Source organism: Schistosoma haematobium, chromosome 4 (genome assembly GCF_000699445.3).
Source record: "Schistosoma haematobium chromosome 4, whole genome shotgun sequence".
Classification (NCBI taxonomy): Eukaryota; Metazoa; Platyhelminthes; class Trematoda; order Strigeidida; family Schistosomatidae; genus Schistosoma; species Schistosoma haematobium.
In genome coordinates, this window is record NC_067199.1 from 4274390 (window position 1) to 4505568 (window position 231179).

Genomic DNA, 231179 nt, shown 5'->3' on the forward strand with positions numbered 1-231179 from the left:
TAAGTATTGAGGAATAGATTTCTTTTTATTAAAAGATTATTGTATCATTTGTATACTGTGACACAAAAAGTTACTACAAGATTGTCATTGATTTTTTACTGTTAGTCATGTCTGACATTTTTAATCATTTTCAATGAACAGTCTCTACAAATCTATGTAAGGAAGTTATGATGAATCGTCAGATACTAATCAAACACAATAAACCTTCATTCCGAGGCATCTTTCTACTAGGTCCATTTTGAATGCTACTGTAATGGAGCCGTGAGCACGATACCGTGTGTAAAGTTGATCAGGTTAATAAAATCAATTTTTCACGATGATGACACTTATGAAGTTACCATTTTTTGTAAATGCCCTAACAGATCAGATACAGATGCAAAGAGAGGACTGGCAAAGCAGGGGCTACATTCATACAATTGAAGAACATATGGAACTCAAAACAACTTTCAACCAATATCAAAGTGAAAATCTTCAATACGAACGCCAAGGCAGTTTTACTGTGCGGAGCTGAAACTTAGAGATCTAATACAACCACCATCAAAAAGGTACAAGTATTTATAAATAGTTGTCTACTCAAGATAATCAACATCCACTGGCCGGATACCATCAGCAATAGCCTTCTCTGGGAGAGAACAAACCAGGTTCCAGCTGATGAGGAAATCAGGAAAAGACAATGGAAATGGATGGGACATACATTACGCAAATCACTAAAGTGCATCACGAGACAAGCCCTAACTTGGAATCGTGAAGGGAAGCGGAAGAGAGGGAGGCTAAACAACACATTACGTCGGGAAATAGATGCCTATATGAGAAGGATGAATTACAACTGTGAAAAACTGGAAAGGATTTCCCAGGACACGATTGGATGGTGAGTGCTGGTGGACGTTCTATGCTCCTCGACCAGGAGTAACAGGCGTAAGTAAGTAACTGAACAAATTGTTTCAAACGTTATCACTGCTAACTAACACGATAATGTTATAATATGTTGGATAACAATGATTAAAATCATGGAAGCCAAAAATCTCTAGCTCACTTAAACCATATATCACAGACGATAAAGATCATATTAATGTAATGTATAAGTTCTAAAGACACGAAAATAATAAACTAGTCAACGTAATTCTTGAGTCAATGATCATAACGAAGTAGATCAGGTAACTGCATATATAGATAAAAAGTACAAATTGATAGTAAGAAAACCTATGTAATATTAGTGTTATGTTATAATCAATAGTTTCACATAGGAAATAGGTCAAACTTGGAATAAATTTTATTGATGATTTAGTATTAACCATATAAATATACCAGCGTAATAAAAACAACCTTTTTTCTTATCAGAATGGGTTTTGTGGAGATTTTTAGGAACTTCACTTGTTGAAATCATGAGTCAATTGAAGCTAGAATACCTTGGAAAACCTGGAAGCACTGGAAGGCCGTTTCGTCCTAGTATGGGACTCCTCAGCCGTGAGCATCCACGAACCCAGGACCTATCAGGCGCTTAAACAACTAGACCATTGAGCCGGCATCCAACGGTGTTAGTGTCTAACTCCATCCAATCCACGAAATTGCACCACCGTACACCATTGTCATCAGTGAGTTGATATCTCACAACAGACCTGGTTGAACTCCACTGGTAACGACTTCTCACTAGAACTCCAGGAGTATCTCCTGAAGTCAGTCACTAGTGAGCAGGTGATTATTATTATTATTATTACTATTATTATTATTATTATTATTATTATTATTATTATTATTATTATTATTATTATTATTATTATTATTATTATCAGAATGGGTTTTGTGGAGATTTTTAGAAATTTCACTTGTTGAATATTTTTTTCGTTAATATATGTGTTGTTCCTACATTGAATTATGGAACATAATAGAAAACTGTGTTTTGACAGTTAACCTATTGAAATCTTTTAATTAGATATTTATATTCTGGATTGCTAGTAAGGTGCAGTGACCAATGGAGTTCAAATGGATCTGTTGTCAGATAGTAACTTATTGATGACAATGGTGGATGTGTTGCTCAATTTCGTGGATTAGTTGAAGTTAGACATTAACATTGTTTGATGACGGCCGGCTCAGTGGTCTAGTGATTAAGCGTTCGCTTGCAAGACTGATGGGTCCTGCGTTAAAATCCCGCGAGGCGGAGTCGTAGATGCGCACTGTTGAGAAGTCCCACAATAGGACGAAACGGCCGTCCAGTGCTTCTAGGTTTTCCATGGTAGTCTAGTTTCAATTCACTCATGATCTCAACTATTGATATTCTCATTCTGTTAACCATAATAAACAAGACTACTTTAAAGAGGAAAAAAGACTATTTTATGTCCCGACGAGAATAATGAATGGTAACTTTTGGAATCCGTTTATGGACTAATACTATACGTATATTTTTATCGTATAATTATTAAGTTACTAAACTATTCATTTTCGTGTCGCTCTTATTATGAGTTTTATTTTGACCTATGAACTGTTATTATACGATTGATCATTCTTGAGTTATGCCAAGTCTATCAATTACTATCTCCCACATTGACAGCCACTTTTGGTTAAATCTTATACAAATGTTGTTTCCTATTTTATGGTACGATATAGTCTGTTAGGTTGGTACATAAGCCCAGTGTGTTTGAAATAAATAATTCATATTGAAGAGGCTGAGATTGATGTTCTGAATTCGAACAGGCAAGGCTAAGTAGAAAGTAGAACCGATAAAAAGATTGTAGACTGCTTGTACGGGTTTTATGCGTCATTGGTCCAGTCAATAAATCATTGTACTCTGGCGGTATCATTACGTTATAGAATAACAAGGTACACAGATCACAAGTTATAACAGACTATTCAATATTCATATTAAAAAAATCACTATGCTAAATTTTAATATTAAATTATCCATTACCCAATATTCTATGAAAGATCATCATCATATGACATACCTGTAAAGTTATGACATACAATTAAGTAGTGATACTTAGTGAAATGAGTCATAAAAAGTTTATAGGGTTAGTCAGTGAATCAATCAGTCAATCAATCAATTAATGAGTCATTTTAATAAGTTACTAATATATTTTATTTGATCGATTCGCTTATATCCATGTGGGGCAACAACAACCCTTTAATTTCAGGTATCATTGTTGAAATCATAATTGGTATAGTAATAAAACAACTTAATTTATGGGATAATAGAAACTTGGAGAACTACTATAACCATCATTAAAACAATACAATTATTTATAAATAGCTGTCTACGCAAGATAATCAACATCCATTGGCCGGATACTATCAGCAACAGCCAACTGTGGGAGAGAAAAAACCAAATTCCAGTTGAAGAAGAAATTAGGAAAAGATGTTTGAAAGTGGATAGGACATACACTACGAAAACCACCAAACTGCACCATGAGGCAAGCGCTAACTTGGAATGCTGAAGGGAAATGGAGAAGAGAAAGGCCAAAGTACACACTGCATCGGTAATTAGAAGAGGTGAAAAGGATGGATAACTGGAAAGAGCTGGAAAGGATTGCTTGGGACAGGGTTGAATGGAGAGTGCTGGTGGTCGGCCTATGCTCCTCCACGAGGAGAAACAAGCGTAAGTAAATAAGAATAATATCATAGTATGATATTTAACTGAAAAAGTTATAGGAACAATGTAAAGGAGGTGATGGAATAATTGTTTCATCATACTTTGTAAATCTTTATGATTTTAATGAAAAACAAAATACTGTTACGGTAAATAAATCTCCCAAATCAATAGCTTTGTAAGTCTTTAACATTTGATGTTGACTACATCAGTTTTAATGAACTCATCTAGCTGAAGGTGCTCGATCATGCATCCGTATCAAATCACGAGTAGGTACGCTGTGCTCAACTTCTTCTACATGTGCTAGCCAGTTTAGATCAGTCACTTCTTGATATATTGATAACTTATCAAATATATCTTTGAATCTCCTCGCTTATGAGTTTTCATTTCACTGGGTAGGCACGATTCAATTATAAAAGGTGTTACTGGTTAAAGTGTTGTCCAACTACAAATACTTGTGGCATCTTCAATAAATAAGTGGTAATTCTCATCTTTTTTTTATTAAATAAGGGAAAAGTGATTACTAGATGATTCTTGAATTTTTAATAATTTATTATCTTAATTGTATGGTTTATATTGAGACTAAAATGAATCATAGCAGCCCACTATACAGCGAACTGTCATATGGAACTTTTACAAACTAAACTGAAAGTAGTGTTACTATAGCTATTCGTGAATTAAGCTAATATTTAGATCCACTTGGTATTATTTGTTTGTATCTTCCCATTGTTGTTAAGAGGTGTAATTGATCAGTCTCTTGTAAGCATATGTGCATTGCCTTAATTCACAAGCATTATAAAGAAAAGATGGATAGTTGTTAGCAGTGGAATGCAGTTTGAAGCGCATTTTGTTCTATCTATGACTTGACAGTTGGATGTATCACTCAGGACTCAGTAGCTAAGCGGCTAAAGTGATGAGGTTTGAGATGAACGGTATAGGGTTCGAGTTTCAGAGTGAACATCATTTCTGAGATGCAGGCAAATCCAGCTGAGGAGTCCCAAATAGGGCGAAACGCGCGTCCAGGATTCCATTGCTAGCCACAATCCATCTTTGCTTATAAGTTAATATTTGTTTACTAGTCAGATAAGAATTACGTATCATTGGTAATAATGCTCCGTATATACAGTACTGTCGAATTAGTATATTTACGATATTGTATCTCACTTGGAATCTTCAAGGCCAAAGGAGGAGAGGAAGACCAAAGAACACATTACACCGAAAAATGGAGACAGACATGAAAATAATGAACAATAATTGGATAGAACTAGGAAGGAATGCTCAGGACAGAGTGAGTTGGAGAATGCTGGTCGACAACCTATGCTCCATTGGGAGCAACAGGTGTAAGTAAAATAAATAAATAGGTAATCTACAGATCATTACGTGAAATAATAATGTTTGACTTACTCTTGACTGGAGTTTTAACTGGAAGTTAATGAATATGGATACTAGTCAACTCGTATATATTTATACATATATCCTCTTTCTGAAAATTTATAATGCTTATGAATATGTGGATTAGTTTTATGAGTTAGTATTGACATATATTACTAAAAAGGTTGATCAGTAAACAGGGGATTAAAAACTAAGGAAATATGAACCTGATTCTAAGAAGATTAGAGTTTCCTTTACCTACTTTTTTGAATATTTACTATTTTGTGGTGGAGGATAATGAAAATACTCATGTATAAGGTCTATTTGTTCTATTTATTGGATTCTTAGTGTTTGAACTAAATGATAGGCTTTAGTAGATTATTAGACGGACTGAAGAGTATTCACTAAGGAGTATAATCGTCTGGCGAACGACTGAAAATATAGGGCTTCAAATAACTGTTTTGGGCTGATTCAGGACTTCTCACTAGTACTCATTCATGAATTCATGCAGGATTAAACCTATGAGTAAGCATTTGGGTGTTCTTATCAAGAACTATATATACCAAACTCGATCATATGTGTTATTTGGAATGATAACTTCAGAGGAGTTTCAAACTAGTTCGAAGTACTTGTTTGAATCCTTTTGTTTCCGATAATTTTGATGAAAACTAGTTTCATATTTTCCTAAATTAGATATGTATTGAAGGTTTATTTGACATAGTGTATATGGCTATTGTTTAGAACAAACATACATAGATTTATGATTGAGCACTCTGGAATTAACAAACGAACACAATATGCAGAAACTTCTAGTTACGGCATTCGTAACTCTTTTTCATTAATGAAACAACCGCATTATAAATCTTCTCTTTATATTAATTATTTTATCAGTAAATTTCCCAGATTCTAGAATAATTTATCACAATCCATCTGTGAGATAAAATCACTCCCATCTTTTGTTCACTTCATCGATGCCTACTGCTTCTCTGAAAATGCATTAAATGTTCTCACACCAGTAAGTGTATCTTATTCCACAAGTAAGATTACAGGAACTTCATATGTTTAATCGTTTTTATTACTGAATAAACTAAGCAAATATCCCTACCTTCTGTTATTTTACACTTACACTGTTTTGGGCAACCTTAATTAATTTGAATAATATCTAACACGAGCAGTATATCATAAAATGGCCTGACACATCTATTATGGTAGACCCGGTTAACCTATCTTAGTAATTATTGACTTTTTCATTCCGTGCTCTTTGTTTCTGTTATATTTCCTCTAGTTGTAAAACGTTATAACTAATTCGTTATGGCACAGGAAATGACCTCAAATGCATAGTTCATACATCGATAGGATGTCCACTTAAGAGGAATTAAAAACTATCGGCTGATGCTTTTCATTGCTGTAGTATGTGTAGAAAATGTAGTATCTAAACCAGAACACTTAAAACAATCTAATAGCACATATCTGTCCCCTCCATTTAATATTACCATCTATATTAGGCTGGTCATGCCTGTAAACTATCATGAATACTGAAATTATTATTTCCAGAATATATTATTATTATTGTCATATTCTATATTATTTTCATGATCATAAAACGAAATAGATGTTTTATTGTTAACAGTAGGAAATACATCTCTTTGTATTAACACTATAGATTATGTCATATTTGGTGCATAATTGAATGGTGGTAAACAAACACAGTATTACTATAAAAGTTATGTTTCTAAGTATTAGATGGATTTTAGATTAAGAAAATATTGTAATTTCAAGGTAAAAGCTTCTAATATCATTTTTAGGTTTCATTTCCGGAAAAATTCGTTTTAACTTTCGAATTTCAAATCACTACACCGGAACAAAAGTTGTCGACAAATCAGGAAACCATCTAAATTAAACAATCATGGAAAACCTGCAAGCACTGGATGACCGTTCTGTCCTAGTAAAGGACTCCTCAACAGTACGCATCTACGACCCCACAACCAGGAATCAAACCTGGGGCCATTGGCCTCCACAACTCTATACTGAAAATTATCATGTGCTCACTAGTGGCTAGATAAGAGAGGGATATTTCAGCGTTTTAGTGAGAAGCCGTGATCAGTGGAGTTCAACTGTTTCAGGTGTGAGGAGGATATCCACCGATGGTAAAACAAGATGATCGCGTAATATCGTGGATTGGTAGTCAAACTTGTACACCATCTTATGTCAGCTCAGTGGCCTAGAGGTTATGCATCTACTTGCGAGGCCAAGGGTTCATGGTTCGACCTCCAGTTGTAGGGTCATGGATATGCAATGACGAGTCCCATGCTAGTACGGAACGATCGTTCAGTGCTTCCAGGTTTTCAATGATTACCTAACTTTGGTTGGTTCATGATTTTTGTAAGACTCATTAATCTCCACAATTCTAGGCTAACATAATATTAATTGGGAATATTAATACTTTTTGGATTTTGATATTAATTAGTGTAAAAAATAAACTGAAAGAGAACTATTACTCTCCCAATTATCACATTATTTTGCAGATAAACTTATAAACAATAGTAACGAATAGGAGTAGCTCTGAGAATGAATACTTTCTTTATGCTGGGTCTCAATAGTATTACGTCACAAGTAAATGTATTTACAGGTTATTGTTATTATTATAGTCGATAATAAGTCCTGGAGATTACTAATATTTAGAATTATGAGTTTAGAAAGCGCACACAGTCATAGGAGCGTAACACATATTCTTCGTTCAAAATGTATTGTCTCGATGTGAATAAGTATCTTCATCTAACATTTAAGTAGAAATCGGTGGTCAAGGATGTATTTATTGCATTTACGTTCTCACTAGCCAAAACACCCCTGGAAGTCTTCAGAAGTCATGTTTTCTTAGCTCCCATGTCGTTTCACGTCTTATCATCTTCGTATCATCTGTCACCCTTGTATGTCTACTATATATTTCATGAACAAAAGGAAATCACAGGAGGCCATGTCTAGTTAATAAAGAGGGTGGTCAGCAGCAAGACTATAATTTATGGATGAATCAATCCGATTTAAAAACATGGCTGCTGGACTTTTGCGTGAAATAGAATTTCGACATTATGACTGATGCTAGTTCGCAATAAAACTCTTAATCTAATTCTTAACCCCAAACTCCCAACTTTTGCCCATAATCTTAATTTCTCACATTGATTCATAACCGTTTTTCAACCCTGGTAGCTGGCTGTTTTCCAAGGCCACTTTAGTATCACTCAAAGTGTATTCATAAATTCTAGTCGCACCGGAAGATCAATGCACACTATTTTAGACTTATGGAGTTTGGTAGCTCGGTTAGTATGGTAAATATTCATTTACTGCAAAATAATTGACAGTTGTTTACAGGATCAACTGTAAAAGAAACCTTCATATTGTTTTATTTGTCAACGTGTTAGAATACTACACTTAGTTAAAACCTTTTTACTATCACTTGTGTAAAATATCGTACTTCTAATCTCTCATACTTACTTGTCCCCATATTTCCCACTTGCTTTGAAAATTAAAGAAGCGATTGCAAACTTACTTAACTAAAACCATCGTTATATGAATTCACCTTCCTATTGGACAATTTTCGTTCCACTTTAATTTTGATTGGATTTTATAGGGAGTTTTATAGAATATTAGTCTAGATAGACTCCATCTAAAGATACGAATTAAACTACTATTCTGTTGAATGCAATTTCTAGCACAAGGGCAGATTTGTGCTGATGATGGTTTAGTCTAGGCAGCCGTAGGGAATTTAAAAGGTGAGATTTTGATTGGATCAATATGGCAGCTTCTGCTTCGTATAAAAGCTAGACACATCTACACTACTATGCCGTCAATGAATCCTAACGTGAATCTACCATAGATCTCAAATACATTCTAACCTATGATTGATTCTCATCGCGATTTTTTTATCCAACCGTTGTCAAGTTCTCATAATGATTTTTTTACTGAACAGATTTATTACACCCCTCTGTTCAGTTATGCTGAACCCTGATTGGTCAATTAATTACTGGCCTACACCAGTTAAGCTTCTGCAAACAGAATCCAGGTAACGGCATTTGACAGCTTGGACACGTGGATTATGTCTCTTAGGACTAATGATATCGAGATCGTCCAAACAAATGGTAGGTCGTCACTGTCATCGTGGTTATAATATATGATTCCAGGTTTTTCCATACCTTATGTTGACTGTTTTCAGTATTTTGTTGGCCATTGGAATTTAAAAACTGAGGCCTATAGGGAAGTTACACTATGGCATATGATGTGGTTGTTTGCTATCGGCTAGCGGCAGTGTCTAGGATGTACATTTATCCTTGCAACTTACTGACTTGTCTGGATCTTAAAAAGCATAAGTGTTCCTACTGTACCTCGAACCCATCATTATGATCCCAATATCAGATCGTTTGATAATCTGGTTGGTCAATTTAATACAGAACAATTGAAGCTTCAATAAAATTAGTAAAAGGAGGGATATGACTACTTTTCGTGATCCAAGCTTTCTTAGTTGTTACTACTGTCCTCAAACTTTTATCGTTGGTCTGTAATGTTGAACAGATGAGTTTCTCTTGTGATCCTAATACAGAACGGTTGGCTGTGACTAATCTATTCATGAGATTTAGGCGAAATGTGTTTGATTAGTTTTATTTAAACAACCCCTAGATAGGTGGTTAGAAAGGAATACTACAGGAGTAGCTATACGACACAGTAAGTCGATATAATCGCAGAATACAACTGGTCATTCATAACTTTTGTAATTTGTAACATTTAATTACACCAAAGTCAAGCGGATTGTTTATAGGATTCTATTATTTTCGACAGTTTCTAGTAACTGAGACGGTTATTCTAGGTGATCTTAATTCTGAACGGAATGTGAACCAGGGTCAAGGGCTAAGTTTCATTTATTTTATGATTACCGAATATTTATCTGACAGCACTGTTGTCTTTTAAACACTTCCCATTTTAGGTCTCGTTGTAAAGTCATTTTGGGTATCATAAGTTTTCTGTTGACGACGAACATAGATTTCGTTATTATGCACATACTTTAGAACGGTAAACCTAGCATGTTAGATTAATGTACCAACTTTGTTTGTCAGTTGCTTTGAAAATTTCAATTTGTTTTCATGTAGTGTTTGTGCAACCAAGTTTATACCTTTTGTCCGATGACTGTGGTATAGTGTTGTTAATTTTACTCAGTAGCTACTTTTCGATATAATGTTCTGATGTGCAGTGTGATTTCTAGCCCTTAATCGAATCGGTTGTTTCTATCACTTCAATTAAGGAATATGGTTGCTCATCGAATAATATAGCTTCCAAACACTGGGCTTAGTTTGGTAAGTACATAATTTACCTTCATTTCTCAGTTGGAATTATGTTTGTATGGTAGTTTCTTAGTAATCTTATTAAGCTTACTTTTTTCCTTACCACGTAACGAATGTCTTTGAGAAGTGGTGTCGATTTTACCTAGCTGTTGTATCTTGCGATTGCATTCGAAATATATGCCAAGTATAACTAAGAAAGCGGTCTGCAAACTGCCAAATGAATAGCTTCTGAAGCTTATTTCCTAGTTTTCTGTCATTTTTATTCTCTTTGGTTGTTGGATTCATTGGTTTCTGGAGAAACCCTCATAATAATTATGGATTAAGTATTTATGCAATGATTGGAAGGTTCTGTATCTATTTAGTCCGCAGACACTGATAGTAGTAAGTTACACACCACATGAATACACCATATTGGCTTGTCACTTTTGAAGTCATAGCATTGACTTCATCATTGGAGTCAGAAAAAACAAATAAAGCGGTGTTTTGAAACCGGCCCTCAACGTACTTCGTCACTTGGTACTGAGGTTTATTTAGAATCTCAGTCACACAGTCACATGGGGGTGGGTAAACATGACATTATTACCACTTCAGTAATCAGCCATTGTGATTACCAACAGATAGAAAATAATCGAAATCTTAAATATAAATTTTTGTAAGACCGTCCAAATACTAACAAACATCCGTTCAAATGATTAAGAACGAATTAATTCTTGGATATGAAGTTATATTTGGAAACATTTCAGGAGTTGGGAATAAAAGTAGTTCCAATCTTGTGTTTGGGACCGTAGTTCGAAGTTTCAGAAAACAGTGGAAATTACCACACATGATCATTAACAAAACAATTCTGAAGTGAATATATGTCCAGTAAACAAAAATCCATTTTTTTCATAGAGAGAATGTGAGTCATTTAATGTGAATATGGTGTGTATATCATTGCTATTAAGATTTCAGTGGACATGTTAAATCTTTAGGAATAACTAGAGTCGCGTTAGTAACCCGTTACATGATAAAACCAAAAGTAGATATAACTACGACTGTCAAAGTATGCGTAGAAACGATGATACATGATGGCCCATTTAAGAAGTGGGTATAAATGAGAATAAAAAAACAAATCACTAAAAGTGCATCGCAACTGACGTCTATGCTACTGGATGTACAATGTAGGTCCAAGAATTGTAGACCATGTTTTGGTAATTAATTAACGTTACAATGTAGTCAAACAGACTACATTCTGTGTGTTCTGTTTGTAGTGCCGGTACATATAAGGGCTTGACTACATGGTATTATTCCAAACTCTAGACTTTTTGATTTTACACCTCTGTTGTCTTTCATGATCTTTTTACAAAGGAAGATAATTATTTACCATAAGTGTGTATAAATACGACCAAATTTGACTTAACACGTATTTTGTCCCAGCCATAAAATTGTTGACCTCGTTTATCGGGTTTCTAGCAACTGTCAGTATTAAATAAGGATGCGTCGACTAGTAATCTAAGCATTTCCTTGAGCCATTACAATCTCCAGGAGTTTGTCGACTCTATGTATGATTTCTTGTATACACTTAAGGTCCAGTTTCTTGGGAACTTAATCGACGTCTTACAGAATGTTCACAATAACCTTTTTTATATTTTGAAGGAAGACTCTTTTGAAGTAATGTGTCGAAAGTTGACGAGGAACTTTTGAACTGAAATAAAATTTTCTTTTAGACGAAGTCATTTACTTTTAATTGATGCTCGTTTTATAGTAATTGTAACTGATCTCAGCTTATACACCATGAGACGTGATAGTTTCCTTTGCAGTTTTATATTTCACAGTTAAACGAGTAAATACTCGAGAGTCTAAATCAACAACGGAGATTTGTACAAGGTTCTGTGCCACCTTGGGTTGAATGACTCATTTTTCTTTTCAATTGTTTATTCCATATTGAGCAAATTTTATCTTACCGGTTAAATACCTGGTTTTATGTATGCAGTTTTACAATCTTGATATAATTATTACATAGGATTTGGTGTTCTTAGTAACTCAGGCATCCTGTAATATAGCACTATCTCTTCCTGGTTCACTAGGTGGTGGTTACATATCAAATATACTACGTGTAATATAATTTGTAAATATATACAAGCTTTTTCCTACTCTCCGGATATACTGTAAATACATTCAAATGTTCTTGAGTAATTTAGAAACTAGAATTTGACATATTGTAATTTTAGTAATTGCATTCATGAGTCGATCTTAGGTTAGACCACTATTGAAAACCTGAGAGCACTGGATGGCCGTCCCGTCCTCACAAATGCGCATCCATAATCCCTCACGAGGCGCTCAAACCCGAGACCTTTAGTCTCATGCACAATCGCTTAACCTCCAGACTATTGAACTGGCATCCAACGATATTAATGTCTAACTTCAATCAATCCATGATCTTTTCTAACCCTTCATTCATTGTCTGATATTGATAACTGTCTCCACTCGACACGGATTGGACTCGACTGATTACGGCTTTTCACTAGAACTCCAAGTAATCCATCTTAATGCTAGTCATCAGTAAGCACATGATTTTGGATTTGTGAAGATTATAGTAATTTCACAGGTTTTCACTTGCGATCTAAATTAGATTGACTCATGAATTCATTTATTAAAATTACTACAATCTTCCACAAATTCCCATTCTTGATATATTTAATTTATTAATTCACTGTAAACACGTTCAATCAAAACATGATTCCACATCTCATCAAGTTATTTAGTAGTTGCACTTAGAAATAAAAGAACATGTACATTAATAAATATATTACAATTCATCTATATTTTGGTGGAGTTTTGTTCTCTGAGCTGGATGATTTAGTCGTGGAGCTGTCATCGTTCTATTGAAGGACATCATCAGCACAAACTTCAGATAGAAGTGAAGTGTTCGAATTTCTCCATATGTTTTTCACAGCTTGTTCTGTGCAAACCATCCAGCTCAGAGAACAAAACTCCATCAAAATCATCCACCTGAGCTACAAATCTCCACCATCTGAAAATTCACCTATATTTCTTATTTATTTTTCTTTTTAGCTAGAGATCTAATTAGTGATGGTCATACTACTAATAATAATAGTAATGGTAGTAGAAGACAAACAGAACAGTATTTATATTATATTCGATGTATGATTGGATGGAGAAATATGTGAGTGGCAGTAGTAGTATTAGTAGTAATTAACTCGTTATCTTGTTTTTATTACTTTGAAAGTACACTCATTTACATCAATGTTATTGATATCATTTTTAAAAATAGTAAGTGAAATCTATTTATCATGTCATATCATATTGTGACATACCTTCTTTGTATGTTTTCATTTGTATTCATTATATTGTTGCTTAGTTGTTTACAGTCAAGAATAATGTAGTTAGTTGTGAACGAACCACTTTTTCAGTATTATATTAAGGTATGATATACATTTTGATGTTTTGTATTGTGAATGTTTACAAAGATAACAACAATAAATTCTTTGTACACTGATGTTTAATCTTGATAAGTGCAGTATATATGCATATTTTATATAAGAAGTACATTAATGGTCTAATGTTAGCAAAAACAATGCACTGCAACTGTATTTAGTGGTTTGTCACTTGGAATGAAATACCTCTTAATCAATTTCATGTATTTGTTAAAGTTTCAAACTAAGTCTAATTTAGTAATTTCATTCAATCAGTTGTAATCTATAATCTGTTGGCAATAGAGTTGTTGCTTTCTTGATTTTGTTCTTATATTCTTATATACAAACCGATCAGTTCAATTAACTGAAGAGAGTTGATTTAGCTAGGAAGTTTACCTTAGTGATTGAGTAAGCGTTTACTACTCACTGTTGAGTCAGTAGTACAATTCTGAAGTTTGATCTGAATTTATTAGGCATGTGAGCCAAAATGTAAAAATTCTGTTATGAAGTAACTTCACTTCTTTTTACAGACCTATGTTTTTCAAATGGATATAGCAACTATCCTACAACCAATTTCGATCATAGTTAATTTTCATTAATCCCTTTTATTAACTTACTTAACAGACAGTATTAATAGAGCAGTAACAATTCGTCTATTTCTTTGCACTACTACGATCTCGAGATCACATGACAGACTCTAGCTAAGATGTTGATTGCTTAAACATCACTCGATGATTCTTTCTCTTCCTTATGTATGTATGTACTCAAATCCTATTATTAGATTTTGTTTTGCCTTACTGTGCCCTTATGCGATTTGAGTATAAGTTTGCCTCTGTATTTGCTCGCACACATATATCCGCCTCCCTACTTCAAATTCGCTTGATGTGATTGTAGTTTTGTGATCTTCGCTATCCGCTAATAAACTGTAGTTGCCGCTCCTCATTGCAATTTGATTTCAAACACTTTTGAGATTTATATTACAATGGTTACAAGGATGATAGATTAGAGAAGCAAAGCCAGTACATGTAGATTGAATGAAGGATTGTTCTTAAAGTAGGTTTGCATAGTTTTCTCAGTTCTGTTCAAAAAAAGTTTAAATTATAGTTTGCATACTTTACAAATTGATTGCCTTGTGAATGAAGGCCAACATAAAATGTTATCTATTTTAATTCTGTAACGGTTTTAATGAGTTTTAACTTGATGTAAAATTTGAGTCATCAATATCAAAAATGTAGTGAACTCAGTAATGCAATTTGAGTCGAATGACGAGAATGATTTATTCAGGCTGGAAAACCTTTGATAATCAAGATTCACTGCGTAGCTGATTCGTCCTAATTTCCGAATGCCTTATCAATATACACTTAACAATCAACATAAAAACATCTTTTTACCCTTGGGATACGATTGAGCTGTCGGATTGGAATACAATAATTGCTGTTACTCTAGTCTTTCATTGGTGTGTAGAAGAACTCGATCCTTACACAATTTAATTAAGTAGTTTCTATTTGACATCCAGCTTGTTTGGCTTTACAGGTTATGAATTTTTAATAAGATTTCAAGATATATATATATATCTTGAAATCTTATTAAAAATTCGAACAATTTATGATCTCAGTGTGGATAAATAGGGTGATATTCAGTAAGTGACTAGTTCCAAAAGTTTCTGTTAGCAGATGTGTGCAGACGTTATTCACGGATTGATTCAAGTTAGCCATTAAGAAATAGGGAAAGTTGGAAAAATGTCATCCTAGTACCTTTAGTCTTGGATTCAAACACCGGGGGTAACATCAATTTTAATCTTTAGGCCACCCAAACAACTCAGTGTCAGAATCTTTATATCACAGTGGCTGATCCCAATTTGAATTCTACCGAATAAAAGAAATTCCATACTTATTATACTCGTTATGAGGCTTAAAAGTCCTGATTTTGATCCTTGGGGGAACTGTCGGTTTACACTGCTACATTATCTCATATTTAAGCAAAGCATCTTAGGAACTATTCTTTTTAGATTATTGGAGAGTAATGTTAGCAAATATAGTCTTTTCATAACGGTCTTAATCAGTTCTAAAATATATTCGACAATTTACAAAATGACGATTACCTTTCTTTTTAGCATTTATACATGTTTAACATCAAATCAAACATTGGATGAAAGTCATTTACTAGATTTAGCAAAATTTCTACAAAATATGGCTATTTCTACTCAAAGATTATTAGAAGCAAATGTAGACTTGTGTGTATTTTGTCGTAACAACAATGAACCTAAAGAGATGTATACTAGTCATAAAGTGAGTGAAATTATTATTTTCAAGAGTTTCGTTTTTCATTTTGATTACAGAAATAGAACTAGTTACTTTACAAAAAAATACCCAGTTTATTGGTTCTATATTGATTTATCGCTTGAACTATTTCTTTTCTAAAGTAGTCTAAATATTCTGTGTGATATGAAACCTCACCATATATATCGCCTAATCTGTACAGCGTAGATAAATTTGTGTAAATCAAGTTACAGTTAACTATATCTGGGAGCTTCTCAATTATGAAATGTATCTTGATGACAGTGGCTGGTTGTATCTGTGTATAATACGTGGGTGTTAAGAGGTGGGTAATTAGTTATGCATGGTTCATCAATGAGTGACTTTTTCGATAACTGTATAACCTAGATATATGAATTAAACAATCATGCCAAACGTTTGAATGAATAATGGTGATAATAGTAGTAATAGTCATTGAAACAGTCAGCCGTAATTGATTTGAATATGTCTAGTTATTTTTAATGAATGATTGATTAAAAGTTTGTTGAAAAACTACTAGCTAATTAACAGAGATAGAGGTAAATTAATCGATGGTAGCTCAACTAATACTTGAAATGATCGAGCTAATTTTCAAAAGTTTCTTCTATAGTCCAGATGAAGTGGTTTTCTACTTGGCTACAAATCGTTACGACCAGGATTAAATTATAGAATTAATTTCAAGACACCTTAGTAATCGTGGTTGAAGTGTTCCATTAGAGTGAGGCTTAACTCTTCATTGCCGTTGCTTGTTGTAGTAAAACAGATAAACGTGAGATGATATGTGATGAAGATCTGTAGTAGTTCGCTTCTGAATATCATCACTCATGGATCAACTAAGAACAGGATCAGTTCTTATTCTTGCACATCTAACTGTTATTAGATACTAAACAGATGAAAATTAACTTTTATAGATACCTACTAAGTTCCTTCCAACTCGTCTACGTTTTAATTATTTTGCCTCTTACATATAGCTGGACCCGTAGGGATTTTAAGTAAATCTAATACTATACGTCCAAAAGTAAAACTGCACGATGTAAAATTTCTAAGTGAATGATAAGTCTCGCTAATTGAACGTTGTATTCGGTTCTTAAGCTATTCTCGTAACCCCCAAGCTAGAGCTACACAGCGACCCGAACACGAGAGAAAAGGGGCAAAGTATACGATAGGTACTTTACTCCAAACATTCGTTTTAATACAGAAAATATAGGGTTTTTATAATATTTTACATGTCCTTGGGTTTCCCGAAAATTCTGGAATGCTACCAAACATAGTAGCGTTATAGTAATCACCCAACCAGAAACTCATGTGACTTCACTTCCTTGATGTTTCTGTCCAGACTTCTAATGAACGCTGATTGGCTAAAATGCCTCTTAGTGTTTCCTAATCCTTTCTCATCATTTGCGAGAAGCTTTCTGGATCACCCCAACAGTGAGAGCCTTAGGATAATGCAAAATAGTGGTTAGAGGACCTGAGCATTCCACCATTCATTACTCAATATAACTTACATAACTCGTAGCCTTATATCGTCAACTCCCCATTTCTACTGGTTTTCTCTTGTGATTTGTGACAAGTTAAATGATATGTTTTTTTGTGCAATGTGTAAACTCGGGTGAAATTGGAAAGAAGCTCTAGACTTAAGTTTTTTAATGTCATTACTCATCAGCGAGCTGTGCATCTGAAGTCTTAAGTTGATTAGCGCTGCATAACTGGGTCCTAAGTCGCGTCATCATTCAGTGTTATAATCAGGAGTGTCACACAGGTCAGAACGCAACTTAAATTCACTTTTACCTGATGAGTGAATTGAAAGACTTAAAACCAAACAGTCCACCTACAGTATCAAATAACATAGACTGATGAATAATGTTACAACACGATCAATACAATTTGATCACCATAAAGAATTAGGCAAACATGCTAGTGTCTACCAATATAGAGTGATTTATTAGTGCTCTAACAATTTTATACTAGAAAAACCAAAACTAGTATTTTTATTCGATGATTTTTAACACGAATCTTGTCGATACTGTTTAGTTTGGGTAAGAGAAGTTAATCAGAAAGCTGGCAAATATATAATCTGTTAGATAAATACTCTAATTGAAATCATGAAAAAAACTTCACAAACTTCAGAGTATATCAATCTTGACGTCTTTTTGTAATGGTCACCATTTATGACAATATAAATGTACTATTTCCATTTTCGTGGTTCAATACAGAAGTTGGATTCATTCAACTTCTTTGTTTCGCACCTTATCGTCTTTACATCTTTCCAATGTTACCCCCCCCCTCCATATTCGCATTTTGAATTGCGAGAATCATAGGAAATTGGGGAAAATTAAGTTTAGTGAGTAGTTGATAGGCTGATTTATAACGGATCATAATCTCAGATAAAATCAGTGCTAAATGTGCGGGGTTATTGTCATGAGGCAAAAGTCATACACCAGCATCATATAAATCTTAGAATAGTTTGAATAGAAACTGACCAACAAGGTTAAATAGAATCAGGGTTATCAGCGTTTAAATATAATTGAACAATTAATTATCAGTTTTTAAGTAAAACTTTGATAATTTCAAATAGATTGAGCAGTGGATGGTTTGTAGTGATAAAACAATTTATTTGTAATATCACAATAAATAGGAAGTCTGACTTCTGATGTTTTATGAGTAAGTGTAAATCATATATCAACACAATAGGTGATTAAAACCTTTGGTATTCGCAGTAGTGTAGTGAACGGGAACACAAGTGGAGACAATCGGATGTATTTGAATACGAAATTACAGAATATCTGAGGACCATTCAGTAAATATTTTATTTGCAAAATGTCAATCAGTTGTCTCATACATTATTACTCCTTTATTTCCACACCAATCATTCTCTATTCTTATTCTCTTCGATCTTCGTAACCTTCTACCTCCAGGCATTTCACTTTTGATTGATAATACATACTACTTATATCTGTCGACATCAGTAGCACACCACAGTACTAGTATTACTTCCTTTAATCGAGTGTTTGTTGGAAAGATCATATACTTTATTTCTTGTTGTTGTTTTCAATCTCGTGACGTACCAAATCAAAAATGCAATTTTGTTATTCTAGTAAATACAAGATATATAAATGTATAAGTACACGGACGCTTTGTTCCCATCTATAATCCAGGTTAAAGATCGTTTTGGTCGAGTAACTTGTCCAATTCTACGTAAATTTACTTGTCCATTATGCGGTGCTACTAAAGATCGTGCTCATACAATAAGATATTGTCCGAGATTATTATTAACATATAATAATCGAAATGGTAACAGTAGTGGTGGACCAACTTGTCCTATGATTGAAGCTGGTTTGTTGGAACCGATACAGTTCTCTACATCGAATTCAATTTAAGAATGAAATCTACTTGATAATAAAAGGACAATTCAAATGAAATATTTTCCAACCGATTTATGATGATATTTATGATGATATATTGACTATTATTATTGTTATTATTATTATCACCATAAATCAATGCTAATAAATTATTCCATGATCAGTTTATAATGGGAAAAGGTTCTCTTTCTGCTTAGTCAGTATGATTCTCTGTGAGTCAGAGTCTAATGGTTTATTTCTACCTTTTAAAAGAAGAACGTATATCTAGTAAGTTTTAACATCCAAGTTAAATGCAACCTCCTTGGATTACCTTAAGTTATTAAGGTTCAAGGTTTTGTGTAAATTTACCAGATCACTATCATAAGGTAAAAGTATTTTATTCAATGTTTTAGTGCTGATGATTTGTAGAATATTTGATTGGTTCTAGTTTATTGGTTTACATAAACGACCCACAAACCAACAGTGTTGTAAACACACCATGATGTGAAGACACACATTATTCTTACTCGGAGGTCGTAATGCAGTCAATAATGAAGTTGGATGAACTGGTTTATTGCACAACTCTTTGATTTCCTGAGGAATTAATGGATGTTTTCACTTAACATAAATATAACTTCCTACATGAACCTGTTCCAACCTGATACCAGTCCCGGAGTATTTACAAAATGCTGTATGCAGGAAGCAACTGCTGTCTATTTTGAACTCGATTTCACCGTTCTGAAGCATTCTCATACAATTCATTTTGTGTATCAAAAGGAAATCGAATGTATCACGTTACATGAATGTTTGTCGCTTCACACAAACTAGCGAAACCAATTATGTGTATGGTGGGGTTCTTGCCTTTAACTGCTCATCGGCGAATTTACGCTTTATGTCTTGCGATAAGTATTTTCTTCGCAATTTCTGAAAACCACGTACACGCTTGCAATGTGATTCCTTGAACTTATATTCACTTTATTGTGTATTATCCAGGCATATTGCTTATGACCTAGATCAGTCGTTCACAACGTAAAGCCTGGTACGTATGTGCATCGGTTAAATTCGCCGTACTCATTGAATACACCGAGGTGAAATTCTCGGGCTAAATCCCAGAGTAGTATAGGTAGTAACAGTATCAGTGGTAATACAAAATGTTAGGCATCAGAAATATGATTCGCTAGGAGAATATATATTAGTGAAAGAAAAACAAAATCTATAAGGAATTAAGAATCTCGGAGTTTGGGGAAAGACAATGTGGAAACATCCGCTCCGTTGCAAACGATTTTGAGCCGTGTCACTGGAATTCTAACAATTTGGTTACGATAATCACTCCAACACTAACCAGCTGCTCTTCACCTATCGACATGGCTCAATTCAATTGTCAGTAAATTTATGGACTTGATGCCATGTTTGGGTTTGGCCTCCTCTAGCTTCTTACAGCCTACTTCTACACCAGGAAACATTCCCCGTCGAGGTAGGTGGTGGTTTAACATACGTAACACATGTCCCAATCACCTCAGTTGATGACTTACTACCTCATCAATCGATTTCCCATCTTACCTAATACCCTACTCCCAGCCCAGACGTTTTATGCTCCGTGGTGACGAAATACAAGCAATGCTTCAAATATATCTATGATCGCATACCAGTAGCCTACTGATATTCTCTACTCTTGATGGCTGTTTTACATTCATAAAGTAGGGCGGAGCGAACTGCTACGCAATCAACTTGTCCTTTGGTTAGAAGACGGGTATCTCGCCTACACCAAAAGTGACTGAAGTTAAGCAAAAGTCAGTCGAGCCTTTAAGATGTGTACCGATGTTTCGTCTGACATCAGGACTCATGAGACTCCCAAGATAAGTGGAGCGGTTGGTACACACAACTACTTCGGCAGATGACCTAATCTGAGACTTTTCTTACTCCAGATACCAAATTTAGAACCTTGAAGTCCATGTCTTTAGTTGTCTAAATATATCTTCCACCCAACTGTAGGAATTTCGCAGTGTTCGTGATACTGGTTATACATTCTTGTGTGTACGACTAACACAATTCATTGTCTTTATGTTCTTATCAGTTTCATTTCTTGATTAAGAACCTATACTTGTTGCCGCTGAACACTATCTACTTCCTAACCTTCAATAAAGATCTTACACATTTGTTTGCTTGTGTTAGATTCTTCAGTTTACAAGCGAAAAAAAACGATTATAATATATTACAATATAAATGTTAGGAGGTAAATTAATCATCTGGATCTGTACCCTCGGTATGTTATCGTTGATTTAAAAATAGTCGTTTATAAGTGTCACGAAGATATCATCATTACTTGTTGTTCAGAATCCGTTTGGCGACTCCAAAATAATACTATCATAGGTCTCTTGGGGCTTTTTACTTACCGCTACTTATCCAATATAAAAAGCACAGTCCAGACAGCTAAGACATGAAGTTTTTATTTATCTTGAAAATAAAATGTAGTATGCGTAATGCGGTAAGGGAAACGATTGGATTCATCAGGCAAACATACCTGCCTTTAAGGCAGCATGTGGAGTTGGTGGTAAGTAACGCAACCACAATTGCGTGACAGCCATTCCTACCTATCGTGGACTAAACCAAGCAATATTGGCCGGGACACATGTTTCTTTAGGTCCTAACATGTCAGGTGAAGGACGGTAAGATTTAAAGTAGTAAGTTAAGGTTCGAAGGCGAAGTTGTACTGCCGACTGTGTAAGATGAAAGCTCCATGACTAAATCATCCAGCTCAGAGAACAAGACTCCAAAATTATCCACCTCAGCTACAAATCTTCACCATCTCAAAATCATGAGCGTAAGGAGTTTTTCCCTCAGACAACCAGCATAGCAGCGATGCTGCCTTACAATGGAATGAATGGGTTAGGAAAGGTGGACTCTAGAAATGTGACACCTCACCTTACCCTATGGACTTCCGCTTGGTGGTAAGGAAAACTGAAGTGGGGAGGTAACATTAATGAATCCTCATTAAAAGGCCGGGTGCTTAGTCCTCGTCTGATCGTTCTGAATCTTGCTCTGACCTCCCTCAACTTAATTCATTTATTCAAGCTATATCGTTTGTATGTAGAAAAGTAATACTGTGGAGCTGCCAAATCTTAAGTTGAACAAGGTTTGAGCTTGTGACTTATTGAGAAGCTGAGCATCGGACCGAAAAATGTGGCTCAGGGTTACGTTTTGTTATATGAAGCAATTTCTCGTAATATTATATCCTTACTCGGTCTAATACGATGTATTTGGATGGACGATCCTAGAATGATTTGTTCATTCACCATATTGACACCTAATGCTTTCAATAAGACAGAAGTATATTTCCTAAGTAATGCTTATTGATCACTGTAATTTCACGCGTAGCCATTCCCTTCACACAACCTAAGTCAGAGACTGTCTTCCTAATTACTGATTATGACAATTAAGTTTATTTTTCATTACAACCAACATTAGGTACTTTAGAAACTTCAAACAAACAGACAGAACATACTTGACTAATTTAATTTTATAAAAACACGGGAAACATTTGTATCATTATGAGGTATTAACATACGAAATTTTTATGCATGTCAAACATGTGTATAAGGAAAAAGACTACCGGATAACTCGTAATCTTTAGTTTGGAAACGATTACACATGAAAGGGACAGGAAAAATGGGTAACACAAAATGGTGATGACTGTACAGCGATAAAGCTAATGGCAAATTAATCGATTATTTACGAGTATCTCCCAGTAATCAATGGTAGCAATTATAGTGGATTTACTGGTGGTCGTGGTCAAATCTTTATGAATAAAGGAATATAAACGTGAGATGAATGCATGACATGATTGACGTTTTTTTCATGAAACCATTCAGTAACATGTAATCAAGATACATTCGCAAAGTGATTAACAACAAGAAATGAATGGATGGGATGAGAGAAATAATTACAAAAACAGTGGAGTGAAAAAGAGTGCTTTATAGTGATTACGATTATTAACAAGTTCTATAGACATATACAGAGAATGTTTATGTACTAAATAGACAAATGTATGTAGTCCCCTCTGAAATAATAAAGCGTGAAATTAATAGTAGTTCTGAAGAACAATAAAATCTGCACAAAGAAGTTTAAGGATCGTTTGAGAGATTCAACAAGATCAGAATAATATCATAAGGTGTACATTAGTAGTTATGTTTATAAATAAACACAATATTTAACAATAGCTGCATATACACTCCAATAATAGAGGAATGAATAAAGCATGGGAAAATTACAAAATGTAAGAAATTAGAGGGAAAAGAGAATTTATTCGGAGTGACTGAATACATGAGAGATAAAAAGTGGTATACAATGATCTTGTTGACAACAATAATTTTAAAAACACGTTTGGCTGCCTTTATTACAATTAGATTAATCTTTATTAAGGAAATTTCTGATATAATTGTCAACTTCTTCACCGTCGCTCAGTGGTTCAGTAAAGCTCTACAATAGAAACAAAAATCGTATATATGTGAGATTGGATATAAACGGCATCAGTTCAGAAATGTTTTGTCAGGAATATATCATGGTAAACTAGTTTTAAAATCACCATTGCTTAGCGACCTGTTAAGTAACAAATCGGGACACCAGGTTTTAAGTAAAATACTATGGTATTAAGTATCAGGATCAAGACTGTCGCTGCCTGCAGTATTAGATGATCGTGGCAAAAACGTTGGAGTTGGGAACGTGGTTCTTGAATGAACCTGAATATTATAAGTTTGGTCATGGATTCATGATCTAGTACCACAACAGGAAGAAGCAAATAACCAAAGCTTTCTGGTTTTCACCATTATCCAGACCATTTTATTTATTTATTTGAATAAATAAATACTGGTACGAAGGGGCATCAGTCAGTCAGTTAGTAACAACGTAGAACTTCGTACGTAAGTACATCAGTTCGAGTTGCCACACCACATTAGCACAGAGATGCAGTGGTCGATTCGAATCCCGTAGTGGTAGAGAGCATAAGCAGTAATCAGGAAAATTAGTGTTTGGAGATGTTATTTAAAGGGTATAATACAGTGAAATAAATTTGGAAAGAGAAAAAAAGAGACAAGGAGGAATAAGATCAAAATTTGGGAGAACACAGAGAGTGGATGCACCTGCGCCATTGCAAACAATTTTGAGCCATGTCATTCAGGGTCTCTAACCATCGGTTGCTATCATCTCGCGGTTCCCAACCAGGTAGTCTACACCTAGCAACATGGCTCAGTCCACTTGTCAGTGACTTCATGGACTTGTGCCATGTTTTGGTCTGGCCGCACCTAGCTTTCTTCCAACCTACTCCTATACCACTGAACATCGCACGTCGAGGCAGTCGGTCGTTGGGCATACGTAACACGTGTCCCAGCCATCTCACCTGATAAAGTTTCACTACTTCATCAATTGATTTGCCAACCTTACCTAGTACCCGTTTCCTAACAACTGCGTTACTTACTCGATAGTCCCAGGATATACAAGCAATGTTTCGAAGACGCCTATGATCAAATACTAGTAACCTACGAATATCTTCTACTCTTACCAGCCACGTTTCACTGCCATAAAGTAGGACGGAGCGAACTGCTGCACAGTAAACACGTCCTTTGGTTGATAGACGGATATCTCGCCTACGCCATAAATGACGCAAGTTGGTAAAAGCTAGTCGAGCCTTCTGTATCCGTGCTGAGATTTCGTCACACACTAGACCACAAGGGCTGATGAGACTTCCAAGATAAGTGGAGCGATCGACACGCTCAATTACGTCACTCCTTATCATTAGATCGGGTGTCAATGCAAGCCAATCCTGAAGCAACATTTTGCATTTCTAGGGGGAGAATCGCATCCCGAACATGTTTGCATTGTTGCTTAGAGTGGTCAGAAGACTCTGCATTTTGTCAGCGTCTTCACCAAATAAAACTGTCATCAGCATATTCTAAGTCAACAAGTGAACCTCCCGGTAGAAGTTCAACCCCTGGAAATTTAGATGAGGAAAGTGTTATCTCTAAAAGTACGTCGACGACAAAGTTGAACAAGAATGGAGAGAGTGGACAGCCCTGACGAACACCACTTGAGGCAATCAATTCTGATGACAGTTCGCCATAAGCTCTCACACTACCAGTTGTGTTCGAGTAGAGAGCCTTTACAAGGTTAATGTACTTCTTTGGTACTCCTTTCAGTGACAAACACTGCTATAGAACCTTACGATCGACAGAGTCGAATGTTGCTTTAAGGTCGAGAAATACTACCATTGTGGGGCGTCTGAATGTGTGTCTGTGTTCTAGAACCTGACGTAGTGTGAATATCTGATCTATACAACTACGTCCAGGTCGAAAACCAGCCTGATTCTCTCTAGTCTGTTCTTCACGAGCTTTGGTTAGGCGTCGAAGTATTATGGAAGCTAATATTTTAGACACTATATTAGTCAAACTGATTCCTCTGTGATTGTCACAAGAGGACTTTTGTCCTTTCTTATAGACTGGCACAATCAGTGATTGAGACCAGTTCCCAAATTCTACCAAAGACCTCGGTTAATCTCGCTGCCTATAATGAACCAGCATCCTTAAAAATCTCAGGAGTAAACTTGTCAGGGCCTGCTGCTCTCCCTCACTCCAGATTTGCGATAGCCTTTTCAACTTCATAAAGAGTCGGAGGACCTAAATTAACTTGCCATTCAGGTTGACTGGAGATCGTGGGAAACCGAAGTGTGGCTGAAGGCCAGTTGAACTGATCCCTAAAGTGTTCTGTCCATCGATCCAATCTCCTGGATTGAGAATGAATATGTCCATCTTTCTCTGAGATTGTTTCACTAACAGTCGGTTTCCTAATACCGGTTTCCTTAACAAGTCTGAACAATTGTCTGCTATTACCTATTGCCGCTGCCTTTTCCATCTCTCTTGCTTTCGCTACCCACCACTGTTCACGATCATTGCGTAGACTTCTTGTCAGCTTGCGCTTAAGCTGACTCCGCTCCTCATTATGTTCAGAGCCAGGTGGAATGAGTTTCCGAGCATCTATCAGTGCGATAGATGCTGCTGAGATTCAGTGTTGCTCCCTAACCTTACGGGTTGCCGTACTAGCATATATCACTGCTGTTTCCACAGCTTTTCGGATATCATTCCATGCTGCCTCGGGGTGGGCATCACATACACGGCTGCCTAACTGTTTTCCTAGTTGCTTCTGAAATATACTCTTAGCTTGACTATCATTAAGTAGGGCCCTAAGAGGTTTACTTGCAGCGTCTTTCCTACGTCCAGTAAGACGCAGACAGATACGCACTCGTACTAGAGCATGATCTGAATCTAGGCATGTGCTCCAGGATGAGCGACAGTCTTCTATCGAGCCCCTCCATCAGTGGCTGATAGCGATGTGATCTATTTGGGTCCAACGTTGGGACGAATTAGGGGTCTCCATGTTAAAAGATGTTTTTCCTTATGCTTAAAGTTAGTATTTGCAAGGAACAGGCGGTTATCTGAGCATAGCTGCAACAGACGGTCGCCATTATCTGTTCTTTGAGCCACGATGCTATAAAGATCCACCCAGGCGTCTTTCCCTATCGCTTAGTTTACCTACTTGAGCATTAAAGTCACCGGCCATTATTACTACATCCGAGCGCCTAGCTTTTCGGAGGTCGGAGAGGTTTCTGTAAAACTCATCTTTTACATCATCTGCGCTGCAGTCAGTGGGAGAATAGGCAGATACGATGAAGAGGCAACGACGAGTGTCCCTATCTTTTCGGATCCTTACTGTTCCGTTCAGTCGGACAGCGCACAAACGACTGTCTATTGGGATCCACTCTAAGAGAGCTAGTTCTGCCCTAGGACTCAATGCTATACCTACGCCGACGACGCCATGGGAAGCAGAATCAGGGCTTCCAGATACACGAAGTGTGAATCGAGTCGGTTCTTTATTTTGGCATGGTGAGGTCAAGTGAATGACACTACTTGGATCCTGTATGCGCGTTTCGGAAACGCAGCACACATCGATGGCGCGGAATTCTAAAGTCTTAGCTAAGGAAGCCTGCTGTCCTATTTGGCACAGTGTTTGGACGTTAAAAGCATCTACGTGTAGTTTAGAGTGTGGTTTCAGGAGACCAGGAATAACGTTCCGCGTACTCTAATCGTTTGCCCTAGCGGTGCGAGGTGATAAAGAGACGTGAGGAGGGTTAGTCATGGAGATAAGAGAGGTATTAGGCGGTGTAGGAAGGATTTGAATGTGACCAACTTGGTCTCGTGTGCTGTTACGGGTATGAGGGCTGGTGTCACTTCCCGGCTGCCTACACCGTGGAAGGGTATTTCTTGAGGAACCTGAAAAGGAAATTGGATTAGTGTTTGTCTTAAAGACCTGGGAGCGTGACCGCAGAGCCCAGGGGACAACTGCTTGAGGCCGGTCGCGCACGGCCTTTTTGTGGAAGGTTTTTGACGTGTTAGCTCCGTTCTTCAAAGGGCCTTACCGCCGGAGACGGAAATCCGTGAGGTAAGATGAGGTGTGACATTTTTAGGGTCGACCTTTTCCAACCCCACCCCTCCTTGTGGGAAGGCAGCATCGCTGCAGATGCTGGTTGTCTGAGGGAAACACCTTACTGCTGTCACACCTCTGTACAGTCAGCAGTACGACTTCGCCCTCAGGCCTTGAGTTGCTGCCTTTAGTCTTACCGTTCTCCAATCGACCTGCCTGGCATGGTAGAACCTACAGGAACATATGTTCCAGCCCATATAGCTCGATTGGGTCATCACGATAGGCAAGCCCGACCACCGCGTCAAGGTAGCAGCTTCGGTCGGGTAAAGGGGCATACATATGCGCCACACAATAACAATGATAATAAAATAATAATAATGGGAGAAGCAGTTCAGTTAGCAAAGGTACAATCAGAAAGAATTCTTCCAGTTAAAGAAGTTACATCCACTTTTTATGAAAGTAAAATAAAGTAAAGACAGGATCGTCACTGGCTTCTATTCTGAGTCATATCTAATAACGTCTCGGGCCACTGTATTGCACCATTTCTAGGAGCCGACCAGGGAGTCGTGAAAGATCAACATAAGCCAGTCCTGTACAACTGATATACCACGACACAATGTCATACACTGACCACCTCCGCTTTTTCCAAACAGTTCCAGCGTCGGTGAATAATGCACGACATGCAATTGTCTGGGACGACATTCCTAGAACATGTCCAAGCCACCGAAGTTGATGTTTCAAGATAGTGACACAAATTGAATTATCGTCGCTGTGCCCGAACGCACAATGCTAAACCTCTGCATTACTAACATGGTGTTGCCACTGGATGTCAGCAATACTTCGGAGACAACGACGATCAAACAGAGAGTCGTCAAACATCTCCAACTCGGAGAGGCCAGGCTTAACAAGCATAGAGTGAAACTGCTCTCACCGAAGCGTTATAGATTCGACCCCTCACAGCCAGAATAAATCACACAGGCGCCAAAGATGGCCCAGATTGACACTAAACCGCTCTGACTTTCACCATAAGCGAATCGATCTGATCTCTCACGCCACCACCGGCATTTGTGCAGCTACCTAGATACACGAACTTCTCCTGTCCAACGAGTCGAAGGAAGCTCTGATGTCAAGATACACTACGATCGTGATAAGTATGGACGTGTTCTAACATTTGGCGGAGGGTGAAGGTATATTCAATACGTCCTCGACTAGAAAGAAAACCAGCCTGCTCCTCACAGCGAGTTAATCCTTCTCAAGTTTTGAACAACGTGTGAAGCATGACGGAAGCCAATAGTTTGGACGCAATCGGAAGTAGACTTATCCCTCGACAGTTGTTACAGGAACGACGTGAACCCTTTCTAAAGATAGGGACGATTATTAACTCATTTCACGATGTTGGAACACTCTAACTGCCAAACCTTTGTAAACCACTCAGTCAGTTCCTTAACCAGAAAGTTACCACAATCTTTAAAAAGAGCCGGAGGAAAGTCATCTGGGCCCGGTGATTTGTGGCGTTTCAAGAGTTGGAGTTCCTTGCGGACTTCCGCCTAATTTGATGGATCAGTATTCGTCAGATGCCATGAAAAGCAGCAGAGCCTAATCGATTTTGCCGAGGCAGCAGACTAGTTGAACTGCCCCTCGCCTAGAACGTCGATAAATGTTAATGATTGGCGTCCCGTCATCCTCACAGATTGTTTCGCTCACACCAGACTTCTTGCTGCCAGTGGCTCGGATGAGTCGAACGTTTTCGGTAGTTACCAGATGCAGCTGCTGCTTCCAGCTCATTAGCACGCTCCGACCGCCAGGTTTCTCTGTCCTTACCCAAGCTTTGCTCAACTTCATTACATAACAGCCTTCGTTTGAGGTCAAACTCACGGTCACCCGGAGTAGACCGACGGGCTTCAATGAGTTGTAAGGAGCCTGAAGAAACCCAGTGCTTATAAGCGGGACGTTTCGCGAACCCACAAGTGACCTTACTCGCCATTTTGATGGCGTCATGAAGTTGCAACCAATACTCATCTACACTTTTCGGTGGGATGGTAGCTAGCCTAGAAGCTAGCTCGGTTCGATACTTAGTTACAACCGTCTTGCTGACATCAATCCTTTGGTGGCGGTCACTTCTTTGGCCATTGATAAGTAAGGTAAGATTGGCACAGACCAGAGCATGATCAGAGTCCAGATGGGTACTCCAAAAGGAGCGGCAGTCTTTTACACAACCACGCCAGTGGTAGCTGATCGCGATGTGATCAATCTGAGTCCAGGCTTGGGATGCAGAGGGAGGACGCCAGGTGGCACATCGACGATGACTGTGTCGAAAGTTAATGCTAGTCAGAAACAGGTTGTGGTCTGTACACAGTTGCAGTAGACGGTCCCCGTTATCTGACCTGCGACCAACAAGTCCCCATCGGCCACCTAAACGACTCTCTTCTGTGTCTAGACGCCCGACCTGAGCATTCGAGTCTCTGGCTAGTACTACAATATCTGTCGAATGCACTTTCTGTAGAGGAACTGTTAGCTGGTGGTTAAACTCATCCTTGATCGCATTCGGGCTGCAATCTGTCGGAACATAGGCAATGACGAAAAGATATCGTTCCTTATCCCGATTTTTTCTTAATTTGTTGGAACTTTCTAATCTAACAGCACATAACCGACTGTTAATGGGGATGCAATGGATTAGTCCTGCATCAGTTCTAACGCTTAGTGCGACACCGACGCCTGCAAAACCGGACGAAAATGCCATGGGGTTCCCAGATTAACGCACGTAAAACAAGCTTTTCGAAGTGACAGATGGAGATCGAATTTGTAGTACTTCACTAGAGTCTTGAATACGGGTCTCAGATAGACAACAGACGTCGATATTAAGATTTTCTAAAGACAAAACCAACCCTATCTGTTGTCCGATCTGCATTAGTGTGCGAACGTTGAAGGAAGCCATTTTGAATGGTATACGCGGTTTCAAATAAGACTGTTTCAGTGTTCGTGATCAGTGGTAACATCCAACTTTCGACTCGAGATCGTTTAGATAGAACAGGGTTTCCACCATAGGTGAGCTGCTGCATAAGTTCAAAAATAAGAATGCACAAAGTGGGAATAAAAGAGAGTAGATAAGTGACGTAGTATAAAAAAAATAAAAGTTATCAAATGGATAGTTGTCTGAATTTTATTTGGAGTAAGAACAGTATTTCCAGCAATTATTGTCATTTCATTTTATTTGTGTGTGGGCTGTGATACTGCCAGGGTGCCCAGATCGAAGCAGGCGGTTTTCTTAGGGGAACACATCCGGAACCTTTGACCTAAAAGTCTAATCCACAAGGCAGTGGAACAACGTTAGGAGATGCAGTCCCATGGTAGCCGGTGACCAACAATAGTTTCATATGCCATTTGTTCCCTGAGGATCCTGGAGTTCCTTCGTACTAATGGTTTGGAATCAGGGTTTTCCAACTCCCCTAGGTGGACCCTCCGTGTCCACTGACTAAGGTCAGTCTATGATAAATAAAACTACATAAAGTTACTGAACCGACTGTAAGATTGAACTGGAGCACAACGGTGAGCAACTTTTTACTTTATCCTAACAAACGCTTGACCCCGTTCAGCCCATGGGAAAACAGCAAATATGAATAATTTATAATGCCAAGACTAATATTCAAATTTTAATAGCAGAGTTACGATGAAAATGTAGGATTCAAGATCACAGCTTGGATAAGGGCTTAGGCTTTTTGAGTTATGAATATGAATTAGAGTTTAAAGTCTACGGTTTTGGATTGAGATATTTTTATAGCTACCCGGTCTTAAGCTCGGGTAAAGGAGGAGGGTTGAACATGGGGTCAGAAACCCCATCCCACAGTGGCGTAGGTGTATATACACTCTCTGTCTTCCCTTAAATTATGAGATTAAAGTCGCTTCATATATTTCTTTCTACAAACTAATTCTTTCTTTCTGTACTATATCCTTATACATAATCTTTCTTTTATATATTACCACTACTGAATTAATTACTTCTATGAATCCGGTGTTCATCTTGCTGTGCTAATGAGGTATGGTAAGTTGGACAGATGCATATATTTGTCTGGTCCTACGTTGTAGCTGACTGACTGGAAACCCAATCCCGCAAAAAGATCTTATTAAAAACTCCATACGACACAATGAAGAACCAAGAATAAAGGAACTCCTGAATAAACCAGCTCCGCTGAACCAGCTGGACATCGAAGCAGCACCTACAAACCTCCCTATAGATATCACTCCACCAACCAAGGATGAATAGCAACTGAAAAGAACTGGAAATGATTGCCCAGGACAAGCTTGGATGGAGAGTGCTGGTGGCCGGCCTATGCTCTTCCACGAGAGGTAACAGGCGTAAGTTAACTTATGGTGAAAAGTACAATTTGGGCTGAAAATAGTACCAATTAAAAATTAGAATTCATAAAATAATTTTTTTTGCACAGAGTAAAACTGCATGTAATGAACATATTGTGGCTATTTGTTTTCATCTTTAAAAAGAGTATTAATTACTGAGATTATAAGCACTAGCCCGTTATTTTGCGATAACATTATTCAATTAATTAAAGCTTACAGGATCATATTTTTTCAATAGTTCACAAACGTTGAATCGTAACTCAGTTAATCGATCAGAGCATATTTTGGTTTCTTGTTGGAAAGTGGCCAAGAGCTGTATAGAGGAAATAAGATTTTCGATGGTATATAATTTGAGTTAGAAATCATAAAAGGAAAAGACTAATCTACTCACTTTGTCCGGTAAAAAAGCAAACTGTGATGAAAAAATCTTTGTACGGGATATGCCAATTTTATAACTTATTTGTGGCTATTCATTTATCTTAGTTCAATTTCTGCTATTCGAAATATACCTCGAAGTATTTATAAAGAGTCAGGTTCTGAATTCGGCTGGTCATTTCATATCTAGTCAGACAAGTGTATACAGATGATGTTTCCAAATTCAGTTCAGGAGTAACTATTCTGTTGGTCAATTGGGGATGGGAGAGCATAAGATAGCACACAAATGCAATGCTTTTTTCCATCGATAGCGAAATATCATTTTTGGATGGTATATTATCCCTCTTTTATTGGAGGATTCATTCGCTGGAGAAAAGCTATTTTTCCAGTGAGTTATTTTATTAAATCGTCCTCAACACTTGGCACATTTCGTAAATTTCATCCGAAAGCAAATGTAATTCAATTTGTATATTTGATAAACACAAAATATTTTGTAGATTTTTTCAGACAAATATGTCATAATAAAAGGGGAGTAGTACCTGATATAAGTGGGCCATATATTAGTTGACATAAAACTCGAATTCTCGGTTAAATTTAACTCGCATCTCATCATGATCACTTCCGTTTCCAAACAAAATCGGAGCAGTAGAAACAAAGCAAATAACTGACTAGTCATTGGGTAAGTTTCAAAATATATCTCATCAGTCTTGAGAGGTTCAGAAACGCCGGGAAACGTTTTATCTAATAAGTGTTGAATAGAAGCTTCGCGGAAACATCTAGGAAATGAAGAATTACGTCACGGTTCTGACTGGTTATTGACCTACACTGCTACTATATTTAACATGTTCACGGAAATTTCTAGAAGCCCAAAGTTGTACGTAACTTTGTAAATACACTGGGTTTTTTTTCTGTACATGACCTAACCTTTAAATAAAGCTTTTACTCGCAATCCGAGTCATCTCTTGATTGTTCCAGTTGACATGTGGAAGTAGTGGGGGTTATAGGAACCGGCTAGGAAGACAGTTTAAGCGTATCGCTAGCAGACACTTATTACCAAAGTTCACAAAAACTCGAGCTTTTAGAAAAGGTGGGAAATTATCTTAAAGTTTGGTAACGCAAATGGTTTAACCGAAACTGTATAGCCTAATAAAAGAAGAATGATACTTACAGATCGGAGACCTTGTTCATAGCGATCGAAGAAGTCTTCTAAAGGAAAACTAGCAAGATCAGAATCTGTAAGGGTATGAATTTGATCTTTTTCCATTGGCCATTCAGGGGGTAGGAAATACCGTAGACAAACCCTACATGGTAGGAAAAATAGAATATATGTGCCATACAATTACATTTATACCAGATTTCGAAAATAATATTAAGGCCAAATTATATGGAGTGACATTATGAAAGATATCTTTACATGCAGCAAGTTCGATGTGTGGAAACTGAAACACCATGTCACGTCATATCAAAGCTGAATAAGTATGCAGAAAATCTTACATTCAGTGTGAGATACCAGTATTTTTGTATAGATTTGTAGATGATCAGATAAGTAATTACACCTCTAAAGCTGTAATCGTAAATTTACTGTGAAATTTTAAGTAGAAGTAAACTATAATGACAAACTAATAAGATTTGGGGTGGTGTTCAGAGTTTTGCACGGAATTATATGTGCCGTGGTGGGTGGCCTAAACATTCCACCATTGGAACGCGTCACCAATGATTATAATAGGGAGGAAAACACCATAAACTATTGACAAACCAGTCGACAAGAAATGGTGCTCATAAAATCTGAAGAAACACAAGAAAAAGTCCTATTCTGTTACAACATATATGGGTGGGGTTTTGTTTTCCAACAAATCGAGGTTACACCTGAAACAGTTGATGTTCTTGTTTATGATCTGGTCCCATGAATTCAACTAAAAACTCCAAGGGCTTGAGCAAACGTGTCGAAATTTAGCGCCATGCAATGGTGCAATTATTGTAAGTCTGTCCTGAGATCCTGATATGTTCACCGTTAACATTAGATATTGGTAAGATTGTTGAGGTGAAACTGCCATCGGGAACGAGAAGTATAACAGGAAAGTCAGTTGGGTAGCCACTCTGTTCCTCTGTCTGTAGTAGATTTTCGGGACAGTCCCTTTAGAAAGCGGGATTCTGGATATGTTTAAAATCAACAAGCGAAAATATTAATTCCTATCGTAAGAAATTGTTCCACTGGGAACTACTATACATTCAGATAGTTCTAAGGATACAAACACAGATTTGTCATAGATAAGCTATATTTTATGAATCCTACATACAATTAACATAGAAGCTATAAGGAGCTGCTTAAATAACTATTTAGGGTCATATTCTAGCTCAAGAGGAAACTTTTCCTCCAGTCATATGAATGAGTTACTTTAGCGAACATATCTCAATTTTTTTATCTACTGATCTAATTTTCAACATGGAAAAGTTCATTAATCATATCAAAACTGTTTCGCCATTGTAACTTTAATACTTGCTTTCTTATTTTAAATCGTTTTATAACTAAACATTGTTTTATGATTTGCTGAAAGGAGTCGTTCAACTTAATCTACATAGTTTACTTTTGGTAACTTGAATTGAAAATATTTTACGAGAAGTGTAAAATGTCACTTCAACAGAAATGCTTACTTGAATTTCTCCTGAATCTTCTTATTAATTGCAGTATTCTACAGAAAATATGTACATAAACAAATGAGTCAAAAATTATGACTGAATTATGTAAAATGATAGAAACGTTAAATACTATATCTCTTCATATGAGTGTTTTATGAACTAGAAACACATAAACCGATAAATATTTTAACGTACAGTAAAACAGTAACAGATGTGAAAACTTAAACTGAGGACAATACTTATTAAGTATTTTCGCTTATTTCATTTAGCAGTTCAATCGTTTTATATAGCGCATCTAAGGGTACAACAACATTATTAGTGGAAAACAGAATATCGATGGCTAGGGAGGATAAGTGATTTCAAGACATAAGCATTGCTGGCTTAAGAAATTTAGTGGGTATTTACAATGATTATTGTTGATAATATTTTAAAAAACATACGACTTAGCAGTTCGAAATTAGAATTAAAACCAATGGTATATTGATTTGTCTGATGGTTTAAGTGGATAACTTAGCAAACAATTCTTGAAAACATCTTATGCAACAACTTTTCCTATCGTAGTTATTATGCTACCATTTCTCTATCGATTCTGATCGTTAATTCCAATTTTACTATGATATTTTGTGTAGTCCATCTTCTAGTTGATTTTTCGTAACATGTTTAATAGGATAATATTCTGAGTTATGATTTGATGAATAATGCAAAGATTGAGGACTATTAAAATAACTGAATGGAACACCGATCGATAAATAAACAGAATGTAGCGGTTACAAAACTGTATCACTGACGCACGTCTCTGAATGAACCGATATCAACGAAAATACCATTATTTAGGGAATGGGATTTCAACGAAAGAACATCCCGATTCTCAGTACAAAAATAAACATGATCTAGTGAGTCGTAAGTAACTGGAAGATACAAATCTTGTAAATTAATCAAATGTCAATGAAGCTAAGACCTGAATATGAAGATTGATTGCTATTTGAAGTTTCAGACAAATATACAAAACCAGATGCTACTGAGTTCCATGAATGATTTTGTATGAGATTGATTATTAGCAACAACTACAATTTCCACAAATCCCTTATGCCAATACCAATCATATGCTCACTGGTGACTAGCTCCAAGATGTAACTCCTGGAGTTCTGGTGAGAAGCCATAGACAGTGGAGTACAGTCCCGGTTGTTCACTGCAGGTAATCGATGAAGAGTTTTGCATGATCATGAACTGATTTAAGTCAAACGTTGGCATCACTGGATGCCCCGACCGTTGTTGCTACCTTGATGTGGTGGTCAGGCTTGCCTATTGTGATGAAGCAACCGAGCTATACTGGATGGAACAACCGTTCCTCAAGGTCCTACTGTAGTGAACAGAACACGGGTGGGGACAACCGAATGTATTTAACACAAAATTACAGGACTTGTTAATAAAATCTAATAATCATAAAGTAAATGCTTAATTTGCAAAATGTCCACCAATTGTCTCAAAATGACTCAGACTTGATTGCTCTTGCATTTTCATACAAATTGCATTCTGTTCCCATTCTTTACTGTTCGATCATCTTGTCTCTCTGCTGCCAGACATTCTGTTCACGACTAACATCATATACTACTCATGTCAATATAAGTAGCACACACCATACAACCGTGTCAGACAGGTCGGTAAGACTAAAAGAAACAAACCCAAGGTCCAAAGACAAATTCGTAACGCTGACTGTACAGAAATGTGACAGCAGTAAGGTGTTTCCCTCAGACAACCAGCATGACAGCGATGCTGCCTTCCCACAAGGAGGGGTGGGGTTAGAAAAGGCCGACCCTAAAAATGCACACCTCGCCTTATCCCACGGATATCCGTCTCCGGCGGTAAGGTCTCAACAAGTACGGAGCTAACACAAAAATCTCTCGCAGAAAGGTCGTGTGTGACCGACCTCAAGCAGTTGTCCCATGGGCACTGTGGTCACGCTCTCAGGTCACCAAGACCACGTCTAATCCAAGTTCCTTTTCAGGCACCTCCAGAAGAACCCTTCCACGGTGTGGGCAACCGGGAAGTGATAACCGCCCTCATAACTCTAACAGCACTCAAGACCACTGTATTCACTAGATGCCGACTCAGTGATCGGGAGGTTGAGGGTTTGGGCGCGAGATTGCAGGTCCTGGGTTCGATTCCCACACACAAGGCCATGAACGTGTACAGTTGAGTCCCATATTAGGGCGAAACGGCTGTCCAGTGTTTTTAGGTTTTCAATGGTGGTCTAGCTAAGACCAGTTCGTGATTTCAACGTCTAAAAGAAGTTTTCTGCTGCTGATGAATAAGCTAAGTAAAGTCTCATGTCATAGTGGCTTTCAAACAACTAGTACAAGTACTATATGACCTTGTGGTTTGAAAGTGATGCAGGTTTCGAACTAACCACATCGAAAGTTGGGTGTTATGATCAATGAGCCACAGCTTCATAGACGGAAATTAGGGAATATTGGTAGGTAAAATTTAGCTACTAATAAAGTAAATGGATGAATGACGACAATAAACGCAGAAACAAACATACATATTGAGGGAGTCGACGATGGACATTTTAGTTATGTAACGAGTGATAAACATAGTAGATGAATTGGGTTCGAATACAGAACTCATCAGTACCCAAAAACTTTGTTACTGATTTCCAACTATATTGAAATCAAATCTATTGAAGGCACGGTACGCACTAAAGTGATGAGCTTTCCTTTCAATTTCGTGGAAAATATTGATTACGGCCAAGGGGAAATTAGAAGAAAGTTTACGTTAAGAACGATAAATGAATTCGAAAAAAAGTCGGAGTGCAGACTAGTTATAGTGGTTGTGTTGTGGTAGTAGGAAATAATACAAATGTTCACATCTAATTTCATGTATCATTTTAAAAGGTTGAAATAAATGATACTTTTTTGAAAAGATGGTCTATCTCTTCCATTCGCCTTGAGTGAGTGTATATAAATGAATGCACATAATATAATGTTTCGTTTGTCAAACATACTAAAACTTGATATTCTTATGGTTGTAGCTTATACAGAAAATAAATGAATTATATTTCTGATATGCGATGCCATGTATATCGTCGGTGTATGACATGGTGTCGTAGTATGAAAGAAAGCTTTAAAGAACTGGTATTTCTTAGTCACAACTTTCTGGATGAGAAATCAAGAAATCAGTGAACTAACGCATAGATTATTCTTTCGTCCAGCAATTCAAAATATTGACATCAAAAATTATTTAAAACATCTGATTATTAAATCTTACAGCTTCGGATGATAAAGAGTTAACTGTTGAATTCAATTCTTTCGATTTATTTCCTATAGAATCATTGTTTTTATTTTGATCCCTTTATTTAAAAGAAAGAAATATGAATATATACAACGGACTGGTTGAATTACAATTGAACAACAAATTTACAGCAAAGTGAAGCGCAATGATGTTACTTATTTATCATGTGCAAACTTAGGCACATAGATTTGAGCAACAGTGCTTACGAAGTAAATAACAAACCCATTCACTAGATACTTGGATATAAGTCGAATGCCTTAACCACTAAGCCATCTCTACTACTCGGTTTCCCTGGATAGTTGAGGAGAGGTTGAAATCTAAGATCAAACGGTTGAAAGCTAAGTGGTTTAATTACGAACAAATCACTTCGTGATACAAAAGAAAACTTGACAACTCAGTTATTTAAAATATATGCAGTAAGGATTCTGGATCTAATGTTAAAGTCTGTTGTAATTAAGGATAGTGTCTAAAGTGTCTGTCATGTTTTGAACGTTTCACTGTGATACAGTGTCCCTAGTTAATCAACAGAGCAATTAGTCAGTCAGTCACAATGTGGCATCTGGTACGTATGTACATTGACCCAAGTTACCATGCCCCATTAGCACTGAGAGATGATTTTTTTAGGGCAAATCCTAGAATAGTAGAAATAGTAACAGTATCGACAGAGCAGTAATCAATCAGAGGGTAATCATAACAAAACTAACAATCACTATGCACAACAAAGAAAGTTTCCTTGAACTGACAACCAGCTACCGTATTGCCTCGTAGAGGATCTCGGTAAAATGCCTAGGAATCGATTTTCAACAGAATAATCAAAAACTGGTTAAAACAATTCAAACAACAATCTTTCGATTACTGTTAACATTATTATTATCGCCATCAATAGTCTTGCTGATTTCGCCTCAGTTTAATGATATAAAGTAACGGGGGTCGAACTAGTGTACATTTGTTGTCATCAGTATTGTTGGCGTTTATGGAGTAGTTAATAGTGACAAATTATTTTTTTAATGGAACACGATCTAGAAGGGAATTTAAATATCAATAATAATGATAATAGGGATTTGAACCATGTATTAACTTACTTATTTACTATAGATGTAGCATCACCGTTGTTTGGATCTATTGAAGTCCGATTACGATGGTGCATTGTGACTGAATCTTGTGCAGGACTTTTATCTTTATTAGTTGATCGTTTGCCATTTAATTCATCAGTTGTCTTCTGAAGACTTTTTTCAGGGGTTTGTGAAGTATTGATTTTAGTCTGGGAACGAGTTGAAATGAAAACATTTACATTATATACTTTATTGAAACAAGAAAAAAGGTTTGAAGTCACTTGAACAATCATTATCGAAGTACGGACATGGGACGGGTGTATAGTATCGGTTGTTATATAAGACAAGACAGTGAGAGGAAATCAATTAAATGAGAAGTATAGAATGGAAAGTAAAATTGAAGTGAACGAAAGTCGAAATAGTAGAAATACAATTTAGAAGGAATAAATGTCTATCCGGACATTTTGGATTATGTCTAGATAAAGACAAACATCTTAACTAAACCACTGCATCAAAATTGTGTATGCCGTTACTAAGTCGAAAATTGTATATCAACCATGATCTGGATATATACTTTAGATTTTAATGGTTTACGTTTAGATGTTGACTCAAAGAAACCCCATATTTTTATGCTTAAGTATATTGATTTTGGATAAAGGTAATATGAACCGGTCTGAAAACTTTCTGTTGTATATTATTCAATACAATACTAAGATTATTTATATGACAGAACAAGATAAACGTTAGAACCGTTTTATTACCTTTTAAGCCTGACTTTCAATGAAGTTTATCCACGTGTCATCTTTATTGTACTGATTGAATCAGTGAAATTTCTGATACTTTGTTAAAAAACGCGGTGATTTATCGTTATAGTTAACCGGAAACAAAATAAATCCTATGTAAGTGCACCACTGATAATAGATGATTAACAGATATCCGTTATGTATACTTCAGTATCGGACGTATTAGATATAAACGATTTGCTCACAAAACTGACAAACTTTAAATAAAGGAAAATGATATGTTGACTGCTAGATTACCATTGTCGATCTGTTAATAGTGTATGTTTAGGACATTTTCTACAGTAATTCGACTACATAGAGAAGAAAAGTGATTATAATGAAATTGTTGGAGACAGTCAGCAAGAATTGGATGGATACTAAGTGAAAGTCAGTAGAGTAAAATATTAAGAATGCGATGTTTAGCAGGCATATCAATGAAATAACGATTATTCCAATCCATCATTTGTAGATTAGAATGTAAATCCATTTCATTTCGACAATTTTCAGTTTACTTTGAGTGTTTTATACTGTCTGTGGAATTTAACATCAACGGTAAATAACATTACAGGCAATAAAGACGATAAATCATATAACACATAATGAACAACAACAACATAGACAAACATATACTAAGCGATTTATATGTACACGTCGAATTTAAAAATGAAAAACAAAACTCACTACAGAAATGGAATTATTTACTTTTGGAAGGGAGGATGTAGTTTGTTTGTTACGAGAAATAGATTTAGAGATTTCTTTTTCTTCTTCTTCTTCCTCACCATCATCACTTGTCTCTTCTTCTTCACTGCTTTCACTTTCTGCTGTTGTGACTTTACGACCCTAAACAAAAAAGTAGAAAAGTTCGAATTTCTACACCTACACTGATAAATAAGGGAGCGTAAAAAGGTTAAAATACAGATTACGACTTATCAGTCAGTAATACCTAACTTAGCGCTTAGCTCAAGTATTCATTGACTACAGTTACCAGATTAAATTAACGCGGTAGGGTGAAATTACCAAAATGAAAAGCGAATGACTTGAAATAATACACCGGAAAGGACAATGAGAAAGGCAAAATATTGACAATGTCGTTTGAAAAAACAAAACGAAGAAGTACTTATTAAGAAATAGTAGAATTCCTGGTCTAGTAGAAAACAAACGGTATTGATATTTGCGGAGTTTTGACCGATTTTGAGCCATGTCATACAAACTCTACAACACTGGTAGCATTCATTGTGCGGTCCCCAACCAGCTAACCTGCATCTGCAAACATAGAGTAGACCAACAGTTTATGACTTCATACACTGATCTCACTGTTTTGATTTGCACGCCCCTATCATTCTCCCGATCTACTCCCACACCATCTGACGTTGTCCGTCGAGGTAAGTCATTGTTAGGCATACGCAATACATCAGTCGGCTCGCAACCCCATGAACCGATTGTTCGACTCCACCTAGCCCCAACATTGCCCTCTTGACTGTTCCACGAAATGCAACCAATAATTGGAAGACAATTATGATCAAGAACTTGCAGTGTATACATGCCTTCTACTTTCATAGACTGTTCCATGACCATAGAGTAATATAGAGCGGACTGTTGCGTAGTATACTCGTCCTTCGGTTGGTAGATTTACATCTCACCAATGCTACAAGTAACGCAAGTTGGTAAAAGAAAACTGAGCTTTCAGAATCCATGTTTAGATTTTCCCAGGAACCAACCCAACAGGGCTGTTGAGATTTCCAAAATAAGTGAAGCGGTCGACACACAACTATCTTACTTCCTATCGTTTGCTCAGGCGTTGATTCAGACCAATACTGAAGCGATATTTTACATTGAGAGGGGGAGAAACACATTCTAAACATGTTTGCATTATTGCTCAAAGCGAACAGAAGACCCTGCATTTTGATGAGATTCCCTAAAGTAAATTGTAGGATCTCCGATTTTATAACTTACTCTACACATTTTTTCGCAGCTAGAAATCTTTTCACACTTTATAGTGTGTTTCCACTTTTATCTACATTAAGGATAGTATTTTCCTAATGGATTGCTTATGCTTTCTGTAAACTAAATTATTGCTGAACTTACAAGGACTTTGTAAATACATTTTTACGATACAACTGAATCAAATTTTTGGTGGATTTATTTTCTATTCAATATTTTGACTTCGTTGAGGTTAGTTGGGTCTAGGGAAGAAAAGAAAACTTCATTTCTTTGCTTGGTTAAGAGTAGAAGGTGTTATAAATGTGTTTTAATTAACAAATAGTAACATTAATTAGCTGGGATAATAGAAGTCCAGAAAACATGCAGCTTTTACAAACTAGAGTTTTAATTTGTAAGTTTTAAAAACTGAATGAGTTTCGATATAGAAGAGTAGACATGGAACAAAGCTATCAGTAACAGTTGTTATTGGAGAATAATAATATATTACAACAACTTACTTTAGGGGTAGTTGAATTCCGTTGTTGAGCTTTAGGGACTAGACCACTGGGGCGTGGTTGTCTTTGGTTACTTGTAGGTAGTGGTAAACCAGTACGTTTTTGGGACGATAACGATACAGGGCCATTTGATGATGACAATCCAGCTTGACGTTTTTTATCTGCAACAGTCATTGCTCGAGAAATGGAAGAGGATTGAGTAGACCGTTTATTGGGGAGATCCGAGATAGTTGGAGGTGGATGTGGGCGTTTACGAGGAGATTTTGAGAGAACTGAACTCCCAGAGCCACTTAAGCGACCACTACGAGTAGTAGCACTGGAATCGTCAGCTTTTTCATCATCAGGATCTTGAATAAGTTCAAGTTCTTCCTATACGGATAAAATGGAATGAAATATCGTCAAAAATCAAAGCGTGATCATGAATACAGTAACATATAAGAGCGTTCAAAATGAATCATCCTTAGACAGATACATTTTCAGAGCAAATTAAATAACTTGTTGCATCAAAACATGAAAAAAACTAAAAATAAATGTATTAGGCAGTTCCAAAATACTTTTCAGAAAAGTCAGTGGGTCTAGAAAGCACTTGGAAACATTTTATTCAGCCGGTATTGAGTAGAAGATTCTCTAAAACATCTAGAATGATGACAGATCCTTTTTCACTTTTGATTGGGTAGTTATCTTATTATCATATAAGGTATGCTTTTGGAACTGCTTAGGCCAGGTTAAATAGTATAAATACACACGGTTTTCCGTGCATTGGAGTAAATGTTTTTTAGCATTTTGCACCTTTTCTCTTCTGTCCAAGTTGCTATATAGATTTAGTCTGAGATTATTAGAGGCGGCTAGAAAATCGGACCGAGAGTTCAATTAGCAGACTTGATAAAATGTTATTAACATATGAGTTATGTCTAAAGTAGTTCTATTAACTGAATGAAATGTACGATGTAAATACCCAGTATGAATAGATACTTACCTGTTTTTTACGGATTTGTTTTTCGAGTTCTGCCTGTCTTTGTTCCTTAGTTTTAATTTTCCTCTTTAAGACTCCCATTGGTGGGCTCATATCTTCTTCAGGATCCTCACATCTTCAAAGTGATAATTGACCAACAATGTTTAAATTAGAAAGCAAGAGAGTAGATAAAACAAGGAAAACGTTAACATCACTTTATTAATTTATCGGACAAAGAAAAATTAGACGAATAAACATTACGTTGCTTTAGCAAACAACTGGTAGCCCAGGTCAATGAGTTAATTAAAAATTGGTCATTGACTAAATTCAGTAACCAAACCCTACATGGAATGTATATATAAATCAAAGACCATCAAATGCGTCCCCGTTTGAAGAAACTGTAAGGGTGTCCTGATTAGAAAAGTTGAGGGTTGAATAAGCCAATTACAGTTAAACATAAGTGTTTTAACGCCTAGTATCGACGCTCGATAAATAAAACAGGGATCGTTAAAAACAGCTTTTTACTTCAGACTAATTTATTTTAAAAAATCAGTACACCGAGGGCATCAAAATAGTGATATTATGATGTTATGAAACATTAAGAAAAGGTGAGAGATGGAAGTTAGGTTACAGGAGAATCGATTAAAACTATTACAGGAATGTTAAAAATCTACATCCACAAAGTCAGTGGACAAGGTGCAAACGCTTATTTGAGTCTTGGTCGATATGAAACGAAGATATTGTATTATGAATCTAAATTATGTGTATTTTTCCCAGTACATCAATTCAAATTAACTTAGAAACCAGGTGTACGTTAATATAATCGGTGTGTGAAGTGAAGTTTGAAACTGAAGCATAAAATGGAGTACCAAATGTTAAAACCAGTCACCAGTTCAATATTCTTTATATGACAATAAAAACTTGTTTTATTAATAAAACGTCGTAGAGATTATATCATTTCTTATCTATTTGAAAGTAATCTAATTTTTAATTAAGAATAACGTCAATCTAGAGCTAATTTTTACCGGAGTTCCTTAATGAATGTACAATGTTACGCTACAAATAGTTTCATATGAATTCAAAAGACAGTAAATACAATTTCATTAACAAGTGAATAATACCTGGAAAAGATTATTATAAACTAAATTTTGAGTCTTGTATCTTAAGGTCATTTATTGTTGTATACTTAGTTGTTTAGGTGTAGAACACTACAATCATGCTTTGGATTTTTGTTGAGATTTATAAAGTGTACTTGTAATATATTGTGTCAATTTATTCTATTGAGCTAATGGGAATTTGAGTTGTGAATGATATTCATAAAATAAAACCAGATATATTGTATTTGTAAAGTTAATTTAAGGATTGTAGTGTGGTGTATGCTACTTATGTTGACAGATATAAGTAGTATGTAACAGTAAGAAGTGGAATATCTGTGAGCAGAAGGTTGAGAAGATTGAAATCGAAAGAGAGAAGGAAACTGGAAGCAATCAATATAACAACAGGAATGAAGGAACAATGAAGCTTTGTAAGAGACTATTTAAAGATGTGCGATTTTCACATTTTACTAAACCACTATATGATTGTACATTAAGCAATAAATTGGTTATCCTCACCAGGTGTTCGTTCACTACAGTAGTAATTAAAAAGCATCAAATATACTTGAATTTTGTTAGTTTCTTACTTTTTTTCCTATTAATTTTAACAATGAATCACCAAACGATATCAGAAACTGTCAACCAACACTCCACAGAATTCTAATATGTTGATAATGTTGGAATGTGCGTACAAACACAAATACACACCGGTTTGGACTAACAGAGTAGCTTGACAAAAATGACTAATTTTACATATCAGTAATATGAAGTGAAAGAAATTTATCAAAAGAAAATGGTGAACGAAATAGATGCAACAACCTTTTATGTTTATGATCTGGATTATCACGACATTGCCAATTATCTGGAACATCGCGTCCGACAAGGCTCTGTGAGAATGGAAGTATTCTCCATTTTAAGCATTTATCTGAAAGATGAAAAACTATACAATGTTGAAACTCATAAAAACACGGGTAATTCATACATGGTCGGTTAGAGGAAAAAACATAAAAAAATTGAATAGATTGTACAGAGAGTAATACGAAATCCCATAAAATATCCATTAGAATGATTCCGATTTGAATGCATTTTTCAAGTAGGAATACCATGTTCTACTGCGTATGCATACAGGTTACTTAATCGAAAAGTGTTACAATTTGTTGAAAAATAGTAATGCTTTTTAAAAATAAGGAAATAGAAAGTATCACAATATATCGATATAATAAAGACAAATATTTGCAACATGCTAGACCAAAAATGAATGAACTTTATGTCCACCAGTCATTTCACAAGATGAAATGATCCCTTTATAAGAATTTAAAACTGGTAGACATTAGAAAGGCAGGCAAACAAAGATACTAACGAAGCAGAAGATTCAAAGCTGCGACACATACTTTGGTATTATATAAAAACTTGAATGTGTAGATTAGGATATTTTGCACAAGATGTTTGTATCGACAAATAAAAATGTAAATTTTTAACAAATTAGTGGGATCATTCATTGATGGTCATCTACTTTTGGTAAACACCAAACTTCTGTGTATTTACCGCAGATAAGCAACTTAGTATGTTTTCCTTGCTGACCAGTTACCTGACAGACATTCAGCTGTATAAATAAAGAAACGACATTTCTTTTAAAACATACTTCACGATTTCAAATTCGGATTAATGTGTGTTATAATATACAACAAAATTGTTACAATGAGCAGATAAATCTTGTCGAAATAATTGCCTCGATTCTTTAAAATAAATTTAAAGTTTAGTTCCACTTAAAACTATCCAGTAATTCATCATTTGAAAAACTGCTTCTGTGCAGTTCGCTAACGCCAGGATTGATTTGCGAAGCCTGAAAGATAGATAGTTTTATGTGATACTGTGGAATGAAAAAGATGGGTATCTACTGGCGGTGCTACGTTTAATCATAAAGCTGAATAAGATAATGTCAGAGACAATACTAAACCAAAACCAGTGACAACTGAGCAACAGAGTTTTCGTCTTTTGGTTGAAGAGTTATGAAAACGAAAGAAGGATAAAGACACATACATGACTACTTTATATTTTGTCATTTAGGATCCAAGTACAGTCATTCACTTGACCCCAACTTGTGAATATAAAGAACCGGCACATTTTGCCCGTCCTAGTATCTGGAGACCACACTGCTACTTCAGGTAACCTCGCAGGTGTAGATGTAGCATTAAGTTATAAAGCAGAATAAGATCTCCTAGACTCGATTCCATTAGAGGGTCGCTTGTGAGCTGTTCGACCAAATGGAACAGTAAGAACTCAAAAACATAGGGACGCACGCCGTTGCCTTTTCGTTATCTATGCCTGCGCCATTATTAATTGCAGGTCGGATGAAGTTAAAGATGGATTTTATGGGAAGTTATCCAACCTCCATCTAAAAGCTAAACGCTATGATGTCGTTATAGTTACAGATTATTTTATTGCTGAATTACATAAACTAAACCAAACTGAAAGGAACTTGAGCGGATCTTATGGTGTTGAGGCTCAGAGAACAGATAGTGGCGACCGTTTGTTGCAACTATGCTCAGATAACCATCCATTTTCGGCAAACACCATCCTCAAACATAAGGAGGAACGTTGTCTGACATGGCAACCTTTAAAATCAACTCATCGATGGAATCAAATAGAGTACATTGTTATGAGCCATCGTCGGAGGAGCTCTATTGAAGACTATCGTTCATTTTACAGCATATATTTACACTCAGATCGTGCTCTAGTTTGAGCACGTATTTGTCTGCGTCTTGCTCGGTGTAGAAAAGCCACAGCAAGAAAACTCTTTAGAGTTCAACTCAATGATGAAAAAAGTTAAGAATGTATTTCAGGAACAACTAGAGCAGCTAGTCAACTATGAAAATGATAACCACACCGAGGTGGCTTGGTATGATATCCGAAAAGCTAAGGAAACAGAAGTGATATCTACTAATACCTTAAGCTAAAAGGTTAGGGCAAATCAGTGAATTTTATCGGCGCCCACAGAACTGATAAATGCTCAAAAATTCATCCTGTCTGGCTCAGAACATGTGATGATTTCTGGTGTAGAAGTAGGCTGTAAGAAGATAGAGGAGGCCAAACCCAAACATGGCATCAGTCCATAGAGTTACTGACAAGTGAACTGAGCCATGTTAATAGGTGCAGAGCAGCTGGTTAGTGTTAGAGTGATTATCGTAATCAAATTGTTAGAATTTGAATGGCACGGCTCAACATCGTTTGCAACGGAGCGGATGTTTCCACATTGTCTTTCCCCAAACTCTGAGATTCTTAACTCCTCTTTACTTTTCATCTGTTTTTATCTAGCCTGAGAATCTCATCTCGGTGTACTAAAGGAGTATGGCGACTTGAATCGATGTACTTACATACCAGGTTCTAGGTTGTGACTGACTGAACTAGGTCATAGACAATATCCTCCTAATTTTTTTCGCAGTTTTTCTCCATTTTCTTGAAGACTTTACACATTAATAACGAAGAGCAAGTTCGTAGGTTGATTTAAGTCTTTGTTAACATGGGATCACCGAAAACTAAAAAACGAGATCTTTTAACGGAACCATCATTATATCTAGATGAGAACAAATATAAGGTGCAGTCGATAAAATAAAATACTGACTAAAACGACTGGAGTTTACACTAAAAGTTGGCTCCTAAGATCAAAAATGTGGAAAATTAGAGGTTGAAAAGGTAAATTACGCAATAAGCGGCAAATTAATTTCGTGAAGCTTCACAGTGAAAATGGTAGATGTACTATAAGTGTAAATGGGCTTATACACTCATCAAGGAAAATTAAACTCAACAAAAATATCTGATTACCACACTGAACACAAATGGAGACAGAACAACATCGACGACGAGCATATTTTTCCTCTACACTAGGTGGGTCTCTCCAGCGTGCTGATAGATAGCCAAAACTTTTCCAGAATCGTATTAAACTGTCTGGTTCTTTATCAATCCCAAGGTCATCCCAATATTGCATTAAATGATCCGCCATTGCACGCATAAGTTGACGATATTCTTTAGCATCAGCAAAATCTTGCTTGTTATGTGTAGGTTCTGACGGAATAAAAAATTTTGAAAAGCAAAAAAGTTGAGAGAAAAAAAGAAAATAACGTTATTCTTATTTCCGAGATCATCTGTCTTCCCTTAAACTAAGAGATTAAAATCACTTCATATCTTTCTTTCTACTAACTAATTCTTTCTTCCTATACTATATCCTTATATGCAATCTTTTATATATTACCACCTTTGACCTAACCACTTCTATGAATCCGGTGTTCATCTTGCTGTGCTAATGAGGTATGGCAACCTGGACCGATGCATATATGTGCCTGGTCCTGCGTTGTAGCTGACTGACTGACTGATCTGTAGAACTATATTAGACATTTTTTCTGATGACGCGGACAACATTCTGTTGTGACGTGAGTGAATTGAAACAATATAGTTGGTTACTTAGTTACTTACTTACTTACGCCTGTTACTCCTCGTGAAGGAGCATAGGCCAACCACCAGCATTCTCCATCCAACCCTGTCCTGGCCAATCCTTTCTAGCTCCGTCCAGTTGTAATTCATCGTTTTCATATCTGCTTCTATTATCCGACGCAATGTGTTCTTTGGCCTTCCTCTTCTCCGCTTCCCTTCAGGATTCCAAGTTAGGGCTTGCCTCGTGATGCAGTTTGACGATTTGCGTAATGTATGTCCTATCCATTTCCATCGTCTTTTCCTAATTTCTTCTTCAGCTGGAAGCCGGTTTGTTCTCTCCCACAGAAGGCTATTGCTGATGGTATCCGGCCAATGGATGTTGAGTATCTTGCGTAGACAGCTATTTATAAGTACTTGTACTTTCTTGATTGTGGTTGTTGTAGTTCTCCAAGTTTCAGCTCCATACAGTAGAACTGCCTTGACGTTCGTATTGAAGATTCTTACTTTGATATTGGTTAAAAGTTGTTTTGAGTCCCATATGTTCTTCAATTGTAGGAAAGCGGCCCTTGCTTTGCCGATCCTCGCCTTTACGTCTGCATCAGATCCTCCTTGTTCATCGATTATGCTTCCCAGGTATGTGAAGGACTCTACATCTTCCAGAGTTTCGCCATCAAGTGTGATTGGATTGCTGTTCTCCGCTTTGAATTTGAGGACCTTAGTTTCCCCTTTGTGTATGCTGAGGCCTACTGATGCAGAGACTGCTGCTACACTGGCTGTCTTCATCTGCATCTGTTCGTGTGTACGTGATAGGAGGGCTAGGTCATCTGCGAAGTCCAAATCGTCTAATTGATTCTGAGCTGTCCATTGTATTCCGTGTTTTCCTTCAGATGTCGAGGTCTTCATAATCCAGTCGGCCACCAGAAGAAAGAGGAAGGGAGAGAGTAAACAGCCTTGTCTGACTCCGGTCCTTACTTGGAATGCATCTGTCAGCTGTCCTCCATGCACTACTTTGCACTGTAGTCCGTCGTATGAGTTCCGGATAATATTGACAATCTTCTCAGGAACTCCTTAGTGTCGAAGGAGTTTCCATAATGTCCTCCTGTCTACACTGTCAAATGCCTTTTCATAATCGATGAAGTTGATGTACAGTGACGAGTTCCACTCAACTGATCGTTCGACGATTAATATAGTTGGTGGATATGGAGGATTCACCTAGGGGAGTTGGAAAACTGATTCCAAACCAATGGTGCACGCGGGCTCCAGGAGCCTGATGGAACAAATGGCGTATGAACCAATTATTGGCCACCGGCTACTATAGAACTACGTCTTCTGACGTTGCTTCACTGCCTTGTGATTAGACCTGTAGGTCAAAGGTTTGGGAAGTGGTCCCCTAGGAAAACCACATGCTGCGGTTTGGGCACCCGAGCAGTGTTCGGGCCCTTACAAGGATCGAATGATTTGTGTGGAGCATATGTATTTGGTGCCTTCTTGTATCAATGTTTATGTTTAATAAAGAAATAAATAATAAATGGCCAAGTAACCAATTAATGATTTATTCATATAAAAGGAATGGGAACTGTTTATAATGTGTAATTCTGATCTATGATGTCAACCGATTCGGAAATGAAAGTTTATCAATGGAGATATCAGATGAAGATAGTGTTATCTTATAATGTAGACGATTGGAATGCAATCGAGTAATTTAAAATATCTTGATCGCCGTGAAGCCTAATGATTATGGATTTTATATTGTGTAGGGTCGTGGGTTTGATACTGTTGAGGAATCCCGAACTAGGACAAAACAGCTGCTTAACTCTTAGTGGTTTTCAGTGGCTCTTCAGTAGGCATTAGTTTAGGAATTCACAAAAAAATCTTTGCAAATTACATAACCTATATAATACAGTGTGTTAGATATCACATAATATTTTGATTTATAAAATTAAATTGAAGCTGAAACACGTTGATGAAGACTGTCAAGCAATGTTTTTCACGTAATGATGCAATAGAGTATTAGGAATCACACGGTCAATGCACAACATATTTACGTAACTGTTAAACAGACCAGTGATCTAAATCCCAAATCATTGAAGACCAGTATTATATTATAGATACAGGTACAACTTATTTGAATAAGTACTCACCAAGAACCATATAGGGTACATCGACAATCCCAACTACACCACGGCACATCATACTTGAATCTTGTTGTGGTCCAATACGTTGGTACATTTTGATTAGACGGGAACAATTATAAACAAACATACCGTCACAAGCGCGGTTCATAACATTTACACCAAAATAAAATGTCAGTGTTTTCGGATCCTTGATTGATTTTAATTTGCGCGTGACAACATTCTGTCGCATCGCTACAGCCCCGCGTAGGTCGGCAGCGGTGTTTCGAAGACGACGTATTTGACGCTGAAAGGAAAAAATATCGTGTTTGATGACCGTTACCACTTTTTGAATTGAATTTTCATAACTATTCTGATAATCCAAGTAATACATTCATCGAAAAGGGGTTGTTAAATTGATCACTTTCAAACAAATTCGAATATGGGTTTTTGATAGATAATTTATCAAAATCGTGAAGCCAAAAGAATCATTATATCAAATAATCATGTATATTCTGGCTTTCCAGCCGCCGAAAATAGTTGTCAGGCGACTTTATTAACAGCATTATTAACAAAGTACAAATCAGTAGTATGCAATATTATGGAATGAAATATAGGTGAACCTTAAGAATGAATTAACAATTGGGATTTATACCCTCTTATTTATTTACTTATTTGAACAAATATATATGCGCCACACATCATGTTTTGTGTGTGGGCTGAGATACTGCCCGGGTGCTCAGACCGAAGCAGGTGGTTTTCTTAGGGGGCCACACCCCGAGCCTTTCACCTAAAGGTCTAACCCACAAGGTAGTGGAGCATCGTGAGGAGATGCAGTCCCATGGTAGCCGGTGACCAAGAAACTGGTTCATATACCATTTGTTCCCGCAGGACACTGGAGCCCATGTGCACCGTTGGTTTGGGATCCGGTTAAAGCGCTAAATTGAATATTCTACAGTGACTTTAACGTAAAAATGTGGTTAACAAGTGGTAAAAAAACTTCACTTCTGAATACAGATATAGTTTGACTAGTATCTCTATCCGTAACAGTTTGCCATAGCTATATGTAAACAAAATGCAGTTTGAATCACAAAACTTACCAAATGTTCGGGATCCTCAGAACCTTGGTAACGAAGTTCACAATCCCTCGCTTTGCTTTCCGCCTCCTGAGCTCTAAGTTCAGCTTAAACGAGAAGAATAAAGTACAAGCAGAAAAAAGTCATGATACAATAACATCTCATCTCTACCACTTTACTAAACAAATAATATAGTTGGAGAACACTAGTATTATCATAAAACTTAGTTTAATGCAAAAAAATCCGTTCACTGGAAAGACTAACTATACCATAAACATATAATCGCTAAGTGTGGTTATCAATATATTATGTATTAAATCACATCTTTTAGTAATAGAATTCGTAAACTACTAGAGCAAATCTCACCATTTTGAGATGTAGTGGTTGTTGGAGGTAGTCGAAACTACCACCTTATATGCCAACATAGTGAATACGATGTCGAGTCACTCAAACTGGTGGGCACTATGTAACTTAGTCGACAGAATTAGTTCAGTACGAAGGACTTGGCATATGCGACATTGGTCACTACACATAGATCGGCCAATTGTACATACAAGTCTCACCAGTTGTTACAGTATACGGGTGCTGGTGCACATTAAGGGAACTGTGTGAGGAAAATATTCCAGAAGCAAATTGCATTTGTTCATGTTTTTGTGCTTTTTCGACTAAACCGTTAAATTGATCAACTTTTTATATATCATTGTGAATAGCTATTATGTATTAGGATTTTATGGTTGTCAAATGAATACAACGCACCGATCGATTAGTGATTGTTTATGAAACCTCATTTGAACAGATAGAACAAGTGCCCATTAGAATTTTTTTGATAAAATAACATGCTTATGTACAAAACACTGAACACAAGAATAAACAAGTTTAAATATCATAAACGACATCGAATTCATAGACAGCACACTTCAACCAATTAATATCTGGACTTTAGGCTTCCTTCTTGCCCAAACATATCAATACCAAAACAACAATCATTTTGATATTTATTCGATCTGTTGTGGAGCCTATGCTTTTAAAATCACTTGGATGAAAGAGGCGCTTCTTACCTACAGTTCTCAGGTTGAATACAAGTGTTGTTTGCTTTCACAAAAAGATATGTGCTCAATGGAGTAGTTTAACAACAAAATCTCCCCAATCAAGCTACTGATAGCACTTCAGGTAAGATTAATTGATAAGCGATGGAGATATCACAGTTTTTATACTTGAGAATGTTTCGTTGGAAGTCACTAAGGGGTTGATGTGTTCGAGCTAAAATTTATTAAGTTTTATGGTGCTAAATAGAAATGATTTGGATTAAAAAGACAATATAAAGTTTTATCTAGATTAGAGGAATTATATGGGATAAAGTTTGAACAACGCATGTATGTGTCGGAAATCAAGTCTTATTTCCGAATGCATTTATCACAACTTACCTATTCTCACATCATTTTTAGCTTTTGCTAAATCTGCTTCAGCTCTAGTACGAAAGGTTTTGCTTGCAAAATTATACTTTCTAGTACTATGCAATGTTGCTAGCAGTCGTTTAGTTTGGACTTTTCGTCCTTGTAAATATACTTTCATACGTGGATCAGAATATAAAATTGACACATAAGCTCGAAGACTACGTCTTTCTGGTGGAAGCCTAAAATTGGTGAAAGAGAAAATTTACAATAAAGATATGTATTGTGTACCTGCCTAACGTTATATAATATACGATTTGAAATGAAACAATATACATTTGGTCAGGAAAGCAAACAAAGACTTGTTAGACAAAAATGCAATCGGTTGATTAATTGGTTTAACTTTTAAATCATATTAGAAACAAGTAGTGAGTAAGGTGCAAGATAAAAAAAGATTTCAATAGAGAGAAAACTAGTTGATAGTGTGAAAATCCTCATTTTAGCAGTAGCATGAAAAATTTTGATGTTAGAGTAAATGGGAGTATTAGTAACTATTCATTGGTACTAAAATAACATTGAAGTCATCCATAAACTTTTCGAATAGGAAGAAAGCATGCATCTGTATAGTTGCCATTTGACAAAAGAATGTTGAATAGTTTAGGTAAATCAATGTCTTCTACTACGAGGCGATGAACTATATAGGTTTTAATTTTATTCGGCATTGTTGTATCAAATTAAATCGATGTTTATATGTCGTGTTTTTTTCTCTGATGTGTAGATGATTAGTTTATGAGGCTGCTAGGCAAGTCATTCAGTCTTTGCCAGATGCTTGGACATTACATAGTATAAACCAGAAAGTTTTATTCTTTGATATTAAGTCTGACTAATTTGTTGGGATTAAGCTTAGAAATCGTTGTCTGTAAGATCTAGCAATACATTGATAACTCTATACAAAATAGGAGTATACAAGTGTATCTCTCCACAAGTTGAAACCAACGAGTGAGATAGTTGCCTAATTTACTCACTCGCTTTTAAGTTTTATAACTCCGCCTGTAGCTCTTATAGGGTTGCTGCCGGTCCCAAGCCCGGGTAAAGGAGGAGGGTTGGGCATGGGGTTAGCGTCCCCATCCCGTAGAAAACTAACTCGCTAAAAAAACGCTTACCAGAAAAAATAATCCAAACCATTTAAACTCTGCCCTGGGAGTTAGAAGGTCTTCATTTAGAAGAATTATAACGCTTCATGGTGAAAGCCGAGTTCCTTCGGAAGCCACGAGGCCGATGCCCCTTCTAACAACCAGAGCAAAAATTTCTATAGGTACATGGAACGTTCGAACAATGTGGGAAACCGGGAAGACCAGTCAAATATCAATGGAAATGAGGAGATACAACTTAGCAGTACTGGGAATCAGCGAAACTCACTGGACCCAAGCTGGACAGAAAAGGCTAGCTACGGGAGAGATGCTGCTATACTCCGGTCACGAAGAGGACAATGCTCCACACACACAGGGAGTCGCTCTTATGCTGTCCAAAGTAGCACGAAATGCACTTGTAGGATGGGAATCTCACGGATCCAGAATCATCAAAGCATCATTCAAAACAAAGAAGGAGGGGATCTTAATGAATATTATCCAATGTTATGCACCCACCAATGATAGCAACGACGAAATTAAAGATCAGTTCTACGAGCGGCTGCAGTCAATCATTGAGAAATGCCCAAGAAAGGACCTAACTATTCTGATGGGAGATCTAAATGCCAAAGTCGGAATAGACAACACTGGATATGAAGATATTATGGGACGACATGGACTGGGAGAAAGAAACGAAAATGGAGAAAGATTTGCAAATCTATGTGCATTCAACAAATTGGTCATAGGAGGCACAATATTTCCACACAAGCGTATACACAAGGCTACATGGATCTCACCGGACCACACTACAGAGAACCAAATAGATCATATTTGCATCGAAAAAAATTCCGAAGGACAATGGAAGATGTGAGAACCAGGAGAGGTGCTGACCTAGCTTCAGATCACCACCTAGTTGTAGCCAATTTGAAACTGAAGCTAAAAAAGAACTGGACAAGTGGACAAACAGCAATACAAAGGTTCAATACAGCCTTCCTTCGAGATACTGTCAAACTCAATGAATTCAAGATAGCTCTCAACAACAGGTTCCAAGCCTTACAAGATCTACTGAAAGAAGAAACTACTATGGAGGACAACTGGAAAGGCATCAAGGAAGCATTAACTTCAACGTGTCAAGAGGTTCTCGGTCTAAAGAAATACCATCATAAGGAATGGATCTCTATAGAAACACTGGACAAGATCAAAGAAAGCAAGAACAAGAAGGCAGCAATAAACAACAGCCGAACACGAGCAGAGAAAGTCCAAGCACAAGCTGAATACATAGAAGCAAACAAGCAAGTGAAGAGGAGCATTAGAGCCGACAGGAAGAAATACGTGGAAGAATTAGCAACGACGGCAGAAAAAGCTGCTAGAGAAGGAAATATGAAACAGCTTGACGATACAACGAAGAAACTATCAGGGAAATACAGTAAACCAGAGAGGCCGGTCAAAGACAAAGAAGGCAAGCCAATCACCGAAATTCAACAACAGCGTAACAGATGGGTAGAATACTTCGGAGAGCTCCTGAATAGGCCGGCTCCAATGAATCCACCGAACATCGAAGCAGCACACATAGATCTTCCTATAGATGTTAATCCACCAACTACGGAAGAAATCAGAATGGCCGTCAGACAAATCAAGAACGGGAAAGCAGCGGGACCCGACAACATACCAGCTGAAGCACTGAAATCAGACATCGAAGCAACCACAAGCATGCTTTATCTTCTATTCAAAAAGATTTGGGAGGAGGAACAAGTGCCGATGGACTGGAAAGAAGGACACCTCGTCAAGATTCCAAAGGAGATCTGAGCAAATGTGAAAACTACAGAGGCATAACACTATTGTCAATACCAGGGAAAGTCTTCAACAGAGTGTTGCTGAACCGGATGAAGGATGCAGTAGACGCCCAACTTCGAGATCAACAAGCTGGATTCCGTAAGGATCGGTCGTGCACAGACCAAATTGCAACACTACGGATCATCGTCGAACAATCAGTTGAGTGGAACTCGTCACTGTACATCAACTTCATTGATTATGAAAAGGCATTCGACAGTGTAGATAGGAGGACATTATGGAAACTTCCTCGACACTACGGAGTTCCTGAGAAGATTGTCAATATTATCCGGAACTCATACGACGGACTACAGTGCAAAGTAGTGCATGGAGGACAGCTGACAGATGCATTCCAAGTAAGGACCGGAGTCAGACAAGGCTGTTTACTCTCTCCCTTCCTCTTTCTTCTGGTGGTCGACTGGATTATGAAGACCTCGACATCTGAAGGAAAACACGGAATACAATGGACAGCTCAGAATCAATTAGACGATTTGGACTTCGCAGATGACCTAGCCCTCCTATCACGTACACACGAACAGATGCAGATGAAGACAGCCAGTGTAGCAGCAGTCTCTGCATCAGTAGGCCTCAGCATACACAAAGGGGAAACTAAGGTCCTCAAATTCAAAGCGGAGAACAGCAATCCAATCACACTTGATGGCGAAACTCTGGAAGATGTAGAGTCCTTCACATACCTGGGAAGCATAATCGATGAACAAGGAGGATCTGATGCAGACGTAAAGGCGAGGATCGGCAAAGCAAGGGCCGCTTTCCTACAATTGAAGAACATATGGGACTCAAAACAACTTTTAACCAATATCAAAGTAAGAATCTTCAATACGAACGTCAAGGCAGTTCTACTGTATGGAGCTGAAACTTGGAGAACTACAACAACCACAATCAAGAAAGTACAAGTACTTATAAATAGCTGTCTACGCAAGATACTCAACATCCATTGGCCGGATACCATCAGCAATAGCCTTCTGTGGGAGAGAACAAACCGGCTTCCAGCTGAAGAAGAAATTAGGAAAAGACGATGGAAATGGATAGGACATACATTACGCAAATCGTCAAACTGCATCACGAGGCAAGCCCTAACTTGGAATCCTGAAGGGAAGCGGAGAAGAGGAAGGCCAAAGAACACATTGCGTCGGATAATAGAAGCAGATATGAAAACGATGAATTACAACTGGACGGAGCTAGAAAGGATTGGCCAGGACAGGGTTGGATGGAGAATGCTGGTGGTTGGCCTATGCTCCTTCACGAGGAGTAACAGGCGTAAGTAAGTTTTAAGTTTTATGTTAATGACATTCACGAAGCAGCTAGCAAACTATAAACAGTGAGTGTTTCTCTTCTGTCTTTATTTATTTTGCTCCTATAGCTTTAAACTTACAATATACCAGACTTATTAAAACCAGTTCTAGTTAATTTAAGACCAGGTACATTTGGGTCAGTTCAAGTTGTGACATCACACATTCTGAGGAAATTAATGAAAAAAACGGGACGTAAGGAAGAGGAGTATAATATTCAATAGAAATCGAGACAAGAGCGATACAACTGTAAAGAAACGGATGAAATAAGAAGTTGCCTTTTTTTTAGAGAGAATGTAAGCTTGATTTGTCCTTTCTATGAAATTTAAAAGGGATAAAACGTTTTTATGTTCAAATAACGTGTATTTGTCATGTGATGAACCGGATTTTGAAGAGTCCTACAGTTCATTAGTGGGGTACTTAGGTCACGTGTTTTTCTTTACTACTTTATACGTTCTACCTCAGAAATGTATCCTATCTTTTTGGACTATATTCTGGCGCCAAAGATCTCTGAAATACGAGTACAACTATTTGAAAACATAAAAGCCATATTTAGAAGATAGATGTTATCTTTAAATGGACGTTACACCAGCTTTATGATGTGGACAAGTAGTATAGCTCACTGTTTTAAATGTCATACTTGGGTCAAACGATAAAAATGGAGCTTACGAAGTAATACCCATACATGAAAAGTTTGGATTCAGAAATTTTAATAATTTTTCCTTAACAATTACACATTTCTTTTATTACTTATCAACGGAACGACACCAAAGTTTGAATTCCTGATGTTTAGATTATTGGTAATTACTGAAACTAAAATTTCTCCCGGTGAACTTAAGTGTCTATTAAAATCATCAGTAAAATTAATCAGGAAACATGCCAGATTAAACAATCTACACATAACCTCTGAATTATAACTAGTTTAGATTGTACAGACAGAATTCATAGCAACTGAAATGAGAAAACCTTCGAAAGGCAGCAGAAAATGTGAAGAGGGTATTAGATATGTTTGATAGATTTCGTTTGATCATAAAAAAATTTGGTCGAGTAAAGTGAGAGGTGATTTTATCTGCCTGAAATTGAACACTTCAGGAAAATTTATAACAGTTGCCCCATGTTAGGTAGTTTACAATTTTTAGCCAAAACTATTGTTTCAGAAAACAATATGAGTCTTACTTAAACGCAACCGTTTTCCAGTTATTTTTATGATTTACTCCTATCATAATTTTCCGTTGGAACTATACGCACATAACAATTTTAGAGAATAACAAGAATCCGGGGAGAGTGTTGAGAGAATTTAAATCATGATCAGTTTTTGGGAGATTTGCAGCTAATTTTTACTGTTTGACACCAAAGAGCCTAGTTTTACCCGCTAACTCAGAGACAGACGGTTATCTTATGGGTTGGTATTGCTTTTCGATATAACCACTGAGATCATTTTAAATGACGTCTATATTCTAGTAGACATGCAAGTGGTGGGAATGAAAAAAAAAGCAAAAACGTAAGGTTATTGCAACCAGTGACATTGTACTGTTTAGATTCTTAGCCACGTGAGTTTACAGTTGTCTAAACGAAAAAACCAAGAAACAATGGCCTCAGAGAGATTAATTCGTGTCTAAAGCTTATTCTACTCGTTTTTATTTTCATAATTCATAAGTTATGAGGAATAGGAAGTTTTAATGTCAGTACCATTAGTAATCAATTCCCAGTGAGAAAATAAAGAAAAAAAAACATGACAACAGGTGTAACACTGAAACTTACACGGAAAACGTAGATCAAGCACATGAAATCTAAAACTTACCCTCTAATTGTTCAGCAAAAAGGAAAATTAAAAAAGTTCGTGTATAATATTTTCCGCTTGTTAGAAGGAAAAAACAATAACTTAATGGGTAATATGAACGGTTGAGTTTTCATATTATTCACGGTGGAGAGATATCGTTTAGTTGCTTTCAGATGATAAGCAAAAAGTAACAGTGTGTTAACTGATTAGATAGTCCAACTGATATACAGATTTACTTTCGAGAATTTGGATCACACACCTATTAATACTATGGCTACAGGAAGTGATAACTACGGTTAACTCAGATGATAAAGTCTATTCCGGCAGATACATTTGGAAATTTTCAATACACGAGTGGTTACACTCTATGAGTCACTTTAGATTGAAAACGTAGGTCCTCATAAACTAGACAGGACATGAAGAAGAGAGCTAGCTTTGATACAAAATTACTAATCGAGCTCTAGTGTGATTTAACAAAATCATGAGTCAATGCTAATATCCACTGTTAACAACCCCTCTTACAACACAACACTAAGTACGTGTAACCCATACTTAAACTTGATTCGTTGACGCCTCCGAAAATGAAAACCTAGTGCAAATTAGCACGCAAGTATAATGGTTGGGGTTGGCATACCATTTTAACACGATTGAAAATGAGTGGAAGGAAATGGTATACAAGAAGAGTTAATTACTGACAGGGATAAAACCCAGGGAATTATAATACCAGTATTTTAGAGCCACATTGTTAGTTCCCTTCAAATAAATTTGGGTTCTGAGAATGTACAGCCAGAACGATCAGACTGTTTGCATTTATTGGACATTTTCAAGCCTTACCTAGCATTTATTGGCAGTCCGTATATCAGGTTACGCTTTGACTGGTCAAACAACCGAATGATCATTTGTAAAATACAAGTTGTTAAGAAGAGAAAAAGAATATTCTACTTACATAACCTCAGCATCAGGCTCAACGGTTTCTTCTTGTTCTGGTCCCGGACTAAGTAGAATGTCACGTGGGTTCGTAGTGACATCCAATTCAGGTCCTCCATGATCAAGAAGTTTCATGTTATATATAATCACAACGGTTCCTGAACTCTCTTTAAGTTTATCGAACTGTGCATAGAAATCCTTTAGGCAGCGGAATGGTGAGTACTTCAGGATTAAATGCATTTCGAGGTCATGCTAAGGAAACATTATGAACAAAACAAACCTACTTTTTTCTTATCCTCGGGAGTCTCTGCGATAGGGGTCTTCTCAGGACCTCTAAAAGAGGGCATTGGGACAACTACCTACAAGACATGAATATTAAGAGTCAAAGTATAACCTCATCAAGTTTTTCTTCTTCATGAAAAGTCCTTGATAAGAATAGACAGGTGTAAATACCATCCTTTTTAGTAAACAAAACCAAGTCGTTTCCAATGCGCATAGAACCACTATAAAAGATAGTAGGATAATTACTATTATCAAACCTACGATTTCAAGCCGTTTCCATACATACCAATAGCGGCAGTATCCTCACACTTCTTTAAAGACTTCCCGAAAATTATGACATTTTTCACATCATCTTAGGCTAATAAACAAAATAATTGTACTAACCTGGTGTCATACCGCAGCCGTTGTCTGCAAAGCAGAGAAGAAAGTTACCACGCACAGAGCTGTCTTTAACTGCAATTTTACTAATAAGAAGACTCAAAGCTCACTTGTGAATATGTCCAACTCTGTTGCTCCAGCATCACGTGCATTATCAATAAGTTCCGCAATAGCACCGAAAAGGAATTCATGTGTCGTTCTAAAAATAAATCCAGTTATTTCGAGATGAAATTACGAGTTGGTATGGAGATAGTCATAACTGAGCTGAGCACGATTTAGTTGAGAATATGTCTCCATAAGACAGTCCTACAATTAAATGGTGTTAATTCTGGGAGTTGTCAACAGACAACAAATGACAACGTTAGGCAACAACATACCCCAAGACCAAAGACGTTCGATAAGGACGCCAAATTTTCAAAGACTAGCTAAAACAAAATCCCTTCTCTAATAGTGATTTTGGTTTTATAGCCAAACGGTTAGCATTAGGGAATATTTTATTTAGTGAAACTGACGATATGTTGATAATTCGACCTTCAGAAGCTACGAAAGGAGGTCAAAAGACTACACAAATTTTCGCGATTCCTAGAACTGTATTTTACCTATCACTCTTGAGCATGCTGGCCTTAAAATTCGGGTCATTTCAACCTCAACTTTCATAAAGAACCAAAGAGTCATTTTACCACTGAGTCTTTATTTTTGAACCTCCTCAAAAATATTAAAGACATCGGATCGTTGTTTGGATTCATATTTCTGGTGTGTTATGTATTACGTATAAAATTTAAATGAAAAACTGAGATGCTTTTATGTGCTGGTGCTCCACGGTTGTCGTGATTCTTACTTCAAGGATTAAGCTGACCATGAGATTCTAAAAATTGGTAACCTATGAGTTTGTTCCAATAACCAGTTAATAAGGTGACTGAACGTGACAGAACTGGGTAAAATTACTTTAAATGAAGTTTACTGCGGTTAGTCACGGAGTTCCCTTTTAAACAAGCTCATAATCACATCACAATTTTTTAGTCCCTTCTGGGTCGTTTATGTTTAATAAAAATTTAAAGTGGAATTCCCCCCCCTTTATATGCTCTACTGATTACAGTTATATAAGTTACCCTAAACCCCGTTCTTCACGAAATTGGGAGACTTGATGAGGGTGATACGTATAAATCCGTATAGTGCTTTGTTAGTTTTAAGTGTTACTGCTAAGGTATGGAAACCACGATCATTTCATTCCGTCCTATCCATAGAATCTCAATTGTCCACCGTACCATTTAATATTCCGGAGAAAATTCTTTAATTTTATATCCTATATAACTCTATATAATTTCTACTGATATATGTTGATTTTGGTTGTTTTACATTTTTGCATATATTTCCTCTCTTGTCGTGATAATACACTTGTGAGCCAATTATAATGAAAACTTCTTTCACAACCTATCCTGTTCTACTCCGTGAATATAGAGCAGTGATTCCGATTGCAAGACGCTCTGGCATGTTGATGGTCGAGTGTGAGAAAGTCACTTCATCATCACATTATTTGCGTCAGCCTTTCCTTGTTTCTCTTTTTCCATGTAACGCGTCCTCCATTGCTTTCTGTATCCACATATATTTTATCTGCCTTTTGTTTTCTCGATCTTTATTGATATCTTAATAGTTGAGTTCATAAGTCAATTGAAGCTAGACTACCATAAAAAATCTGGAAACATTGGACAGCCGTTTCGTTCTGGTATGTGACTCGTCAGCAGTTCGCATCCACGAACCAGCTCGTAGGATTCGAACTCAAAACCCACGGTCTCGCTCGCGTCTATATTTTCCGAATTGTGATCAACTCCCAGATATTCCTAGGCGTTTTTGATTGCTGATTTATCTTCATTTTACGTAGTTTTGATTTCTGGTGGTCATATCGAGTGATCCTGTTCTTCATCGATGATTACTGATTTGATTGGTTGTACACATTTTTGGGAGACACCTACCTTATAGGAAAGCTTGTCTAGACAGATAGCTGATTGTTCGATTCACAGAGATTTGGATCATTACACTGTATTATTTGTACAAACCAATGTTTCTTTTGTACTTGATTACCCGCTTATTACGAATTCCAAACACAATACATTCATTTGTGCTCATTCAGTTCTGTCTAGCTTCAGTTGCACTATTTCGAGAATTACTAGTTATTACAATAATTAAAATACTTCTATTCATCACGCTGGCGTCGTGATGGAGCCTGTGGTTGAACGGTTGGATATACATTCAAGTTCTGAAGCTTCCGAAGGTTACATAGAAAGGTTTAAAATTTTGGCTCATTTCCTTGCCTTGATTAGAAACGATGCCTTCAACTTACTCAGAACTTTGGCGCTCCTAGATACGTCTATTTCACTCCCTCATGCAACGCTCAAGGAACTTTCATTAAATCATATGAAGTGTACTAGTTTGAATGCCTTAAAAGAGAAAAGTTTCATAAAATTGTACGTCTAAATAACCAAAAGATTGGAAAATTTACCTTTGTAATAATAACACTTTCTTTGTGTTTTGGATGTATTTGTTTTGCTCAAATTTCGAACTTTCTGTTTATACCTGACCTCGGATATTTTGGTTTCACTCTGTTTTTGGTTTGGTAATTTAGAAGTTTTGCTCTGGGGACCCGAAAAATGAAGGTTTGTTTTGCGATTGTTATAAATATTATAAGAACGACATAGTTGGGTTAAGTACTTGTAAATTACGGATAAACTCTTGCGCTTGAATTGGAATATGGTACTTTTGTTATTTGGAGTCGTAGGTTACGAGTTGATCAATTAACTGTGCCTCAATAACGGACGAGAACAAAACTTGGACGTAACACTAAATAAATATCCTAAACCCAGTAAATTATTGTAGAAATTGTCATATTTACCCACCAATGTTACATATTACATCACTACAGTGGGACAGCCTGAATTCTAGAACGGAGCTAGATTAGCTCCCAATATGGCAATAAAAATGAGAAAAGAATTCGACCATATCCTGCATTTAGGACTAATAGTCAAAGACAATCTCCGTTGGATATGATCTATAAAAAGAACAGAGATGGTTGTCAACCTATAGGTCGTTATAGAGGATTTAACGATTATCCCATCTTATCACGACTGTATTGTCTACCATATGTTCGTCCAAATACTTCCAAGGAATTGAATTAGTCTAACTGTCTCGACTTTAAAAAGGAAATTCATGATCATCATTACAACGTGTAATTGACAACTCTGTAGTTACAGCTAGAAGCAGCTGTAAAGCGTGATGGGACTTCGCTACGTAACTTCTACATGTAAAGACCGCCAGTTTATGAAGTAACCATATCGTCTCAATGTCTTAAGTATGTTGCACAACATATCTCATCTACTAAACTTACTTCGCTTAGGTTGACAAGTAAGTTGTCATACTCCAGTAGATCCATGACAATGATAAACACTGAAAAGTTCACAATAATAAAAGTCCGAAGTGTTGGCTTAAGTAAACACACGTTGGGATGCATGTGCTTTTCTTTTGATGAACACTGTCTCCTAACGATAGTTACTAAAGACCGTGCGGAGTTAGCTAACGTCTGCTTCAGTATCAACAGGAATAGAGAACCTTTCTCACCACATGGGGAATGTAAGGCATGGTGCTATTGTGAACGCCTCTAATAATACTGATATTTCACCTATTAATGTGCTTGGTTGACGATAGACCCAGCCGAACATCGAGATAATGGAATTCAAAGTGACTTCAATAACCTAACTCTTTGGAGAGAAAAATTGCAATTACCATTTAACCTAAAAAAATGTGATACCATACCTTTTGGAAAACATTTCCATTAACCACGACGTTACTTAAATAAAAGTAGAGTACAAACACTCAAATCAGCACACGATCCAGGTATTATTTATACAGGAAACCTAAAATTTGAGGAACATGCCTTCTTTATTATTTTTAATCCAGATAGCTAATTGGTTTCATAACAAAAATTCCCTTAAAAATAAAGCCTTGGCTTACTCTTTACAAGATATGTATGCGATCCTCCCCTGGATATTGGTCTTGTAGCGGTAAATAAATCCCCAAAATAAATAGCACTAAGTTTTCGACATTGGATGCTGACCATATGTTTTAGTGGACTCATCTAGCTGAAGGCGCTCGGTCAGGCATCTGCACCAGATCACGTGTGGTAACGCCATGCTCAACATCAACCGCAATCGCTAGCCAGATTAGATCAGAGAACTCCGGTATATTGGTCATCGCCAAATATACTCTTCCGATCTCCTCGACTCTGTCTTTTGATTTCTCTTGGTGGGAACGAAATATATTAGAAGGTGTTACTGGTAGAAGCGTTGTCAAACACTGAATACCTGTGACATCATCATTGGCGAAACATTATCGACGCAATGTCTTCAACACATTGCACAAACTTTCGCATCCAGGTGTTCGTGCAACCATCAAGCTTATAGCAGAACGGTTTTGCTGGCCTGGAATGAATAAAGACGTGAGGGAGTGGGCACGCTCCTGTGTAAGCTGCCAAAAATCTAAGGTTATCAGACACAATAAATGTCCCTTAGGCTCGTTTAAAACTCCCGATGCTCGTTTCGACCATGTTCATTTGGATTTGGTAGGACCTTTACCAGATTCAAATGGATACTCTTATCTCTTAACCTGCGTTGACCGTTTCACTCGATGGCCAGAAGCAGTACCTATTAAGGACATCACTGCTGAAACAGTGGCCCGCACCTTCGTCGAACGATGGATAGCAAACTTCGGTTGCCCTTCAACCATCACTACAGACCGCGGACGTCAGTTTGAGTCTGATCTTTTCCGTCGTCTGACCACACTTTTAGGAATCACTCGCTTCCGAACGACCGCCTACCATCCACAAGCAAACAGGTTGGTAGAACGTTTTCACCGACAACTGAAAGCTTCGCTATCAGCTGCAAACGTTTCACAATGGACCGACGCTCTTCCACTCGTCTTACTAGGTATCCGCAATGCAGTGAAAGCTGACATTGGATACACTGCGGCTCAACTCGTTTATGGAACGACACTTCGACTTCCAGGAGAATTCGTGGATCCTTCATCCTCTTCAATGAACATGGATCTAACCTCCTACACGAACAGGCTTACAAACGCAATGCGTTCAGTTAAACCTGCTTCCACTCGACCTCAATCAACTGATGTTTTCGTTCAACCTGGCTTACGATATAGTACACACGTTTTCATTCGTCGAGACTCGCATCGACGACCATTCGAATCAGCATACGAAGGACCCTTCAAAGTTCTTCAACGTGAATCTAAGTACTATATAGTCGATAAGAACGGAACCAACGATAGCATCAGTATCGATCGCTTAAAAGCAGCGTATTTAGAAGGAAATCCTATCTACGTGGATTTTCCTTCGGTACAATAGAACGACACGACTCCGACACTTATAATACCTCATCCGACAACCAACACACACGATGATACTTCGACAGTATCCGAAAATAAACTTAAAACGACGCGTTCTGGAAGAAGGGTGAGATTTCCAGAACATTTAAACGACTATTGCACGTAAGGCACTTCTCGAAATTTTAAATTTTTTTTTTTAAAAAAAAACAATTTTAATATGCTTATATATTTTTATTTCTATTTAAAAAAACAAAACAAAAAAAAACCCATTTTTTTAACGCTATTACGTGTTCATGAGTTTATTTTCCATTTTTTTTCCGCCGACATTGTGCTTTTACGCACATACGAGTGTATTTTCGACATGCACTTACATTTTCTTTTTTCTTTTCCAGGACGGCTGGAAAAGAACGATGACGTTTATGAGGATCCGAAATTTTCATTGTACATTTTCTTTTTTTACTATGTTGTACCTCCGTCCCATATAGTAAGGAAAGACGACCAGACGCTGCTAAATTTAGTAAGCTATCAGAAGAGTGTTTACCAACGACAAACTCGTTGGGTTTAAACTTCTGGCTGGCCACGTTTTAGGGTCGTCACTGCCCCACTAGGGGGGGGGAGTGATCTGTAGCGGTAAATAAATCCCCAAAATAAATAGCACTAAGTTTTCGACATTGGATGCTGACCATATGTTTTAGTGGACTCATCTAGCTGAAGGCGCTCGGTCAGGCATCTGCACCAGATCACGTGTGGTAACGCCGTGCTCAACATCAACCGCAATCGCTAGCCAGATTAGATCAGAGAACTCCGGTATATTGGTCATCGCCAAATATACTCTTCCGATCTCCTCGACTCTGTCTTTTGATTTCTCTTGGTGGGAACGAAATATATTAGAAGGTGTTACTGGTAGAAGCGTTGTCAAACACTGAATACCTGTGACATCATCAGTCTTTTATTTTCTCATAATTATTGTGCGAACTATTGCTTAACTTATTTCCGTAAAAAAATCAATGTTCTGTACAAGTAATTGTGTCTCCTGATAGTTAATGATGAAGTAACCTGACATAATCCGCTTAGATGATGAAATGGTTTGTTACGAAACTTCATTAGTAATAATAATGATAATAACAATAAGTTATTCTCATAAAACGGTTTGCTATATGAGGGATGCCAGTTTACAGGTAAGATCAAATTGTTACAAATGACACAATACCCACTGTATTAAATTACTCAGCTGGGTTGATAATTTATAAGATATGAATATAGATGGTTCCAGTCAGTATCACGCGCTTCATGGAAGTTGCGTTGCGACGTGCAACTGATGGTCAAGGATATATCCACTGGAGGTGTAAGCTTCTAGAAATCGCAACCTTATATCCCTTTTGAATATCTGAGGTTCTAAGGATGGCGTAGGATGAAGCCACCCATTCCATACCTCAGGGGGGAAGACTTAATGACCAATTTTCAGCTTTGTATGATCAACCTTAGTAGATCAGCATCCATAAGATTAGTGAGTCATCTGTCTAATTGCATTAGAGAAGAAGCTAATGCTGTTTAGTGTTGTGAGCTTATAATGTTTCCAGCTGTCTACTTGTGGGCTGGGGGAAGGCCTAAGCAACGATTTAAAAGACGATTAATGGTGTCTGTTGAAATTCTGGAGTTTGTAAAAGGCAGTAGGAACTTCCTCTGAAAAGCATACTCATTTACGGAAGTGCATTGGTGTCGCGGAGTGTGGAATATGCGTGGCGGAAATTGTTGCCAATAGATGACTCAACAAACCGACCAAGTTCAGTTGAGTACGAAAACAATGTTTGTGGATATAAACATTGTTTCAGTAGATTCACTTGGCATTGTTTGAATTTTCTTATTGATATTAAGAGTTGCAATTGGTTAGTCCCTTGTTGGCATGTGTGCATACTGTGCGGACTGCCTCGATATAGCCTTAATTCACAAGCATTCTGGGCAAAGATGGGTAGTGGTCAGTAGTGGAATCCAGGATGTGCGTTTCGTCCTATTTGGGACTTGTCGGATGGACGTGCGTGCATCTCAGAGTTGATATTCACTCCGGGACTTGAACTCAGTATCATTCGCTTTAAACACCGTCGCGATACCTATCTAACTACTGAGTCCTTATTGCCACTTGCTTGTGCAATTGGGTGAAGTTTTAAATTACTTAGTGTTGCTTGTTTGAAATTTCCCATCCACTTGACTAGCGCGATGGCGTTTGAAGCAAATGGTACTGGGTTTGATCCCCAGAGTGAGCATCAACTTTGAGATGCCGATTCGTCCAGACAAAGAGTCCCAAATAGGACAAAACGTGTGTCCTGTATTCCACTGCTAGCCGCTATCCATCTTTGCATATAATGATTGTGTAGCGGTAAATAAATTCCCAAAACCAATATCCCTGTAAGTCTTCGACAGTGGATGCTAACCGCACTGGTTTTAATGGACTCATCTAGGTGAAGGCGCTCGGTCATGCATCCGCACCAGATCACGAGTGGGAACGCGTTGCTCAACATCCCTTACAATCGCTAGCCAATCTAGATCAGTCGATCCTCAAATATACCTTCGAACTTCCTCGCTTCTGTCTTTTGATTTCACTTGGTTGGTAAGATTCGTATTAGGAGTTGACACTGGTTAAAGCTTTGTCAAACTTCAAGTACCTGTGGCATCTTCAACTATTTCGATAAGTTTGATCAGTTTTTAAGCCCTAAAGTGCAACAGAAATTGTCATGTATAGCAAAAATAAACCTGCCGTTTAAAGAGTATAGGCTATGAGGTGAGGAATGGCTAACTTGATAGGTGCCAACTTTTGTTATAGAGTAACGAGTTGAGTTGATTGAAGCTGGATAAAGTGAGAGTCATAGGATGAAAGTGGGACTCATTGTCTTCACGCAACTAGTCTGTAGACTTATAATTGTTATTCAGTTGAGTTAGCAGCCTGACCACCGGTAAGGTGGTTTAGACGAGGTCAGACAGTTTAACATCTGCCTGTATACAGGTTTCCTCTGTCTAATGTATCTCGTTCTCCCACTGCATGTTTTTTTTCCAGAAAACATATTATCGTTTCCCACTTTAATGTTTCTACGTTTTCTCACTTCTTAATCTGCCCTCTCTGTATCTTTTCTACTCTCTTTAACTATAAGTGATAAAATCAATTACAGTGACACAACTTGAGGTAAATTAGTCCTGAAATTTAAACAAACTCCAGACAAACTAAGCTATATTTGCAAACAAAACAAATAGAAATCATACTTCCAGAAAATCTCCTAGTTATCGATTTTGGACAAAATCCAAAACTAGTCGTTGATATGAAGAAGGAAGCTGGAAGAAATTAATAAATTTATACACACATGTGACACAATATTGTGTATTGAAAATTTGTTTTTTGTTGATTGTTGCGGCTTTATGAACAAGCACGAAAACACCTTAGACACGTCCGTCGAATTCTTAACTGTTTGATGTTTATGATTTTTGGGACTGAAAGTGAAGACAACGTCGAGTTATTACACTTTGGAGATCAAGTAACATTTTATTCGAACGATGAAGATGGTGGATTGCTATGTATGGAGGGGTTAGTTGTTTGATTTGTTTTTGACTAGTGAGTAATCCAGTCAAATCAGCAATAAACCAAACGTAACACGGATCAATAGCGATGGAAATTTCTCAACGTCGTTAACAAGGGGTAAAGTGTTGCTTTGGTCACTTACTTGATAGATTGTCGGTTCTTTATACTTGCTATGCAAAAGTACTTAAATGAAAATTGTTTAGAAAATGAAACGCGTTTTCGACCAGATAAACTAATCGTAGGTTAAATTTCAGTCTGACAGTCAACGACAGGAGGAGTTTGGGGGTGATAATGAGCAGGACAACAAATTACAAAGACGTTTACAAGAGTCCGTAGTTTATTATGGTAACATTATCCAGGTAAATAGTTTTTAGGTTTTTTTGAGCAGGGATACTTACTATTAGTTCCTTATTTTCTGAGTCTATATTGCAAGGGACGTTTAGTACTCAGTCGATCCTTAACAAGTCCGGAGTAATGAAGGAACTAATAATAAAATGATAAGCAGAGTAGGGAAACTGGGAATAATAAAAACGTCGAGTTATTCTTTAGACAAATCTGTGGGAGGTTAAAATGTTATCGCTTTGGTCAGTGGATTCTATGTTTTTGGGACACTCACCACGAAAATGTTTTATTACATGCTCTTTCATGTTCTGCTTTTGAGGCGGTTACCATGTTAATTATGGTTTAGTTTTAAGGTCTAATAATTACTCTTTTAAATAGAGGTCTGATAATTAGAGTGGCACATTGTAGTCGTAGCCACTTTTATCCTTTTTAGTAATGGCTTTTCCAAGAGAGATGAGTATGGTTTATTTCTAAGTCTAAGTATTGCTATGGTTACTGATATCTGGACTTGTCCGAAAAGAGTTATGTCCCTCTTTATATATGGTGACGTGATAGAGCCTTTGTTAGATAAGGTTCAGAGTAGTTATTAAGACGGCTTTGAGTACTTAAAGCTCTAGAGAAAAGTCTTAGGTTTCGGTTAATGGTTTGATAGTGATAGCATATTCGGTTATTTTTGTAAAGAGACATCAAACATAGTGATATGGTTTAGAAAATGAGATGAATTTTATATTTACACTAGGACTTAGATTAACAAAAGTGAACCAAATCGGTATATATATATATATATATATATATATATATATATATACTCGTGATACTTTAATCAGAAGGAACTTTCAGTTGTATTTATTTCCTTTAGAAGTTGAAGGTTCTTGCTGTTTGTCTATTTCTTTGATTTTAATAATTTTGTAATCAGTATTCAATATCTTTTTGTTACTTAGGCTGTTTGTTATTTAGACTATTCTGTGCGAATAAGTGTAATTTCAGAGAGAACAGTATATGATAACTCCTGCGATAATCTGGGGTCATTCATATTTTGTTACTAAGTTTAAAGAACAGTATGTCAAGCTTAATTGTTCTTCAGAACAGAAATATAGAAGTACCTTTATTTTGTAAGTTTGATTAACGAAGTGCATTCTGAAGTTTATTGCCAAGTACCTTCAGGTTCAATCCCTTTGTTGTTTCAAGGTAGCTCGAGTTGGTCTATTTGGTGTAAAGAACAAATACTACTTATTGTAAGACTTGCCTAGGACGCAACGTTTTCGTTTCCTTGCATAATCTGAAAGCTTGGTGGACGGTTTTTTGTGTCCGTATGATTTGAGTTCCTAATAGCCTGTTGCGTTGCCTTCATTAGAAAATTTCAATTATTTAATTGCTAAGAGGCCCGATAAGAAAAACTAATCTATGAAAGCACTCTGTTTCGTTGATTGATGAAGCTACTAACTGTTATGAGTGCATAAGAAAGCAAGTAAATGTTTTTAAATGATGAACTGTTCAATTAAATAGTGTTTGCATAAATGTTAACGAGCCAGTCATCTGACATACACACACAAGCCATGTATGTCCTAAGTTTGATTTATTTGTATTGAGCGAAATTTCTATGTGTTAAATAAATGTTGTCTTCGTATTGCTGTTTCCTAACTTAGTATTACTGCTCTTTAAATCACTGTACTTGACATTTTTCTACTGAGAATTTCCTAACCCGAAGTTTACATAAGATTATTTGTTCTTGTATGCGTTTCTAGTTGAATTTAGAAGTTGAAACTTGTGTTCCCGCTACAACTAAATGTATATATATATATATATATATATATAAATTTTAAAAACACTAGCTATTAATAAAAATATGTTTGGGATCTCACAGTTTATGCATCAAAACGATAAAACAAAATACTTTAGCTAATGTAGCTATGGAAAATTAACCTCTTTATGAGAGTGCAGTGTTCATTCAAATATACTAAAATTGATTAGTCCAAAACATTACATGTGTTTGTTAAGCTAGATGTTTTTAGTGTAAAAATACTAGATAGCTACTGATTACGCGATCACGGTTTTTGAAACTTAGGAACTCTGTGAATAATGAGCTTAGCCAACGTAAATTAAGAGTGTAAGCAGTGACTAATATGGTTTCACTATTTTTTTCCTCTGAGTTTCTAAAACCTTACTTAACTATGCTTTGTTCATTACATTTATATTCATTTTAATACTCTTTCCCGTCAGTTAGTTGTTTTGATATTAAGCAGCATGACAGTCAAGTCGTCATATTCAATGTAGAACCTAACACATATGTGTGTCTCTTGTCACATTTTACATTTATTTAGCGGGGGAGGAAAGTAACAAAACGGGAAGTGATAAAGAGTGTAAAATATCAAACGCAACCGAAATATGGCCTTGAGGTATTTAATTCGAAGAGAACAAATGTGTTTACAGAATACAAAATATAGTATACTTTTAAGTCCAGGGTTTCGAGAAAAGTGGCTGGATATGCGTAATTTTTATTTAGTGTTGCAAAGGTTTTCACAACCTAAGGCTTTTGTGATTGCCAAGTTTCTCCTATACTTTGGATCAAAATGGCAGTCGGGATTTGTTTTAAGAGACGATGTCCTTAGACATTTATTCGTATATCTTTCGACTTATTTCACTAGAGCGCTGCTGAAGTATGCCCTGAGTTTAAGTTGGGTTAAAGGGATTGTGTAGGTCATTGGCTTCACGAATGCTTTACAAAACTAACTAAATTAATTGATAATTAGGGTAATTTTGGGTAGAGTTTAACTATGAGGTGGAAAGCATGTGCACGTTTTATCAACTGAAACGCGAAGGAGGGTAGAAGCATACTGAGACAGTTAATCGCTATTTCTTTGTTTTTATCTATGAGTATTTAGAAGCACTTTGATTGTGTTTTTCATAAGGTGGTCATATTGTTTTATCCTCTCACTGGGTGTTATAGCCTTTATTTGTTAGTATTTAACGGTGCATTGAGAAAGATGTATCTATTGCTCGTTCTGTATCACTCTGAGGGAAAAGTTTTGTGGAAACGTTTAATGAAGGTATTACATTTGATCACTGATAGTCTTATTTCATACAGTTGGTTCTCTTTACGGACTTGAACCAGGTGAAAAAAATATTTGCTATTCCAGCTTTATTTACGTGGTTTTGTTGTTTTACTCTGTTTAGCCCAATTAATAACGTTTGAACTTAACCGGAAAGAAACCAAATATTTTGTCATACTAACAAAATGGTTTCACCCTCAGCCATTATGTAAACAGGGTAGTAACTGAATAGTTTTATTATATAGCGTAATTATGAATGCAAATTTATACCTTTGTTGTTGACATCAAGTCGAATGTTTTGCTTTTTCTGATCTTACTTTTCTTTTTTTAAGTTCCGCTATTATATTATACATTCAGGACAAGTATGTAAACACATACACTCCCAGAAGGATTTGAGGCTTATTTTATATCCATCATTAATATCCATGCACAAAAATTAATTTTTAATTCATTACCGTTTAGTTTCCAGTCGTAATTGGTTTCTACAAAATATTTTACACATCATAAGAAAGATGAGCTCCAGTTAACTATCACCTTACTACTGGACTTATCAGAGGTTTTACTTATTTTGTAAGAACACGATGTAAATAATAAGGGTGAAAAAATGAACTGTAAACTTGGCATCAAGATTTCGGTATTGCCTTTCGTTTGATTGGTTTATACTCGTCTAATGTAGCGTCACACTACACAATGCTGTCAGTGTAACAAGCGTTTTATGTGGTTCAATTTTCAGAATAGTTGTCAATCCACTTTTCGATATAAAGCTTTAAGCTAAAAGAGAAGTTTATTTTTTTAATCATGTACATTTAGTCATAAACAGAAACTTCACAGTTCAGAGCTGTACTACCTGAATTTTTTTGACTGTGAAACATTGAATATATCACAAAAATATCCAAATTCATCACCCGTTTTGTATTAAAAGAATATTGCGCCATAGTCTTCCAAAAAGCAACTGATTTTATTCTTGGTTATGGGAAATTCACTGTAGTTATTAACCATATGAGTGGCCTATTTTCTCTAACTATCTTCATCTTACTGGAAATAAATAGTTCCGTAATTAGCTGATTGTCTCTGTTCTGTAAAGTTACGAGGTGTTCCAATTACAAGTTTGTTATTGTCTACTCATATGGTATATATTATCAATCGTTCACCTTTACGTCAGATCGACTTCATATCAAATATAATGTTTTTGTCAAAGAAATTTTCCGATAAAACAAAAATACTTAGGTGAAATTAGTTAAAACGGTGTAAAATTGGGATTATTAGGTTTTAAATATTTTTATTATTTCCACTCAAAGCCGACAGAATATACTAAAAGATTAGACAATCATAACAGTAGTCACTCTTTGATGATAAATTAATTGTGAATGCTCCGGTTCTACGGCGAGTTAGTTGTTACCAGAATAACCCAGTGGTAGTTTCTAAGGTTGTGAAACTAGATTACATGAGATCGAATCCGGCAAAAGTTTCCAATTCTCTCGAGATTGCGGGTACGCCATACTAACGAGCTCCAAAAATCACAAAACCTAGGTTCATGGTTTACTGTTGGCTACTTTCAACCACCTAAAATGAACGCTTAAACCACTAAGCTACCTCTCGACTGATCTTCCATGCCATTTATACTGTTTTGAGATTAGTTGAATCTCAATATCTTTACACTGAATATTGAACAATTTAACGGAATGCTTCTAGAATAATCTAAAGGATCAAAGTTACATACATCTACAATGACGATTTCCCAAACTATGAGAAAACCAGGTTCGCTTAACTTCATACGATGAATTCTATCTTACTGAAACAATTCTATTTCTAAGGGTAGGGGAACTTATACCTTACTTACTAAAGTAAATTGAAGTGCTTATAAAAATTAATACGTCATATCATTCGCTCATATTGCAAGAATTTTACTTAAACAAGTTTATTCATCATGCGTACCTTTATTTAGTTGATTGTTATATTCATAGGTTTACAGTCGAATGACACCATAAAGTTAATAAATTTAATAATTTCAGCAGAAAAAAACCTAAGTAGTTTAACATTTTTATGAAGGTAAGGTTATTTATCTCTTGCTCTTCGAAGGATTATGACACTGTTTTTAGTATTTGTCCACTTCATGATTATTCTTTTCAACGGCACAACAAGCCCACTCCATAAAATTGACCTAATTCTCTTACTATCTACATTTAGATTTAAGGTTGTAGTGAATTCATCTAACTGTCTTTAGTTTAACATAAGTAAAATAATAGGATTTTTAAATATACATGTAGTATTCAGTCTTCAGTTAGTTTACTTTAGCTTGGACGCCTTTTGTTACTAGAAATTCTCTTAGTCAACGAACGAATCTGTAAGGTAGGGAGAATGAATGTAATACGAGGCGGAAGTTTTTTAACTGGTAGTTACAAGAATGTTCACCAAGTGTTAGGAATGAAGAATATAAACAATCAACAATATAGAAACTACAGACTGGAAATAGGATGACTGATGGTTTAAATGAATCACATTTGTAATAAAGCCAGAAATTCTTTAACAAGTGTGACCGGTTTATTGATGTGTACACTTCCGGAGTTAATATTCTTAATCACTTTAAATATTTGAAATTAAATAATAGATTGACTAAATACCAATATGAATAGAAACCAATACAATTATGTTTACTGTATCATTAAATATATATCAGTCGTTTCCTTAATCCACAAACTTGATTTTGACTAATATTTGACGTTTTAAACTCTAAAGTTGATTGTCTTTTTTTGAGGTCTCGTCACTTATGTTACTAAAATAGTAATTCACATGCAAGGCATTTGTTTAGTTCGTTTCCATGTTCGGTCATCTGTAATTTAGTTTTAACGCTTCATTAGTCAAAAACCAGATCATACATGATAGTATGTGTGTTATTGCGACGAAACGGCTGATCATGTTCAGAGTCTACGATATAGAAGTTAGCCAAGTCAATAGGTATTTGAAACGCCTGTTTTGCAATAAATGCTGATATAATGTGAAGATCATGTTTGTAAACAACTCAAGTTAAAGAAGTTGTTATGATTTATCATTTTTAGATTTAATAGCTAGTTCAGTTTAGAAAAGGAACATTCAAGAAATTTTACATTGGTGTTTTACTAATCCTGTGACCCCTCTTGGACGCTTAAGCGTAATTATTCATCGGAAAAAGGTTTAGTTCACATTATATGCATGTCTTTCACACATAGATTTTAACATCTTTTTTGGTGTGATGACAACCGAAGTCACAAACAGAAGATATGCATACAGTATTTTAATGCAGAAATGAGGTGGAGAAATAGGGTCAATAAGTCGTAACACAACTAGTCTTGAAACTGACAGTAAGCTGCTTTTCAATGTCTGTTGTTGCACATAGTGAAGCGAAATACCAACCAAAGGGATATTGGTAATGTTTGGGGACTTCAATGACGAATTATGTCGGATTTACAGAACTACAACTTGACACTGTTATTCACAAATCTGCTTATACATACAATTTTTTAGCAGTGTATTAATTGTCTTTCAAAGCAACAAGTAATGAAGACCATTGTGTCGAGTAAAGTGAATGGAATGTAATTAACTTGTGAATAAATAAAGCATATGAATTCCTTTAATCGGTGTCGTCAATGTTGTCTAGCATGACAAGGAAAACTTTAGAATCAGGGGATGTAACAGCAGAAGTAACTCACATCATCTTCACCATATCAGGTAGAAAAGAATAAGCTATAGCATGCTACGTTCTATGACCATACTGTTTGATGAATTCAATCCTAAATATTTTACAGTCAATATAATCAAATGTTATGGTTATTGATAATTTATTATTTTCCCACTACAATTTACTAAAAGTGTTGACATGAAAGGTAGTTTTTTTTCTCTTAATATTTCTAGCTTCTTCACGTAAAGTCGAATAAAATACTTCGAGCTAAAAAGCAATTATCTCCTGAATTTAAAGATGCTTCTGTACGTTTTACATTGGAAGAATATCAAGGTGATGAGTCATGGTTTATAATTCAACCATCATATAAACACAAACAAATAGGTGATCCGGTAAGTTAAGAAACGAAACTATTACCAATCTTTCTGATTGAATTTAAATCAGTAGGCTTTTTTTATTTGTTTGAAAAATTATCCATTCAGATATTTTGTCGCTTGATAACTGACGTTTCTGATTCTAATGAGCTTCATCAAATGTAAATTGTCTGAAATGTATTTTCATTATGTGTCATACATTTCTAATGAGTAGAACTTGAATTATTCCCACTCTTATTTGTTCTTAGTTCCCCAGTTATCGGTTAAGTAATTTAGATTGTCGTCATAAAATAAAGTTAAAAAATTGTTATTTTTATCATCTCAACAAATTACTATGTATGTACTTAGAAGGAAACTCAATAAGAAAATACTAAGGAATATTAATTTAATTTGCAAAATAAACACAAACTATAGCGAAAGTGACTGTTCGTGTATGAAAATTTAACCACGATCATTCATTTATGGTGATTGCTATTCCGCCTGGAACCCCTCTGGGCCTACTGCCGGTCCTAAGCCAGAATAAAGGAGGAGGAGGATTAGGCATGGGGTTAGCGATCCAGTCCCGTAGAAAACTAACTCGTTGAAAAAAAACGTCAACCGGAAAAAATAATTAAAACTATAATTCAATTGCTATTACAATAGTAAAATAACTGTCATTATAGATACTAAGTAGTAAGACTATTGAAATAAGATCAAATAGTGAGTGTGAACGTTCCATTTTAAAAGTTTGTTTTTACTAGTATCTAACCTTAATGAAGTTTATTTATTTTGTCATGATTTTCACATCATTTTGTTAATATGTCAAGAGGTAGTTTTTGATTGTGACTAGTCAAAATTATTCATTCATTATTCCATTGTAGCATTAAGTTCTAAATTTCAAGACATTAGTTTACGAAACAGTAATTGATATTCCACAACCTAACAATAAAGTCATTATTTACAATCGATTATCAATCCTTATTTATTTAACTGACTTCAGATGATATCAAGTGGTCATGTAAATCATTTTAAATAAGTGAAGTTTTAGTAACAAGAATTTAATATATAAGTTTTCAAAAAAAGTATTATTTGATAGAAGTTAAGTAATAGATAACCATTTTGGGCTTTATTTGTGTATATTTGTGTGATAACAATATAACGTATAAACCCTTAACAGTGCAACATGGCCGGTAAGAGTAAAGGATATTCATAGGTTACTAGTATTCGACCATAGGTGTCTTCGAAACATTGCTCGTATATCCTGGGACCATCGAGTAAGTAATGCAGTTGTTAGGAAACGGGTACTAGGTAAGGATGGCAAATCAGTTGATGAAGTAGTGAAACTTCATCAGTTGAGATGGCTGGGACACGTGTTACGTATGCCCAACGACCGACTGCCTTGACGTGCGATGTTCAGTGATATAGGAGTAGGTTGGAAGAAAGCTAGGTGCGGCCAGACCAAAACATGGCACAAGTCCATGAAGTCACTGACAAGTGGACTGAGCCATGTTGGTTAGTGCAGACTACCTGGTTGGGATCCGCGAGATGATAGCAACCGATGGTTAGAGATGTTGAATGACATGGCTCAAAATTGTTTGCAATGGAGCAAGTGCATCCACTCTTTGTGTTCTCCAAAGTTCTAATCTTCTGGACTCTTCATGTCCCTTTCTTTTTTTCTCTTTCCAAATTTATTTCACTGGATTATGCTCTTTGAATAACATTTCCAAACCCTAATGTTTCCTATTACTGCTTATACTTTTACTACCTATACCACTATGGGATTTGGACTGACAATTGTATTTGTGTGCTAATATTGTATGGCAACTCGGACTGATGTACGTAGGTACGAAGTTCTATGTTGTTACTGACTGACTGACTTAACAGTAACTTGAGAATGATCATTTATTCTAGTAATCCCAATAATAAACCTCACTATATAATGCAAAACATCTACATGTTTTAAAAGTTAATTGAATAATGAACTGTGTTTTTTTGTTGAAATTATATTCCATAGGTTGTGATCGGGGATAAAGTGACTCTATTCGCCTGTCGTGCTGGTTGTGCATTGAACATTAAACAACTTAATTCAAATACTAAACAGCATAAATTAATGTCTGATATTAATCATCATGAAATTAATAATGATAATACCAGCTGGCAAATTAATCTTTATTTAAGTTATCAAGATAATTTAGATCATATATTGAAAGGGGTAATGTTTACAGTTTATTATATTTAAGTTACTTATTGTCACTTTTTTTTTGGTGGATTAATTGTTGTTTCATGGTTTGGTTGTTGAGCTTTCATCGTTCTTCTGAACGACATCGAACACTTCACTTCTGCCTGAAGTTTGTGCTGATGATGTCGTTCAGAAGAACGATGTAAGTCCCACAACTAAACCATCCAGCTCACAGAACAAAACTCCATCAGCTACAAATCTTGTCCACCATCTTACAATATTAGATGTTGTAAAATTAGATCTTAAAAAGTCTCTGAAAGTCAAAGTATGTAGTGGATATGAAATCACTTACTATTATGTTTCGATACTTAGAGATCTTGAAGATTACTTATTATAATCCAAAGGATATTAGAAGTTAATGAATGTTATCAATAGTACAAATGAAGTAACTTTCTGAAGTTTCTAAATGTAACTCTTCATATTTCATTTTATATTCTTTTAAATGCTTATTTCAGCTCATTTTTATTGCATAAATTGATTCCCTGTTGTTGTACATCTGAAAACTAGTAACTTTAATCTAGATATATAATTAAGTTAAATGATAGCCTACTTTAATTATTAGTCAGTTAGATATGTTTAATTTGTAAACTGTAATGAATTTCATCTGACAATATCAAGATATAATAAAATTGGATTATGTAATAATTTAACTTACTTTGTAATATTACATACAGGGATAAGTTTTAATCAATACCAGTATTATGGCAACTAATTATCATTGAGATTCTATGATCATTCTATTGAATATTGAAGAATTTTCTATTGAATACAATTCCTTAAGCAAATGATTTTAGTGTAATTTCAAAGTAAACTAGAGATATTCTCCTGAATTCACATACTTAAGATAATGTATTGTAGTGTTCTTTTGTTTATAATTATTGAATTGGATCATCATATTGTCTTAACTGCATTATGATGTAATCAGTGTGAAACTTGAATATAATTGATTTAAATTTTAGGGTGATATCATTAGATTGTTTCATAGTGAAGCAGAAAAATTTCTCACTTGTGATGCATATGAAAATGAGTTACATGTATTTTTGCGTACTACATTTCGAGCAGCTACCACTACAGCCAAAAGTTCAAAAGCATTATGGGAGATTGAGGTTAGTTAGCTGACATGATTTTTATAATTTTTCCTTTTATTGAAGGTTTTAAAACATACATTTGTTAATTAGGAAATGTTATATTCCGTTCGTTAGCACAATATCAGAAAATATATTGTTTTCATGAATTCGACCAGGATTATTCATAAAGCATGTTTTAAACCATCATTTTAAAATTTTGAAGTTCTGTGACTTACAGCTTTAGCGTATAAAATAATGGGACACCTCATAATTTCATTGAATACTCATGGAGTTTACATTGTGTCATCGTTGGTCAAAAACAAAATAAATTTTCTTGTCAACTGCTAAGAGACGGTTTACAGACTTATTGAGAAGGCACTGAATACTTTTATTAAGGGTATCGTGTGCTACAGAGCCTAGTTTCTAAGTAAAGTAACCGAGTTAATGCGTAACATAAATGACACATATTAAGTTCTGTTAATAGAAGAGCGATTGTGAAAGATTCGTTGGTACTATTGTTGGTTGTGTCGTGGTTCTATTAGATGATTATGTTAGGAATAAGTTTCCTGAAAAACATTAGCACCTGGAAGGTGTATCTAACTGGGAATAATAAGACAACAAGAAATTTATTCAAGGTTCCTTATCAAATGCCGAATTTTTAGTTATATACTCAAATATTATTGTAGATTGATATATCTTTTTTGTATCCGAGTAAATAATCGCATTTCGTTTAATTTTCAATGATTTTAACGTCCTGCATCGTTTTCGAATATGTATCCTTATTTGTAGTAATGTCATAAAATGTTTTAAGTCTACTGTTATACTTAATTTACTGGGTTTACATAAAAATGTCACTGTATTTGTGAACCGTTTAAAAGTTTGTAAACGACATACAAAATATATTTCCTCTTTAGATGTGGTAAATTAAGATGAACGCGACAAAGTTTTAGAATGATTATAGGCAACGAAAGATACTGGCTCTAAAACTATGTATTTAATTGTTTCGTTCTAACTGACAGCCAGAAAAATGTAATTTCTGTAATGATGATCAACATGAATAATGGTCATGTTTAGATGATAGTGAAGAATGTAGGTGGTATATATGTGTGTGATAAAAATTGTACATTTACTATAGATATCAGTTAGCATCTATGGTTGTAACCTTACCCAATTCATGAGCATGAGCGACTCTAAATAAAATGACCTTGAAAATTTCATAGGTCTTATCAACCAGTAATTATACTGACTATCATTATTGTATTGCTAAAAGTGTACTCGTCTTACGTAGCTTATAGAGTTTTAAACGTATCTGGAAGTAGATTGTTTTCTGTGTACAGTCTTGTTCATTTGAGAGATCAATAAATGTATGAGTCTAAATATATGCTGGACGCAATCAAATTAATATCAATTAATATTTTGTAGAAAACCTCGCTTCATTTCTAATTGTGTTTGCGTTTACTAGGTAATTCATTCGGATTGTAGGCGTACTGGAGCTGGACACTGGAACAGTTTATTTCGTTTAAAACATTTAATTACTGGACTATATCTCTGTCCTAAGGTAAAGCTTATCTGATGCTGATTAAATTATAAATAATCATAATAAATTATTAAATCAAACATTTTCTCCCTTACTTTCCCTAACTGAAATAATATTGTTGTCATCAACCAAATTAATCATACCAAGTAAAATACAAGAGACTAGGAAAAACTGCTAAGTTTTGTCTACTAAATAAGTTCAAGTCTAGTCATCCACTATGTCACAAATTTAAACTCTCTCAGATAGTACCGTTGATTCCTCAACCAGTGCAGCTACACATAATAAGCTACGAGGATCACTGATGGTCGCTGGGGCCACCTGACGGGGAAACATCGTAGCTCTGTCAACGGAAAAACAACTCATAGTCAACCTCTCTCTTACGTTTTCCTGTTAATTAATGGTTCAATTTTTCCCCATCTCAGAAATCTTTTGATAGATTCTCTCGGAATATTATGAAGTAGAGCGGATGAAAATTATCGTAAAAATCTGTTGGCACTTAAAAAGTATAAATTAACAAATGACATACCACTTCAATTTCCTTATACTTATTGCAACTGGTAAGATAAATATGAAGATTTCAGCATAGCATATTAATCGGTCAAGGGTTACTAATCAATCAATTATCAAAACTGTTAATGATGTCAACTGGTTTCCTAGTGCTACTGTTAAGTTAGGGAGCCTAACGTCTCAGTATGCCACTTCAGTACCCTGGTCATTTTTTGGTGGTTTTCCACACTGATCATCTTCCACTTATCAAAGATAATAAACAGTAACTTGGAAATTAATTCATGTCTCCACTTAGCATTTTGAGATGGTGTTTGTTTAAAACACTGGTTTCTCCTAATATCCAAAAACTTAATTCTAGGTTCTGTTAGAATGTTAGTGTTTTTCTTGATATTTTGATAATAATGAAGTGTTTCATGTAACATTTAAAATTCTTTATTTAAGGTTATCAAAATAAACAATAAATCTGGAGAACAAGGTGCTTTTTGTAAACAAGACCAAGATGATGGTTGTATCGAATCTTTTCTGACTTTATCCAAAGAACCGACATATGAAACTGTTTTTGAGATGGATTCAACAAGTCACTATAAAGAAAGTGATGGATTTATACCAAATAATGCATTTGTACGTATTTGTCATACAGCCTCACGAATGTGGATTAAAGCTAGTGATATTCCTATTGATACTGACGCGGATAAACCTATTATGTATAAGGTTTGTACATTGGATAGTTGTACTGTCTTATCTTTTGATTTAGTTTTGCATTTTTAAGGTCTATTTTAGGTAGATAAAAAGTTATCTAAACAATCACTGATGCCATAAAAAAATACACTTTATTTTACTGATGACATGGTAGTGAAATTACTAATTCCGTTTGATTAAAATATAGATATAAAGATATAAATAGATATAAAACAGTTAATGACATGGAATAATTGTAATGAATAAAAATAAAATGTCACTGGTTGAAATCATGAATCAATTGAAGCTAGACCAACATGGAAAACCTGCAAGCACTGGACAGCCGTCTCGTCCTGGTATGGGACTCCTCAGCAGTGCGCATCCACGACCCCATCTCCTGCGAGACTCGAACCCGAGACCTACTGGTTTCGCGCGCGAGCAATTAACCACTAGACCACTGAGCCGGCATCCAACGGTGTCAATGTCTAACTTCAACCAATCCACGAAGTTGCGCCACCGTACACCATTGTCTTCAGTGAGTTACTATCTCACAACAGACCTGGTTGAACTCCACTGGTAACTACTTCTCACTAGAACTCCAGGAATGTCTCCTGAAGTCAGTCACTAGTGAGCAGGTGATTATTATTATCAGAATGGGTTTTGTGGAGATTTTTTGGAAATTTCGCTGGTTGAAATCATGAGGAGTCCCAAACCAGGACGAAACGGCCGCCCAGTGCTTCCACGTTTTCCATGGTGCTTTAGCTTCAATTGACTCATGATTTCAACCAGTGAAATTTCTAAAAAAAATCTCCACAAAACGCATTCTGATAAAAATAAAATGGTTAATCCAATATTTAACTTGTTTTGAAAAACCCATGTCTAATAATTTTGTTTCAGGTAATTCTTCATCACCTTTATTTCCCTTCATCTAAAATTATTTATGAAATAGCTTTACATTCAGTTAGTTGAGTTAGTTTCTACATGGTTTACCAATAGATTAAGTACGGTCTTTAGAATTGCATTAAATATCATTAGTGGATACTAACTAGTTCGTTTACAAATATCTATTTTCGGTTTTTTGCAGTATTTTACACACTGCAGGCCTTATGTAGTTTTAGAAATGATCAGCGTATACATTTAGAGCAGATGTTTGAAACAAACGACTGTTATTATGCCAGGATATTAAAGTTTGAAATGCAAATTATAGTAAGGACACATTTTTATTGATGATAAATGAAACAGATTTATTGTGGCTAATCATATGCCCATGGCTCTCTACAATAAATTAATAAATAATATGCGAGATTTAATCATCGCAAATTTGGTGGATTCAAAATGAATGGAGATGGTGGAGAATGATTTATAGTTCAGTAGGATGATTTTTATCCAACTGGATCACGAGACAAGCGCTAAGTTGGAATCCTTAAGGCTAAAAGAATAGGAGCAGACTAAGGAATATATTGCTCCAGGAATCGGATGTATATATCACAAGAATGAATGACACTTGAGAACATCTAGAAAAAAGAGCCTAGTTGGTTGGAGGATATTGGTCGCAGACCTATGCTCAACGAGATGTGACAGATCTCAGTGAGTAAGTAGCGACGGTTTTGATGGATGTGTGTCCTCTGAGCTGGTTGGTTTAGTCTTAAAGCTTTCATTATCCTTTTAAGTAACGTTATCAGCACAAACATAAGATAGAAGTGTTGATGTTATCTAGAAAGATTATTTGTTCAAAGTATAGTATAAGCTATGAATCATCGCGTTCTATCCCAGAGGAATCTATTATAGTTTAAGATAACAATTACTTGGCTTTATTTAGCATAAACTTGAGCGAGAATCTATAATTAATAATACTAATTACCATTGACATTCTGTGACAATATTAACGGATGAATATTTTTTGAATCTGAATTAAATACTTTAGCTTAATCTTACTTCATTTAAAGATAACAAAGAAGTATTCGCTATTCTTCCTGTACCAGCGAATGTTATGAGAGATTTGGATTTTGCCAGCGACTCCTTCAAAGCACTTAGAGCTATTCTCTGTATGATGAATGACCATGGAAAGTTGACAGAAACTCAAATGAGGTAAAACTCAGTTTTTTATTGCTAATTACCATATAAGTCTATTTCTTATTTGGTTTATTGCAAATTTCTTTTAAATTTTTCTACTTAAAACAGAATTCTGAATCCAAAAAATTCTTTCGTTAACCAGTATCTTCATTTTATTCCAAAAAATAATCAACCGTGCCAATCAGTCTGTATGTTATGGATTTCACAAATATGGTATTTGAATATATAAACAGGGAAGCTGGTCATTTTCCTTTAATCAGTCTATATTAGACAAAGTCCAACACCATCTTGAGTTGTATCACTCAGTTCTCGTGTACATGCTCTTGGACTCAGCTTGAAATCACACTTTGTACAAAGAATCATAATGCTATCCGACCGCCCAAGCTAAATTAGGCAAGGCGGAGTTCGTACTCATGACTCTGTGTTTAAAAGTTAAGCACTCTTACCATCAAGTCACCACAAATACAGTTACATAATTCTGTTTTTGGGCTTAGATATAAGTGAATAGTTAGCATCGTTTCGAGTTTATAAATGAGCATTATATGTGTAATAAAAGTAAATATCTCTTCGTGCACGTCAAAATTCTAATGATCAACACTTCATTTCTTATCACTTATAAATGATCCTTAACTTTGTAGTTTAAAGCATAAAATAGTTTAAAAACAGATTTTTAAACCCTGGATTTTACAAAGCTTATTTGTTTATTTTATTGTGCCGAATATCTATGTATTTTTGAAAATAGGATTGTTGTGTTTTCTTGCACATAGAAATACACATAGTGTTTAAAATTATTGCATAACTAGCTCCATGGCTTCAATAAAAAAACTTTGACTATGTTGCAGCGGCCTCGTAGCTGAAGTACTCTCCTTTCATCTAGAAGTATGTGAGATTGAACTCTACGACACCTTTTTTGGTATTTTCATTAGTCAGTCAGTCATATACATAGTAGTACTCGGCATATGTGTACATCGATTCAAGTTAACACACTACGTAAACACAGTGAGATGCCAGAGAAGTACAAACATCATTGATATAAATGGCAGTAGAAAAGATTAATCATAAAAGATATAGTCTACAAGGAATATATGTATAAACTATAAGACGATTTAAAAAATTGGAATCTAAGGCAAGCCAAAGAATGAATGTAATTACCATATTGCACACGATTCTGAGCAATATCACCCATAGTCTCTATCTATTGGCTACGAAAATCGCTCTTACCCTAACCTGATCTAAACCTACCAACGCAATTCTGCTTGACTGTCAATAACTTCATTTTGACCGTCACATTCAACCAGTGTAGCATAGAGATGGGCACGTAAACCCATACTTAATACATGGATTATTTTTTTTAAATGCTCTTTACAACGAAGCGAAATACACATTTATTTTTTGGACATCATTCCCATTAGTAGTAACTAATTTCTTTATATGTTTTCAATTACAGATCACTTATATTTATTTTATCAGAGTTAGTAATGTTTCTTAACGGGAATACACGTTTAACATTTGAGTCGACCAATCCAACTATACAAAATGAAATAGGCTTACGGGATAGACAGAAGTTATTACGTGAACACAATATTATTGCACAAGTAAAAAGTCATATTACATATTTCATGAATAGTTCTTGATTATTTTAAAATATTTATGTTTACATATTCTCTTTTATATTAAGTTTTCGTCTCAGACTAACTTAGGCTTCTGAACTACTGAAAACCATATAGGACTGAACTGCTGTTTCATATCAGTTTGAAGATATCCAACAGTGCATAACTACAACTAAGTCAAAGATTAATCAACTAAATAACTTTTAATTGTTAACAATGGTATAGACACACACTAAATAGAAATAAATTATTACTTTATTAATGCTGTTAACATACTTCTTTTGCTACCACTCGCATAATTCAGTGATAGCATTCCAGATTGTAAGGCTCTGTAACACAGTTTAAATCTCACAGGGAACATCAATTCCCTCAAAATTAGAGGTAAGCGTTACTGACAAGTGATAGGTGTGATCTCCATCAACTATCAAGCATAATTCTATTGTTCCTATTCACTTAGTTATGACTAGAATTTCTCTAAGTTGATTCAGAGGATATTACAACTGGATTTCAACCTTTATATTTATGTGAATTATTCGATAATCTTTTTTATTAGAAAACTAAATATTAGTTATTGATTATGCAATATGGTGTAAATTGTAATAATCATATTATCGGTTATTGAATAGAAATCAATATCATTATTGACTAGCCTTCAGTGCCGATTAAATTCAATCGATGTATGATGATCGGAATTGAACGATTGGATTGTAAACTGTGAATTTTTTAATCGATTGAGTATACTGATGAAATTGTGAACGAGTGATTGATGATATAACACAATTAACGAAACTATTTCTTGATGAATACAAAATATTCAATATACAAACGAAAGTAATTATGGATATAATTGAAAAAAATATTTATAGGCCACTTACTAGGCAATGAATTCGAGTTATTACTGTCAGGGTTCAAGTTTTTTTTTGTGTGAGCCACTACTATTAATTCATCATTCTCGATAGTCTATCTCCAGTGAAATATCATAATGTTGAATGAAGTTTTTGAAACATCGATGCTTTTGAATCAAACAAAGTCAACTACACGTTGTTTATCCAATTTAATTATTTTTAAAATAAGATCACTTAAAACTACCATTTATCATCATCATCATCATCATCATTTATTTGTGACTTATTTTAACTGTTCTTAGAAGAGTACTCTTAGATGAAATATATTGTTGCTAATATAGTGGGTATATAGATTAGTGTGTCATATTAGATGAACCTAAGGCATTCGAATCTTAAAACGCTCACTAGTTGTTTTAAAAAAAATCACGAACAGTTCATTTTCTAGTGTTCTGAGATAGACTAAAGTTAGATCTATAAAATTTTCATAAAAAATGGATGTTTTCAGAGGATTTAAATAAACAGTTAACATTAATTTTGCTACATTTTTTAAGTAGTAGCTGGTATTCTTCATATTTAACTGATTATCTACGAAAGTTTGTGTGATTTTAAACTAATTTCTTTAGAAAATTATTTAGTTATAGTTTTATTAGATAACCATTTAAACTCGTGGCATCAGTGCTTGAAGTCACTAACTTCTAGCCTAAGCCATATTGGTAGATGCAGACTACTTGGTTGGGGTCTGTGTGACTATGGTTGGAGACTCTGGATGACATGGCTCAGAATCGGTCATAATGATGTTGGTGTATACATTCTCTGTCTTCTCTTAAACTATGAGGTTAAAATAGCTTTATATCTTTCTTCCTACGAACTAATTTTTTTTCTGTACTATATCCTTAATATGAAATCTTTTTTTATACATTATAACCATTTAATTAACTGCTTATATGAATCCGGTGTACATCTTGTTTTGTTAATAAGGTGTGGCAACTTGGACCGATGCATATATGTGCCTGGTCCTACTTTGTAGCTGAGTGATTGACTTTAATAAATAACTGTCAAAATCAAACAATAACATTTACCATCAGACAACACTGAACAGTTTTTAAATGTTATTTAAAATGTGGAATGTAATGATAATAATCAACAGAATCACAAGAGAAGAATACTGAGTAGTTGTTGTGTTCCTTTCTACAGATATTGTGTTCTACTTGTCAGATAATGTAGTCCTGGGGCTTTCATTGTCTTTTTAGACAATATCAATAACACATAATCCATACTATTTCCACAGATGACTCATCTATTGATTATGGAATCAGCTTGACAATTATTCATGATTTTTATTTTAACATTTAGTTATTTGAACCCATGATCTATCAGTCTCGCGCGCGAGCGCTTAACCATAAGACCACTGAACCGGTATCTAACGGTGTTAATGTCTAACTTCAAACAATCCACTAAATTGCGCCACCGTACACCGTTGTCTTCAGTGAGCTGATGTCTCACAACAGACCTGGTTGAACTCCACTAGTCACGGCTTCTCACTAGAATTCCAGCAAATGACTCTTGAAGTCAGTCATTAGTGAGCAGATGATTATTATTAGAAGGGGTTTTGTGAAGATTTTAGTAATTTCAATAGTTGAGATATTTCGAGTCATTTGAAGCTAGACCACCATGGAAAACCTGGAAGCATTGGATGGCTGTTTCGTCGTAGTATGGGATCCCTCAGTATACGTATCCACGATCCCGCTGCCCGCGGGAATTGAACCCAGGAACTACCAGTCTCACGCACGAGTGCTTAATTTTAGTTATTTATTATTATTTTTATACTTGTTTAGTCTTGATATTTGATTTTACAACCGTTTATTACATTTCATTGTTTACTTCTCTTTATTATTAATCTTAGATCATTAATATATTAAACAGTAAAATTATTAGTAATTTACCAAAACAATCTACATCAATTGTAAATAATCATTTAATTAATTCAAATATTTTAATATGGAAACCAGATATTTCTTTAATATCTATTCTACATGAAACAGAAATAAATACAATTGATTCACAACAACAAGATATTTATTTAGATGAAAAAAATGAAATATTAGCCTGGCAAACTGTTGGAAATCTTTGTTATCGAATACTTACATTATCACAACATGGTTATAGAAAAAATCAGGTAACATTAAAAATGATATAACTCTATTTATATTTTATAGATCATCAGTGAAATAATAATAATAATGTTCCCATTGATGTTTAGGACTGCGATTGATCAGTATTTTATTGGCAAATGTTTATAGGCCACTTACAAGATAATGAATTCGATTTATTACTGTCATCCTATTGCACAAGCAAGTGACTATCAGGATTTAGTAGTTAAGTGGATAATGCAATGTCGTTTGAAGCGAACGGTACTGAGTTTGAGCCTCGAAGTGAACACCTACTCTGAAATGCAGGTACATCCAGCTGATGTGTCCCTAAATAGGACGAAACACACGTCAAACTGCATTCCACTACTAGCCACTATCCATCTTTGCAAATAATAATAATAATAATAATAATAATAATAGTTTTAAAAAATATTTAATATTGTGTAAATTATTCATTCTTAAAGCTTTTCTGTTATACTTTCAATGTTTAAATTTGTTGAATTATGGTTTTAGAAAATTCATGATTTTAGTTCCCGTTTTATTAACTTAAAATGTACATATGCAATATAAATTCATTTTCATTCATTCATTCATTCATTCAATTCTCATCAGATTCTGAAAAAGTGTGATCAATTAACGTTGTAAATGATAAAACTGAACTTCGTATGGATTCATAGGAATAAAATTGATCAGAAGTTAGTATGAACATGTCTCGGCATGATTTAATGAAAATCAGTAACATCCAAATAGATCTAAAAAGATAGGATGAAGTGTATTGCTTTAAGTTCATATGAAAAATGAAATTTGTGAATATCAGCAAAGAGGGTAACAGAGGATTTTAAAGCTTGAATCAAGCAATGATATAATTAACGAAGTATATGTAGATTTCGAGTAATAAAAGAATAAAATGAGATAACTGGTTGAATGAGTATGGTTTAAATTGAAGTTTCTAATCAGAAAATTGAGGAGTAATGAATTTAATTCACTCGTTTTAATGTAATGTTGATAGTTTTATAACTAAAGATACATTCAGATAGATAAAATGTTATTCGTATATTTTGGGTTAGGACTGGTGAAACTTCAAACATGAAACGAATATGGCAATAAAATGTGTGTAGAACATATTTCTTGGAAAAAACGTTAGTTTTGACACTCTACTTATAAGTAGGCAATATAAGAGGATGAAATTTTTAAACTTGCTTCTAATCTTGGGTGTCATAAATTTTCATATTTGAAACTTAAGGTGAACATCATTCATCATGTTTTAATACATTGATAAATGCCATATTACTATAAAAACTCTCCTACAAAGTTTTGATTATGGTTAAATCTTGTTAATTCCTTATATTGACTCACTTAACAGATAATGTTATTCGAATAGTAACAATTCGCATCTTTCTTTGCACCATTATAATCACTGTCATGTCTGTATAAACATGTACTCTTGGTCACATGATGCCCCACGCACATCTCTATCTAGCTAGTGTTAACCGCTTAAATACCTCTCGATGAGTCATTCTCTTCCCCATGTATATATGTACTTGAATCCTATTATTAGCCATTGCCTTGCCTAGCTGCGCCTTATTCGATTTGACTATGAGTTCGCCTCTGTATTTGTTGACATACACACATTCGCCTCTCTGCTTCAAATTCGCTTGCAGCTTTGTTATATGTACTATCCGCTAATAAAATGTAGTCGCCGCTTCTCGTTGCCTTCTGATTTCCAAAACCTTTGAGAGTTATATAATAACGGTTATCAAGGTGATTGATTAGTGAAGCTTAGCCACTACAGTACAAATCCCATTCTCTGTAATACCAGTATTTTGGAAATCATTGATTTAACGACTATTTCATTAGTGAAATAGTAAAATAGTCCAGTTAGTCTTGATTTCACTGAAATAACTAGTCGATCTAAGTTAGACAATTATTAAGAATCCAAATGTACTGAATGTCCGTTTCGTCCTAGTGTGGAACTACTCAGCAGGGCGCATCCACGACTTTGCGACTGGAAATTCAACTCAGGACCTTCAGCCTCGTATGCGGACGCCTAAACTTTAGACCGTTGAGCAGAGGTCCTATGGTGTACAGGTCTAACTTTAATCATTTCACGGTTACTGTATAACCATCTTCTACTGTCTTTCGTGGTGAATTTCCTCAAAACCGATACGGTTTATCTTCATTGGTCACAGCTTTTCACCAGAACTATATAAATTTCGTATCAAAGTTATTCACTGTTGAGCACATGGTTGCTGTCGGTGTGACCGTGAAGTTATGACGAGGTAATATAATATAAATGTAGGTGCCCATTTATTTTCAGTTAAAGAAAAACTGTATTTTCCAGTTGTTGAAATAAAAACGATCCACATTTTATTACATTGCAAACATGGTAGATAATATTTGTAGTCTAGGTGAATGCTGATAGTTTAAATGTAAATTGGTATGTCTATTGATAGTGAATTAACTTAAGTAATAGACTTAGAGAAGTCATTCGGAAATCTTAAGGTCTAATCAGTTCAGAATTTTATCATTTGGACTAACTGTGGAGCTGTTATATCCGAGAAGATGAACATCTCACTAACCTACTAGCTCAATAATATGGGTTTGCAGTTCCGTTATACGGGATATTATCACTCGTATCGACTCGTATAGTCAACTATGGACACAAATTTGAACACAGGATGACTAAATTCTCGGTCCAGGACATTGTATAATTTATGAGGAACTCCTAGAAGTATGGAAATCAAGTCGGTGGATTGTTTGACATTGATTCAATCAATCGCTTTTAGGGAGATCAGTTCAACACTACAATTAATGCAAATATAAGCCCGTCTGAATAAAGCGAAACCCATAAGCATAATCAATCAATAAAGCGGTCAAAGGAACAAGTTGATTGAGAGCCTGTTGTCCGATTCAGAGATTTTCATTTTTATTTGAATTTAGCACTGATAATATTATTCTAAATGACAATGAAAGCTTCAGCTTAAAAAATACATCTGCAATAGATGAGTTCTAGACAATCTGACTGTTGTAACATGTGATAAAAATGTGGTTAATCCATGGTCACTTCAAAAAAATGTATTCCTTAATTTTGTAAACTTTGTTTAATACTACATTTACAAAAATATCAAATATGAAATGGATCCTTTTTACATTGTTTTAGGAGTATCTAGCACAGTATCTGAATTTGATGCAAACTCACATTGGCTTAGGTATAAGAGCATCAGAGACGATTACAGCTCTGTTGCATAACAATCGACAGTTACTTGAAAAACGTGTTGGTGAACTAGAAGTTTCTGCATTTGTTTCGTTAGTACGTGACAATATTGAAGCCCGGTGAGCATATTTCATTTTTATGATAATCCGTTTAGATAATCCATCCATCACTGACAAAAATGTATAAGTTTCTACTCATCATAAAGACGGAGGGGGTGTATTACACCATCAGCTGGAGAAAACGGTGAATAATTTAGTCCGTTTTGTTTATTACAGTAATTTGATTATGCTAAGGCCATCATCAGAACAATACTTCGAATAGATGTTAAATATCGATGCATATAATATACAGAAAACATTTTAAAATATCTCACAGTTATGCATGATTTAAGAGCATCACTATTTACAATGACTAGTCAAGAAAAATATTAGAAAGAACGCGAAGCACATTAGTTATATAGTATACTAACATAAGAAAAAATATTCTGGGAAATAGAGTGAGTGTAAATGCGTTTGTTTTGGAATCATTTGATTAGTTCTCTTCGAAAACTTATACATTTCTTATATCAGAAGGGGATTTGTGGAGATTGTAGTAATTTCAATAGGATGAAACGGCCATCCAGTGCTTCTAGGTTTCCCATGGTGGTCTAGCTTCAGCTGACTCATGATCTCAACTATTGATATTTCTTATATATTTAGTACCCTTTAAACAGCAGTTTCATTCGATCGAGTGAATTTGATTTGATTTATTTTGTTTCAAAATGAATTAGTTAAAGATATAGCATGGAACTGAAACCAGAAATAATCCCTGAATGACAATGTGAATTTGTTTCAGTGCAATGTTTTAACATAAGGTTATTATTGATATTCAATGGTTAAATCATCTATAAATATTTAACACATTATTTGGAAAAATAACCAATCATCCTTTATATTCATTCTTTATACTAGGAACCTATTTACTTTATTCTTTATGTTTTCAGATTTTTGAATTATTTATCAGCGTTATGTAGTTCTTGTGGTGTAGCAATTCCTGTTACACAAGAACTTATTTGTCATCAACTATTATCTGAGAATAATGAAGATTTATTAGTAGAAACATGGTGAGTAACTAATGTAGAGTACTATTTAAAAATGAATAATTTTTGTTAGCTTTAAGTCTGGTTATTTGACTGAATTTATTGGTTAAATTCATTTATCGTAATATTGATGAATGAAAACGAAGAAAGTATAAACTGGTAATTCACGTACCTTGTTTTTATTTACGTGTATGGCTGATGATCAGGTAGGAATTATTCGTGTGATTTTCTGGCAAGATCAGTTTTCAAACGTGTTATATTAGAAGATGAATAAAGTCTACAAATGTCTTTTTTTTGTTGTTGTTCATCACGTCTTAGTAGTAATTGGAAGAATTTTATTAGAAATTCTATTCAAATCGATTACTAAAGCGCATAATTTCCTCTTATTGACTGTATTATCCAGGGATGGAAATTACCAATACAGAGGTCTTCTTATTTTAATTTATGTTATCCTGACTAATTTGTGCGTTAAATATCGTTGAACATCAGATGAAATCCTCCTCTGAATTACGACGAAATAATCTGCAAATCATATTTACACATTATCTATTAAGTATCAATTTTAATGGTTAGATTCATGAATCGATGTAAGCTAGACCACCATTAAAACCTGGAAGAACTAGACAGCCGTTTCATCCTGATATGGAATTTCTCAGCAGTAGAGACAGGCATCTACCTCAGAAAAGGGATGAATGGTTGCATAAGATCATGGATCGATTGAAGTTAAACAATAACACCGTTGGATGTCGACTCAGTGATCTAGAGATCAAACTTTCGCGCACGAGACCAAGGGTCCTAGGTTCGAGTCCTGCATCCGGGATCGTGGATGCGGACTGCTTAGGAGTCCTACATCAAATTGGAACAGCCATCCAGTTCTTCCACGTTTTTATTGGTGATTTAACTTATATTGACTCATGAATTTAAATATTAAAATTACTACAATCTCCACAAAACTCTATTCTAATATAAAGTATCAACGATGAGCTGAATCAATCAAATCACAAATATTCGTGTCGAGATATATTAATGGTCACGAACTGAAATTACCTGAAGTATCATTGAAAATCTGGGCACTGTATTGTTTTTCCATCCTAGTTTGGAATATTTCTGCAGTGTATGCTTATAACTTTACTAGAGGTCAGCTACTGATATACTTTATCTGTTGATGTCAGTTTCTGATGAGTTAACTCAACTTTCATAAATTATATATATTAAGTTTGTCTTACATTGTTCCATTCGCTCCCTTTCCACTTTTTTGTATATTGTTTTGTACTACTTATTTACATTCAGTAAGCCGTTGTAATCCCAACAATTTTTACACCTATGTGGTAAAGCAAGCTGTAGTGTAATATTCTGGAATGTTCACATATATTTATTACGTTTATTGTACCTATCATTGTACTTATCATTTTAATTACTTTAACTTAATCACTGCGGCGGTTATCATCAGTTTCGTGCATTTTCTTAAACGCAGCAGTTTCCATATTGTCTTGCTCTTGGTTCGGGTTTCGGTTGTTCATAAACTGTTATCAAATATAGACACAGTTATCAGCTGTCTTTTGTACTATCGAAGCCTTTTTATTTTCATACTTGAAGGACTCGTTTAAACGTCACAGGCACTTCACAAGTTGAGGTTTGTAACTAGATTTTGTGTAGTATTCAATAAAGAACCGCTATTGTAGACAAGTATTTGTTTTGGAACTTCGGTTTCGCGCTTATCTCAATCAGGTGAACTAGACGCTTCGATAGATCTAACAATATATAAAATTGTAAAAGGTTTAAATTGCTTATTAGTTGAAAGTTAGGATTGAAATAATCACTAATACTAAAATACTCTAAATGTATATTCATAAAAGCTATTACCTATTATTTATTTATTTTTACCTTAGCAACAAAACATTTATTGATTCAGAAAACAACAACTATACAACAGATATTATTACTTTAATCTGGAAACAAACCTATTTCATGGATGAATATTTTTGGAAAAATATTCATTCTAATTTAATTTTAAATCAATCAGAATGGAATCAAACACAAAAGGGTTTAGAATTTAATTTGAATATATTAAATGATATTGTAATGAATCAATCAAAACAAGAAATGAATGAAATCTCATCAAAACCAATTACATTATGTTATTTAATTTTAGATTATTATCAAGCACAAATTGATTTATTTGCTTTATTATGCCAACAACGACAATATATTGCTATTAATTATTTATCAACAAAATTATCAGTTCATTTATTATTGAAGTGAGATTGTTTTTTGTTGTTGTTGTTTTGTTTTTGATTTAAGAAAAAATTCTTAACTCTTATGTAACTAATATTTGAATGAAGTATATTCTTTTTCGATAGATTCTCTTCATATTCTACAATTCATATATATATCACTGGTTGAAATCATGAGTTAATTGAAGCTAGACTACCGTGGATGTGCACCGCTGAGGAGTCCTATACTAGGACGAAACGGCCTTCCAGTGCTTCCAGATTTTCCATGATGGTCTAGCTTCAATTGACTCATGATTTCGACTATTGAAATTTTAAAAATCTCCACGAAACCCTTTCTGATAATTCATATATATCCAAATTAATAAGACGAAAAATGATTTGGTTAAGGGTAAAGTACATTGTTTAAAGTTAATGTATGTGAACAGTAGGATTTTCAAACAAAATAGAATAATTGAACGATCGTTTCGTTCTATTGTGGGACTCCTTAGCAGTGCGCATCCACGATCCTACTCGCTGGATTCGGACCCAGGTCCTTCAGTCTCGCGCGTGGACACTTAACCTACTGGACCACTGAGCCGGCCGACATCCAATAATGTTAGTGTCTAACATCAGCCAATCCACGAAATTGCGTAACCATTTTCCATTGTACTGAGGTAGATACCTGTCTCTACCAGACACGGATTAGATCCATTGGTCACAGCTTCTCACTAGAATGGCCATCCAGTGCTTCCAGTTTTTCAACGGTGGTCTAACATCAACCGGTTCAGAATCTCAATCAAAAACTTAACAATCTCTACAACCTCTATACTGGTAAATAGAATAAAATTGTTCATGTCGATATGACTTAAATAGAATGTTAATATGAATATGCTTATATGTTAAGTGAAAATTTTAAGATCCATGATCAGAATAAACATGGAACAGAGAGTGAGAGAGATAAATAATAATTCAATTACAGTTGGATCAAATGTTTAGTGGAAGACTATATTGTGTGATAAATTATTAAAACGTAACAAGGATGGATGAATGCACAATGAATGGATCATGTATTGAGGAGATTATTAATAATGTTTAACCAATAGTAATAGCAATAATAATACAAAGATTTTTGAATAAAGATAATAAGGACAATTACATTTGACTACGAAGGTTTTAGGTACATTCATTCAATAGCTAAGATTATTATTCATTAATCGGCCTTGAGGTTGTCCAGGGCAGGAGGAGTGGTTGGAGATATTTCTTTTGTACGCATAGCTCCGGTTTCTTCATCCGATTAGCTACTGTTTCAGCCGTTTGAAGGACTTTAAGTCTGAGAAGTTTTCGCAAAAATTTACTGACCCTATAAATAAGTGAAAAAGATTGGTTTAAACTGGTACTATGACTAGTTTGTACTAAATGGGCCAATATCGAGCTGTTCACTTTATCAAACCTTTGTTTAGCCACGCTGGGAGGTGTTCATGAGCACAAAAGTTTAAATTCCTAGAACTTCGACCAATATAACTTGTTCCACAGGAGCAGTCGAAATGTAACTGTTGGTAACTATTGGTACGCAATTTATTGTTAGTTACAAAAAGTCTACGCGTATAACTTCATTTTCGGCTTAGTTGTAGTTTAAGAAGAAAAATCTATTTTAAAAAAATACTTCTTGACTCATTTTTGAGATCACTAAGAGCATAGGACCACTGGACATCTGCTTTGCCACACTTTGAAGAACCTGGAGAGTTAAATTTAAAGTGTTCAATTTTTCATTGAGTTACTATCCAACCACTGTTACAAGATCCAGTTCAACGTAGATAGTTTGGAATAGTGGGTTTACGGAGGTTTTTGAATTTCACAGTTTATATTACCGGCTAATTTTAGTTAAATATCCGTTGAAAACCAGAGTGTTGGGATACTGTTTGGTCCTAATATGAGATTCTTCAACAGTATGGACTCATAAATCTACTAGAGCTGTAAACTCTGTAAGATAATTTAATTGTATTAGTGGTCATTCAGTCTTTCTCTAGAATTAAGTAGCTCTATAGACTTGAGTTTACTGCCGGAATTTCATTAATTGCAAACTTGATACATCTTTACTTAAAAACACAGAATTATTATTTATTTGTTCTTAAATAAAATTGTATTTATATGGTTGCATACATTGTTGAGTTTTGATCGAGATCATGACAACTATCATTTGCTCACTAGTGACTAGCTTCAAGAGATAGTTCTCAAAGTGAGTGAGAATCCGTGGCCAGTGTTGATAGTTCATGTCGGGTGTGAGGCATTTACCCACCAAAGACACCGGAAGATGGTCGCATAATATCGTGGATTGGCTAAACTTAGAGATTAATATCGCTGGATGCTGGCTCAGTGGTCTAGAGGTAAAGCACGCAAAATCGAAAGTCCTGGGTTAGTATCGGGCATGCGAGATTGTGGATGCGCACTGCTGTGGAGTCCCATACCAGTTCGAAACGGCCGTTCAGTTCTTGCATGTTCATAATGGTAGTCGGACAATGATCGATTCATTATCTCAATCAAAATTGTATATGAACTGAAAGTATTGACTTTTCACATCCATGATTGTCAGTGCACCGATTGAGTGATACAATATTTTCAACTTGATTATCACGAGCATTAGAAATAGCAGTTGACACAGAATATATCTTGATCTAATTAAAAATGTTTTTGTGAAAATACCTAATGGCAAACAAGCTCTAACACTATAAAAATTAATTTCTCCTAATTCCTTTCCTTTTATACTCACTTTAGTTTTAGAATTACAAACTTCGAAACATTGTTCCTTTTTAGAAATTATTCATCGTATTCTTGTTTGTTTTTCTATTATCTCATTAGATGTATGAGGAATGAACGGCTTAGACCTAGTCTACGTGCATCGTTTACTCGGTTATTATTAAATCTTCATGTAGATCGAGATCCTCAAGAATTGCATCAACCTATTCAGTATGCTCGTTTATGGAGTACATTAGGCACAAAGTCAGATGTTTCCAGGTAAAATCATTTCGAAAGTACAAACTGCATTATGTATAGTCAGAGTTTATGATGCTATTTTTTTTATACTATAAGACATTTCTCGTATTAAATAAGTATTTGACTAAAAGTTGAACAGGTACAATATAGGTTTTTCAAATAGTATTTTCGATTTGGTAATATGCTATAAACACTGAGTATTGAGAAGAGTTAATGGCATTAAAATACCACTGAGTGAATACTTTTTTTGATGAATTCAAAGGTCAAGTTTCCCTAAACTTTCAAGAAAAATATGTGAACATTCATTGACATCTATTTTTTCCACTAAAAGGCTGATTGCTTATCAAATCACATGTGGATGAAATACTGTTATTTTTACCAATAACTTTCAGCACAATAAATAGACTTTATATAACGTCAGGTATAAACGAAAGTGAATTCAGTGTTTTACATGTGTTGTTCACTGAATACTTTTAATACCAGAAGAGGTTTTTTGTGGATATCACAATAAATTCAATAGTTGAGTCAGTTGAAGTTAAACCACCATGGAAAACCTGGAAGCACTGGACGGCCGTTTCGCCCTATTGTGGGACTCCTCAGTAGCTTCAATTGACTCATGATCTCAACCATTGAAACTACTGTAATATTCACAAAGCCCTTCTGATATGAACCAACATACGCTCATTAGTGACTGGCTTCATGAGGTATTTCCTGGAGTTCTGGTGAGAAGCAGTGACCAGTGGAGTTCAACCAGGTCTGTTGTGAGATAGTAACTCACTGAAGACAATGGTGGATGTGTCGCTGAATTTCGTGTATTAGTTGAAGTTAGACATTAACACCATTGGATGCCAGCCGGCTCAGTGGTCTAATGGTTAGGTGATCTCGAACGAGACTGACAGGTCCTGATTTCGGATCTTGCGAGTCGGGATAGTGGATGCACACTTCTGAGGAGTCTCACAATAGAACGATTCAGCCGTGAAGTGCTTCCAGGTTTTCTATGTTGACCTAGCTTCAACTGATTCATGATCTTAACCATTGCGAATACTTTTAAACTTTCACGATTGTCACCCTTATAAAATATTTTTCAGTGCAATCGAAATTTATCAGGGCATTGTTATTACCCTTCTTATTTAGAATACTGTTAGGTAAAGCGTGTCATAAGCTTTACAAAGCTTAAATTATTCTCTGATTGAGGTCAAATAAAGCATTTCTACAATCATCGCCAGATGTTTGAGCCCTGGGTTACATTGTATTGACAAACAATGGCTTTGAGTTTCTACTCCGGTCATTACTATTGAAGTTTTCTAAGAAGTTGTCTAGTGTTCGCTAATTAATCATTACTTGTTAAGTTATTCAATGGTGATCATATAATGACCACTTAGAAAGAATTGCTTGATATTCGTGAGGAATTTTAACACCTACAAAAAGCAACTAAGCAGCTAGTTACTAGGGTTTGAGTTTGTTGTTGTTAGATTTGACCAATGACGATACTATCATTTGTTGGGATTATCGTAATAAAAATAACTATTGTAACCCCTGGAGTGAGTCAGTGCTACGTAATTAACGCTCATTACTGTTGGTTAAACTATCTTATAAAATATTTTATATATTGTGATTGTTATTTATTTCATTATTTTTCTTTGAAATACCTCAGTTTCTTGTGAGTTTCCGTCTTCTCATATGTTTCTCATGAAGTCGTCATCGTCTGTCAGTGTCTAATTCGTCGACGCATCCAGTCACACCAGATCCAGTGTCATATTAGAAACATCTCCCTTGTCCGTTTTAGTGACTCCATTGTTTACGAATTATAGTAGCTGCATTTCAAAAAAAATTGTGCAAGTAGTCAAAAAGTCTGTTCACTCTCGAAGTTGACGAAATACTGATGATGACTCTGCAAAAGATGTAAATAGTTACACCGTAGAATACAATAAGGCATGTGCGAATCTACATCATTTATACCATAACACCAAATATGATTTGATCCAAAGGCTTTTCTGTCTATACCCCTATCTTACTTATACATATGAAACGTGATCTCACTCTGTGGACATCTGACTGTTATTTAGATTTGATAGTTATCGTCATAATACCTTTTCCATCCAATATGGATACTACTTAAGCATAATTGAGATTCAAAGTAATATTTTTAATCACGTTGAGTATCAAAATCTAGTTATATTACACTAGATTTGGTAGCACAGTAATATAGCATGTATAACATCTCAGAGCTTTTTCAAGACAAAGTGTTTGAAGGAGCAAACAATAAGGCCTATTTTTGGAAATGAAAATTTGTCTGAATTTAATCTGCTAGTGAATGTCCCTACGTATTGTGATATAATTTACTAGGAAGCCTTCAATTCAACCGAAGATGTTTTATTATGATGAGTTTTTGTTGACTCTCTTTCCTATAAACCATTTCTGTATATGATAATTTACTGGAAAACAAACAACCTCTGTCAAACAGACACAAACAAGTGATTATTTAATTGATCTTTGTGTAAACCAAACATGTTAGTACATGTCCTACATTATATTCAAACTATTTTACAGTTATGAAGAAGCAAATAGTTCTACAGACAAACAAGAAAATTTCACAACTGATTTTATGAAAATCAAGAATTTTGTAAATGATTATTTGGATAATATGCTTTCCAATGGTTGTTATTTATCTGAACCCGGTTACATTAATTTAACAAATGAGGCAAGTTGATTAGACAATGATTCCAATAAGTGATGTGATTAGAACCTTTAATTATTGTTTCTTGTTAATTTAAATCACCTAGGGTTAATCAATAGAAAAAGCCTGAGGATAATAAGTGATTTCTCTTCCCCTTGAGAAATCTATATCATATATTTTCACTTCTTATTTTCTGTTAATGTATTTGACAAAAAGAAACCATTCGATTAACAATGGCACTGATATTTATAAAACTAATACTGATTGAAAGTTATCATAAAAATCAATACCAATGAAAGAAAGGGATAATTATTAGATAACGCTCTTTATCAACCATTTCCAATGTACATAAAAAGTACTAAGTATAAGTGGTAATCTTTTAGAAAACTTACAACAAAAAAAGCAGAAAACAATTGGTAATAAACGGTAGTGCATAAAATTACCCACTTGACAAATGTTTCAAGTTAGAAAAAGTATCATGTGTAAATAAATGTACGTGCTCTAATGCATATACATCGCTTTATGCAGCATGCATAGATATCTAATAGATGTATGCATGTAGTTTGTGAGTGTCATACAGGAAAATCACTTAATAAACTGGAATTACTATGGCAGTTTGGTTTTTAATCGTTATTTGGATTACTCGCATTTCTTTGTGTCATATAGTTTTCAATCAGTGTTTATTTCACTCTGTCTTTCCTTAGATTGTTTTCTACCAATAAATATCATTTCTAATTCCTTTTTCACATTTCAATTTTGTTTGTTTACTCGTTGTTTGATACAGAATATAGATTTTAATCAACATAGATTATATTACGAATTTATATTATGTTATCACCTTTTTCATATTACTATTATCGCAATTAAGTAGTGTAATTCTTAATAAAATTTTCCAATCTTCAAATAAATATATAATTCTTCCCAATGACAAAATATGGTGTCAGGTTTCTTTTTCACTTTAGACTGGTAACTAAAGAGAGGAAATTTGGAGTAAAATGAATTTAATTTATTCTGTAAATATTGTTATGCTAGTGTTAATGTAACCAAAGAATAAACAACACACTAATAAATAGACTGAACTGTTTATTGAACTATTTTATGTTATGAAAACTTACAAAAGATCAGTAGTTAATTTCAAAAAGAAAATGTAAATAAAAGTTAATTGGTTTACAAACTTCAATTATATTTACATAGTATCTAATGTCATGTAAGTTAATGACATATGTAATTGACAATACTCTGCTATATAATCTGTAATTTGCGTTGACATAAACTAATTGGTCAATTAGTAATAATCAATCTATGGTTAACTTGTATGTTTTGTGATTTAACTCTATAGGTAAAGTTATAATAAACCTGACATTAGTCCGAAACTGGTTCGAACAAAACACAGAGCATTGGTCCCCTAGAGACTGTAGTTACATATCTATGATAATCAATAACTTATAAAAAAAAGCAAGATCTAGGATTTATATTTGGTTATTTCAAACTAACTTACGATTGAAATTTCATACACATAGTTCACATTTATCATTTTGAAGAGAGGAACAACTTTAAATGTTTATTATTCACTGTCTATTTTAGCTGGGCAATTACTTACATACTTACTCCTGTTACCCCCGATGGAGCAAAGGCCGCCGACCAACAAATTGTATTAAACATACTATCTTATTGATTAAAGAATTCAATAGTTAGTATCAAACCATTTAGTTGTATACTATGTTCTAAACAATAAAGTTTACAGCATGCATTTCCCATTTGAACTCCAGTTTGTGTAGTGTGTAAATTTATATGTTTACGCTAAATTAAAATTTAACACTTACTAATTTAGCACAGACTACTTACCATATTACAGTTGAGTTAATGAAGTGTTCACAGGTTTTCGCAAACTTTGGTGACACTATATATATATATATATATATATATATTGCTTACGCCTGTTACTCCAAATGGAACATAGGCCGCCGACCAGCATTCTCCAACCCACTCTTTCCTGGACCTTCTTTTCTAGTTCCATCCAATTCCTGTTCTTTTTTCTCATGCCTATCTCCATTTCCCGGCGTAATGTGTTCTTTGGTCTTCCTCTTCTCCTTCGGTCTTAAGGATTCCATGTGAGGGCTTGTCTTGTGACGCAGTTGGGTGCTTTCCTCAATGTGTGTCCTATCCATTTCCAGTGCTTCTTCCTAATTTCTTCCTCCGCTGGGATCTGGATTGTTCTCTCCCACAGTACGTTGTTGCTAGTAGTGTCCGGCCAACGGATCCGAAGTATTTTGCGTAGACAACTGGCAATTAAGTTAAGCTAATTTTTAATTTATAACTCAGATTTTATTCAACTAAGAGTTGAAACAATTAGAAATTGACAATATACAGACATATAATTTATCAACAACAACAAAATGTAAATTTTTTATTTATAGGTTATCAATCTTTCTAAGAATTTGGTATTTTTTGGTCTTTACAATATTAAAGAATTATTACTTCTTGGTCAAAAACTTGTATTCATGCTCAATCAATTGGGGAGTACAAATGATTTTAATTTATGCAAAAGTAAGTAAACTTTATGAACACATACAATGATTCATGAATTACATCATTGATGTTGTTAGGTGATTTACATGAGTTAAGTTCATGCCTTTGTTAATAAATATAGTGGATAATAAACTTGGAGTTCTAGTAAGAAGCCGTTACCAGTGGAGTTCAACCTGGTCTGTTGTGAGGTATCAGCTCACTGAAGACAATAGTGTATGGCGGTGCAACTTCTTGGATTAACCGCAGTTAGACATTAACATCGTTGGATGCTGGCCGGCTCAGTGGTCTAGTTGGTTAAGCGTTTGGCGCGAGACTGATGGGCCTGGGTTCGAGTCTCGTGGGGTACGGGGTCGTGGGTGCGCGCTGTTGAGGAGTCCCATACTGGGACGAGTTGGCCGTTCAGTGCTTTCAGGTTTTCCATGGTGGTCTAGCTTCAATTGACTCATGATTTCAACCAGTGAAATTTTTAAAATCTCCACAAAACCCTTTCTGATTTTAACCAATAATCGCTGTTTTTCAATAATTTGGGGGTTGGTTAGATAAATTTCATTCAGTTTTTTTCATTTATAAATTTGACTAACGAAAGTACAAGATACATGACAGAATAATATGAATGCATTTATTTCGTGATAACCCGTCAACTTTCCATAACCTATAATCAATTATATTAATTGCTCAAAAAGCAAAACAGTGTACATACTTATTGTTATAATATCAGAAATATTTTGATCAAAGAATATGAATATACAGTAATAAATATGAAAGAATTATCTTTGAATATTCTGTGTTAAGTAATATGACAATTCTGGAAGAAAAAATTAGAATTACATAGAGATAAGTTAATGAAGGTACTGATTTCAGTTGTTATGTAATGACTGCAACAAAAATGGACTGACTATAAGAGCAAAATAAGTGAAGCTTAGGTAACATGTATGAATGAGTGAAGAAAGTGAATTTTTAATCATAAACCCGAAATGTTACTCAACCGCACATTGGGAATTGTGGTCATCATAGGGAAGCAAGAGTGACAACATTACTTTTTTTTGGATACATAATTTCTGTTTAAGCCTATACAATGAGTGGCTTTCAAGTAATTTGTTGGTGAATTATTTCGAATGGTTATAAAATCTCAACTTTGTGTTTCACTATCCAGTGAATGACTGGGGATCATAATGCTGAAGGCATGTTGACCTCGTGGTTTCCATGTATGGAGAATGTTCTCGGAGATGTGAACACTAGCCTTCTTTTCGGTCGCCCAAATATATCTGCTTCAACATGCACACGTTAACTGTTATATACAGTGGAAGTAAAGCAAAGCTAATAATTGCTCACTTCTGAGGGTCTTAACAAGCAGTTTATTTGATGAATTGAGACGATTTTTGCTGCTGAATAAGTCTTTTTCAACGCAGCACTTAGCCTAGAATCGATCTCTTTAGATATTTCGTCACCTTCAAAGTTGATTCACATGAAGACAAGTTTTCTTTTGATAAGAGCAAACTATATTATCCCTGTTCCTATCTTCCCATATTTATTGGATAACCATTATCCTTTAGATAACTTTCAACAATGGTTAGTTCCTTGTTAATTGTATCTTCATACATAGTCTTATACGACTAAAAAGCGTTCAAACTGAAGCTCTTTCTTAGCTTATTGGACAGAAGAGGTTAAAGTATGATTCTTTCCATATGTCTTTTTGATATATGTTTCCATGGGTGTATAAGTGTTGCTAACAGTTGGAGTATGATTGTACTCAACAATTACAATATTAAGTAATTCATCGCATTCCACAAATAACACAAAACAGTTTGGTGTTAATTTAATTAGGTTACATATCCTCTAAAGAAGCAACACTAGGTTGTGAAACGTCAGTAATTCAATTTCTTATTCATAAAGGTTTAACAACTATATCATTAATCCTATTATTAACAATCTACCTGTTGATTAACTTGTTTTAAAACTGTCAAATCAAAGCTTAGTAATGATACATGATGATTAATCGTCTAGTCTTACTAAATAAAGATATTTAGCCTTTTGTGTTAGGTAAATTCTATTTTAGTGAAAAGTAAATACAGTTCTTCATTAACATATCTCTTATTTGTTTTCCTAACATTAAGTGAAAGAGATGAACAACTCATCATCAATACTGAATAATTCAAATGATAAGAAACTATTTGATTTAAAATTAAAAACTCTGGATATCATTGAAGTAAGTTATGAATGAAAAATTATTTTATACCCAGTGAAAAATTCACTTTAATTGTAATTTTAATAGTTGAGTTCATGAGTCAGTTGAAGCTAGACCATTAAGGAGAAATTGGAGGCGCTGAACGGTCATTTAGTTTCAATGTGGGACTCCTCAGAAGTGCGCATCCACGATCCCATCCAGTGAGCTTTGAACCCAAAACCTATCAGTCTCGCGTGCCGACGCTGACGTGGCATCCAACGGTGTTAATATAATGTGAACTCTTTAGATATTTAAACAACATATTATGGCTGTTAACGTTTAACAAATTTTTTATTGTGCAAGAAAATGGTCATTTGTATTTGTGAAAACAAATATGAAATGGTGTACACAGAATAAGATGGATATAATATTGGTCTGATTTTGTTTAATATTAAATGAATTATCTTCAGTAGTAGAAGTAATAATATTTTAGTGAATGAGATCACAGACAGGAACAACCAGATGTATTTGAACAAAACATTACAGAACCTCTTAGTAAAATTTGAGAACTATACAGCAAATTCTTCATTTGCAAAATGTCTGTCAACTGTCTCAGACTTGACTGTCCGTTCGTCTCCACACTAATCACTCTCTGTTTTCAGTCTTTTTTCTCCGATCTTCCTAACCTCCCACTAGATATTTCACTTTCGATTGGTGATCCATACTACTTATATCTGTCGACAACAGTAGCACATACCACAGTAGTAGTAGCAGTATCAGTAATAGTAGTTGTAATGGCTGTAATGGTAGTGCTAGTATTATTGTAGTAGTAGAAATGTGAGTAGTATTAGTAATGGTAGCAGTAATTACTTGATGACTTCTAAAGCTATTACAATAACTGAGACAGTCGAACTGGTAATGCTGTCGTGACTGTAAAATGACGGAATATATATTAGGAAATTAAAGGTGTTACTTATGCACAAAATTGTATTATTGTATACTACTTATGTGACTGAAAAATTCAAGTCAGTAATGAAAGTATGCCTCAGAAGACAACAATTCACTTCTGCTTGTGCTATCATGAGAAAGAAAAAAAGCGAGTCAGATGGATGAAGTATGTCGGTTAAATTAACTTAATGATCAAATGTCCAAAATCGAGAGAATGAAAAATAATCATATTTATCTAAACGATTATAATCGATTCAGAGAAATATTATCTAACTGGAAGAAAATAGAGGAAATATTATTTATCAGTAGACAAAGACGTCTTATAAGAGTAATAACTCACTGTCTCCTTGCAGATAAAAATACCAGATTTTACCATTGCAGTCGTGGTTGACTCTTAAAATTTCAGAAGAAACTAGTTATATTGTTGTTTAACCCTTTTTGATGGTATCGTTAATGTTTACGACGACTAAATAGTCGAAACCTGTGGTGGCATATTGTGAAATCAGTAACAATTATACTAATGAACTCTTTTTGCATGTTTCTGTTCGTCTCAAGTACTACATTGCTGTATACATCACATTTCTCGATTACATTCTTTAATGTTCGGTAGTTTTATTATTCTTAGTCCTTCACTTTTTATGTCTCTGTATGCCCATATGATGGATGTCCAGAAAAACCGATGCACACGTATATCAGATCCTGTCAGGCTTTTAAAAAAAAGTAATGGAGATGAACTTAAATGTGAAGAAACTGTATTAGAAACTTTGTTAACCACAATACATAGTAGTTCGTTGACCTTGAAAGATGAAAGGAACAATATATTTCTTTCTAATTTGGATTACGTTGGTTATTATGAAGGTTTATCCAGATTTTTCTAGTTTTTCAACCTAAGGATGAAGTTACCGAGGGATACTGATCCCATTATAAGCTTTGTTTCTAGGAAATTTTTACAGGGTTTCATCGATGGGACAACATGGTTTGCTTTTTGTGACTAGTTGACATTTCCTCACTGGTATATTTTTACAGTTTTTGTTTGATTCTGATTTTTCTCAACTACCATTTACCTTGTTATGCATTTTAGTATATTTTAGACGTTCGTGTAGACTATCAAATCTACTGTTTATTAACTACTCTTCGAAGCGTTCAGCAGCCAGAAGCTTGTTCAAATGACTTGAGGTTAGAGGATTTGGAAAAAATGCAAACTTTAGGTAAAAATATTCTTATGATAATCTAAATATGATTAACAACAACATATTTGAAGTGGGATTAATTTCTAGTATGCCAGATATTTATGTACGTAAATTGACAAAGCGATAATCATCTATGAACGAATATGATTCAATGAATATTGTTGTTGAGATTTGAATGGTTAACTGATTTCACTGAATTATCCACAAAATAAGTACACCCTAGAAACTATGTTGTGCTATTATATGGCAGTCATATAGTGAAGTGAACAGAACACGGGTGCGGACAATCAAATTTCATCGATCACGAAAATACAGAGTTATTTGGTAAAATAGAAAAACCATATAGTGAATCGTTAGTTTGCAAAATATCAATCCATCATATTAAACCAGACTGTTCCTGTTGCAAACAACAATCCATTGTCTCACATTTCATTGTTCATGCGTTTTCTTACATATCGCATTGTGTTCCAGCTCTTCCTTTCTTGATCTTCCCCCAACTTCTGCTACCAGACATTACGTTTTAAACTCGCGTCATATACTACTTATATCAATATAAGTAGTACGCACCACAATAGTATTTCATAAACGATTAAAATTAAATAACAAGGAAAACCATAAAGTACAAATTTTATTACATTAATTATATATTAGTCCATATATTAAACAAGACAACATAACGAATCCAACAAAAATACCATACTATTAATAACTTCAATGTAGAACAGTTCTGTTTTTACTAATTACAGTTCGTTCCCTTTAAACTATCGCATAAACTATAGGTAATTAAATATTTTATTATATATCCTTAATTAGAATTAATCATTTCTAGTCAATACACACAAGCACAATAGATACATTGATCATAAGGCATTTGAACTAATAAAACTCAAGCTTGAATTTTTATGTTCTAACATAAAAATAGTGTTTTTAATGGGGTTAAATTATAATTTGATATTTTCTTTCATTCAGTCGACATGAAATTTTTATTCTACAATGATTATATTTTAACAGTTGCTTAGACAACTTGATTTTCATAAGAATTACAGGAGCGATATTTTATTGTAGTACACGAGAAGTCAAGTGTGTGTGTGTGAGGGGGAGGAAACACAATTACAAATTTCTTTGGTAAAATGTGAAAAGAACCGTACATTAAATATTTTATTAGCAAATCTTCCATTAATTGTCTGAAACTTAATCATTCCTTTATTATTAAAATTATTTTCTGTTTACATGCTCATTCTTTTCAATTTGATGTTACATACTACTTATGGCTGTCAACATAAGTAACATACGCCACGGTATAACCAAAAATTAAATTCAAATTTTCCCATCTACCTTACTATTCATAAAATGTATATCATAAAATTTAGTATAGAGAAAGTTAACCTTATAAAAGAATGTCAGCACCTATGTAAAAGAATAAATGGAGACCACAATTGATTGATCACTGGGTGGTGATCAATGTCATGCTTGTCTAGTCCTTATTAGTGCTGATCGAATGCTATCGATCATGTTGCAATGTAGCCAACAGTCTAGGTGATTCGACACTGCGGGCACTATATTGCTGATGAGTGCCAAGTAGCACGAAACCCGGGTCCAGGGTTTCCTGTTGACTACCTCCAACCACCATCTAAATAAATGGAGAAAAAGTAGCGAAAAACATTTATAACAATTAGTTTCGACGAATAATATATTATTATTTTGACTGCTGAAGTTTACAGTCATCTTGAACAAATAACCAGTAAGTAATAAAGTGATAAAAGTGGTTACACAATGTTCTGTTGATCCCTGGTAAAAGTTCACTGTCTCTGGAAAAATAAGAAGAAAGTCTTTCTGTACCATAACGCTGTCATTTATTAAGATAGGAAGTTAAGTCATGTTTTGTAGATACACTGTTGGACAAAACACGTTCATTATGGTATTTTCATTTATGATTAGTAATTTCACTTGTGAAATTAAATCTTTGGTAAACAAAATTCATAGTGCCAGAACAAATATTGATGCAGAATAGTATGAGGTTTCTCGTCAGCTGCTTACAACCAAATAAATATATATGCAAGAACAGGTCAGAGGTTATTAGGTGTTAGAATCAAGGAAACATTACGGATGGATGGTGTAATAGTTGAGTGGAGACAGATAAGATAAATTGTGTGATAATTTTAGAGGTAATAAAGGATTCATGGAATTAAAAACTGATAAGATGGGTTACGTAATAATTGAATTGGATTAAAAGAGTTCAGATAATTTAAAAGGATCAAGTGAGCAGAAATATGTGAATGAAAGGGTGGTTTAAGAATTCGGTAATGGGAGAGGAATATAATACAAACTAAATATTTTAAAAAATGAATAAATAACAAAAATAAACAAAAAAAATTGGATGACCAGGGAAATAATAAGTTTATTACTATCTCTGTTTGAATACATAAATCCGATTCAAGTTTTTTTATCGCGATCGCTTCAGCAAAACGAATAGCAGCCATACTTCTTTGTCTGTTGATGAATTTAAAAACGTGCGGAATGTCGATAGTATGCCCCATATTTGTTCTGGCTTTATTTAAATTCATAAAGGGAACTAATTGTATAAAATTCATAGAAATTAGTCGTTATGCATTAAAAAAATGAAATAGAAATAGGAAACAAGTAATCTAGTTGCCAACTATTCGTATATAATTTTAGATAGTGTAGTAATAATAAATAAAACAATAGAGCTAACGTATGTCGATTTTATTAATAAAACACATATTGCCATTTTAAGAAAATGAGTTTAATATCACCCACTATGTATCTTTGCAACAAAACATGCGTATCTAAACAATTTATTTAATATTAATGAATGATTGTCTTGATTACATCTTTCTCTCTTTTATTTTCTTTTTTTTTAATATCTCACTCTTTTTTCAACAATTTCAACATTAAGTATGTTGATGATGACATATTCAGTAGTGTAAGATAGATAACGATGATTGATTAATTTCACTAGTTGTTTATTTGTTTGTTTTTGAAAAAAAAGAAAAAAATGTGTATTACACACAGCTGGTTAACTGGAGTTATCATTTGTGCATTTGTTTTTTACGATTATAATTCTGAATGCTTAGTGATTGTTTGTTGCATTTAACAACAACACCAACAGAAGAACGTTTTTATAAGTTTACTAATGTGTTTAACGTTATGAAAAGCGTCTATATGCCAGTTTATTTATTTAGTTAAACACATAAACATAGGTACAAGAAGGCACCACATAGATATGCGCCAAATAAATCATTCGATTTATGTGAGGGATGGGATACTGCCCGGGTGCTCAAACAGAAGCAGGTGGTTTTCTTAGGGGGCCACACCCAGAGCCTTTGACCTAAAGGTTTAATCCACAAGGCAGTAGAGCAACGTTACGATGGTAGCCGGTGACCAACAATAGTTTCATATGCCATTTGTTCCCTTGGGATCCTGGAGTTCCTTTGCACTATTGGTTTGAAATCAGGGTTTTCCAATTCCTCTAGGTGGATTCTTCGTATTCATCACCCCGGTTAAAGTGCCGGATATTCGCTTTTTGTCCTCTCAATTTCGTAAACAACAACTGTGCGGTGAGAAGGCAGTGAGTAGGACTTCTTTGGCAGTGGTTTTCTGCACGTGGCCATGTGAGAGCTGTTGGAGAGGGAGAGTTGACTCTCCTTACTCTCGGTTGTATCAGAGCATTTAGGGGCTGTATGTCAATAGGGTTTGATTGATTAAATTATTTAATCATTTGAACTTTTCATCATAGTAATGTTTATTAAAATTACAAATAGTTGATACTATTCAAACGATAAAATAGCGTAAAGGCAATGTGATAATCATTTTCGTTTTTTATCTTTTTCACAGAATTATCAAATGAAATTAGAAATCAGCTTTTAACATTGTTTCCTTTAAAGTAAGTGAACATTCAGAGAATTATATTATTTTCAACAAAAAAAAAAAGATATTTATTAGTGTCTCATATGAACATATTGTTAGTGTAAACAAGTTTGAAAACATATTCGACAATAAAGATCAATTTATACTGTTCATCTTTTGAACTCATGTAAATGTATATTTCGGTCAAATGGATATTATTTATTAAATTGATTACGTGTTTTATAAGTTAGTAATGTTAGGCAATTCTAAATCGGTTAAAAACACCAGATTATCACTGAGCTATTTAAGTATGATCTCATTAATCCAGTATTTGAATAGAAATAACAAGTGAAATCACAAACATTAGTTAGGACTCATTAGATGTGAAGTAATACAGAGATTATTTATGAGAGGAGAATTCGTATTTATTTGTTAACTTGAGGAAGAAAATCAGTATTTTTTGATAGTGTTATCTTAAATAATCTGTTAGTTATCATATAGGCTTTATTTCTTTATTACATAAGTTACATATCAGTTAGGTTATTTCATGTAACTACTTATGTATGATGAAAAACTGTCTAAAACAATGATGATTTATTGTGTTGTCTTCAAAAAAAAAAGGAGAACACATGTATGCACTTCAAATCATTTTGTTCCAAAATGTTTATCATTTCGTTTAAACGAGAAATGTAGAAGCTATTCTAAGATAGTTTCTTATTCATTGGTTATTTAAAACAACCATTAACTAATCAACAGTTCATTATTCTTCATTATTTACAAGCCATGTAGCAAAAACGGGACTGACTGAATGATTTTCTCTAGACATTTAACAGAAGAATAGCAAAATGGTACACTTTAACCAATTAAATTTTATCAGAAGGGGTTTTGTGGAGATTTAAGTAATCTCAGTAGTTGAAATCATGAGTCACTTGAATCTAGATCAACATGGAAAACATTGAAGTACTGGACGGCCGTTTCGTTCTAGTATGGAACTCCTCAGCAGTGCGCACCCATGATCCCGCCCCTCGTAACATTCGAACCCAAGACCTGTCAGTCTCGTGCGCGAGCGCCTGACCATTAGACCACCGAGCCAGCCAACACCCGACGGTGTTAATGTCTAACTTCAGCCAATCTACGAAATTGAGCCACCGTACACCATTGTCTTCAGTGAGCTGATATCTCGCAACAGACCTTCCAAGTTTTCCATAGTGGTCTAGCTTCGATTGACTCATTATCTCAACTATTGAAATTACTACAATATCCACAAAACCCCCTCTGATAATAATCATCTGCACACTAGTGACTGACTTCAAGAGATATTTCCTGGAGTTCTAGTGAGAAGCCGTGACCGGTGGAGTTCAACCAGATCTGTTGTGAGATATCAGCTCACAGAAGACAATGATGTGCGGTAAGTACATTTTTGTCCATTAAACATAAATTTGGCTGTAAATGCTTAAATTTACAAGTATTTGACAACATAAATCAAATTTATAACCTGAGATATCAGTATAAGCAACGATTTCTTTTAATTATATAATAGCTAAACATTGAAAAATTCAATAATTTCCTTATAATAAGTTTTTATTTCAATGTATTTATTTTAAAGCAATCCATCACAAAATCTTGAAATTAATGAATTATCAAAACAGAATTCAACAGAGAACAAATTAACTATTCTTAATATAGATGGTTATAATGGTCAATTATTAATTGGTGTATTGGCTCGTTTATGTATATCAACTAATGTTGAATTAAAATTAAAATCATTACAATTATTATTTCGACATTTTAGTCAACAAGAAGAACTAATCAATAAATTGAAACAGGTAATTAATCAATCAATACATTTATTTATTTATGTATTTGGATGCCGGTTCAGTGTTCTAGTTGGTTAAGCGCCTGGCGCGAGAATGATAGGTCCTGGGTTCGAATCTCGCGGTGTGCAGGATCGTGGATGCGCACTGCTGAGGAGTCCCATACTAGAACGAACCGGCCGTCTAGTGCTTCCAGGTTTTTCATGGTGGTCTAGCTTCAATTGACTCATGATTTCAATCAGTGAGATTTCTAAAATCTTGACGAAACCCTTTCTGATTATTTATTTTTGTTTATTTAATATTTTAGGTACAACTTTTAGTATCAGATACAGGAATAAAAATTTATCGTCAACTTAAACAACATTTAGATACATTACGTTGTTTAATTGAAAAATCTGAATTATGGATGCATGATAAAAGTTGTATGACTAGTTCAATTAATAATAACAATATTCAAGTAAGACTTATAATATATTATTTTGTTACTATTATTAGTTAGAACAACACATGTAAGCGAACAATAGTTTTCAGTTCGATTGGCATCAGGCTTCACTCTAATATACATGAATATTTATACGAAATTGTTAAGCCAATCAAGGTAATATGGGTCAATAATCACAATGAAATAGAATAGGTCACCACACATAATAAGTAAAAATACAAATTGATAGTAGGAAGACAGGCATATTGATAGTAGTAAGAATAATAAAATACGATAACAAAAGTCTTATCAATAGTTCAACATTGGAAACAGAAGGTCAAACAAACGTGGGTAAATAGACTTGGAATAATCAACACAAAACATTAACGCCAGTACGTAATAAGAAGTGTGTAAATAATTAGATAGTGAAGAATTCAAACGGAAAGAGGCGGAAAATTACCAACAAATACTAGATGTGAAAATAGGGTTAATGATAAGAAAATAAAATAAAAGTCGTTTGTTAAGTTATAACTGGACATGAAAGGGATAGAGAGGTCACAAATTTCTTCTGTACACATAAATTGGGGTTATATATACGAATTCCCATGGCTTCAGCTATATGTAAGAGGCGGGAACGAACTCCGTTGGGACATGATGGAGGTATACGATAGATCACTTGAAATGATTTCGACTTATCTACAGCATGACCACTATCAATGAGATGTGCCAAGATTATTGACCCATATTGCCTTGATTGGTTTAACATTTTCGTATAAATATTCATGTAACTTAGAGTAAAGTCTGATGACGACCTAATTGAAAACAATTGTTCACTTATATGTGTTGTTCTAATTTTCACAATAGGAATCTTTAATACTATTATTAATATTGAAATTCTATTTAGATTAGATTATTTTAAACATTATAATTGTTTAAGATACATTAATTACTTTCATGATATGAATAATTGATGACAAAGAAGGCATAAAACATCGTGTATAAATCAATATTAACATAAATTCACTATCCACATTCAATATATTACTGATTTCCAATGTATATCAGAAAAATAAATTAATTATACAGATACAAAGAGGAATAGGATAGTTAGAATATACAGTATGTTTTTCGAAAACATACATTCTAGAAATATTTAAGTCCTCCTGAAGGCCCTCTAAGGCTACTGCGGGTCCCATTTCCTAGAAAGCTAACTTGCTAAAAAGACGCTAGCTAGAAAAAATTATTCATACCATTTAAACTTTGCTCTGGGAGTCAGAAGGTCTTCATTTAGAAGAGTTATAACTCCTCATGGTGAAATCCGAGTTCCTTAGGAAGTCACGAGGCTGATGCCTTTTCTGATAACCAGAGCAACCATTTATTTAAGTATATGGAATGCTCGTACAATGTGGGAGACCCGGAGAATTTTACAACTTGCTGAAGAAATGAGGAGATACAACCTAATGGTGCTTGGAATCAGTGAAACACATTAGACGCAGGTTGGACAACAACAACTAGCTTCAGTGTAGCTTCTCTTATACTCCGGCCATGAAGAAGAAAATGCTTCACATACACAAGGAGTTGCATTGATTCTATCAAAACAAGCATAAAATGCACTTATAGGATTTATTTATTAGAGTATATATTCATTAAATCTATAACATTAAAATAATAAAAATCAAGTCAATTATTTTGTAAATGAAAACAAATGAACTCAATAGCATTTTTGTATGATTAAGACAGAAGTTTTATCATAATTTTTTTAAGATAAATTTGGATGACGTAAATAAACCATAGTACAAAATGTAATCAAAATCAAAATCAATGTTTGCTATCATATTCAGTATCATAGTGACGTAAAGAGTAAATAAGGTTATGTAAACAAAACAAAAAAGATTGTTATGTCTTATTTTAACCATATTGTTGTAGTACATAAAATAAAAATCAATATCGTCTTAGTGATGAACATGATTCAAGTTTACTGATATTAGACATTAACACCGTTAGATGCCGGTTGAGTGATCTAGAGGTTAGGCGTTCGTGTACGAGACCGATAGGTCTTAGGCTCGAATCTCGCAGGGGGGTGGGTGGGATCGTGGGTGTACACTTCTGAGGACAGTGCTTTTAGGTTTTTTTCAAGATAGTCAGGTTCCAATGAATTATAATATCCACAAAATCCCTACTGATATAATAAAACTATTGAAAAAACATGTGATATAAATGACCATCAATGTATTTTGTATTTCTAAATAAATATAAAACACTAAATTGTGATGTTAATAAATTTTTTTCAAAATATTTATTTGATAGATTTACACTCCATGTAGTTGTATAAATAATTATGCTTTGGTTAAAGATGTAAGTTAAACTGATTCAATAATTCATGTGTATATTTTGATAAATAAATAAAAAAACAAATACAATTTCACTGTAAATTATGTCTTCATGGTTGAATGTTCAAAGTCATCTTCAATTATTTCGATTTGATTGGCTAGATAATATTCAACACAGAAATATTCGGTTAGTAACCCGATAGATGTAATTAGCACATCTAAAAATTCCATTTTATGTTTCAACGATTTTTATTCATGACATAATCTAATCACCTAGTCAACTTGATCTGATTCTTGATATTAGGGCTACACAAATCGATGATATCGGTACACGCATGTTCATGAATATACATTTTATAAATTTAAACTCTTATAAATATCTTGACAACAACTTAGGTGTATAATATCCATCCATGATTACCAAATAAATGAAAGGTCTAATTAAACACTGAATTAAATAAAATGTCTAAGTCATCAAATCAAAATATAAGTAGCATTCATTTTTTTCAGTTGTTCAAATGTCACTACTTATATTCCTCTCATTTGATTAAGATTAAACACTTCCCTTGTGTCCATGGTTACTTTACTGACACACATCATGATGTATGAATATAAGTAAAGACTATTATTATTATATATTCGTTTAATTCACATATCCATTTAAATTTCTTTTGTTCACCATCGGAAAAATATTAAATACGAGTTTTAGTTGGTTAAAATTCCTCAGTTAGTTAATTCTTACACTCTTAAAATTTGAATGCTGAAGGAAAATATTTCAAAAAAGCCAAACTTTAAATAAGGTGTTATATACATACATTACTTACGCCTGTTACTCCCAATGGAGCATAGGCTGCCGACCAGCATTCTCCAACCCATCCTGTCCTGGACCTTCATTTTTGGTTTTATTCAAGTTCTGTTCATTCTTCTCATGTCTGTCTCCATTTCTAGACGGAATGTTTTCCTTGATCTCTCTCTCCTCCTTCGGCCTTCAGGATGCCAAGTGAGGGCTTGCCTTGTGACGCAGATGTGTGCTTTCCTCAATGTGTATCCTATCCGCTTCAATCGCTTCTTCTTGATTTCTTTCTTGACTGGAATCTGGTTTGTTCTCTCACACAGTAGGTTATTGGTGATAGTGTCTGGCCAACCGATCCGAAGTATTTTGTGTAGACAGCTGTTAATAAACACTTGTATCTTGTGGATGACTGCTTTCATAGTTCACCGAGTTTCCGCCCTATACAGTAGTACTGTGTTGACATTTTTATTGAAAATTCTGACCTTTGTGTTGGTTGACAGTTGTTTTGAGTTGGAGATGTTCTTCAATTGTAAATATGCTGCTCTTGCTTTACCGATATATATATATATATATATATATATATATATATATATATATATTAGTAATCCCTGAACTCCTTTTAGATCAACCAGCTTGTCATTTTCATTTCAGTTTTGTTTAAGTGAATTCAGAAAGTACGACTGGCTATGTACTGTTGTTGTTTTCTTTTCTTGTAAATATATTTGTTCTGTTGATTCTGTCTCTTTTTCTCCTTATATTTCCATATTTAAATGTAGATACTTTGTCATATAATATCTTTATTTCAATTAGAACATAATGATTTATTGACTTCAATCATAGAACAGAAATCAAATAATGTCATGGATGTTCTTAGTACTGAAATCAGTACACAAATAAATAATAGAATACTTAGAACTATGGATAAATCATCATCGTCATCATCATTTCCGTTTGAACAAATACAACAACTTTTACGTCATTTAGGAGTGCATACTATACTGAAAGAATTATTGAATATTCCATTCAAAGTGAGTTTTGTTGTATTTTACCTATTCTAAGAACAAGAATATCTGTTCATTATCGTCATTATCATCCCTATTAGAACTATGTCCATAAAAAATTGATCAGGAGACTGTGACAAACGAAAAAGCAGTTTCTTTATTAAGTGAAACGATTAGAAGTTTTTGAATATTTTTGATAGAGACCTAAAATGTTTTTTTTTCACTGTTATGTAGTATACCAGTCTCAGCCATATTTTGTGCCCAACAACAGCACACTCCGATGAGCAATTTTATCCAAGGCATACAATTTGTTTTATCACACCGTGATGCCAATCCATGAAAGGATTCATTTCTGGCTCGAATAGTGAAGTTGATGAGGTCTTCGACATTTTAAGACTCAACAGTTACTGATTGTAGATGGCAAGGTTGGAATTTCAAAACGTTTGGGACTACATATGTGTTTCTTTTATGTTCACTTTTTTAAATGTGCAACGTATGTTATATTTCTGTGTTTTTATCAGCGTGAATGCTTTTAACCTGATCCGAGGACATTCCCTACAAGAATCGTGATTACCTTATCTGTCTACAAAACAGTATAGTTTGTTACTTTTTTAATACTGGAATTGAACTACACATATTCAACACTATCTCTATGTTCCGTGTTGTTCTTAACGATGAATTTCAGTATTAATGAAGCTCATTTAGGGTGAATCGTCGGGCTTATAATGTCTCTACTCTTGAATATTTGTGGTAGTAAATTAATCACAGTCACTTTATAGCAATTCTCGTATGTAACAACCATTAAATTCTTTCACTATATCGACAGTTTAATTCATTGAAAGTGGTCCTTCTAGACGATTGTAACATAACATGACTTCCCTTAGATAAAGAATTTTGTACACAAATCAGTTTTATCGATAATTGGTGAATCTGACTCAAACATGAAACAAATTGTGAAGTTTTGTCTAGGTACCATGACGTCGGGTTGGATACCAAGAGGCAAACCTATGATTCATATTTTATTCAGCTAATAGATGTTTATTGAGATAAGACGGTGGTTGGAGGTAGTCAACAGGAAACCCTCGACCTAGGTTTCGTGCTACTTGGCACTCGTCAGCAAGGTGTACCTGTAATCTTGAGGGAAGTGGTGCTCCCTGACGAATTCGATCCCGTGTCGCCCAGCTTCACAGTTAGAGACGTTACCACTGAGCTATCCGAGCCGCCTGTAGGACTGGAATGCAATCACAATTGATTGATCACTGGGTGATGATCAATGTCATGTGTGTCAAGTCATTCTTAATGCAAATCGAATGCTATCGACCAAGTTGCAATGTGGCCACTAGTCTAGGTGACTCGGCATTACATGCACTATGTTGAGATAAGATGGTGGTTGGAGGTAGTCAACCTTCTATCAACTAAAAATATATGCTAACTGTTATTATAGAATCGCATATAACAACTACTGTTTTAAATGTTTCTTGTGTTATAAAAGTTTGAATTTCACACTATCACCAACTTATCTCACATTTCTCATGTTTCTTTTGTTTATTTGTTTCTCTTTTTCAAAAAAAAATTAGCGTACCGATGTTGTATTCAATGAGATTGTTCATTTGACGAAATATATTTTATGTTTATTTTGTTACAACAATAAGATAAACCAAAAATTATTATATCCGTATCTTGATAAATTCATCACAACTGAAGTAGGTTATTTATTTGTTTGTTGTTTTTCAATGTCACTTAACTCATATTACTAATTACAGGTTTATGTAATTTGACTTAAGCCAAACATTTATTCTAGGCGGATTAATGATCTTAATTGGTTGCTTGAACCCCATTAGCTTATCAGTCAGTCATAAGTAACGTAGAACTTGAGACATACACATCAGCTCAAGCTACCATACTATATCAGAACAATTAAATTTAAATATCAAGTCACGTGCCAGAGCAGTAAAGGTAGTAACAGTATCATTGGTCGTATAAAGAAATCAAGCCTACACAATATGTTTCCAGATGAAGGTATTATTTCTCAGACCAAAAAGTATAAGTTTAAAACAATGTCTAATAGAACATCGAGAGCAAATGAATCTACGCTATTGTAACCGTTTGTAAGCCACATCAAATAACGTATTCAAACACCGATTAAAATGATCACGTCGACTTCAACCAGGCAGTTTAATTCTTCAAATTCAACTCAGTCTAACAGTCAATAACTTCACTGACTGGTGTCACCTTATATCTGATCGCACTCAGCTCTCTTCCAACGTCCTGTTGAAGGTCCAGCGCTTTAACCACTACATTTATGCCACAGCATGCTATCAAAAGCTGAATTTAGTTCTAGATATAAAGAAAGTAAGAATTTATTCTCAACAACAAACTATTAAAGCAGAAATGAAAAAAGTTAATACTTTTGCATTCATGTAACTCTTTGGTGTGGTTTATACGTAACAAGTGAAATAGGGGAACTTTTTGACCTGGAGAGTGTGCAGTATACACACTTAATGAACCTATTGGGTATCAATCTAATTTTATAAAAGTTATCCGCTCACCATGATACTCGAAAATCCAGATGAGGTAGTAGGTGTTCAGCGCTCTGAAAACAGATGCTAAAACGAAATAGCTATTTTGCCGTTCTTTGATTTAAAATGGTTGATTAGTTAATGCTATTTTATGCTTCAAATTGTTTTCAAAGTGATCAATCTTCAAAAATATCCCAAGAAATGGTTGCTTTTACAGGATGTGGACTTGTGCATCTGGGCTACGTGTTTCTATTACCATCCAGTTATTTCAATGATTTATCCTGTTTTGTTTATTTTTACACACCAATTTGTATGTTAGTCGCACAACCTATTCAGGGGCGTATATAAAAAGTTTGCATCTGATAAATATTCTAACTGAACGCTTGAATCGATTTCCTCAGCTCTTCTAATAACCCCAGACTAAATCTACATGACAACTTGAACATGAGTGAAAAGACGCAAAGTATGAAAGGAATGTTTTACTCCAAAGTTTATTTATGTACACGAAATTGAGGGTATTTATAGCATTTCAGATGGTTTAGGGCTTCTAGGAGGTTCTGGAACCCTACTAATCATGATAACAGGATAGTGATTATGCAATCAGAAGCGTGACACGTGACTTTCTACTTTCTAGATGTTTCTGAGAAACCACTATTCAATGCTGGTTGGATAAAATGTTTCCCAGAGTTTTTATGACCACTCTGGGCTTTTTTAGAAGAATAATCTGGGTCTTCCCAATAGCAAACTATTGATTAACATTCATAATTCCTCATACTGGATTAAAAGACACTTCTGATATGGTGCTCAAACTATTTCCAGTCCAGTCTTTATCTTCAATCATTACAATTTGCTTCAGAACTGTGAAGTTGATGTATTTTAAGTGCTTAATACCTCAATAATCATCAATCAGGAGAAAATAATCTTACTTTTAAAACACCATCTTATGGTACTTATACGGTGTTCGCTTATTTCATGGTTTTTTCATAGACTGATGATGTTGAAGTCTGCTTGTGGATGCTAAAAGACAATACGGAATTGTGCATGATGATTGACCGTCCAACCATTAGAAAACTTTGTTTTTTTCTCCAAAAAACCCGTCCACATGTGCATTGGCTCGAAGTGCTGATAACAGTTGTGAAACCGAACGATGAAGTATTAAGCCCAGTACGAGAAATGATTTCAAATGAGGTAAGAAAAAGAAAATAAAACAACTCCTTTATTGTTGAAGTTTCTTAGTGGATAGTAGGGAAATACATGAAGGAGGTTTAGCCGTTTTCGGGGCTAGTCAGTTAAATGCAGCTGCATCTCGGTGTTCATGTTCATACTGAGACTTAAACTCAATACTTTTAACTTTAAACACCGATATGGTATCTCATGATCTACTGAACTCAGTCATTAGCTTGTACAACGTTATTAATACAGTTTATCTATGGGGGTTTAAGGGTTAGTCAGTCGGTCAATTATCTACAACGTTGGATCGGGCACATATATACAGCGGTTGAAGTTGCCATACCTCATTAGCACAACAAAATGAACGTCAAATTCATTGAAGCAGTTACTTCAATGGTATTAATATATAATAGGAAAATTGTGTATAAGGATATAATACAGGAAAAAATAAGTAGTTCGTAGAAAGAAAGCTGTAAAGCTATAAACGAGCTTTTTCAATCCGTGAAGAGATTTTGTCAGACGCTAACCTATTATGATTGATCATACTTCTAGGATAAGTGTTGTCGACGCGTTCAACTGATTCGATCCCTATCCTTGGTTCAGGCACTTGCGCAGACCAGTCCTGTCGCAACAATTTTCATTTGGAGGAGGAGAAACGCATTCTAAGCATCCTGGCATTGCTTGTCAATGCTATCAAAAGGATGCATTTTATTGGCGTCTTCACCAAACAGGACTATTTTATCTGCGTATTCTAAGTCCATAAGAGGACATCCTGATAGGTGATCGGTTCTCGAACAGTCGGTCAATGAGAACAGTTTCTTTTATTCTCCGGAAAAGCTATCTTGTGTTACCCATAGTTGCTGCCTTTTTTATTTCTTTTTCTCTCGTTGCCAACCACTGCTCATGATCGTTCCTTAGAATTTTGGTTATCCTAGATCTGGTTTGTTTTCGCTTGTTACCGTGTTCGGGACTTAATGGGGAAAGCTTACGAGAGCCTGTCATTGCAATAGTTGTCTCAAAAATCCACTGATTTTTTTTTTAACTTTCATGTTCAAATCACTGATAGATTTTGCTGCTGTTTCCACAGCTGTTCGTATGTCTTCCGAGCAACATCTAGGTCAGCCTCGTTTTCAAAATGGCCTGGGTCTGACTTCAGTTGTTTCTGGAATTTACCTTTGATTTTTTCGTCTTTCATTTCAATTTCAATAGGTCTTCCTAATGTTGCTTTTCTGCGTCCAGTGAGGCACAAGCAAATGCGTGCGCGTTTTAGAGCATGATCAGAGTTCAAACATGTATTCCAGAACGAGTGGCAGTCTTCTACTGAGCCACCTTAATGATGATTGATGGCAATATGGTTTATTTGAGTCCATCTTTGGTTTGGTGCAAGGGGTCGCCATGTTAGACGATGTCTTTCCTTATACTTAAAATTAGTGCTTATTAAGAATTAACGAATATCTGAGCACGGTTGCAAGCAAACACTCACCATTACTCGTTCGCTGAGTAGGAATACCAAAATTCCCACCTAAATGTCTTTCTTTTGGCTTAAGCTACCTACTTGGGCATTAAAGTAATCTGCTGCGAGTACTATGTCCTAGCATTTAGTTTCATGAAGTTCAGAAAGCTTTCTGTAAAAGTCATCTTTCACTTCATCCGGGCTGTAGTCAGTCAGAGCGTAGGAAGAAACGACGAAAAGTCACTGACTTGTGTCCCTACCCTTCTGAGTTTAGCCGAACAATGCAGGCAACTGTTAACAGGGATCCATTCTAATAGTGCTTGTTCTGCCCTCATATTTGGTGCTATGCCTACACTAGCCAGTCCACGAGAACTAGCCATCAAGTCGCTAGATAAACGGACGCTAGGTGATGTTAAGGGAACGGTCACACTAGGATCCTATATGTGTGTTTCGGGGACACAGCATACATCAATGATACGAGATTCTAGGGTCTAAGCTAAGGAGGCCTGCTGGCCGATTTGACATAGGTTACGTACATTGAAGGCTACAATGTGTAGTTTGGAGCGAGGTTTCAGTAGATTTGAAAGAGTATTTCGTGCACTAGAATCGTTGGCCATGGTGATAATTGAGGAGGAGGTTCATAGTTGGTAGTCTAGGTAAGAGGAATAATAGAAGTTGAGAAGGGAAATTGATTATGAATACAGTAGCTTTGAGTGCTTTTAGACGTATGAGGGTGGTTATCACGTCCCTGTTACCCAAACCATGGAAGGGTTCTTCTCGAGGTACCTGAAAGGGAAATCGGGTTCAGAGTGGTTTAGTGACCTGACAGCGTGACTGCAATACCCAAGGGACAACTGATTGAGGCCAGTTACACACGATCTTTTTGTGAGTAATTTTTGCGTTAGCTATGTGCTCTTTTGAACCTTACCGCCACAGACCGATATCTGCTGGATAAGTCGAGGTGTGCATTTTTAGTGTAGACCTCTTCTAACCCACCATTCCTTTGTGGAAATGCAGCATCGCTGTTATGCGTGTTGTCTGAAGGAAGCATCGTTTACTGCCATCACCCCTCTGTACAGTCAGCAGTACGACTTCGCTCTCGGACTTTGGGTTTGTTGCTTTTAGTCTTATCGCTCTTCAAACAACCTGTCTTGCATGATAAGACATTGATGAACGAACGTTCCAGCCAGTATCACCCTGTCGGTTCACCACAATAAGCAAGCTTGACCACCACGTCAAGGCAGTAGCAACGGTCAGGATTGATTAGTCTCTTCATGATAATCATTTGTTGCGCATAATGTTAGCAACGGGAAATTACAAATGCTTACAAATAGAACCATCGTTTATTATGATTCATTATTAAACATACCCATGTGAGTGGATCGTTTGATCGTAGGCGTTTAGTTACTGTTTTTATTTGTGATCAAATCACTTACTTAGGTCATTCTGATTGCACCAGGTCATAAAATAGTACTGATTTCATCTTTATACTTCTCAGTAAACGCATATTGGTAATTTTTCGTAGTAGTTTCATTAAAGTTAAACGACATGGTATTTTTTACTTCTGCATAGTAGTTCCGCAAAAGTCTGGCTGGTGGAAGTAAGATGTGATTTGCCACAGGTCTAAGACTGACAATCACAGCTGACCATGTATATTAAACATGAGAGTTGCATTCAGTCATTGATTTCCACTCGGAACACAACTAACGTAACTGCTTGTAATTGCGTTGAATAATGTATGGTCAAGTATATGCTGTGGTTTCCTGTTATTGCTTGTCAATCAGGTATCTGGTTCAGTCTCTTTATAGCGTATTGATCGAGTATGCAGTTTGTTGTTGGCAACTTCGATCATCGGTCATATGACCGTATAACAATAATAGAGAATGGTAAACAAAAAAAACATTCTTATTCTACCGTTATATCAGGTGAAAATGATGATTTGGTATGTAAACGCTTTTCACAGATCTAACAGTTTTTCATTGACACTATTTATTATTACTTAAAGGAACAATCAAAATTACAACATAAGATTATAGTCAAAGCATCGAAAAAAAACCGTATTTAATTAATTTGCCCTAGGAGATAGTTGTAAAGGACTACGATACCATAGTAAGGAATCGATTCACATCCAATTTTTATATCTGATATAAAGAAATTATTGAAAATTTCACTGTTATACAAGAAATAAAGTAACAAGGAAACGTGATCGAAGAAACGTATGTACTTGGAACCTTAAAAAAAAGCATCCATTTTGTATGTAGTTTTTTCTCATTCTTCAAAAAAAAGATTAACCAGCTATTTTGTTCTGTAGCTAATGTAATACATCTTAGACATTGATTACACACATTACGTAAGTAGATTTGGGCTATGATTGTAAGGATTGTTTTATTTTATATGTTTCTTTTTTTTGAAAGCTTTGTTCAATGTTTGACGACACATTATTCTTGATGAATAGTTTTTCACGTGTACGAAATATTTTGGAATCACTTTTATCGACAATAACCTATTCTAAATCATCATCATCATCATCATCGTCACTATTGTGGTCAGTTATACAATTTCCTGATAATACATCTAAACAAGATTTATTATTTAATTTGAAATTTTTTCATTTATTAAATATACTACTAATTGAAGAGAATGATATTTTACTTAAAAAATATCGTAAATGGTTTAAATTATCTGAATTAATTAACATTATTATACATCCAGTTATTAAATGTAAAAATTTATATCAATTAAGAAATGTTTATATGGAAAATTTAGCAAATTTCTGTTCAAGTCATGATTTTAAAAATAATTTTATCATACAATATAGTGAATCATTATCTTTACTTTGGAGAGATATTACTGAAGAACTAGATAAAGTAAGTGAAATTGAATAAATGACTTATTTCTTTTCGTTAAAACTTAGAGTATCAGGTGAATATGGTATATTAGTTAATGAGTTCATACATTTTCATCGACTTGAAAATATTAAGACAACATGTTTCTTATTTCTAAACAGCGTTTACCTTGATATTGAATATTGTTTAGAATAGAAGTAGGTTAAAAATTGTTGCATGGAGCTAAGTTTAAACATGATTATGTTGGTATTTACAAACTACACCAATGATATCTGATCAGTGAACGTGTTCAGTGGTTAATCTTAATATTACTTACTTACGCCTGTTACCCCTAATGGAGCATTGGCCGCCGACCAGCATTCTCCAACCCACTCTGTCCTCCGCTTTCTTTTCTAATTCCACCCAATTATTGTTCATTTTTCTCACGTTTATCTATATTTCCCGGCGTAATGTGTTCTTTGGTCTTCCTCTTCTCCTTTGGCCTTGAGGATTCCATGTGAGAGCTTGTCTTGTGACGCGGTTGGGTGCTTTTCTCAATGTGTGTCCTATACACTTCCAACGATTCTTTCTGATTTCTTCCTCCACTATGATCTGCTTTGTTCTCTCCCACAGTTGGTTATTGCTAATAGTGTCCGGCCAACGGATCCGAAATATTTTGCGTAGACAATTGTTAATAAACACCTGTATCTTCTGGGTGATGGTTTTCGTAGTTCTCCAGGTTTCCGCTCCATATAGTAGAACTGTCTTGACATTTGTATTGAATATTCTGACCTTGGTGTTTGTTGACAGTTGTTTTGAGTTCCAGATGTAATCTCAATATAATCTCATATTTTCCACCTATATCTTTTAACCAAACATTTTTTTTATATTTTATTTTCTTTGTTGTGATTAATACTACAGTAACTTTGATTGCATCTTCATTATCTCATATCAGTATGCTTACATAATGATATTGATTATTAGACAGCTTAATTACAAGTCCTCTAGAAATGAACTATTTTACATCAAATGATATTTTCTATGTGACAATTGAACATTCTCTTTGTTTACCTTACCAATAAATGCTGGTTTTAAGCGAATGAATGAAAACTGTTGCTTGATAAGAAACATATTTTCTTTTCGACGACATTTTACCGTAGCTAATATATTTTTAAATAAATAGCATGAAGTATAGAAAAACTGTTTCTAATGTAGTAGACCATTTTTGAGATAATTCCTTAGGTTTCGTATATTACTCGTCCTGATAATTGTTACTAGATAATTCTCAGTGGTGTATAACTTTCAGAAGACGATATGAAGCTGTAACTACAGTTTGTTATTGTACAGTGCAAACCACTAAGCCATCAAGCACATGAAGTGCATTTGAGTAGCAATGCGAACGGGATTCAGTGTGAGCGAGCGAACATATATGAATTATATATATATGTGTGTAATCTCGTAAGTGTAGGTTTGGGTTTTAGAATCACTTGATTATTATCAACAATTACATAACAATAATGTTTGGCATTAGAGGATTTGGAAGTGTTTAATTAGTGAATGGAGAACGCATCGATATAAGATAGTAAAACACCCTAAACTTAAGTAAATTTGCTAACTGAAATAGACTTTGACTGGCGTGATAATTTTTCTGTATTCATTCATATGTTTATGACCCGTGTATTTCAGGTGTATATTGAATGGCACTAGTTTCAATGTAACTGTTTGTTCTACTATCTTTCAGCTGATTCTTTTGAGAAGGGCTAAGTTAAATTAAGTATCGAATATATATATATATATATATATATATATATATATATATATATATATATATATATATATATTCAATGAATGCTTATCGAAGCGTTATACCAATAAATGAAAATTCCGTTTGGAATAAATCCAATACATTTGTTTTACATTACTAATTCATATAACTTTATAAGATTAGTTTAATTTTATTAAATATTAGAATTGCTGAAACCATTGTCTCCTCTGAATACAATATTTTTAGTATGGAGTTATGGAGATTAATAAGGTTTGATTGAGATCATGAATCGATTGATGTTAGACCACCCGCGAGCGAGGTCGTGGATGCTCATTGCTGAGGAGTCCCACAATCGGACGAGACGGTCGTCAAGTACCTCCAGGTTTTCACTGGTGGTCTAACATTAATCGGTTCATGATCTTAATCAAAAATAATATTTTTCATTCAATAAAATAAGTAAACTGTTTTCGTCCTTAAAATAATCAGATGTATGCACAAATCTTCTTCTTATCACTTTAATTCAAGTACTTGGTGAATATTTTTATATTTTCGATATATTGTTCGACATGAATTATGTTTGAGTAAGCACAAGATATAAAATATTTGACGTTATTACTAATTAGTATATCTCATAATTTATTCATCACTATACTTTCTATTCATTTTTCTCGAGATTTCTCTTAATCAACTATCGAGTAATGATTATAAAATATTTCTCAGAGATTCTATTATCCCATGTGTTACGAAAATTTTTGCCAACATTCAGTTATTGGAACATCAACAACCACAGGTAAGATTAAGACGGAGATAATTTAACTATAATTTCATGAACTACAATTAAATTAAATTCTCTATTAGTACAAGGTTATGGAGATTGTTGAGTTTTATTTGTGATCATGGACCGATAAATGTTAGACCACGATTTAAAACGTGGAAGCATTGAACTGCTGTTTTGTTCTTGTATAGGACTCCTCAGTAATGATCATCCAGTACTTCCAGGTTTTCAGTGTTGATCTAACATTGATACGTGCGTGAACTCAACTTTTTAATTTTAGTGTCATAGCAATTTGTTAGCTATTCGTTTATTATCAAGTTTATCGAGTATGTATGTTAAGTAGTTATTTTCGTCAGTTCATAATTTCACAATTTGTCAGAATAAAGCTGTCAACATTAATGTGAATGAAGGTACATCCAGTTGACAAGCCCTAGATAGAACGATACACGCATTCTATATATTCTGTATAAAATAACTTGTAGCAAAGTGGTTAAATAGAGACAATGAATATTGAACAAATATATGTCAACAAAAACTGATCGAAATTTAGGACATCCGAATCGTCGCGTTCTCCTGAACAACACTGTCGCCGTCGTCATCATCGCCACTCTCTTGAGAGATGTCCGGTCGACACAAGACACCGTAGATCACATTCACCCACTCGTCATCGTCGTCAGCGTTCCAAATCTCGCTCTAAACTTTTGCGGAAGCCGAAATCACCTGTCACTGATTGGAGAAAAGACTTGATGGCCGGTAGACGTCGCAGTCCACCGGAAATGCCTGAGAGTAGTTATTATGGAAACGAAAAACGTTCAAAAGGTCATAGGCATTCCAAAAAGCGTGATAAACAAAGACATGGTAACAGTCATTCACACAAATCTCAGAAAAGGTCTCCGTCTCACAACGCAGACTATTATCGACCTCGCAAGCATAATCATGATTCTGGATCCCGACACATGGTCGAAGTTACCGAGAGAGATCAAAGATCAGGTTATTTAGAACAATCAAGAAAAGATGGTTTTGCTGAAAACTACAGAAAATATGAAGGTCCTGACTTACCTTCTCATTATGATTATCGTTCGTCTAGTAGATACAGACATGATACTGAATCACACGGTCGCAACGCAAGCCCAGAACCAAGCCGCGCGCGCGATAGAGAATCTGATTGGCATCTGAGAGATCATGATCACCGACATAGTCACCATCCTGGTCACATAAAAGGAAGAGAAACCTCACCTGGACACGAAAATATATCCTTTGAAAGACCCCAGTATCACAGTTTACCGAGTCCTGAAGGGCCATCAGTGCCCCCAAGTATTTCCAAAAGACCTTCAGATTCTACGATAATCGAAGGAATCCCCAGTAAGCTTACAAAACGTGAGGCATCTCCTTCGTCAGGCAGCTCACCAACCAGCAGCAGCAGCTCTAGTAGTAGTGGTACTAGTAGTAATAGTAGTAGTACTAGTGGAAGCACCAGTAGCAATGAGAGCGAAGGCGAAGGAAATGGAGAAGAATCTAGAGGCCACAGGTTGAAATCACAAAAATTACAGTTACTTGGTAAAATAGAAAAACCATACTATAATACTTAATTTGCAAAATGTTCAATAATTGTCTCGAACGTCATTGTTCTTGTATTTCCATACTAATTACTTTCTATTCCCGCTCTTCCATTCTTGATCTTCCCCATCTTCTGCCGCCAGACATTACATTCCTGACTCGCGTCATATACTACTTATATATAAATAAGTAGCACGTGCCACAATATCATTATCATTTCGTCATATTTATTGATGTATCAATATAGATCTAGTACATAACTGATAGATTTTTTTTCTTATTTATCATTTAGTTTCATCTAGATGCAAGTCGTTGTTTAATGCATAAACTGATGCAAATGAACCATGATTCATTGCTAGGTCCAGCTTCAATGGAATGTTCACAAATGATAATGCGTACAAGTGAGTTATATATATACGCATCAAGTCTCTCGATAACGATGTATTTTGTAAAATTCACTTACCTTTATGATTGTTCATTGTATTAGATGTCTGCCAATTGTATTTGTAACCTGTCAGTTCAAATTCTTTTACGATAATCATAGAGAACGTTACTACTTTTTTTTACTTCCAAAAAGATTTTAGAAAATCACATATAGTTAATTTATTAAACCCTTAATGTTTACTACGATAGTTGGATAAGAACTAATCCTAATTTCAAGTTAATTTTAATTAGGAATGAAAATCTGTATAAATGTTTTAACAAGTATTTTGTTTATGCTTAGTTTAATTTGTATGTGTACCAGTCTTGGAATGAACAAAACTAATTAGTTATCTGTGAATAAAAAGCCTCTGTATATACGATTACAATTCAGAGGTGATGCACCGAATGAAATGCTAAGACTGAAGTGGTGGAGAAGATTGAAGACTGAAGTTAAACAGATCAATTCAAAGGACTTTTAATACGGGTAAATTACAACTAATATTCTCCACACGACCCATAATCACTCCGAGGTTGAAAGATAAATTACCTAGACTAACTACCTTCTTCTGTATCTATCGATTCAAATGCTCCTGTGAAGCAAGTTATATTGACGGATGTTTTAGGAATTTGTAAATTCAGGCTCGTGAGCACCTTCCAGTATGGTTAAGCAAAGGTGTAGTCAAAACGGTTACCAGTTCCATTTTAACCCATTTAATTCAGACGGGACGTACAGCCGACACGCAGCAATCTTTTGCAATAATCTATCGCGCTAACAGCAGTCTACCTAATTTCGTCAGACTGGGAATCTTACAGACGGCTGGAGCAGCTGCTATTCGGATCAAAAACCCAAAGCTTTGCATCCAAAAGAAATATGTTTAGCTGCTTCTTTTACCCTGACCAACTTCGGGGCCAACTAGTTAATAATCAATTTTATAATATGATGACGTAATTTGATTAATGTCCATTTTTATGTCCACACATCTTACCATTGCCATTATTATTATTATTACACTTGATAACCTTTTTCAGAAATTTATTCAGCATTCACCCCTATATTTGACCTATTCCATATTATTCTACGTATTACGTAATTTCTAATTTGTAATTACATTATTCTCTCTCTCTCTCTTTCACCTCATGTTGACCATATTTATTCTGATCATTATTTATCTCACAATTTCATTTCACTTATAAACTGATTCAAGTTAACAACTTCATATTGGTCAGCTCCAACATTAACGATTTGATTTGATTTTATATGACAGACAACAATCCTTGATTCATTCTGCCTTAAATCTGATCAATTTTATGGATTATTAATTTGAATATGAGATCATTGTAGAGTATCTGATGCGAAATTCATTGAAGTGAATATTCTTCGTTCATATTAGTTATGTTTTCAAATGTTATAGTTCAAAGCCGATTATATTACGATGTACTTGATTGGTAATTTAAATTAACAGGTCTGTTGTGAGATATCAGCTCACTGAAGACAATGGTATATGGTAGCGCAACTTCGTGGATTGGTTGAAGTTAGACATTAACACCGTCGGATGCCGGCTCAGTGGTCTAATGGTTAAGTGCTCAGGCGCGAAGCCAGTAGGTCCTGGGTTCGAATCCCGCGGTGTGCGGGATCGTGGATGCGCACTGCTGAGGAGTCCCATATTAGGACGAAACGACCGTTCAGTGCTTCCAGGTTTCCAACGGTGGTCTAACATCAGTTAATTCATGATGTTAATAAAAAAAATCTATTAAAATAAAGTGAAAGGTATCTGAAAGGGGGTAAAAAAAGGAGGAGAAATGGTCAAGGGAAGGTGGTTAATATACTTTTTTTCACTAGTAAACTGTGATTTTCACTAGAGTGTAACTTTCGCCTGATTTTGTCACATAAGTGGGCATTACTCATTGAGTACACCGAAAGATCTGTAAAAGTTACAGTAACTTCTGTAATCTCGAATCCTATATCGGTATACTTTATAGTAGACGGAAATGCAAATATTTAAATACTAGTAATATTATTCAATAGATAACTTACAAATGTTCGCATGTGAGGCCAGAGGTTACGAGTCTTATCTTCTGTGATGGGGACGTGGACATGCACTTATCAACAGTTCTATACTAGAACGAAATACGTATACAGAGCTGTTAGGTTTCTAACAATAGTCTAGGTAAGATTACTTCATGATTGACACTGTGGGAAATTTAACATTCGTTACACGCCTTGATATACTAGTGTACGAAAAACATGTATATATACGTTTTACGTGAGTTAATTTGAAACGATCAATGGTTGCTTGCCAAATGGGTCCCAGCGTAAGTCCACAAATATGATAATGATGTAGTAATTCCAAAATATGGAATGTAGTCAAAGATAATGAGGTATGATTGATCCAGGTAGAGTAGAAAATCACAATCTTTAAATGTACGTAACAGGTTTATTGAAAACCTATTAATGTGGCAGCAACCTGACAAAGAACAGGATGTAGTGTATATGTAGCACATATATTTAAAGAACGATGATCAGTGTAAACTGAAAATAGTGTATAAGATTCAGACCTTTTAATCAACAGTTTATAGCCAGTGATTACACAAATTAAATGAGTGTGAAAAATATAAATAATAATAAAGACATTATTCACAAGTCTACATTAACCATCTCCACAACATCACCAGTTGGAAATTGAAAATCATACTATTTTGAACCATTATTTTGCACAAAACACAATCAACCCAGTCTCATTGCTTTACTCACGTTAATAAGAATGATTTTTTTATTCAAAAACATTTCAGTTCCTTCAGCAAGTCTTCCGGTTTCGCCAGAATTCTCCTACAAACCGAACATTTTTATGACAAATTCTTATACAGATTTATGTAAAACACTTGAAGACAAAATCATTTCTACAAGTGATATTACATCTGATGACTCGATAGATAGTGGATTGCAGGATGAAAATTCATTCGATTCAAATCTGTCTGAAAAAGTCAATGTTAAAACCGTCCAACAAGGTCAGATGAGTAAGAGTTTGAGTGAAGTTCAAATGAGTCAAACTCTGGATGATGCAGATCGATCAATGTCTAAAAACTTTGCAAAGAATATAGAAAAACAGTTCAATGTAAGCGGATTAAATCAAATAATGCTTCTTTGTAATTTACAATTCCCCGAATTTATTTATCTTATAACAATATATAGATTTTTAAACTTTTATTGACATCCGATTACTGAATATCTACTGCCAGTTCCAAGCCTAAATAATGGCGGAGGGTTGCGCATTTAGTTAGCAACCTCATCCCGTAGAAACCTAACTCGTTAAAAAAACGCTAACCAGAAAAAATAATTCAAGCCATCTAAATTCTGCTCTGGGAGTTAGAAGGTCTTCAACATTGTTCAGATTATTGACAATTTGTCCCTCTACATATGATTTACTGTATTTTAATGGGAAAGTTTGTTTCTCTTTGTTGTATGATTTTCTTGAATCATTAACAATTAAAATTGTGAATTAAAGAGGCGTAAAACAATCATTGTATTCATCCATAACCTTATAAACATGCATTGTGTTTCTTCATGGTCGCAGCTCATAGAACTTTTGTTATTCATTTAACATATAACAATCAAGAATAACAAGTCAGGATTTTATATAAAACACTTCTGAACTGTAAAGACAATTTTTAGTCGTGAATTGAAATTGACCCAACGGAAATTAAAACCGAGAATCATTGAGGAATTGTTATATCCCCTAAATGCTCCGATACGACCGAGAGTGGGGAGAGTCCTCTCCCTCTTGAAATGCTCTCACATAGACACGCGTATACAGCCACTCCCACGGAAGTCCTACTCACTGTCTTCTTGAGGTGGGGGTATTGTTTATGACATTAAGAGGACAAAAAGCGAATGTCCGGCGCTTTAACAAGGTTAGTGGATTCAGAGGATCCACCTAGGGGAGTTGGAACACCATCATTCCAAACCAAGATGCACATGGGCTCCAGGATCCTAAAGGAACAAATGGCGTTCGAACCCATTATTAGTCATCCGCTACCATGAAACTGCATCTCCTAACGTTGCTCCACTGCCTTGTGGATCAGACGTTTAGGTCGAAGACTCTGGTTGTGACCCGCTAAGTAGACCATCTGCTTTGGTCTGTGCGCCCAGGCAGTAGCACAGCCCATTTACAAATCAAGTAACTTGTGTGGCGCATATGTATTCGGTTCCCCTTCGTACCAATATTTATGTATTCAAATAAATAAGTAAGTAAATAAATATATTCTCGTTAAGAACTTCTTAACATTGCCGCTTCCACAACTTCTGCAAGGATCAAACCCAAGACCACTAAACTTCACAGTAGGTTCATTACCTCAAGATAACAGAATTGGTATATAAAAGTTTCTATTTTCAACTTTATTCACAAAATTGTTCGAGCATTATTTATACCTGATTTACGGATAATATGATTTAACTCTACTACTTACTTTGGTACAACATATCATTCAACGGTTCATTAAACATCAACTGCTTACATTTGTCCCACTTTAACCATTTTCATTTTATCTTGAAAGTATAATTTTACGATATTAATTCCTTTTTCTAACTTATAGAATATGATTAAAGAAATTGAACTTCAACTTAGTACATCCATTTATAAAGAATATGATTCATTAATTCGATTTCTACAATATCCAATGAATTTCATTGAAATACGAGAAATATCAACATTAGTTAAAAGTGATGATTTTTCATATAATTCATTTATAGCCTCGTATGTTGTTATTATTTTATTTAAAATACAATTATTTTAAACTTTATATACAAAACTAGTATTGTTTTATCAGTTTAGGGGTTGTGGAGATTGTTAAGTTTTTGATTGAGACCATGAACCTATTGATGTTAGACCACCATTGAAAACCTGGAAGCACTGGACGGCCGTTTCGTCCTATTATAGGACTCCACAGCAGTGCGCATCCACGATCCCGCTCTCGGGATCCGAACACGGGGCCTTCAGTCTCACGCGCGAACGCTTAACATACTGGACCACTGAGCCAACATCCAATGGTGATAGTGTCTAATATCAACCAATCCACGAAATTGCTCGACCATCTTCCATTGTACTGAGGTAGACACCTGTTTCTACCCTATACGGATTAGCTCCACTGGTCACGGCTTCTCACTAGAACTCCGAGAATTTTCTCACGAAGCTGGTCACTAGTGAGCACATGGTAATTATCGGTTTAGGGGTTTTATTATCAATGTTTTCATTGAAGTAATCACTTCTTAACTCTGTCTTTTAAAGTATGCAATTTCACTTATACCGAGAAGAAAGAAATTATTTCCGTGTACATGTGCATTCAATTGAAGAGATTCAATGAACATTAAATATAATTTTTGAATTTTGCTCTTTGTAAATTTTTAAAAAATACCTGATTTGTGACAATTACTTTACCCCTTCATCAGAGAAATAAAAAAAACTACAGTATACACTATGCAACAAAAACGTTTGGATATTCAATTCGAATTTATTACGTTTTTGATTGAGGTCGTGAACCGATTGATGTGGATGCGCACTGCCGAGGAGTCCCACAATAGGACGAAACGGCCGCTCAGTGCTTCCAGGTTTCCAAAGGTGGTGGTCTAACATCAATCGGTTCATGATCTCCATCAAAAACGTAATAATCTCCACAACCCCCATACTAGTAAACGAATTTATTAATTGCGAATTAGATAATTTATGTTTAGTTGCCTTTTCGTTCTAAATTGAAATCAGTTCAATAACTATTGAAACATTTTATTTTAATTATGTAATCATAGAAAATTTCTTTGATCATTTCTCAGTATTGAATACTCTATCAAATTTTAATTTCATCTTCTCTTCTTACATCATTTATCCTCTATACTGTATTCATTTTTCGCTTTTTATGATGCTCAAGTTACACAACGTTTTTTAGAATTCAGCTTAGTACTGTTAAGCGTCCTTGTGTTATAGTAAATTTTGAACTAGATATAATTAATACCGAGTTTCTAAGGTTTTTTTTTTAGTTAAGTAAGTTATTGTGATCGATTCAACAGCCCCTCAGCTCTCACTGGTTTTTAGTGATTCTGAAGATGATGTTAGTTCATTATGAAAACTAACTTGAAGTTCAAAACATCTTCACAAATTCCCATATCTTGATATGTAACAATCATCGATTATACGAATGAAGAACTGAAAGTTGAATTCCTCGACATTTTACTATGAGAGTGGGTTTCAACTGTCGAATATAGATATTATCTATGGCAATGTGTAGTCGTCATATTGTATCTCAAATCAGTTGAAGTTCGAAATATGAATTATGATGTACCAAATCACTGATCTAAAAGTCAGACTTATAGGTGCTGAGTTTGAAGTTTTATGAAGTTGTAATTGTGGGTTGAGAGGAGTTTAAGACTAGAACAAAACGACCTTTATAGTACTTTCAGTCTGAATTCTTTTTTCCTTACTTTTTCAGATTGGTGCAACATGCATATGATTTGATTGAATTAGGTTTAGAAAGTCAATTTGTCAAGCTTTTACAAGTTTTTATTTCCTTATCTAAAGCACCTATGATGGAGGTAGGTAAAAGCTATTAATAAACATCTTTTAATTTCCTTTTTCTTTTGAACGTTTGTTGTTTTATTTTTTTATTTGTCTGTTATGTAGAAATAATTTTATAAGACCGCTTTCTTTAAGTGCTTTTAATTTTCACCACCTTTTAATAGATATCTGAAATATGATCTTGATTAGTAGTTGACAACGTTGTGGATTTTGTAAGTTTATAATTTACTGAGTTTTCCAACAGTTTATCTCCGATGAGAAAGGAAATGGAGTAATGCTTGCTAATGTCAATTAAATATTTTTCCAATTTATCTAAATTCCATATACTTCTTCTCCGTGAATCTAAAAGCTCTATTAACTGCCTCAATACTTATTCACACAGATACACCAGTTGATAAGCCTATCATTCAAGATATGACATGTCGTTAGGTGGTGAACTTGCTAAGTAAAAAATAAAATTCTTAAAATAAATTTTATTCATACATTTCTACCACCTGATCCTCTTAAATCATCTTAACTTTCCAAACCCTATTTAATTATTATTACGTAATCTACCTTATCATTATTTAATTCCATTAATCTCTACAATTATCACACAATTTATGAACTTCACTAAATTATTACACCACCCACCCTGGATTAACCCCCCTCTTTTGACCTCTGACCTATTTCTAGCATATATATATAGTTATTATTGTAATCAAGTTATTTACACTCATTTATGTCAATTGTTTCACACTATCTCCATGTAAAAAAAATCTATCACAATTTCGGTTTGTAAGCAGCTGACGAGAAACCTCGAAATAATATGAATTTATACTATTCTGCATCAATGTTTGTTCTTGCTCTATTTAAATTTTAATAAAATCTGATTGTTGAAAAGAGGTTAAAGCAAAGATATTTACATGTCTTGTTCAACCATGTAGCTTACATATATTTTTGTAAATCATAGGGTGAATACTTTATGGTAATATAGTTCCAAAGATTTTCGACTTTTTGAAAATACTTCTTAAATATTATCAAGAAGAAAACATTGTTTCGATTGTGGATTTATGGTCAAATGCTCTTAAAAGCAATACAAATAATAATATCATATTATTATTACTGATAGAAATCGGTCGATCAGGATTAAGTAATACATGAACATGGCACTGATCACTTGCTGTGGTCAATTAGTGTAAACATTTGAGTTCTACAGGACATTAGTCGGAGCTTTATTTATTTAATGGTGTAGATTGGAAGAAAGGTAGGGGCGGCCAGACCAAAACATGGCACAAGTCCATGAATTCACTGACAAGTGGACTGAGTCATGTTTGTAGATGTAGACTACCTGGTTGGGGACCGCGAGACGGTAGCGACCGATAGTTAGAGAACCTGAGTGACATGGCTCAAAATCGTTTGCAATGGAGCAGGTGCATCCACTCTTTGTGTTCTCCCAAATTTTAATCTCCTGAATCCACCTTGTATCTTTTTTCTCTTTCCAAATTTATTTTACTGGATTATACTCTTAAAATAACATCTACAAACTCCAATCTTTCCGATTACTGCTTATATTCTTACCGCCTCTATCACTATGGGATTTGAATCGACAACTGCATTTCTGTGCTAATGTGGTGTGGCAACTCGAACTGATGTACGTGCGTACGAAGTTCTACGTTATTATTGACTGACTGACTATTTAATAGTAACTTATTAGACTACTACAATGCGTGACGTTGGTTAGAGTCTCACGGTGCGAATTCATTCACTTAATACTATAGAAACGCTTTGAAATTAAATGCTAGGTAACATGAAACTCAGATTCCTGATTATTTGGTAATTTAATCCAACTACTTAGTACCAAATTAACTCTTGTTTTTGTCGACTAGCCATCATTTCGAAATTTCAGTGGCGAAATTGATGTTTTAGTGGCAAAACTTCTGATTTTCGTTTTTGAATCTCCTTTTAACTGAAATGATTTTTTAAAATCTCGTATACCATTTAGTCTGTACCATTAGAAATGAAATGGAGTTTGGATGGATTATCGAATACTGGTCAAAATGCCATACATTATTTTCTATGTTCAAATGGAATTTGTGATCTGATTATACGATGTATAGAAAATCCTAATACTTCTGAAACGATTTTTGTCATGGCAAATGAGTTGGCGATTAACCTTTTAAAGCACAGTAATAAATATGTACAGGTAATTTATTATTAGTCATGTGAAAACAGTTGTGGAAATTAATGAAAGCCAACTATTATATTTCTTTTCATTGTTCTGATAACCGTTTAGCTAAAAAAAAATACCGTACCGGTTAAAATATCTGTCAGTTACAATTAGTAAAGTCATGTGACAAACGATATTCATTACTTCAAATAATACATTTCTCAAAATATCCATATTCTGAGTAAACCAACTATCTGTATTTCAATGTTGATAGTGAAGTCAGTTCAAGTCACAGATTGAATTCAGATAAACAACCATTGGAAACAGAAGACCACTGAACAGTTGGTTTATTTTAATATGATCCTCCTTGTCAGAACTTACTGGTGACCTAGACAAAGGTTGAACCAAAGTCCCTCAGTTTTTTGACGCATCTAAATGACGTAGTTAGTACCTATTACTTCACATTTCCAATCACAGTTCGAGATATTGATCTATCATTATTCCATTTCATGGTTAATAATTGTTTCACCCCTAAAATATTATAACTCAGTCCACCACAGCTTTCCTGAATGTTTAGCAAGACGTCAGTCCACGATGTAAACTAGTTTTCAAATTGAATATTCTCCGCAAATCGCCTAATGTAATGACATTAATTTTGTTTATTGGTAAGGTTTTGAATTTTCTCTCAGATATTATTAGTAGGAATTATAACTGATCCGTCTCACTTAGAAAAAGTACCTCTATATTTTTTTCAATTACAAGTTTTCATTCTATTTGGTTTGTGTGTACTAGTGAAATTCAAGTAGCTTATTTCATTTTTATTTTAACTCGTAGGCTGGAGGTGCCTGAATAGTAGTGTTCTCGGTTGATCTACTAATATGTGATAATTGACTTCAATTTAGTTCTCAATTTCCCGTTAGCTGGTTAGCTAGTAAATAAGAGATTTGTATTTGATTGCACTTCATTAATTTTATATTAGACAAGTTTTGCAATCAATTGTATAAAGTAAATGATACGTTTTATAAGCTGAAATATGTTATTGCAACTAAGTATCTTAGTTGAAAAATAAAGTATTTGTGACGAATTCCAATCTATCAGATTACATCAGATTATTTTAAAAAAAACTCGCGTAAAATCTCTCTCATTGAAATTTCGGGTTCTTTTTTTGAAAAAAATCTATGAAATCTAAAATAGGAATTGGAACTTATATGTTCCATTGTTGATCAGCGTAGACTATTCATTTCAAGTCAGCAATTGAGATTTGACATGCAGCAGAATTTGATTCCATGTGAAAATAAAACATCTTTGTTACTGAGGTGTTTAGAAACTAAACTAATATACTCATCTGGCATTTTATGGCTTCTAAAAGTTTTCAGACTAATGAAAAGTACCTTTAGATTCATCATCTGTTCACAAAGATTAAGCTGTATAAATATTGTGATTGTGTAACAATGATTTGGTGAGTAATCAACTGTGTTTGGAATTGATAGATAAAACGTTTGAACCTCAGCTCTGTACACTACAGTCTAGGCAACTCATAAACAAATTGTATGAGTTAAATCTGACTGCAAAAACCTGTATTCGCTTTTATCAAATTTACTTTACATACATAAGGTTAGTTCAAAACTGAATACACAACTATGTACTTGAATAAGAGTTCACTTTCTTTTCATCAAATAGTATAGACGTTTAGTTCATAAATGACTATTTAATATCTATATTATTTTAATACAGGAATGTTTCTATATTATTCTGTCGAAACCTAAACAACATGAAGATTTCTTCAATTCTATGTTTCAACGTTTTCATAATGCTTATAGTCAAATGGATAACTTAACAAAAAATAGATTCTTTTGTAAAGAAGAATTTACAAAAACTACAAATTATTTAGGTTAGTTTGATATAAATAAATACGCATTTTTTTAAACATTTTCACCTGACTTTATTCAGATTATATTACTAACTTTTTAGTCACTGATCCTACTAGTTTTTCTCACTATGTAATACAGTTTTGTCTAGAAACTATAGATGAAGACAGTGATGTTGATTGTGAGGAAGGTTCACGGGTAAACTCAAGGAAGCCGAAAGAAGTTCAGAAAGGGGCGAAAATATTCCATTTAATCACTTTTTGGAAGAATATTTTAAAATCTCTACGTGTAACCTCTCGATAGGACAATGCTAATAACTTCTCGTATGCGGATTGGATAGCTATAATGATGATTTCGTTTTTACTAAAAACTATAAATACCTGACAGTTTTGTACTATAATTTGACATTGTCTAGAATAACGTTCCTTTCACTTGTCTTCTGTCTTCTCATTTGCGACTTCGAAGGGTTCTAGCGTTCAAGTGATCAAGTTATACGCGGCATATCAAGAATATAAGCTCTAGATATAACATTGATGCTTGTTGTTACTTCACAGTTTGAATGATTTTGGGAACTTGAAGAAAATCAAGAATTTCAAGAACAAATTAGCATTGGTTCATCAAACCGTTAAGTATTGAACTGTTAACATTTGTTACAGTGTTTTTTTTTTAAAATTTATATAACTTACTCGTGAAGTTATGCAGTCCTAACTTTTAATTAATGCTCAGATAGTTTAATTACTACTAGTTCCATTAGGTAAGAAGTTTAGCAAATATTACTGCAGTAGAATTGATTGATTTCAGAACGATTATATTCCGTTTATACAAAATAGTTTTTAATTCATATCAAGACAATATACATTACGTAATCATTAATAAATGATTTTAATCAGAAGGGGTTTGTGGAGATTTTAGAAATTTCATAGATTGAAATCATGAGTCAATCGAAGCTAAAACACCATGGAAAACCTGGAAGCACTGGATGGCAGTTTCGTCCTAGTATGGGACTCCACAGCACGAGACTAGTAGGTCCCGGGTTTGAATCTCGCGGGGTGAGGTATCGTGGATGCACACTGATGAGGAGTACAGTACTAGAACGAAACGGCCGTCCAGTGCTTCCAGGTTTTCCATGGTGGTCTAGCTTCAACTGACTCATGATTTCAATCTGTGAAATGATTTTAAGTTATTCATTATTGGCCTTTTGTTTATTTTAGATTGTTTCAATTCATTAATAACTGGCAAGAATATATCAGTACAGATAAGTTTACAATTTTTACAAACTTTATGTCGTAGAAACAATTTAAGACTTCAGGTAATTTTTATGACTATTTAGTTGACTATTTGATTTGTTTAAAATTTCTCATATTATGAAATAGAATAATACAAATCAGTGAACAATAGTGTTTTCATTTAGATCTTCATTAGGCTTTACTTTAATACATAGTAATGTATTTATGAAATTATTAAACGAATCAAAGCAGTTTTTGAGTCAATGATAATAGTGGAATAGATTACATAAATAAACATAATAAGTGGAAAGTACAAATTGATAATAGGGTGTCGAGTGTACTAGTTGTGATAAGAATTATAAAAGTTGAATATAGTTGTACGCAATGATGGATAGTGACTGGCACTGGAATCCAGGGCGCGCGTTTCGTCCTATTTGAGACTCGTCAGCTGGATGTACCTGCATCTCAGAGTTGATGTTCACTCTGGGACTTGAACCCAGTACTATTCTTAAACCTCAATGGGAAGATACAAGCCAAACAATACTAAGTTGGATATAATATTTAATAATATGAGATATGTCAGTGACTTGAAAATTATGTAGTCACTGAAATAACATTCATAAAAAATTGTAGAATTGCGTGATTACGTAAGTGTTCAGGTAGTTGGAAAATGAAGCGTACATTTCAAGAAAAGAAAAAAAGGAGATGAAGAACAATAAACAAACGAAGAGTGTGGAAAATAATAATATATAAAGTGATTTATTCAAGGCAAGGGAGAGATAAATTTCTTATGAACACAAAAACTTGGATTATTGGCTCGAATTCCTATAGCTGTGTGTAAGAGACGAGATCGAACCCCATAAGGGAAACTAGTGGGAATACGATAAATAACTTTAAATGACTTATTTCTGTCTACTACATGACCGCTATCGATCAAGTGTGATAGAACCGAGCTGCATATTATCATGATAATACCTTTTCCTAACCACGAAGAGAGATGTTCCCTAACTCTTTGTTTCAATTGTCGGATAGTGAACCCAATACAGTTTTCTCTACAGGAGCAGCTGAATTCGTCGATCCACATAGAAGTGGCATAACCAGGTAACTTATCCTTTAGTTGAGGAATCACGATAGATCGGGCCGAATACGATAGACAGAGGTTGGCAGCATTAAACGTTCTCTTTAGTGTTCTAGTCAGTCTATCACGTAGTATATCACCAGCTACATCTCCATTGAATTGCAGCTTCAAGAAGAGAGGTTTCTTACTAGCCTTTGACGTCGCCATTTTGCTTGTTTCTTACACGCATGTGTAAGATGTTTAGGTTTGGTTTGTTAATGTTATGTAATTTACTATGAGTTATTACAACATTGTATGGAGACACGATAATTTAACCAGGAGACAATTTCAACAATAATTTGTACTCCACAGTTTCGAATGGCTTTCCGTCTGAATTCAGTTCTAGGTAAAAATAATCATTAAAATATACTACAATTTGTATAAAATCACCTGAACTATATAACAATAATGATAATAATCATATACTGATTAGTTTCTAGTTTCCTGATTTTTTTCTTTACCAGAGTTTTATCAGTGACTGTTCATGATGTACGAAGTAATTGAACTTAAAAAAGAAAGACAGCAACAGTATCTCACTAGGAAATGAAATGGGGATAAGGTTATCTTAATAAAATATGAACTACTGGATTCTAATTGCTTTACCGAGTTAAATTGTTCTCTCCTCAGTTAGATGAATTCCCTACTTGCATTTTATTCCCTATAGAGTTTCAGATCATACCAAATTGAATATAATTTTTAATAATATGAGATAGGTCAGTGACTTGAAAATTATGTAGTCACTGAAATAACATTCACAGAAAAATTATAGGATTACGTAATAAGAAGTGTGTCAGGTAGTTGGCAACTGAAGCATACATTTTAAAAGAGACAAAAAGGAGATGGAGAATAATAAACATACGAAGAGTGTGGAAAATAATAATATTTAATAGTTGAATTCATGAGTCAATTAAAGCTAGAGCACCATTTTAAACCTGGAAGCAGTGAATGGCCTTTTCGTCTTAGTATGGGACTCCTTAGCAATGCATGGTCGCACAATATCGTGGATTGGTTGAAGTTAGACAATCACACCGTTGGATGTCGGCTCAGTGGTCTAAAGATTAAGTGTCCGTGCGCGAGACCCCAGGACCCAAGGTTCGAGACTCGCATGCGGGATCGTGGATGAGCACTGTTTAGTAGTTCCACACTAGGACGAAACGGCCATCTAGTGCTTTCATATTTTAATGGTGGTCCATCTTAGATCTACTGATGAATTTAACTATTAAATTACTACAATTTCCACACACCGTCATTCTGATTTGATTTTATATTACAAACAATCTTTAATGCACATGTTATTATTTTAAATGATGTACTCTGCCTAAAATCTGACCAATTTTATGGATTAATAATTTGAATATATAATTGTAGAACCTGATGAGAAATTATTGAGAGTAATATTCTTCAAATAATTGTGTTATGAGTAACTACTGGACGGTCGTTTCGTCCTGGTGTGGGAATTCCCAGCAGTGAGCATCCACGACCCCGCACCCCACGAGATTCGAACACACGACCTATCAGTCTCGCGCCAAGCGCCTAACCAACTAGATCACTGAGCCGGCATTCAACGTTGTTAATGTCTAACTTCAACCAATCCACAAAATTGAGCCACCGTATACCATTGTCTTCAGTGAGCTGATGTCTCACAACAGACCTGGTTGAACTCCACTGGTAACGACTTCTCGCTAAAACTCCAGGAGTATCTCTTGAATTCAGTCACCAGTGAGCAGATGATTATTATCAGAAGGGGTTTGTGGAGATTTTAGACTGATAGGTCCTGGGTTCGAATCTCGCGGGGTGCGGGGTCGTGGATGCGCACTGCTGAGGAGTCCCATACTAGAACGAAACGGCCATCCTGTGCTTTCAGGTTCTCCATGATGGTCTAGCTTCAATTGACTCATGATTTCAATCTATGAAATTTCTAAAATCTCCACAAACCCCTTCTGATTATAAGTAACTAGTTTATTAAGGCTAATTCGGCTAAGGAAGAGATAAAGGTGTTACAAATTTCTTATTAGTGAAAAGACTTGGATTGTTAGCTCGAACTATTGTAGCTTCTGGTATATGTGAGAGATGAGATGAAAATTCATAAGGAAAACTAGTAAGAATACGGTAATTCATTTTAAATGACTTATTTTTATCTACTACTTGACCGCTATCGATTAAGTGTGATAGAATGGAGCTATGTATTGTTTTGACGATACCATTATCAACATTTGTATAAGATCTCAATCGGAATTGAAGGTTGCTTACTACATGATCATTAGTTAAATATATCTACTTTAATTATATATTCTGAGTTACTTCATTCTATACAACAAGTAAACAATAATTGTTTCTCTTGTTAATCTAACTAGGAACTTTTGCGTGTTCAACCACATAATGTGACAAATTTTAATTTAATTGAAGAAATCAAGTCGTTATTTATTAATTTGTGGAAAATAAATGATAAGTTAATTAATGCTGCTACCTTTGACAGTAACAACGAAAACAGTTGTACTAATGATAGTAATAATAATGATACTCTGAACTATTGTTATATTAATCATAAAACATCACATAGTAAACAGAAATGTTTCAACAGTACGGAAAACAGTCCTTTGAAAATTGTACAGAATAATATGAACATTATGGAGCCAATAACGAAATATCAAAGAAAATTTAATAAGTCATTATTCCTTGAAATGAATCACAATCAACAAAGTGTGCAAATTCAGAAAAATAATAACAACTCAGTACATTTTATTCAACCTGAAATTATACTACTTATTTTGACTTGTCTAATTGAATTTTGTCATGGTCCTTGTTTGAATAATCAAAATGAAATTTTATTCGGAAGTTCGAATATTTTACACTTATTAGTAAACTTAATATTGTGTACACCAAAATGGATTAGAAACAATAAACTTGAAGACATAACATGTTCACTTGCTGAAATTAGCGTAAGTTGTTTCTATTGTTAATGTTTGTTTGAAATCTAACTTATAGTACAGTCTTTTTTATTGGTCATCCGCTTAGATCCTTGAATCTCAAACATTCCGGTAACATCTCATTGTGACTAGAAGTTCGAATATAAGTATTGCACCCATTGAACAAGTTAATAACCGTTTGAACTTGATAGCTCAGTGAATAATACTCAGGTGTTTGGAGTGAAAAGCATGAAATTCGAGTTTCAACGTGAACATTGACATTTATATGCAGTTAAATTCAATTAACAAATGACAAAGAGTATAAAAAAATTGACGGTTTTCATGGAATCACGATATTTTGTAAGTGAATAACTTGTCGTCATTTCAATAGGTAAAGCTAACATGAAGCGATTGACCTGCTTCGTTGTATAAATGTGTTTCCCAACTATTTTGTGGCTGTATGTAATACAAGGTAAATATTTTATACGTTTTAGGTTAATGGAATTGACTTGGTTTGGATTTGCTAAGTAGTTGAATGTTCTTGACAAAAAACATGGACTTTAATGTTAGTTCGTACTCATTAGCAAGTCATACCTTTAGTCGAGAGGGAACCAATGTTATCTATTGCATTCAAACCTGGGTCTACCTTCTAATTCATTTATGTGAGAGATACCAGGGTACCTAAGTGTATGTATTTGGTGTGTATCTCAAACCTCACTTTGCAGTTGAAAGTAGTGATTTAACCAGTGAACTACAGTTTAAATATATCCTAGTAAATAGTTTTTTTTGTTTAATTCCAGTTCATTTTCTATTAGAGAACATTAGAAGAAAGAATTCAAACTCTAGTAATCAAAGGGATATTTTCTAACATGCTATTAATTTACTTTCATTGTTAATTATGATTAATAAAAATTCTATGCCGTGTCATTTTACTAATCTAGTGTTTGTCAATTAAGCTATTGTTAGCTGTGTTGGAAGGTCGCCATGAAGATAAAGTTTATCAACAACTAATTGAACTCTGTCCATTAGATAAGTTAGTAAGTTCTTTGAACTCTTAAGTTTGAGTACTGTTTTCTTTGAGGGATATTAATTTTTTTATATGTACATAGTTTTGTTTTAAAAACAAGAATATATGGGCAAAAATCCAATTTCTAGTCAAACCCTCCATAAACTTTATTCTGTTACATAAGTTAATGACTGAAATTATATAAATCGTCAGACTTATGGTTAAACAATAAGAAATAGCATGGGGAATGATAAAAATGGTTTGATAGATTACAAACACATTCTAATATTGCAGATAGGTAATGTAATTTCAATGCTTTTAAAGAAGAGAGATAGAAAGTTAGGTAACTTTTCTGGTAGGATACCTGACCTAGTTATTGTCAAAGGAGCAACTGGATTAATGAACATCCACTGAGATTAGCTAACGTCTTCTTTCTCTGAGTGGTCATTATTGATCGATTAAAGAATGTGAAACCAAGACTGACTGAAGACAACTTATAACAGCTTTTGTTAGTTTATCTTGTAGATTGTCGTTCATTAAATTTTCATTATAATGTGTATATAGCTTTAGAGATACCTTGAGAGCTGGTAATGTCTTTGATATTTTATTTTGTGCATGAGTTTGTTTCTTCAAGTAGATTTTTAAGATAATTTATTTAAATCGACATTCTTTGTGTAAACTCCTGATCCATTTTGTATGCAACAGATAGGAGAAACGTTTTCGAATTTGGTTGTATGACATTCAGTAAAGTGGGTACCAAGCCTATGATGAATTTTTTTGACATTACTTGCTTATTTACTGCTGTTGTCCCTTGTGGAGGAGCATAGGCCAACCGCCAGGATTCTTCATCCAACTCTGTCCTGTTATTTCCAGTTGCTATTCATCCTTTTCATGTTTGCTTCCAATTCCCAACTCAGTGTGTTCTTTGGCCTTCCACGTTTTTGTCTCCCTTTACGAGTCCGATTTGGGGCTTGCTTCGTGATGAGGTTTGGTGATTCTCTTAATGTATGTCCTATCTACTTCCAACGTCTTTTCCTAATTTCCTCTTCAGTTGGAAGTTGGTTTGTTCTCTCTCACAGTAGGCTGTTGCTGATATCATCCGGTCAACGGACATTGAATATCTTCACATCCTGATAATTATTTTCTACAACATGTTTAAATCAAATTAACGAGAGTGAATTAAATTAATACCGTCTTCCGTGTTATTATGGATGTAATAAGAGACGATAAAAAATAAACAAATATGAGTTTGTATCAAGCCCAGATTACAGAATAACTTTGTAAGAGACAAGTATATACGAAAGTATGGAGTAGGTAATTAGTCAAGGATGTCAGTATGGAGTTTAATATGTAGGTCGTTGTATTGAGGATTAACAAACGATAGTACAATAGAAAAATGGATATATTTTCAAACTATCGACGTATAATTGAAGATCTACGATCTATGTTATTGCTAAAATTTATTTATCGTCTATTTCTTTGTTGAATTGATTTCATCATTGTGAGTTGATTTCATTTTAATATTCAGTAAGTAGTTCAAAGCTTGTAATACATCGCTTTTAATATTTATTACAGATAAGTACAATTCATTATTACCATATTTTGTCAGAGGATTTAGATTTTGCAACGAATCATCCACGTGAATCATTTCATAAATGCGGACATTTGTTATTTATATTGACACAATATGTAAGTGTTTGTTTGTCTTTTTTCGGTAAAATTTCTCTGATTAAGCATTTTGTTCTTCTATGGTATGATAAACATAATGAAGTAAATAGCTGAATGAATGCGAATTGTTTATCGGGAAGATGTTAAAATTGCATTATAGCAGCATTATTGCAAGAAGTCAATAGATTTTCTCTTATGGTATATGAAAAGTATTACCATAAGACAATTTTCGACGTTTATGTCTTGTAAAAGAAAGAAAAGTATGAGAATCGACCGTAGTCAAGCCTAGTCCCTATTTCTGTACAGGTGTTGTAAAAGTCATTAACAATGTAGACATAGTTTTCATCAAAAATTGATCTCGTTTATTAAAACAACTTAAAACGTCCAGAGTAAAAAACATGTTTTTTTTTCACTAGCTTTGTACTTATCACTTATACATATTCATGATCGTACATGGAATCAAACCCATGAATCCGTTTTGTCGAAATCCAATGGATCATTCTCAAGACGTGGTGTGCATACTTACTTACTTACGTCTGTTACTCCTAATGGAGTATAGGCCGCCCACCGGCATTCTCCAACCAACTCTGTCTTGGACCTTCCTTTTTAGCTTTGTTGAATTCTTGTTCATTCTCCTCAATTCAGTCTCCATTTCTCGGTGTAATGTGTCCTATGGTCTTCCTCTTCTCATTTGGCCTTGAGGGTTCCAAGTGAGGGTTTGCCTCGTCGTGCAGTTGTGTGCTTTCCTCAATGTGTGTCCTATCCACTTTCAGCTCTTCTTCCTGATTTCTTCCTCCACTGGGATCTGGTTTGTTCTCTCACACAGTAGGTTGTTGCTAATAGTGTCTGGCCAACCGATCCGAATTATTTTGTGTAGACAATTGTTAATAAACAGTTGTATCTTCTGGATGATGACTTTCGTAGTCCTCCAAGTTTCCGCCTCATACAGTAGAACTCTCTTGACATTTGTATTGAAAATTCTGACTTTGGTTTTGGTTGACAGTTGTTTTGTGTTGCAGATGTTCTTCAGTTGACGGAATGCGGCCCTTGCTTTGCTAATCCTCGCCTTTACGTCTGCACCAGACCCACCGTGTTCATCAATGATGCTGTCCAGATGTGTAAGGGTTTTTACGACTTTCAAAGCTTCTCCGTCAAGTGTGACTTGACTAGTGCATGTTGTGTTGTATCAGAGAATCTTGCTTTTCCTTTTGTGTATGTTGAGATCCACTGCACTTGTTATTGCGTGTGGGATAGAAGAGCCAGATCATCTGTGAAGCCTAGACCGTCCAGATGCATCCTAGCTATCAACTGTATTCCATGCTTCCCCAAGATGTTGACGTCTTCATGATCCAGTCGATCAGCAGGAGGAAGAGAGATGGATGTGCTTAGTTAATAAGAAAGAAAAAAAGAAGTCGAAAGGTTACTTTCACTTCGAAAGAAAAGTGTGATGGGAAAAGTTCATCGGCAGTTCAGATAACGATTGAATTTCATTTTGAGAATCAATTAGCTTCAGCTTTAATACACTGAAATACGGAATGCAGGCTATATAATCTGACACTAAAAACAATGAACCATAGTATAGTTTCACATTGAATTACATCCCATCATTAAGAGAATTTGATTAGCATTAAACTTTAAAGAATTACTGTGATTTTCCGCTAATAGCACTTACACAATTAATGTACAAATCTTATCATTATAATTCATTGATATTTATTCTTATTCATTATACTAGTTGTATAGATGTTTCCCAGCAATTTTTAAACATATGAAGACATCTGAGGATCATGATCATCATATTAATAATCAATTATCAAGCTTCAAATGGTCTGAGTCAAATTTATACAATAATACAGAAGGGAAAAATTGTTTGCACGAAATGAAATGTACAGATCATAACAATATTCCATTGAATGGTACAAGAAAGTTGGATTTCAATAACACTATTATAAAACGTTTGATTAAGGGTAAAAGTGATATTATTTTAAGCCTTCAACATTATACCATTAATACAGCACAGATAGAGGTATGTGATAAAGATTAAATTCTTTTATTTACTTTTATTGACCAGCTATTGTTTTTGTTTTGTTTACTGGTTCTTCCTAATTTGAACTGTTATGAATGTGAATTGATTTCAATACTTGTAAAAAAATATAACAGCTATAAAATTTTAATAATTGAATTCACGGATCAATCTAATCTAGACCATCATTGGAAATCTAGAAGCATTGGACGGTCATTTTGTCCCGATATGGAACTTCTGAGCACAACGCATCTACGATTCCACACATGGGATTCGAACTCAGGTCTGGCTTAGATTGACTCATGGATTCAACTGTTAAAAGTTGCTACAGTCTCCACAAATTCTCAATATGATATTTATAAAATTGATCAATCTTACAATTCGTCGCCACAAGTTACGTTTATGTTGTTTCAGTGAACCTTGTTCTAGTGCATACTTGAAAGAAGTCAGAAGTCAAAAGAACTCATGGTTTCATTCATTATTTTTTTAAACCATAGTTCACGTGGGTTAGAACAATTAAGTTGTGTAGTATGCGTGGTGGGTCAACAGTGTGAAATGTTAAATAAGACTCAGAAAGTTGAAAGTGGAGAGATCAATAAAGCACATCATTATTTAAAGCTACTAACTTCTGATTTGAAATATATACAATAACTGACATTTCTTTAACCAAGGTGATAAGGAACACAAATTAGAGATTGCTTAGTATAATACGACATGAATTAAAGTCGATCTAGCGCATGTACTTTTCTAATTTAAAAAAAATTCTGAATGTAACTATGTTTTACACAAATTTCCATACTCATCATCTTTGATTACTTGAGATAATAAGTAAACTATTATGGATTTAGACTAAACCATAGTTAACTGGTGTAATTCATACCTAATTTCATTGATCAAATGAGGCTTATTCTGGGACATTCACCAGAATAACATTCCCCGGCATTTAAAAACATGTTAATATTGAATAACATAGATGAGGAATGAGTAATCGACATTAGATTGGTTGTTAACCAATTTGGAGAGAGACAAACGTTATGATTAAGATTCTCAAGATAGTAGGCATTAATAGTTCACATAACGTTTATCGATATATCTCATATTTTATGGAATGGTAGCTTAGACTTTAGAATTGTTGATTTGCTATCATTCGTTTTCAATTTTGAACCCTTCTTCTCTCGATTGGATAACCTTCACATATAAAATGTGACTGAAAGCCAATTTCATAAATCTATACTTTACAAGTGAGTTACATCATCATCAGAATTTATTATGTTATTTCAACTATCATTTTGTATTTTTTTTTCTTTCTCCTGATCATTTCATGATATCCATAGATCGTACGTGAAGACAATAGAATTGAACGTATAGTTTATCCAATTCCTAAAATATGTCATTATTTAACTAATTCTAAAAAACATCAATTATTAGCAATAAATAATATGGATAATGATTATTCGAAAATTCCTTCATTATTTAAAATAATTGAAGAGATTTATGCTGAAATGTTATCTGCTGAACATATGCTTAGTAGGTTTGCATTTTCTTTTATATATATTTCATACACATAGTCCCCTTTAATATTTTAAATAGAGCAAGAACAAAGATTGCTGCAGAATAATAAATGGATTCATTTTATTTCGTCAAGTTCTCATCAGTTGCTTACAACCTAAAATATTTGAAATTCAACGTTATTATAGATATTGACATACTTATACAACAGAGGGCGATGAAGGATGAATATATGTAACATAATGTGGTAAAGATTTCGTTAGAGTTAATGAGGTCATAAAATTTTGTTTCGAATATACAGAGTTTGGGAGGGAAGGTTCCAGAACATTGAAATAGTGATTAGAAATCATGGAATTAAAACACATTAGATTATTATGTAATGAAGTAACTGAATATAGATTAATGTTAATAAAGAGAGATATGAATTGAAATTGGTCAGTTATGAATGATGTAGATATAAAATTCAGAAAGAGTTGAAATGACGTAATAAAAAATAAATAAAATAAAGGGGGGTGGGGTGAATGTTACCAGGACAAAGAAAGATTTACTACTGTCTTCTTTTGTATACATAGATCTGGTTTTAAACGTTTGATTGATAATGTTTCGGCAAATTTTAAAAGGTTGGAGTTTGATTGTTCTTTAATCACGTTGAAGGACTTCAGTATATCAACTTCGTGTCCTATGTCAAGGAGATATCTTGCGATGGCACTGCTGAATGTTTTTAGTCTGTTTCATCTTAAACTCTTCGGAATATGTTACGTATATCTGCCAAAGCAGTTACATTGCTAGAATAGATAGGGGAGCCCACGTCCGATTCAAAGAACATATTGAATAAAGAAATTATATCAGAAGGGTTTTGTGGATATATTATAAGTAATTTCAATGGTGGTCTAGTTTCAATCGACTCATGATCTTAACCATTGAAATAAATTATAGATGAATAAGATTTACAAAATAAATGAAATCATACAAAATCAATGTTTTCGGTTAAAAAAAGGAATTCTTTTTGTTCCGTTGTGGTGTGTGCTACTTATATTGACATAAGTAGTATATGATGTTAGTCGTGAACATAAGGTTTGGCAGCGGAGAGACAAGAGGATCGAACAGTAAAGAATGGAAACAGGATACAATTGGTATGAGAATGCAAGAACAATGAAGTCTGAGTCATTTCGAGACAATTGGTGGACATTTTGCAAATTAAGCATTTACTTTATCATTGTTAGATTCTATTAATAAGTCCTGTAACTTTGTGCTAAATACATTCGATTGTCCCCACCCGTGTTCTGTTCACTACACCGTTAGGTGATTTTCTAAGTGAAATGAGAAATTTCAATAGTTCAAATCATGAGTCAATTGAAGCTAGACTACCACCATGGAAAACCTGGAAGCACTGGACGAGCAACTCATCCTATTGTGCGACTCCTCAACTGTGCGTATCTACGATCCTACCTCGAGGGATTCGAAACCAGCACCTATCAGTTTTGCGCACGAGCGCTTAACCACTAGACCACTGATATTAAATAAGATTATTTAAAAGAAAGGATTTCTCTTTTCGGCGAATTCATTTCCAAAGCTGTACAATCATAAACGTATATATACTTATTTTACAGGATGATAATAATACTGGTTTAAAGCAATTAGTTCCTTTAATAAATTTCGATAAAACAATGAGAAGACGGAGTTGATCTGAAAAATGTGATGTATTTGCGCTAGACATTTCGAACAATCTGGTCACACATACTTGACCTTTATTAATTTTCTTACAAAATGCCCTGGTAAGTATATGTGTGACGAGGTTGTTCGAAATGTGTAGCGCAAATGCATCACATTTTTCAGATTAACTCGGTCTTCTCATTGTTCTATCGAAACAATGCTGATAATAAATGATATGGTGATAGTGAGGCAAAATAAACAAAGCTATTAAAAATTTTTTTGATAAAACAAGGAAAGTTTAATAATCGTTTGATTATTAATGCCTTGATTATTCATCAAAAGATAGATAGGGAAATTATCATTGGGACAGGGTGGCTCAACATGATAAGATAAATTGTTGAAATTAAGATTAAATGTAATCAGGAGGAACGTAGAAACAGAAATAAACCAGTTGGGGGTAGAAGATTTAGGGAGAAGATGGAAGATGAAGCAGGTGGCTGTAAAAGAAGAAGAGTATGAAGAAAGAGAAAAAATTATAAGACACTAAGACCACGGCAGAAGAAGAGGTTGTACCAGTCTCTTTTGTATACACAATTCTAGTTTTTCCAGATGTATGACTGTTGCTTCGGCAATGAAAAGAAGGTGCAATCTAATTTTCTAAGTTGACGTCAGATAGAAAAAGCCTAATGTATATTATCATGTTTGAATTTGTTACCCGAAAACTTCTCATCGAATCTGTTGAGTAACATATTACTTGTTTTGACCATGTCCCATGTATACACTGGTGTGTTCATTGTGAACCATTATTATTAGAATGGTCATCTGATTGGTAAAAGTTAAAAGGTAATCCTAATGACAAGTGTGGTAAATCATAATATAATTATTCCATCTTTCCGTACTGTGCTAAAATGACCACTCAGAAAGTCATCGTTTGTGATCAGTATCAATCAGTGATTCTTTTTTTTCTCATGTCAGTGAAACTGTTTCTTTTCCAGGCTACTAACAAGTGAATATCCTCTCAAAGTATGGGAGTTCAGGATGCATAAGTCACTCATATATGTCACCATTCTTGTTAATTTCCTATTGCATCATACTAGTGTAATAAATAGGAACTTTAACTAATGCTCTAAAGGATTAACGCTTTTATTCTGTTTTACCATATTATAAAATGTGTACTTGAATACAAATCTTCCTTCTTACAGTTCATCCATGGATTCACTGGTTTTCACTGCGATCCCAATGGATATCAGATGCAAGTTTTTATCGAACGTTATGTTTGAACTGTTTATTAATTAGTTTCTATCCATTTCGAGGAGAATGCTTATGTAAGTTATAGATATATGCTAGCAGTTTATCAGCTTGTGGGCTGAACTAATAATCCTTTCACTTTTAGTTTGTAACATCTGGTTGACTCTATTGAAATATAGACCCCAAACTTAATTTCGTATCTGATGCTACCGGTATCTCCATTTGAACAACAGTAATTTTTAAGAGCTAACTACGAAATCTGATTACAAGATAATATTTTAGTCATTCAAATTTGAACAAATGGCCATGGTAATGGTTGGAGCCAGACCGTTTATTTAACGAGTGACTTAATACATATATAAAGAACAGACAGTAGACAAAATATACAGACACGATCAGAAAAACATTGAGAAACGAAAAATGTGTTCAGTAATTTATCTAGATAAGTGCTGTTAATTAACTATGCGAGAATGTGTACAAGGGGGTTAAACGAATTACTAAGAACAAATATGTGCTGTACAAAATAATAATTAGGATAAGAATAACTCGTCTGTCACGTGATTAGTCTCGTTTTACACTGCAGGTAGGTCACATCTGTCCAAATAGATTAGTTCGTACGTGGTTTTGTCGCTGGTAGAAACTCTTTGAGATACCACTGAGCACAAGACACTTATTTCGTTCTAATATGGGACTCATCAACAATGTGTACCCATTGCACAGCTTGTTTTTACGTTAGGTGATAACAATGACTGATTACTGTATAATAACTAGTCTAATTACTTTTTTACAAAGTACATAATGGGGTTTCTAAGTTTTAAGTGAACCGATATTCACTTCATGAAAGAAGGATCAACGGAGATTCTGTTGTCTGTGAGCTGGATAACTGATGTTATTCGATATAGGAATAAGTCGAATTAGAGTTCGAGACAACCAGCTAAAATGTGACTTCAGTCCACAAAGTGACTGGTTGTTGGGGTGGTCTGTCTTGGCAGATGTAAACTATGTGATTTGGGTCTTCCAGACCATCGTGACTATTAGTTCAGAACTTTGAACGATAGATGAACTCATAATTTGTTTCGCATTAGATTTTGATATTTAAAATTATCTTACCCTTCAGCAATATGAACTGATGTAAATATTTTTTAGGTTTCACTTTGACTAACTGACCGATTGGATTCGTAACCATGACATGATGTTTCTGATATGGATCCAATGAAACGTTATTAATTGTCCAATTGTTATGGAATTTAAAATTCGGACAACATAACTGTTTTGTGCTTTATTAGTTTTTGTAGATTTTCAGATGACATAATTTGCCATCATAAAATAACCCCCCAAATGCCATGGTACGGCCGAAAGTGGAGAGTCAATTCTCCCTCTCCAAATGCTTTCAAGTGGCCACGTGCAAACAACCACTGCCAGGGAATTCCTACTCACTGCTTACTCGTGATTTGGGTGTTGTTTACGAAATTGAGAGGACGAAAAGCGAGTATCCAGCACTTTAACTGGGTTAATGAACACGGAGAGTCCACCTGGGGGAGTTGGAGAACCCTGATTCCAAACCAATGGTGTACATGGGTTCCAAGATCATAAGGAAACAAATGGCGTATGAAACAATTGTTTATCACCAGCTACCCTTGGACTGCATCTTCTAACGTTGCTCCACTGCCTTGTGGATCAGACCTTTAGGTCAAAGGCTCCGGGTGTAGCCCCTTAAGAAACCCCATTGCTTCTGTTTGGGCACCCGGTTAGTATTCCAGCTCTCACATAAACCAAACGATTTACATGACACATATCTGTTTGGTGCCTCCTAGTACCAATAAATAAATCATAATAAAAATCCCTTCATAAAGCCCATATAATCCCCAATAAATTTTCGTTCATAATTTATTGTTATTTATTATTAGTTTCCTCTCATTTATGATCTTGCATTTATGCTTAGTTATTTTGATTACTATCTAGTTATCGGTGATAATTTATTTGCATTGACTTCATGAAAAAAAAACAAATTATCACGTTATACTACTCAATCTGCACAAATACATAAAATTTGTATTAAACACATGATCTCATCATTTTAGTGAAGTTAATGGCTTTAATTCTGTTTTCTTTTCTTTGTGTGTGTATGTGTGTGAACGAACAAAGCTTTCTAATAACATATTTGTTTCAAATGATCAGGAGAAATATATAATAGTTCTTGGAAATGTGGTTAATTATAGATTAGTGAACTAAGAGGGAAATAAATAATTTTAGGAAAACAATATTGTCAAAACCGGAAGTAACATACAAGTTAGAATTGATGGGTATATATGTATATATGTGTGATTGTATATCAAATAAACCAGTTTTATCAATGCTTTTTTTAAACTGCTAAGTGTAAAAATTCACTTGGTGTTATTTGCTTGTGTCTTCTCATTGTTGTTTGTGACTGCAATTGATCAGTTTTTTGTTGGCATATGTGCATCCTGTGTGGATGGCTTCGATATTAGCTTAAGTCACAAGTTTTATAAACAAAGATGGATAGTGGCTAGCAGTAGAATCTATGACGTGCGTTTCGTCCTATTTGGGACTTGTTAGATGGATAAACCTGCATCTCAGAGTTGATATTCACTCAGACACTCGAATCCAGTACCATCCACTTAGCTACTCAGTCCAGATAGCCACTCGCTTGTATATTGGGATGAAGTTTAAACTCATTTTGTATTATTTTGTTTTTGAATCTTCCCATCGATGTTTAGGACTGCATTTGATCAGTCTCTTACTATCCATCATTGATTATTTTTGGACGTTCAGAGCAAGACTAATGTAATCCATGAAGTCACTGATTGTTGATCATTCTTATATCTAAAAATGAATACTTTTGTTCACAATTCATAACGGTGCATGAAATGATTGTTGATGCCTACAAAAGAGTTGGGTTTCAATGTTGAATAATTTCTTACATTAGTGTCGTTGATGGATATAGTTTTTGAACGTAGTAACTCGATGTATAAGTGGGCTAAATTCCACATTCTATAAATTTATTGAAAATTCAATGTCATTCATTGTTGGTAGTGAACAAATGATCATTTCATATTTGAAAAAACAATTTCACTAGTCAGTACAAAGCATAGTAACTTAGTGGTTAAATCACTCAAACACGTTCAAATTCGCTCCATGTTTTTGGTTTGGAGAAGGCGTTTTTTTATCATCAGCCATTACACATGTACTTCGTAAATATTTTGCCTTGATGTAAGGGTAAGTTATCATTGCATCTCTAGAAGGAGTCTTGTCATATTTGTGAATAACCGTTTATCATAGCTTTTATATGACATTTTTGTTCACGTTTTCTTTTCCATATAAAATGTATAATGATTCAATGTTTTCTCCAAACTACACTTGTTCATTATTTTGCATTTTATTTTTTTAGCTTATGATTTCTATAATTTCGAAACTCAGATTACTGTAATACCAATTGCTGTACTCGCTGTTGTATTATGCCTTTTGTCTTCAAATCAATTATTAGTTCAAATATACATTGGACTAGAAACTTTATATTTGTTATTTGCTTGTGCTACTGAAAATGTAATTCTTGTATTAGGACTAACTAATGTAAGTTTTGCTTCTTTAAAAATGTTACACTAACAAATAAATCCATCGAAATTTTCCATTTTGTTTTTGTGGTAAATTTATTGTTCCCAGGTTACGTTATTGACATAACAGATTAAAGGTTAAAATGAGATAAAAATTGAATAGATCATGGTGTATTTATAAGCTAGTGTTATTCACACATGATATAAATAGATTGTTTTAAATTACTTATTTTCGGTTAGCGGTTTGAAGACTTAGCTCGATTAGATACTATTCATCTGAATATGTCTGAATAAAGACGTTGAAGTTCATGTTTTGACTTCAATCAAGTAACTATAGGTTTAAATGTTAACTTTTTGTTCTTTTCGCTGTTAGTGTCACACAGTCACTCACTTGTCCACCACGTTTAGTATAGTTAGTTAAGAGGTTGAGTTTCTCAGTTACTGATATTCAAGACTATTTGATCAGTGTAATGAGTAGATAATTTCATATAATTTGTTAATATAAGCTTTCAGTATATTTTTAAATTGTGGTTATCAATTATGTACCAACTACTCCGTGTATATATATGAGGAATATTGCACTAACATGGTAATTTTTAGAATATCAGGGTTAAATATTCATCATATTTATGCAAATTTGGTTATTTTATTACTTACTTACTTATGACTGTAACTCCTCGTGGAGGAGCATAGGCCAACCACCAGCACTCTCCATCCAAACCTGTCCCAAGCAATCCTTTCCAGTTGTTATTCATCCTTTTCGTAGCTGTTTCTGTTTCTCGACGTAATATGTCCTTTGGCCTTTCTCTTCTCCATTTCCCTTCAGGATTCTAAGTTAGCATTTGCATCGTGACGCATTTTGATGATTTTCGTAATGTATATCCTATCCATTTCCATTGTCTTTTCCTAAATTCTTATTCAGCTAGAAACTAGTTTGTTCTCTTCTACAGTAGTCTGTTGCTAAAATTATTTTATTAGTATACTGATATTCTAAACATAATTGTAATCGCCTCAATATCTACATAATTATATCATATTTTTTGAGAGATAGACATCAATTAAACTATCAATTAAATCATGAATACATAATCAGTTGTCATCTGGATACCAAATAATAAAAAGAATTGTTTTATTTTTTAAAAAAGACAATATAATAGTTTAACATTGACTGGCGAATTGCCATAAATCTGTAAACAAATCCTACAGTAATAAGTTCAAATAATTACAGTGAATTCTATTAATCAAATCAATGTATCTCATAATAAAAGTTACCCCCTTCCTACAAATTACGTCATAATAAATGAATATACAATTTAATAACACATGCCAAAATGGTTGCGAAAACAAATGGATTCCAACAGTCCAATAAGATCACAGACATCATCCTACATAGCGAAACATTTGATTGAGACTGGTCATAAGTTTGATATTAAGTCAGCATTTGGAGTGTTGTACAAAAGCCTTCGAGGATGTATACTAAGGTTTATTGAAGCCTTGGCAATACGGAAAGTGAAACCCCCTTTATGCGTTCAAAAACAGTTTGTCCTTACCGTTAACCTGCTTTAGTAAATGTGATTTATTATCCAGAGTGGTAATCACATTGTTTTTGTGTAATAATCTCTGCAACCCTCTACTGATGATTACCATGTGTTCATTAGTGACTAAATCCGTGAGGAAATTCTTGGAGTTCTAGTGAGAAACCGTGATCAATGGAGCTAATCCGTGTCGGGTAGAGACAGGTATCTACTTCAGTACAATTGAAGATGGTTGCGCAACTTCGTGGATTGGTTGACGTTAGACATAAACACCGGCTCAGTGGTCCAGTAGGTTAAGCGTTCGCCCGTGAGACTGAAGGCCCTGGGTTCGGATCCCGCGAGCGGGATCGTGGATGAGTACTACTGTTGAGTTGGCCGTCCAGTGCTTCCAGGTTTTGAATGGTGGTCTAACATTAGTCGGTTTAAGATCTCAATGACTAATATAAAAATGTCTCAACAAGTACATTATGTGTGATTAGATTTTTCGAAAGGTATTGCACAAATATATCATCACATCATTCCAATAAACTTCGTCTTCTCATTGCATTATTAAAATTTATCGAAAGGACTAATTGTTTTAAATTTAATAACAATCGGATATTATTATTTCCATTTTAATTAACTACTCTACATATCGACAGTTGAAATCATGATTCAATTGAAGCTAGACCACCATGGAAAACCTGGAAGCACTGGACAACCATTTCGTCCTAGTATGGGGCTCCTCAGCAGTACGCATCCATGATCCCGCCTCCCACGAGATTCGAACCCAGAACCTGTCAGTCTCGTGCGCGAGCGATTAACCATAAGACCACTGAGCCAGCTGGCATCCAACAATGTTAAAGTGTATCTTCAACCAATCCACGAAATTCCACCACCGTACACAATGATGATCTAGTTTCAATTGACTCATGATTTCAATTATTGAACTTTCTATAATCTTCACAAAACTCCTTTCGATAACATATTACATTTGATTTCTATTTTTTAACATTTTTAGTTCATTTTCAGATTTACCAATCTATTCATTATATATAAACAATATTCTCTTATAAAAAATTATAAAAATTGTTTATTTTCTAATCAAATGAATACAAATGAAATAAATTGGCAAACATATTTAAACTATATAAATAATAAAGAGAAAACACTATTGTTTCATCCGAAAAAAACATTCTCATTTATACAATTATCATTATTAAGGTGGAACAGTAATAATAATAATCATAATAATCTCTTCTTAATTGGTTATGAATTATTGAAATCTATTCATCATCAATTGTCTTTATTTCATTTCAATATTCCAAATATAAATCAATTACATTATCAATTAATACATCAATTGATATTGATTATATTTACTGGTTTTGGAATTGTGATACATCCATTCTTTTATAGTCTTGTAGTAAGTGATCATCTATGCATAGATATGTATGTTTTAATTTGTTTTTGTGTATTACATTTATATAGATAATTATGATAATTAGAAGTATTTGAATGATAGTATAAACTATGAATCTCAGAAATAATACAATCAGATCAAGAAGTACTAGACAAACACGAACGAATGTTCTGTATTTAGAATTCGAAATTAAGCATTCAACAAGTACAATGGAATCATTAGTTCATTCAAACATCACATCCGCCACAGCTTAAATTGGAGTCTAAGTGTCTGTAATCAAATGTGCGTTTTCTTATCAAGTTCATCCTGTGTCTGTCGGACAGTGTATTGGATAAGGATTATGTATTATCTAGAATGTGCTCATTAGTATTGGAATTAACAATCGAAATCGGAACAGACTCACTTGGTTCCTGGGATTGTATACAATCGCCGTGTCGGTTGTGTACCGAAACCACTATCTAGGATTTAAAGCACAGATTTCCCAGCACTATCCCCCCCCACGAAATAATGTTGGATCTTTATATCCCCAAGTCATGAATGATGTGGCTTCATTTAAAACATATTTCTCAAATTGATTAGAGTATACATGAGAAGTGACTTCATGATAAGGATAAACAGCAGTTGATATGAAATCATCCGAATTGTAATCAAACTCGAGCTCCTTTAGTACTTGTGCTTCGCATTGAACAAGTTTCCCACAAGAAACAAATGCACTATGAGGACAAATATTTGGTAGAACATCACGATTTGATTGTTCTGAAATAGTTTCCTCAAATTTATTAGGAATGTCATTGCAGAGTAAAGGATCATTAGAAAAATCAGCATCCATCAAAACTACATCAAGTTTTCGATCATGACTAGGTTCATTCAACATATTTTCCTCAGATTTGCAAAGAATTTCGTCAGAAATAAGTGGATCTTTAGGAGAAGCCATATCTGGTATAATAATATGAGAAATCTGATATGTCGATTGATTAGAAACTGTTGTCTCTCAAGAATTCTGAGTTTCATTTAACTGTGAACACTATCTTCTGAAATCGTTGATAAAGATAAATGATGATTATAAGTTATAATATTAGTTGCAGCAAGATGAACAGTAGTATTACAAACTGACTGAATATGTCAAATATCACTACATTTAAAGCACTTAGAATCACGAAATTTACACGAATTGAAAAAGTGGAACCTGCCACAAGACAAACATTGACCAAACTTTTGCCCATCTTCGTGAACTGCATCGCAACTCCTCAATGAATTATCTGCATAACCTTGAGTATACACTGGGTTGGGATGACGTAATGCAGTGGAGTTTGTTATGTCCTCATGAATCATTTTATGAAATCTTCCTCCTCTACGACATTCGAAATTTGTATACTGAACATAGTCTAGCAGTAGATCCTTGAGAGCTGTATGAGGAAGCGAAATGGACTTTTCCGGTAAGGCCAAAGTTTTTAATAAGCTATATGGTTCTTTTCTGGTGAATGTGGGGAAATGTGCTACAATATTAATATCTTCATCATCTTCCTTGGTCATAGCCCACAGTTCGAACCTATCAAAGTAATCCTCAAAAGCATCAAAATCTGAATGTGTGTTCAACCGTTCCATCACAGGCTCTATGGCGACGCCAATTTGATAATTAGGATTATTTGAACTATATTACGAACCAAGAATCCCAGAAATAACGTGATAGGATCAAGAAGTACTAGATTACCACAAACGAATGTACTGTATTTGGTATTCGAGATCAAGCATTCAAAAAGTACAAAGGAATCAGTTCATTCCAACTCCAGAATAATATAATCGATACTGAAATGTATCAACCATAGTGTTATTTTGTTTTTATAAAACAATTTTTACTAGGTTTAGTGTATATATGTAAAGCATAGACAACTTGAGTTCAATTGTATAAACTGTGAAGCATTTACCTACATAACCTTTTTATATTTGGTTTAATACTAGTTTTGATAAATTCATATTGAAAATTCAAGAGTTGGTTAACGACTTTCATAGGATCCTTGCTTCTAATCGCAACAAAGAATTTAGATGGATCGAAGTTAAACATTAACACGGTTGGATGCCGGTTCAATGGTCTAGAGGTTAAGAGTTTGCACGAGATCGAAAGTCTTGAGTTTAAGTTCAGTGTTCGAGATTATGAATGTGCACTCCTGAAGAGTCCTATATTAGATCGAAACAGCCATTCAGTGCTTTCAGGTTTTCAATAGTGGTTTAATATTAAGAATAATAATTTTATATTCTGAAAATAACAATTACAGAATCCACGCCAGTTAACAGGCATGATCAATTTGCTAGAAATAGTAACATTAGATGTACAGAACAAACATGTGATAGAAGAAAGTTTTAAGTATACTAGTTCAGTAGTTGTTTAAATAGTACATGTATTACAGCGATGCGATGCATCAGCCTAGAACTTTTAATTTTTCCTAAATGGACACAGCCCGTTGATTTATGAACGGAGTAATTAAAGTCATTTCGTATGCCAGATTGAGTTAATGATAATTATCTACAACTAGAGAAAGTAAAACAAAAACAGAGAGCACGGAAAAACAAAGCAGTAATTACCGAAATATATGAATCAGGTCTACCTAAATGAGTGTGTCATGTGACTCAGTGATATACTGTTGATGTTATTCAAATTAGTTAAACTTGCTAGGGACGGTGTTAGCATGAAGTGACAGCAAGTAGGTGGTTTTACTTAGGTAATGTACTAATAGAGATGGCTAAACATTAAAAGTTCCTATAATATCACTTGTGGAATGAGATACACTTACAGGTGCTAAAACATTCAATGCATTTTCAGAGGAGCAGTATGCATCGATGCAGCGAACAAATAATGGGAGTGGTTTTATCGCACGAATAGATTGTGGTAGGTTATTCTAAAGTCTAAAAAATTTACAGGTAAAGTGATTCATATGAAGAGATGATTTAGAATAAGTTTGTTTCACTAGTGCCAAGGAATTACGGATGTCAGAATGAGAAGTTTCTGCATATTGAATCAAGTGATTGGATGTAAAGGATAGTTTATGAAGTAGTTTGAAGAAAAAGATAAGATTTAGTTTGAGTCTCCTCTTCCATAAAGGGTCTAGCTCCAGTTTATTAAATCTAGAATTATAAGTTAAGGTACAATCAGCTCCAAGAATACGAAGTTTAAATCATCTCTGTACTGATTCCAGCTTTAATTTATCCTTTATGCGCGCACTGCTAAGAATAAACTTGCAGTATTCCAGAAGAGGTCGAGCACAAACTTTGTACATTTGAATACGTGACTCATTGTTGTAAAGATTTCGAGTCATGTAACCTATTAGACGTTGAGACTTAGAGGTCTCTCTTAATATTGATCGATTCATGAACTCAATTAATAATAAAAAAAATCTATACAACTCTAGTCTGATAAACATAGATTGACATTTATTTGTATTTTATTACTAGTGAAATTCTTATGAACATATCATCATGGTTTTGATGACAATTACGTCTAGTTTGAAAGTTTATTGAATCCTATTTTATGGTTTACATTAGACAGAGATCTGTTACATACCTTTCAATACTTTATTTTTTCCAATAAAGTAACCAGTTAGTCTGATGAAAAGAATAACAATAATTGTGTAACATTTATATTTTTGTTGTTGGTAAACTATGAAGAAATACCCATGTATATATTTTAAAATATAACAATCTAGAGACTGTACTGTAGTTTGTTTATATTTTTAGTATAAACAAAAAGTCACTCTACTAATAAGCTAAGAATGCATAATACAGTGTGAATATTTTATCGTTCTAAAATAGTAGATATATTTTATACTTTCTTATTGTCTACAAAACATTTCATATTATTCATTCACATCATTTGATTATCAAAATGTAATAAATCGTTGTTTGTAAGTAACAAGACGAATAATCATTTTTAGTATATTGACTAGGGACTATTCTGTCGAATTGAATCTTATTTTAAAAAATTCAAAGATATCCTGTTCAGTTTACGGGTTGTGGAGATTGTTAATTTTCTGATTGAGGTCATGAACCGATTGATGTTAGACCACTATTGACCAGTGGAGCTTATCCTTATCGGGTAGAGACAGGTATCTATCTCAATACAATGGAAGATGGTTGCGGAACTTCGTGGATTGGTTGAGTTTAGGCATTAACACCGTTGGATGCCGATCGACTCAGTGGTCTAGAAGTTAGGGATTTGTACGCAAGTCTATAAGCCCTGAGTTTGAATCTCGAGGGCAGGATCGTGGATGCGCACTGCTGAGGAGTCCCACAATTAGACGAAACGGCAGTTCAGTACTTTCGGATTTTCAATGGTGGTCTAACATCAATCGGTTCATGATCTCAATCATATACTGTTCAGTTTGCTCTTGCATTTTGTAGAGTATAATTATATGAAATGTAAGGCTAACGTTAGTTATTATTTGACACGAAATAATCATTTTAATGGAGTGTTGTTCTCTGAGCTGGATGGTTTCGTCGCGAAACTTCCGTCGTTCTTCTGAACGACATCATCAGAACAAACTTCAAGTAGAGGATCACGGTCAAACCATCCAGCTCAGAAAACAAAATTCCATCAAAATCGTCCACCTGAGCTATAAATCTTCTTCCCCATCACAAAATAATATAATATAATAAAATAATATTTTTGTTATTGAATTTTAGTTACTTGATGTGATCACACGTGAAGAGACGTTGTTGAATGTTGTACGATCAGTGACTAAAAATGGTCGATCAATTTTCTTAACTGGGATTTTAGCACTAATCATTATCTACTTATATTCCATCATTGGATATGCTTATTTTCAAAATGATTTTACTATCGAAATCGATGTAACAAATGACAATGGTTTGTTTATATGTTTATTTGTAATAATAATATCATGTCTAAAAAATTACGTTGTAAATAACAGTTAATATTTTTGTTTGTAAAGTTTACTGTAATGATCGAATATGTTAAGTGATTTAATGTAGTTGACAGAAATCTCTAGAGCTAAGATTCGAACGAACCATTCGATACTCGTCAGTAATTCATTCCTGTAATCTTGGGGCAACTGATGTTCCCTGATGGACTAGAAGAACATGACATTATTCACTACTCTGTGATCAGTCAATTCTAAATATCTCAATCTTACAGGAGGTCGTTCTCGATCCAGATAACTCAGTCTATAAGGCTGGGATCATCAGTTCCCTCAAGATTAGAGCTATATGTTTATGATGAGAAACCAATGGTTCCCCATAAACTACCACTTAAGTCTGAAGATAGTGCACACGATATTGAATCTTTTAGAGTAGTGGCCACATTGCAGAATGATATTGGTCTGTACAAAATGATCAGTTAATTGTAAACATTTGAATTTTTTGTTCCTTATGAATGTTCCATTTTATAGTTCATTCAAAATATACTGCTATTATGATCTGTCAAAAATTAGCTGCTCAGTTAGATGTTTTTTCTTAATGTTGTATTGCCTGAACTAAACAGTTTAATTATGAATGCTATCATTTTGCTTCTTATCAACATCAATTCATTGATCTATGCAAAATCAAGCATTTCATTTTCTATGAAATAAGTACTAATCATAGTATTCAAATGGACAATAAAATTTTTACAACCAAACTATGATGGAGAAGATTTGTAGCTCAGGTGGATGATTTTGGTGGAGTTTTGTTCTCTGAGCTGGATGGTTTGGTCGCGGAGCTTTCATCGTTCTTCTGAACGACATCATCAATAAAAACTTCAGATAGAAGTGAAGTGTTCGAATTTCCCTATATGTGTTTCACAGCTTGTTCTGTGCACCTCGATGTTGATTGGTTCTTATTGACCTTAAATTTGTCATTATTTACTTTTTTGTTTTGGATGTGTCTCTCATTGGTTTGATTTTTGCTCCTATATCTGCGCATGATTTTCCTGATTGGTTTGGTAAATTAGATTGATTTCAATATGCTTGTTGATTGCTGATTGACCTGAGTGCCAGGCTTCTAAAAATTCTCTGGTGTTTTCGGAGTTTCCTCTGTCTAAGATTTCCACATTTTTCCAATTGAATGAGTGTCCGCAGTTGACCACGTGTATTTATATAAGTGAGGAGATATTATGGCGTTTGACTGCTAATTGATGTTCGTGTAGGCGAAGGTGAAGGGGGCGTCCGCTTTGTCCGACGTAGTGTTTTTCGCAGTTGGTACAACTTATTTTGTAGCTGATGTTTGATTTGTTTTCCTTTGTTATTTCATCCTTTGGTTTGCATTGGATTGATTGTAGTGATTTTGTCGGTTTGTGTGCCACACCTATCCCGAAGGTTTTCCTTTCCTTGTATGTATAGTAGGGTGATCCTTTTGTTGATTTCTCTGCTTGAATTGGGTTTGGACGCTGCGTGCGGTTGGTATATTTTGATGAAGTTGATTGAGTAGCCGTTCTTTTAAAATACGTCCTTCAGGTATTTCTCTTCATTTTTTCGTGCTGCCAGTGTGCTGCAGTGTGTCTTCGCCCTCTTAAACAAAGTGTGTACGCAGTTGATTTTGTGAGCTCTTGTGTTGTTACTATTGTAGTTAGGGATTTAATATGTTTGGGTCTGTTTCCTATATATTTGAGTTTCCAGTTTTCCTGTGTCGGTTCTGGTGACCAATATATCTAAGAATGACAGTTTATTGTTTGACTCCTGTTCCATAGTAAACTTGATGTCATTGAAAACGTTGTTGATCTGTTTGTAAGTGTTTTCCAGCTCATTCTTTTTGACGATGACGAAAGTGTCGTCTACATAGCGAATCCAAATTTTTGGCTTGATCACTGGTAATATAATGGCTTCTAGTCTTTGCATCATTGCCTCTGCGATCAGTCCTGATATTGGTGATCCTATTGGTGTCCCTTTCGTTTGTTCGTAGATTTTGTTGTTGAATTGAAAATATGTTGTTAGGTATAAATCGATGAGTTACAGTAGACTTTATATAATTAAAAGAACAAATCACCAATAAATCAGATAGTTATTATAAGTTAAATGAACTACTTACATTAATGACTTAAATATTGAATTAGTCATCTGAATTTAATGACTTGGCAACAATAAAGTAATTTCTATGTAAACATTATTTTAATAGTAAAATACAGTAACAAATAACTTTTTTTATGTCATCCATTAGTTTAGTCTAATTTTATCGAATGTATAATGGATAATGTTTATAAAAAAGAAAAAAAAGAAATAAATGAAATCATTTTGACATATTTATACTTTATAATTAGTTAAGTTGTAAATCAGAATCGTTCTATACAGTTCGTTTATTTGATGCTTGGAAAGTAAAAGTATTGAACATCATCGTTCGAGATCAATTGAATTCACTTCGGAATTACGTTAGTTCTTACTTACTTACTTACTTACGCCTGTTACTCCTCGTGAAGATGCATAGGCCGCTCACCAGCATTCTCCATCCAACCCTGTCCCAACCAATCCTTTCCAGCTCCTTCCAGTTCCTATTCATCCTTTCCATATCTGCTTTTATTTCCCGACGTAATGTGTTCTCAGGCCTTCCTCTTTTCCGCTTCGCTTCAGGATTCCATGTTAGGGCTTGTCTCTTGATGCAGTTTGACGATTTGCGTAGTGTATGTCCTATCCATTCCCATCGTCTTTTCCTAATTTCCTCTTCAGCTGGAAGCTGGTTTGTTCTCTCCCAGAGAAGGCTGTAACTGATGGTATCCGGCCAATGGATGTTGAGTATTTTGCGTAGACAGCTATTTACAAATACTTGTACCTTCTTGATGATGGTTGTTGTAGTTCTAATTATATATATATTTAATTGAGAGATTGCGTAATCAGCAGTAAGAAACATACGCTGTGCTATTAATAGGGTGAATAAACTGATGAAAATAGCTAAGTTAGTTACATTAATAACTTTTAATAATATTGATAATAACATTTTGATAGATTATTGGTATCAATATTGTAATAACAGAAGAGGTTTTTGTGGATATTATAAAAATTTTAATAGATAAGATCATGAGTCATTTGAAGCTAGAACACTATAGAAAACCTGGAAGCACTGGATGGCCGTTTTGTCTTAATGCGGGACTCGTTAGCAGTGCATATCCACGACACCGAACCACGAGATTCGAACCTGGGACCTATCAGTCTTGAGCGTGAACGCTTAACCATTAGACCACTGAGCCGGTATCCAACGGTGTGAATGTCTAACTTCGACTAATCCACGAAATTGAGCAACACATACAAGCGTTCGCGAGCGAGACTAATAGGTCCTGGGTTTGACTCTCGCGAGGCGGGATCGTGGATGCCCACTGCTGAGGGGTCGCACAGTAGGACGAAATGGCCATCCAGTGCTTCCAGGTTTTCCATAGTGTTCTAGCTTCGATTGACGAATTAATAGATAATTAGTTTAAACTGATGAATTCTATATTGCACCAAAATATAATATTAAATAAAACCATAATTATTAGTTAAATAATAGTTTTCAAATAAATCACTTACATTCTGTCTTATTCACTGATCAAAGTATTGCTACTTCAACATTTTTAGAGACTAACTCTATTCTGAATGTTATAAATAAACATGATTTTAAGATACACAAATTTGGAAGAATATTATAACCGTATGATTAAATGGACAAATCGGATATGGATGTTGATCAAGTTAAATGCTTTATTTTATTCGATTCTTCAGGAGGGCTTATTGATGGAATAACTAATAGTCATTGTATATTATAGCTCTTGTTTATTTGTACTCGTCTAATATACACTATCTTGTCAGTTATTTATTATTCACACTAGCTGGATACAATGTATATATTCAAGTCTAGCAATTGGTGAAGAACATTTGTAGCTCAGGTTGGTGATTTAAGTAGAGTTTTGTTGTCTGAGTTGAATGGTTTGATCGTGGAGCTTGCATTGGTCTTCTGAACAACTTCATCAGTACAAGCTTCAGGTAGAAATAAAGGCTTTGAATTTCTTCACATATGACTCACAGTTTGTCCTGTCGACCGTGATCTTTATTGGTTATTGTTAACCTTTAACCTGTCATTGTCTACCTCTTTATTTTGATTGTATCTTCCTTTGATTTGATTCTTGGATCATGATTTTCCTGAAAATCATTTCTCTCCGTGACCAAACCATCCAACTCAGAGAGTAAAACCATCTAAATTCTAACAGCCAATAATAGTTTTCAAATTAAATCTATCTATGTTAACTCCAGACAAAATTAATGGATAATAAATGGCATTTCGTTTAGAAATAATTCTACTTAAACTGTTTCAGTAATTTCCTCTTCTTTAATACTTATGTAATGAGAGGTTTAAACAGTTGAGAAATAAAGAATCACATGGTTATATTCTGTAGTGTTTTACAATTAACTGATATTTGTATAGATACAAAGATGGTGCATTGATTGTATCAAGAGTCCGAAGGTCTAGAAACAAGTGATTACGTAAAGAGTAAACGCTTATAATAAGTAAAATGAAATGAGCGGAGTTGAATTAATCAAAATGAGATTACTAATCTGGAAAACAGTCTAAATAAAAAGACAATGATTTATTTAATAGAAATAAAGAGTTGAACAAAATTTTATGACCCTAAAGCAAGGAAAGATCAATAACCATCTCATTTAGAACACATAGATCAGGTTTCTGCATCCCGATATCAACGACTTCAGGAAACTTGAGAAGATTGGAACTTGGCTGTTTATTGATCACCTAGAAAGACTGCAAGGTGTCGACCTGATTTCCTGTGTCCGAGAAATAATTACGCTGTTTATAGTAGTTCTTTCTATTGTTCTAATGCTTTTCGGAACATGTTCAAAATATCTAAGACATGCCCTTCTTTCTGATTGGCCAATGTAGATGCTTCAGCAGGTACACATAAATTTAAAAACACAGTTAGTAGTAATATGAAAGAGGTGCTCGTTGACCTTTGATTGGTTGTTGAACATGTATCACTATTAATTGTGTATTACAGGTCATAATTCATTTTCTGTTAAAATCACGAAAACTTGTAAGATTATATGTGGTAGCGAATGTTAACTTCTTTGTAAAACCAATGAATGTAATTAAAGTCATTTCTGTGTTCTGGTCGAACACATGTTAAGTCATATGAAAGCATTTAATCTAGTGTTGATGTTAATTCATCTTGTAATGTTTGTTTGAATCTTCCCATTGGTGTCTAAAACTGCAATTGGTTAGTCTGTTATTGGCATATGTGCATCATGTGTGGATTGTCTCGATGATACTTTAAGTCGCAGGCATTATAATCAGACATTAATAAGAGACATTAAATTTGGTTAAGGCTTTAAAGTTTGTCATTTTTTATTAAAACATTTCCTAGATTTGTCTGTATATATATACGTAGTTTCAGTATAATTTCGGTGTTTATACATAATTGTTCTGTTCACTTCAGAATTTTACATAAATTATATTTTTAGTCAAAATCTCTATAATTTAATTATTTGAATTTTTCTTTATCTTCTTATTAATCGATTGGCGTTTTATTAAGAAACTGTTGACAGTATAGAACGTCGATGTGATTCACTACGTATGTGCATATTGACAACTTTACGAGAAGGGCTACTAAATGGTGGCGGAATTGGTGATGTACTCAAACGTCCGAGCAGTAAGGTTAGTGATTATATATATATACATATATATATATATATATATATATATATGCATGTTTGTAAATAAACAAAAGTGATTAGAAATGAATATGTATATTATGATATAACAAAGATTCCGATAAGGTTAATAAGATAGTAAATATTTGTTTCAGATTAATGAATTAGTTGGTGGTTGAAGGTAGTCGATAGGAAACCCTGGACTCAGGTTTCGTGCTACTTCGCACTCGTCAGCAAGGTGTACCTGTAATCTTGAGGGAACTGGTGCTTCCTGGTGGATCCGATCTCGTGTCACCCAGCTTCACAGTCAGAGACGTTACCACTGAACTATCCGAGCCGCGACCGACCTCCTGTAGGACTGGAATGCAATCACAATTGATTGATCACTGGGTGGCGATCATCTCAATATATATATCTCAATATATATATCATCTCAATATATAGTGCCCGTAGTGTCAAGTCACCTAGACTGGTGGCCACATTGCAACATGATCGATAGCATTCGATCTGCACTAATAAGGACTAGACACGCCTGACATTGATCGCCACCCAGTGATCAATCAATTGAGATTAATGAATTGTTAGAGGAGAAATTCCAGATCATCGAAATAATGATTAAGAATCATGGGGTTAACAAACTTTTAATTTATGTGTTGTAAAAGAAACAACAATCAATCTTTCAATACTCTGGTATTATTATATCCATTTTATAGCATATTTTTAATTGATATTGTTCTGTATTTCATTATGCAACTGTCTAAAGTTAATTAACACTATGATTCCTAATCACTATTTCGACTTTCTGGAACTGAGTAGATGTAAGAAATGGGGTTCGAGTCAACAACTGTAGATTTAACGTAGATATACTTGTCTCAACCAAACTCTAAGTGAATAGGGCACTGGATTAGTTTCTATTATTACTAGTAAGTCTAATAAACAGACGTTTGATTAATGAGCTTTCTTCAACAGAACTGATCGTTTTTGTGCAAATAACACTATTGGAAGAATGGTGTCCTTTTTAAATAAATCACTGATGCAGAATAGATATCAAAGACTCACTAGGCTATTCGGACCTAAAAACCAGTCTATTTCGTTATATCACTCAAAAAACGAGTGAAATAGCTGTACGTTGAAACGAAAACATAATCGCTTAACTGTAGAACGTACTGTTCAGCCCATGTCAGTATTGTTCAAAAAACAGTGTCTACACTTTACAAAAGAACGTAAACAGAACATAAATTATCATGTAACATTTCACTGTGTTTATCAATTTATATGTATATGAATGTGATTGTAATTTGAAAGTAAAGATGGCATACATGTTCCTAAATGGCTGAAAAAATTACCGTCTAGTGTCTCAATTAAAGCGTTCATCTTAACCCGACCGTTTTTGGTTTTGAGTGAAAATTATCAAGAGAAAGTATTCAGGTTTTTTGAAGTCATAAAAATCTCAAGTGACTTGATTAATACAACTTCGTTTTTAACTCTATTTTTTCCTCACATAGTCTAATTTGTCTAATTTAATTTTTATTTCTCACAATGAAAACTGATCACATCTAATTGTATTATAATCAAGACTGATTAATGAATTAGCTCGTTATAGGAAATCAATCTAATTGATCTTTTGTTCTCGGAGTATCTCAACCAAACAGCATTGTTCATCAAGTTACTTATAAGGTCAACAGTAATGACCGACGACATAACATTCTCAGATAGTGAAATACAAGCTGACTTACTTACTTACTTACTCACTTACTTACTTACTTACTTACTTACTTACTTACTTACTTACTTACTTACTTACTTACTTACTTACTCACTTACTCACTTACTTACTTACTTACTTACTTACTCACTTACTTACTTACTTACTTACTTTTTTACTTACTTACTTACTTACTTACTTTTTTACTTACTTACTTACTTACTTACTTACTTACGCCTGTTACTCCCGATGGAGCATAGGCCGCCAACCAGCATTCTCCAACCAACTCTGTCCTGGGCCTTCTTTTCTAGTTCCATCCGATTCTTGTTCATTTCTCTCATGTCTATTTCCATTTCTCGGCGTAATGTGTTCTTTTGTCTTCTTCTTTTCCTTTGGCCTTGAGGATTCCATGTGAGGGCTTGCCTTGTGACGCAGTTGTGTGCTTCCCTCAATGTGTATCCTATCCACTTCCAGCGCTTCTTCCTGATTTCTTCCACCGCTGGGATCTGGTTTGTTCTCTCCCACAGTACGTTGTTGCTAATAGTGTCCGGCCAACGGATCCGAAGTGTTTTGTGTAGACAATCGTTAATAAACACCTGTATTTTCTGGATGATGGCTTTCGTAGTTCTCCAGGTTTCTTCCCCATACAGTAGAACTGTCTTGACATTTGTATTGAAAATCCTGAACTTGGTGTTGGTTGACAGTTGCTTTGAGTTCCAGATGTTCCTCAGTTGTAAATATACTGCTCTTGCTTTTCCGATCCGCGCCTTCATATCTGCATCAGATCCAACATGTTCATCAATGATGCTGCCCAAATACGTAAGGGTTTTTACATCTTCCAAATCTTCTCCTTCAATTGTGATTGGATTGGTGCATTCTGTGTTGTATCGGAGAATCCTGCTTTTCCTTTTGTGTATATTGAGACCTACTGCTGCTGAGGCTGCTGCCACACAAGCTGACTATTCATATAATAAGAATGTTTATATTGAGATTCACTGCTGAAAAGTCTCATACTATGATTAAATGGATGTCAAATGCTTCCTGATATCATTTAAAAGCTTGCGACAACAATGATTGTTCAGTTAGCATTTGTACAAAGCACTTAGATCCACTGATATTGTGACATCTAAAATTTCTAATCTACCAAAAATAAACTTACAATGTAGGTATCAGTACCAGGGTCAGACCACAAGTTTCAAATAAATTGAACACCTATAGAAATAAAGTTAATGATTAAATATTACTATTTCCGTAATATACCAATTATTAGGAACTTGGATTTTTGACATTTGATAACTTAATATTAGCCAGGTTTAAATAGTTTATAAGACCAAGACAGAATATTAATTTCAATAAAAAGCCTAATAGGTGTAATTATGTCAGCGTTATGTAGACTTTTGACGTAAACTATCATTATTTTATCGTTAGATTAACACGGGTTACTATTCTCTCTGTATTATGGAGATGTAAAATGCTACTCGAAACTTTTTAAACTTCTACGTTATGAAAGTTTTAAGTTAATCTGAATGGTGAGCTTGAGCTTGTTAGTGAAAGTATCTATGTACAACGGTACCGTTCCGTATATCACTATTTTTAATTACAAAGATTCATTTAATCAAAATCTTTCATTTAATAAATGAATGGTGGTGCACTATCGTGGATTGGTTGAAGTTAGATATTAGGATTGTTGGATACCGGCCCAGTGGTCTAGAGATTAAGCGTTCGCGCACGAGATCGGAGGTTTTGGGTTCGAGTCCTACGTGCGGGCTCGTGGATGTGCACTGATGATGCGTATCATACTAAGACGGAACAGCCGTCCAGTGCTTGCAGGTTTTCCATAGTGATTTAGCTTTAATTTATTCATGAATTCAACAATTAAATTAATACATTCTCCACAAATCCCATTCTGAGTATGATAAGTAATAACTTTGAAAATCTAGCGATCATTATCGTCATAAAATATAAAGTGAAAAATATAATTTTTGTATATGATGAGGTAAGAAGTTTGGTGCTGTATAGACATATTTATTATCTAAGCATCACATAACCTGTTTTAACTAGGTGAAAAAACGATTACACTGAAACTATGCAATCGAATGTTTGAGTAATATTTAGCGATTGTTAGGAAACCCTGAACATATTTTTCACACTTTATTGGTATTCTCAATCATTTGGCAACAGCATCCTGGTTATCCATTTTAAAATACAGTATACTACAGATATTTTGTAGCTTCACAGTGACATTTTGTTTTAGTCAGTCAATCATCATTTACTGAATATAAAACTATTTTAAGAAATTTCACTTTACCAATATTTCAGATAGGTAACAGTTATTTCCGAGGGTTTGTATTTTCCAGTTTTTGGTGTTACAGATTATAATTGGTCAGTTTCTTCTGGTGTATACACATCCTGAGGGGATTGCTTCAATACTGCTATTTGGTCACAGTTTGAGTACTTTATGATAGCATTTAGGAGTGGAATCTAGGACTTGTGTTTCATTCTGTTTATGACTCGTCAGTTGGATCTACTTGCATATTAGTGTTCATAATTACACTAATATTTAAAAACAGTACCTTTCTTTTGAAATGCTAAAGCGTTATTCTCTAGTCCTTGCAACCATAAGCTTCTGGAAGAAGCATGAATTTTACTTGTAAAGATCTTCATTTTCTCATTGTTAATGTTAAAGACTGTAGTCAATCCATGTTAATATCAACACTTGTATACAGTTACATTTAGGTAACGAGTCATAAATCAAATGAAAAAAATGCACCCTGGATTCTACCAATAGCCACTATTGATAATTTTTGTTTACATCAACAGATTTCATTAAATTCAAACGTCATGATCCATGTCCTATAAGTATACCAATATTCTTTCAACTAAATTTAGTTCACATGTCTATGTCAACAATCAAAGAATAAATGTCAACAATTTGTGATGAGAATAACTAATTCTCTTTTTTTCCTCATTGTCCTTTTTTCCTTCTTTAAAAAAAGCATCCCCATTATCATCATCATCATCATCATCATTATCATCACCAGGACCATTAATACTTTATTCTTATCTATAATCCTTTATGTTGCATATCAATATACATACTAATAATAATTGTATGATGTAAATTGTATTTGTAGGATTTTGCATAGTTTGACAAAATGAAATGTATCATTAATAAATTAGAAATGAATGAGGTGAGAAATCTGTCGGATATTATAGAATATATTTAATCTTATTGTACATGAAATACAATGATATTATATCCATTAGTATATATAATGACAAATGGAATGATGAATATTTGACAGGATGATGAAAGGAAATATCCTATGTTAAAGACATTTAAAGATTATGATGTATATTTCTGACAGTTTTATATTATAGGTATCATGTATAACAATATATATATATATATATATATATATATATATATATATATATAACAATTTTATCAGAATGGGTTTTGTGGAGATTTTTAGAAATTTCACAGGTTGAAATCATGAGTCAATTGAAGCTAGACTGCCATAGAAAACCTGGAAGCACTGGACGTCCGTTTCGTCCTAGTATGGGACTCCTTCATTTTACATATTCATTTCAGATTAAAAATCTTGTCTGAACAATTAACTTAAGAAGAATAAAATTGGTTGAGAACATATAGTGAACCTGAATTTTCCTTTATTCTGTTTATCTATAAAATTTTGAATTTATGAACGACCTTTGAGGGATGCTAAAGTGGTGTTGAGAATGTCCACCTACTGATTAGATCAATCAGTCAGTCAGTCAGCTGCAACGTAGGACCAGGCACATATATACATCGGTCCAAGTTGTTACACCTCATTAGCACAATAAAATGAGTACCGAGTTCATAGAATTAGTTACTTCATTGGTAGTAATATATAAAAAGAAAGATTGTGTATGAATATATACAGGAAGAAAGAATTAGTTGGTAGAAAGAAAGATATAAAGTAATTTTAATCTTATATTCTAAGGGAAGACAGAGAGTGCGCCATTGTGATCGATTCTGAGCTAAATGAGGGTTTTAAACCTGTGTATTATTTATTATTTTAACACATAGATATTGGTACAGGGAGGCACCAAATACATATGCGCCACACAAATCTCGTTCGATATGTGTGAGGGCTGTGATACTGCCCGGGTGCCCGAACTGAAGCAGGTGGTTTTCTTAGGGGGCCCCTCCCCGAGCCTTCGACCTGAAGGTCTGATCCACAAGTCAGTGGAGCATCGTAAGGAGATGCAGTCCCATGGTAGCCGGTGATCAATAATTGGTTCATACGCCATTTGTTCCCGCAGGATACTGGAGCCCATGTGCACCATTGGTTTGGAATCCGGTTAAAGCGGCGGATATTCGCTTTTCGTCCTCTCATTTTCGTAAACAACACCCGTGATGCGAGAAGGCAGTGAGTAGGACTTCCCTGGCAGAGGCTGTGTGAAGGATAAAGATTGTGATTTACAGTTGATGGTTATGGATAGGGACTGGATGTAGGGTTTTCCCCACGAATAGACATAATCTAAAATGCCAAGACGCTATTTAGCCGAACTGATAAAGAATTTCACGTCAAAACGAAAGGCCTGTTATCGTGAACTTGATTGATTTGTCCATAAATTATAGTCTCGCCAAAATTTTTATTAATTTGCTTAGTTCATAGTTTACCGAGATCAAAACGTTTTCCATCTGTTGCAATCAGTTTTCGTTGAATTCAAAACAACGTTATTCACTGAAAGAAGAATATTTTTGTCAACTGATAATTCTCAGGTTCTACAGTTATACATCCAAACCAATGTTACAATGGGAATAGTCAGACTTAAGGCAAATAAGTCTTTTAAATATCAGTATGGAGTTTGTGGATTGTAGTGAGAATATTGCGGATAAAACTCAGGACCTTCGGGCTCGTGGATGAGCACTGACGAAGAGTCATGTACTTGAACGAAACAGCTGGCCAGTCATACCAGGTTTTCGATTGTCTTATCACTTAAATTGGTGATCTCAGTAAAACTGCTAAGATTACAACATATACATTTGGGATTATTACTGACTTGGATCAGTTTAAAGGTGAATTAGGATTATGAGATTAATTATCCGAATATATATATATAGGTAACTGAGGGAGTAAGAGTAATAATAAAATAACCAATCACATCAAATGTCTGGTAAGAGTTTACGCAATTTATAGAATGGTATGGATAAAGCAAGAAATGGTAGCGTAGTGATGATTAAGTTCCTCATGTGGTTATAAGCTTAATAACAATAATAATAATAATCATAAGAGATATTTGGATAAATTTAAGTCATTTAAATTCGAAGTAGTTCATTTTATGATTAAAATGACTACTGATTTGTTAGGGCTCTAGTTAGCCAATTTATTAGAGGCGGTCAAACATATTTCTTTTGTACTCATACTCCGGTTTTTTAATCCAAATAAATATTGCTTCTGTCGTTTTGAAGATTTTGAGTCTAACAGCTTGTGATGAGTAATTACTAAGACAATTAGCTGCCGTAAATGATCATTTCAGACAAGCTGTATGACCCGTTTCGAATAAATGGGCTGGAATTGAACTGTTGAGCACATAGTGTTGGACACAAGAAAGTACATTTCAAAATCATCTACCTGAGCTACAAATGTTCTCCACCATCTCAAAAAGTACATTTCTATAACGTATGCCAATGTGACTTGTTCCACATGAGCAGTAGAATTGGTAGAAATAGTAGGAGGTGACCAATTTAGGCAATTTACACCTCGATCTCGATGTCACTATGGGTTATATAGAAAATTTTTGATGGTAGTTTCCTTAGTTGAACGTTCTTTGCAATGTCCTACGTAACCCAAGCGTTGACATTTCATTGAATGCGTCACCATCAAGCGGTAAACGTATAAACAAAGATTTTTTCTAAATATTGGAGAGTATTGAGATGGTGGAGAAGATCTGTAGCTCATGTGGATGATTTTGATGGAGTTTTGTTCTATGAACTGGATGGTTTGGTTGTCATCACCAGCACAGAATTCTACCCGAAGTTTGTGCTGGTGATGTTCAGAAGAACGATGAAAGCTCCACGACCTAACCAACCTGGAGATTATTCCCGTGACATCTGGATTCATACCAAGGGACACGTGAGTTATTCAAAAAAACCTCCTAATAATCCTTTAGAACTGAAAAATTTAAAGGTTAAATCAGTGATAGCGATACAAGTGATTTTCAACAATCAAATTAGAACAACATATATAAGCGTACGATATTGTTTCCGACTAGATCCTCATCAGTAAAATTTATATTCACATACGAAATTATTAAACCAACTTTCCTAATTATAAAGAGAGAAAAGCAGCCGAATCGTTTCACATAATGCTAAATTCTTCTACCCTCAATAGGAATAAAGGCCAGAATATTCATTCAACCTGGACTGTTTATCGAAACAACCATATTTGACCTTATTTATTTCTAATTTCAACCCCATTAATTTATATTACAACTGCATACATTTTCTGTACCCACATTCTGACACATAAATTTATACAGTGACAGGTCATATAAATTCATTTTGACCAAGAATAACTTGACATTGATATATATTCAAATCTATTATAATTTTGATTGTATCCTGTATTGTTTCTTTTGTACCATTTGAACTTGTGTTATTTTCTCGGTTATTTATTTAGTCTGAAGTAGTGACTTACAACATGAAGTTGAGAAATGTCAGAAATACAATGTTTTCTACTTATTGGGATCGAACATTAAATATATATTTATTATTAACTTTCTCTGGTTGAAATCATGAGTCAATTGAAGCTAGACCATCATGGAAAACCTGGAATCACTGGAATCCCATATCAGGACGAAACGGCCATTCAATGCTTTCAGGTTTTCCATGATGGTCTAGCTTCAATTGACTCATGATTTCAACCAGTGAAATTTCTAAAAAAATCTCCACAAAACCCATTCTGATTATATTAACTTTCTACCTAATAGTCAATGGATTTGAAACTATTAAAATTCAACCTTGACATTGATATCTATAAATCTGAATTTTTCTTTTTATTTTGTTCTCGTTGCCAAGTACTTTTGTTTTTTGTTTTTTTTGTATAAATTAAACGGATTACTCAGTGGTTAAATGAGACATTTTATATTCACTAAGCTACCATTCAATAAATTCTTGTTGTCAATATGTATGAAATGATAAGTTCAACAATTTAACCTTCTATCAGAAGAATCTAAACAAATAGATTGATGATATAGAAAAATAGTCATGAGAAATTTGGTAATTTCATGTAAGTTCTCATTTAGAATGTATAGCTCTGATCTCATAGACTTTAAATGATTTATATTTTATTTGCATGTAACTTATTGAATTTGTCTAAAATTAAAATCCTTTTTTAACTTTCACTCATTATTATGGTTATGGTTAGTTAATATGATCAACAATGATAATAAACAACAAACTATTTACTATATCCTTTATAATAAGTGTAATGATATTTTATTGTGGACTAATTGTAATTTATCACTTTTTTTCATTTTTAATTAACAAATAAAAGCAGATCATAACGTTTCATTGGATTTATGAAGTTAAGTATTTCAGTAGTTGAAATCACAAGTCGACTGAAGCTAGACCACCATGGAAAACCTGAAAATACCGGAGGGCCGATTCGTCTCAGTACGGGAACTCCTCAGCAGTGAGCATCTACGATCCGGCTCCACGCGAGATTCGAACTCAGGACCTATCAATCTCGTGAACGAGCGCCTAACTATTAGACCACTGAGCCAGTCGGCATACAATGGTGTTAATGTCTAACTTCAACCCCTACACCATCTCATAGGGGGGGGCAGGATCGTGGATGCGTACTGCTGAGGAATCCCATACTAGGAAGAAACGACCGTCCAATACTTCCAGGTTTTCCATCGTTGTATAGCTTCAATTGACTCATGATTTCAACTTTTGAAATTACTTAAAATCTCCATAAAACCTCTTCTGAAAGTAAAATATTGTCACAAATACTTCACTATAGGGATTATTCTCAGTTAAAACAATTTAATTTATGATTATACTATGAATTGAAAAATACAATTATACATAAATATATTCTTATTTATGTACTAATGTACACTTCTTATGTGTAATGTAAGTATATTTGTTTAGTTAGTTACCAACAATTTTACTTAGATCTAGGCACTCATATGTCCATATATTTGTGTATACACTAAAGTGATTGTCGGTAATCAAATTGTCAAACAATGATTCAAAACAAAAAAAACATTTCAGTTTACCACTTCATGATGTGTAATCAACAAAAATGAAGCAAGCAATAAAAGATATGTGAAAACAAAAAAAATACATGAGATGGTGGAGAAGATTTGTAGCTGAGATGGATGATTTTCTCCACGAGTGTCTTCGTCAGCATGTTCTACCAACAAGTGTAAAATACAGACCTTCAATCAACTGCCAATTGGGATGGACAATAGCTTGAACAAAACTCCATAAAAAAATACATGGTTCGAAGCATAACCATTGAATTAATATCAGTGATTTTACACTGTGATTATTAGTATACGTCGTCGACATTGGTGAATATTACTAAAATTACGAGTTAATCTAAGGTAGAAAACTATTGGAACCTAGAAGCACCGAATAGCCATTTTGTCTTAGTATAGCACTTCTAAGTGGGGCGCATCCATGACCTCGAGACTAGGATTCGAACTCATGAGCTATGCGTTTACGCGCAAACCTAGATCGATTCGAGATCCCGATAAGAAGATGATTAAATTAATACACCTATTTTTATATATTATTTTTCTTAGGTAAAGGATAATTCTGTTTCTGCTCTTAGAATATGACCAGTTATTGTGTGTTGAGGTAAAATAATAGATGAAGATAACTTTTGTTTAGTCCGACCCCTTTAATTGCTTTTCCTGTTTTTAATTGTAGTTAATTTCGGATATTTTTTCAAAGCACCTGGGTGATAGAATAACTACTATATCATTCACAGGTTGCACTTATCACAGCTTAGTATTATTTCCGAATGATATTGAAAATTAAAGATCACTGAACAACTATTTCCTCCTAATATGAGACCCTTCACATGTACTTACCTTAGATTCTGACAGAGATCGAGCTCAACATCTTGGGTTCTAGCGGGAAGCGACTAACTCTCAGGTATTGGGTTGATATCTAGCAGTCTGCATCTATAACTTCAAATGTTTAGCTTCACTAACCTTTCTAATATAACTTTTATTAGATTTATATGAAAACTTATTTTGAATTTCCTGGTAATAGACATTTCTGAAAGTGGTATAGATATACTGTTATAGTACAAAGTGTTTTGAAGCTTAACTTGACCATCAAACATAAGTTTTAAACTAATAATAAGTCTTATTCCCATTGAATAAAGAAGAATACATATATATTCAGATTTTTATTACTGCTCATATAATTATGTATTGTTTGAAGATGTTATGTTATTCTTTTAAGACCACCCACTATCAGACACTTTAGGCTTCAAGCTAAAGAGAAAAGTATAAATCATTATGCATCATCATCATCATCATCATCATCATCATCATATCATCACTTTGAACATAGTTAGTTAGTCATACACAACATAGATCCTATGACATATAAATACTGATTCATTTCGCTACATGATATTAACATCGAGAAACGAAATGATCATAATGAAACTTTGAGCAGTAGAGGTAGTTTTAATGTTTTAGATACACTGTGAGACATTTTCGACTACCTAAGATTTTCTGAGCTATGAATTAACAGTCTAAATGACTACCAATAGGATACTTCAATAAAAAATTTCTGATTGAAATGAATGGTTTAATTGTGTTGTTTACAAGAATATTTCCAAATATGTTTATTCATTTACATTAATTCCAAACTCAATTTAACTAATGGTTCACAGCTTATTGCATTAACAAGGTATAGAACCGGTTGTTAACAGTATATATATATTCTATTATTGGTTACACGCACATTTCTACTGTTTGTTTTGATAACTTGATTTCTTACCTTGTAGTCAACCTTCTTTATTCATTGGTAAGTGTTCATCAAATGGTACGAGTAAAGAATCATTGAAATTTTATGAAACCTCTCACACTATTTTCAATATGAAATGCATACTTACAGTTGTACACATTTATTGATATAAATTAAAATATTTTGTGTAATATGTTGGCTCACTGTTATTATTGAAGATCAGAACATTTTTCAGTCTGTAATATATCTGGAAGTGAATTTCAGAATACATAGCCTGGAGTCCCTCCGGGGGCTACTGCCGGTCCCAAACCCGGATAAATGAAGGGGGTTGGGCATGGGGTTAGCGAACCCATCCCGTAGAAAACTAACTCGCTAAAAAAACACTAACTAGAAATTAAGTAGTATAAACTAAGTACTATAGTGGTTTAGTAGGAATGAAAGTTATACCAATTGAAATAGATATAAATAGTGTAAGACGTTATAAATTTAAAGTAAAATAATTCATTTGTTTATACTTTACGAATAAATTTATTATTGGTTGTAAGTTTAGTAGACATCTTTCAGTGAAGTTATATGAATAGTTGGTTATCTGGGAAAATGTCCACTAGGGATTTCATCTCTGTATATGATTGATAGCAACAGTAGCAATATGGAAGACTTTCTCGGTCTTCCACATTGTACAAGCACTCCATGTGCACAAATAAATGTTTGAACTGGTTGTCAGGAGGAGCATCAGCCTCGTGGCTTCCGAAGGAACTCGGCTTTCACCATGTGATGTCATAACGCTTCTAAATGAAAACTTTCTGACTCCCAGGTCAGAGTTTAAGTGGTTTGAATAATTTTTTCTGGTTGGTGTTTGTTTAGCGAGTTAGTTTTCTACGGAATGGGGTCGTAACCTCATACCCAACCCTCCTCCTTTATCTGGGTTTGGGACCGGCAGTAGCCCCGAAGGGGCCCCAAGCGGAGTTATGAATAGAGTGTGATATATTTGTTCATTTCTAATGAGTTGCTAGTTAAATAGTTTTCAGAATCTGATTTAAACATGTTAAACAATACGAAATAATTGTCATTTTATAATATTATACAGATTATTCAATTGGCCTTAAAACTATTCACCAAAGTTTAAGGGATAGTAAATCTCTATGGAGAATTCAAAAAAAGAAGTCTGAGAACAATGCATTTAACGTTTGTTGATTAACTAATTTAAAGTAATAACACTTGAATAACATTGACATTTATCAATAGTCATATGGTAGTGTTAATTTACTACCCATAGAATATGCTGGCTAATTCATTAGAATTACAACTAAAAAGCTGTTCAAATACAAATTACTTTTTAAGGATAAATGACGGTTGTTTTAGTTCGGTCACGTATAAAATGAATTGTGAAATGTATTACAGCTCTAATACGAAATAAAACATGTATTCTTATGCTAATAATAGTATTCATAATAATAATAATAACAGTTGTCGTCATCGTCATTCATCTATATGTGATCTTCATTCATCTCATTAGACTGTACGTAATAGTTAACATTTTCGTTTGAATTAATGTATAACTCTATACTCTTTATTATGTTTGACCATCGATTTTTGTTGAAATGATAACGTTGAACCGAATAGAAAAATGTCTGTTTTATTTTTGGTCAAAAATTAAAAAAGAGGATACATAAAGGAATTAAAAAATTCGAGGGAAGAAGAACTAAACAAAATAATCACATAGCAACAAAAACATTTTTTCGAAAATTGCAAAATAGTAATATTCAACTAAATTCTTTAAGGAAACACAATATGTTTTAGAGATATATTAAATCTCAATGGTTAAGATCATGAGTCAGTTGAAGCTAGACCACCGTGCAAAACGTGGAGTTCAACCGGGTCTGTTGTGAGATAGTATCTCATTGAAGACAATGGTGGATGTGTCGCCCAATTTTGTGTACTAGTTGAAGTTAGACATTAACAGCGTTTCGGATGCCGGCCATCTCAGTGATCTAGTGGTTAAGTGCTAGCGCGAAACCAGTAGGTGCTGGGTTCGAATCACGCAGGAGGTGAGGTCGTGAATGCGCACTGCTGAGGAGTCCCATAATAGGACGAAACAGCCGTCCAGTGCTTTCAGGTTTTCAATGGTGGTCTAGCTTCAACTGACTCATGATCTTAACCATTGATATTACTATAATATCCACAAAACCCATCTCAAATAGTAAATCGTTTAGAATAAATTTCATTGATTTATTTCCTGTATTTTGGCGCCTTTTTATTATCTTCTTATCAACCCGTTGAATTTGAATACGTCATATATATCAGGTTGTGTACTTTATTTTTTTCTTTATTTTTGTTTGATAATTATGTATAATGATGAAATCATTAGAAAATTGAGAATCAATTACAAAAGGTAGTAATAAGCTTTTTACTGAACATTTTTAAAACGTAAAATAACAACGAATAACTGGACAAATGTTTCGTCTAAATTAGTTAATGGAAATTGAATTTATGGGCTTGTTTTTGCCATTCATTCTTATTCGACTTTTTTCTGTCGTTTGTTTTTATTGTTGTTTTTGTTGTTGCTGGGTAAACCTTTATTGTTTGGTTGTTTTCGGCCACTTTGATTTGTATTTTCGTCATTTTGATCATAGAAATGTATGTATATTCATTTTTGTGGTTGTTTCATTCTAATATTTTCTTCGGTCCCATGATGATGAATAGGAGTCGGGAATGTACACACGTGTGACATAATTAACGTTCCCTTTCTTCAACAGTTCCATTAAAGCTACGCTTTTTTTTTGTAGTACACTCACCTCCCTTCCCCGTAAACCATCATTTTACAAAGAAATGTTTTTTTCAACTAATCTATATTTCATTAGATAAAAATTGGACCATAGAATGAAAATTAGATCAATACTTCTCCTTTTTTATTGGGATTTAGCATAAGCCACCCAGAAATTAAAGAGAATCTAATATTGACTGACGGGTACCCATTTCACTGGGTATCATAATGGATAGTTTAGTGTCTTATGCAGAAAATGCAATTGATAATTATTAATTTCAATGGTTAAGATCATGAGTCAGTTGAAGCTAGACCAACATGGAAAACCTGGAAACACTGGACGGCTAACTCGTCACAGTAAGGGGACTCCTCAGCAGTGGGCATCCACGATCCGACTCCCCGCGAGATTCGAACCCAGCACCTACTGGTTCCGCGCGCGAGCACCTAACCAGTAGACCACTGAACCAGCCGGCAACCAACGGTGTGAATGTCTAACTTCAACCAATCTACGAGCTCCAGGATATACCTCCTGGAGTTCTAGTGAGAAGTAGTGACCAGTGGTGTTCAACCGGGTCTGTTGTGATATAGTAACTCATTGAAGACAATGGTGGATGTGTCGCTCAATTTCGTGTATTAGTTGAAGTTAGACATTAACACTGATGGATGCTGGCCATCTCAGTGGTCTAGAGGTTAAGTGCTAGTGCGAAACCAGTAGGTGCTGGGTTCGAATCTCGCAGGGGGTGAGGTCGTGAATGCGCACTGCTGAGGAGTCTCACAATAGGACGAAACGGCCGTCCAGTGCTTCCAAGTTTTCCATGGTGGTCTAGATTCAACTGACTTATGATCTTAACGATTGTATTTACTATAATATCCACAAAACCCATCTGATTATAACTATCAGTTAAAGAGAAGATGCAATAAGATTAAATTAATTTATTATTTTTATTATTATTAGCACCAAATTACCAGATAGTCAAGTAAGACCGTGAATTGTTTGGAGTTAGATATAGACACCTTTAGATCCCTGCTTCTATGATCTACAAAGTAATTATTCACGCATTATTTGAAAGAATCGGGTTCGATTCCCAGTCAAGATATCGTGGACATCCTCTGTCTAAGGAGTTCCACCTAATGCTTCCAAATTTTCAATGGTACTAGTTTAACTAGAATCAACAGGCAAAATTTAAATTTCATAAAAAGTCAATTCATTGTTCATTTGATTCAATAAGACTGAAATAAAGATGCCAAAACTTGAATACAAACACTAGTTTTCTTTTGTAATTTTATATACCATTGTAATATTGATTCTGTTTGATAAGAATTAAATGTTTCTTGTGTACAATCAACTAGTTACCTTGTATTATTATTCAATGTCGATGTTAATAAACAATTTCATTAATTAATTTCCAGATGTAAGTTTTATAATTGAGAAAGAATTTAAAAAAAAAAGGATTAGTGAAGTACATAAATTGTCTAGACTATGGTCTTAGAAGAAATCAGATATATTTGCATTGAAATAGTCATTGTTTATGATAATCAAGTATGATTATTGAAAGAGAGAGGGAGAGAGGGGGGCAGAGATAAAACAAAATTGTTTTGTAGTAACTAACATTTGATTATATAATACTTAGTAACAAACTAAAAAAAATTTTTTGATAGCTGTCTCTAACTAAGTGATAAATACACAACATTGATTAATTTTTTGTAATTAAATTTAAGATTTGTAATATTGAATGATGTAACCTCCCCAATTATTTAATGAATATAACATATCTCCTGCGAGGTGAGGTCGTGGATGCACACTGCCGAGGAATCCCATAATAATAGGAATCGGCCATTCAGTGCTTCCAGGTTTTCCATGGAGGTCTAGCTTCAATTGACTCATGATCTTAACTGTTGGAATTACTACAATCTCCACAAAACCCCTTCTGATATATTTTATTACCCTACAACTAAGTTGTATATATCTTTCTCAACTTTATTAATCAGCAGCAGCGCGCCTGTTACTCCTCGTGAAGGAATATAGGCCGCTCACCAGCATTCTCCATCCAACCCTGTCCTGGCCAATCCTTTCTAGCTCCGTCCAGTTGTAATTCATCGTTTTCATATCTGCTCCTATTATCCGACGCAATGTGTTCTTTGGACTTCCTCTTTTTCGCTTCCCTTCAGGATTCCAAGTTAGGGCTTGTCTCGTGATGCAGTTTGACGATTTGCGTAATGTATGTCCTATCCATTCCCATCGTCTTTTCCTAATTTCCTCTTCAGCTGGAAGCTGGTTTGTTCTCTCCCACAGAAGGCTATTGCTGATGGTATCCGGCCAATGGATGTTGAGTATCTTGCGTAGACAGCTATTTATAAGTACTTGTACTTTCTTGATTGTGGTTGTTGTAGTTCTCCAAGTTTCAGCTCCGTACAGTGAACTGACTGTCTTGACGTTCGTATTGAAGATTTTCACTTTGATATTGGTCGAAAGCTGTTTTGAGTTTATTATGTTCTTGAGTTGTAGGAATGCTGTTCTTGCTTTGCCAATCCCCGCCTTTACGTCTGCAGCTGATCCTCGTTGTTCATTGATGATGCTTTCCAGGTATGTAAAAGATTCCACATCTTCCAGAGTTTCGCCAACAAGAGTGATTGAATTGCTGTTCACCGTGTTGTATTTGAGGATCTTGGTTTTCCCTTTGTGTATGCTGAGGCCTACTGATGCAGAGACTGCTGCTACACTGGCTGTCTTTATCTGCATCTGTTCGTGTGTACGTGATAGGAGGGCTAGGTTATCTGCGAAGTCCAAATCGTCTAATTGATTTTGAGCTGTCCATTGTATTCCGTGTTTTCCTTCAGATGTCGAGGTCCTCATGATGCAGTCGACCACTAGAAGAAAGAGGAAGAGAGAGAGCGTAAACAGCCTTATCTGACTCCGGTCTTTACTTGGAATGCATCTGTCAGCTGTCCTCCATGCACGACCTTGCACTGTAGTCCGTCATATGAGTTCCGGATGATGTTGACAATCTTCTTAGGAACTCAGTAGTTTCGAATAAATTTCCATAATGTCCTCCTATCTACACTGTCAAATGCCTTTTCATAATAAGTGAAGTTGATGTACAGTGATGAGTTCCACTCAACTGATTGTTCGACGATGATCCGTATTGTTGCAATTTGGTCTGTGCACGACCGATCCTTACGGAATCCATCTTGTTGATCTCGAAGTTGGGCGTCTACTGCATCATTCATCCGGTTCAGCAACAATCTGTTGAAGACTTTCCCTCGTATTGACAGTAGTGTAATGCCTCTGTAGTTTTCACATTTGCTCAGATCTCCCTTCTTTGGAATCTTGATGAGGTGTCCTTCTTTCCAGTCCATCGGCACTTGTTCCTCCTCCCAAATCTTTTTGAATAGAAGATAAAGCATGCTTGTGGTTGCTTCGATGTCTGATTTCAGTGCTTCAGCTGGTATGTTGTCGGGTCCCGCTGCTTTCCCGTTCTTGATTTGTCTGACGGCCATTCTGATTTCTTCCGTAGTTGGTGGATTAACATCTATAGGAAGATCTATGTGTGCTGCTTCGATGTTCGGTGGATTCATTGGAGCCGGCCTATTCAGGAGCTCTCCGAAGTATTCTACCCATCTGTTACGCTGTTGTTGAATTTCGGTGATTGGCTTGCCTTCTTTGTCTTTGACCGGCCTCTCTGGTTTACTGTATTTCCCTGATAGTTTCTTCGTTGTATCGTCAAGCTGTTTCATATTTCCTTCTCTAGCAGCTTTTTCTGCCGTCGTTGCTAATTCTTCCACGTATTTCTTCCTGTCGGCTCTAATGCTCCTCTTCACTTGCTTGTTTGCTTCTATGTATTCAGCTTGTGCTTGGACTTTCTCTGCTCGTGTTCGGCTGTTGTTAACTGCTGCCTTCTTGTTCTTCCTTTCTTTGATCTTGTCCAGTGTTTCTATAGAGATCCATTCCTTATGATGATGTTTCTTGAAGCCCAGAACCTCGTGACACGTTGAAGTTAATGCTTCCTTGATGCCTTTCCAGTTGTCCTCCATACTAGTTTCTTCTTCTTTCAGTAGATCTTTTAAGGCTTGGAACCTGTTGTTGAGAGCTATCTTGAATTCATTGAATTTGTTATTATCTCGAAGGCTGTATTGAACCTTTGTAGTGCTGTTTGTCCACTTGTCCAGTTCTTTTTTAGCTTCAGTTTTAAATTGGCTACAACTAGGTGGTGATCTGAAGCTACGTCAGCACCTCTCCTGGTTCTCACATCTTCCATTGTCCTTCGGAATTTTTTGTTGATACAAATAGGATCTATTTGGTTCTCTGTAGTTTGGTCCGGTGAGATCCATGTAGCCTTGTGTATACGTTTGTGTCGAAACATTGTACCTCCTATGACCAATTTGTTGAATGCACACAGATTTGCAAATCTTTCTCCATTTTCGTTTCTTTCTCGCAGTCCATGTCGTCCCATAATATCTTCATATTCAGTGTTGTCTATTCCGACTTTGGCATTTAGATCTCCCATCAGAATAGTTAGGTCCTTTCTTGGGCATTTCCCAATGATTGACTGCAGCCGCTCGTAGAACTGATCTTTAATTTCGTCGTTGCTATCATTGGTGGGTGCATAACATTGGATAATATTCATTGTGATCCCCTCCTTCTTTGTTTTGAATAGTGCTTTGATGATTCTGGATCCGTGAGATTCCCATCCTACAAGTGCATTTCGTGCTACTTTGGACAGCATAAGAGCGACTCCATGAGTGTGTGGAGCATCTTCCTCTTCGTGACCGGATTACAGCAGCATCTCTCCCGTAGTTAGCCTTTTCTGTCCAGCTTGGGTCCAATGGGTTTCGCTAATTTTAGTGCTGCCAAGTTGTATCTCCTCATTTCCGTTGCTATTTGACTGGTCTTCCCGGTTTCCCACATTGTTCGAACGTTCCATGTACCTATAAAAATATTTGCTCTGGTTGTTAGAAGGGACATCGGCCTCGTGGCTTCCGAAGGAACTCGGCTTTCACCATGAAGCGTCATAATTCTTCTAAATGAAGACCTTCTAACTCCCAGGGCAGAGTTTAAATGGTTTGAATTATTTTTTCTGGTAGGCGTTTTTTTAACGAGTTAGTTTTTTACGGGATGGGGACGCTAACCCCATGCCCAACCCTCCTCCTTTACCCGGGCTTGAGACCGGCAGTAACCCTATAAGAGCTACAGGCGGAGTACATCTTATATGTATTTAGTGAATGAGATGATTTTGAGGAATGTTAGAGGTGTGTAGGTGAATGTTACTTCATAGGTGCTCAACCCATGATGTGTCTAAAAACAAAGCTGAATCTTTGCTTTGTGAGAGGGTGACTGCAGAGTTCGATAGAAAATGGCTTGATGCTAATCACAAATTGTTTTTTTTCGGTCAGTAATTTTTGATGTGTTAGCTTGGTATTTTAAAGGTCCTACTGTAAGAGATAGCAACTGATGAGGTGAACTGGAAACATTCTATTTTCAGGGTCGATCACTTCTATTTTTTTCCTTCTGTTATTGGAAGCAATTTTACTGTAGATTGTGGTTGTCCATGAAAAACACCTTCCTGTTGTCATAATCCTCCATGATTCCTGGTACTACTTCACTCTTGAACCATGAATTTGGTTTCTTACCGTCCTCTAATCTGGTAAGGTAGAATAGAAAGAAATAGGTGTTCTAGCCAGTGTAGCTCGATTGCATTAACAAGACTAGGTAAGCCTGACCACCATATCAAGGTAATAGCTATGGTCGGATTGTGCGTGTTCAAGTCATAACTTGTATGAAACTTTATATAGTTGATATTAAACCATAAATATTAAGCCGAAACTTATACAAGTATGTCATGTGTTTTATTATATGTCCAGAAGTTGTTTGAAAGACATTTGTTTGCTGAAATATATCGTTTTCATTATTTTATGCTCATCCATTAATCACTTACTAAACTAAATATTTAAAACAATCAATCCATTTTATAAACGTATATGATGTAGTAATAAGACAGATAATTGGAAACGTACAATCGCCTTGCCCCCAGTAAGTTTTGAACAACATGGTCACACATACATGCTTGTCAACCTATTTGCCTATGAAAATAAATCAAGATCAGCAGAACAAAAGGTCAAATAAATGCAAAAGTGGTAACTCAATATATGAGATAGACAGAGAGGTGGAGGGGGGTAGAGAGATATGATATAATATTGGGCAGTAGAACAGATCAAAGAGTACCCTGGGAGGACGATATAATGAATATGACAAATTTTGTCCTTTATAAAGTTGAAGATTATCGATTTTATTTTTCTTATAAGGTATTCGTATGCTGATACAGTCGAATTCAGTTGAAATAATGTGAATTATTGAATTTTTTTTATTGAGATTATGAGTCAATTAAAGCTAGACCACCATAGTAAACCTCTAAGTCATGGACGGCCGTTTTGTCCCATTATGGGACTCCTCAGAAGTGCGCATCCATGATCCCGCTCGCGGGATTCAAACCCACTGCTAAGGAGACCCACAATAGGACGAGACGGCCGTCCAGTGCTTCCAGGCTTCAATGGTGGTCTGACGTCAATCGGTTCGTGACCTCAAACAAAAACCTGATGATCCCCACAACCCAATACTGTTAATTATTAAATTCTTTTGGTATCGTTTGCTTGTATCTTCCCATTGTTGTTTAGGGCTGCAATTGATCAGTCTCTTATTGGCTCATGTGCATACTGTGTAGATTGTCTCGATATTATCTTAAGCCACAAGCATTCTAAACAAAGATGGATTTTGTCTGGCAGTGGAATCCAGGATGCGCGTTTCGTCCTATTTAGGGCTCGTCAGCTGGATGGGCCTGCCCCCGCACAGTTGATATTCACTCTGAGGCTCTCACCTAGTCCTGTATATATGCCAATAAGTGACTGATCGATCGTAGTTCTAAATATCAGTGGTAAGATTCAAGTAAACAATACCAAGTGAATTTAAACTTCAACCCATTGCACAAGCTAGCGGCTATTAGAACTCAGTAGCTAAATGGATAACGTGATGGCGTTTGAAGCAAATGGTACTGGGTTCGAATTCCGGAGTGAAGACCAACTCTGCGATGCAGATACATCCAGATGACGAGTCTAAAATAGGAAGAAACGAGTGTCATGGATATCACTGCTAGTCACAATCCATCTTCGCTTATAAAGAATGTGAAATATCTCTTATCTAGTAGTATGATTATCATCAGTCACACAATTTTTAACAATTGAAGAGTTTGATTATAGTAGTAGACAATTGTTGAGTTTTGTAGGACGTATAACTTCCGTTTTTCCATTCAATACAATATTTACTTAAGTGATTCATTTATATTTGCAAAACAGTCCAAGGCATATGGTTTATTATCTGTTCATAAATTTGTATATATATGTCAATTAATATTACTAAAACAAAGGGATTCTAACTTTGACTTGGAATATATAAAACATATTGAATGTGTGGACTATTTCGAAAACACATAAAAAGGTAACTCAATCAATCTTAGCTGATTTTATATGAGCGAAATATCTTTTGGATGACAAACAATTTAAAACAAATTAATGTTATGTACGTTTCTCAGAGTAGCATGAAAAGCTCCAATGCCTTAATATCAGATCTAGACTCAGCTAAAAAGCTGAAATAGACTTTATGACTGAGCACTAATCCCACTCATGACTTTGGGGATCTATTTCAGTCAGTGACATACGTCAATATAGAAGATATGTTTTCTATACGCATATCACAAAACTTAGACACATCTTACTTTACCTGAATTATATACATAAATCAAAAACAATTTCGGGATTGACAAGTGATGTTTTAGGTGAGGTTAAGGTTATCTTCAACATTACAAATATTTGACAAATTTGTGATATCTAACACTTTTGGCCGATTTTCTGCTCATGTAGTGAATAAATGATGCATATTAAGGAGTAGTTTTCACCAAAGATCGGATTTGATGCATCTAAGATTAGTCGCCACCATTTGTTATGAACATGTTGGATAGAAAATACAAAAAAACACAAGTTAGGGCGTGAAATGAAGTCTTAACTGAAAATTACATTTTAATAATACAATGCTAACCCAATAATTGCACGGAAAAGTGTTCGGGATCTCTGTTTATAATATATTCATTGAACATTCACCTATTAGAATTAATCGCAAAGCTTAAAGGCAACAATTAATCAAAACTTGACTCATCATTCTAAAACACGGGTTACAAGAGTTTTTAAGTAGTGAATATTACATTAAGTCAATGACATTAGATTAATCTTGGATACCTTTTCTAAAGTAGTAAGCAGGCACACTTTATTTAAATGAAAATCAAATATAACATTTTGGAATTACTTGAAAATATGAACAATAAAGCCAGATATTGCTTCAATAGCTTAGTGTTATTATTAGGGGTTAAGAAATGAGTTTGGAAATTTGTTCTTTGATTTGTTACATATAATTATGTAATGTTTTTATTAAGTATTAGCAATTAATTTAGTTAACATTACTTGTTATCACTACCATTGTAGTGAACGAGAACACAATTGGGGCCAGTCGAATATATATATATATATGTGAACACAGGAAATACTTGAGTTCCAAAATGTCAATTGATTGTCTCAAACTTGACTATTCCTTTTGCAAATATCAATCAATCGTCTCAGATTTCATTGTCCTTTTGTTTAAACACCAATCATTTTTTGTTCTCGTTGTGTTTTCTTTGTTCTTTATAACCTTCTGCTTTCAGGTATCAGTAGCACACACCACACCGTGATTTAACTTGAAAATCTAAAGTAAATTGAGCATTAAATAGGTTGTACAACTAAAATCATAGAATATTTATGATATTCCAATGAGTAGACAAGTAAACTATTTGACACTTTCGTGTGTGGCATACTTTGTAAATTCCTGCGTAGGAGAAGGGATGTATATTTGATGTAATGTGTGATAATGTAAAGAAGTAGTTTAGTTTGTTTGCCTGTATTTTTGGTAATATGATGTGAATAGATTAAATATACTTATTCAGTTAAACTTTTATTTCTGTTGACTACAGTAGGATTAAGCACTATATGAAATGTTTTAATTACTCACTTTTCTTAATAGTTGAAGAAACCTTAATGAAATATTTGAATATTCTTAATGCTGATCCAATGATTGTTGTGAATATAATATGTACTTCTGGCAGTGATTTGATATCTAGGTTCAATGTAGAGTTACAAATTCTTTTTATCACATTACTTACGTATACCTGTTACTCCTCGTGAAGGAGTACAGGCCGCTCACAAGCATTCTCCATCCAACCCTGTCCTGGGCCAATCCTTTCCAGCTCCTTCCAGTTGTTATTCATCCTTTCCACATCTGCTTTTATTTCTCGACGTAATGTGTTCTTTGGCGTCCCTCTTTCGCGCCTTCCTTCAGGATTCCAGGTTAGGACTTGCCTCGTGATGCAGTTTGATGATTTGTGTAGTGTATGTCCTATCCATTTCCATCGTCTTTTCCTAACTCCCTCTTCAGCTGGAACCTGGTTTGTTCTCTCCCACAGAAGGCTGTTGCTGATGGCATTCAGCCAATGGATGTTGAGTATCTTGCGTAGACAACCCTTTATACATACTTGTACCTTCTTGATGGTGGTTGTTGTAGTTCTCCAAGCTTCAGCTCCATACAGGAGAAATGCCTTGACGTTCATACTGAAGATTCTCACTGTGGTATTGGCTATCAGTTGTTTTGAGTTCTATATGTTCTTCAATTGAAGGAATGCGGCCCTTGCTTTGCCAATCGTCACCCTTACATCTGCAGCTGAACCTCCTTGTTCATCGATGATGCTTCCTAGGTATGTGAAGGATTCTACATCTTCCAGAGTTTCTCCATCAAGAGTGATCGGATTGCTGATTTCCGAGTTGTATTTGAGGACTTTGGTTTTCCCCTTGTATATGTTGAGGCCTTTTTATCACATAGAATTGGAAAAACACTCGAAAGTCCCACAATACCAATATCATTAAGTTAGAACCGATTGTAGATAAGGCGTTTATAATTACTGTTTGTTTGTTAAATATGCCTTTGAATATGAATATAATTGAACTGAAACAGTTTTGTTAACTGATTAACTAATTGATACTTCATGAACATCTATTTGACCAAGTGTCATCACTCTCTAATGGATCAGTAATAAACTCGAATAATCCACTCTACCAAGAACACAAATGTGTTATATTCATTATCAATATCCATAGTTTACCTTTCAAAATACTAGCATAACTATCCAATTGACCTTTAATATCTTTCTATGTAGATAATGATAACCTATTCATATCTCAACGTATAAGTTAACTAATTTTCTCATTCACACACAATAAATGTCACAATTAGCATAACCAAAAGTAAGATCACTTTTGATCATTTCGATAATACATCACTATTATCATTATTGTCAAACTTGTTTGTATATTGTTTTGATCCTTATACTATTTCAATGTAGGTTAATCTTTAAAAAAAAAAGGAAAAAAGGAAAAAAGAAACGAAAAAAAAAAGAAAATGACTTCACTTTCCAATAAATCAATTCACACTCGATTGTTGTATCGTTAGTAATTGAATTTTACTACTAATTGGAAATATATTACAAAAATATCATTATTCGTTGACATTTATTTACCAAAAAAAAGAAAAAAACTATCATGACAGTCTATGGAAACAAATATAAATCGTTTGATAATTTATTCACATAAACACTATTAAGTTTCTTATTTTTGTTGTAATGAATAAATGGAATGGTGATTTATTTGAAACAACTGTTTAATGTTTGACTTATTGATTTAAACATATAAACAATGGTACAATGAGATAACAAAAATAGATATGTGCCAATTAAACCATTCGATTTATGTGAGAGCTGGGATAGTGCCCAGGTGTCCAAACCAAATCAGGTGGTTTTCTTAGGGGATAACATCCGTAGGTCTAATCCATAAGGCAATGGAGCAACGTCGGGAGATGAAGTCCCATGGTAGCTGGTAACCAACAATAGGTTCATATACCATTTGTTTCCTTAGGATCCTGGAGCCCATGTATACCATTGGTTCGGAATCAGGGTTTTCCAACTCCTCTAGGTGAACTCTCCGTGTCTATCAACCCGGTTAAAGCGCCAGACATTCGCTTTTTATCCTTTCAATTTCGTAAGCAATACCCTCGCCACGAGAAGATAGTGAGTATTAGTCTGTCAATTTATATACGTATTTTTTTCTACAAATTCTTAACGATTTAATTTTACAAGGTTAATTATTGGTAGAAGGTAGCTTATATTCTGTTTCATAACAATTATCATATTTTACTTAATGTATATTAATAATATTTTAATAGTTGAGATCATGAATCATTTGTAGCTAGACCACCATGAACAACTTAGAAGCACTGGACGGTTGTTTTTTCGTCCTATTGTGGAACTTCTCAGCAGTGCGCATCCACGATCCCACCTCACAAGATTCGATGTATATTAGTTATAATGAATGTTTGTTATTATCAGTGTAACTAAGTGTTTTTTTTACATTTATCTCATTGTTCTCTTCTTTCTTGTTTTTTTCTCTTGTTTTAAATAGGATAATTCATTTCTTTTTCGAACAATTTATGATTTATCATTTTTTGTTATTGTTATTGTTATTATATTGAATTTAATATTTGGTGTCATTGTGGATACATTTGCTGCACTTCGTCAAGAGAAACAAAATTCTGAAGAATTAAATAAAAATCATTGTTGTGTTTGTGGTAAGTAAATAAATATAATTTGAAAAATTCCCAATTTTATGTGACTGTAAAGCTGAGTGACACGGGATCAAATCCGTCAGGGAGTATCAGTTCCCTCAAGATTACAGGTACACCTTGCTGACGAGTGCCAAGTAGTATGAAACCCAGGTTCAGGATTTCCTGCCGACTACCTCCAACCATCATCTAATCTCAACATAGTGCACGCAGTGTCGAGTCACCTAGGCTGGTGGTCACATTGCAACTTGGTTGATAGCATTCAATGTGCACTAATAAGGACTTGACACACACGACATTGATCACCATCCATTGATCAATCAATAGTGATTACAATCGAATGTGTTTGAACACGTAGTTACAGAATATCTCACTAAAATCTGAGAACCATACAGTAACTAGTTATTTTTATAAAATTTCATTGTTTATGCACTTTCATACCAATTGCTTTCCGTTCCCATTCTTTCGTTCTCGATCTTCTATTGAAATACATTCTATACCTGACTATCGTTATATACTAATTATGTATATAAGTAGCGCACACCACAATATTTATATGCATATATGAAATTATTAAACCAATCAAAGCAGTTTATGAGTGATAATGGTAATAGGGGAATAGATTACATAAATAAACATAAGTGAAAAGTACAAAGTGATAGTAGGATGTCGAGTGTACTAGTTGTGATAAGAATTATAAAAGTTGGCCATAATATTTCATAATATGAGATAGGTCAGTGACTTGAAAAATATGTAGTCACTGAAATAACATTCATAAAATAATTATAGGATTACGTAATAAGAAGTGTGTCAGGTAGTTGGCAACTGAAGTGTACATTTTAAAAAAAGAGAAAAAAGGGAGATGAAGAATAATAAACAAACGAAGAGTGTGGAAAATAATAATATATAAAATCATTTATTCAGGGCAAGGGAGAGATATATTTCTTATGAACACAAAAACCTAGATTATTGGCTCGAATTCCTATAGCTGTGTGTAAGAGACGAGGTCGAACCCCATAAGGAAAACTAGTGGGAATACGATAAATAACTTTAAATGACTTATTTCTGTCTACTACATGACAGCTATCGATCAAGTGTGGTGGAACCGAGCTACGTATTGTCATGATAATACCTTTTCCTGACCACGAAGGGAGGTGTTCACTAACTCTTTGTTTCAATTGTCGGATAGTGAACCCAATACAGTTTTGTCTACAGGAGCAGCTGAATTCGTCGATCCACATAGAAGTGGCATAACCAGGTAACTTATCCTTTAGTTGAGGAATCACGATAGATCGGGTCGAATACGATAGGCAGAGGTTGGCAGCATTAAACGTTCTCTTTAGTGTTCTAGTCCGTCTATCACGTGGTATATCACTATCTGCATCTCCATTGAATTGCCGCTTTAGGAAGAGAGGTTTCTTACTAGCTGCTGACGTCGCCATTTTGCTTGTTTCTTACACGCATGTGTTTCTTCAGGAAACCTTGTGAATAACTGATTTCAATCAAAATATTGTTTATGAGCTGTAATTCTTTGTTGTCTGTATCGACTGAGCATTTCTTCTTAGCTCTATTTCCCAGATATTTGACTAAGTTTCTCTTATAATGTAGGAATACAAAGCTTAAGAAATGTGTTTACTGTCTTGATAAAAACTTTTTCTATACACACTTCTACTGATAGAACCGTTTTCTTTTCTGTTTAACAAAACTTCAAGGAAAAGTAGTTTATTATCTATTTCCTCTTCACATGTAAATTTAATTACTGAATATTTGTTGTTAAGTAATTCTAAGAGTTCTTCTTTCCCAATGTTCCGATTGGCAATAATGAAATTATCACCAACGTAACGACAATAGAAGTCAAGTTTATCGATAACATCTTTGAGAGGTTCATTTTCTAGTTTCTCAAGAATAGGACTTAGAGGTGAACCCATTGCTATGCCACACATTGAAACTGTGTACAATAGCGCAATTTAATACTTTCTTAGAAGTTTATTTCAGCTAAAGTGTGTTTTTAATACTTTCTCCATTTGAAAATCATGTCCATTTAGCTCCATAAGTTGTGATTTATGGAAAACATGACATTAAGTATTTACATTTACTAATGATGTACGCTCTCTGTACAAGTAGAGGAAAAAAGGTTTCTCCTGATTTAAAGAAATCAGGCGCTGTAATATTTAAAGTGCGGTCTATGAGTTAAGAGTACGGTAGCTTAGGCTTAGCATTTTCCTCTATAAATAATCTTTTATACTAATGTAGTCAGAAAGAATTCATTCTTCGATAACATTGAATCTTTGGAATCTAATTTAATTTTTCACATAGCTTACATGCTTGTCATTTTCTAAAATGTCATTAATCATAAATTGAAATTTTATTTACATTTCACGTTTATGAAACTATTCATAAGATATGACTAAAATTATCAATAGTATAGTCACATTCATATATCGTATATGGCGTTGAGAATACCGATATCTGACTTCAAGCGGTCTCCACTTAGATCAATCATAACAAGTACTTTTAAATTCAATATATTTTAATAATTAACTATTTGATATGGCTATTTCAATTCATTAAAATCACAAACCAATTTAAGTTAGATAACATTGAGACATGGTAGCATATGAAATGTGTTTCGTCTTGGAGATGAACTTCTTATCAGCGCATATTCACGACCACGCATCCGGAAAGCTAATTCAGTTTCTTAGGTCTCTAGTGCTTCCAGGTTATTTATCGTCGTTAAGCTTAGACGAATTTGTAATTTAAGTGAAACTCAACAATCTGCACAACCTCATATTAACAATGATGGTTATCATGTAATAGCATGAACACAAATTCATGCTGAAGTCTAAAACGTCGTTTATGAAATGATCACCCCAACAACAAAAAAGTACAATCAATGAAAATTAACACAATATTTCATAACTTGTAGGTCAGAATTTGCAGCGACTAAATGACTAAAATACAAAACTATGAGTCATTTGAAGGTATGTTTATATATGACTCTTTCATGATCCATTTTCGGAAATGTTTAGGTTACTTTTATTAACGTTATGTAATTTACTATGAGTTATTACAGCATTGTATAGAGATAGAACGATTTAACTGGGAGAAAATCTCAACAGTAATTTATACTCCACAGTTTCGAATGGTTTTCCGTCTAGATTCAGTTCTAGGTAAAAATAATCATTGAAATATACTACAATTTGTATAAAATCACCTGAACTATATAACAATAATGATAATAATCATATACTGATTAGTTTCTAGTTTCCTGATTTTTTTTCTTTACCAGAGTTTTATCAGTGACTGTTCATGATGTACGAAGTAATTGAACTTAAAAAAGAAAGACAGCAACAGTATCTCACTAGGAAATGAAATGGGGATAAGGTTATCTTAATAAAATATGAACTACTGGATTCTAATTGCTTTACCGAGTTAAATTGTTCTCTCCTCAGTTAGATGAATTCCCTACTTGCATTTTATCCCCTATAGAGTTTCAGATCATAAATCAATAATGATCCATTACATCCTTATTTCTTATTATACAGAAATTACTATTCATTTATTTCACTGTATCATCATTATTGTTATGCTTCAATACAATTCAATATTAATGTTTATATTTTAGGATTACATCGTTCAGCATTTGATCATTCGAATACAAGCTTTGATGAACATGTTGAAGTGGATCATAATGTATGGCATTATATATATTTTATAATATATTTAAGAACAAAATTAACCGATGACTTAACTGGTCTAGAAATTTACATTGATAAACTTATCAAAGTAAGTAAATTATATAGAATATACTATGTATTCTATTACAAATACTTAATTTATAGACGAATCAATCAGGTATAAGATAATAGGTCTCGGGTTTTCGCGTGGAATTCACTCATTCATCCGGATAAATAGAGTTTTGGCATTATAGCTGATTTCAGTTCATGATGAAAACTCTAAATCTGATTTCTAACCTTAATCACCAACTGTCAATCATAATTCTCATTTTTCACACTGGTTTATAACCCTTATTTGGTCCTAGTTATTAGGTGGACACTCGCAAGGTCAGTCTAGAGTCTCTCAAAGGTCGTCCATAAATTATAGTCTCATCGATTTTTGTTGTTGTTGTTGTTGTTGAGATATTGAAGCAATATATTACATAACATTTTGATTACTGATTCTGAAAAACTTTTAAACTGAAGAGATTTGTATTTTATTGATTGAGTTGAGATAATGACAATCATTTCTTATTTAAGACATGTAATTATTATCAGAAGGGGTTTTGTAAAGATTTTTAGTAATTTCAAAAGTTGAAATCATGAGTCAATTGACTTCAAGAGGCATTTTCTGGAATTCTAGTGAGAAGCAGTGACCAGCGAATTTCAACCAGGTCTGTTGTAAGATATCAACTCACTGAAGACAATAGTGTACGGTGGCACAATTTCGTGGATTGGTTGAAGTTGGATACTGGGTCAGTGGTCCAATGGTTAAGTGCTCGCGCGCGAGACTGATAGGTCCTGTGTTCGAATGTCGCGGGAGGCGGGATCGTGGATGCACGCTGCTGAGGAGTCCCGCAATAGGACGGAACGGCCATCCAGTGCTCCCAGGTTTTCCATGTTGGTCTAGCTTCAATTGACTCATGATTTCAACTATTGACACGTAATTATTGTCAGGGGAAATGTTTTTAATAACCCAATTTCTGTTTTTTCAAAGCTTTCATCAATACTACTTTCAACGTTACTATTTCAGTAGTATTTATTAGTTTGTTGAACTGAACTAAAGACATTTGTTTATTCATAAGCTGAAAGTTTTCTTAATGTTCAGTGAAGAAATGGATATTTTGTTGTTGTTGTATTAACATGATCGTTAAAATATAATAAGTACTCTACTTTTACTATGATATATTCTATCAAATACATCAATAAGAATGAATTATTTTAAATATATTAATGTAGTAAATTTTTAGATGGAATTTTCAATGATAAAATGTTGACAGTTATGATTTTTGGATAATCATTGTAATAAACACAGGATTTGGTAGGCATTATTTACGCTTTTGATAGTAACTGCTTGATACACAGATGTGTGAAGTATTCATGACATGTTCACTTGGTGTTGTTTTACTTGTACTTTGCCATTGTTATTTAGCACTGCGATTGATCAGTCTCACGTTGGCATATGTTCATCCTATGCGGATTGTCTCGATATTTCCTCAAGTCACAAGCATCATAAAGAGAGATCGATAGTGGCTAGTAGTGGAATTCAGGACGCACGTTTCGTCCTATTTGCGACTTGTCAGCTGGATGTACCTGGGTCTCAGAGTTGATGTTCACTCTGAAACTCGAACCCAGTACTGTCGTTTGAAGCGAATGGTACTAGGTTCGAGTTTCAGAGCGAACATCAACTCTGAGATGCAGTCACATCCAGATGACGAGTCCCAAATGAGACGAAATGCGCGTCCTGGATTCCACTGCTAGCCACTATCCATCTATTCATGATATGGTTTAATTAAAGTTTTTCTAGTGTAATTTTCCATACACGTTAAGACTAACTAGAAAATCGTTTTAAAAAGTTGATACTAAACACATACAGCCTTGATATCATATTAAATCTAGGATTGTCAGTCTTTGAAAGTTCCAATATATACATTCACACTACAAGGTCGAATGGCGATGATTAACATTCGTCGTTAACGTTTAATAGGCACTAGAAATTCGTACTTTATTAAGGGAAGGTAACTTCATCATACAAACTTAATATATAAAATAACTGTCTTGGTAAAATAAAAATTTGGACTGGTATAACGACGAATATGCTTGCATTCAAAATACACAAATGGTGAATTGTTACTAAATAAATGAAAAAAATTAGAGTTGGAGGTGTTTGAATTAAAATAACTTTTAACTGAGCTATTCTTCTTTGAATTTAGTGAATACATCTTCACTTGGATGTCAAGAATTCGTATAGTTCTGTGTGACAGATCATTATAAAAATTAAGAGAATATTCATTAAAATTCTCATTAAATTGAATAATTACATTTCCTTCATTTATTTGTTTAAACACATAAACAATGGTACAAGGAGGCAACAAATAGATATGCGCCAAATAAATCATTCGATTTGCGTGAGGGCTGGGATACTGCCCAGGTTCCCAAATTGAATCAGGTGGTTTTCTTAGGGTGTCACACCCGGAGTCTTTGATCAGTAGGTCTAATCCACAGGGCAATGGAGTAACGTCAGCAGATGCAGTCCCATGGTAGCTGGTAACCAACAATAGGTTCATACGCCGTTTGTTACTTCAGGATACTGAAGCCCATGTATACCGTTGGTTTGGAACTAGTGTTTTCCAACTCCTCTATGTGGATCCCTCATATCCACGAAGTCGATTAAAGTACCAGACATTCGCTTTTCATCCTCTCAATTTCGTAAACAACACTGCTGCCACGAGAAGGCATAATATTTACTGAATACGACAAGAGAATGAAATTCTACGTTAATAAAATCTTTCAGCATCTACAACAAAGTATATTTTATGAACGTTAATTAATTATCAGTATATGGATTTGTGGAGATTGTAGTATTTTTATAGTTGAATTCACATGTCAATCTTAGTTAGACCATCATTGATATCCTGCAAGTACAGCATGCCGGTTCATTAGTTTAGATGTTAAGCATTCACACGCGAAATCGAAGGTTCTCGGTTCGAGTCCCGCTTGCTGATTTTTGGATGTGCACTACCGAGCAATTCCATACCAGAACGAGATGGCTTTCCATTGATCCCACGTTTTTTTAAAATCAACTAAAAAGATTTCTTCTTCCTCTACATAAAATTTATTTACTTTCCATTATTTCATGATTTTATTGTGGATTAAATTATATCATTAATGAGTGTGATAAAATGAACCATAGAAGTAATTGAATTCTATTATCTTATTAAATAATTAGAAATTACACTGATTGAAATCATCAGTCAATTGAAGCTAGATCACCATGGAAAACCTGGAAGCACTGGAAGGCCTTTTCGTCCTATTATGGGACTCCTCAGCAGTGCGCATCCACGATCCCGCACCCCTTGAGATTCGAACCCAGGACCCATCAGCCTCGCGCCAGGTGCTTAACCAACTAGACCACTGAGCTGGAATCCAACGGTGTTAATGTCTAACTGCGACCATTCCACGAAGTTGCGCCATCGTACACTGTCATCAGTGAGTTGATATCTCACAACAGACCTGATTGAACTTCATTGGTAACGAAACGGCCGTTCAGTGCTTTCAGGTTTTCCATGGTGGTCTAGCTTCAATTGATTCATGATTTCAATCAGTGAAATTACTAAAAATTTCCACAAAACCCCTTCTGATAATTAGAAATTAATCAATTCATATTTAATCAAGATATTTTTACATAAGTCAATGAATGAATGAATCAGTGAAATTTTTGTTTTGTTTATTTTTCTTTTTTAAGAAAAAGAAAATATGAATAAAGAAAAGTATTTAGTGAATTTTTATTTGTTCTTGAAAGGATCATTATTATTTTTTCTTCCATAGAGATATTTATTGTTTTGTTTATTCTGTCATTAAACAGGAACTATTTATTATCAATCAATTAGATATGTCTAGACAATAGGGGTTCTATCAGAAATCAAATGTGTTCAGATGTAGGATAGAGATGTGATGCTTTCGGTATTGTGAATTGTTTCCTATCAATGAATTTGATAGGAATTGTAACTGTATGAAAATGTGTAGATACTTCATAGTTTTAATGTAGGTATGTTTTTCTGAATATATCCAGCTGAAGAGTCCCAACTAGGACGAAACACGCGTCATGGATTCCACTACTAGCCACTATCCATCTTTCTTTATAATGCTTGTAACTTAAGACTATATCAAGGCGATCCGCGTAGAATGATGATATGTCAACATCAAACTGATCGATTGATGTCCTAAACATCAATTGAAAGATACAAATCAACAATACCAAGTGGATTTATATTTGAAGTTACATAAGAATGACAACTGAATATAAGGGTGAAGGAGCACAAACTTTAGGTATAAAACATTCCTAAATCCTCAGATCATATAAAAAAGTTCGCAAACAAATCAGTGATAGCATTATACTCAATAGAGTTAGATCAAACAAATAATTTCAATGACATAAGAAAACATTAAAAAGGTTTGAATTTTTTTACAAAGAAAGACTAAAAGCCAAAGCCCCATATATTTAGAGAAATCCAAACAATATTAATGGGAGAGATGGAATGTGATTAGTTGTCCCTTGGCAACTGATTATCTGGATAACAACAACTACATTAAACTGTTTTAATCAATTTTATTATCTGAATATGATGAACTATTAACTGGAACATCAAAATGACACAAAAATTAGGCATTAACACCATTGGATGCCGGCTGGATCAGTGGTCTAGTTGGTTAAGCGCTCGTGCGCGAGGTTGATAGGTTCTGGGTTCGAATCTCTTGGGGGCGGGATCGTGGATGCGCACTGCTGAAGGGTCCCATACTATGACGAGTTGACCGTCCAGTGCTTCCATTTGTACTATTTAAACTCGGATTGATTTTGATTTGGTTATTTATTCTCTGAAGAAGTGGCTTACGCCAAGTTACAAAACGTCAGAAAATCTAATTTTTCTACTTATTGGGATATCTACAATATATTTATTTATTTATACTTTTAAATATTATTGGAAAGGGGGTTCTTGCGGAGATTGTAGTGATCTAATTGTTGAATTCATGATTCGATTATAGCTAGATCACCATTAGAACGAAACGGTCGTCCATGTTTTCTATGGTGGTGTAGGTTTAACCGACTCATGAATTCAACTATTAAATTTTCGATAAAAGCAGCTTCGGTATATTGGGGTACACATGTAGAATTCTCCCTGTTGCCTTTTCAGATAAAGATTTCCTTGATGCAATTTAATTCCCTTCACCAAATGCTCAACGATTCGATGCTCTACTCATTGATCTGTCATTTACATAAATACAATCCTGTGTCATACATTAACTTGTTTTAAAAAATATGATCAAATTTACCGTTCAACATACAAGAACAAGGTTTTTTAACCCATATAAAATAGTGAATAGTATGTTTATAGTCCATGTATTGATGCTTTCAACAACAATATTGAATTGATATCATTTCTAACTCGTTAGGTTTTCTTTCATACTACACTGTTAAGTCAGTAAGTTACTTGCTAGTTATCTGAGATGACTTTCTTTCACAAAAGATTAAATCTGTTACCTTTTTATTATATTTTGTAATAAATACAAATATATGTGTTATATATTGACAGGAAAATGAATTTAAATGGATACCACGTAGACGAGCTATGACTTTGTATAACATAGAAAATGGTTCTTCAGAAAAATCTGAAGAAATCACCGCATTAACTAACTCACTCAACAAAACTGTCAAAGCGATGGATACACTTAATGAAAGCTACCAAAAATTGTCTAAACTGGTAAGATATAATTTTTTCTTTAGAATATTTATTGTCATTATAAAACAGTAAGTGAGTATAGATTTACTTATTGTAGTTTGAAATATAAACGTTATGTGAGGGCAAGTAATTACCAAAACCGAGGTAAATGATTCGCATTTAAAACATGTGACTTAACAGTTCTTAGTCAAACATGAAACCACAAATGGAATTGTGCCAATGTACAATTTCTCTAAGACGATATATATGTTTGTAAGGAGACACCGGTTAGCAACTCACCTGATTAGTATCTTAATGTGATCCAATGCAATAACTTCCTATTTAGTCCAACATTCAATAATATAGAGACACTGAGATAGTGATGTTAATTTGTCGTCAAGAAAAATAACTCATATAAAATGATTGAGCTGTTAAGCAAACAGATAGGTAAGCACTTTGGAATAGAGAGGATTTCTATTCATAAGCAGGATTTCCGCTTCACAGGATGACAATAAATAGTAATCATTACAGTGTTCACCATAAGAGAAACTTATTCATTTTGATCAAACACTATATCTTTTTGAATTTGTCATAAACACTTCTAAGCAAAGTGCATGTAAATAATCAGAGTAAGTGACGATGGGTAAAACAAACGTATTTCACTTTTAAACATTGTAAACATGGGAATCACTAGAAGATATGGTTCAGTGTACCTACATAACAAGTAAGAATGAACTAAATGGTCATTTAAAGTAAACTATAGTTCTCTTGGGCTCTTTATAATAATAAATTTTTATCCTTTTGTTAGAGTATTTTAATTGTGACGAAAAAACCTAGTCCTTCGATGAGAGTTTACTGCATTACTGCAATTGAATAGTAAACAATCTTTGAAAAATTACGTGATACAAGAAATATAGAGTTCTGACTTTAGTAAACTGAGTAAAACTAAGAACTGGTATTTGTTTAAATGATAAGTGTATTCGGTTTTGATCACGATAGTTTTATATGATGGAATAGCTTCAGGCTAAAAAACATTCCACTTTACCTTCACAATATTCAACAACCAATATTAACGACTGTGCTTCAGATCAAATATAGATCCTGTAGAACGAGTGAAAAGCGGATCATCACAATCCAGTGATTCCCATTGAAAAGTTTAGTTTATTGCAATGATAAGTATTATATACAGTATGCACACAGCCATGATCAGGTCTAATCTAATAGGGTGGAATATCTTTTTAGAAACAGCGGTATATCACTTGAAAAGACATGATTCATAGATTGTTTCGATTGAACATTTGTCATAATGATGTTAAGCATGTGAAGTAAATGGTGAGCACTTAGTGTATAATCAGTGATGAAATCATTTTAGAGTACAGCAATGCTATCGGTGAATGCACCGTATTAGTCCTCAATCTTGTAAATACGGAGTTATCCGTAATAATCAGAATAAAAAGAGGTGAGAAACGCCAAGAAACTGATGTAGCTTCGGCATCACTAGTGTTTTGAAACGATAAATGTCGAATAGGATATTGTACAGTCACGTTATACGATGAGAAAAAGGAAAGCGAAACCAAAGAACTCGGAACAGTAACAGAAATTACCGTAATCTATATCATTAGTTTTTTCATATGATACTGATTTAAATATACTTGATTTATAATGATCAACTGTTTTATAAGCATTTTTACAATAGAGATAAGCATAACGCAACGGATTCATAGTATAAGTTTGACAAAACAAACAAACAGTAAAAGCATAAAATGTCAGATTAAAAGTAAGTTTGATAAATATTCTCAATAAAATATCTATAATTACACTAGTAGGGGAAGATATAATCGTTGATGTATGCGTGTTTAAGCCAGGATGAAAAGAGATAAAATTATCGATATATCATAAGCAGAACTGTAACATTAAAAACGTGAAGTTCAACGAAGAGATCTTTCAACGAATTTATTATCAAGCTGTACGATCGTACTTACTTACTTACTTATGCCTGTTACTCCTAATGGAGCATAGGCCGCCGACCAGATTTCCCCAACCCACTCTGTTCTGAGCCTTTCTTTCCAGTTCTATCCAACTCTTGTTCATTTTTCTCATGTCTGTCTCCATTTCCCGGCGTAATATGTTCTTTAGTCTTCCTCTTTTCCTTTGGCCTTGAGGATTCCATGCGAGGGCTTGTCTTGTGACGCAGCTGGGTGATTTCCTCAATGTGTGTCCTATACACTTTCAGGTCTTCTTCCTGATTTCTTCCTCCACTGGAATCTCGTTTGCTCTCTCACACAGTAGGTTATTACTGATAGTGTTTGGTCAACGGATTCAAAGTATTTTGCGTAGACATTTGTTAATAAACACTTGTATCTTCTGGATGATGGCTTTCGTAGTTCTACAAGTTTCCACTCCATACAGTAGAACTGTCTTGACTTTATATTAGAAATGCTGATATTGGTATTGGCTTGAAGACAATTGTTTTGAGTTTCAGATATTCTTCAGTTGTAAATATACTGCTCGTACTTTACCGATCCGCACTTTCACATCTGCATCAGACCCACTATGTTCATCAATAATGCTCCCCAAATATGTAAAGGTTTTTACATCTTCCAAATCATCTCCTTCAATTGTGATTGGATTGGTGCATGCTGTGTTGTGTCGGAGAATCTTGTTTTTCCCTTTGTACAATTGTATGTATATATATATATATATGAAAACGTTTTGTTAAAGTACTAATTCCATGAGGAAATGTGAACAAGAACTAATCAAGATGATATAATAATAGAAAGATTATCATACTAGAGAACATAATATGAATAATAATAATAGATTTAATCAGTTAGTTAATTGTTATCTTACTAAGATCAGTCTCCATAGCAATCTCCATAAAATCAAAATCATTTTAATTCCTGGGTTCGAATCCCAGAAGGTGGGATTGTAGATTCGCACTGTTAAGAAGTCTCACAATAGGATTTCTAGGTTTTCCATGGTGACTGATGATCTCAACTATTAAAATGAACTTAATTAATTGTTACTTTTTTTCTTTTAAAACTTTTATAGATTAGTAAACAATTTATGGAAAAATCTAAAGAACAATTACTTTCTTCAATGTTAAATTCTGTTTCAAATAAAATGAACATAGAAGAATGAATGAATTCATAATCAATGAAAATAATAACAATAAACAAATAGCAAGAAAATCATTGGTTTTTTGTTATTATTATTATTATTGTTGTTTATCTCAGGTTTTACTGCATAAACCGATGCTGTTGCTGTCGCTGCTACTGCTGCCGCTGAGGATGATGATGATGATGATTAGTTTGTATTTCATTGTTACATTTTGTTTTGTTTTGTTTTGTTTGTCTTTATAATTCATGATAACCGTTTGATACACAAATTTATTTTCTTAGTTTCATTAAGATAAGATGATATAAACTAGATGAGTTGATGTTTATCCAATGTTTTTCATATATAGATAGTGATTTTTCTAAAAAAAAGGTACATTTTTGTATTCCGATTAGTTGCTACATGATATAGTTAGTTAAAATAATAGTAAGTAATTGATTAATAATGCTTTTTTTTGCTAATAAATATATCATTGAATATTGATTGTTATTTTCTTTGACTGTCTAGTCTTCAATGTTACCATGGGAAAAACTAAGCACATAATAGTTACCTATTAAGTTTTATGAAAATGTCTTTCATCAGTTGATGTTTTTATATTTTTTTAAAAATTTTGAAAATCACTATAGGGTTGTGGAGATGGTTGCATTTTTATTGAGATCACGGACAGATCAACTTTATAATGATAATTATCATGCGTTCATCAGTGACTGGCTTTAAGAGATAATTCTTGAAGTTGTAATGAGAAGCCGTGATCAGTAGAGTTCAACCGTGTCAGTAAAAGATGGTCGTGTAGTTAATGTTAGTGTAGTGTCAGTTATTATGTTAAGCCCATATACTTTATTCTAACTTTTGGACATTCCGTTCTATTCATTCTACTTGAGTCATATTTTGACCTTGTCAATTATTCGCTTATCAGTCTTGACTGTTTTTATATGAGCGTATATGTGTGTACACTTCATATCCCATGTCTCATCACATGTCTATAGTTTATTTTGTCGGCCTGTAAATATTGAGTAACGCTTGGCTAAAAACGAGTTGGCTTACCAGCCATCTCCACTGCGCGTCATTTTGGTTTGTTCTATTACCTTCACTTTACATATAAAATATATGTATGCACAGGTCAATTCTCGTTATTTGACTAAGTTGACTTTCATAAGTTTCAATGACATCCTCTTTAGTACATGCTGTTAATCGAAGTGTCGCATTGACTCCTCTTGAAATGTAATACAAGTTATTTCATTTTTTTATTCTGTAAAATCAGCTTTTTAGAGAATAAATGTATAGATCTAGAACACTCAACATCCATTGACCGGGTATCATCAGCAACAACCTACTGTGGGAGAGAACAAACCAGCTTCTAGCTGAAGAAGAAATTAGAAAAAGACGATGGAAATGGATAGAACATACATTACGTGAATCATCAAACTGCATCACGAGACAAGCCCTAACTTGGAATCCTGAAGGGAAGCGGAAAAGTGGAAGGCCAAAGAACACACTACGTCGGGAAATAGAAGCAGATATGAAAAAGATTAATAAGAACTGGAAGGAGTTGGAAAGGCTTGTTTGGGACAGGTTTGGATAGATAGTGCTGGTGGTTGGTCTATGCTCCTCCACGAGGAGTAACAGGTGTAATTAAGTAAATTTAGAACATAGTATTTCCTTTTTCAGACTAGTCAGACTAGTGTCTCATGAAAAATGTGAAGTTAACTTCGAAAAGTACGGTTTCGGAAATACAACTTCTATGTTGTTTTAGAACTCCGCCTGTAGATCTTCTGGAGTTACTGCCGGTCCCAAGCCCGGGTAAAGGAGGAGGGTTGGGCGTGGGGTTAGCGTCCCCATCCCGTAAAAAACTAACTCGCTAAGAAAACGCTTACCAGAAAAAATAATTCAAACCATTTAAACTCTGCCCTGGGAGTTAGAAGGTCTTCATTTAGAAGAATTATGACGCTTCATGGTGAAAGCCGAGTTCCTTCGGAAGCCACGAGGCCGATGCCCCTTCTAACAACCAGAGCAAAAATTTTTATAGGTACATGGAACGTTCGAACAATGTGGGAAACCGGGAAGACCAGTCAAATATCAATGGAAATGAGGAGATACAATGTAGCAGTACTGGGAATTAGCGAAACCCATTGGACCCAAGCTGGACAGAAAAGGCTAACTACGGGTGAGATGCTGCTATACTCCGGTCACGAAGAGGAAAATGCTCCACACACTCATGGAGTCGCTCTTATGCTGTCCAAAGTAGCACGAAATGCACTTGTAGGATGGGAATCTGACGGATCCAGAATCATCAAAGCACTATTCAAAACAAAGAAGGAGGGGATCACAATGAATATTATCCAATGTTATGCACCCACCAATGATAGCAACGACGACATTAAAGATCAGTTCTACGAGCGGCTGCAGTCAATCATTGAGAAATGCCCAAGAAAGGACCTAACTATTCTGATGGGAGATCTAAATGCCAAAGTCGGAATAGACAACACTGAATATGAAGATATCATGGGACGACATGGACGGACTGCAAGAGCGAAACGAAAACGGGAAAAGATTTGTAAATCTGTGTGCATTCAACATATTGGTCATAGACGGCACAATATTTCCACACAAACGTATACACAAAGCTACATAAATCTCACCGGACCAAACTACAGAGAACCAGATAGACCATATTTGCATCAACAAAAAATTCCGAAGGACAATGGAAGATGTGAGAACCAGGAGAGGTGCTGACGTAGCTTCAGATCACCACCTAGTTGTAGCCAATTTAAAACTGAAGCTAAAAAAGAACTGGACAAGTGGACAAACAGCACTACAAAGGTTCAATACAGCCTTCGAGATAATAACAAATTCAATGAATTCAAGATAGCTCTCAACAGCAGGTTCCAAGCCTTACAGGATCTACTGAAGGAAGAAGAACTGCTATGAAGAACAACTAAAAATGTATCAAAGAAGCATTAACTTCAACGTGTCACGAGGTTCTGGGGCTCAAGAAGCATCATCATAAGGAATGGATCTCTATAGAAACACTGGACAAGATCAAAGAAAGGAAGAACAAGAAGACAGCAATTAACAACAGCCGAACACGAGCAGAGAAAGTCCAAGCACAAGCTGAATACATAGAAGCAAACAAGCAAGTGAAGAAGAGAATTAAAGCCGACAAGCAGAAATACGTGGAAGAACTAGCAACGACGGCAGAAAAAGCTGCTAGAGAAGGAAATATGAAACAGCTTTACGATACAACGAAGAAACTATCAAGGAAATACAGTAAACTAGAGAGACCGGTCAAGGACAAAGAAGGCAAGCCAATCACCGAAATTCAACAACAGCGGAACAGATGGGTAGAACACTTCGAGGAACTCCTGAATAGGCTAGCTCCAATGAATCCACCGAACATCGAAGCAGCACACATAGATCTTCCTATAGATGTCAACCCACCAACGAAGGAAGAAATCAGAATGACCATCAGACAAATGAAGAGCGAGAAAGCAGCAGGACCCGACAATATGCTAGCTGAAGCACTGAAGTCAGACATCGAAGTAACTACAAACATGCTTTACCTTCTAATCAGAAAGATTTAGGAGGAGGAACAAGTGCCGATGGACTGGAAAGAAGGACACCTCGTCAAGATTCCAAAGAAAGGAGATCTGAGCAAATGTGAAAACTACAGAGGCATTACACTACTGTCAATACGAGGGAAAGTCTTGAACAGTGTTTCTAAACCGGATGAAAGACTCGGTAGACTCGCAACTTCGCGATCAACAAGCTGGATTCTGTAGGGATCGGTTGTGAACACACCAAATTGCGACACTACGGATCATCGTCGAACAATCAATTGAGTGGAACTCAACACTATTCATCAACTTCACTGATTATGAAAAGGCATTTGACAGTGTAGGTAGGAGGACGTTACGGAAACTTCTTCGACACTACGGAGTCCCTGAGAAGATTGTCAATATTATCCGGAACTCATACGACGGACTACAGTGCAAAGTAGTGCATGGAGGACACCTGACAGATGCATTCCAAGTAAGGACCGGAGTCAGACAAGGCTGTTTACTCTCTCCCTTCCTCTTTCTTCTGGTGGTCGACTGGATTATGAAGACCTCGACATCTGAAGGAAAACACGGAATACAATGGACAGCTCAAAATCAATTAGACGATTTGGACTTCGCAGATAACCTAGCCCTCCTATCACGTACACACGAACAAATGCAGATAAAGACAGCCAGTGTAGCAGCAGTCTCTGCATCAGTAGGCCTCAGTATACATAAACGGAAAACCAAGGTCCTCAAATTCAAAGCGGAGAACAGCAATTCAATCACTCTTGTTGGCGAAACTCTGGAAGATGTAGAATCCTTCACATACCTAGGAAGCATCATCGATGAACAAGGAGGTTCAGCTGCAGACGTAAAGGTGAGGATTGGCAAAGCAAGTGTCGCATTCCTACAACTGAAGAACGTATGGAACTCAAAACAACTTTCAACCAATATCAAAGTGAGAATCTTCAATACGAATGTCAAGGCAGTTCTATTGTACGGAGCTGAAACTTGGAGAACTACAACAACCATCATCAAGAAAGTACAAGTATTTATAAATGGTTGTCTACGCAAGATACTCAACATCCATTGGCCGGATACCATCAGCAATAGCCTTCTCTGGGATAGAACAAACCAGATTCCAGCTGATCAGGAAATCAGGAAAAGACAATGGAAATGGATGGGACATACATTACGCAAATCACTAAAGTGCATCACGAGACAAGCCCTAACTTGGAATCGTGAAGGGAAGCGGAAAAGAGGGAGACTAAACAACACATTACGTCGGGAAATAGATGTCTATATGAGAAGGATGAATAACAACTGGGAAAAACTGGAAAGGATTGCCCAGGACAGGGTTGGATGGCGAATGGTGGTGAGCGGCCGATGCTCCTTCACGAGGAGTAACAGACGTATGTAACTAAGTTTTTTGTTTTAGAGCTAGATACTAAATATTAGCTTGTAAATTTTAACCAATACAAAAGATTTATCAACATGATTTAGTCTTATGGATGTGTTATTTACAATTACAACGTTTCTCTTTGTATTTATATATGAGACACTGATTTGAAATTTCTGCTTATTCCAAATCTTCTGAAACTATAAATATGCTTTGCTGATAAGCATTTAGTGTCAGTCATTATTTTAAGCCCATATACTTTATTCTAGCTTTTGGACATTCTATTCATTCTACTTGAGTCATATTTTGACCTTGTCAATTATCCGCTTCAGTCTTGACTGTTTTTATATGAGCGTATATGTGTGTACACTTCATATCCTATGACTCAACACATGTCTGTAGCTTTATTTTGTGTGCCTACAAATATTGAGTAACGCTTGACTAAAATGGAGTTGGCTTCCCTGCGTGTCATTTTGCTTTGCTATGTTTTATTCGCTTCATATACAAAATATATGTATTCACAAGTCAATTCTCATTATTCAACTTATTTAATTCCGTTATTGACTAATGCGATTCAAGTCGACGATGATATACGAGGATAGGCGATAGCAAACATCCATACAATCTAAATAGGAGTCAGATCCACGGGGCCACTAAAACGACGAGCCCTTCAACGAACATCGTCTGATCAGAATGACGGCAAATAAAAGGGCCCCACTAAAATGGTGAGCCTTTCGACGAATATCGTCGATCTAAATGAGGACAAAATCAAACTATGGGCCTCCACTAAAAGCAACAGGTGTATAGGTAAGTTATTCATTCTTGCCATACAAATCATGTAGAAGACTCGAATAAATGTTTATTTTGTAAAGCTGAGTATTTCCAATTATAAAAATAGGACTGCTAATCAAATTGACCATAAATTGTAATAATCAGATTAGCAATCTGTATGGTGTTTAGCCTATTAAAGTTGATTCGAAACAGAAAGAAATGAAAACTATTTTATCTGTTCTATTTGTAATTTGTTAACTTTTAGATATCACACTGTGTATAACAACTAGTCCTTCCATAGTTTCATGTAAATTCATGTAAAATAAGATGAATGAAATAATCAAACTGAGATACTGATTACTTAATCATGTTAAAGATTCATGACACTATATTTGAGTCCGTAAGACATATCAAGTATTTAGGATCCAAAGATTAGCCTCGAATAACTTTCGAAAATATGAAACCTGACTATCCAAAAAGAGATAATGAGTCCGGTCATTATTGTAGGTTTACGTGAAAGTATTTGAAGAAAAAATATATATTTCGTTACTATTGATCACTTTGAAAATTGCATAAAGCATTGTTTCTGGAAAGAATGGATGTAAAAAAAAGGTAGAGAAGACAATGTATGAAGCTGATTTATTCGCTGTGGTACTCTTCAGTTTAGTCAGATCCAGATAAACGTTCCAACTTTAAGGATGTGAATTTTTAAAGTATTTTGTTAAGTGTTGAGAATGCGTATAACATGAATAACTACCTTTTACCCAAAAGACAAAGAGTTTGTTAAACGAATAACCGAAGTCTCAAAACAATATCAGGAGCGCTTATTACTCAAAAAAGGTTTAGACTATGGGAAATATGTTGAGTCGACTTTCCGAGAACTACAACGGAGCCTCCAGTGGCCCTAAACGAGCCGAAGAGTCCTAGCTAACCAGAGCATGATGGAGCTTTCTAGAATATCAACGTGGCGTGCTACTATTGGTCAGTAGCATAATATGTCTTTTAGCGGATTGGCCAAAATATGATGTTGATTTAAAAAATGTTAACATCGATAAATACCCGGGTTTTTCTGTACAAAAACGAACCTTTGGAATTAAGTGATTTTCGCTTATTTTGCACCTTTCCTCTCGAGTTCAGGTCGCTGCGTAGTTCTAGCTTGCGGGTTACCAGAATAGCTTAGGAACCGAATAAAGCGTTCAAATTAACAAGACTTATCAAAGTAGATCCTGATAAGTCTGTTACTTCAACGCTTGACAACGACTTTGTAGCTGCATCCTAGACCCCAAAATTCTCCCACAGCTGAACTTCAAATGATGCAGAAAACGTAAAGTATAAAAGCTTGTCTTCAAGGCTTGTTTATGCACAGAAAACGACATTGTTCATAAGTTTATCGGTAAAATTTTACCGTTGGAAACCTCTAGAAACATGTTAGATTTAGTAATAGAGTAAATAATTATCTAATCGAATTCAGGAGACCTAACCGATTTATCCTAAACAGGTATGTTCAACTCTTAGGTTCTCTTTGGTCTACCATGTTATCTAAACTAGACATTGTAAACCTGTTACCTCCCACTGATTTCCTTTATGTCTATCTCTACTGTATCCCATTCTTAACTTACATATTAATCATTCCCAATTCACACAAATTTCTGTTTATAATTACTTCGATAAAACCTCTTTTTTTCACATGTTGTATTCACATGGCATTATTATTATTATCTCTATTAACCAAAGTTTTCTTACTATGTAGTTAATCCATGTTTTATTTTGTTAGTACATTAATTATAACTTGATAGCTTACTACGAATCCTCCTAACCTTTTGTAAATAAATTTTCTTACCTACAGATGATACATTTTTTGTAGTATTTAAGCCGCATGAGATACAAAGTTAACATTGTTTATAAGCAAAGATGAATAGTGGCTAGCAGTGAAATTCAGAACGCGTGTTTCATTCTATTTTGGACTCGTCAGCTGGATGTACCTGCATCTCAGATTTAATGTTTACTCTGTAACTCGAACCCATTACCGTTCGTTTTGAACCCCATCGTGTTATTCACTTAGCAACTGAGTTCAGATAGCCACTTGCTTTTGCAATGTGATGATAAGAGATTGATCAATTTTAGTCCTGAATATCAATGGTAAGATTCAAGTAATTAATAACATTATTTAGTTTATTAGCAAGACCTAATTAGGCTTTTGTGATATAATAATTATGAACTTCTAATTGTGGAGTCTGATTGTGAAGTTATTAAAAACGATTGTTCGCTTCAATGTTCTTTATTTTTAATTATTGATAATGTGATGCACAATTTGTCACTTTTTTGACGTTTCTTAGTTGTTTCCAATGAATGTTGAATGGGTAAGATATCCTCATCGCATATCGAGGGATTCTTGTGATGTTTATGTTGCAATTGTATCTGGTTGTGAATGTACTGGATAGAAACAGACATGAAACTTTGGAATGACTCATAAACATCAGCAATACACCAGGATTTCTTATTAGAATTAGAGGCGGTCATATAGCTGTACTGGCTATACAATAACTCGGAAAGAACTGAAGGAAATATTAGAGTGAAAATAGAGTGCGCAACAGTTTTATTCCTTACTTGGCTCCCGAAAGAATGGATAGATGCTTATGAAGTAACCAGAATCTCAACAGATTTCAGATACAAAGTAAAAGGAAGGAGAGACGATTCTAATTTACTTATGATAGTTCACTACAAGCTTTCGAAACCTGAGTATTGTTCTGGAAGACCTGTGACCTACTACAGATTACACATCAATAATTTTTATTGTTTTGCGGTCATATATTGTTTATTTTCAATTGAGATCCAAAGGTGGGGGCGAGGAAACTAACTTATATAATATTACACCTTGTTGTTACATCCTTTATTTCCAAAAGATTGTTCAGTTCTACATCTATGTTGAGTGGTCACTTATTTAAACCTCTCTCCAAGACAATCCCCTATTTTGTTGTAGTGATTAACGGTACGTCTTAAAAGAGAGGAAATCAACGTAAATTGATAATGATAGAGTAATGATACTATTTTGATTAAAAAAAATTATTTGCCATTTAGGTCAATACTTCTGGTTAAATGTTTAATTTCAGAGAGCGGTTTTGTGGATATTTTAGTAATTTAATAGTTGGATTCACGAGTCAATTAAAGCTAGACCACCATGGAACATCTGGAAGCACTGGACGACCGTTTCTTCCTAGTATGGAACTTCTCAGCAATGCGCATCCACGACACCGTCCCCTATCCGCGAGTTTCGAAATCAGGACCTAATAGTCTCGTGCGCGTGCACTTAACTTCTAGACCACTGAGCCGGTATTCAACGATGTTAATGTATAGCTCTAACTAATCCAAGAATTTGAGCGTCACATCCACCATTGGCATTAGTGAGTTACTATCTCACTACATACCTGGTTGAACTCCACCAGTCACGGCTTTTCACTAGGACTATAGGAAATACCTCTTGGAGACCGTCATTCATGACCATATGATGATTATAATTAGAGAGGGGTTTTATGGATATTATGGCAGTTTAGTTGTTGAATTCATCAGTCAATTGAAGCTAGACCACCATAGAAAACCTAGAAACACTGAACGACCGTTTCGTCCCAGTATGAAACTCCTCAGCACTGCTCATCCACGATCCCTCCCATTTATTTAACTGAAGGATTGACTCCATTAGTTGATTTCAATTATCTGATGAGACTACCATATTGTAATGAGTTAGGATATTTTGACAAAAAAATTTTCTATAATAATAACTATTATTATTATTATGAGGTATATTTGCAAAAGTTAAACATACAACAAGAAATATAATCAATAGTAATTCAATAATACAATAATCAATAAAGATTCAATAATCAATTACATAATATATATAATTATAAAATTTACAGTTAGTTACATGTCTTCACACACACACATATATATATAGAGAGAACATTGTTTGTTTCAATAATGAAATGGAAAACTGTATAACCAACACTTTTGTTTGTTTCCATTGTAAACATTTATAATAAAATTTTATTGATCTGATCAAATAGAAATGGACACAATTATTGATTATTGATTATTTTACTTTATTATCATTAAAGATTATAATAAATACAAAATAGATCATTCAATAATTAAGATTATTATTGATTAATTGGCATTGAGATTAGCCATGGAAAGAGGAGGAGGAGTAGTAGTTGGAGATGTGTTTTTTTTTATACGCAAAGCGGTTTCCTCTTTTAATATCGACTCATTTCTTATGTTAATTATGTACAATTGAAAAGTATTTCATATTGTTTACGGATTACCGAAATAATCAGAATCTTGACAGATTTCAAATTTTAAAGATAAATAAATAAGTAAAAGTGTAGATCATTCAAATTCATAACAAGTTCCTGAAATTTGTGATCTATGATCTACTACACATTTATTGATTATTGATTATTTTACTTTATTCTCATGAAAGATAATAATGAATACAAAATAGATCATTTAATAGTCAAGATTACTATTGATGAATTGGCTTTGAAATTGGCCAGGGGAGGACGAGGACGAGGACGGGGAGAAGGAGGAGGAGATGGTGGAGCAATTAAAAATATTTTCTTTATTATACACAAACCTTCAATTTCTTAACAGCACACCAAATTATTACTTATGTTCATTATGTACAATTGAATAGTATTTCATATTGTTTATAGATTCATAGAAATTAGATCATCTGTATTGTTCTAAATGATCTAAGATTTATTATTTATTCCATTTCATTCATATCTATACTACTTGTTTTTTCATCATATTGTTCAATGGATATTTCAGGGATTGAACTACGTGTTGATGAAAAACTTATTCTTGTATATTTATTATTAATATAATATTTTAGTTTATTTTCTATAAATAATAACCATAACCATAATGATACACCAGAACCAATACACATTAATGCTGATTGTAATATTATATAATCTTTAATTGATGAAAATAATAAATGACATGATATATGATGATAATATTCTATACGTTTATTATAATTAATATAACATTCACATATATTTTTAATAAGTTCTATACAACATGGTTTTAAAAATGATTTATTATTACTAATTGAATTATTGATTATTTTTGTATTGAATGTAAGTTGTTGTTGGGGTTCTTGGGGTTGGTGGTGTTGTTGGGGGTGATGATGTTGTTGTTGTTGGGTGTGGTGTTGTTGTTGTTGTTGTTGTCTTTGTTCTAATAATTGTTCTATTGATATCATTTTACATGTATTATCATAAGATGCAATTAAACTACCTTTTTTTCCAGTATATATACTTGTTGTAAGACATATTATAAAACAACTTAATGATAATAAACCAGATATAATCTAAAATGATAAAATTCAATAAAATAAAGTAATTTATTAAATCATTTAATAGAAGAAGTTTGATCATGTTGAAACGATTATGATTGTATCTTGATGATACGGTTAACTAATCAACTTTCTATGAGTGAACTCGGATTTAAAACCTTTTACTTGGTTGGTTTAATTTCTTATTCAGCAATCCATATTAAATAGTTAAAATGAACTCTTTATTTGGCTTGATCGTTTATTTGGAAGAGGAGACTTGAACTAAAATCTTCTTTATATTTAATCATGTAATTCAATGTACAGATACTATTCACTATAACATCTGTAATTCTTTGTCATTAGTGAAATAAACTCATTCTAAATTATTTCTTTATATGAATGAATTTATATGTGAATTTTTTTAGACTCTGGAATGATCTATTACTTACTTACGCCTGTTACTCCCAATGGAGCTTAGGCCACCGACCAGCATTCTACAACCCACTCTGTCCTGGGCCTTCTTTTCTAGTTCCGTCCAATTCTTGTTCATTTTTCTCATGTCTATCTCCATTTCCCGGTGTAACGTGTTTTTTGTCTTCCTCTTTTCCTTTGACCTTAAGGATTCCATGTGAGGGCTTGTCTTGTGACACAGTTGCGTGCTTTCCTCAATGTGTGTCTTGTCCACTTCCAGCACTTCTTCCTGATTTCTTCCTCCACTGGGATCTGGTTTGTTCTCTCCCACAGTTGGTTGTTGCTGATAGTGTCCGGCCAACGGATTCGAAGTATTTTGTGTAGACAACTGTTAATAAACACCTGTATTTTCTGGATGATGGCTTTCGTAGTTCTCCAAGTTTCCACTCCATACAGTAGAACTGTCTTGACTTTATATTAGAATTGCTGACATTGGTATTGGCTTGAAGACAGTTGTTTTGAGTTCCAGATGTTCTTCAGTTGAAAATATGCTGCTCTTACTTTACCGATCCACGCCTTCACATCTGCATCAGATCCACCCTGTTCATCAATGATGCTATCCAGATATATAAAGGTTTTTACAACTTTCAAATCTTCTCCTTCAATTGTGACTGGATTGGCGCATTCTGTGTTGTATCGGAGAACCTTGCTTTTCTATCCATATGATAAAATCACTCATTATTTGTTCGCTGCACTGATGTATCATTTATGGATGAACCAATCAGGTAAAACATAACAAGTTTGGACTTTTGGCAAGAAATTCACTCTTGGCATTGTAGCTGATGTCAGTTCGTGATGAAAACTTCAAATCTAATATCTAACCTTAATCATCAACTGTAAATCATCATTCAAATTCTTCATACTGGCTTATAACCTTTATTTAGTCCTAGTTATTCGGTAGACAGTTTGAAGGTCGCTTGAGCACCGTTCAAAGGTTGTCCATAAATTGTAATCTCACCCACTGCTCCTTTGAAAATGCATTAAATGTTTTAGCACCTGTAAGTGTATCTCATTCTACAAGTGATATTATAAGAACTTTAAATGCTTAGTCATTTTTATTAGTGAATTCCTTAATTAAAACCACCTACCTGCTGTTACTTTACGTTAACACTGTCCCTAGTAACCTTAACTAATTTGAATAATATCTAACATGAACAGTATAACACTGTGTTATATGACACATGTATTATGGTAGACCTGAATGACATATTTTAACAATTATCGCTATGTTGTTACGCGCTCTCTGTTTTCGTTTTCCTTTCTCTTGTTGTAGATAATTATAACTGATTCATTATGGCACAGGAAATAACTTTAAATACACCGTTCATAAATCAAAAATTTGTCCATTTAAGAAAAATTAAAATTTCCTGGTTGATACATTGGAATCAGTGAAACGCAATGGACATAAATCTATTACTGTTCATTATGTTTATCAGTTCATAAATTTCTAACAACGCTATATGGTAAATAATTGTGTAGCTTGGATATATTCTAAGCTTAATGCTAGTTTCATGTCGAGATAAGGGTTAAGTATTGGTTTAGCAGTCTTATTCCTCAATAAAAACTTTGCTAAAAAATACGTTAATGTACATATATCATTTCAGAACATTTAGAACTGTTGTTGTAGATAAGTTCATGTGTATAAGTATCCATACTCCTGTTAACTTAAAGTTATTCTAAGGACAAATAATATAAGAGACTTTAGAACAACTGTTTACATAATTTGTAATGGTATTTCTCTTTCATACTTTCTGTAACTTCTACAATCCCTATTCATTTACTTAATCTAAATGATCACTAACTAGTAACCACTGTCATATATATATATATATATATATATATGCTTAGCCATTACTACTTATCAAATGTTTTGTTTGAATAATTAAATAATCAGTAACTAGAGAGAATATTAGCTTCAACTCTTCTTGTTGTTAGCCTACAATCAATAAAAAATGGAAATACAATGAATAAGATATAGAACCACTTAAATTAATACATACAATGTGAATTGATTGATAAAACTCAGTCAGTATCAATGACTGAATACACTTTGAATTGTTAACTAGTTAATAAAGAGTGACCGTAAACATTTTCATTTCTAAATGAGCTCAGATTAGATATGGAATTAAGTGACACGGATCAAATTTTCCATATTTTAATACAAACTTGCAATCAATCTAAGTCAAGGGTTTAGTGTTGAACAGTCTAACAACATCAGGTTCTTCCAGATCAGTCGTATATTTTTGTTATGAAATAAAATTATTACAGGAATTGTCATGTGAGTATATTTAGCGTAAATGCTTTAATAAGATTTTGTTAGGTAACCCAACAGTGTTCCTTTTTCTAAACTAAACATTTTAGGTGGACCTTTCAAAGTGAAGTACAGAAAAGACTTAGGGAATATTTCATTTTGTACATAATTTGTGAAGTTCAATTTACGTTAAAATGTTTAGTTTTAATAAGCGTTTGCGATCTAAACAAGTTTACAATAATCTTATAATGAATTTAAACGTGAATTAACTGGACCGGTTTCAATTTAGTCATTGCTCAGAAAAGGGTTTTTGTGGTGATTGTAGGAGTTGAGTTCATGATTCAATTCAAGGTAAACCACAATGTAAAACCTGGAAGTACCAAAGGTCCTTGGTTCAAATCTCGCCGGTTGTTATCATGAATGCGCACTGCTAAGGAGTCCCATCTAGGACGAAACAACCGTCCATCATACGGGACTCGAATTGAAGACTTTCAGTTTCGTGCAAACTCTTTACCTCTATACAACTGAGCTAGCATCATTGATTGATTGAAGTTAGATATTAACACCTTTGGATGCTAGAACACTAATATAATCTTAATTTATCGATGAAAAAAAATACTATGGAAAATATTCATAAAACTTACTTGGATAATATTCATTAATTGTGGTGAGACTGAAGGGATTCTATGCTGAAAACAAATACACGTTCCAACCAAACCAGAGATAATAAGCTAAAACAAAAATGCGAAACGTTTTTAAAATGGATAGTTTTAGAAAAATAATATGGTGTTTCTAAAATCTTATTAATTAGATAAGTGATTCAGTTCTTTAAAAAAAAACTTACTATTTGGAGGTTTCGGAACATGATCATGTACCTACTGGTGTGTATGAAGTTGGCTTTGAGTCATAAGTTTTTTTTCTGTACGAAAACATAGGATACTATCTTATCTGTCCAAATCATAGTAAGTGAAGAGTTTTAAATGTTGAGTTCAATGATGAAATGTCATGTGCTGCAATTATTCAGTTATCGAACTCATTTTGTACATAATTAAAATGTATATTCAATACAATTCTGTCATGAATTTCTAATGAATTATTTTTCTGGTTAGAACACATTACGCCGGGAAATGGAGATAGACATAAGTAAAATGAACAGGAATGGGATGGAACTAGAAAAGAAGCCTCAGGACAGAGTGGGTTGGAGAATGTTGGTCGGTGGCCTATGCTCCATTGGGAGTAACAAGCGTAAGTAAGTAAGTAAGTAAGTAAGTAAGTAAGTAAGTAAGTAAGTAAGTAAGTAAGTAAGTAAGTAAGTAAGTAAGTAAGTAAGTAAGTAAGTAAGTAAGTAAGTAAGTAAGTAAGTGAAGTGAAGTGAGTAGTGAGTGAGTGAGTGAGTGAGTGAGTGAGTGAGTGAGTGAGTGAGTGAGTGAGTGAGTGAGTGAGTGAGTGAGTGAGTGAGTGAGTGAGTGAGTGAGTGAGTGAGTGAGTGAGTGAGTGAGAGTGAGTGAGTGAGTGAGTGAGTGAGTGAGTGAGTGAGTAGTGAGTGAGTGAGTGAGTGAGTGAGTGAGTGAGTGAGTAAGTGAGTGAGTGAGTGAAGTGAGTGAGTGAGTGAGTGAGTGAGTGAGTGAGTGAGTGAGTGAGTGAGTGAGTGAGTGAGTGAGTGAGTGAGTGAGTGAGTGAGTGGTGAGTGAGTGAGTAGTGAGTGAGTAAGTAGTGAGTGAAGTGAAGTGAGTGAGTGAGTGAGAGTGAAGGTGAGTAAGTAGTAAGTGAGTAAGTAGTAAGTAGTGAAGTAAGTAAGTGAGTAAGTAAGTAGTAAGTAAGTAAGTAAGTAAGTAAGTAGTAAGTAAGTAAGTAGTAAGTAAGTAAGTAATAAGTAGTAGTAAGTAAGTAGTAAGTAAGTAAGTAAGTAGTAAGTAGTAGTAGTAAGTAAGTAAGTAAGTAAGTAGTAGTAGTAGTAGTAGTGGTGAGTGAGTAAGTGAGTAGTGAGTGAGTAAGTGAGTGAGTGAGTGAGTAGTAGTAGTGAAGTAGTAGTGAGTGAGTGAGTGAGTGAGTAGTGAGTGAGTGAAGTAGTGAGTGTAAGTAAGTAAGTAAGTAAGTAAGTAAGTAAGTAAGTAAGTAAGTAAGTAAGTAAGTAAGTAAGTAAGTAAGTAAGTAAGTAAGTAAGTAAGTAAGTATTTTTAACTAGTTACTTTGTTTAGGAATCTCATGATAGAAACTTAATAAACAATGTTACTGATTTAGTTTTTATTTATTTATTACTTATTTGAAAACATAAATATTGGTACAAAATGGTAGCAAATACATATGCGCCCCATAAGTCACTTGATTTGTGTGTTGTCTGTGATACTGCCCGGGTTCCCAAACCGAAGCAGGTAGTTTTCTTACGGGGCCATACCCGGAGCCTTCGACCCAAGGGTCTGGTCCATATTACAGTGAAGCATCGTTCGGAGATGCAGTCCCATGTTAGCTGGTGATCAATAATATGTTCATACACCATTTGTTTCCTTAGGATCCTGGAGCCCATGTATACCATTGGTTTGAAATGAGGGTTTTCCAACTCCTCTAGATGGATGCTTCATATCCACGAACCCGATTGAAGTGTCGGACATTCGGTTTTCGTCCTCTCAATTTTGTAAACAGCACCCGTAATGCGAGAAGGCAGTGAGTAGAACGTCCCTGGCAATAAATGTATACATGTGGCCATGTGAGAGCATTTCGAGATAGAGAGTTGACTTTCCTCACTCAGGAAGTTTTGGGTAAATAAATAACAGTCATCAATTATATTGATATGAAATAAATTCTTACATAATTCATTTAGATTTCAAAGTTCTGGACATTATGTAATAGTGACAATTTCAACTATGAAGGTAGTTCTGAATGATAATACTTGATCATTAGAGATATATTTCGTACATACATACTTATTTATAGTTGAAAATCTTAAACCAAGGTTATATTTATAGTTTCACCTGGAAAAAGGATAATGGACTGACATTTGGAGAAGTCTCATGCTGGGACAAAAAGGTTATTCAATGTTTTCAAGTCAGTTATGAGATAGTAAGTCACTGAAAACAATGGTGTATGTATTGTACAATTTCGTGGATTAGTTGAAGTTAGACATTAACACCATTGGATGTCAGATCAATGGTCTAAAGGTTAAACGTTTGTGTGCAAGACCGATATATGCTGGGTTCGAATCTTGCAAGGTGAGATCGTGGATGTTCATTGATGAGAATTCCCATACTAGGACAAGTTAGCCGTCCAATGCTTCTAGATTTTCTATATTGGTCTAGTTTCAATTGACTCATGATCTCAACTATAGAAATTTCCCAATTCGTACCTACTTTCCTTTATTCTTCATAATGAAATAGATTTCAACTTTCGTAATCAAATCATATGTGTCATTTGTTTTTTTTTTTGTAATTTTCACAACTGATCAATATCAAACTCTCTTTCTTCTTGTTCTTCTTTTTTTTATATTTTCTTAAACAAATTATATTTTTTGATTGAGATCACGAACCGATTGATGTTAGACCACCTTTGGAAACCTGGAAACACTGGACGGCCGTTTCGTCCTATTGTGGGGCTCCTCAGCAGTGCGCATCCACGATCCCGCTCGCGGGATTCGAACCCAGTGCCTTCGGTCTCGTGCGTGAACGCTTAACCTACTGGACCACTGAGACGGCATGCAATAGTGATAGTGTCTAACATCAACCAATCAGCGAGCGGGATCTTGGATGCGCACTGCCGAGGAGTCCCACAATAGGACGAAACGGCCATCCAGTGCTTTCAGGTTTCCAAAGGTTGTCTAACATCAATCGGTTCGTGATCACAATAGAAAACTTAATAATCTCCACAACCCCTATACTACAAATCATATTTGTCATTTGATTTTTGTTTTGTAATTTTTACAATGGATCAATATCAAACTCTCTTCTTGTTCTTCTTTTTTTTTAAATATTTTCTTTCCTATTTTTAAACTTTAATGATTAAGGGTCATCTAAGGACATTACTCTACCATTATATCAAACACAGAATATCTATTTATATATACAATTTGTATACCCAATTTCAGGTTATTTATCTGATATGTATATGATAGTTGTTATATTGCCTAAAGGATATCTACATTATCAAAAACAATACCAACTTGATTTGCTTATTTTATTTTTATTTATATGATTGACGAAAAGAAAAGAAAAAAAGAAAAACAGTTGATGCTTATTGCAAGAGAAAAGAAGAAAAAGAAAAAAGAAAAAAAGAAAACAGTTGATGCTTATTGCAAGAGAAAAGAAGAAAAAGAAAAAAGAACAGTTGATGCTTATTGCAAGAAAAAAGAAGAAAAAGAAAAAAGAAAAACAGTTGATGCTTATTGCAAGAAAAAAGAAGAAAAAGAAAAAAGAAAAACAGTTGATGCTTATTGCAAGAAAAAAGA

At 34.6% G+C, this 231179-nt stretch overlaps 5 protein-coding genes across 7 annotated transcripts; 3 read left to right on the forward strand and 2 right to left on the reverse strand.

Annotated features, from left to right (window-relative positions):
• Positions 1-9041: 9041 nt before the first annotated feature.
• Positions 9042-19513, forward strand: NANOS1 (Nanos 1; the record flags this gene model as incomplete). Its single annotated transcript, XM_012938689.3, has 4 exons — positions 9042-9084; positions 13333-13444; positions 15808-15982; positions 19144-19513. 4 exons carry the CDS (start codon positions 9042-9044, stop codon positions 19363-19365), a joined length of 552 nt encoding a protein of 183 aa, XP_012794143.1. The 3' UTR covers positions 19366-19513.
• A 2779-nt stretch (positions 19514-22292) lies between these two features.
• MORC2_1 (ATPase morc2) lies at positions 22293-61829 on the reverse strand. Of its 2 annotated transcripts, XM_051215491.1 has the most exons (22): positions 61784-61829; positions 61642-61734; positions 61517-61605; positions 61413-61481; positions 61290-61380; positions 61141-61249; positions 61031-61105; positions 60766-60998; positions 53806-54014; positions 52406-52488; positions 51336-51612; positions 48589-48828; positions 45586-45691; positions 43697-43808; positions 42724-43089; positions 40967-41125; positions 39534-39712; positions 38428-38509; positions 35176-35213; positions 33692-33824; positions 32366-32461; positions 22293-23805 (listed from the first exon to the last, which is right to left on the reverse strand). In XM_051215491.1, the coding sequence occupies exons 2-22, from the start codon at positions 61701-61703 to the stop codon at positions 23734-23736; spliced, it is 2880 nt and encodes a 959-aa protein (XP_051065999.1). In that variant the 5' UTR covers positions 61704-61734; positions 61784-61829; the 3' UTR covers positions 22293-23733. The 2 variants fall into 2 exon arrangements, with proteins under 2 accessions (XP_051065999.1, XP_051065998.1); XM_051215490.1 differs by having other exon boundaries at positions 40988-41125; positions 45586-48828; positions 61642-61829.
• An 8417-nt stretch (positions 61830-70246) lies between these two features.
• On the forward strand, positions 70247-212999 carry ITPR2 (Inositol 1,4,5-trisphosphate receptor type 2; the record flags this gene model as incomplete). The annotated part of the gene is made up of 50 exons (XM_051219287.1): positions 70247-70359; positions 70400-70470; positions 70557-70591; positions 70626-70712; positions 77634-77792; positions 79768-79965; positions 80952-81098; positions 82522-82617; positions 83545-83814; positions 85706-85869; positions 87302-87449; positions 90213-90485; positions 93620-93792; positions 94656-94775; positions 96641-97009; positions 99821-99976; positions 102506-102656; positions 105050-105179; positions 107276-107367; positions 109355-109481; positions 113319-113367; positions 114937-115156; positions 115452-115601; positions 117873-117920; positions 119465-119716; positions 121267-121392; positions 123196-123396; positions 127246-127698; positions 130907-131558; positions 132056-132154; positions 134967-135289; positions 136767-136927; positions 138651-138753; positions 140721-140921; positions 142620-142776; positions 143965-144062; positions 147451-148035; positions 148944-149039; positions 150584-150697; positions 152412-152702; positions 154034-154226; positions 157064-157186; positions 160519-160700; positions 163217-163621; positions 168293-168476; positions 174108-174229; positions 200266-200431; positions 204051-204211; positions 209733-209900; positions 212910-212999. The coding sequence occupies 50 exons, from the start codon at positions 70247-70249 to the stop codon at positions 212997-212999; spliced, it is 9252 nt and encodes a 3083-aa protein (XP_051066000.1).
• MS3_00007235 (uncharacterized protein) lies at positions 127546-223467 on the forward strand. 2 transcript variants are annotated; one of them, XM_051215492.1, is made up of 27 exons: positions 127546-127698; positions 130095-130211; positions 132046-132154; positions 134967-135289; positions 136767-136927; positions 138651-138753; positions 140721-140921; positions 142620-142776; positions 143965-144062; positions 147451-148035; positions 148944-149039; positions 150584-150697; positions 152412-152702; positions 154034-154226; positions 157064-157186; positions 160519-160700; positions 163217-163621; positions 168293-168476; positions 174108-174229; positions 200266-200431; positions 204051-204211; positions 209733-209900; positions 212910-213167; positions 215080-215234; positions 215638-215773; positions 215928-216148; positions 216718-218720. In XM_051215492.1, exons 3-23 carry the CDS (start codon positions 132073-132075, stop codon positions 212997-212999), a joined length of 4005 nt encoding a protein of 1334 aa, XP_051066001.1. In that variant the 5' UTR covers positions 127546-127698; positions 130095-130211; positions 132046-132072; the 3' UTR covers positions 213000-213167; positions 215080-215234; positions 215638-215773; positions 215928-216148; positions 216718-218720. The 2 variants fall into 2 exon arrangements, with proteins under 2 accessions (XP_051066001.1, XP_051066002.1); XM_051215493.1 differs by lacking the exons at positions 127546-127698; positions 130095-130211; positions 132046-132154; ... (18 more) ...; positions 209733-209900; positions 212910-213167 and adding exons at positions 220531-220823; positions 223162-223467 and having other exon boundaries at positions 214750-218720.
• MS3_00007236 (uncharacterized protein) lies at positions 223447-230765 on the reverse strand (the record flags this gene model as incomplete). Its single annotated transcript, XM_012938694.2, has 3 exons — positions 223447-224058; positions 224995-225049; positions 230758-230765. The coding sequence occupies 3 exons, from the start codon at positions 230763-230765 to the stop codon at positions 223447-223449; spliced, it is 675 nt and encodes a 224-aa protein (XP_012794148.2).
• Positions 230766-231179: the final 414 nt, after the last annotated feature.

Bases quoted from the DNA above. Each gene is read 5' to 3' on its own strand.
- MS3_00007235 (XM_051215492.1), top strand. From the start codon at position 132,073: ATGCATAAACTGATGCAAATGAACCATGATTCATTGCTAGGTCCAGCT. The intron at 132,155-134,966 runs GTGAGTTATATA...AAAACATTTCAG, and splicing joins ACAAATGATAATGCGTACAA to TTCCTTCAGCAAGTCTTCCG. The intron at 200,432-204,050 runs GTAAGTAAATAA...TTTATATTTTAG, and splicing joins AAATCATTGTTGTGTTTGTG to GATTACATCGTTCAGCATTT.
- MORC2_1 (XM_051215491.1), bottom strand. From the start codon at position 61,703: ATGGAGACATATTCTCAACTAAATCGTGCTCAGCTCAGTTATGACTAT. The intron at 54,015-60,765 runs GTAAGTAGAATA...CACCAATTTTAG, and splicing joins GAGCCTGATGCTGAGGTTAT to GCTTCCACCAGAAAGACGTA. The intron at 51,613-52,405 runs GTAAGTTTTGTG...TTTTCCTTTCAG, and splicing joins CTGAGGATCCCGAACATTTG to CGTCAAATACGTCGTCTTCG.